This window comes from Numenius arquata, chromosome 8, assembly GCF_964106895.1.
Source record: "Numenius arquata chromosome 8, bNumArq3.hap1.1, whole genome shotgun sequence".
Lineage (NCBI taxonomy): Eukaryota > Metazoa > Chordata > Aves > Charadriiformes > Scolopacidae > Numenius > Numenius arquata.
In genome coordinates this window covers 13,024,318-13,312,675 of record NC_133583.1, presented here as the reverse complement: position 1 = coordinate 13,312,675, position 288,358 = coordinate 13,024,318, and the positions used below count along the sequence as shown (strand labels likewise).

At 42.1% G+C, this 288,358-nt stretch overlaps 2 protein-coding genes across 3 annotated transcripts in view; one reads left to right on the top strand and one right to left on the bottom strand.

Moving 5' to 3' along the window:
* Positions 1-142,321: 142,321 nt before the first annotated feature.
* Positions 142,322-269,283, bottom strand: EEFSEC (eukaryotic elongation factor, selenocysteine-tRNA specific). 2 transcript variants are annotated; one of them, XM_074152014.1, is made up of 7 exons: positions 268,980-269,283; positions 234,585-234,792; positions 231,199-231,295; positions 228,088-228,252; positions 197,736-198,377; positions 183,607-183,763; positions 142,322-143,310 (listed from the first exon to the last, which is right to left on the bottom strand). In XM_074152014.1, the coding sequence occupies exons 1-7, from the start codon at positions 269,263-269,265 to the stop codon at positions 143,126-143,128; spliced, it is 1,740 nt and encodes a 579-aa protein (XP_074008115.1). In that variant the 5' UTR covers positions 269,266-269,283; the 3' UTR covers positions 142,322-143,125. The 2 variants fall into 2 exon arrangements, with proteins under 2 accessions (XP_074008115.1, XP_074008116.1); XM_074152015.1 differs by lacking the exon at positions 228,088-228,252 and having other exon boundaries at positions 142,328-143,310; positions 268,980-269,274.
* A 6,391-nt stretch (positions 269,284-275,674) lies between these two features.
* RUVBL1 (RuvB like AAA ATPase 1) overlaps positions 275,675-288,358 on the top strand; it is a 16,499-nt gene continuing 3,815 nt past the window's right edge. Inside the window, exons 1-9 of the mRNA XM_074151720.1 lie at positions 275,675-275,907; positions 276,636-276,722; positions 277,343-277,475; positions 281,456-281,607; positions 282,880-282,969; positions 283,809-283,958; positions 285,339-285,402; positions 286,276-286,474; positions 287,923-288,025. Coding sequence (XP_074007821.1) covers positions 275,767-275,907; positions 276,636-276,722; positions 277,343-277,475; positions 281,456-281,607; positions 282,880-282,969; positions 283,809-283,958; positions 285,339-285,402; positions 286,276-286,474; positions 287,923-288,025 — 1,119 coding nt within the window. The 5' untranslated portion in view covers positions 275,675-275,766. The remainder of the gene's footprint in view (positions 275,908-276,635; positions 276,723-277,342; positions 277,476-281,455; positions 281,608-282,879; positions 282,970-283,808; positions 283,959-285,338; positions 285,403-286,275; positions 286,475-287,922; positions 288,026-288,358) is intronic.

Sequence of the window (288,358 nt, the reverse complement as noted above, 5' to 3'; positions counted from 1 at the left end):
CCGTTCACAACATCAAGACACCACCAGCTTTCCCAAAGGGCTCTGAAGCAAACATTCAGCTTCTGCAGTTAAGAACCATCCTTGGAAACAACAGGTCACTCCCTTCCCTTGCTCATCCTCATCAGTGTCAAGTTTCGGCAGTTGCCAAACAAATGGGTTTCAGTAGCTTGATACAAAGCAGTGGGTGAGGAGTTAAACAGGGATAATGCGCCATGACTCATCTCTGCCCGATAACTCCCTGGGTGGGAGACTGGAACGTACCTGAACCAAGTCCTGGGCTCGCCAGAGCCCAGTTCTGCAAACAGCCTGGTCACCTGGAGGAGAGGGGAGCCGGCTCCAGGATGGCAGCACCAGCTCCGGGAGAGGTTACGAGGCCCTTGCAATCAAGTTCAAATTACATATCAGACACACGCTTCCACGAGCAGACTCCAGACACCAGCTGCTTATTTTTAGACTGGAAAAGCCTTTCCTTACTGACACAGGTGGTGAGGCTGGAGCACACAGAGCACCAGTGGCGCCAGCAGCCCCACAGCCATCTCCAAAGGGGTAGCACCAACCACCCTCTGAGCACCTTCTGCCATCCCCTTCCCCTCTCATGGTGGAAAAGGATCAGAACAGTTTGCTGTGTTGCCACAGAGGAGACCAGAAGAAGCTCTCCCGACACCCTTGTGGGCAACACCAGTGCTGTGCTGAAGCACGCATTGCTCCACCACATCGACCAGCCTCGTTGGCTCCATCGGCCCCCACGTTCGGCAGCTGGTTCGGAAATTTCAAGAAGAGAAAATAGCACCTTTGGAGATTGCCTGTGCTTCCTTCTCAGCCAAGCAGAGAGAGGATTTCTCAAAACCCCCAGCTCTTCTGCATTACACTCTTCATCACTATAGCTGTAACCAAAATATTACACAAATCCAGACACCCTGTTAGCTCCCTCAGCGACTGGACAAATCATTTGGATCAAATTATTTATTTAATGAATTTTGCTTTCTCCCTGCAAACAGCAAGTAAAGAGTCTGCAATGGTTTTGGATACATTTTTTAATTTTCTGCAACTAATTTTTGTCACTTGTATCACTCATTGCACCATTTGTCATCTGAAAATTGAAATTGAAATCCTTCATCTGGCTCTGAGCGAACATACCTGTCACATGCTTGTTTATACCCACTTAAGTGGTCAAAAAGTTTAGAAAAACACAGTAAAGAGTTTAAAATCCCCTCAACATTCTCTACCATTAGCTTATTTTACCTGTCACCGATCATATTCATATATATGTATATATGTAAGTATTTGTATGCCAGGATACTAATGGAAAGTCAATATAAAGAGGGAACAGGCAGAGCGAATATATTTACTACAGCTTCATGTCAGATGACTCTTTTATGAAAATGCACATTTTTTCTCTTACATCTCCACAATTATAGATAGGAAACATGAAACAAGAACTTATCTAAAAGATACCCTTTCCAGGGATAAAAAAAAAGCAATGTTCACAAAATATTTCAGACATGAAGATAAATGTATTTAGGAAAAAAAAAAGAAAGAAAGAAAGAAGAGAGAAGTGGGCCATTCAAATCCCTAAGTTTAAACAGGAGACAGCATTAAACAAGAAAACCAATCTTTCCCTCTCGGGGGAACTCACCTTTTTGAACTCTGAATGCAACACAAGGCTCTGCTCAGTCCTTCAGCTCCTGCCATCCTGCAAAATAGCATATTTCCTAAAAATCAGTGTGAATTCATTGCGGGTGGTTGTGAGGGGTGTTTCTCCGGCAGAAATCGAAACAGATCTTCTTCTAGAAGCTTAGGTTTTATTTATATTTATTTCTGCACAAGACACCTATTCTGGAGACTTTTACAAGGAAGGCTAGAGACCTGCCCAGCCCTGCGGCGACAGTCACCGCTGTATTTGGGCTGCACATGTTTGGGGTCCACACAGGGTCTGGCCCACCGGCAGAGAAGGACACCTGCATGGGGGGCTTGGTGGGAAATGGGGCTTAGCAGCAGCTTACAGAGGGCTCACACAGCATGGGACAGGGACCCCGAAGGAATTCAGCCCTGCTAGGAACAGTCTCATTTCTGTGTAGGCATTGCAAAGAAACACCTGAAAGTTCAGGAAACGTATCCAGGCCAGAGCATTTTATTTAGAGCAAGAATAACTAAACATTGGGATTTTGGCACAACGGTAATGGAAGAGCTTAGAGAGAGCCAGGCTAAGTGTCCAGCAGAGCATTTCTGCCCCAAATACCAACAAGATTTTTATCAAGGATAACACAAGCCCTCCAAAAAAATCCAGTGTTGCAAGTTTGCTTCTATCTACCTGACTGCCTGGTTATACCCTGCGGGCAGGACACAGGTCCTGAACAAACTCTTACCTCACCTATCATTTTTTGGTGGGCTTGACTTGGATTGCACTATTACAAAGGTCATTTATTAGCTCTTCTCCCTGCATTACACCTCCTGCCCTGAGTCTTTGCTCTGTTATGGCTGGTGGCACTCCCAAGGCAGCCATGAAAAATATCCCAATTGCTTGTGCTGTCCCATTATGGGCAGGTCTTGCTCTTCCATGACCATATCTGGAGAGGAAATGATATAACACAGTGGTGACGTCTCTGTGAAGATAAAGTGTTACTCAAGTAAAATCAGGCTGCTTCATGTTTCTGCTATTTATCTCCCCTACCAGCCATTTGTTAGGAATTTATGCATGGTCTTTAGTCACTGTTGACTCACCTTCTCTCATTTGCTTTTAATCACTCTTCTTACAGCACAGGAAAGGTAAAGCTCTGCTCACACCTAGTACAAAATTGGCCAGGAAAGCAAACTGGTTAGGAAAACATTGGGTGCATCTTCCTCCTGCTCAAACATCCTCCTCAGTGGGACTGCGGACACATAGGATAGCCTTCATCCCTCTCTTCCACCTCATTTTTCTCATGACTTGTTTATGGCAGTGCAACAGGGGCTTTCCAGTTTTTCAAAGCAGAATAGTCCCCTAAGTACTAACTCACTCTGGAGAAACCCTCCCTAAGCTGGTTTTGTTATGATAAACCCCCTTGCTTCAAAGGAAGGACCTGGGCACCCAAGGGGCAGGTTCTGAGCACCCTGACTCATGCCAGCCAACATCGTGGTTTCCCAGTACTTTCAGGATGAAGGGCTTTCAGAGAACAATTCGTAGATGTTTTTGGAAGCTGTGGAATGCTGTAAATTAGTAAGCAAAGACAAGACACACAAAAAGCCCATTCCATCATGAAGTCTCTGCTATGGAGCCTTTTTTCCGAGTTGTATTTTAGTGCAACTACTGATGATAACTCACTATAAAACCCTAATAAATTTGCTGAATGGCATTTTTTATTTTACATAGGAACCATGTAGCCATATGCTCAACTTCACTCCTTCCTGCATAAGTAAAGTTAGGCACGTACTTGGCATCTCTAGACTCTGGGTCTGAATTCAGACATGACAAAACACAAATGTGCACAAACGGGTAAGTGGCTGGTGGAAAGAAGGAAGGTGGACATCAAACAGATTATACAGTTACTTGGCAAAAGCTGAGAGATATCCTGGTAAATTTTTACACATAAAGAAAAAAGAAACCTTAGTCACAGCTCACTGGGACATTTTAGTAAAAAGAATAAAGTTTAGAATGAGAGAACTTTAACTTTTTTTCTGACAGAGGTGAGAGTGACCACTATTGGGGGCAGGTTATAAAACACACAGATTAGAAAGATGTGGATCACAGCATGAATGGTCTTCAAGTTAATGGCGGGTTTCAGGTTATAATAGAGATTCACTTAGCCACTATTTGGAAGATATTTGATGGGCTCACCTCAAATTGTAATGATTAACTGCTTGATTATTTCTGAAGTACCTAAAGACAAATTATTTTTTGCTCCAGGTCTTCATTTTCTGTGATGAAATTAGAATGATCAGATTTCTCCTGCTTCACAATACTGTTTCTGTTGCTAAAAACCAAAGTATCTTTTCAGCCTATAATAAAGCTAATTTAGTTCTTGCTATAACACCGTGAACTTGCATTGAGTCACACAAAATGGATGAATTTGATCGTATCTGCTTGGTACCCACAACTATTCTCTCTCTCACACATGCACTCATAAATACTATTTTTACCTATATACGTGCGTACATATACACAAACACATGCATGTATACAAGTATAACGTCTTCTTGCATGCCCAAGCCAAGTAGGTGGCTGGTTGAATTCTAACAGTTTCTGCTTGCAAAATTTTCCCATAAAATCCAACAATACATTTCAGAATAAGAGTAAAAATGGAGAGACAAAAGAGAGAAACGAGCACTGCTGAATGTATATGGAGCCTGGACTACTTCATTTCTGTGTGTTGAAACTAATTTGTTGCATTATGTTTCTATCTCTTGCATGTCCACATTGCCACAAGGTCTTATTTTTACAAAACAGACCCATCATTCTTTCCCACAGGATGAAAACACGGTTAAATACTTGCTGTAAAAAAACCATTATGTGATGTGCTAGCCAAATGATACACTAATACTCCGACGTAAGTGCTTTTTTGGCAACTACTCAAAGGAGCAAAAATTACATCGTTTTCAACCCCAGTGATGATAAGATTACACAAAAGAAAGCAAAATATACAAAACGGGTTGATGATAAATATTGTACAATAAATGGAGAATAAGCCGGTTTTCTTGCTGTCACACCCTTTGCAGTTTTCTGCAATTTTTCCATCACTTGAGGCAGGCACACCAATTATTTCCATCATATTGGGTGTCCCCTGAAAAAAACCTGACAAAAATAAGGATTTGAAAGATTCCTTTTCAGGAACTTCCTCCACCAACTATTTCCTCCTTTTCAAATGGGGCTTTCAGAAAGGAAGTGGTGGCCAGCAGTAACATTCCCCACGGGAGGGACCCATCTTCCCTTCACATGTGGAGAAGCGAGAATATCCTCTTATGAGGCAGGGCAGGAAAAGAAATCATCCTTTCATCGGCGGTGTATTCTGACCGGATAGGTGTCTGGTGCCGTGTCCAAGATGGTACCTTCTGAGGAGTCATTTCCAATTGGCTTCAAGCCCCACATTGCAGAGGGACAGTCAAGAGCTCATTGGCTTATCCTCTACCCTACTTATTTCAGTTGGAAACAAATCAAGACATTAACAAGAAAAAAAAAAAAAAAAGCAACCCTTAATCTTCACTCAGATCCTCCACCACAGTGGAAAGATTTTCTTATATCCTCAGTGAGGTGCTCAAATATTTCCCCTTGTTGCTAGCAGGCACAGGGTTGGTGGAAATGTTTCTTGCAGCCTTTCACCTTTTTTTCCCCCAGTTCACAAACCCAATTTCCTGCCTTCTGTGTATTTCTTTGCTCCCTGTAAAGTGCTTACTAGGTAGGTGGAAGGAACCATCCCAACCACCGAGGCTGTGCAGGAGCTGTTTGCTTCAAGTCTGGTTTGTTGTATTTAGGTACGTAAATCACTGCTGAGCTCTCTAGGTAATCATTTAAACAGAGGGGAAACATAAAGGAGCACAGTTAGGATGGGGCATGGGATGGGAAAGTCTGTAGCAGAGAAGCCATCGGCTGCCTTATTTGATGCGGTGTGTTTATTCATAGTCTCCCAATGTCCAGCATCCAACAAGAGTGGCAGCCTGTGGAGCGAGTAGCTGCAATGACTCCAGCACCACAGCACCCCCAGAAAGCAACCAAATCTCTTGGGACCCCTCTGCACCCGCTGCCGTCCCATGCTGCGTCCTTGCAGCAAGGCAGCCGCCACATGTGGCCAAGAGCCGGGGCTGCCCTGGAGAGCCAGACGAAAAGCAGGCGTTCGCCGGCGGCCCCACAGCACTATCCCTTTTGCACAGATGTTTGCAAGGGCAGACTGATGGTGGGGGGGGGGGGGGGGGACGACACAAAGAGAGGGACACCCACCCGGAGGTGTGATACCGTCATGCAGGTTTGCAAACACCATTTACCGGAAGTCGGATGCCTATTTATCGCTTTCAAAGGGAGACGAGATCGGCTGTCAGTGCTGGCAGGATCAAATGGGTAATTTAGAGGCAGAAAAGATCGCCATTCAGGCTAATGGGATTTACACTCTCAAATCAAGTTATGTGGATGCATTATAGGGAGTTCACATTGAGGGGAGCCATTACCCCATTAGCACTAATAGGAATTGCACTAAGTGAGAAGACACATGCAAAAAGATCACAGCTTTCCCTCACTTATTCGGGATTGTTTTGCTGAAACAAGGCAATAACTGATGGACCTCTCTCCCCTCACACAAGCCAGGGTTTAGATGATCAGCCTAGGCTTCATCCTGCCACTTCATTCATAAAGCTGGGAAGCACATTGTTCCCGAAGAGTTATTACAAGGAGGGCTCAGCTCTTCTATACCCATCGCTACCTCTTTTAATAGTGAACAAGGGCAGAAACCCAGGTAGGCCTTCTGCTGCTGAGAAAACCATGGCCAGGGATGCACCCTTTATCTGTGGTTCCCTCTGCCTCTCTGAAGTCGCATGCTGGCTTTGTCTCCCGGTGCTGCTGTTTATCACTATCTCTTCACTGGCAAGTGCCCAGCGGACACATTTATTCCCCGTGCAGTGCACAGAGGCATCTTAAACAGATACCTGTAACCCTAATGACGGTTCTTTAATGAAGAAAAGGCAGCAAAATTAAATGCGAGTGGCATATTACCACACTTGTTTTAAATTGATATTTAATTAAAAAGTTAATTATTAATTAAGTTTATCAATTGCACATCAGTTGTTCAATAGAAAAGGGCTCATTCATTTAATTATCTGCGTGCAACCGATAGTATATGCTTTTTAGCCAGGCAAGGTTATCTCTGCATCTCTTCTAATTTAGATCAGTTTAGCTTCTAATCTATCGAGAGTGCTTCCTTTTGCGAGCTTTTGATTTGATCTATAAATGTTTACTTACAGAACTGTTAGGTATTAGAAGCTGATCAAATAAAGGGAAGAGCTGCTCAGAGTTGCACTATGCTCACCAAAGGGCTCGGGTGGTGCTTTCTTGCAAAGAGCTGCTCGGGGTTGTCTTTAACAATGCGCCTGCCGTAAAAGTTTCAAAAAAGATAAACATCCACCGCGAAAGTATGTTAATGGCCCAAACAATGGGGAATCTTCAAAGGGCGAGGGAGGCCTGAGAGCAGAGTACAGCGACAGGCGCCACCACCGCCGGGCAAACCTCGAACCTCCTTTTGCCGCGGAGGGGACCACAGGGCACCGGCTGTGGCGAGGGCTGGGGACAGCCCTGCAGCTGAGCCATGCCAGCTCCGGCCCGGGGGGGAAACGCCGATGCTCCCTAAGGGCCCCCATCATCAAAGAATCAGCCTGGGGCTCCTGCTGTACTTTCTCCCCAAAACAATTCCTAGGTGCAAACCAGCAGCTATTAACAGAGGATGCCACATAGTAAACCATGCAATAAACTCCCCCAGTACTTGGACAGCTTAACAGAGAGAAATACCACGGGGAGGCTGTGACTCCAATGGTGTATTCTAATAAATTTTCTTGTATTTATTTTAACTGCAAATCATGGTCTTGATCAGTTTCTACTAAAAGTAGCATTCAGTGCATATATTTAAAATACTAAAGAATGATGGTACATTAGTACATTATTGGGGACCAGACCTGCCTGGTGCTGAGGATGCTGAATACCAGTTAAGTTCATAAGAAACTGAGGGTACCCAGATGTTGGAGCATTGTAGGTGGCTATAGATAGGCACTGTGTAACTAATTAGAAACAACCACCAGCTCAACCTTTGGGGCTTCAGCCACAAAATGGACTGCAGCACTTGCATGTCCCTAAATAATTCTCATATCCATTGCACAATTGATGGCTTTTCACAGGCAACCACCACGACACAGTCCCTGCCCCATGAGTCTAAAACAAATCATGAACATGAAACAAAAAATGCGGCAGACCACAGAGGGTAAGGCGAGGAAAAGGTGAGGAAAAAAAGATGCTACAAAACAGAGGGCTGATGGACTGCCTTGAGGGGGCAATGCTGAAACAGATGTGTCTTTTCAGAGCTTAGTTAATCAAGAAAAGGAAATGTATCACAACAAGTAAATAGCTATGGCACAGAGGTTCATATAATTCAGGTGAATACCCAGAGTCTGCAGCTTGTATTTGATCTGAAGACAACAAGCCCAGGGCTGTCTCCCATCTCCTGAATGAAAAGCACTAAGGGGAGAGGGCTTTTAAAAGGAAGGTAATTTACAATGCAATATTGCCGGGGGTGGTGGCGGTGGTGTGTTTGTACAACTGGAAAGAGCATAAAAGAAATCTCCATGAATAGTAACTCTATGTTTATAGATGGGTGCCTCTTTGCCAACTCTGCATGCAACGTACATTCATCTTCACCAGATATTCAAGTGGCAGGACTTTTTCAAGCAACAATGTTTATAGAAAATGACTATTTTGAAGCTTTACACACTAGAATTTGAGGAAACTTAAAATTTACATTTACAAACATCATCAGTCACCCTATCTGACAAATCAGAACAGAGGAATCTGGCTTAACTACTATAGATGGGCAGCAAACAGCAGTCGGTTTCTCCAGGGATTTGCTAACATCAGTTAAAATGAGAAATTTATCATGCATCTGCTCACAGATACTCCGAAAGAAGCCAAACATATCAAAGCACTGATTTGAGGAATTATTTACAGCAGTCCTCTTTCTTGACTAGAGGACAAAACTGGAAACTTTCCCTTTTGTTGTATCACCCCATTCAATGTAGCATCGAGCCAAGAGATACTCCTTTCCTTCAGTGACAGGACTAAAGTGAAGATAAAGAAGAACTTCCACATGGACATAAGTTATCAATGAAAATGCCATATAAACAAGCAGCTCTGAGAGATGGAGAACAAATAAAGCCAGTTTGCTTGTTCTTTAAGCTGCCACTGCACAATAAGATGGTTGATAAAGTGAGAGTTTTGACTGGAGGTTTTCCACAGCTGAGGGGCATCAGGAAGCCTTTCGTCTCCCCTTGACCCAGCCTCTGCTTAGGATCCTCTGCTGTATGGTAAGGAGAGAATTAACACTTCAACCTCTTCCTAACAGGGGTGCTAATTTAGTCTGTCATCCCCACTCAACCAGCTATTCTCACAAAACCTGTAAGAATTTCATAACTCTGAGCTCTTTTGGCTTTGTGGCCAAATGAGGTTGAAAAAGTTACCTAGGGAGAGATTCAGAGATGCTGGCTCACACCATTTGTCTTTGAATTCTTGGATTGAAAAAACACCTTGGATAATTTAAACAACTTCTGCATGTATTGAGCAGTGGGACTTTTAGGATGAGACTATTTCTTCATAAGTTGCAAGAAAGCAATCAACCCCTTTCCTTCCATCCCCAGCAGATGCAGAAATTAATTTAAAAGAACTGGGTTCCTCTAAACTCATGGCCCAAGAGGGTCAATGCTTGCCTCTCTGAATGCTAACTCTGGGATTCTGCCCCAAAGGGTGAACCTCTCCAGCTGTCAGCAAGCAGTAAGCAAGCCATCAATCAAGGAAGGGCCAGGCCCTCACACAACACTTTGCTTAAACCTTTGGTTTCAAAGCTGAATCTTCTGTGCCCTTCTGTAGTCTTGGGCTCCACTGGCAAACAAACGCAGAAATGCCGCTGGGGAAAGCATGTTTGTGTGAGATTTCCAACCCAATTTTGCAGACTCAGATGTTAGGCAGTTTAGATAAGGGGATGATTAGAGGTCTAAGCCTAAGGTTTGAAATACCCAGACTTCCTGGAACCACTGGTGCAAATCCCAGCAGGGCTGACTCAGCCCTCCAACCTCCTGATGAAGATAAACTGAGCTCCATGCAGAAGTGTGACTTGTGAGTCTCCACCGGCTAAGACCCCACTGGAGGGGAGATAACGATGGTGGTGCCTACAGCATGGAAGGGGATTCGTTGGCGGAGGCGTAGTGCCCCAAGTCTATCCACACCACGGCTCCTGCCAGTTGTCTCACTCCTAGGCTCCACCAGAAGTGATTTATGGATACTAAACTTTTCTAGAGTTTTGCTCCTGCTTGTCTTGGTGTGCATGTCCACAGTCTTGCAGTGCTTCTGGCAAAACTATGGCTCCTCTTATCTTTCTGTTGCGCTATGTATTGACCCCTTCAGAAGAGCACTGTATCAGTATGGTTTGTGACTCACTCAGAGAAAAGCCCTACAGGAGCATATTACATTGCTTTTCTATCAATCAGTGCTGTGATTCAATCATTTTTATTTTAGAAAATAAACCAAACTCCCAAATCTCCAGTATGCTCTTCACACTAACATTTGGTTTGCCAAGCACAACTATCCAAAAGTTATCAGCAAAAAACTTCTAATAAACACGCTGAACTAATTGATTTAGCCCATTTTTTCCTTTCTGCTACTGGACAATTAGCCAACATGAAACAAAATTCTAGTATGCATTTCCTCTTTTAAGTTATTCATAATATTCTCCTTTAATAACTCACAAAGTACTTCCAATTTATTCTTTTGTGCTGCATTCTGAAAATTAAGTCATCTGATCAGGGACTCCTCAGAAAAAAGATAAGGAAAACCACACAACTTCTGTAACATCAAACACAGCATTGATGACCGATTTCACAACTAAATGTATAATTTGAAATACACTTTAGGAAAGTATTGAAACAGCAGAGCTAATTAAACCTTTGCTTTCCAGTAGCATTCACCTCATTACTGCTCCGACATTCACAGGGCAGCAAATCTGCACAGGACACACATACTTGAATATTCTCAAGTGGAACTCCACAAACAGACATTGGTACAGAACCAGTCCCACATTTCATCATTCCTCATCCCATACCAAGACCAACAAATTGATCAAATTGACCAAGCAGGGTAGCAGATACTCAGTTCTATTACTCAGTCCAAGATAAAAACAGTGGTAAGAAAATTGTAACTCATCCTCTCTCTAGCTCCTCTTTGCATTGTAGCCAACAGGATGATGACCTATCAGCACCTCCACCCCCAAAATACTCTCCAGCAGACGCAGGAGATGCTGTGCTTGTTCATGGTTCTTTGAGCTGAAAGAAGCATCCTCAAAGTGCCATCCACCAAATGCATACAAGTAAATTAAAAAGTAACAGGTAACTTCAAGAGAGGTGAAAATAAGGATCCTGTTTTCCTGGACTTCATGTTCCCATGGTTGAATTATCCTGTGTCTTAAAAGGTACAACTCTCATGAGACTCTCTCTCGTCTCATGTACATGCTGCGATGGAAACTTCTCCAATGGCTGCAGCCACAATGGCTGCAAGAAAGCATCTATCCTTCTTTTCCTCTCTCTCAGATTTTTTGAAGACTAATAATACTGCTTCTGCACATGCAGAAGCTTTTCTTTCAGTTGAAATAATGGTTTTGTTGCCTCTCATCTACCTGGCTTTTTATTTTCATAAAAAACCCCAGGAACACAGAACCTCTGAGACCACTACCCTCCTGCCACCTTTCACTGAACCTTGCAGATAGGCTCCAATGTTACTAGGGTAAGGAGTGAGACCCATTTGTTTTAAGCTGAGGCTAAAAAATTACTCCAGAAGCCATGCATGCACACAAGAAAAATTAAATAACTCAGTGGAATCCTTGGCTTTCCAAATAAAAGTGCCCACCTTCTGGTTTTTAATACCACGCAGCCAGCATTTTCACTTTGCTTTGGTCTGACTTAAACTGTAACTCCCTTGAGGCAGTGTCTTTGCCTTTCTATTTGCTTTTAAAATGCCTTGTGTGCCCGGCAGCTCCAAGTATAAAATAATCTCTAGAGCTGCAAGGAGAAAAGTCTCCACGAAGACATGCCTGAATTTTGTAATTATATTGTCTCCGTGTTGAGATGTCCTGGTGCACAAACGTTTCCTCGACAGGGTTTCACTAGCACAAATACTCACTTTTTGTCATTTCATGTTTGAATACACAGGGAGACTGCATCTGAGCTTGGGTAAGCATTCACATCAGAAGCGGCTTTGTAAGCAAAACTCCCGCTCAGAAAACAGAAAGAGTGATTTTTCTTGACCCATCCCAATTCGGCAATAAAATTCAAATGTGGCAAACTAGACCATCCAGGCTTTTATTTTTCCTTTCTTTCTTTTCTCCGTGCCTCACCCCTCCCTTTTTTTCAAAGCAACAAACATTTTGTTGAATTGTTCTAAATAACGACAACATTTGAAACCACTTCAGTCTGTTTAAGATCTCAGGGGGAAAATTTGGTGAATAAATGACTCGGGATAAATCAAATCATTCTGTTCTAATAACTGTGTCTCTCACTCTCCTTATCTCAATTGCTGTCCCTACTTCTGTGTGCTCCCGCGCCTCCCCAGCCAACTCCTGGATATCACCCCTTGCTCTGAAGCCACCCTCTCTGCTCTGGTCTCCAGCCCTGCAATGGCCCCCATCCCACCTCCTCTCATCAAGCTGTCAGGCTTCTCCTGTCTCGTCTTCTATTGCAACTCTTTTCTCCATGCAGTCCCCAACCTCTGTCCACCAGCCCCGCATACTCTGCTGCCAGGCATCTCCTCTCACCACCCTGTCCATCAAGTCTGCCGTGTGTTGTGCAGCTTTCTCCAGTGAGCGAGATTCTCCCCTAAAACCAGCTTCTCACACAGTCACAACCCCACCATTTAGACCAGACTCCAGTACCTCCCTACACCTCATTGTAAAACTAAGCTAACACCCTCCACTTCTCCCTCTTTTCCCACTGCACCTCCATCCCCTTTCCCATACTGTCGTTCTCCACCATTTGACACAGTAGCTGTAAAACTCACAGCAGTCTTTTTCGATGGCCTTTGGGTATGGTTTGCATGGGAAATGCTACACGGCACCATGCTGCCTCCGTGCACCCATGCCGGGAGTGTGTGGCATAGTCTGAGGAGTCAGAAGAGGTCAACCATTGGCTTGACCTCCTAAGTCCATCTGCCTTCACGCAAGCAAAGACCCATGCTCTAAACATGTATTATCTTTTCAGGACATTTGTTTCGGGAGCAAGTTGCGTTAAGCAAAGGTACGTCAATTGATAATAAACCTGCTCCACACTGTCATTTGTGGGTGATTTGAAGAAAAACAGACCATGTAATCAGGTCTAAGGGGTCCCTAATACCAGAGACGCTGGTGCTGTCAGCTATAGAAAATAATTAGAACGTTATCCCTGTGGCAAGGAGAATGTAAATACATCTAAAATACGACATAATGACATTCTCCTCTGTAAGCCAGGGGATCTGCTTCAAATAAAAGGGCCATTAACACAACAATTAAAGCCGAGGGGGCTGGTGAAGTAGGGAGCCGGCCTGGTGCAGGGCGAGGCGAGCGAGCGCCCGGCGTAAATCTTTCGCCATCCCAGCCAGGAATGTGACTATTAGCCCTCTCATGACCCGAGGGCTTCCCAATAATGCATCTGCTCTCTGTCAGGGCCAGGATTTCGTAACGTCCTCCAGCTCGAGCCCAGGGCCGACTCCACGGTGCGGCGCCAAAGAGGGAGTTGGCGGGAGCAGGGTGGCTCCACGCTGGACTTTGGCCCATGTTCAGCAAAGCACTTAAGTGCACGCCGTAGGGACGCGTCTCCTCCCAGGGCTGTTTGGGCGCTCGGAGGTGAGCAGCGGGTGGGCTTTGCTGAATCAGGGCCGTTCAGGCTTTCCCAGACCAGAGCTGGACCCGTTGTCATCTTCAGTGCTTCTCTGTCTCCCTTGAGGGGATGCACCCCATGGAGCAGGCTGCCCGGAGATGCTCCAGGAACATCTTTGTTGTGAAGTTCCAGCTTGGGGAACCTGCAAGAATCAAGGCACGGACAGCACCACAGAAATTTAGGCAGGATTCAAAGGAAATAATGTCACTGCTTTCACTGTCCAGGCAGCAGATGCTCTGAACATGCTCCAGGCAACATGGAGATAATATTTTCTACAAGCTCTATAACAAACTTATGGAAATGATGGACAAATGCTTGGAGAGGACAGCAGTTCCCACCTTTCATTCAGTCTGGAGTAGGTGATGATAAAAGTCCCAAACACACCAGGAACTTTGATTCCAGGCAAAATGCATCCAGAACACCCCCCACAGGTTCTTGGCAAAGGAAAAGTATCATGGAGCTGGCAAAATCAGCTTCCACAATAACATCAGGCTCAGACAGTTTTCTTAAAGTTGACAAGTTAGGTCACAAAGGCAGATTTTATTTATTTCCTTGTAGAGATAAAGGTCTCATCAGGCTCAAAAGATTGTTGTTGGTTTGTTTGTTTTTTTAATTTGGTGACTTTTTTGTGGTAGACATAAAATTTTATATGTCCAGTGGAAGTTTGTGAATGCCAGAAAACAGGAAATTATACCAACCTGCAGGGTGGAGTGGCACAGGAGAGAACAGTACCAGGTTTATTACATCGATCCTCTTCTTTCAATTCTACTAACCCTTCTAAGAGAATGACATAGCAGGGACTTCAAAACAACAAAAAAAAGCAACAACAAAATCCTTTTGAATTTTACTTTTAAGCCACAATGTTTCAAAATCCAAAAGAAACATGCTCCCTGTGCCCTGCTTTGGGCACATGAGCATTACCATGCCACCCCAAACAAGGAATAGATTTAAATAGTTGTAGGACATACAGAAACTTGAAAAGCTATTTAAGGATGACCTTTAATTTTTTTAAGACGACAATACATATTCTCTCAACCTTTATAAGTAAGGAAGATCTGAAAATGACAACTACAGAAATCATAGTTCTCTTACAAAATCATAATGTATGCTGAGAAAACTGTCAGAAAAGCACACAGAGAAGATTTCTCCCTATGGTGCATTAATGGTTTCTACAAAAGGATCACTGTCTAAGAACGGAGGAACTGACTAGCAAGGTACACTACTGAAAACCAGGGCTTGACATCCAGAGGCACTTGCATCTCACGAAACGAGGCTGGGCTCTGGTTGCCAAGAAGATCAGACCCAATTTCAGGGGAAAGAGAAAACATCTCATGCACAGTGTAGGCTGTGTGGGCACTCTGTCCATGCCCTACTGAGGGATGCAGGATCAACACCCTCCAGTGGATGGACACCTGGGCTAAGAGTGAATAATATATGTCAAGGTACAGCACACATCACAGTAGTATCTTGGGATGGAAAAAATTACGTAAGCAAAAAAATTAGCTACATGTCCGATATAAAATAATCTTTGAAGATTCTCATTACAAGTAAACACAAGGATAATAACTAATGGATAAGCTAATTAGTCATGCAAATCTGATGGATTTTCACTGCCTTCTTCCAGACACTTACTTCTTTAGAAGGCATTTCATTTTCTGAGTAGTGCACAGTTCAGCATCCAATTTATATTTGTTGGGCAAAAAGACAGTCCTTTAATCTTCTGACACTTTGGTCCTCAGTGTGAAACACATGGAACCTTTCCAACAGAGAAACAAAAAGAGTGATAATATAAAAGAAAATATTAGCAAAAACTCCCATGGAACAAAATGAGGTGGTGCTCTCTGGCAGATCTCATGCCTGAGCATTGTGGACAGCAGTAACTTATAACCTGCAAACGCAAGGACAACAACCAAGCCAGTTGTCTCTTTCAATTATGTGAGCTGCCTTATATATAATAGAGCTAGTAAAAATGATCTGAAATAAACAACAGTCAGCCCTTATAACTAAGGTCACACTGGCCAAAAGGGTTGTGAATGTTCCAGCAAGCTAGGAACAAGTTTCTAGACAGCTGGAGACATTTTGAGCAAACATGGGCCAAATTAAACCGACGTGGGAAGCCAAAGTGAAACCAGTAAAAGCTTGCCTACTCAGATGACTTTTGTTTGAGCTGGAAGCTAAATTCAAACAAAATTCCTAGGATGATACTGCTTCAACTGCGACAGCAGTCACCTGAGTCATGTGATAAGCTCTTTGCTTTAAAAATCTCAGCATGTCACTCCTGAGAACACTTGCACATCAGATCCATGAGAAGCAAAAAGAAGGGGAGAAAAAAAGGGAAAATAAAAGCTTTTGTACAAACCCTGTGAACCAAGTCCCCTATGTCTCTTTCCTTCCAGACATTTCTGAAAAAAACAGCTCACTGGAACCACAAAGAACAACAACAACCAAGCAGCATTCTAATACGGGACATCCTGCTGGACCAGCCCGAGCCAAAGGAAAAAAGAAAGCCACAAAAGTCAGAACTCAAATTGGACACTCAAACCCAAAGCTTTACATTTTGGGGCATTTTTTTCATTTAAACTAATCTAATCAATTGGTCACCATAATAGAGGGTTCAAGCAGCTGGCTTAGTTAGGTCCATCTGTGACGAACCTTGGAACCAAAGCCATGTGTTCAAACGCACGCACATTTGAAAATGTGAACAAAAGATCAACTATTGTGTCTTAAAATATCTACAGTTGACTTTGTGCATCACCACTAATAAGTATCATAGCACACAGTATAGTCCTAATGTTGTTTGTGGAGCCTCCAATCAGTTCCCTAGAAATATAGTTTATACGTTATTAAGTCCCAGGGATGGATTTCCTCTCATACTGACTTATGAACCATGGGTGAAAGTTTATCAAGGGTCATTGCCTTGTGCTGATGACCCTATCTTGGGAATGGTTGCAGATCAGAGCGCACGAGAAATAATACGAAATGATTATCAAGCGAAGGAAAGCTATAAAACAAGATAGGAACCTGGGAAGAGTGCACTTTTTTCCAGGAAGCAGTAAATATCTGGAAAACTGTAAGGAAAAAACCCTCCCTAATTAACCATTAAAAGAATTCCTTAAAAGCAGAACCCTTAAATGATTAGAGGCAAAGCTTACAAATATGGTAATATCCAGTTATTATCTTCATCTACAAAGTGGTATCTACTCTGCTTCCTTCCTAGCAGCTGGGGAAGATTTCATGGCTCTCCCAAGTAGAGCAGGGACACTATGTAACATACCCCACTGCCCTGGTCCCCTCTTGCCTGTCAGCCTGGAGAGAAAAGGCTGCGAGGACGAAGCACAACTGAGCCCAGTCCCAGCACGGCATCAGATCGCGGCTGGACTGCGACTCCCAGCACAGAGTCCAGCTTGGACCCAGGAGCTGGAAAATGCTCCTTGGCCTCTATTCAGCCTCTGGGATGTTTTCCAGAAGTGAACCAGCTCCAGAGCCAAGGTCTGATAAAATGGAGCCTGGGGCTGGACCAGGCCTGTTTTTGGATCCACAACACCAAAACCCAACAGCTGAGACACCACAAATCCAACACTATGCTTGACAAGTTGGGTCACTGCAGGCACCATCTATCTGAGGTCCACGTTTGAGTCCATTGTATGTTCTAGTATGGTGCAACGCTCCCTTTGATGGCCATTTATCTCAAATAGAACCTACGCGTGCTCGGTTTTGCTCAGAGCTATCTCCAACTTTGCTCTACTCTTCACTGCCACTGCCTTTTCTCATATTTTGCAGCCCCACAGAGATAAACTCAGTGAGTAAATGGCCAAGGGATGTTGAGGCTGCTGCAAGAACAAAACCAACCATTGACTTTCTTTTTATCTAGTAAGGCAAAGGCTTAAATTCTCCTAAGAATAAACTGGTTTTTATTGCAAAAGAAAGAAAAATTCCTAGCAACGACAACAAAAGAGATACATTTCCTAAGAGAATAACACGGAACTGGGGTAAATTGCTTTAAAATAAGAAATCCAGGGTGAAGGGGAAACTCCCCAAAAGTGAACAAGTGCTCTTCATATTTTAAACAAGAGATGGATTCCCCCCCCCTCTTTTTTTCTTCCTTTCTTTCCAGCAGCTAGAAGTCCCATCTGGTTCCTGTTTCTATCCGTCTGATCTCCCAGAAACTTCTAAAAGCCATAAGCATCAGCCAAAAATTCCCCAGGCATGGACTCCTTTCCAAAATAGCCCACAAAACGGCATTTTTTAGGTGGGTTGGTTTGGAAGGAGCAGAGGGGGGGATGTTGATTTCTGTAACATTCCTAGGAATTTCTTGCATCTATTCTCCTCTCTAGAATTTCTTCTCTGCCTGAATCCCCCCCTTCCACTTTCCGCCGACACAATGGCCAGCACAGGGACTACCCACTCCCATGCGACAGGACTCATCTCATCTTGTGGAAGCTCACAGCAAGCTGCTGAGAGGCTTTTATCCCCAAGGAAGGCAAATGAACTTGCAATTCCCTCACAGATGCGGTCTCCTCTGTTGGGCTGGTGACTGTTTCATCTGGAGGCTGCATAACTGTTCAGGCGTTGTTATCAAGACAGGACTTTTGGAAATAGCAACTTGGTGTAAATAGGTAAGATAGATGAGAGAAAGGGGCCTGAATCCTCCATGGTCATAGGGACAGGTGGAAGAGCCTGAACATTTCCAACAGATCCCCAGCTCCCATCTGTCCTGGAAGTGGAGGCAGTGGCGCACGGCACCACCATCTCTCATGGCTAAAGGGAATGATGGCTTTGCCTGTGCAGACAGAGCTGGAAAGGGCCAAAGGCTGGTTGAGATGGGGATGCTCACCTGGTGTTCCTTTATGACAGTTCTGCTCCATAGACATTTGGATGATCAATAATTGGTCCCTCTGAAAAGCAACCAGTGTGTCCAATTTCTATGTTTAGGATCTGATTCCAGTTAGCTGTAGTAAAGGTGGTTAGCGCTCACTGACTTTTGCATGTGTTTAAAAGCTTCCCTGGACACTTTACACAGCTAAAACCAAACAAATGCCCAAACAAAAGCAGTCCCATTTAATTCATTATGGGCACACCTCTTGGTTGCACCCATACTTCTTGTAAAAGTGCACAGACCTGTCATGAAGACTCCAAGCATGTTGGTATTCTCTGCTTTCGAAGCCTCATATTCCTTCACTGGGTCAAAACTAACATAAAAATACAATCTTTCAGACAGTGATTCAGAAACACAGGGAGAACAGGAGAGCTCCAGAGATGGGAGATGGACTCTAGAGATTTTATCCCCCACAAAAAAGCAGTCTAGGTCACTGATGACTAAAGGTTGCTACTTTTAGACATCTGAATTAATGAGATTAATTTAACCTCACAAAAGAGCCCAGCTGCCTGGCTGGACCCATCCAGCATTTGTAGTAGAGCAACAGAGTAATCTAAAAGGTCACAGCCTTATCTCTGCACCCTGCATGTGCTTGTGCTACTTGCCTTGCTTAAGAGAAAAAAAGTCAGAGGCATAACGGAGAGCAAGCAGACTCTAAGGCTCTGTGGCACAGCTCCGTGACACAGTATGATGCTGTGCAGAGCTCAGCACATTACCTTCAGGAAGCATCTCAGAAACAATACAGTGTTGGGCAGTGTGGTGGTAGCATCCAAGTTAACCCCCTTCCTCAGCAGGGCCATCTCAGCACTCGCTCATCTATCTGGGTATGTCACACCAGCTCAGCAGATGCTCTCTGGTGTGCCCTGCTTTGCTGGCAGACTCTGTATGGAGACTAAGAGGCCAAACAGACCACAGAGACCAAACCCCCCACTTGGGTAAGCCTGTCCAGTCAAACCTGAAGTACGCTGACCAGGGACAACGGGCACACACTTTCTCTTCCACTGTCAAATGCATCCACTCAACAAGCCTTTGGATCGTCTTAGCATCTAGTCCAGTTTGAGAAGATATCAGTGGAGTTCTCTGGCTCTCCTGGCACAACTGTGGCATGTCAGAGATCACCAAAAAATCCCATCATCCCCTTGCCCTTCCTGGCCACAAAACAGGTGAATTCAACCTAGTGAGGTATTTGTACCAGAGACCAACTGGCATTTCTAGTCAATGCACAGTCTGAGATGCTAAGAACATCTCTCAAACCCTCAGCACAATTAAATACTTCATCAATAAAAAGTAAACACACTTCATTTTCTATTTATAAAAGAATCTCTCCCTCCCCCCCAATGTTTTATTTTAGCAAGTGCACTCAACCATGTTCTCAATCTGCACTTCATTTCCTGCTATTCAGTTTTCTGTGGTTCACAGACAAAAATACCTGGGGAAAAAAAAAAAAAAAAGCACAATACCAGATCCCAGGGGGCTCTGATTTACCACAGGAGAAAAATGTGGTACGCTGTATAACAGGAGCCCGCTGCCCAGGCTGGGAGTGGGAGGCACAATGGATGGGACAGAGAGCGTTAAGCTCAGAGGTGGTGGTGCCAAGAACTTCTCAAGTTCTCTCCCAGCCAAGATAGTAGAGGATAACCCTATCTTCCTCATCTGTCATTGATCCCTGCAGGAGCAGTGAAGAAAGCAAGGGGGTCTTTCTGTGCAGGACAATCCCCCAGTCCAAGAGAAAGAGCAACCAAGAGCTCCAGTCCCTGCTCCTGCCAGACCAGAGCCTTTCACCATCATAGATTAAAAACAAAGAAATGTATTTCTGCAGCCATTTGCATCCACGAGGCTCCGAGAGCACTTGGGTCCTCTGCAACTGTGGTTGGCATAAGGCACAAGAGCAGGCATGATCTGGCAGCATATCACAACAGAGTTTATAGACCAAGATGTACAGGGTGTGCCCAGGGCTGCACACACGAGATGGCCATTCTCCTTGTGATTTGGGCAGAAGGATGAGGTTTGGGAAGAGAGCTGGAAAGGAGGTTTTGTGCTCTTGGAGACGAGGTCCTCCCCATCCACTGCAGCTCAGACTCTCCTCACACTGCAGATGCTCCTGCTGCTGCTCCCTGCCAGAGAGAAAACACAGGACACAGGTGAGCCAAGCCCAAAAAATAATCCACCAAAAGAACCAGCAGATCCACCTCCACCACTGCAGCAGGTCAGGGCAGCCGACAGAGAGCAGGCAAGGCTGGAGATAGTCATGGCCATACCAGCAGGCATGGTCCCACCCCAGCTGCCCCACCAGTCACAGTGATGATGGAAACCACAGCAGGGAGCTCACTCACACATTTTACCATGTCCCTCCACCCCAAGCAATGTGAAACAAGACACTAAATAGGTGACACAGCGCTAAAAACATCAAACTTTGTCTGTGCTCCAGCTTCCCCTGCTATCCCCAGTGGAGAATTGCAGCTACAGGGTTTGCTGGGGTTGATGTAGCAAAGGGGAAGGAGGGGGACGGAGCCAGGCCAGAAGACACGGAGAGGGAAAAGATGGGGAAAGGAAAGACCGGGGGAAAGAGGGGGCTTGGGGCTCAATACAAGTGTTAGGGAACAGAGAAGAGTTTGTAAGCTCAGAGATGGGAAGGCTGAGAGAGAGAGCCAAGGATAAATTGTTTTGATGAGTGCTCCAACCCTGAAATAAATATAACCACCCAAGGGGGCTGTGTGACTCAGTCTGACATTTTGGCTATTTTTTTTCATGCCACCAGATGTAATCAATTTAGCTGGGGGGTGAGGGGGGAAGCACACACATATTTTTATTGCATTCTAATGTCCGCAAAAAAAAAAAAAAAAAGGACGTTTTGTTTTGCTTTTTTTTTCTAATCATAGTATATGGCACTTCATGCAAAACCAAGTATAAGCAGAACTTCCACCTGCCCTTCACCATCACAGAAACAGGAGTTTTGGGGTCCAGGGGCAGATCAGTCTGTCCAGGAGTAGCCAGAGCAATCCCCTCATCTCCACCTCAGCAGGGAAAAACCTCCAAGCTGAAGGAGGATGTAAAGGAGAGCTGTGCGAGACTGTTCACATTCACTTCAATATGCACGAGGGAACAAATATGGCCAATAACATCCTAAGATATTGTCGTGCTGAAATTCTTTGTTTACCAAGAAACGACATGTTGAAAGCCCTTGGCATTTATGAAGCAGATGATTTCTATTCATTTATTTGAAGCATTTTACAGTACTTACCCAGACACTTGGAGAGACTGTCTTGCCAGATCTCATGTGGAGGACTGGGTCAGATGGGCGAGCTCCAGAAAAATCTCCTAGTGTCCTAGAGGAAGTGGTGTGGTACTCGGGTAGGTGGTGCTCGCCCCTCCAAGCCCATCCAGTACCACGGCAAGGGAGGGGGGCCCATCTTATTGCTTATTGCTTTCAGTTGTAGTTTCAACTGGGCATACACAAACCTTCAACTCCTGCCCAAACCTGTGGGGAAACATTTCTGCGTGCTGTTAAACAGCTCCTGCATTCCACCCAGAGGCTGATGCTGTTCTGTGGTAGGTGAATAATTCTTATATTTACTCTCTGCAAAATATTTTGGACTCCGGAGAGTTCTTGCTCAGGCAGACTCCTCCTGAATTAATAACAGCTTTGCCTTAGCAACAGCTAAGCAATGAGAAGAGTGCTGCGGAAATCAGTATTTTTTAATTCATACTGGTGATGGGCTCTGCAGACAAAAGCTGAAAATACCCATTCTCCTTCTGCTGTACAACTGTCCACCTCTAGCTCCTGCCCACATATCTTCAGAGAAGCCATAGGAACGTAGCACAACACAGGATGTAGGATCACGCATCCAAAAACTAAGCAAAACTATTCACTGAACTGGCTACCAAGTCTCCATCCAATGACCAACATAATACCCATTATATGTAACATCTAAGCCATTTTAATTTAAAATCTGCAAGGAGGTAGCATTCCTCAAGAGTTAGTTCTACCATGGCTAGATCTCTGGATGTCTTCTGCTTGCATGGCTATTGGCATGCAAAAAAAGCCCTAGATAAATCTTCCCTTGTAGGGCCTCCCTTTTGTCAGCTCTATTTTAATTAACCCCACTCCCATTTCCTAGGAGGCCCTGTGCTGAAGACCAGTAGGAACAGTGGAGTTCAGTGAGAGTGTTCAGTTTTTAAAGATGATCTGTAGCATCTCTTCATTTCAACTTTGAGCACATATTTTTTCTCTCTTGAACACGTCCCCAGAATCTTAAACTCTACTTCAAAATCAAACACATCACATTTATGTAAAGTGTCACAGTTGCTCTTATCTATCGTGTTAATTATAAAGATTTTTTTCGCTTTAAGTGAGAGCCGTTTGAAATATATATAAATGATTCTATAGCATGACTTTCTTATCACCTATTCTAATGTTTCAAATCAAGTCATCCACCGTGATGCATTCTGGGCATTTTGCAAATTAGCTATTTTGAATGCATTGTGCATTCAAGGAAGAATTTCAAGTGTTCAGTGCACAGACTACACCAATTTTGTATATGTGTGTGCATGTCTGAAAGTACTAAATTGGTATCTATTCACAGGGACAATCTCTGAACATTCAAGAAGTTGCCCCGTCCCAATGGGGTAGAGAAGGGAATGGAGAAAATTCTACTTTTGACCGATGACCTTGTATTAACTGTGTAATGCCATTAATCCTTGGACTGGAACTTGCTAACTTTTGAAAATTTAATTAGTTAAGCTTAGTATTTGGTTATCCTAACTTTCTAAGAAAAAGAAGGCTGTCTAAGGAAAGCAATATTTACGTTTGAAAATCTTGAGAAAAAACATGTATTAAACCACAAGACTCGCATAAATGATAAATTTGACTCCGGAATCACTGTTACAGGATCACCATGAATGGAGGTCTCCCAGTTCCCAGAGGTAATTTTCAGTTCTTCAGTCCTAAACAGATTTTCTGTATTTCAACCGTCCTTAAAAAAAACCCACCAACAAACCAAAAGCGTCCTACCGGAGATACTCTTAAACTAAGTTAACACCAGGTTTTTAAGTCCAGCACCCTCGACCTAGATAGGAAAAAAGGCAAGCCGCAAATCTAATACTTGCACTAAGATACCCATTTTAAATTTCCACAACTTTATAACTGATAAAATGCTTTTCCTTAAGCTGAATAATTTTTCTAGCCTCCGCACTAAGGACATGGAATTAAAGTCATGCTAAAAAAAAAGTTGATATATTAGACATAGGGAGTGGAGATTTTTGCCTTTATGTTTCTGAGTCATCCTTAAAAAGTAGAACAGATCAAAAACTAATGATCAAAATAATTTTTTTCAATAGAAAGTGTAGTTTTCAAAAAATCTGAATGTTCCATGGAAAAACTTTAATTTTGCCAGAGCTGTTCAGTTTTCCACTGGGGGAGATCTAAATAAAAGATTTCCTTTTAAGTTCCAGTTGACTGAAATGTAAACTTTTAAGTCACTTTTCCAAATAAATAAACAAGTAAATAAATCAGAATCCATCCTCTAAAGATTTTCTTCAGCCCGATGTCTCCTCAGACATGAAAGATGGACATTCATCATGGGGCAGAGATTAGCAAGGAGCTCCACAAAGAGGACTCCAACCGGCACAGTCCATACCTTCAGCAAAAACGTGTCACTGAGCTAAGATGAAGCATGGAAAATTTCAACCCAGAAGGAATGAGGCTGAGAAAGATACAAGCACAAGTGAAGGAGGACAGGCAGGAATAGCAGTTGGAGCTCAACCTCCGTTCCAGCAGCTCTTGCCAATGACTGCGAGCGCTAATAAGTAACAGTCCCCCTGTGAATGCCACGTGCAGCCAAGGCGAGATAGACACATTCATTTCTGCTGTTAAACAGCCCAGAGTAGATGCTGTCTGTGGTTCCATTAGTGGAGAACCACACCAGCATCCTTACAATCAGGGGCAACATCCCTTGGAATGCAGTATGTTAAGGGCAATGTCTTATTTTGCTGAAACTCCATTTATTGATTCTTGCAGCTGCCAGTGGTGTGGGAGTCTTGCAGGCACCAGAGCTGGGGTTGACTACCACCTTCCCATACACATCTCCAGCACAAACTCAGGTCTTCCTGCATGTCTTCCTTGAGCATGGGGGCATTGCACCATTGCCATGACTTCCAGATGACCAGCAGGGAGAGGATCTGGGAGTAACGACACTTACTGCCAGTCCTTTTCCACCTCTGCACCTGCCAGACTTGGTTCTGGCCAACCAGGACTTCTCCTGTTGCAGAAGGAGATTTTGCTCCTATAAGGAGGAAGGGTTTCGTGGAGCCTTTCCTCTGCATACCCAGCTTCTCCTTGCCCTCCTTGAGGAGCTGGCACTGCTGAGACCCGAGCGCAACTGGAGGCGACTGCAACCTGAGTCCTGTCCCAGCCCGAGAGCCCCATACAGCTTCTCCCCACACGCAAGTCTTTGCACTCCCTCCTCGGAGCAGGACAGCTGTCCCCAGAAGGCAGCTCTCAGGACGATTTTCAAACAATCCAATATAAATGGAGCTTGCAAACCTATTTCTTCACAGTTTCTTCCTGCCCTGAAGCACCTTTTCCCTCTGTTCACCCTGCTGGGGCTCAGCAAAATGGGGGGTGTTTTCTTTTTCTCTGGAAAACGGAAAGAAAAACAAAAAAACCCATCAGCGTTGCCAACTCTTGCAATTTTAGTCCCACAGTACTTGATGTTTTTCTTCACCCCCTCCCCAGCTTCTTGCTCCAATGTATTATGCAAAAAAATCTCAGATTTCATTTTAAAAAGAGAAGAAAATGGAACAAGCAGTTCATGGGCCTCCAGGTTCTAGAGAAAAACCGAGAAACACAAGCTCAAAGCATCCTAAAGCACTCTCCAATCCAAAAGAGCAAGCATGGGGGAACCAATATTTATCAGGGTTTTTTTTTTTTTTTTAAGGAGGTAATTATAAAACCCTCATGACTTGGATGACCCAATTGATTTTTGAGCCCTTGGGGGTTACATGAAGGGTCAGCTAATTCCATAGGTACCACCAATGGCTTGCATTGGCCAGAAGCAGAACCAGTGGTTCCCAGTGACAAGACGAGGGGCAACAGGCACAAGCTGGAACATAGGAAGTTCCATTCAAATATGAGGAAGAACTTCTTTAGGGTGAGGGTGACAGAGCACTGGAACAGGCTGCCCAGGGAGGTCGTGGAGTCCCCTTCTCTGGAGATTTTCAAGTCCCGGCTGGATGCAGTCCTGAGTAATGTGCTCTAGGCAATCCTGCTTTGGCAGGGGATTGGACTAAATGGTCTCTAGAAGGTCCCTTCCAACTCCAACAATTCTGTGATTCCGTGATTTCAGCATCCCAACATGGAGATGAGGTGAGGGTGGCATTTCCCCAGGACATGGGGTGCTTGGAGCCACAAGCAGATCTGCTCACCCACCCCAGTGTGGGACCAAGAATGGCCTGGCTGTGCCCACAGCTGTAGCACTAAGAGAGGCTCAAGGACAACTTCAAGCTGCTTGATATTTCCGTCTCCTGAGCTCATGCCCACCACCACCTCACCATGCTCTCTGTCACACCTCAGCCTTCAGGAAGCAAAGGGATATAAATCTCAGCTGGTAGGGAAGGTCACTTGCAGCTCAGTGGGGTTTCAAAGTTGCTCTTAGAGATGGTCCTGGCATGTCCGTCCTTGCAGGAAAATGAGTGCCCAAGTGAGCCATGAGCTTTTCTGAGAAAAAAAAGATCTGAGGAGGTTAAAACAGTGTGTGTAGATACAGATAGGGAGCCAAACAATGCTCAGAGGTTCAGGGTGCACAAAGAGACCGGGGGCTGCCTTTGCATGCACCCCATCGTGTGCTGGGGGGATCATCGTTCACTGGCCCCAAGGATGGGCTCTTCTGTGCTTGCTCAGTCTTTCCTTTGCACTTTTAAGTGTGCCAAGAGAGACGACTTCATCCGTGTGTCAGGAACCTGTTTCAGAGGGAGGAGACATACTCAGCTGAAGAGAGCAACTGGACCACGTGGAGGTTTTACTTTTCTTCTGTCTTATTTTGGCATTTTTTTTTAAAAATCTAAAACACAAGTAATCCAACCTGAAATTTTGTGGCTGCTGTTTATGTATGGAAAATATTTAACAGTTCAAGTCAGAAAGCCCAAAATTCAGACACTTAAGGGCAATCCAAAACTCCTAGGGTCTTCAAAATCAGACTAAAAATACCATGAGAACAGCCTCCCTTGGATCAGATACTAATTTTCTGCAGCAGTGTGAAGGAATTAAAGCTGTCCTAAAGCACCAGCTGGGAACTGCCCTGACATTTTCATGTCATCTGCTCCCCGGTCCTCTTGTCTAGGCCATGCAGGGGTGGACTGGAGGCTTTCAGGGCCCTGCTGTAATCCAGCAAACCTTGGCTGGTAGAACCAGCCCCAGAAGAGTTTCCAGCTGGCTTAAGTTAGAGCAGCCACGGGGCTGCTCTAACTTAAACCACCTGCCGGTTCAGTCCTGGGCCAGCTCTAGGATCTGGGAGGTATAAACGTGGCCAAAAGCCAACTTTGCCTGCTCTCTTCCTCATCTGTCCCAATAGGAGCTAGAGGTCCAAACCCCATTCAGAGATGCCTCTAGAATAAGGCTTCAGAGGGACACCTTTGACCTCCTGGTTACATTTAAAATCCAAGAACCAATTTAGCCCCATCTTCCTTCCTTACCTTCTCTCATCACAGTGCTTGCAATCACAATATTGAAGCTCAAACATGAGGAAATGTGCAAGGACAGGTTATTTCCTCGAGCAGCTGATGCTTTCTGCCCTCATTTGACTTCCCAGGCAGCCTGTCCCCTGCAGCTCTGGTTTCTCCACTCCTGTAGGGAACCAAGCGATACAGACCTGACAGAGAGGGTTTTTCCCCCCCTCTTTTTAAAGAATAGAAAATAAGAAAGTAAACTAAAAAGAAACAAACAAAACTTTTCCCAAATTTCCCTGTTTCCAGAGCTGCTGATTCTAGTTTGAGCTTTGGCCATAAGATCAGAACCAATTTAAACAGCCCCGATTTACCTGTATACAGAGGCACACATAATCATGTGCGATGGTAGGAAGTACCCTGATAATACAGCCTGAATTGTCCTGCCCCTGCCCTTCCTCCTTGCCTCTTGCCCTGCAGCTAGCAAAGATAATGAGTAACAGTGATATTAAACAGGGATTTGGGTTTTTTTACCTTTTTTCCCAGAAAGTGGATAACACACTACAGTAGATAGAAAAATCCATCCGACTTTATTTAACTGTAACATTTATTAAGAGCAGTGAAAAGGTCAGCGCGGAGCTCCCAGCGTATGGGCTAAACTCCTTTCCCCAGCCTTGAATGCGACAAGAAAGCAGATCCTTTAAGATGCAACTATCTTAAGCTCCCCTCCGATGGTTAAACTCTTAGTAATTCTAGGTTTTGGAGACAAACGTCAAAGCAGAGGGCTCTTCCCTTCATTATTCAAGTAAAGGCCCCATCAATATTATCTGTAATAAGAATCTGCTGTTGACATGGCTCACCCCGCAGTTCCTGTTCCAGGCAGTAGTCCCTGTCAATAGGATTAAAGTGGAGGAATGCCTTTGACAAGTCCACCGGCTGCTGATTCATTGCTGCCATCAGGCTGCCGCCTGGGAAAGGCACCGGGCACCATTAGCCCATCCTGCCACAGCCAGCCAGGGGCAAGTGGCCCTGAAGCTTTGATTTCTGTTGCTGGAGGGGGTCTCCCTGGAGCTGCAGGAAGAAACAGGAAGAGGGAAAATCTGCAAGTGGTTTGCACCACTCGTGTCCTACCATGTCTTTTTTGGCTGAGTGATGGCCACTGGGAAGTTTTGAACGATGTCGAACCGACTGGCGCAGGGAAGCCATCTACCATGCATGGGATGGCAGGGAGTGTTACTCAGACTCTGCCACCATCACCTCCCCATCAGCCCGGGAGACCACGTTACACATTGAGATGAAAGAGGAGCTCACTGCCCTCACACTGGAGCTGCTCTCAGTGCCAAGCAGCCCAGCAGCCCAAGAGCAGCCAAGAGGAAGGACACTCAAGTGGTGCAGCCCCGAGTGCAGCGATGGCAGCTGCCAGACCGGAGACATGATGGCACCAGGATCCCACAGCAAGAGGCACAAATAGGCAATTCTGACTTGACTTTCTCCTGGAGTATAGCCATGCTTTGTCCATCGTGAGGCTGCAGGGATGTGCTCGAGGGACCAGGAATTACACCATGGTCAAAATGAAACTGTGCAGGTAAAAGCTGTGGAAGGAAAGCTCTGGGCACCAAGAGCTGCAGATTGCTGGTGCATAGTTGGGCACATCCAGTCCTCGACAATACTGACCCATGTTTCCTTTCTCCTTTGCCTCCTTGTTTAACGCAACTCTCAATGCCAAGGCTTTGTCATTACCCACTGCCTTGCACAGCCCCCATTTTGCAAAGCCACCGGCTCCCCGTCCCCTGCAGGCTGGTGACTGAGGTGGAGGAACTGGAGGAGGGACCCTGCAGCCCCACAGCACTGCTTTCAGCCCCTTTAGAGCCCACTGGCTCTCAGGCTGGCTGAAAACAAGCACCAAACCACAAAAGTACAGGGAAAAACGTCAGCTGCCAGGGAAAATCCAAGCCTCCTAACCTTCTACCTCTCAACTCTTCAAGCGGAGCGTGCGGGACACATGTGCACACACATACACGTTAACACCCTCATCCTTTCCAGTGACTAAGCCCCTGTCTAATTCATTCTGTTCCTGTCCCCTCAGGTGCTGAGGCCAGGTCAGGAAGCAGGCAGCCTAGAGTAAATAGATTACCTCTTTTTTAAATAAAACCTGTATTATTATCCTTAGGAAAAAAAATAACAACCCTCATTTTCAGGAATTGTTACATTTAATTAGGCTGCAGATTCCACTGAGCTCCACAAACAGAGCCAAGAAAGCACGAATGTCAAAATATTCTGCACGCAAGATGAAAAGCCCTGAGCTGGGCGATCCGGTGAAAGGGAGCCCTGTCAGCCCGCCTGTCAGCTCCGCTGCAGATTTTTCAAACCTAATTAAAATGATCTTTAATTTTTTTCTTCTGTTTTTAAAGAAACACATTTTTCATCTTCCCCCCCCCCCCCCCTTTAGTTTTTAATCAGCTTGATTTCCTGCATTGAGCCAGCCAGGAGTAAAGTGAAAGGGAGACCCTCACAGGCATCCAGGGGTGGAAAGCGGGAGGACCAGTGTCTAATTCAGGCAGCAAAGCCCCCGCTGCAGCTCACCACACACCCGCTGTTTACTCACATGTCAGATCAGCCCTAACAGGAAGAACAAGGTACCAAATTCTGTCCCTGCCTGTTTCCTGCCACCTTCGGGAGGAACGGGACCTTTCAGGCTCTTTGTAAATAAACAGGAGTGCATCAAAGGGACACCTGACCGCTGCACCCATTTTCGGCAAAACTAGAACAACTCACAGGCACTTGAATTTTTGGCTGACAGCTCAGACCAAAAGGGCCTTTACTGCCCTGAGATTAGCAGCTCTGATGCTTTGGGCTGACAGAGCAAGCCAGTTTGCAAACCCTGAAATGGGAGCTTTATAGGAGAGCTTAAGCCACCAATTAATTTTGCTCACATCTATGTCTTGCCTTCACGGGACCCAGCCAACTCTCTCTCTCCCTCACTGGGATCATTGTTTATATGTGTAAAGTTATTTGGATGGGCTGATCTCAGCAAAGTGGTCCGTGGAGTCCTGCAGAAAAAGGGAAGGTTGCTGAGATGGAGGGAGCAGCACAGGGCAGAGCAAGTCATTAGAACTAATAACCAACATGATAAAAATGGGCATAAATAGAGGTAAAGATATTTAAAACAAGAAACTAGTGCTTAAGAGATGGTTGAGTCAACAGCTATATATAATACACATTTCCCCTACCACCTCCCCTGCTCTAGTGTCTCCAAGAGACATATTTGCTTATTTAACCTTCTTTTTTCAGCCTGTTTTCCTAGAGAAACAACTCTCTTTGTGATTGTGCTGTGGGTGTGTCTGTCTCTCTCTCCCTAATAAAACTTCTGAACTTACTGGTTAATTTCAACCAAGTTTGCCAGAAGAGAAGGGTCCTCAAAAAAACTAACTGCTTACAAATCTCCCCGGAGCTGGGTAGACAAGAGAAAGCTGAGCCCCAGCTGGGAGAAAGGCTGTGGCACGCACTCACTTGATATTAAACACCAGAGCATCCAACCTTGAGCTGCCTTGTACATTTCTCCGAAGGAAGCCACGTTTCATTGAATTACCCCAACAAAATGCGTTATGGAAACAGCAGCATCCAAGCTGCTCTGCACTGAGAATTTAAAATCATGGCAACTGACAGCCCCTCTTTCCGAGAAACACCAATACATAGAGTGGGGACAGCAAGGGAAGTGGTCCCAGCCAGGTAAAATGAGGTGTCTGCAGTCACAGGGTAGCACCGCACCAAAACCAGGTCTCCAGCCGGCCCAGCTGGTCCTCAGCCCTTCTGGCACCAAAGCCACCGCTTGGGCACTAAGGGGATGGCAGGCCAGGAGCAGGGCTGGGGTCAGCTTCGGCTGGTGTCGCCTTCTTCACGCCCAGCTGTTGGGGTCTTTCCTGCCGCTCGGGTGAGGAGGAGAGGAAGCAGGAGAAGCCCAGCTACCGTGGGAGTCGGTGAATTGTAAACTGAGAGCATTTGACCCAGGACCAGCCAGAGGGAAGGACGCTCCCACAAGGTCAGTCTCCTACAGCATCAATTATCAGCCTTGACTTGCACTTTAAAAGCAGGTCAGGAAAGGCTTTCTGCAGACATCACTTTCTCATGCAAGGGCATGGGGATGCTGCTGGTTGGGGTGGGAGCACAGAGGTGAGCTGGGAGCTGTCATGTTCCCACAGAACTCAAGTGCTGGCTGGGAGGAGGGCTTGGAGAGCACAATGGGGTGAATTAACCAGCACAAGGGAAAATGCCGATTAAGAGAGTTTCTCCTTCTCCAGGTTGGGCTTAGGATACTTTAGTGCAGCCAGATCTAAGATGTTCTAAATGGAGGAAAAAAGGCAAGGGAGATACCAAAGGTTTGAACATGGCAATGAGCTACTGTTCTCCAAGTTGGTGAAGGAGGTGACAGAGAGGGAAGAAAAAGGACATTTCAAATGGGGATGTGTGTGTGCGTCTTGGTTTCAACAATCTTACCCCTGCTCCCACATCACGTAAATTTGGGAAAAAAAGCTCCTCAAAGTATCACAGTGATCCGTTTTGCTGTGATGGCCTGGCACTTCCTCTTCCCTCTCATCAACCCATTACTATCTCATTGGAGACACCCTCTCGTTTGCTGAAAAAAATATAACAACTCCTGGAGCAACAAAAGCCCTCAGCCAGAGCCAAAGGAAGCCTGGCTGGTTTTACCCTGCGATTGCTCAGGGAAAATTCACCTGTGTGACCTCACAAAAGAGATGAAATCGAGACTTGCGCAAGGTTTGCCCTCCCGGTGACCAAGCCAGGATCTTGCATGCCTGGGAATCATGTCCGTAGGGGAATAGATGGAGCTGGCATTTTTGGGACCCTGTGACTGGTTGTCCGGCTAGCAATTTAGCAAAGGGTGAGTAGATAATTTCCTGTTGGACTGGTCTGTTGGAAGGGCCTTTCCCCTCCAGGGAGCTGGTGGCTACGCAGCCAAGCCTGAAGACGCGCAGGAGCAAAGCGTGCTCCCTCCTTTTATAGCGGGGCTGGTTTCCCCGCACTGCCGTCATCCCCGGGGTGAGCAGTGCTGTAAGACATTTGAGGCTCTCCCCCGCAGAGGGTAAAAAGTCAAAAGGGTATTAAGCTGTCAGATTGGGGCAATTTATGTGTATAAACAGAGCCCTGTTTTGCTGATTTACACCCTGATAGCACATGGCCCACAGGTAACGAACGCAGCACATCCCCACATCTGCCAGTGGAAGCAGTTTGGATTGACTGACCCATAAAACTGCAAGACCTGAAGTTATCTGGCTTCACATCTACATATACACACGCAAATAACCACAGCCAGCAAGTGCTCATGGAGTAACACGATATAAGCAATAAACGCTTTCCCCCAGCAAAAGTTAGGAGGCAGATTAGATAAGGCGGCTAAAACAAACTTTAACCACCACGGTGGGAGCTCAGTGGCCTGTTCTTTTACTCGGCTGAATAAGCCGTGGCATAGCGAGCCCGCCGCACTGGTCACCCCGCAATGCTGGTTTCCCATCAGGCGCAGATGGCCCAAATCAGCCCAGCACATTGTCTCCCACTCTGTGAAAGGAATCCCCCATCATTACAAGAGAGCTCTGCCTCCCTCCTGAGCCCAGGGTCCAGTTAAGACTTGTTTCCCCTGGGGAAGGGCCCTAAACCCCTTTTTTCCTCTGTGGAAATGCTCCTGTTGGGAGCCGGGGAGGCTGCTGGCCTCCGTGGGCATAGGGGAGAGGGAAGCAGCTCTGGTGTCATTGCTCCCCTCCCAGGTGGTGCAATACAGCTCCCTCGACTACATTGCACAACCCAACCCCGCTCCCTCCCACCTTCCCAGCAAAAATCACAGTTGAAATTGCCCCAGGAACCTCCATCCTTCCCCCTCCGATGACACCAAGAAAGCAGGTTACCCCCTGACCGCTGACACCCGAGGGTGGGACTGACGGAGGCACAGATGGGTGCCTGTCCCCGATATACGCCACAGGGCAGCGTTTGCTTCCCATCGTCGCAATTCATGCCTTCACATCGTGGAGCCGCTGCAGGGATGTGAGCAGCCACTACATTCCCATTCTGCCCAGCAGACTTCAGTGTCAATTGCATGCTTTGGGCAAAAATAACAATTGGAAAAAATAATTGCATTTATCATGTTGGCGACTCGGCCGGCTACATAAGAATGTTACATAGCAAAACCGCAGAGTTCAGCCTGTTTCCACACAGGCAGCAGAACAATGACTGGCAGGAGTCCCCTGACATCAGACGCTCATCTTTAACTCAAGCAATTCTTCCACCAACATCTCCAATCCACCAACCTGGGATGTCACAGCAGCCCAGCCTGCAGGTGACCCTGAAGCTGATGGAGATACTGCCGGCCAAAGGACAACTTCCAACAACAACTAAGCAGGCAGGAATACCACAACAGACTTATTCCACTATTTTGTCAATAGAGGCTTGGAAAGATGTAGGATAAAACTTTGCAAACGACACCGCGATTCACAGGAAATTAAACTTCCCATGCTACAGGCAGCAGTGATGGGTGACGGATTATGGAAGAGGCAAGTGATGGGTCTTCCAGCATCACCGCAGACGACACAGATAGGTGAATTGCAGCCACGCCTCTTACAGTGACTTTTTGCCCTGTGCAGCACTACATGTTGTTTCTGCTTAGACTTACCTTCTTTGCTTAGCCTAACTCTGCTCGTGTGTAACCTGGCCACCATGCTTGTACACTGCTTTCTTGCATAATTCAGCTCATCAGAACGTGCTACTAACCTGTTTGCTGATACATAGAGGGATTTAAGATAATGCAGTTCCCATCTCAAAGAGTCCAAGTAAGAAAAGAAACTGAGAGCCCAATGTTATGAAAGGCTCCATCTCTTCTAACTGATGGCTGCCAAAAAAAGTCCTGCCTACCCTCTTGGACTGTAGTTACTGGGCACCCACTCTGAAAGTTGTATTTGTTCAGTGATCCAACCAGAAACCAGCTCACCAAAACAGAGTCTGCCCAAGCACCAAGCAAACCCAGCTCCTCAACTGGTTGCTAGGTCACTTCATCCAATACAAGAGACAAGACAGGGCGGGAAGGGGAAGAGCAATGCTGCCCCTTTTGGATGCAGTGCCCAGCTAGATAGATTAGCCAAAACATGAATTTGTTCCCAAAAGCATTGTGAGCAAATGCAAGTTAAAATAGGTCCCTCTTGGATACAGTGTTCAATGTCTTTTGACTCTGGTGTGTAAATTATGTCAGTTGTAGACTCCCTTGGACCTCATTGTATTGGCATAAAAACAACCAAATTAATCTGCCTGAGGCGTTCCTCTGCTCACAAGATATAAACAGTTGGCAGTGACTGATCTGCCACTTGTCAATGCATTCTCTTAGCATGATCCTGCAAAATAAAACTAATTTTGAGATGTTGGGCTCTTCATCCAGGAAGTTGTACTACATTGGTTTAAAAATCGCTTTTGGGGTTTTTTTTTTTCACCATTGTGTATAGACCAGGATAACAAGTACTTAAGAACTCTAGGGGTAGTTCTACCTTCCCAAAACCATTTACACTTTTGATACTGACTTCGACATAAGGAGGTCTTCAGCTTTACTTACATGCAGATCTCACTCACCCATCTGGTAATGCCACTGTAGCAATGCTGGTTTAATCCTGCTGAGATACTGACCCTCTGTAGGCAGGTATGCCATGAGCTACTGAGCCTGGCCAAAGCTCCCAGATGACACAAGTTAATTCCTGATGAAGCAGACTCCTTGAAGCCTTAAGTTGAAGCCTTTCTCTCCATCTGAATGCCTCCACGCTCAGCTTCCAGTGGCTGCACAGTGGTCTGCTAGACAAAAAAATCCTAGTATCAACTTCACTCCTCACATCTGCAAACCAGGACCAACTCTATCCTCACCTTTGCTTTGGTGGCTCAACACACGGGGTCACTCAGGGCTTTGCCACCCTTCCAAGACTTTCCTGGCTCTTCCCTGAACCCTCTCCAATGTATTGATATTTCTACTTGCCATAGCAGCACTGCCATCAGGAGCAAATGTATTAGAGACCCTCTTCTGCTCTTTCTACTTCAAAGTGTTCTCCTGCTCACTTACAGCCCAGCACTTGGACCATCCATTCAGCTGAAGAAGCTTTCCCCAAAGCTTCTTCAGCATCCCGATTCCTGGAGTCCGCTGTCCTTTAAATGCATCTTTTATTCTTCTTGCATTCACCTGCATCCCCATATTTGTTGTTTGCTTGAGCCTGGCTCCCCAAGCGCTCTGTATTCCTCCCTATCAGTGATCTCTTGTCTTCATTATTTACCGCTTCCTGGCTCGTTACACCATCAGCAGACCACATCACTGGTGATTTTACATTTTCTTCCATGTCATTGATAAAGATATTAAATGCAAGAATACTGGAGGGACTTTGCTGCAAACACAGCTGGCAGATGATTTACAGTTACATTTGGAGACCTGTCAGAGAGCCAGGTTTTAATCCATTTAATGCACACCCTCTTGATTTTATACGGCTCTAGATCCTTAATCAAAATGTCATGTGGTACCCAGTCAAATGTCTCACAGAAGTCTTGTACGCTACTATCACTTTTATCAACTAAACCAAAGAGAGACATCACATTCTATTTTCCATGAACTCATGCTGATTGGCATTAATTACAATTTTCTTCCTTTAATTGATCATGGAAGCCCATGAACAAGGACTAACTTGTACCACCCAGCGCACCTCTAACAACGTACCTCTGACTCATCCTTGGCCACAGAGCACATGTATTTTGAGAACAGCAATCCTGAAGAACCTAAAGCTGGAGCTGGGCACAAGCGAAGTTGGCCGCCATCTGTAGTGGCCCAATATGGGGACTTAGAATGGTCTTAGAATCATAGAATGGTTTGGGTTGGAAGGGACCTTAAAGGTCATCAAGTTCCAACCCCCCTGCCATGGGCAGGGACACCTCCCACTAGACCAGGTTGCTCAAAGCCCCATCCAGTCTGGCCTTGAACACCTCCAGGGATGGGGCATCCACAACTTCTCTGGGAAACCTGTTCCAGTGTCTGACCACCCTCACAGTACAGAATTTCTTCCTGATATCTAATCTAAATCTCCCCTCTGTCAGTTTAAAACCGTTACCCCTCATCCTATCGCTACACTCCCTGATAAAGAGTCCCTCCCCATCTCTCTTGTAGGACCCCTTTAGGTATTGGAAGGCCACTGTAAGGTCCTGCTGAGGGCTTTGCCTCTTCCAGAGGGCTGGAAGGGCAGGTGAGGTGCTCCTGTCCCAGACACTAAAGAAAGATGTGAAGAATGGCTCTGGCAGACAGGGGAATCAGCCATCACTAGTCTTTGAGATGGCACTGAGATCCACACTGAAATCACCACACCAAGTGAAAACTTAGATGTGGTCAGGAGAGTCTTTTTCATGGGAGAACGTGTGATACAAAATGCAAAGAGGCCAAAGCTGTTTATTCAGCATATAGATGAGACTGAAGTATGTTTCTAGCAATAACATAGTGGATATTATCTTGCTATCACAGTTATTTGGTTTTGTTCCTTGAAGGTTGGAAGTAATTCATCAGTTCCTGCCCGAGTCAATGCCCTGGTTCTTCCAACTCTGCAAGTGGAGTTTAGAGAGCAGTCCCACAGCACCCACCTCCAGTGCTGAAACTTCTATAATCCCGAGTTGTTCCTTGTTTGCTTTTTTTTTAAAAAAAAAAATATCTGCAAATCATTGTCTAAGTGCTCCAAGTGGAAGTAATTCTTCACTAAGGAACTACGGAGAATAGAAGGAAACAAGAATTTTGCTTCAAAGGTCCCAAACATGTTGGTTTTCATTTTGATGTAGTTGGTATTTTTAAAAAATTTGGAGCAGAACAAAAGTTTTTGTTTGACTCAAGACTATTTTTGAGGGAGGTACTATTTTTTTTTCTTTTAATGATTTTAAAACTGAAGGAAATTTCTAGGAAAAACTCTTTCATGTTCTGTAGGAGAAAGACAGAAAATATAAGTTGAGGTCCTTCCAACACAATAGCTCAGACACATCAAGATGTAGTCACTAAACATTTCAGCGTCACTAAAACTGCACTTATTTATTTACTACAAAAGTTTTAGCTGAAGGTTTATTGCAGTATCCAGTCTTGGACAGTTACTGCTGGAATTCACCTGCAGTCTGTCTCATTTTGGGTGTGTAATCTTTAGTTAAGAGTAGAGATGAAAATGTCATTACTACCACACAAAAAAAAAAAATAAATCCTGTAAGAAGACCTGCTTGGATGAAATAGAAATATCCAATGTAACTACCTAGAAAGCCCTTTTGAAGTTTGAGCTTAGCAGTCCCATACATCCAAGCATCAGAAGCAGTAGAGGGTGGGTGACGTAAGTCTGCATCTCCCCAGACAGGACTAGTCTCTGATTTTTTTCCTTTTTCCACTTATCCAACACTGAAGAAAATGACTGGGCTGGACAGTAGAGATGTTTCCCTGCTCAGTGCTGAGTATACACGGGCTCTTCTCTGTCCCAGGCAACAACACAGCAGACAGTGGTTTTCAGCTGTAAGAGACTCTCTGGCCCTGCATATTTCATCTTTCCTCCACTTAAGGCGAAATCTTGGCAGAACGTGCTGGAAAAACACAAAGGATATTGTAATCTCGGGGCTAATGGCTACACTGCTGAAAACTTCGCGGAGACTTTGACTTATCTCATTAGCGAGCCAGAGCTGCGTTGGCATTAGATGTCACCTATGCATTTTTAGAAATCCCCAACATCAATAAATCTCAGCAAACATCCCCTCACTGCAGCCCAAGTGCCTGCAAGGGTGCTAATCCCCGGCCAACATTCACTTGACTAAATTATTTTTAAAAGATGATGCAGCTAATACTCCTTATTCCAGAGAATCCTGCATTGTTTTCCTTGCAAATTGCTCCTCCAAAAGGATAAAAGCTACAGCTTCTCACTTTCCACTCCAAAATAACCCTTCTCGGCTGGAGCAGCAGTCTGCAAACTTCCCCGGGAAAAGTGAGATGCGTCTGGTGAGTCACAGCCTGGTCCCCAACCACGGCTGAGTCTGGTGCTACCGGTCGGTGTGACAGTCCGGGGGTGGCCATGCCATTGCTCTTTGTGCTGTGCCTTGCGTTTATGGCCATATCCCTCTGTGGGGATGAGGATGTCCCTCTCGCCAGTGGTGCCGGGGGAGCAGGAGCAGGGCCACGCAGGAGTCAGTGGCATTGAAGGGCGCTGCGCTGGCAGAACAATGGGTTTGCTCCAGGCACAGCTACTGACTTTTAACAGCTCTTTGCCAGTAACCCCATACGGGATTGCATCATGGAAAATCCTAGTGGAAAGCCAGGAACAAAGGAAAGATGTCAGGCTGCTTTTAAAAGGGATGTGCTCTCAGGGCTGACGAAGCCCTTTGGTGGCCAGGGTGGGAAGGGTCAGCCAGAGGAACCTGGGCTCCCTTAGACACTGGAGGCAAATCTGGAGACATACACCAGACGGGAGAGTTGGAGAAAAGGGCAACACTCTAGAGGCAGCAGATTCGCCTCGCTCTGCGGCGCTCATGCATTGTCTAGGGATGAAGTGCGTGTGTCTGTGTGGAAAAAATTCCTATGCAGACGCTGTGTCCCTTTATTGAATTGTCCCCATGGTCCCCAAAGTGTCTGGAGTGCCCATCAGGACAGAGAATGCGACAATGCCCATAAGCTACTGATCTCTCATCTCTGATCCAACACCCCCAGAAAGGGAGCCAGGCAAGGAACGTGTGTCCCTGAGAGCCAGGGCTGGGGACACTGCCTGGACTCTGTCCAGGCTCGGCTAGCTGGAAAGCAACCCAGGGCTGGTTTTATAACGGCATGTGACACCATGCCCGAGGAAGAACACAGGCAGAGCTGTGGCAGGAGGTTTAGGTCAAGAGAGGCTCTGCTCTTCAATACAGAAGCACAGCAAAAGGTGCAATCAGAGCTACCGCTCCATTTCTGCAGGGATCAAAGCTGTAAGAGATATTGCATTGCAAGCCTGATGAGAAACCTTTTTACAGGGGGTTAGAAAAGCAACCTATGGCAGGTATGGAAGAGAAGAGCCATGAGTGCTGGTAAGAAGGAATAAAACTCCCAAGGAGAGCCCAGCAAAGAAGCCCTACACTGCCCAACCATGGGCTGGTTGTGGTACGCAGTAGGGGTGATGTGTGACTTCGGCTTTGGCGCGGTATCTAACTTATAAAGACAGACCTGCTTCTTGCTGATTTTTCTAATTCTAAACTGGTCTTTCTTTAACCCTCCAGGGACAGCACGTGGAAGGATAGTGCAGAGCAGGTGTTTGAGAGACTCTGGTCCCTCCCTTGGTGTTCCACCCAAAACACTCATTGGCGACGTGAGGACAATCCCACCAGCCAGTGTGATGTATTTGTATTTAGATCTCATGGCAAGAGGAAGGGCACTCAGGTACCTTGCACAGAAAGGAAGCAGTGGAGGTTGTAAGCAAGCCTGGAAACCCAGTACATTTGCATTCTCATTAGCTATACAGAAAACAGCTAGGAAGATTTTTTGGCAATGACGCTTGCCATTGACTTGCTCACTTGGCTGAAAGACCGATGCCAAGGGGCAGCAAAGCAAAGCAAGAGAGCTGGCCTGGAACCAAGGGATTTTGCAGAGCTCTCATTTTGCATTCATTGCCCTTAGTCCAGGGGTCTTAAATGTTGTCAGTTTTAGGGCATGAGTGAGAAACTGGATTGCAAAAGGAGCTCTTCCCTATTTGCATACAGGCCTTTCTACCTTTCCCTTCTGCTCCATCTTTGGCAAATTGGTCTGGATTTTGGACAGAAAATCCCTCCAAAACTCCCACTCGGGAGGCTTGTGAGCCTACGGGGCTGGCTGGCTGGAGCAGGGAGCAGAGCGCTGGCTGGCCCTGCTCCGGCAGCACGGTCATTCCCGCAGTGCCCGGCCAGCTCTCACCACTGCTGGCTGTGACGGCTCCGCTGCAGCTCCAAATTGCAGGAGAGCATCAGCAAGGCAAGCTCTTCACTCGACCAGCCAGTGCTGGACCCTGCTCCCTGCCGCCTTAGTCTCGGAAATACTGGCAGCTCCGTTGGATGATAAATCTCTCACTTGTGTGAGAGCCCCAGCACGTATTGGACATCTCTATCACCCTGTCCTGATCACCTCCAAAGACGACAGCTCCAGCACGAGGAACACACACCTCTCCTGCCCGTACCACACACCGTGCTCGGGGACACTACTACCCCACTGCAAACACCACGGAGTAAAAGCAGTCCATCACAGAGTGTGAGAGGACTGGGAATGCTGCTGCTTTTACTATACTGTGGCATTATGTGGGATTTCGCTTATTAAGGTCTGCTACTATGGGTTGCAAGAAAAATATATATTTTTTTTTTTTCTTACCGCTCTGAGAAATCTTGACAAAGAAATTGGAAAAGAGTGAAAATGATATCAGCTGGGAAGAGAGACCCTTCTCCCAGCAGCTTCATTTAAGGCTTGGAGTTGGCTATGTATCTTGGAAACTTTTCCCCTCCCCAACTATCCATTCAAACAAATGGCTCGAATTTGGTCTTTTATTCACACGCTTTTTATGTTTGCTTTACCAATAATATTCTAACAAAGGCATTTACTGTCAGGAACACTTACAGAAATGGCAGATAATAGAGACCTCAAACATGGCAATTCAGACCAGAACCTGGTTCTGAAAGTCACGTACTAGTATTTAAGAGAAGAAACAATGCCGTGTGAATGTTCACCCAAGCCAAAGTCACCAGCACAGCTGAGATTTCAACCATTCAGTAGCAACGGGTTCATTATGAAGATATATTACCTGAATTATTTCTAGATGTTATTCAGAGAATTATTTCAAATAATTAATATATGTAAGAAAATTACTGGCTCTGAACAGAAGAATTGAACTTGTCACATTAGAGCTGAATAAATGCCCTGCAACTATTCACTGCCCTGCTTTTGGATACACTAATTGCACCAGATCCAATCTTAACCCCATTGGGGCTGAAGGAAACATTCTCCCATGGCTCTGCTTGCTGTGGCTTGAGACACAATCCCCGGGGACACCATCCCTCTTCTCTGTTGGGGGACTGTGGCCTTATCTTACGGGTGCTCCGTTGTATTTCAGGAAGGAGGCTCACAGTTTCACCTTTAACTCACCTCGGGGTAATTCCTGTGGTCTTCAGTGGAGTCGTTACACCTCTGTGCACTGGAGAAGAATTGCGCCAGGTTTAATCTTATCCCCGGTTCATTGTTTCAGCATCTCTGAGGAGGCGCAGGAAACGCAGCGAGTGGAGGGAGGTGCTGGCAGGAGCAGGCAGGACCCGGTGCTCTATGGCCGGCCGGCAGGGACAGACGGGTAGCGGTTCTCCCAAAACCAGGGCAGGCTGGAGCCAGGACTCGGCACTTCAAGAAACACGAGAGTCTCGATGCTGTTTGTGCTGGTCTCAGGAAGAAAAAAGTGAGCATGGGCAGTATGTCCAAGCATAGAAGATGTGAGAAGAATCAAATCCAGAAACTGAAATCCCCAATTTTGTGCCCTCACAGATGTACACCATGTCCCTGCAGTGCATGCCATCGGTGGCCTCAGACCATCACTAGCCAGGTCCCCTCCTTCTCCTGCCCTGGAATGGGGTTGAAAAGGGCAGGTGCAAGGCTGCAGGGTGGCGACAAGAACCACAGATCCACAGTATCCATCCGTTTTGGTAACGCCTTCACCGAGTGGGTTTTTTGGTTGGTTTTGTACCTCCAGTACCTTACAGACACCAGAAACTGGCGTAGGTTTTCGTGCCCGCAGTGGAGTACAACCCCACCAACCTGTGTTTGCACCACAGATGACTTGTGTCCCACAGCTCCTGTCTTTCACAGTCACACAATGGCATCTCCGTTACCTGGATGAGCAGCCTTGCCTTGGGATCCCTCCAGCACGTCCAATGAAGCTCAAGGAGTAAGGGTGCAGGATCAGGCTTCAGGTGAAGAAGAACAGATATATAGAGACACATAAGACAAGCAGGATAACTAAAGGAAGAGACAAGTCTACATGGAAGTTGCTAAATAGGCGACTTGTTAGCTGCATTGTGTCCAGGACATTCATTGTTCCTTGTCCCACTACTACCAAGGGCTTGATGGCTGCTCATGAGAGCCCAGGGCAGGCTTAACTTGACTGAGGGCAAGACCAAGCACTGAGCAGGTCTGGGTTTTAGCTAGCAACAGAGGTCAGTTTGGGGAAAGAGTCTGCACAAACAGGGTTTGAAGAAGGATTTGGGTAATGAAGGGGCCCAGGGGTCACAGCGGGCTCTTTGGGAAGACCCTGGCCATACAGCTCATGGCCCAGAAGCATCCCGGCTGCTCTGAAAACAAGCAGAGCTCCAAGAGCCAGGAAAACTTTTCTACCATCAATTGCACCAACAATCAACACAAAAAAAAGTAATAGCAATAACTGGGAGGATCTGAAAGAGGTTCTTTGCTGCCCCCCCCCCCCCCCCCGTTTTTTATTTGCCTGAGTGACAGAGGATTTAAATGCAAAGTGGATCTAATGCACACCCTGAAGTCGGCTGGCAGTATGCAAATGACCTGTCAGATTAAAATCTGAATGAAAGAGATAACAAGCTTATCTTCATAACAAAAGACTCTTACGGGCAAACTATTTGACGCAGTGTTGATGTTTGTTTTAACCCGTGGACTTTGGACAGTGCAATATTTCAGGGGCTGCGCTCCCCTCCGCTCTGCGCGCTCACACGCGCGTGTGTGTGTCTGTTTGTATTTGCACTGGCAACAAAAGGCAAGTGCTATGATAATAAGAAGGGGGGGTGTGAAGCAAAAAAAGAAGCCTAGTGAGGGCTCTAACAGTTGATTTCAAAGTCTTTTTTTTGGGGGGTGGGGTGGGGGGGGTGTCTCTGTAGAGCCAGCGCCAAACAAACCAGCAATAGGTCAACTCACGCTTGCGACCAGCACTACAGCTGCAGGGAGAATAAGCAAACACAGCAGCAGGGGAAAGAATTAAAGAAGGGGGCTGGGGGGCGAGGCGGACGATTTATTCTTCTGGCACGTGCAGAGGGGCTGGAGATGGATCAGCTGTATTTATTCTGTGAAAAGGGGAAAGAAAAGGAGGCAAAAGAGCAAAGCAAGTTTCATCGCACCAGAGAAAACAAAGATTTTCAATAAACTCCCCATTGCCACCCGCTCCCTGCAAAAAGGGGGAGAGGAGAAAAAAAAAAAGCTGCAGGTGTTTGCGAGGGGTCTGTATAGAAGCCACGCGGGGAATTAGCAACTGAGGCAAGTTGCCTTTGGAAAAGGAATCTGCCCTGAATAGATTTGCATTTCTTAATTTAGGGATCATCAGCAAACAAGAGCCAGAGAAAGCACCCCTCTTGCAGCACCGGGGGCTTCAAAGTGAGGAGGGACGTGTGCTGGGGAGGCCTGCGAGGCAGCCGGGATGGCTATTCAGGCTGGCAGGGCTCCCGCTGGGGCTGGGCTCCTTCCATGCTGGCGCTGACCGGACCCCCAGCCCCGAGTCCCTCCGGCCACCCCGTTTTATCCTCCAATACAATGAGGAGCATGCGAGCATTGAACGCCACGTTCCTTGCCCAGAGGAACCGCCACCAAATCCTCCCCTTTCAGACCCTTCCCAATCCTCTAAACCCCCTTGGTTAATGCCCCACTGCTCTGCTCTCTCCCTGCTGGGAAGTGAAAGCCCATTGAGAGGGAGAGAGTCTTCTCCCAAAGCCCTCCAGTCAGTCCTCCAGCCACCAAGCAGAATTTACAAGCTTTTCCACACACTGCCATTCACCACCATGACAATCCCTTTGCTGCAGGGAACAACAGAGATGTGCCCGTGCCCCAAGGACAGCAGCAGGAGCAGAACTTCAGCCCTGAACCCCTTGGCAGGGGCTGGTTTCGTGCCCGTGCACACAGGCTCACTGCCTTTGTTTCCCTGACTCATACTTGGCTTGGTCCAGCTGGGCTGGGCTGGAGCCTGTACGTGCACCAAGAAACCAAGGCAGTGCCACCAAATCAAGTGCTCTCCACTTCTCAGTGAGTCCTGGCTGCATCTCATACCCAAACACTTTCCTAATGTCCACATGAAAACCTTTCTCCTTCCACTTGGTTTCAGTGTTTTAGTAAACAGTTCTGTGAAACGTGTTCTATGCTCCATGGAGACACTCCAAATGCATTGAAGTGTAGTCATCCCGAGAACTCCCTCACCTTACCTCCCCGCCTCCCCCCCAAGGTACATAAGTACCTTGCTCATCCAATAAAGTCAAAATAAGCAGGGGTTAAGTAGTATATGGAAAGTTCTCAACTAAATTAACTTAGTTGCACAACTACAAACCGAAAAAGACCAGGAGATTTGTCAAATAGCTTCGGTACTTTTGTACCGAAGTGTGGAAGTCCTGGAGACAGAAGAGAGGTTCACCAAAGCCCCATTCACATTACAGCTTTACCTCCCCGACAGCTATTCCTTGTATGAACATCAACTCTTCAAACCCAAATCATTAATGGGCTAAAATGTTCTGTGGCGTTCAGCAATTTGGACTGTCACCTCTCAAACAGCATGCACTGGGTTGACCTGGGCAACCTGGTACTAAAAGCATGAGGAGTCTCTGCCAAGATTCATCACAGTACGTATTCAGGCATACTCACAGTGGAAAAGAGAACAGATCCCACAAAGCTCAGACAGTGACTTACCATGAAAACACATGGTAAGATCAGATGCTTTGTCCACTACATGATACTGTAAGGAAGCACAGACTGATCATGTACCATTTGCAATGAAGCAGGAGGCTTCCTCCTGCTTGTCCAGAGCAGAAAGGCTCTGAGACATGTCCCATCCTAATATGTCAACTGTACCTGACAGTAAATAATGAACTCCCTGGATAACTGAAGAGTGGAGATGGGATTCCAGGATTGCAACCTCCAGAAGGACAGAGGAGGGCTGGATAAGCCCTGATTTATGTAGGATGTTGGCAGGAGCATATTTAAAGTGTTGGCATGCTCCACAACAGGAGACATGGTGTCTTTGCTGCTTGGCTGGGGAAAAAGACACACCAGTGCCAATGTAATTGTTTAAGACCTATTTCAGTTTATGTACAGTATGTAAATACAACACACCATGAACTGCCAGTGTGGGGCTGAGGAGCAGTGCATAAGGACAGTCTTTGCACGGGACATCTTCCCACAGGTGCTCTGCAGTGCTCCCCAGGCTCAGTCCTGTGCTACAGAAACGTGCCTGCTCTAAAATGCTCTCTGTGGGAGACAGGCTGGAAGGGAAACTGCAAATGCAGTTGTCTTGGATGAGATTGCAGAGCATGAAACCACCGGCCAGTGAGAGCCCTCCAGGGCAGGTCACTGTGCTCCATGAAACGGCCTTTCAGCTCTGAAAGGGAAAAGCAGAAAAGAAACATTACGTAGATGTTATAACAATGAAGGGGGGTTTTGGGCACTGTAAAACTTAGCCATTAGGTCCTTTCCAATCCCACTCAACAGCTCTTGCTGACCATGAGATGGGACTCCAGCAGGTAAACCTGCAAACACAAGAGAACAGCTTGAGCGAAGCATGCGAGAGACGTAAATCAGAGTCTTTAGACAAACAGCTTTGCAAAAAGAGAAATACCCTGTCCAACCTGCAGGTCCTTTTGGTAATGACGTTATTGTGCTCTAGCATTCTAGGGCTGCTTTGGACTTGCAGTTGAAGAATTAGTTTGATCCGTAGCACTCACCATGCGAGCGCAAAGGCAGCAGCTTGCGGTAACAGACTTGCAGCCTCAAAAACCTTCATCCGGTCATGAAGTAGAAGAGCAAATCAAATAGCTTGGGAGGAGTAATTGACACAACAACTCTCACCAACTCTTATGGCTATGGAGCATCTGTGGGTGCACTGTGATTCCTTCAAATTTATTTAAGGCTGTTCCCTACTCTCACTCATACTGTGGCTATTGCTGGACTGCTTATCTGTGACTGGGGGCAACACAGGCACATGAAATGGCTTCTAAACTGGATAAGCAGAACTCCCTCTCAGTTTTGGGGGAAGGGGTGAGTGCTCACCCATGTCAAATCTACTTGGCAAAAACAGTAAACGCCAGTGAAATGTGCTGGCACAAACAGACATAGGAACCAGACAAGGGCAAGAATGCAGCCAAAGGGGCTGGTGTAAAACTCAAATTTCCAGTCCTAGAACACTTGCTGCGGTATTTTCCACATTCCAGGAAACAACTCTGCTGGGCCCTCTCTCCCACACCTAAGTTTTCATAGCTGGCTTGAGAGAACAAGCTTGCAGTGCTGCCAGCTCTTGTGTTGTTTTGATGAAGCTTATAATATACAAGGTTTTTCCTACAGCTTCAGTTTTGGCTCCCACAGGCAACTAGTGAGATGAAACTGGAGCCGAGGGGTGCTCACACAAACTGTCACCTGGGTGCCTAGCTTTGGGAGGCTGGTCTCTAAATACTCCTTCCAGAGGAGCACATACAAATTCAGAATAGGAGCTTCACCACTTGGGTACCTAAGACAGGTGTCTTAAGGTGAGCAGCACAAATAGCCTCACATTCCTCAGATGGAAAAATGAGTATCTGGCCTTCATAGCTTTGGAGAAAGCCTGAAAATGAAAATTTTAAGTATCCTAGTACTTTCAAACACAAAAAGCAGGCAAAAACCTCCAACAATGCAATCAACCTTTCAAAAACCTTCTCATTTACAAGCCAAGGTCATTGTTTTGGCTAATGTGTTGGCTTGTAACCTCTAAATCTTGGACTGTGCCACAGCAAGGAAATAACACATTTTTAGTGACTCAGCCGGAGAATTTGGGGAAAACATAGTCCAATCTCTTCTGAACAGGAACCCTAGAATATTCACTGCCAAGTTCAAACCTGGGAAAAAAAAAAAAAAAAGTAGGAACATACTGAAAATTTAGGTTCTGGTTGTAGAAGGCTATTTTTGTTATGGTATTTCTAACAGTACGAATAACAAGTGTTTAATCAGCATGTCTGATTAGTCACAGGTCCGTTGGGACATGCCCTCACTAAACAGAGACATCCCCAGGCAGCACAGCACTGCAGTATTTAGGGCTCATTCTCACCATTTGGGGCTCCTCCAGACCAAGACCCTGCCAAGCAGTTCCAAACCCCTCCTGCTGAACCTCTGTTCAAGGCAAGAATTACCCTTAAAACAAGAACTGCTTGGTTAAGGGCAATCCTGACTCTACTAAAATCAACACCAAAGCTCCATCTGACTTAATTAGGGTCAGCATTTCATGCCATCATGCTTGTTAAAGGCCTTTAGAGTTCCTTACTCAACTTTAGTGCTATATAAACAGTAATAAGCCGTGAACACAGCATTTCTGCCCTTCTTCTCCTTTACATCATTTGCTTGCTGGTGGTTTTAGTTTTAAGAAATAGCAGCGAACAAAAATCTGTGTGCTAGTTAAGCCTATGGGGCACATGAGACAGAACCTCCCTCGTGCTGGGTATTCACTTTTGGTCTTTTCTCAGTAATAAATCCAACCAGCGGGATCCTCAGCTGGCATGACTCAACACAGCTCATTTGAACTCACACAGTGACACACTGCTTTTCTGCAGCAGAGATCCTGGCCCCATCTACATAGGCAAGAGACTGCGTTTACTCCAGAAAGGTAAGATAATATCTGGAGAGACGACACTACCAAAATAAAGGTGGAAGGGTAAAGTCAGACAGCTGAAACAAGGCAGACTGTCTATGACAAGTTAGAATTATTATATATTTTTAATTTTTAATTTTTTTTTTAAAGGAAGCGATTCCACTGATAGGAAATCTCTTTCTGGACACTGGCAGGCAGTTTGAGACTGGAGTTCACATTTGCAGAGCCCACATGGAGAGCCCTTGAAGTTTTTGGCTGTGCTTACCCAAAGGGAGTTTTAAGCTGAGTTGCTTCCAGCCAGTTCTTTTTTTTTGGTTTGGTTTGGTTTTTTTTTTGGTTTGTGTTTGTTGGTTTTTTTTTTGTGTGGGGTTTTTTTTGTTTGTTTGTTTGTTTTCTAAGAAATAAACAGTCTGGAGCATCCTGCTCCACCAGAGACCAAGCTACCAAATCTCAACTCATGAGATTCTGTCTTCTTCCAGCCCTTAGCTGTCTGGGCAAAAAGCGCTGCTGATGTGTGTGGTCAAACTCCATCCACTGAAGATCCTACTTGTGCACCAGGAACATCTCCTGCCAGCGCCACAGCGTGGGAGTCCTAGGCTCTCTCCCCAACTCCTCCACCACTTTGCCGACTTTCCTCGCCCACAAACCTCCAGGACCACTCCATGCCTCAGTTTCCCTGGCTATAAAGCTGACAAAAAAGAAACTCCCACGCTTTTTCTTCAAATCATTATGATTTCTTCCTTTTACAATGGCAATGAACAGACAAAGTCAAGATTAAAATCACACAGAAAAAATATACAGTAAAAGGTAGTCCTGCTCCAGACACAGCATTGAACATAGACTGCGATCAATTTGAACTGTGTCTGTTCATGTTTTTTGCCAAAGCATCAGCACTTTGTAAATTATACTGTGATTCTCTGCTTCATAGAGCTGTTTTAAACCCTCGGTCATTTCAGATCTTGTATGGAATAGCAGTATGAATATCAGCCTTTCCCATGTGAGGCAGTTTTATACTGTAAAAGCAGAGCACATGGGAATAGGCTTACAAGTATTTTACCTGTAGCTTCCAACCAGTTGTGCCATTTACAGTCAACACGTATTTCCCTGCCTTGCTACACAAGGATAGTGGTCAGAAAAAGGTTGGTGGCAACATAGAAATAGCTAAAATACAAATCCAGAGATAAAGAGCTTTATGAAATAAAAAAAAACAATACAGAAAATCCCCTTGCATTCCTGAATCATCAGGAATTGACTGACTTATACTCTTGGCCATTTAACTATGAAATAAATAAAGAAGATGTTGTTCATTTTGTGCGTGTGTCTAATCCCACATTCTCAATACAAATGCATTTAACCTTGTCCCTTTAAAGGAGCTCTGGACAATCAGAATCATCTTTACAGAAGACTGCGCCTGCTTTTAAATTAGCTTTTTAAAAAGCAGCCATTCTCTCTTTCCCCTTTTCCAATTCCCATTCATGCTCAGCACAGATAAACACAGGCAGGCTAGAGCTAGGAGCCCTCCAAAAGTTTAAATGGAAACCATGCTTCAGAAGAGCGATGTTTTCCCCTCACAGCAAGTACACACTTTGCTGCCCGCCCAAGACCATCAGAGACTTTGTTTAAGTGTGTCAACAGCCTCTCAAATCACAAAAGGTTAGACAAACCAGCTTGCAGAACAACTACATCAGTCTGTGGGACCACTCATAACTCACCTGGGGAGATGGTTTTATACTTCTGTAATACCACAGAAAACACCTCATTCCCTCAGAAACATTCCTATCAGGTGCAGGTCAAACCTAGTTAACCTAATTTTTGCCTATCCTGGCTTTACATCCAAGTGTCGAGTCCAGCTCCCAGCCACACAGGGAGTCATTCATGACACTGACCTCTGTGTCAAGCACTAACTTGGGAACTGGTGCAGAATTTGACCTGTGGCATTTGTTAGTAACCTCCTTATTAATCAACTTTGTCACTTTTCCAGTGCCTCCCATCCATGGATCCAGAAGCGCTTTGCGAGCTGCGGTGAACTAAAGCGATGGCGTGAGTTAAGAAGGGTATCTCCATTTTACAGCTGGGAACAGAGGAACACACAGGGCTGTGTAATTAATGCTTGGGAGATGCAGGATCCTGGCAGAACATGTTCCCACAGCCACAGATAAGTCTCACCAATGCACAAAACGCGCTCCTACCTCCATCCCAAATGCACTGGGAAACGTCCTCCCATCGTGGGGCTGTGGCGTGGGAAAGGAGCCTGCGGTGCCACAGCGGTGCCATGCTGTGAGGCTGAAAACCATACAGAAAAATGACCACGTTTGTGGTCATGGATAGCATGTGCTGGGTGGGGGAATTGCAACAGAGAAACCATCAGGGAGAAAGTTTCCATCCTGCAAATGCAGGAATTGAACCACCCTTACCAACACCAGGGCTAGTAACAGCAGGCTCAAAGGGAATCGCTGTTCTGTGTGTGAGATGGGGTTCAAGTCCCAGCAGAGATGGTGCCTGGCTTTAGCACAGGGTTTATGTGCTACTTACAGGGTAGCTCAGCTCAGGCAGGCACCGTCGAGCAGCTCTGCTCCCAGTGACACTGTCACGGATGAGACTTCGACGGGGAAGGATGTGCCTTTGGTGACACGAGCAAGGAGACAGCAGCCCAGACACCAGTGGCCAGGGCCCCTCCTGGGGTCTGTCGTTGAAGCCCCTGAGCCAGTGGGTTTGGGCTGGAGCCTTAGACAGACCCAGATAAAAGGAAATGTTACATCTGAGTCTGTAACCCCAATTTTGCCCCAGTGAGATGGGGCAATGCTTCCCATCCTAGCTTTGGAAAGCTCCTCATAGCTTTGGAAAATAAGCGTTATGCACTTGACCTATTCTGTCCTCGTGTACAACAGCAAAGCAAGATCCACAGGGTGAGGTATTCACTTTTATTAGACCAGCTGGAAGCACTGGAGGGGAAAAAACAGACAAGTTAGTAATACCCAAGCTCCTCTTCAAACAGTGCGTGTAAGAATATTCCACACTGTGGTCTGCAACTGAATTTTCTGCTCATTTAATAATATCCTAAACAGATTTCCTACAATCTTAATTGAACATTCATAGGTCAGTACTGTTTTATATGTCCCAGGAAAAGAGTCCCACAAGTTAGCCACAAGAAAAGTGCAGAAGGAACCCTTGGTGGTCACACATTGCACCGCACAAAACCCTACTGGGAGTGGGGAAATAAAAAAAAACTTCTTACATGATAAAAATGGCTTTTCAAATGAAAATGCTTTTTGAACAGAAACTTTTCAGTTATATATTGCTGCCTTTTCAACCAAAAAAAAAAAAAAAAAAGAAATTTAGAGCTATTTTTCCATACCAATTCTGTTTTTTAATCAATAATTGTTCTTCAGTACTAAAAAAAAAAAGTCTGTCTTTTCCTTCTTCTGAAGCATTGGAAAAATAAACATCCCTTTAAACTTTTAGGGCAAACTCAGTATCTTCCTCCCCCCTCCTCCCCAGCTGCAGTTTCCAGTACAACACATTTTTAAAATGGGAAAAAAAGCATCAGCATACTTCAGTGATGCGTATTTCCAGTAACACTGGCTTTGTAGTTAACCTTGGTAGCCTCGAACCGCCGCTTCGGCAAGCCCAGACTGCAGAGAACTGGCATTAAGAGGTGCAACGTGGTACAGGACCATATATCAATGAAATTGGTCTAAGTGTTCAGATCGAAACATATATCACAAGATATGACAAGGAGGAAAAAAAAGCTCCTAATAGCTCCCTATATTTGAGAAAGGGCAGACGGTATCCCGGGGAAGACGTGGCAGAGCACAGGGCAGGGCTCCGCATCCAGCTCCTGGCTCTCCCGCCGTTTGCTCCATGAGCTCCTGCTCAGCGCTGCTTTAAGGTGGAATCACCCAGGAGTTTTTCCACCCCAAGAGGTGCTTTTAACAAAAGCCGGATTAGCAGAAACCCACATTGTGGCAAATGGGTTCAGTTACCTATTTTTAAGGGTCATACTGACAAAACTTGGGGCGACTGGGTGGGTTCGACGAGCAGGGTGCCGGGGAGGCATTGGGAGACCTGGGCTTCACGGCTGACTGCTCTCCCAGCTCGGGGGGATCCCAGCCAAGTGCACACCCTATCTCTGTATCTCACTTTCTGCAGCGGTAAAACAAGGCTGTTTCTCAAGAGCGTTAAGAGGCTAAATTCATAAATATTTGAAATTTGCTTTGAGATCTCCAAGGGACAGGAATGCGGCGTGCTAAACCACGGCAGCGCTGCGCACCTTGGAGGCATGGTGAACGTTAGCCAATTAACTGCAGATTATTATGTTTAGAGAAATTAAAATAAATCCCTGGGTTCTTACTTGCTGCAGCCAGGAGGGTGTAACGGTCCCTCCGCTGTGTAAATATCATTCCTGGGTCCATTAGCAAGGGGTCCTCATGGCACGGAGAAGCCGAGCCACGCACTAACACCATTCAACAATTGGTTGTTGCCTTTTTTTGTCCCCTCCAGAGGCAGTTTGGGGAGGGCTGGGGGCATTTGCCTTTTACCTAACCTTATTTTGAGGCTCTCATTTCCCTTCAATACTTTGTATTGTGGGAAGGGGGGAACACAGCAAACAGTGTGACCGATTAAGAACTCTATTGCCCCCAAGTATTTGCTTTCCAGCCCGCCCAGCCATAATGGGAGCAGTGGTCAGTTTCCGAAGGACTGGATATCTCCGACTCCGGGAGCGGGAATCAGAGCCATGCAGATAAGGCTGTCATCAGAGATAACAGCAGTCAACAACCCTCAGCGTCATTATCTCAGCAAAGGGAAAAAGCAGGCAGCTCCCCTTAATATACAAAGTGCGGCAGTTATATATGTCTCCTTTACAATGATAGATGGTAAGGGATAAAGGGGGAAATCGAACAGAAAGCCTTCAAAGCCAGCCTGCTTCACATCCTCGTGCTCCCAAATTGCGAATATGTTTTCATACAGGCGGTAAACAGCCTCCCCGCAGCCCGCACCCACGCTCGCCGAGCGAGGTGGCTTCGGCAAAACAATTTCGCTGACATGGATCTGAGCGAGGTTTTTTTTTTTCCTTTTTTTTTTTTTCCTCCTTCGCTTAATGGAATTTCTTAAGATGGAATAATGAAGCAGCGATTGTCAAACATGCCTAACTGGAAGGCAAACAAATTGGCCGGATCAGGCCTTTTTAATTTGAAAAAATAAATAGAATAAACGTGAATTTATTTGCAATGGTTTGATTGCTCTCCGAAACCATTACACTGTTAAGCCCCTTTTTACCTTATAATCAAACTCCAGGAGCATAACACACTCCAGCGTGTCACCGTGCCGTGCGAGCTGCCCCGGGATTTAACAGGCTGCATCCTCCCCATCGCAGACACGCGTCCTGCACCAGCCAACGCTTCCCCGCCACCGCCTGCTGCTCCCAAACAGGGACCCGACTGTCAGCACCACGGCACCCAAACACCAGCACTAACGTGACACGCTGTAATTGCCCGTTTCAACCACCCAGGCCAGTTTGCCAAGCCCCAGACGAGCCCCATCCCCAAAGAAACACCTTAATCAAAGCCCTAGAGGAAGCAGGGCAAATAAGCAAGTAAAGACATAGGGAAAAGGAAAGTGGCAAATTCTTAAATAAAATGTCTGGGTCTGATTTCTTTATGTGCATTTCTGAAGTGAGAAGAAGCACACAGAAGGGCATTTAATTAAATCAAAGGGTAAAGGAGGGGGTTGCCATGCAGCTTGCTATTATGTTACAGTTCACTAAAATGAAAACTTATTTTTAAACCTCTGGTATTAATTTGAGATTATTCAGATACTTAATTAAAAGTGCAGCATGTGTTAAATATTATTTCAACAAAGATTATCATCAAAACCCTATGTAATAAGATCCTTCAATGCTTAGAGCGATATTTTATGCAAATTTTCTATGCCACCAAATGAAGGTCTCTTCAATTTTTTTTTTTTTTCCCCTTCTTCATTTGCTGCAGCAAAATGTTCCAGGCAGGGGAAAAAAAAAAAGTTTCTAGAATAACAAGGATACTACAGATAATGCAGTGCAACAAATAGCAGCTCGGTGGTAGTCACGTTTCTGTGCTCAGCTCCCTTCCTGATACCACTTGGCAATAAAGGACTAGATCAAACAGGCTCCCATTAGAGCTAAAGGGCTGAATTTCGCTCCCACTGAGGTTACAGAAGGTGTAAGCCAGGAGTAAATTTGCCCTGGCAAAACCCTGCTGGGGTAAGAAAGGCAGGAGCCTTTGCACATCAGGAATGAACCAACTGTTTATACCTGGATCATATAAGATAACAAGGTTTCCAGGGCAAAGAATATATTTTCCTGTGTGGGATTTCTCCTATGGCCTTTACTCCTGTGAACGGAGTCAGGGAAGTTGATGGGAACTAATCCTCTAAGATCAAGGTTCAGTGCTAAGTTTTCAGTGTTGCTTGCACCGTTAGATTTTTTTTTTCTTTTTGAAGAAAAAAAGATTAATTACTTGCTGTAAGTGACACTATTTTGCCCAAACCCAAGCAAATAAAAAAAAGCCCAAAATCATCCAATACTTGCATGGACTCCTCTCTTATACAATGGCTTCATCAGCCCTGCCACAAGCAAACTTCACTTATTGATTGGGGCCAGCGCAGCACTTATTCTCTAACAAACGCAGGACCATTCCTGAGCAAAGACTTCATTGTTTAAAGCAAATGTAATAGTCATGAGGAATCGCACGTACTGTTTTTAACATGATTAAAACATCGATACTTTAAAATACAGAAGAATTTCAAAAAGAATCATGCTTGCTACTCAGCATGTACTCAATACACTGATTTTCTAAACGCCGGGAAGGGCTTCCATTTATTAGAAGCTGCTGTCAAAATATAGGAAAAGCAACTACTTTCAGTTTGCGAAATAGTTCAAGCCATCATCAAAAAATAGCACAAAAAGCTTCCAGAGCACCAATGATCAAATTTTATATTTTCAGTGTATTCAAGAATCTGCCCGTATCTAACACCCCCAGCGCCACACACGCACGCAGCCTCTCTCGTGGGTTCTTCACTTTGAATTCAGGACTGTCGCGCAGTTTGAGAGCCTCGGCTGAAATGACAAGCCATATATTCTGCTGAAATCTCAAGCCCTGAAAAAATAGCAATAGAAAGCGCTGAAGCTAGATTATACTCAGCCTCAGATTGTGGTCAGAGGTAAGCTGCACCAGCAAACTCGAACAAGAGCTAATATGGAATAATAATTAAAAATTATCAAAGTCAACAAATCAGAGCAGCAGAATGCCAGCCGCGGCTTCAAGCTGAGAGCCAGGAGGGGGAATCCTCTTTGTCGGATAAAGATTATTACTGCGTCTGTCCTTGGAACGAACTGCAGAAAAGGTGCAATAAAGTGCGTTTAAGACAAACAGAAAACTGTGGAACCGAGGAGCAGTGCTCGTTTGTGACCATTTGCTCCGTGCCTTCTGCCGCTCGCCTGGGTGTGCTTGTGCAGCAGCGGGTTTGACTGCAAAACTCGCTGGGGCGAGCAGCTCACCCTCAGACATGCCTGTAAAAGTTCAGAGCTGGGCACTGATGCTGCCGATATTAGAGGAACAAATCCACATGGGACCTAAAAGGGTTCGGTTATGCTTTGTTTTTTAAAGAATCTTCTTAACGAGTAAAGAGAAAGTTGAAAAAAAGTCATAATTGTGGGCTTTTAATACTGACTGTGCGTGTACTGAAAATAGGAGAAGTGCTGAAATAACAACTAAAAGACAATCCATCAGGTAATCTACCCATAGCTATATCTTGAAACAAAGATCTAAGGACAACATGATATATCATCTTGGGTTTCATACATACTCACACACAAATAAAAAAGCTACTTTTACAGGAACTTGTGCGCTCTATACACATGTTTACTGGGATGCTCTTCAGGGGGGGTATATTTTTGTGCAAGCAACACAATATTGTTGCTAGGTGTTTGGGGGTATTTTTTTTCTTCTTTTTTTTTTTTTTTTTTTTTTTTTTTAAATTGTAGGGAAAGTCATCTAGGAAACCACGCCAGAAGCCTCCTCCCGCTGCAACTGTACCCACACAAAGAAAAAAAAAAAAACAACCACACAAACAACATAAAAAAAAGAAGAAAGGAAAAAAAACCCAACAACAACCCAAAAAACCCTTTTATTGCAGCGGATTGTCACTACGAAGACGACAGATAAGCGGGACTTCGATTCTTTACGGGGGGTGGGGGGAGAGAAGGGTTTGAGCGGTAAAAGCCGGGGGCCGCCGCGCCCGCGGAGCCCTGCCCGCGCGCTGCCCGCCCCGCGCGCAGGCAGGCGGCAGCGGCAGGGGGCTGCTGCCCTCTATCGGTACCGGCAGCTCCCAGCCCTCCCCGCCGCCGGGGCCCGCTGATGGATGACTTGTGGGACCGCCAGCTCCCCTCCTCCGGAACCCCCGATGCTCCTCCCGATATCATGTGCCGCCCCCTCTGCCCGAAGGACGACACCGATACCCCCCGCTCCGCCAAGCCGTTACACAAATACGAAACGCCCGAGTTTTGGCCCCCCAGCCTAAACAACGTGATAATGGCAATAATGGCTCTATTCACGGCGTAGCTTTCCCAGTGCCGCTCTTGTAAACTTTCACTATCTGAACCGTTAAACAAAACTCCGGGCTTTATCACCGGCCCTTTGTGCTTTATCTCACCGCTTTATGCGCTACAGAATGATCCCCAAAAATGATCCGGGAAAAGAAGAGAGAGCACCAGATTCCCACAAAAGCATCTGACCAGATATTAAAAAAATAAAATTTAAAAAAAAAATTTTTTTTTTTTTTTTAAATATATATATATTGGACTTGCGACAACCAAAATAGTGGAAAAAAAAGAGCTAAGCAAGAGAAAAGGCACAAAAATTGCACTGTAAAAGCACCGTGCTTCGGCGCAGTCATTTCTCCCGCTGGGGCTGGGAGCTGCGCCCGTACCTGGTCCCTCACAGCAGCTAACACCACAAGCGTATCTGCACCAAGGCTCACCTTCAAGGAGCACAAATGTTCCTCTTGATCCTGTCCTCACTTCCACTGGTTATGAAAATCTGGAGAAAAGCCACAAAATTAAGTTAAACCCGCACGGGTTTAGAATCAGATTTCCAAATATAGTCATTTTAAAGGGTGAACTGCTGCTCCTCCTAATAATGCATAAAATGTTGGGGTCAGTCCTGTTTCCACTGAAGCCCTCATAAATACACATATACAGACTGGTGTCTAAATAGAAAGAGAATTACACATGTGTGTGTACATCCAGACTGTATTAAAGATAATAAATATACACATTCTCTCTGACAAACATGCAGATTGGGGTAAGGACTGAGGCACACAACAAAATATATTTATTTTTCAGGCATTTAAAGTAGCCGATGAGACCAGGCACTGTAAACTTACAGGGGAGAAGTTAAGATTATAATTTAAAACAACTAAGATTGGACTGATCTTTTCAGAAAAGCAGTCAGACGTCAGCTCCCAGATGTCAACGTACCCTGTCTCTCAGGTAATAGCTGAGAAAAATAAACCAAATGGTGGTTTGGGTGCTAATCTGAACACACGTGTGTGCTCCTCTGATGGGGGCCACGTAACTGCCACGGTCTCAGAAAAGATTAATGCTTCAGGATGAGCTGTGAGGCTGGTCAGTGCTGAATAACCATCCTCTACCTAACGCTGTATTTCATAAAAACCAAACCAAGTTAATCCCTTCCTGAAGGTCTTTCTGCCTTACCTGCACCCATCTGTTAGTTCGTAACGGCTTCAAGAGTAAAGGCTGCTCTTAATTTCTGCATCTGGTGTGAGGCAGAGGACAGAGCTGGTTTTCAAAAGCGAGCTGTGGTGAGAGCGTACGGTGCGATGAAAGCTGAACAAGGTCAGGATCGCTCCGTGCTATATTTCGCAAACTTTATCCCTTCTTTCTTACTCTGTTGCTTTTAGAAACAAATTAGCATGTAGAGAAAGTAGGCAGTGATGTGAGGCTTGCCTGGATGGCACGGTGAAATATAAAGTCACACTAGTAAAGATTTCCATCACAGCTTTCAGTGTAAAGAGACCATGGGAGCAGTTACCAGGTCCCGCGGATCATGTTTTATCTTCATAAATGAATGCGTCTCTACAGTAACTGTACATTTGTTTGCCTGTATGGAGCTCATTAACAGCTGGGTCATACTTGAAATCCTAGAGTTTACGGCATACGCGGGGGAAATTATTTTTCAGATGATCTCTGGTCCTGCTTCTCTGCAGACATTCTGAGCCACCCACATAGCCCGCACCCCGCTGCCGCCCGGGCTGCATAATGCCTATCGATCCGTATTTTTAAACTGCCCACGTCTATAAGCGGCTTTCCATTAAGCAACAGGACAGCTGTTGGTCTTCACCAACCTTAAAGGGATACCAGCAACACGTCTGAAACGCATTTGTCCCTTTTTTCTCTGAAACAAAGCGAGGAAGAGACACACCTCCTTTCAGAGAAAAAAAAAAGAAAAAAAAAAAAGAAGAAAACCAAAACCATATCCCAAACGGCAGCGTGTTGGTTATGAACCGACTGTACAGTTCCACACCAGTTATCCCAACCTGCTCTCCAAAACAGGCTGCGTCCCCGCCATCTCCATTAATTACACCGAAAGCTCCTTGAATTATTTGAAACCCCGATTATCCAAAATTCTCCCCTTCTCCCCCATTATGTTCAGGTAATTGAGGTTGTATGGAGCACACTCGCAGCCAGTTAGAAGAGCAAGCATTATCTTTCAGCTGGTACAACTATCAATAGCAAGTGTACAGCGTATACTACAAAGGCTTTATTGTGCATATGTAGGGAGATAGAGATGAGATACGGTTCTGGGAGGCAGTTTGTCTAGTGGTTACAGTACAGAGTTGGGTGTCATGAGACCGAAGTTTTAATTACTACCTCTGCTACCGACTCTGTTACTCAGATAAACCGCTCGCTGTCTCTGCATGCCAGCATCCCACCCTGCAAAAAAAAAAAAAAAAAAAAAAAAAGGGCACTGTGAGAATTACCCACCTTTGTCAAGTGCTTTGATATCCTTAGATAAACAGCTTTTTATGCGTAACTGCTGAGTATTACTGTCCATTTAATTGCATTTTTAAAACTCTTTGGAAAGAAAGGACTGCAAAAAATAGTCGAAAACATTTGAGAGCCAGAACTTTGGTTTGGTGGAAACTGGCACAAAGTTCAGCAGAGCTGTGCCGATTTAAATCAAGGCAGACCTGGCCCTTTAAACATAGTTTGCCAAACGTAACGTGACCAGTATGAACAAACTGTACCTGCGCTAGGTACAGACTACCCAATGCAGATTCACACTTACTGCTGCAAAATCTTTATGCCCTACTACAAACCGGTACCAGGACTTGGTATTTTCACAAGAATAATATAGGTTTCACTAAAGCAATAATCTGCTCGTGCTCAGTGTGCTCTGACCAAAGTAATTTTGTTCAGAGAGCCCCAAAACTTCCCGCGTAGAAGAACGGGCGTTAGCGTCCGTCCTCCTCTTGGCTGAAGCCGAGCGATGCGCAGGGACCGGTGCCAGACTCAAAAAGCACGTCTTAAAACCTGGTACCATTAATGCTCGCACCATGTAGAACGCACAGAGATAATAGAAAATAAAGGTCTTTGAATAACGATAAGCCTCCTGATTGCAGGTGAGGGAGACTAGACAAGCTCGCTATCCGAAGCTGTAATTGCACACACAATACACCCGGATACGGTGCAGACATATTTGTAATCGCCATCCACCAAACTCCTTAAGAGCAGGCGGAACACGACCCTGCGAGGTAAGGAGATGGCACCTGCCGCTCTGCTATCTTTCTGCTTTGTCTTATAAGCATCTGAAATTCTGTTTTAAGGCTTTTCCATGCGGCGATTTCTGTAAATCACCCTTCTCGGCTGAAGTGCTGAGGTGAGAGGGAAAAATCCCGCGCTCACTTAAAGCCTTTTATTTCTCTTGTAACGTGGACATCTTGGAGAGCAGATTAGCCAAAGGAGAAAAAAAAAAATAAAAAGCAAACGGTATTACTGGTGACCTAATCCTTCCTCTCAGAAAAAGAAAGGGGAAAGAAAGCCTCTTGTGATCTCCAAGGAGGAACTTGCCTTGTAAACTAGTCTCCCGTTTGAAACGGAAACAAGAATGTGAATCCTGATACAGAGAGGCTACCAAAGGCAGGGAACAGCTTAACAGACCGGAGATTTTTCCCTTTCAGTGCAACTCTGGGTATTACACAGGTCCTGCCTACATTAGAAAAAACAGGCAGCGAAAACTTAACAGGTTATAAGACCCTTTGACCACAACGGCATCCAAATATGGTTATTTTTATACACTAGGCAGGAGCGTAATCTGCGTCCAAGTTTATAAACTGTGGGCTTGTAGTTCATTAAAAGGATTCTGTTACTGGCTCCTCTCTCCTAGGTTATTATATCCAACCCCCGCGACATGCATTTACAGCCCTTTCAAACTTGCCCCTCTATAAAACCAGGAATGCTGCCCCTGCCCCCTCCTCCCCTTAGGGAACAGGGGCAATCAGTGTTAGATTAACTAAATATTTGAAGAAGGGACCCATTTTTACTGGCAAGCATTATTTGGAATAAAAGTTTGCACTTCCTCAAGCGCTTAGATAAAAGAGCAGAAGGCAGGCACACTGGCTACCACCATCCTCCTCTTTTCAGGTAAGAAAACTGAAGTCTGGCAAAATTGAGAACAACACTCCAGACCTCTTGATTTCAACCCCACCCAGCCCCCTTTGCTGCACCAGGGCAGACAATTGGCCCATTGAGCCTAGTCTCCTCTCCAGCTTCAACCAGCTAAATTACTCCTAACAGCCAATCTACCAGACAAATTTAACTTCCCTTCTTGCGTGCAAATACCAATGACAGGGCTGCTGCTCCCTCCATTTTTCATTGCCCACAAATACTCAGAGCGGTGAGGTTTTTTCAGTTTCTTTGAACTTCTTGTTCCATCCTCGAGGGGTGTTGCAGATGTGCTCAGAGCATCCCTTCTGTTCCCTCCAAGCACCGCCAGCCCCAACACTTGGACACAACTGTCACGAAAAGCTTCCAGGAATACTCACACATTTATGTGCTTTTTTTAACTCCCCAGGAGCACAAACACCAGTGAAAATTCATTTTTTAAATTCCAGGTAATAATATCTTCAGACTTCTTTTTTGGCATCATTCTCCAGCTCCTATCCAAGTATCCGATATCCATGGCTTCCTCCAACATGGTGGCAGATGCCATTGTGATAGGAAACCAGAAATTCCTTCCTGACCCAGCAGGTTACGTCATGCCTCTGAAATGCAAGATCAAATCCAATCCAGCTACCTGTCTGTTTCCAGACTGCCTATCAATTAGCATTAGACACTAATTTGATTAAATCAGTATGTTGAAATTTTATTTGATTCTACCTAAGGAGTATAATTCCCCCTGCGTGTTCTCTGTAACCCACTAATTTTCCAATGGAATGGGAAACACAGGTTGGGATTTGGAGGCTATTTCTTCTACTTGTTAACATGTGAGCTTAAAACCGCAGTAAAAAATAAATCCATGCAACTTGTTAGAATGAGACTTGCCATTTTAAGAGAAAACGGCTTTTTAGAGAATAACCCAGATGGGAAAAAAAAAAAAGTATACATTTAACTCTGAAACCTGAAGTGTTCTTTGAGGGAAAACGAATACATTTTAGCCTTAAAGGGATCACAGACTGCAATTATATAATTCTTGTCAACTGATGTTAAAGATAGGCTGGAAAGAATGTATGCTGAGGCCCTGCAATAAAACGAGCTCCTTTACTCCTTTCAAATGTTTGCAAGCCTTGGAGGTTATCCAAAGGTCGAATACAGGAAAAGTCTTGGTGAACAGAAAACATAATCATGAGCTTTTTTAATATGGGCTCTTTTTGTAATAAAATAAAATTATTGTAAGGGAAGGGAGGGCGGGCTATGTCTCCTCAGATCTAGGGCCAGGGGGCTGAGTTTTAATCAGACGCTGCTGTTCTCCCCTCCTCTCTCCTCCCCAGCCTGTCACTACATGGAGAGAGAAGCCAGCGGAGGTGCAAAGACCCAAGCCTGGCATTGAAACCCCTTGACTTTGCTGTGATACAAGGACACGTTTCCCAAGAGGGAGATGGAGAGATATCTTCATCGCCAGCCAGCTCGGCGCAGGGTAGCAGCAGATCCCTGACACCCTCCCCTCCCATTATATCAGGGGTCTGTCCCAACAGACCCCATTTCATGCGGAAAACAGCTCCGCATGACACCGTAGCTGTTACCAATGTCCTGCCACTTCTGGGGTGCATCAGAACAAATGCTCTGTTTCCCACAGAAAAAAGCACTGGAAGCTGAAGGGAAGGTATATGGAGAATATCACATCCAGCTGCAACTACACAGGAGTTTAGAGATGGGTTGTCAATACTCATACAGGTTTTGAGGCAGAATCTAGGGCTACAATCTTTACTCTTTCCAAAAGTGCTACGGCTTCACTCATGACCATCTGTGGTCAGGGAGCTGTTTTCTCTTTCACCCAGCGTACTTGGTGGCACTGCCTGGACACCACACCTGGGGTGCAGCAACACATCACACACAGACACTCGCACTACCACCTGCATCTGCTTCAGAAGTTTTCTATCCAACTACAGATTTGACCCCATCTCTCCAGGCTGCTAAACATAAGCCTGGAGCAGTAAACCATGAAATATTTGGAAGGAATTAATGAAGCGGACATTTGCTGAAGGCATCAGGCGCTTCTGAGTTGTGATCATCCTTCACAGGGAAACCTGGGAGACACACACCGAGACTGGCTTTGTTCTAATCCCATAGTCTCTGTAACACCTTATCACCATTTACCTCTTATAGTCACTGCCCCGTCATCCAACTTTTACTAAAACACAGACTTACCTCTACCTCACAGGCTGAGAAAACAATGTTTTTTCCTCTCAAAAATCAGAAGCCTGTTTTAATGATCACTCTGCACTGCCTGGGGAACATCACTCGTGCTGACAAGTCCACCACTGTTCTGAAGATGTTGTTTCCCATTTCTTGAATTTCCTCTGGACTTCTTCTGTTCTGCATTTCACTATTATCAGTTTGGATGGAGAGACCTTTACCATTCCCTGCTTCAGACGAATAAGTAGAATTAGAACTAAAAAAAGAAAAAAGATCATACCTACCATTCCCATCTAGGCAAGAAACACTTCAGGGCTGGAGCAAGCTGGATAGACTGGTAAAGGCAACTGCTCTGTTAGGATGTGTAACTAATTCACATTAGCTGTGCTCCCATGGACGATCCTCTTGGCCTACAGGCATGAAAATTTGACCCTGTATTTAGAGTATTTATTGTTTATATCATTTCATGTCAGTAGCATGTTTTCCAACATGAACAGCCCACTTTGGCCTCCCTCATCTTTGAGGAAGAGGTGCAGAGGTGCCATTTTACAAAACCATGAGACAAGGGCCTTCAACAGACCATGAACACTACTGAATATGGCATATCTTTATTTTTAATAGTCACAAGAGATGTAATTGGCAGTCCTATTGCATTCCAGGAGCGGTCACAGTTTCAGGGTACCAGCCCGCCGTGGGGTATGACCCAGAATGCCACCTCTCCTTCATTTCATTTCACTTCACCTCTCCCTCTTTCACCCAATCTTCCTCCTCCTGTTGAGTGGTGTTCCTCTGCTTTAGCCAAGTGCTCCTCCTCTTCTCTTTGAGCTGAAAAGTCAAGAGAGTAAATACATGAGCACTGGAAAAGTCACTAGAAAGTAAGCTGCTGATATTTAAAAATGAAGGTCCTTACTTGCAGGCTGATTTAGAGAATTGTTTTGGCATGTGCCTAAATCCAGCTGATCTCCACAAGATGCAAAAACACACCAAAACCCAAACACATGTTGAAGAGCCCTTCCTGAGTGAAGCTACTTGCCCAAGCTGGGGGGTAAGTTAAAAGAAGATATCCTACAGAAGTACCACGTACTCAGGACAGCTCTGGGGCCCAGGACACAACAATAGCAGCAAACTGACCCTGCAAATCAAAATGAAATCAGAGCCCGGGGAGATGAGATCCAGATTTTCCTGCGAGCAGAAGGTGGATGCTCGGTGGTGCTGCAGGCAGGCAGCTTTTCAAACGAGATCCACACATTGGAACAAACATGTCCAAGGGCCTCACACCCAACGGGGAGCTGCTGGGTGCTGAACACATCTGAAAATCTGGTGCTTGGAGTGGGCACTGAGCCCTGGCAAATCCGACTCCCAGCCCTGCTGAAAATCTGTCACCACATCGTCAATGTTAAAAGACAGGTTTTTCAAATGGGAAAAGTGCATTTATCACCCTCAGCAAACTCACGAACAACGCAAGGCATAATTGCTCAAATGTCAAATAAAAATTCTCGGCTGAGTAAACACCACGCATGGACCTTTTTTGATCCCCAAATATGAATGCTTTAGAACAGGATGAGCATGTGGCCAGTAGGGCTGTAATGGAGAGTGCTTTGTATCCTTAACTATACCAGGCGTGATAAAGTGCCCGCTATCATGAAAAAAAGCTCATCTGAAACACAGAGGGAAACCAGATGGGAAAAGAGTACAAACTCTCAGCAGGAATTTCAGGGATTTTTTTTTTTTTGATTGCTTTCAATTTTTTCCAAAATAGAGATCTCTCCCATAGCTCAAGGCTAAGCAGAAATATGGTTCCACCCAAGACATTCAGAGGGCAAGGCTGAAAGGCCATGTTTAGCTTCAGTGCTGGAGCTGCAGCCTCCCACACCATCGTGTATCTGTGAGCCCAGCCAAGGGGAACACACACCCACAGCCCCTTCACCCCAGTGGGAACCCGAGGCTGCTGGGGTCTCTACCTCAGCTATTGCTGATTGTAACACCTTGGCTACTTCTGATTTTGCTATCCGTTCTGCTGCCCGGACAAATGCTTCAGCAACTCTTTCTGCCTCCAAGTTTTCTGATGCTTCCACTGCTATCGCCGCTGCTCCTCCAGGGGTGACCACCTTTCCATCCAGACCTGCTCCCTCTGGGCTTTCCACCTCCCCTGGTGCTGCTGCTTTTTCTACTGCTTCCACCTCGGCTCGTGATGCTGTTGCATCGTCTTCCGCTCCCTCTGGTGCTGTGACAGCCAGCGATTCCATGTCCCCTGCAAGGTCACCAGCGGCCAGTGCAGCAGGAGTACTCTTCCCAGCGGACAGCACAGGCCTGCAGCGTAGGAGAGCTGGCCTGGATCCTGTTGGTAGAAATGGAGAGTGTGAAGCAGCACAACTACAATCAAGTCCATTTCCTAGCATCACTGCAAGTGGACCAGTGGCAGGTCCTGGAGCTGGCAAGGGCTGCTTTTCAACAGCTTGTCTTTTCTGTAGAGACATGGAGCAAGAGGCTGGGACCCAGAGCATCCGCGTGGTAGCACAGCTTTGACTCTCGCATCCCAGCCCCGTATTCTCCTGTTGGTGGCAGCCACTTTCGCAGCCTGAACTGCTGCCGACACAAACTGTATACTAAAACATCTTCAGTGCCTCATACCAGGTGGTTTGTGTAGTGTTCAGAGACAAAGAGGAAAATAAAAGGAAGGTTGTCTCTTTCCTAAGATCTTTTTGCTTAATATCCCAGGAAAAAAAGTAGTGTTTACAGAGAAAACAACATGAATTCCAAGCAACGCACAAGTCAAACATGTTTTTCCAGACTGTCATACCCTGGTGAACCTCCTACAAAAAGAATCAAAGGGACGTCCCCACAGGCAGGGAATAGCAGGTCAAGGCAGATGGACATGGTGTGTCTTCTCCCAAAGTTTCTGCCAATGCCTGTCACTCCTGACCTGCAACATCCTCCCTGCAGCAGCCTGTGCTCCCCATACGCACCCAGGCTGCTGTCCTTCAAAATCTCTGCTGTCACACTAAGCTTTCGATGGTGTGTTCCTCCCAATACCATGGGAGGACCATCAGCTTGAGTGAAATTCTGACAATCAAATTATAATTTCAGGTAAATGCACAAGGGACATTGCTAGAGGAGATCCGTAACTGTCTAATATATATATTAATCAACTTCTGTATTAGAAAGATCCCCTGTCAAACGTAGCTCTTCTCTCAGGTCAAAGCATAGGTTGCAGGGAAGTAAATGAGTAGTTCCCACAACAGACTTAGAGAGGAGTCATACCACAGATGCTATTCCTCCTTAGTAATACCTACTGCAGTCCAGAAGTCAGGACAAGTCTGAGGTGATACTGGATGGCGTAAATTGTATGAATTCAGAGTATGAGTCTGAATTGGGCCTGCCCATACCCACTGGTTTGGGAAAAAACCCCACCATTTGATTGTATTTTGTCCCATCTCTCCCACAGAGACCAGCACAGGCACTGGCTTAACACACAACAAACTTTTGGGCACACGACTACACAGCAACACAAAGGGATTCCTGTAGCATGGAGGCATCCTCGCACTGGCTGTAACCCTGCCAGCACAACACCAGGGTTTGGCAGAGCTCCCCGACTCCCTGCACACCTCCACGGGCAGTCCCAAGAAAAGGACAAGTAACACTTGTCAGATGTGCTGAGCAACTGCGATCGGCGGGGGACCCTGATGCAAACACACGGAGGATACTGGCTGTTCCCGGCTCACACATGCTCCACAAATCACTAGCAGGGAACTGGGGCAGGCCTGATGAAATAGTGATGACACCGCTGTTCAATGCCGTTTAGCATCAGTAATTGAAAAGGAGGAGGGAAAATAAGGTGGAAAGCTTTGAAAGGATGGGATGGAATAAACAAGAGGTGCTGGGGTAGGAAAAAAGGGGGAAATGGGGGAGAAAAAAGGGAAAAGAAGAGCTGAGAAAGCGGAAAAAATGGAGAGGAAGGCCAGCTGCAGATCACCGCTGCTAAGAGAGGGAGAGCTGTGCCCGACTGCACTTAGAGAGAAGACCAGGGGTCGAAAGCCACCTGAAGAACCCTGCCACCCACACCTACATCCTTGTGGACGCAAGTCAGTCACTCGCGCATGCCATTGAACAAGCTACCTGCATATCTGCTTCATTAAATAGTAACCCTGTAGGTCTGCTGACAAGAACATACTTCTCTCTCCTTTGGTAATTAGCCCTGCAGGCTGGTCACGCTCACTGGCCATGAAACGCTGCAACAAGCAGCCTTTTCATGCCACAAGCTTTACCTTTGTCCCTGTCTGTTCCCATCAGCTTGGTAAAGGCGGGCACGATGCCTGCCTGACACCGGCACTCCTCAGCCGCATTCATGCTCTCCCCCTGCCCAGATGTCTCTCAACAGGGCAGATATGAGCTCGCTGGGACAGTCGGCCGGTGACCGCAGAAACGGGGAACTTTCAGCCTTTTCCTTCTGCTTGGGAAAAAACCAAGGGCAGGCTCAGGAGCAGCAATTCTCTGCCTTTCAGCTGCAATTTGATATGCTGGGAAGGGGAAGGGTCTTACGAGGAGGCTCCAGAGATGCAGGAGAGGAAGCACCGGGTTTTGTGTGAGGAGCTGGAGAGGAACTGAAGGCTCAGCCCCTCTGCCGAAGGCTGGGCACGCTGTTTGCTCAGCAAACCTCACCCCAGGGCTGAGCAGCTTTCTCTCACTTACGCCACCGAGGGCAGGACTTCTCTACCCACTGCACGTGCCAGTCATGACAAGGCTCTGGCCCCAGTTCGTGATATAGTCATAAAGGCAATAAAAGACCCAAATCTATTTTAACAAACATAAAACGCCTCCCAAGGTTCCCGCAATATGGGCTGAGTTAAGCTAAAGCTGACATGAACTCAGTGTAAGGGATTAAAATGTTCTGTGTGGGTTTTTTTTTTTAAATTACTCTCCTTGTCAAAAAACAAAGGAGGCAGGTTAGTAACACTTACCCTTTTCAAAGATGTTAGAAGCCTGAAAAGAAGCATGCATAGCCCAAAGCTCTGGCTTTATGATCACATTTCCCCTCCAAAATATTTTGGAGATAAATTCCAGGCACCTCAGCAAGGAGAACAGTGCAAAGATTAAAAACAAACGTATTTCCAGCAATTCTGGGCAGCCTGTTCCGGCGGTGAGACCACGGACCTGGGAATGAACCTTCAGCTGTGCTCTGACTTGAGATAAGACCTTGAGTAGGTCCCACCTGCCCCTCTGCCCTGCGATCCCTCATCTGTAATACTCTGCAGTGGTGATGACTGAGAATTAGCAAAGGTTATTCCTTATTTTATGGTGTTCGAGGTCTGGTCGCTGCAAGTAAAATTTTTCAAGAAGCTTGCTGCCTGCACAGTTTTTGTACAGGCACACATTAGCATTTTGACCCACGTTTGCATGGGGGCCAATTTAACCTCATAACCTCCAGTTTAACCTCATAACTTGCCTCTAAACCACCAGAATATTACCCCTGCTGTCCCCAGGAGAGCAGGCTGGCAGGCTTTTGGGTCAAGCCACCACTCAGATGCACCACGTTGTCAAAGTCCACCACCTCCCTGCCCGGATCACTCCAATGCCAGGCCTGCACGCTAAGAGCATTTCCACCCTGACTTACTTCTTCTGAGCACTCGCACACCTTGCTCACAACTGGGCGGTTTCGGTGGCTCCCATGTGCTGTACAAGCCCTGCTTCCTTCCACCACAGCCCAGGCTGAGCTCAGATTTCTGCTCTGCAGCAATTCCATTCATTCAGGGAAGCGGTCTGCAAAGCCCCTTGTTAAAATCTCTCCCACCACTTGGCAGCCGTGTAGTTTGCCCCCAGCCCATTTGTTTATGTCTGACTAATGCTCATTGCTTCAAAATGAGTTTGGAGCTAATGCTGTGTCTCCCAATTAAATGTTTGATGGAATGACATCAAAACCAAAACAGACAGAAAAAATGATTTCCCTTTGATAGGCTGACCACATTGTACAAAACTCACTATTATAAGACTCCAGTTGCTTAGAATTTTGCCAGACTTTAATCTTTTGAATTAAGGCTTTCCATGCTGGTTGCCTGCCCCGGCTGGAATTCGGGGTGAAAATTTCAGCTAATGCAGTTCATCCACTACGGGAAAACTTTTTACCCAAGTTAAAAAAAAACACACCAAAACCAACAAACAGCTGATATCCCTTGCAAGCGCTTGGTTGAACAGTTTCAGCGCTATAGTTTGGAGCACTGCTTTAAAATTTGGCAAGAAGGTCACAATGGTGTCGGGGAGTAATTTTTTACAGGGAGAGTAACACACCTTTGGCCAAGCCCCTGAAAAATCAGTTTGCACATGCTCTGTAGTGATTTCTGAATAGTTTGGCAGCAAAAATATTTTTCAGAGTCCTGACTTCACAATCTGAATATTCTTTTTGTGCAGTTTTGGGTTTCTTTAATGTAATCTATAAAAATAGCCAGTGACCTTTTGTGACATCTAAACAGGCTCCCGGTTTCCTTCCATGGTTTGAAGACTTAAACAATAGCCCCAAAGAAATTACTTAATACTACACACACATGTACTCAATGCCTGAGAAATTGCTGGTTGTTGGTCAGCAGGAACAAGGAGGAGATTCACACAGCTCCAACGTGTGGTGGGTTCAGGTAAATTTGGGGGATTCAGGCATGAAAGGCTTGAGATGCAGCAAGCCAACATCCCCCCAGCCACGGCTCCACACACACCAAGCAGTGCGAGGATGCCCACAAATTTTGGGTGAAAGACAACATGGGGAAAAAACATTCTGGGTTGCCAGAGGACTTGGTGGCTACCCTTACTGAGCTCTTGGTGTAACACTTCCACACACCGAGCCTCACAACTTCTTAGCACGGGCTGCTAAAATCTTTGAGCACGGCAGAATGGGTGATTTGTGCTCCAGAACCAGCATATTCCTATAGGTAGAGTACGAGCATTAAATTACCTTTGTTTTTAAAGGAGGAGGAAAATTTCAGAATCCTCTTAGGCAGCGTTCATCTGACACCAGCTTTGAACATGTGTCCAGAAAAAAACCCTCACCCCAGCTCAGCTGGTGGAACTGTTGCCTTTCGACCACAAGCAACATGTTTGAAACCCAAGAGAGGAAATATGCCAGTTTTTGAATAAATCAGGATTCTGGAAGTGGGGGTCAGCCTCCTGATTGACAGTCACAATATGACAACTGCCAGCATCCAAGGAAAGCAGACAGTTTGCAAGAGAGTTATGTTGTCGCTCTGAAACCCCTGTCTCCTAAGAACTTCTTTTCTATATGCCTGCCAAAGCTGCTATTTACCCAACATAGCCATAGCACTTGGGTCATTAAACAATACTGATGGCAATGCCCGGAGAACTCCAAGCACCTATTGTAGTATCACTGAATTCCTCCTTTGATCACCATGGTCAGAAATATCTGATTTTTATCACTCTTTAATAGCTCCCAATCAGCTTTAAGAAGTTACCACAATGCTCATGGTAGAACCTTTGTCAGGCCAGGGTAATCATTGACAAAACCAGAACAGCAGATCTCACTAGTTCAGCGTTGTCAGCCATATGTGACCTCCGTGGACTCGCTACCCCAAGGACAGTTTCAGCTTCCATGTTGAAGACTACTCTGTCTGTGTCAGAGCAGAAAAGGCTGTAAATGTAAAAGCCATTTTTCTGAGCTTCCTGCAAAAGCCTGCAGAGATTAAAAGGGAAGAAAATTTGAAGCACATTTGAGTCACTTCTGGAGGACACACACTTCTAGGCATAAAATAGGAGCTTTCACGTTCATATGTTGCTACTAGATCATTCAAGAGAAACACATCTTTCCCACACCTAAACTTTTCCTCATAAAATTCTGCCACCCTTCATCTGTGTCCCAGATGATGCTCACAAATAATCTAGCAATATTTTGTAGTCGCTGTTATGATCTAGAGATACAGGTACTTACTGTCTTCCCCCTCACTACGATAGTCTAACTGACACGTATCTAACTAAACCCCAAGTAGCAGCTTATTCAGCATGTGCTTAGCATTGAAGGTTTCTATTTCAGACTTGAAGGGCTCATGAGCCTCAAAGTTTGCCGAAGCTCTCCAGCCATACTAGTTTTCCTAATAAAAGACAATATGTCTACCTATAAACCTTGCCCAGCAATAATTGGATATATCTTGTCTGATTCCAAAATTCGTCAGTCAAAAGGAAATGAAAACCCAGTGTTCTGATGAATGCTTCTGAAAACAAAATCATCAAAAGAAAGTAATCTGAAATTAAGTTTATAAAAACCAAGCAATTATGGAAGTTAATATTATTTAAAACATTTCTGTTTTCTATATGCTGATATGTTACTTTCAAGAGGCTTTCTTGTTCTTGAAAACTCCTAAGAAACTCTCAAGAACCAAAAGCATTCGAAGTGAGTTTCAGGACTCATGGACTTCTCTAGGTGAGGGAGACACACATCAACACCCATGACAGCTTGTTCCAGTGAAAACATAAAAGGTTATCCTTGGTTGTGGATGCATTCTGTAAAACTAGTGATGATTATAACTCAGTTGCAACATATTTAATGAATCACAATGAGCAGCTGACAGGTCACTTCAGCAGAGGAAAGATCAAATTTGCAACAGCGATTTGAAGAGGGAGCATTTTTAGGTAATCATAACTTACATAATTACATGATTAATGCCCTAGTTTGTAGGTAGTCAAAACCTAGTAATAATACATATAATAACCTGTCTAATCCAACTCTTTAATGTGTAGTTATAATCCCATGTTCAGATAAGAATTTCTCTCTTTATTACCTAACTGGTGATGTACACTCCAGGAATTTTTGGATTGGCACTACAGCACCAGGCATTATCTAGAGGCAACACAATGGATTCAAGGGGCAGCTGTACGGCATATCTGTCAACTTAGGTGACTTTCAAAGGGGTTAATCAATAATTGGAATTTACAAGACTTGCATGTCCCCGAGGAGTGAGAAAAAAGGGAAAAATCACATACTTCTAAATGAAGCACTTTGAGTAGCAGGCAGGTGTGAGCAACCTAGGAAAGATGAAGCAAAAACCAAAGAATGTATTCACTTCACCTAAGACAGCAGCTGTGTGTTCTGGTGGAAGCAGTCGTTTCTTACCTCTAACATGCACACATTCATGTCCCTCAGAGATCACAAACAAAATGAAGTCCAGTTACTTCATCTTGTATAGTTTATAAAATTGTAAGGACTTTCATTCTCTGGTGCATTTTTGGAATTTTGCAGACTTTCAGTGCTCACATCAGCCACATAACCAGATGATTAAGCTAAATTTCCTTAAAAGAAAATCTTTATTTAAATACTGAGAGAAAAACATTGAGCTCTAAACCATTAAAGTGGTATTTAAGGACCACTATAGCAGTATGAGAGCCAGATGCAAGCTGCTCTGTGCTGCCCAAGCTCAGCTTCCCAGGAGCGATGCTCTGCATGACATAAACCCTCCCCAGCAACACGGCCAACAGCACAGAGTAGCTCCACAACATTTGCCTGTTCATTGGAGGTCGAGTCCTCAACCTAACGTCCAGCCAGAGAGAACATCCATCTCCTCTTGCTCTGGGGGGGGACTGAGGGACCAAAACTCCCTTCCATTAACTCCTTAACAAAAGCTGCCTCATCATCAGCCACTAAATCACATCAGCCGCTCACTGCATCAAACTGCAGTGACTCTCAGTGATGCTTTTGGGCTTGATCTCCTCCCACTGAAGCCACCAGGCATCTTGCTAACTAGCAAATGGGAAAAGCCTCAGACCATACATACATGGTATGGCAGCAAAGTCCATATAGAATATGGACAAAATTGGAAAATTGAGCCTTTTCCAGAAAGCAGCTGTCTTGGGGATAGAAAGTCTGTTTACTAGTTAGCCAGTGGAATAATTTAGGAATAATAAAGACTGAACACCCATTCTTCTCAGGAAAATATATGGATGTACCAAGCATTTCATTTGGTGAGCTCTAATTACTGAAAAACCCACAGAAGCAAGCAGCCAGACTGCTCTCAGACCCTCAGAGGGACACCTGAAAAGCCCTCCTCTAATCACCACATGGCATCAGAGAAGCGGAGTTGCAAATATTTAAGAAAATCCCTACTGGATTCTTAAAGGAAGCTCTAATCCGATCCTACCGTCTACTGAGAAATTATGTATTTGAAGGAAAAGGATCTGTCTCCCATCACAGAAGTTTCCTCCAGCATTTGAGCTGAGCCAAGTGCAAATGAAACCTTGAACCTATGCCCAGCATGATCATCAAGAATTGAAACTTTCGAATAAGGACAATATAAAATATGCCAATAAAAATTTCTTTACTGCAAGCCCTGTTCTGATACGTAAATCTCACCCCACTTCCCTTCCAGCCCAGCTAAAACCTGGGCTGTGCCAAATCCCCAGGGAGACCCCACTCACAGTATTTCTGACACAAGCCAGGGAGCAGTTGAAATTACAAAGACCATTCTCATGAGAATCTCAGATCAAAGAAACCTACCTCCATTTGCATGAACTTTTAGGTAAACATCCAAAAAAAGTTTAAAGTTCACTGAGGGACTGACCCTTTTCTGCAGTCACCCTCACACAAACCCTGCATTTGCCATTTCTCTTTATGGGTGGTAAGGTCTTTAGGGCAGGCACCAGGACTTCCTATGCATTAGTAAAATGCCAGCACCATCAGCCTCTGGTTCTAAACGGAGCCTGTGTGTCCTGCCACAGTGTAAATAATATTTGTAAGCCCATCCAGCTCTAACACATGCCTTCATGATGACCCTCCCCTCATCTATCCATGCGACTCTAGGTTATTGAGGTCAAATTTAGTGAGGTTTAACACGTGAAAGTGAATCATATATGGTACATCCAAATGATCAGAGACTGGAAAACAAGACACGTGATCAAGTCATATTGGAATAAAATTGAAACATTTATAACAAAACTCATCTATGTCTCATTCTTCCTTTGCTTTAACTGGCAGATGTTCGCCATTCAACACTCTGCTACCTTCTCTGAGAATTAACTCCCAGAGACGTGATCGCAGCACAGAAATGTCGTAGGAGAAATATACTTTTGCCTTGGCATCCTGTGTCTGGGAAAAGATATAAAAATAAAAAGAACTGAAAAATCCTGTGATGACAAGCTAAGTTCGGGCACCCTAACTAAGAGCTCAAAATCTCGCTCGTCCCCTTGTATTAAAGTGAGCAGCTTCACAAAGACTCCAACCATAGATTATCTTCAGGGTTATTGTGATGTGACTGTGAAGCTTTCTCATCAGGCTGCCAGTGGGGGGGAAAAAAAAAAAAAAAAAAAAAGGCTTTCTGAATCAGGCCCTTATCATTTATACCACATTACAATCCAAAATGAAAAATGACTTGCTCCAGATTTGATAGAATAAAGCATCTTGAGATGCCATAGAAGTACCCAATTTTCAATAAAGACATTAAACCTAAGCTTCAAAAAAGGGGAATAATTACATCGTTTTTTGCTTTGAGTTTTAATGTTAAAAGTGTCAATTTATAAAACTAGGTGAACATCCACAATTCCTAAGCAGACTGCAGCTAATTAGACCCCTTTTGATCTTTTATTTTGCCTAGAAGCTTATTAAACAACTTTACACAAAACTCAAGGTTTTGACACACTAGTGGACTGGGGGAGGGGGGAAGACCACAGAAAAGCAAAGTGCTCTCTGCTGCTTGCTAAGGTAAGAGGCTCGTCGCTTCCCCAAGCACGCCCGCTGTCAGCAAACCTGGGAAACACTTTCTAGTGATGAGACGGACTGCCTCCTATTTGAGCTCTCTGGATGAAGACACAAAAGAGAACAAAACACCAAGAACTAAATCAAAGCAGAGATAGAGTTGTTACTAATGCTCCAGCTTTACATACACAATTTCTGCGTATGAATCACTGCTTTAGGAGAAGGATGGCAACATGGAAGAATAAATATCATGTCTCCAGAGAAATGGGTTGGGTTGCCTTTAACTGCCACTTCAAATAAACTAGGCACTGGCTTTGCAGCATTCTTTGAAACGAAAGAGAAGAGGGCACAGCAGTTTCCTACCTCAGCTGCATCCACGTGCAGAGGGTGGTCCAACAGGGTCTGGTGGGAGTGGGACAGGCAGGGTTGGTCAGAGAAGCAGAGAGCAGAGCCCATACTGCGCTATACTGCATCAAAATACACCTTTGAGAGAGCAGTTGAAGGGACTAGACAATCTCTGCAGGTCCCCTGCAGCCCTCCTTCCCTTGAAGGACTGACATTAAAATAACTGAGGGCCAGATGATAACAGAAGCCACCAGGCCTTCAGCACTTGTCATTTCTGCAACCATATCACAACATCCCTCTCCTTTCTGTAGTAGGGTGGTCTTGCCTCTGCTCTGAGACCTCCATGTTACCCAGGAACTCATCACAGCAGTGAAATCAGGATTGTTAAGGGCGAAAAGCTCCTTGCCCTGTCCTGAAATGAAACAATATTATTAGACCTGAAGGACCCGGGTTGTTGGGCTCATGCACGCAGACTCTGAAGGAACAGGGAGCCAGGCTAATCCAAGAACAACTAATCACAGCCTGGGAAAGCAGTGATTTATTTCTGGACCTGGAAGATTATTTTTGCGCTATATCATTGCTTCATCCCTTGTAATAAAATGTAGGGGACTTTATCAACTGCTGTGCAGCAAAGGGGAGTGGGGTGTTGTACACAATCTGAAAGGGAAAGGGAATGCCTTTAGCAGTTTTTGGACTTCCTGCAACTGTGGATAGGCAAGATGGGTCAACAGCTTGCATCTGGGTCCTGTCCCAACCATTGGGAAACACCTAGAAACCTGAAATCCTGTGTAAACTGTTTTTTGATGATTTGGCAAAGGGGGCAGTACTGTTGGATAGAGGCTTGTGGCCCATTACACTGAATAACATCTAGGGTCAAGCATAACTACGTGAAGGTCAGATGCGCGCTGCTAGATGGTTGCCTGGCATGTCCGAGACCTCAGTTTGTCCACGGAGAATGGAGAAGACCCATATCCTTCCACTTGAAAACAAGAAGACTGGCACACAGGACTCTCTAAAGCCCTTTGAGCTTCTGGAACAACGTTGTTCAGAGACAGCAGTGGTGCTGCACAAGGGTTGAGAAACAGCAAATACAAATAGCCAAGAGGCAAGTCAACCTCCCTCCCCTTCTTTCCTCCAGAGCAAAAGAGCTGGTACTAACATCCATCCCCTGCAACACGACTGCAAGCTGAGACCGTTCCCACTGTGGATACTCCCCACCCTGTCCGGGTGTCCCAGTGGGTCCCTCTGCACTCTTTGGCAGAGGATGACAGTTTTGCAGCATCTACTTATGTACGTGCAGTACCCCCCTACCACTCCCCTGGGACGAGGGATAGCTCTGAAGGTGGGAAGCCAGGTTAGGAAGCAGGGCATGGAGAAGGAATAGACAAGGGATGGAGAGAATGAGCTGCTTCAAACAGCATTGCTGCATCTGCAGTAACATGCTCCTGTCAGCAAGCAGTTCCCATCAAACAGGGAGCTGGTTAGACGTGAAAAAAAACATAACCATCTGGATTTACTGATTCAGTTGTGTTAGTCTAACAGAAGCAAACCTGGAATCTGGTCTAAACCTCACTCCAACGTTAGTAACAGCCCTCCAGTCCTGCCCTGTCACCACTGTTAAACCATCATCAGTCTCGAGGCGGGAAAGTCTGAGTTTACCTGATAACTGAGTTAATCTAAGATTCCTTGTTCAAGCAGGAGCAAACATGCTGATGATGGCTCTCAGGCCCCACTGAGTTGTTACATCCCCCACATCCATTCTACACAACCACGTACTCACGCAGAGAACCCCAGCCACAGCCCCAGGCTGTGCCCTGACTCCCCCGCCCCACACTCACAACCACCAAGAAAGCTTAAACCATTGCCTTCAATTTCTTGAAAAATTGGTCTTCCTCACCCAGATCAGAGGCCATCCTGGCTTGCAACTTTACTTCCTTTTCTCCTCGCTCTCCTCCAGGTGTATCAGTCGAATGGGGCTTCCATGGAGAAAGGGAAGAAGGAAGTGATCACAGACTGTACCTACACAACAGCAGCAGAGTTATTTCACCCCTCATGCTGCGCACCGCAACATTAATGGTTTCAAAGAAAGCCATTTGCAAAGCTAAAAGCTTAATGTAGTAACAAAAATCAATACTGTGCTCAAGAAAAATCTCCTGATGATGGAGACTTTAAGGCATCATTCAGGTAGACAGCACTGGGGCATTCCCTCCGGTAGCGGCGGCCCAGCAGACCATTAGAGAGGGAAGGCTGCTTTAATTTATTCTCTTTGTCATTCTAATATAGATCTTCCCTTTCAAATAGTGTTTGTACCTTATACTGCAATCTGGGTTCATAAATAGAACAAGCCCTAAAAGCTAGGATCAATATAACCCACATCACCTTTCAGATGGGAGGAAGAGGGCGCACAGCAAAAAAGAACGGGGCAAATGCCCTGCTGGAATAAACAGCAAGTTCCTTGACACTGCAGTTTTACCATTTAAAATATGAGTCCAAGTATGGACTCAAAGTTAGTTAACTAAATGGGGGGAGAAAAAAGACAGTCAACCTTGCATCCTCAGAGCAGCTCTCTGCAAACAAATTCAAGCCTTTTCCAAATGTTAATAATTTATTGTGTATCATTACTAATAATCCTGGCAAACAGTATTGTTCAGATGCAGAAACTGAGCGGGGAGGCTGAGCTACCCAAGGTGACAAGCCAGAGAGAGAAGCCAGCCCACCTGCCTGCTGCCCATGCTGCCTTTGGCATGGAAGCATCCCTCCCCATTTCGCAACACTCCGTGCTTTCTAGACACCTGAGAATTGTAAGTAATTTACCAGGAATTATTTACAGGCAAAACAGGATTCATAAAGGCTCCATTTGCCTGCAAAGGCAAATACTGTTTTAAGGTACAAAAGCAGTTCTGGGAATCCATGGAAATGCTGATCCCTGGTTTCAGAAGAAAACTTCAAATGCTGAGAGTCTGGTCTGTCTCTCTTTAAGAAAAGATTATTTCCAAGGTTTTCTTGTTTGTTTTTGTATACCAGACTCCTGCCCTCTGAGCAGAGGTGGAGCTTAGGAAGGCATTTCCCTGCCTCGGCCACAGTGGGCTTGAAAATCTTCCTAAAGGAAGCAAGCTTAATAAACAACAGCAAACAGCCCAACAGGACTCCTCCTTGGCTCTCAATAAACAAGGAGCAGAAGGAAGCAGATCGAAAAAAACACCACCACTATCCCCCCAAAAATACTGTAGGGATGATTTTGAAAAAGTGACTTTTAGCCCTGTATGCCAATGAAATTTGAAAGAATTTGCATGTTGTGGGGAAATCCCAGAGTGAAACCTGGTCCATGCATGCAACCCTTGTGCAGCTTAAAGTGTCAAACAGGAACTAGCTATAGGCAGACACTGGAATGATGTTCGGGTACAGAAGATGATCTCCAAAAGCTGCAGGGACAAGTGACAGGTTGATGCACAGGGTTTTTGAAGTGCATGAGCCACCCCTGGGTGCTCTCAGGTGTCCCTGTACCCCAGGGTCATTCATGCATCCTTAAAGGAGAGTGTGCAGCAGGCATAGAAACTTGGTTTTTGCTGATCTGATTGATACGGGTTTCTCAATTTGACATTGTCCCAAGGAACAGAGATACTCTCTGCTTCCATTACATACACTTGCCAGATCCACACAGCTCTATTCCCCAAGAAAGAAATCCAATTGTTTTAAATAAAAAGCCTAAGCAAATGAAAAACAAACCCTCTCCTGCCACCTACTCAACAAGCACATGCAACCCTACCAAAACACGCTGCTGCTAGTGCTTTGCAGCAACACTTGCTCAACACCAAACAAAGCACATATAAGTCACCAAGTCAGCTGGTAAAATCAGATCTGATATGTCAAAATATTTCGGTTTCACCCAAACACTCGTAGTTAGTGCTAAATATTCATGCCATCTCTTAATCCTTCTGCCAGGCAAGCCAGATTTCCTGCTAGAAAACAAAGTTAAGTAAAGTGTCTAAGATCACAGAGGAATGTTGCCTGAACTGAAATAATAACTAACATCTCATCCCTCAGTCTGTCCTCCTCCAAAGAACAAGGCTCCAACTCCTTCCACTTCAGTACATTTCACCTTGGCTTTTATCCACTGCTTATTCCTCTTATTTCCTCTCTCCGAGAATCCAAATAAATCTGCACAGTGCTAACTGAGCTCCGATAAAGCAAACACTGGAAGAAAGGCATCTCATACCCTTAAGAGATGCCCTTATGTTTCACCAAACAGCTCAGGCGGCCCAGGACAGGGTGCTGCCACGTGTCCCCTATGGCCGTGCACAGCTCTCCACATGACTCTTTTGGGGAGCACCCATCATTTTCCCAGGGAAGTCCAGTTCTGAAGCTCATTCTCTCTCCCCGATACTTCAGAGAGCAGCTGCTTTAGCACTGGGGCTGGAGCCTGCAGTTCTGGCTTTCTGCACCATCTCCTGGGTTTGCTCCAGTCCCTCAACCCATTCTTTAGAGCAGAGACGCACCAAGGAGCGTCAGGACACGTTTACAAAGCGATGGCTGAGACTTTATCCAGAAAGCTCTAGGGGCACAAGTGCTTTTGTTTTTACAAGAGAAACGTCTACAGGGCTGCGTTTAGGAAAAGGGCGAAGAAACATCTGTGTACACACCCCAGCAGCACAGGCAGGAGCTGCAGCTGTGAAGCCCCTCCAGCCCAGCTGATGCTGTCTGCTAACTGCTGGCATAAATATAGTAACAGTGCTGCACATGTGGCAGGCTGTTTAATTTTAGAAATCAAAACTATCAAGTGATTAAGTTAGTCATCCTTCCTCAATTTGGGACCAATACAACAGTACCAGAGGCAGTGGTCATAACCACTGTGGTTTGAGAGGGAGAAAGAGAGCGCATGTGCATGCTCCCGCGGCGGCAGGGAACACCAGAAACCCCGTCCTGCTCTGCCCAGCCTTGTTTTTCAAAGCAGGATTGGACAAAAGGAAAAAAAAAAAGACAAACCAAACAACAAAAAAACCCCAAAACACAAAACACCTTAAACCAGCCTTCAAATGAAAACTGAGTGCCTGCAGATCTGCACACATGTCCGCGCACAGCCTGGAACACGCTCTGGGTGGGGTGCAGCAGAACTGCTGCCCTCAACACGCGCTTTCAAGAAGTGAGATGAAAATAACGTTGTGCCAATTGGCCTCCGGCTGCTGGAAGTGGGATACATTCAAATCACAGCCGGGGATTTGAATTTCCCAAAGGGAAACTAGTGAAGTGGGAAACGGGAGCCCAGCACAGCAGTCACGGTAAAAACACGTCTGGGTCAGAAGCAAGAGTGAGCCCTGTGCTTGGACATCACACAGGTCCTTGACATCAGTTGATCAAGTTCTACTGTGCTCAACAGCCTGGCCTTTGCCAATGCTCACACACCCTCCCCTGGACCAGAGAGGTCTCGATGCACCGCAGAAGCCGCAGCTTTCTTCAGAGAGCCCCACGGCTTATCCTCAGCACCAGTCGCATCAGGAGGATGCAATCCTGCAAAAACCCATTGGTATCTTTCCCTTCCAGTGAAAACCAACGAAAGAAGCAAGCAAACAAGTCATGGAGGGATTTTCTGTTTCTCTAGACAAACACACTAAGAGCAGTTCAAAAGAGGCTAATTAAATTCCAAAATCCCTGTGCAAATACATTAATAATGATTTTGAAATGAGCAGTTAACCAAGGAAGCTTTCAAGGTGGGAAGTGTTTGATACCGAAGAGTGCATGAGGAAGAGCTGCTCAGCCTACGGTAGAGACAATCTCTCTGGCCAGCACACGTGTTTGGGGGAGTGGGCAAAAGCAAATGCTCCTGGGCACAGGAGCAGCAGTGTCCCCAAGCTGCTGGGGGACAGGGAAGGCAATTCCTATCCTTCCCAATCACCAGGGAAGCCAAGGGAACACTAAGTGGCATGGTCATGAGCCTGAATGATCACTGCATAACCCCATTGAAGAGCTCTTATTATATATTTCCAGGAAGGAAGAAAAGCAAGACATTTTTTCTCTCCTGCTATCACTACAGGAATTTTCCAAACACCAGACAAATCTTTGTCCTCTTCCCACACAATCCTAGTCAAATCAAAAAAAAAAAAAAAAAAAAAAAATCAGTTGCCCGTAACAGATGTATAACACTTACTTATGGGGAAGGGGTTGTCCCGTAATCACAAAGACCTTTTGCCTTATTTTTCTTGTTTCTGCAGCTTACGTCAGTAACTGCACCGATGGAAGATCTGTATGAAATGCTGCAAAATTCTAATACGAACCAGAGTCTGCCCCCCTTGTGCATGAAGCATGAAATGATGAGAAATGGATCATTTCTTATAATTGCTCTTATGGCAGGGTGGAAAAATCTGGCCTTTTTACATGGTCTCCACTCCCACGGTTCACGGAACCTCTCAATTTTAAATGCCATTGTTCTCACACACAAGAAGAGCAATAGTACCATTCTTCATTTAAGGATGGCAAACGAAGATCCACAGAAAAGAAGTGATGTGCCCTTGTGAAGTCCTTGGCAGAGCAAGGAATTAAATCTACTGGCCAAGGCCCTGAAAACCAGGCCATCCCGTCTTAGTCAAATCTGCAACCACGGTCACAAAATTACCCCTCCTATTCCCTTTCCCTTATTCTCTGCATGTCCTTGCTCAGTCAAATACAATTAAATTTTTTCAAGCAAGATCTCATGAGATATTGATTCATATGCTTGTTAAAATCCAGATCCATTATACCTCTCTTTTTGCTTTCATTCACTAATTTTATTGTCCTATAAAATAAAAGATTTTCTGATGAGATATATTCACCATGCCGCCACTACTGCTAAAGGCACACAGCTGCCATCATCTTCCGGAAACATGTTTGTTTAGTTCATAAATCCTCGCTTCAATATTTTGCTAAATACAAAAATTACGCATAGAGGGTAATAAATTCCAGGATTGTTCTTCCTTTGGATTTGACAGAAAGAACTGCAGTTATTTCCCCAGCCCCAAAGTACCTCTTTTAAAGAGCAGTCAGCAGTCTGATAGCTTTAGATAAAGCATTTAATTTCCAGAAGGAGCCTTGTCTGTATACACATACAAGTTATAGTCCGCTGAGTGTTCTCCTGTTCTCCCTGATCACTCCCTGTTGGAAAGCAGAGGTTTTGGGTGAGTATGTAACTGGCAGTCACTGCTTTCTGCATAACAAAGTTGTCTCATTCAAAATTTAAGAATCCCTTTCATGAGCCATAAGAAACTATATTTATTACTCACCTCAGCAGCAATCCGAGGATGCCGTTCTGCAGTTCAACAAGTAGGAGAAGAGGCCCAACAATTGTTTTGCCACTGCATTATTTGTTGGAAACTAAGAAAGAAAGTGGGAAATAAAGATAGAAAAAGAAAAAATTACTCAGAACTGTGAGGAACTTATTTAGGAGGGAAAAGAGTGAAAGAGTAGAAAAGCTACGCAGCTTTGACTCATGTTTAAATGCTCCAAGAAAGGAGAATTATTTAGAGGTAAATCCAATTGGTAGAACCAGATGAGAAGGAAGTTGGCTGCAAAATTCAACTAGACCACCAGGAAAAGCCTCCAAGCAGTTCAATTTGTTATGCTGTGGTGAATCCTGCCTGGGAAAGAGATAGAACTCACATTTAAAAGCAGCTCAGATAAAATAAATCAGAGGTGTGCTTACCATATGTGAGCCCACATAAGTTACCTTTAATCTAGCTAAAACTTGCACACTAATAGCAGCAAAGACAAAAAAAAAAGCTGCTCATCTGTGTCTCCATGACTTCAGAGAGAAGCAGCCCTTGCTGATACACATGTTTTTGTGCAAGCTCTGTGTAACAAAACACATGAAAGACCTGAGATGTCCAGAGATGGCAGAAGAACTCCTGGATGTCAAAGTTTATCTCCTGGTAACCATCTAGTTCACTCCCAAGCTTGCCCCAGGGCTGGGGCAGCAAAGCACACAAGTGAGCGCTCCCCACGACAGGCAGGAGGACGGCCATTCCCACCCACACCCCTCCTCTTCCCTTGTGAAATTTCTCGTGGGTAAATCAGCCTTTTTGCACAAGTGCTGCAGCACACGTACGTCCTGCTAACGTCATCCGACCGGCAAAGGCAGTCACCTGGCAAAGGGCTTGCACCAGGGCCCATTGCAGGGCCAGCACAGGGCTCAGAGACACTCCACAGACAGTGGCCCTGGCTGACGGGCACAGCAGCTCACCACCAGAGATGTGGAGTGGGCAGTAGAATTTCTGAGGGCGTGAATCTGCCATACCAGCAAAGGGATGTTTCACCCATGCTAACGCTTCCTTTTGTCCACCTAAAGCTCTCTAGAAACAGCCAGTATTAACCAGTACAGAGTAAGACCCCATAAAACCTCCTGTCTGGAATCTAGGGACTGCTCATCAAGAACATTAGTGCTCTCAGGCAAAAACATTGTTAGATTTTTTTTGTCTGTACTTCTTTATGCATCCTGGGGTAAGGATTTCACCACATTGTTCTCATTGCAACTAACAGTACTAAGCTCACAAGGAGGAGTGGTCACAGCCTGAAGACCCTGACTGCAGAGATTTTACAGTCTTTTTCAAATCAATCACTATAGACATGCCAAGGTAATCCTGATTAGTAACAAACACCTTCACTGTGATTATACTGATAACACTGTTCCACCACAGAAGACTGTCAGGCGGACCTCACTTAATTCCCACAGCTGTGCCTGATATTTTAGCCACTTCTCCATCCTTTTTCTCTCTTGTCCACTCTTCCACATATGTGTACAATTAAGAAAAAGGCAAAAAAACCTAGGAGCTATTATCGGAATTGTAGACTCCAACCACCCCTATTTCTCCCTCCAACTGAGGATTGCATTCCTGTTGGCTCTCCTTTTTCCCAGCTGAGCTCAGAAGTACTAAGACACCTCGTCAGCACAGGTCTATCTCATTGTCTGGAATATGATGGAGTAAAAAAAAAAAGTAAATGCCAAGGCTGGGTTGCTTGGAGAAAGGTGCTACATAAACATTTCAGATACCTGCAATGCACAGGTAGTTGAACGCCTTATGGGCTGCTCTTAGAGACAACAAACTCTGGCTAAAAGCATCTATGCGAGTGGTGAGAAGACAGCCAGCCAGGATGATCTAGCAGTGTGGCAAGTATGCAAATACTCAGATAAACATTGTGGGGCAGCAATGGAAAGAGCTGGCACATGCAAAGCATCACTTATTCAGGAACAGAGACACCTCCTTGACTGTGCTACAGCATGCCATATCTTAGCCCATTTCCAAGGTACCTTTCATCATATGCAATACAGCAATGTCAGATGCCAAGAAACATCTCATACATCTGCAACATACTGTAATGTGAAAGAACATGAAGGTTACTTGCACCAGACACCGAGCACAAACAATTATCTGCTTTAACCAGCCGTCCTTTTTGTCAGAAGGGGTGCAACGTCAGAGCTCAGACGCTCGAAGGTCAGCCAAGCTGGTCAGTGGGCCAGAGCAGGGCATCCTGGCTCCTCGTTCCTGCTCAGCAGAGTGCTGTCTGACAGTCAAAAGCAGGTAAACTAGGATTGAGGTTTTGTTCCTCATTCAACATTGACTCACTACATAACCTTGAACAAGATGCTACACTGCACCTTCTCCACCTGGAAATGGTAGAATTAACCCATCTCCCTGTCCTTGGGTGTATGGTGCAATTAGTGCCCATGAGGTACTTTCAGGTCATTGGCTCAAGGGTACCAGACAAGAGCAGAGCCTGACCGTTGTAATACATCCTGGGCTTATTCTACATGATGTTAAGAGCCTGGGTCAACGTACGTGAATTTTTCCCAGTGCTCCATGAGTTCTTCTGCATAGCAAAGTTAAAGCAAGCGAGAGAAAGAGAGACATTCCCATTTGATTGGCTGTGACTAGCTGCAATTAAAAACTATAATTTATTACCCTGGATTATGAGTATAATTTCAATGCAGAGAATTAAGGTTTTCTTCTGAGATGGAAATAAAGATTAATTTTTAATTTCCTTTCTCACTGCACATTTAAGAGCAATGGACTCCATAGAAAACTACAGGTCAAAATAGTTTTATGGAGGAATGACAATGTTCCGTTGCCGAATAATTTAATGCTCTTGCTGCCTTTTTAATATTTGACTGCAGCTCCCTCATGCGAAACAACGGCAGCAGACGCTACACACGTTTGCTGCAGCGCTCAGGTCAATGTGACTTTGAAACAACAAAGTTTCCCTGCTCAGGACTTAGGCAGCTCTTGGAGTTCCCTGACGCAGGGAGCTGCCTTCCACAAGGACACAGGCAGCTGCCTTCCACAAGGACACAGGCAGCCTTTCCGTCAGGGCAGGCAGCTGGTCCGGGGATGGGAAGAGCAAAAGTGAAATGAAAGCTTGGGGGAAGCAGAGGGCACCAGAATGGACTGGCACCTGGGGCGGGGTGGGGGGGAAATGGTGCACAGCAAGCGCATCCTACCTCGGACACAGACGGATATATTCAGATAAAGCAGGAGAAGCTTTTCCATCCGGGAAATGCTGCCACAGGACAGCGGAACTCAGTGGGTTTGCCCGCAGGCAGAATGTGTTATTCCAGTTTCCACAGCATAACAGTAGAACACAGGGGAAAACTGTGAAGCACGAGGCCACAGATTCACTTGGTCCCTGGCACCATGACTAGGTCACCGCTTGCCAAAACTGCTCCCAGACCCTGGAGAAGAGAGTCTAGGAAAAGCTGGGAAATCCACACCATTACACAGCACTTCTGAGCGATCAGTACAAGAGAATCCAATGCAGCACGAGAAAGGAGAGGAGATCTGTGTGCGTCTGTTCCTCCCAGAAGGAGCATCTCTCAGGACAGGCTGTTCTGCTGCTGTTCACAGCAGAAGGACACCATCACATGCCTTAGGCCCAATATTTGACCCTGGGCAACTGGCAGTGAACGGAAATGTCACTGAAATTCAGAAATGCTTTAAATCATTGCTCTGGTAGTAGCAATTAACAAAAAAACACCTGCCATACTAATGACTTGAATCCCAGTTAATTGAATAACCCTGCTCTGACAGAACTACATCCTAGATGGCCTAATAATAGGCCTTTCCATTGTAGGGTTTTTAAAATTTATTGGCATCTTATAACCGGTATCTCGGGTTATAAATAGGATTAGATGCCTAAGTGATGCAACTGCTGCTCAATGAGGGTTAAGTTGAGCACTGTGTAGGGTCACAAGGAGGAACATCCCCTGGGAACGTAGTGGTGACAGTACTTTCAATGGGGACCAAATCCTTTGAGGGCTGAAGATCCCCAGCTCTCTTAGTGGCTTTTAGTTGAAATCTGTTTGAGGAGGGGAAAGAAAATTTTTCTGTTAAATCCCTTCACATAGGGATCTCAGGGGAGGTTCAGATAGAATAACGAAGCCAGTTCTCAATGTTTCAGCAGTCCCTCTCCCTCCAGGACTCCTAGGAGGCATCTAAAGTACATCCATTTTCAGTGTACAACATCAGCAAAATTAGGCCCTCAGCTTAGTACAAGCCAATACCAGTCTGCTACTGGTATCCCGGTGTATAGACCGACCCTGTGTGAGATGGTGGTGTACACTCGGGTCTACCAAGCCCAGACCTCAGGAGGCTGCAAGGGGCTAGTCCTGAGTTAGGAGCCAGGGATGCACACCACCGTGTAACTAAGTTTAACCCCATTATTTTCACTCTGAAAAACAAAATCACGAGGAAGTTCCTCCCATAAAAAGCAAATGATGCCATTTTCTTCCTGCAGTCCTTCCCTTCCATTATTGACATATTTTCTCATCTCCTCCAAGGCTTACTGGATCAGCCTCCCGCTAGGCTGTGCACAGAGCTGCATACTAACACCATGAGTTATAAAATGGAGCTTTTATGGGGGTAAGGGACCTCAGGTCACTCATGGTGGATAGCATGCAGCGAGGACATGCTTCATCCCAGGCCAGGAGAACAAGACAAGTGTTTTTCAGATTGCCACTGTCCAACTCAAGGAATCATCCCCTTGCTGAGGAACTGAGTCTTTTCTGGGGCGTGAAGGTTTGTTAAATGTATTTACTTCCCTAGCTGGCCAGGAGAAGGCAAAAGCTTGGTTGCTTCTTGCCAGACTGGGAGATGCCAGAAATCACACAAGCAAAATGTATTCAGACATATTACAATGCCTCTGGAACCCACAGGTCTCTACACAAACTGTATCTCAGCCTTTTCATGTTGAGTCTCAAAACAGAAAATACAACACTCTCAGACACAGCTTCCCATAACCCTCACTGCCCAGACAGCATGACCACCCTGAGTCTGCTTCTCCTGCCGAAGCAGGGACAGGTTTAGCCATTTGATGTACATCTGCCCGTACCAACTCAGACGATGACTTCTCTGAGCTCAGAGGTAAAAGCAAGATGAGTAGTTACTTGGGAGCCCTCTACAGAAAGCATAGAAGCTGAAAAATTAGGGCAACTGAACGTTGAGTACTTCTTCCTTCTAGTCAGGACTGGTCCCCAAAGCAAATCTCTTACTTTGCATGAGATTTTAGAAAGAAACTCTAGCCAACTGCAGTTACAAGAGCTGCTCCAGCACTTCTTGCAAAAGGGGTGCTGAGTAACATCCAGACTGATTTCTACCTCCGGCATTTATCACGTCCTGACACCTTATGAAATTCTCTGCAGATTTCCAGTTGCCTACGTTATTTTCCTGCACTGTCTGTCCTAAATAATTGTGTCCAGACATTGTTCACTTTAATCAATCACGATTCTGTTCCCTTGTGGCTGCCTTTCAGCAGTGGCTGAAGCACTCGCTAACTACAAGTTTTCTTCTGATGGCTGAGGACTCTCAAATCCTGTGAAGGGGATGCACACCAGTCTGGATGCAACCAGACTTTGGGAGGACCCAGCTTTGCTCAGCTCAAAGCACCCAGAATTTTCGGTCAGTTTTTCAAAAGTACTTCCATCTCTGCAGCTGGGATGGTTGTGGCCACCTTTGCCAAATACCCCAGATCTTTGGACTGCTTGGAAAGTCTGGACTCCCAATTTTGGAGCTCTGGGGAAGCAAAGGAGACACAGAACCACCAGCTACTATGGAGCGTCCTTCTCACAGGCGTTCAACATCAGTCCTGCCTCTAGCAGCCCACCCCTGGTATAACCAGTGCCTGAATGCAAAGACTGGTATGTGTCTCCGGAAATGGAGTTTAGATGTTTGTCTTATCTGAACAAGTTCAGTGACTGAACAGGCTGCACAAAAGAGCGTGAGCAACCCTGACAAAGCAACTGCCGCCTCCTTATCACGGTCTCCAAAAGGACTGAAAAGAATCAAGCGTCAGAGACTTATCTCTTGAGAGATGTTCAGCACCCATGCCTGGCTTACCGATCAGCTCTAACTCCCTTTCTCACTAGAGTTTTTCTGCCTTGTTTTTGGCCACACAGAACAGCCTTGCCACTTCCTGAGCGTGGAGGAGTCGCGAGGGGAAGGGGGGTGTGGAGGATGGGCCCTCTTGGCCGATGCTATTGTCTTATACTTCTGGACAACGGGATGTTTTTACCCATGACAATTTTACCGTTGTGATAACCGTAACAAATGGCCATCCCGGTGTCACAGGAAGGTTCTGAAGTTTTGGGTGATGACAATGAGATGGAGGCTGTGGGCAGGTTTCCTTGAAGCCATGTAAACCCGGGCTCCTTCTGTACAGCTTCCCCCTGCACTGAAAGCTCAATCTGGAGTCCTGCTGCCAGTGTTCCAGATACAGCAGTGAGAAGTGCTCACCCTGAGATGGGAGAGGGCTCTTGGTTGTGCCACAACACTCCTAAGCAAGGTAACCTACCACATCACAGAAACGTTACCTTCCATGACAGTTTTCCCTACAAAATACTGCTTCTGCCATGAAACACGCCAGATCCTTCCCCACCTCCCCTCAGTCAGCTGGCGTGGGATTTCCCACAGCACCAAGCTCTGCTCTAACAGCTCCCAACAAAGTCAGTGGAAAAACACCTTTTGGTTTCAGTAGAAGCAGAGTTTGGCCAATCCTGAATGCGTCGGAAATCCTTCACTAATGGACAAAAAGAAGAAACAGAGATATTTCATTCTGGGACATAAGGGGTCAGGCCAAAGGCACCAGTGAGTAGGAAGGATGATGGCAATAGCTTAGACAGGACAAGGCATGCAAAGCAAATCCCACTTTATTCTAAGAATAGCCTCTGGAGCCTAGTACGAGTCTTTTGGGTTATAGTGTTACTCAGCAAGAAGAGAGGCATCACAAGTGTCACTCCATGATAGTGGGACACACTTGACAACTGGCATTTCTACATTTTTGGTGTCTGGAAATAATGACTTAACTCTCTGGGTTGGAACCTGTCTGCAAGAAACAGGTTGGGGTTGGTCCCACACCAGCCCCATTTGGAATGCAGTTATGGTGGCTATAACCTTCAGCTGATCTCCTGAGGTTCAAGATGGCAGAAATTCAAACGCACAAAACATCAGCTCCAGTGACAGAGGATTCTGATTCTCACTCACTCCCAAATTCTCAAAGTATCCTAAAACAGGTCAGAACAGCCTGTGTCTCCGCTTACAACTGCATTTGATCTCCTTTCATTGCCTCATCACAAGTTCTTGAATTTCGACAAGCAAATATATTGATTTATACAGACCTATAAACTAATATAAATACTTTTGAGACCACTCTTTGAATTTTGATATTACTTAAAAAGAACTTTTTTTCTTAACATCTCTGGCAGTTCAAATGCAGAAAAATGTAAAATTAGCATCACGCCTTATTCTCAAAAAACCCAACAGTTCTCCCCTCAAAAGCTGAGGGTCTAAGGCCAGAGATATCGTGAGAAGGAGGGTAAAAACACTGCAGAGAGAGCTACAGCAATATCATCTCTTGCTTACATGGCTATTCTTCTTTGTCATTTGCCCACATAAGCTTGGGGGGAAGACAGCAGTATTTAAGGACTGTGCAGAGCCAGAAGACCTGCAGCCCAGCTCTGGTCCTGCAGACAGCCCTGAGCAGGTCACCTCACCCCTTGTGCTTCCCTCCCTCTGCCCAGCTCTCTGCCCTGGCTAGGACTGTCTCCAGTTATTTGTAGCAAGGCGTATCTCCCCTAGGCACATACTGTGCCTTGTTCAGTGAAGCCCTCCTATAATCTAAGGTCTCTAGGCACTTCCGTAATATATATATTCAGTCATAATATGAAATAGATGCTCACTGGCTGTGCAAATATCTCTATTCATTTCCATATATAAAAATTTCTCCTCCAAAAAACAGAAATAATCATCACAAATGTGGGTTCATAAGCATGCAAGGCTGAATTAACAACAGATGATGTTTACAGAGAGGTCTCATTGACGGAGCTTTGCACGGCTAAAGTTCTTTTATCAGATGCTCCCCAAACAGCCCCCCTCAGCTTAATAGATACAACAGAGGTTGGAGGGGAGGTTTCAGCTTCCAGATAATAACTAATACTTGAACCCCTTTTCCCATGCTGCAGAGTGTGGAGGTTTGGCACACTGGTTATCGCGAGCTCCACTTCGCTCATGGTTTCACCTCAGTCCATGCAGGTCAGATTGCACAAGGCAGAGTAGAGCTCGGCAACAGTTGCTCAAACCCCTCCAAGTACCAGAACCTGAGTTATAATAAAAGCTTTCCAACTATTTTTCATTAGTTTTTTTTTTGTGGGAGGATATGGACAAAGACCTACTCGGCAAGACAGCACTCCTCTCCAACGCCTCCCATTAGGGCTGCCAGTTTAAATCACAGCCCGTCATTTCTCAAGCTTGCCTGAAACAGGGTGACTTAAGGAAAGGCCCCAGACCCTCACCCACAGGATCTGTGCCACAGGACATGCTTCAACTAAAAATGAATATCCAGCAGCCTTTGCTGCAGAGAAAAGGAAATACTTGCACGGCCCTGAAGTACTGTTTGGAGACTTGGAGTAACTGAGAACTCCTACCAAAAAAGGAAAAATTCAGCAGAGGCTGTAGTAGTCCTGGCTGGCCACTGACCACGAGGCACCCATGTTTCTTGGCAATCCACATGAGAAGAAACTTTATCACAGCTCTGGCCTACTGGATGTAACTCTGAGAAAAGGACATTTTGTTTTTAAATGTTTTCCTCTTACAGGCATTGAATGAAGAGAGGAAAAAAAAAAACCCAAGAAAAAAACAAGTTCTGATGAGAAAGATAAATTCTCAAAAACAGTGACAGACGCCCAGAGCAGATACCGGAGGAAAAACGCCACCACGATCCGATTAGCCCAGTGAATCAGCGCTGCGGACAGTATCTCTAAACCAAACTACTCTTCCCTTTTCCCCTCCCACACTCTTCTTCCCACCATTGCAAAGCTCTCCCAGCCCACAGCCCCTCTGCCCCTCACTCGCACACACGAACCCTGACCAGGGGCCTGATGCCATCAACATTGGCTCACGCAACGCCCACCGCTGATGCTGATGAAGTCAACGCTGGTGGAGGCACTAGGCCCGCCATGCAGCCAGAAGTAGACAGACAGATTAGCTCAGGAGAACTCATATGTGATTCAGTCACAGCTGGGCAGATGTACCTCAAGCACCTTCCATCAGGGGAAGCAAGAGAGGACAGTCGCATGTGAGCCAAGCAGTGCGGGACAGACTCTTGCTCTCAGCCAGCATCCCCGGGAAAGGGAAAAACACAACAGCTGTGAAGGGCATTGAGGGGATACTGCTCTTCCACGGCACCACGTTGCTCCTTTTCTTTATAGGCAATGAATAACAGCCACAGTGAGTGTCACGGTAGTGACTGGAACAGCAGCCACGAGAGGAAAAATTATCTCCAGAATAACCGATTGTGGTCAAAGAGCGAAGAGGCAGGAAGAGGAGTGGCAGGAGGATCCTGTCCTGAGCTGACAGGATCCTGAGGAATTCAGTCAGGTTTTAGCTATTTACAATCCCCCTGCTAATTAACTAGCAGACCTTTCAGTGACTCTTCCCAGCAGTGAGACGATTACCATACGACTGACTGTAAGCAGCGTTGCATCCCTCCCATGCCGGCCAGATCAAGTCATAGTTTCCAGACCAAACGGGTACCATTTTGGTCTCCCCAAACCCAAGAGGCAAACCCAGGAAACAAGTCCTGGAGCAGATGAATTCCACAGCCTTGCCAAACCACTGGCAGCAGCTTTACCATGTAAGCATCAAGCCAGGCTCCCCTTGCCAAGCTGCGAGGGGGCTGTGCGAGCCCCCGGCCGCAGAGCGAGCTGAGTGCCACTAAGCACAGCGGCTCTCCCAGGCCTCTTTCTTCTCTGTTCTGGGGCCAGTATCAGCAATATCTCTATGGAAATAAGCTTTAATAGTTGCTCTGGATCCAGCAGGAGGAGCTGGCTAAACACACATTTCTGTCTTAATGTAGGGCCTAAATAAACAGTCAAATAAGAACTCAATTTAAAAAATCCTGTAGTTTAAAGGATTCCCTCAATTCTCCGTATTCCCTTTTATTCCCATGGCAACTGATATAAGTCTGATCTGCAGCCCAAGTATTTTCTCCTACCTACTTTTCTAGTGTAACTGGAAACACATACACATAAATATACATACAAATTTGATGTTGGCTTGTACATTTTTTGCAAACGCTGTAACATCCTTCTCCTAAGTAATTGGTGAAAACTTACTGCATTCTTTAAATACGCACATCAACCCCGCTGACATGCAGGCAAGAACATCTACATCGCTGAGGGATCCAGAGCTACCCACGGCTCGCTGCGGTACAGCCGATGCCTGCAGTGCAGGGCTCAGTTAACCCTCAGCTTCCAGCCATGGCAGGGCCCATTCACATAGACATTGGCGCACAGACTAGCCCGTTGGTTGCCCACACTGACCCAGCAGTAGCCCAGCTACTTCTACACACTGACTGCAATGCCAGCAGAGTTCAGCCAAACGCCACCGCCACCAGCTTTCCTAATGTTCATCCTCCTTCAAGGCCTTGCTGCCACAGACGTGCCGTTTGGTGGGAACATCGGCTTCTCTTTATCCACAAATTGGGTTCTGGTCCTGTGACTAATGAAGGCTAGCTAGGTTCAACCACAATTCACTTGCCACCTAGGAGCTGGAAGCAAATTGAAAGACCCTCCCTTTAATTATTTGGTTTAAACAGATGTATAAAACCATTGTTTCAGTTTTTGGGTCTTCGCTTAAGTTTCTGTGACTGCTGGCAAAACTGCCATGCTGAGCCCTCTGGAAATCCTACCTTATGGTAGTACGGAGTTGGCAGGACGAGCTCTTTATTTGACACACCTTCTAACGTATTTAGCAGGGTTTGGATAACTTTTTAAAGGGCCCATAGCCCTGTCACTAAAATATACATTTCCTGAGAGCCTTTTAAAACTTTGTAAAATATTTTGCACCTCAGCACCTTCAGCCCTTATGCAAGTTCCACATCCGTTAAATAACAATAAACCAGCTCGCTCCTGAGTTGCGAGCATGCTCTTTCAGAGGCTGGGAGGCAAGCGGTAAGGACTCTGCAAAATTGTCAGATATATACACCTGCTTATGAGTGGATATTTTGTCCCATATTTTTGTAGTAGGAATAGAAACCTGAGGTTTTACCTGACAGCTTCTTACAATCCAGCCAGTGTAAGGTATAATACAGTCTTTTTTTCCCTTGCTTCTCAGATCTCAGGAGCGTGTGCCAAAAGACTGTCAACTTGTTAAAAGTACATTAATGCAAATTCCAGAGCTTTCAGTTATGTTTATGCTAATAGAAAGCCTCCCGCTCTGTGACAGGCCCAAGTGAAGAGTCAGTAACAGGAAAATTAATTCCAGCTGTTGAAATTGATTTAAAACTAGCTTATTCATAATAATAATAATAAGGAAAAAAAAAAAGAATTCCTGAAATAAAAATAAAAAAGGGAAATACAGAAAGCACAAAATCATGTTTACTGCATGAAAGCAGAAAGGGTTCTCCTGTTGGGAAGAAATCTTCCAAATTTAATCAAGCCTGGTTAGAAGAAAGCTCTAGCTTGTTATCGGGTTGTAAGTGTAGATTAACATGAAAAGAATTAGCTATGTGCATAGCCTGAATTTGCAAAGGAAACACAAGGGTTTTGTGCATGTATTTTGTTTTATATTCCTTATGTCTAATCCACAGGCAAGGAGACCAAATCCAGGCTGCAATGGGACAGGTAGTATTTTAGATGATAATGGTTGCGTACTGAGAATACCAGCGCTCCTGGGTGGGAAGATTAGCTACCCATGACCGCTGCGTTTATTCAGTGCCTTTACATACATTTTTGCTGACCTGAGTTCTGAGTGATTTCCATGTTTAGACAACCCCAGTCTGGGGATCATATACCCCAACTTTGCTGGGGTTTCAGAGTTCAAATCAAGATCTAGTTGTGGAATTGCTGGCTGGCCTGCCGTTTCTAAAGTGATCTCAAATGTTCATATCCTTTTTTTTTTTTTTTTAAAGTTCCCAACAGCGATCCTCCTAAGGTCCTTGATAATGTATACGTGCAGACCAAAAAGCTGAAGGAACATAACGCATTGCAAAATTCAGTTTTGAAACAGACAGGGAAGCCTGTCTTTAAAAATTTCTTCAGAAGTAGACTTTCAAGCATTCAACACCTACAGCTGGAACCAGACTTGAAAATACCCGGTGTTCTCATTTAGCCAAAGGAGCCGAGTTTCCAAAGCACACGACATCCACTGGCCTCTGCTGTAACACCCCCGAGTATAGGATCTGTCTCTTTCCTAATGAGCACTTATGAAATACCTGAGGTATTATTTAGGGTCCTACACAGATGCCAAGGCCTATCTTTTGCCGCAATCATACCATCTGATTAGGACCATATTCCTTGATGCTTTTGAAGGGACTGATGCAGAGTTCGCTGAAATCAATACAAATCTCTGCATTGACATCAGCAGACTTCGCATCCAGTTTTAAGGGACGGTCTTGCATCTTGTTATTGAAAAGCCCTCATAGCCTTCTACAGACTGTCTTCACCACTCTCACCTCTGAGTTCCGTATCACTAAGGCTCCCCACCTTGTATATATTTGCATTGCCTCCGTTTACAACGCCATACATTTTTCACAGGGGTGGATGAAGGGGCACAGACAGAGAGATGCCGTGGCTTACATGGATCCTAACCGACTTATGACACTGAGGAATTCATGTGCGTGGGTGGATGTGAGGATAAAGCATTGGACCAATTTCAGCAAGAACCTTGAGAGAAGCCAAGTCAAACCCATGGTTACGCAGGAAGCTAATAGAGGATGCCAGCTCTAACCCAGTAAGAAAAGAAGTGGGCTGGTGAGTTTCCAGGAGGTTGCTTCCTTTCCAAGGGAAAAAGGGGGAAGGAAGTTTCTCTAGAAATCCCACTAGAATTTCAGAAATTTGTCTCTTTATTGTCAACTACATAGAATCAAGATAAAGCTCATAGCGTGCCACAGCTCAGCCAAACAATGAAATGGGCAGACTAACTGCTGAAATGGAGACGCTGTTGGTTCAGAGACTGACAGTACCCCTGACTCACACCATCAGAGGAAGGAAAGAACAACAATAAAGCAAGCAGGGGCTATTTCTTGGGGTGCATCCCATGACTTCTGCTAGCATATGCCAGGAAAGGAGGACACTGCACATTTTAAACTGAGGAATGTGCAGCTTAGAATCATCATTTGAACTTAAAAGGGCCATTCACAGCTTTATCTGCCAACTATAGTCAATTCATGTGGGGAAACGAAGCATTGCAAATTAAATGAAAACCTGATTAGTAAAGGAGGAGGAGGGGATATCAGCCTTGGCAGGACTGATACTTCTCTCCTGAAAAATTAGGTTTTATGGGTGGAAGCAGGAAGGATTTTCTCTAAGGGCCGGTATTTCCCTCTGTGGCACTCACTCTGTCCTTGCTCTCCCCATTTTGCGCTTGTTCCCCAGGCTCAACAGGCTCAGGCCGTTTTCAAGCAAACTGCCATGCTCCTGCTTCTGATGTAATGCAAATCAGGCTTCTACCTGCCTGCAGTTCCCTTGGCCCAAAATCAGCAACGCAAACCTAGGAATTCGAATACTATCAGTTTGGGGAGGGGGCTGGTGATGTTTGTTTTTAATAACAATCAGCTTTGGGTTATTTTTCCCTGCCTTCTGGATGCTGAGTCTTTCAGGCATAACCAAAGCACACTTTCAAATTACATGGGGGGGGTGGGGAGTGGAGTTCACACAAACCTAAGGACTAGAAACATGCCTTTGAAACAAAGCTAAAATTCTCAAGCAGTTATTTAATTCCCGTAGACTGGGCACTAAACAACCAATAAATATCACTATCCTCATGAGAAAATGCTGATGCTGCAAATCCCCTCCTCCAAGGTATTTCTTACTCACATAAAGGAAGTTTTGGCTTGAGAGCTGAGTAAAGACAATCAGGATTTAACCCTATGACTTAAAGAAACTGTTACTATCCAAAATCTATTATAGAGAGCAAAATCGTGAGTCTACTCTCCCCAATGAATGGGGTTTGCTTGAAGCTTGCTTTTTACAGCTTTTGCTCTAAAAAGTCAGGAAAAAGTCTGGATCAACACCCAGGAGTATGCACAGAGACAAGGTTAGACGGACTTTTCTGCCTTGCTTTTGCAGGGTTTTTGAGCCCACCACTCTAGTCAGAACGATGGTGAAACACAGAGATTTGAGAATAGGGGAAAAAGTAACCATCACCTCAGTAGCTTCCTGGTTGGACCAGTCTGAAGTGATTCCTGTGCCTGCAGGGAAGACCCGAATATGCGAGATCCCACACGCACAGGGTCAAGGTCAAATACTCCATGTGCTACCCTGTTCCACATCCTTCTGCAGAGGGCTGGGCTGGCCAGAAAAGCCAGAACATTTCAAACAACCTTAACATTGTCCACAGTTAATCAGATGTTTCCTAAAACACTATTTAAGCTGTGCAGCACACATACACCTCCTGCTGGATCAGGCCTTTATTTCAAAAAGCTGTAGCTATGGAAGAAAGGAGCTGAACTCTTTTACAAGGCATTAAGTTTCATTTGCAATTACTTTGGATTTTATTGTACTACTGAATATAACAGGTTCATTAACTGGGCCAGCAACATTGTATCCATATGCCTTTTTAATGGAGCTTTTCTGTTATTGTTTCCTTATTGGTCTTTTCCCTTTTGCAACATGCAACTGGATTTTACTAGCGTCCAGCTTTTGCAATAGGTCCCAGGTGGCTCCTCCAAGAAACTTATTTGTTAATTTGATGGCTGAACTGGTGTACAAGGAATGGAAAATACTTTATGAAATGCCCAAGATGCTACTTCACAGCAGCAGCAACAACCCAGCGAGTGTTCCCCAGAGCAAGCCCCACAGGCGAAGCAGTTCCCAGTCCCATTCATCCCTGGAAGGACAATACTTTTGGCGAACACACCTGCTTTCCTCTGCAACCACCATGACTCCAGTAGGCTGGATGGAGGAGAGCCCTAACAAATCACCCCACGAGAGTTGCAGTGAACACCCCTGTGCTGCGCAGAGATGAAGCTGCAGCAGGCAGCACCGCAGGGACAGAACACAGGGCTCCAGCGAATATAAGCTTCAGAGCACCTGCAAGATTTAAGTGTGCCTGCAAGAAAGTCAACAGGTGAAAGAATTGGGCCCTAAATTTGACAAGCCACAGAGTTTCCATAGAGAAAATGTCTTTTTCAAGGGCAAAGCCTCAAAAAAATCTGGTTCAGTCCAACAGTTTCCATTAGGAATACAATGACCAGGTTTTCAAAAATAACTGAGCACCCACCAGCATCCAGTCTGCTGAGTGATGTCAAGAGCTTGGAAAACCTGGTTTCCTGAGCAAGACAGCAAGATGCCAGCAGCTGATGGTTAAACATGAAGGGCATACACTGTTCTCTTTCTCTTGCCTTGTTAAATAATGCATTTCTTTCTACAGTGGATAAGCTCTGAAAAGCCTCATGGAGGAAATACATCTAAAGGAGGGATTGGAATAGAGAGATAAGCCGATGGTGGAGAAGAAGGGAGTTCCACTTGCAGAATTCCATGTCAAGAATCTTTTAAATGAAAAATACCACACACACCCCCCCCAAAAAAAAGAATTATCACAAGCAAAGCAGTGCGTGTAAGAAAGGGCTGATTCTGACGGATAGCTCTGACTTGGGGGAAAATTAGGAAAATATTTCAGGTTTTTGTTTGCCATGACTCTTCATTTCAATGCTCTGTTTAACTTATACTTGGACAAGATCTGAAAATAAAAATAGTAAAAATTGAAATTAGATGTTTCAATTGTTCAGATCATATATCGCCTGGGGCTTTAGGTTTTGAGGTGGGGAGGGTTATTTTGTTTTAAGATTTTTAAGCAGAGAGATTTCTATCTTGATTTAGAAGATTACTTGATTTTGGGTATTTTTCTTGTCCTAAGAAATTCTCCTGAGATGGGAAATCATGGTGAGCTCTGTTCTAGACCCAAGTACAAGGCACACAATATCAAAAGGCATCACCACCCGAGAGTACTTCCTTTTGCTGAAATAGAATCCCAAAACATTTGCTTTGCCAAGAATAAGAGAAAGAATAGAAACAGGATGCTCTTGCTGGGGTTACAAGACACCATTAACAAATGAAACCTCCTCGTCTCCCAAAAGAGAGCATCTCATGCAGGCTTATTGACTCAGGGCTGCTCGATTGAGCAAAAGATGCAATGTTGATAAACCACAGGACAGATGAGAAACCTTTACTTCTCCTCAGCACTTTCCCCACTCTGACCTCCTCAAGTTTTCCCTTACATTATGTCACAGATAACAGTGAAATACAGAAATGGTTTGATCCAACGAAGCCCTACTCTGATACACCCCCTTAGTCCTCCCCACGAATCTCTTTTGTATAATTTTCACCTCTCCCCCTTATCAAGCCCAATGGAGCCCTGTCAGCATCTTCTCCACTCATACCCTGGACACTTGAAGGGGTGCAGGTATCTCCACATGCAATCCAGTACCAAATCTGAACCCTTCAGTGCTTTCTGGAACACCCAGAGCTATCTTCAGAATCCCAAACAAATACATTAATTGCTTTCAATTTATCAGCCTCAAATCATTCTGTCTAATTACCATTCATCTAGAGTTTGTGTTTTTAATGGTTTATGGGTATTGTTGGTAATCTTTTAATTTCTCATTAAAAACAATATCTTGTACGCACTATGTGTGAAAAGCCCTAATCCGATAAATCAAGCAAGAGTAACACAGTTAAAAGAAAATCAGTGGAACAATATTTGGGTTTATATATTTCTGCCAGTCAATTTGTAATTAAAAGTTGCTACTTTAAAAAACACAGTTGTTGCTGTGAAAGCCATTATCAGTCGGCATTTTCATATGAATACTGCTTTAATTAATTAGCAAAAGTAAATACATTATATATCAAAAACCGCTTTCCCACTGAACCCATGCGTTCCAGAACAAAAGGCTTAATAAACCACACAAAAGAGGGACAAATTAGCTGATCCCACCCTCCCTTTTCAGGTTTAGAGTCTTTTAAAGTTCTCCAAGGTTTTTTTTCCCCCCACACTTGCTTTTTCTTTTTTTAATACATTGTTTGTTTTTCTTTAGAAGTGCTTATGGGGGAGAAGATGCTACACAAACACAAAACATGCCATTCAAATTAAATGATTTGGAAATCAGTTTTGCTGGTTCTTAGAAAACAAGAGTGTTTATGATTATTAAAAACCAAATGTAATTACGATCACATACAACACAGTCCCTTTGGAACAAATTATTTGCTGAACATTAAGAGGTTAGAGTTTGATTCACAAAAGGAAATGATGTGTCTGAAAAAATCTTTTGTCTAGGGTCTTTCCAGAGACTGGAGACAGCAGGAGAAAATTCTCCATTTTCATCAACAAGCTGGAGAGAAAGTGTGGATGAACAGTGTCATTTCAGACTGAGGCCTATGATAAGAACACCTTAAAACATCAACGGCATCTCTTATCTCATGTGCCTTTAACAAGTAACAAGTGTCTCACCACCCAAATCACTCATAGCAAATCACTCACCTCACCCTGGCCTTCTCATGACAAATTGCTGAAGTGCTGCGAGCAGAGTCCATCCGCAGGTGAGGAGCGGAGAGAGGAGTGAGCACCTTCGCTGACTGGTGGCTGTACCAGGGCTGGGCTCCCACAGGGCAGCAGGGTGGTGAAAGGCAACCTGATGGTGGGACCACACACAGAGGCGTAGAACCTGACCTAAACAAAGAAACCCAACCAAATAAGGCTCTGTCTGTTGGGTAAGGCAGAGTAATCCCCCCAATTTCATTAGACTTACCTAGAAAGCTGGAATTCACTGCACAGTGATGAACAGCAACCTCAGTAGGCTGTCTCACCAGCTTTCCAACAACATAAACATATAATGGATGACAGGTGAGGCCAAGAATACCAGAGTGTGAATATCAGACTGAAAGCAGTAGAAGAGGACGGTAGAAAAATGCTATTGCCAAAGGGAGAACTTAGACTTTGCGTATCCATTCCATGACAGTACTGAAAGTTTTCCAGCGAAGGATATCTCCAAAAATAAAGATCAACACTAGAAAGATGATGATATTGGCTGGCTAATTGTACATCTATTAACAACCCATGCAGGAATCCAAAACTTCACTAATGTAGGAAGCCCAAGGGAGCACTCAGACACAGAGTTTGCAGTCACCAACTCCAACCCTCTCCAGCAAATTTCCTTTCTCACCAGATATTGCTTCTCTCCCCCTCAGTCCCAACTCCTCGCCTTCTTCGCACTTACACCAGATACTCAGCATGCATCCTCCCAGAGTAGATGGCAAGCAAGCTTCCTTCTTGAAGGAATTACTGAATCCCCCTCCTCTGTTCTTGGATGCATACAAAAATCTAAAGATCAGTCCCAGTCCCATATGTTTTGCCTTTTCTTATGCTTCTCCTTCCCTTGTGCCCCGGGACTGCAATGCCTTTGTAGAAGGGACAGAGTTTTTTTTGCTCTGACTCATAACTGTACAGTGCCACGCACACCAACAGGGCTCTAATTGATCACAATTAATATTTCAAGATGACTAAAGAACCCAGATGATTTTGAGGGTTGTCTCCCTGCTCACTCAGTTCCTTTACACCATCACTTTGCAACAGCAAATTTCTTCAGATGTTTCAGACAGGAAATGTTCATCTTTCACCTTGCCTTTCATCCAAGGGTTTCCATGAAACCCATTTGATATCCTGTGTCTCAGCCTTGATCCCTCACACACCAATTCTGTCTGAGCCATGATTTGACAAGAGACACATCTGCTTCTTTGGAGTCCCAGCAGGACCTGGACATCAGAACCCTGCAACCTTTCTGGGGAGATAAAAGTCACAGACACAAGCAGACACAGAGGAGGTGTCTGTGCAATGCAGAGGGATGAAACAGCACAGGGTGGGATGCCACGAGCAGCACTGTGCTGAGGGATGTCTCAGCACAGAGAAGCATGTGCCTCATGCAGCCCTTCAGAGCAGGCATTTTTTTTTCCCTTCACATAACTGCATTGATTTTTATCATTGTTATATTTGGTTCAGCGGCCCATCTGGAAAGTTCTTGCCTCCCCCAGCCCCCATAAATAACCAAACCCAGCTCTAACCGAAGGCAGTTGACAGAATCGGCCCCATTGCCCTTTGGCAGTTCTTCCAGGAATTTTTAGGGTTTTTACCAGTCAGGAAAAGGCTTTGATGCTTTGGAATCAGGATTTTATGAAGATCATTTTGTAGGGTTCAGCCAACTCATGAAGTGTCAAATGGGGGGCACTCTTTCATCTCATCGCTGGATGGGGAAAAGATCCTCCCTCTTACCGGAATGAGGACTGGAGAGGGGGGAAACAGAGATGAAGGTTCATCCATAGAGGGGAGGGTTTCTTTTCTCTTGGTAGAGTCCACCCACCACATTCCCATCATACTGATTGCTGCAGTCCTATCTGTCTGCTCTTCAGGCTACATCAGATAAGAGAAGGGCTGCCTGTTCCCTCTGGTCCTGATCCTGTGCTATAGGGGCCTCCCAGCCTCAGAGATGAGCTCTTCTTCACCCTCCTTTTCCAGTTCCTTTTTTAAAGGACTGCTGCGTTGGTAGGGATGCTGTCAGGAGACCTGCCACTTGCAAAGAATGACACAGTAATCAAGACCAGCCTAAGGAAATTTCATCTTCCACTTTGCACGTATAAACACCCGCTACAAAAGAGAGCAAGGAAAACCCTGTGCTTTCTCAGAATTTATGTGCAAATTCCTATCCAACCATGCCAGGGCTGTTGAGGGCTTGGTTGCCATTTCCCCTTGAACTAGTCCCATTGTGGATGGCATTCACTCACACTGATGGACTGTTTCTGAAATTTGCGCCTCCATTGCCCCAATAATTGCAGATATCAGTTGATCAGAAGCTGCGGGCATCAACTAAAGTCTACTTGGCAGAACTTAGAAGGCCTTCTGCAGGACTGTGGGCTACACAACCCATCTTCATCTACTAGCTGATATTATTCCACCAAGTTCAGAGCAGCTGAGTTGCACAACAACTGGCTTCGTGTCCTCTCATTGGTGGGCATGGCTGCATTGTCCCAGTTCACCTCAGTGCAAATACCAACTTCTTTGTCTGGGCAATTTGCTCAGGTCAGGCTACTCACCAACTATTCTTTTGCTGACGGTCCTGTTTGCTGTGACCTGTCGCCCACAGCCTTTGTGCAGATCAGGCCTAGAGTCACGCGTGTGAGATTTGCAAATGCCAGTCTTTCTACCACCAAACCCACTGAAGACCATTCAAGACCAGTGAAAACACTGAGATGCTCCATCGTTATACTCAGACTCAGTTTGCAAGACTGTTGCTCCAGTTCAGAGGCCCCAGGGGTGTCTCATAACCACAGGATCCAAGAAAGCTGTTTGCGGGAGAAAGTCCGAGCGATAGAGAAATCCAAGTTATTTTGTGGGCCTACCCACTGGTTTAGGCTACCCCCCAGTTCAGCATGTCGGTAACCACAGACATCCCTTCCTGCATCCATGGAGACTATGATATTAGACAAAATACTTAAGTTGCTCTTCTTACAGGAGAAGGAGAGCAAGCAGTAATGTCACAGTGCTCTGGCAGATGTGCAGACACCAGACACACCTCCTACAAGAGGAGTGGAAATAGCAAGCGGGACATATCCAGAGTTTCCACTCCTCTTCTGCAAATCAGAAGCCAAAGGCAATGTCAGCAACAGTCCCAAGGGAGACTATAGCAAAAAACCGACCCCGGTGGTATCCTTCAAACTGCTTCATTCATGATCTTGCTACAACCAAACACAGAGGCCAGTCAAGGGTTCATCAAAATCATGGTCCAACATGAGGCATGCAGACAGCATGAACACACATACACTGCTGGCACGGGGGCCTTCTGCTACATCTGCATGGTGCTGCGGAGGCTTAACTGGGGAGAGATGGCAGAAAGTGTTTTAAGATGGTCACACGCCTCCAACACGTTGCTTTCCAGTGAGACAGCCTCCTCCACACCTGAGAACATCATGAAACAACTACTGAAAGAAGCTGAGCTGTCTCACAGCCGTTTCCCAGCTAACCAAATACCAGTGAGTTTCATTGGAAATTGCCCTTTGGTGCTGTTGCATCAAATAGGTTTCTACATATAACATCTTTTGGGTCTACTGCTAGAAGTGGAAGACTCAGTTACTTTCAGTGCTGGAGTAGATCCGCCTCCAATTTCCAGCTCTGAATGTATGACCTTGAAAAAGTCATTCAACTCTTCAATGGCTGAGCTGTTTAACTGCAAAACAAGGCTCTTCCAGCTTTTGGCTGGCTTGTCTGTTTAGACTGTAAGCTCTTCAGGGCAGGGACTGTCTCCTATTAAACAATCATAACTCTCTCTTAATTAGGGTCTTCTACACATCCAAGCCCCTCACAAAAATGACATAAAAAAAAAGGCTTTCTAATAAATTCTGGGGAATTCCAGATTCTGATCCAAAACTGCTCAGTGGTTTTCCCTGCTGAATATGGTGCCGAATCCCTTGTTAGAGCGTGTGTGTGTGTGTGAGAGGGAGAGAGAAGGGAGGAGGGAGACTCCTTATAATTTAAAGAGATTGCATAAAAGACAGTTTAAGTCCTTGTGGCTGTATATTTCTTTTAATTAGTTTATGCACAGTGCATTTGCATGGGAAGATGCACAGCGTGTGGACGGACTTAATTAGGAGAACAATACGTTCCCTCTTAAGATAATGACTTGAGGATTATGAAAATTATTATTCCAGATCCATCCATGGGTCATTCGAGGTTCAGTATCCAGCGAACTTTTAAAATGCATTGAGGTCAGCAGTTTGGATACTGTCAGTAAAGTCACTTGATTTTACTGTTGCTTAAATGATTAATTATGAACAGCGGCTGCAGGCATCCCCCAAGTTACACAATAGCCCGAGGACTTGCTGCCTTTCACATGTGCTATCAGCTACTCTGGAGAGACTGATGCTCTAAACGGGGCTATGAGTTTCACCATAGTCATCTGTCAGCAAAGGCTCCTTCTGAGCTCTCCCCCCTCCCCTTTCATGAGTCTTTCTCCCTGGCTGGGGAGACAAGAAATTTCTGTCTCTCTTAATGAATCTTTGTAGTTGGAGAACCAAGACAATTAGGTGAGTGTTTTAGGACACAGCTCAGTACCATTTAGGACACAACACGTGCCATTTTAGAGCACAGCACCTGTGGGCAACTGAGCTGGAGACATCACCTAAGCATACCTCAGCTTTACCTCTAGCTTGGTGGGTCTCAAAAAAGGCACCTTTTCTGCCTCTCTGAATCACAATCTATTCTTAGGAAAACGTGACCATTTAAAAAAGGGCTCCTGCATCTTATCATTACAGATGGGAAAATAGTCCTCTTTTTCTGTGAAGTTTCTGTATTTCTGCAAAATTTCTGCAAAGACTGTATTTCCCAGACAGCTCAGCTCAAATAATCTGAGAGCCCACCCTGCTGCTCTTCTTCTGACAACGGTTGCTGCTAGGTTAAACAGCCTCCCCACTGACATAGGGCATCACGGAGTGGGGTGGTCCCCTATCCCAAAGCCATACAGCTCCAGCTGCCAGGACTATGGAAACTGCTGTCCTCGAGTCTGAACCACCATGTGCAGAACAGACAGAAACACCATCTTTCACCTTAAAAAGCAGAGCCACATACTCAGTTAAGGAGGACACGGACACCTCTTCCAACATCAAAAACCATGACTCATTTAGGAATCACAGCAATTGCACCTTGAGTATCCTTTCCTTCCTCTTGCCCTACAACAATAAGGCCAGTTTTCCACTCAAGTTCAATGGTTGTGAATTAAACCAGGTTTTTTAGTATCAGTGACAACAAAAGCCTGGTGAAACCGTTACACATGCTTTTATAGCCGAGGAAAAAACAGTTCTAGAGAGATGTGGACAGGACATCTTCAGCTGCGCCTCCCCCACTGAAAAACCTTGGTTTAGGCCAGGCAATTAACGAGCAAAAAATTTCCACATTTCACATTGGGCAGGAGGGAGGTGGGATTTGAAGGAAAAAAAAAAAAAAAAAAGAGGGAGACAGCGAAGGAAAGGAAATTTCAGAGGATTGTTCTGTGGGTTTAGCACAAGTCAGCCCATTGACTAAATCCCCCAGTCTTTGTACAGCTTCTCCAAAACTTCAAACCAAGAGAAGAGTCTCCCAGCACCATATGAACAGCATCTCTGCACTCACATTGGCAAAGGGAAAAATCCATGACTCGTCCTCGCAGCTCCCTGCATGTGGCCATCCCACTGCAGTGCTCTCCTTGGGATTCTCATAGGGACCTGCTTTCCAGAAGAGAAGACACCTTCACCCTAAGTTGCTCAGCAAAGCCACAAATCCCCTTTGTCAAGCAAAGCCACAGATCCCTTTTAAGAACTGAGATTTTGTTGCAAAGAGCAACAAAAGGGCTCTCAGGAGCTTGTGAGAATTTTTGATCGTTATAAGAATACACGTAAGCCAAGAGACGCTCAGGTCCCTTTCTGGCAAACCAGAAGCAGCAGCACACCTGGAAACGGAGCTCTTGGTAAGCAACAGAAAGGCTAGGCCAATGGTCTGCTGGCCTCCTCTCAGGTGCAAACATACCCTCCGCTTTTCCTTGCTCTCTTTGCCATTTTAAGGTTTCTCAAGGCCAACTGTGGCGAGTGAGTGCCACAGGCTAGCCATGGCAGCTGACACTGCTCATGCAGCAGCTCCCCACAGCACAAAACCCCAGGCGATGGCGAGGCAGCCCATCCATCCCACCACACCTGTGGTCAGAGAACCCAGCAAAGGCCAGTTACTATGGAGCAGTGGAAAAAAATCAAAACGTACTATTAACTACAGAATGAGGAGAGAAGAGCCCCTCAACTCTGCAGGGTCAATAGATACAGTTTGTGAGCATCGCTCATTACTCAACCTCTGTTGTTGATAACATGGCACCCAAAGCACGCTAGGCACTGCACAGGGCAAACAAAGATGTCCCTGCCCCAGAGAGATTACAATCTAATTCTGATTTTACAGTCATATTTCAAAAGCACAGTGAGATCAAAGCCCTGCTCTCCTCCCCCGGGCACTCATTCTCTCTGGTGGAATATATCTCGATTCATAAATCAGAGCAGCAGCATGTCTCAGTGAATAGTGCCATTCAGGACACAAAAGAGACTACAGAGATGCCAAAGGTAGTCCTAACATCATGTTAGTGCTCAGGAGAGTAATCCTGGGGTGCAAAAGAAGGGGAAACATACAGTAATTACTATTTTCATTACCAAAGCAGAGTTCTGTCCGGCCGTAGTATAGCCAATATTAACAGCATGCGACATTCATCCATGACACTCTAAAACAGAAAATTTATACAAGAGCTCATTCTAGGAATTAAATGAAACTTCAGGAGACATTAGGTGAGATGGTCTGAAAAATATCATAAGAATTGGGACAAACATAAGAACAGAGTAGTACTCATTTGGTAAAGGACACCCCGAATTAGATTAGCAATCCCAAAGGCAAATCCCAACATTCGCTGTTTTCTTATTCATTGACAGATAGTACCAGCGGCATCAGGGCACACTTAAGCACACAGGAGTAAAGACAGTTATCTCCCAAGCAGTATCCCCACTGCAACATCTAAGGGTCTCCCCCCCCCCCCAAAAAAAAAAATATCTGCAATTCAAACACTAAATTTGCCCCTGAACTGCTTAATCTGCAAGCTCCAGTGATCTCCCTGCAACGGGATGCACAGGCAACAGATGTTCAGAAACCGAGCTGGCAGTTTGTACCACCTGAACGTGTGACGGAGCAAGCCAGAAAGGATGCACGTTGCCTGGGAACATCTGATAATGCCGTGCCCTTCAGAGTCTACACGTCGGTGAAGGGGCAGAAGCGAGGCTTAGAAATAACCAGAAGCTTTCTTCTTCTTCCATGAGTCAACTCCTGTTTCAAGGAGCTGCAGCTTTGATTATTAACTGGGCTAGTCAGCTAGATATTTAAATGATTCCCAAAAGTCATTAAGAGCCCAATCAGATATGCAGTGCTTGACTCTAGCACAGGAATGCAGAGAGGGAATTATTTGCATAAACTATGCTTTAGAGAAAACCTCCATGTATTTTATATTTCAGGGTACAGGGGAATCTGATTTAACTGAGTTAAAGAGAAGAAAAAGAAGCTTAAGCAATTTAAGGGCCCACATTAAACATCGAAGAGAGTAAAAAAAAACCAACACACTGACTAAAATGCCCAACATTGCCTATCACAGGGATTAAGAATAACAAAATATAGCGTCAAAGTGTTCTTCCTCTCTATTCTCTAAGCAACAGGCAACTCCTTTAGATTTCCCCTGACTTTTCAGAGAGAAAATTCAGCCTTAAAGTCAAAGCACTGCTCGAAGATTTATGCCTGATCAAGAAGATCTCATAACCCTTCTGTCCCAGCTTGAGATCACGGAGGTGAGCTGATGCAAGAAGTGAAGGGATGGGTAGGCACAAAAAGCCTACCTTTACACCCAAAAGTAGCTTTACTTTCACCTGGCCTCCACTCCAGAGCCATGACACTGACTCCCCCCACCAAAAACTGGAAGCAAATCTTCTGTGGAATTGTTTTTATGGCAAATACAGGGTGGTAACCCCCACAGGACTTGGCATGTCTGAAGGCAGTACCAGAACAGAAAGTAATAACCAGAGTTGGGGCCATCATCAGGGATAGGCAGCGGGCTGACCTAACTTGGCTGCAGCTTCCCCGGTGGGTTGTAACCCACTTCACATCAACATTACATCCATCCTAGCAGGTAGTTCCTGCCCTGTCCTGCACGGTCTGAGCTGGAATCCAGCCCTTAGGGGTTGTCTCCCAGGACAGGGGAGCAGCGCGGGACACTGCACAGGGGCTCGTTCCAAGGGATCATACCCAGTACATTGCATCCTTCTCATTCTAGGTTACAACTGGAGCAATAGCAGGCAAATCTCCTCCACATCTGAAAAAAAAAACAAAACAAAAAAACCTAAATAAAAATTCAGGGATTCAGGGGGGCTGGAAAGCCAGACTAAGCCTGGAACTTGTAACAAAACAAGAAGGGAGGTGAAAGTGGCTCTTCGGTGGCTCTGTGGGGGACTGTCTCTTTAGAAGCAAGGAGCAATCAGCTACTCACACTAACTTCCTAGCCCTGCATTTCAGACAGAAAATGAAGCATTCTCATAAGCAGCCAGTAACCAGAGCAACTTGGGGCTCGTCACTGAAAGTCAGTCCCCCCTGTCTGTACAACGGGGGTTAAAATATTTTACTTCCTTCTTTCCATCAAGGGATGGGAGCTGACAGATTAAACACACTTGTGCCTACAAAGCCTTCCTCAGAAAGAAACCGCCATAAGGAGGGCAAAACCGTTATTGTTATTGTGATTAGAAACCAAAGTCCTCCTGTGCAGTTATTTAATTAAACCATAAATACAAACGGATAAGTGTCTAATGAGCCAGCTCCACGCAGTATATTTATATTCCTCTGAAAAAGAACAATGCTTAAACTTGTTGCAAATAATAGTCCTCTCTCCCAGCCTGGTTTTCTCTGCAATCAGGAATCAGGCCGCACAGTAGTTTGCTGACAAATTGGTTCGTGTTATGAAGATAATGAAGGCATCAAATTACTTTGCACTCCTTCCCCCTGGAAGCAGCGAGGCTCTTGCAGAGAGAGATTGCCAGGGTTTTATTTCTGCATGCATGTGTGTGTCATTTGTGAAAAGACAAGCCCCAGAGGCCCGTCAGCCGAGGCAGGATGGCTCCGACCGCTGCTGCCTGGCAAACTCAGGCTGCCGCGCTGACCTTCTGGCTCTTCACTTGTCAGTGCTGCCAGGGAGGTGAATACGGCAAAGATCCACAGCCTCGAAAGGTGGTTCTTCCTCCAGTACCCACAGAGATGCCCCAGGTACCCAGATACCCCAGGGAGATGCCCTATCAGAGCTTGCATGGGTACCAGAAACCACTCAGTCGTGTTAGGGCAGATTTTCGCTAGGTCCCATATACTCTGCTTTCCAGGAACAAAGCCCAGAGCAGCAGATCCAGCAGAGCATTTACCCAAGGAGTTCAGTAAGGTCATTTTCAGAAGAACTTAGGCTGTGACCTAGCAAGTGCTTTTCTGCACAGCAGCTCTGGAAGTTTTTCTGCCTCTCTTTCCCTTCCTACCTGGTAAAAGGAGGTTTAACTCCTTCTTTGGGGGTGGTTACTGAAACTCAGGGGTAGAAGAATAGCAGAGAGAAAAAAATATTCCCACCCTGCTCTGTTATTAATAAATAATGTATTCTGAACAGGTAAGATTTCAGTAAACCGGATCCAAACAGCTTATTAAAGCCCCTCCAGCCACAATGAGCATCAAGAAGCCCAGCAAAGCTCTTTAGTGATCATAACAAATGTGTCAGGCTTTACCCAGCGATTGATTCGCTTTTGGGAACATAAGTTAAGCTTTAAATCTATATTTCTTATATAATCAAGCAGCCAAATCAGCCTTTTGATACAGAACCCAGACCAGCCGCTGTGTCTTTATCTCAGAAAACAGGAGGGCCAACAAAGCTACAGCCAGGGAAGTGACAGTTCTTCTTTATTATCCTCCCTGGTCGTGCCCATCTTCTCATCTCTCCTATCAAATTTCTGGGCCTTTTTGATAAAAAATAATTTAAGAGCGCGCTCCGCAGGAAGCGCACGAAGGTTACAGATTGAGCAATGCCTGGGAACCCCTCTGTAAAAGGTGCAGCCATAGAAAGGGCCTGCGAAGGGGAGCAGGACACCAGTCCCACACCCAGCCCCTTCTAGCGGCATGGAAGAGGATGCTGGGGTCAGACATGATGGGAAAGCTCTCCTCCCTTCACTGTCACCAACGTCTCCTGCTGCTGTTACAGCCCAGACAAGGGAGGGTTTTTAAACCTCACTGACTCTGCACTTGTTGATGATGTTTGTTGTCTTTTCTCTCCCCGCCTACTGCATTGCAAGCTTCCCCAAACAGCCCCCATGTCCCTAGCATGGGGTCAGATAGAAGAAAACTGTTCCTGAGCTGGTTTTTATCAAAAAGAACTTAGCTTGGGGGATTTGGGTTTGGTTTTTTGTTTTGGTTTGTTTCTTTGTTTTTTCAAGTACTCTTTCCACCAAAGCAGCTTTCCCTACTTTTAAGGTTTGGTTTTTTTTTTTTAAAACTTTTTTTTTTCTTTAAACTGTTCACACACTTGTTCTCTCCTCCTTTGCTGGGGTTACAGTTTCACGTTACAAATTCAGCAGCAATACCAGCTTCGAGGATTCCCTTCCCACCGCCTCTGCCCCGCGGTGTGCGATCCCCTCCACGTGCTGCGTGACATCAGCCTGACAGGGGAACTGATCCCCTGCAACAAGAAACGCGCGGGACACTAAAGCAGGACTTTCCTTTCTCTCCTGCAGCCGGATCAGTTCCCTGAGGCATTTCACTGACAAAACCGCACAGCCAGCACGAGGGGACGGCTGCTGCAGGGTGGGAATGCCTCCAGACCATGATGCCAATGAGCAGTTTTGCAGATGAACCCACAGCTTGCCTTGGCTGGCTCCTGCCTGACTTAATTCTGCAAGTGAACTGGTGTGTGGTGTCTTTGGGTCAATTATGTCTAATTATAAAGAGCTTATACAACATAGCCATTTTGATGAACCTAGGTTTTTACTTTAGCTCCTTGTGGGACATCTCAGATTTAAGCTTCCCACAAGGATCAAGGAAATTTGAGGATTTGGTTTAGATTCATTTCATAGCTAGCCAGCTACAGAAGTGACTGAAAGGATTCCACCCGTCTATGAAAGGTATAATGTATTTATGTTCAAATTCACTCTTTAGCCCTCTGTAAATGCTCCACAAATCAATGTGTTTTTTACTTGCATGAATATCCCACAAATCAACATGTAACAGGAAATTTAAAGTTGAGGCTGGCACCTCTGTCCATAATTCTTGTTGTCAAGGGGGAAGAATAGGAGGAAAAGACCTAAAGGGCATATTTTGTGTATCTGGGAAAAACTGGACAGAAGTTTCTGCCACTCATCCACAACCTTATCCCACATGGACCACGTCTCTGTTACAGATCAACATGCTACAGCACTCACTTTCAATGGGCTGCATTCACAAATGCCAGCCGCTGAAAGCTAGATCAGCAGAAAGACAAGGATTTCTGAGCTCATCTATCACTCCTTGTGCCAATTTCCCACCACTGTAATTTACTTCCATGCCAGCATTTACAATTTTGTTACTTTACAAACAGTTTACCTTAGAATAGCGATGCAGCCATGGAGTCGACACCTTGCCTTGAGATACCAGGTGGAAACACTACAGTGCCCTTTCCCTGTGTTGCAGTGTCCCACCACAAAGATATAAGAAAAGTAATTTTTCCTCTATGAGAAAAAGTGATTTAACTCCAGATGATTATGTTGCAAAGGAACTACGTTACAGTTCGAGCTTTGACAAATTCAGCTTGCATTCTTTAGTTAAATTATTTCACAAGATGTGACAATTTCAGCACTTCCTACACCCCGAGCAAAGGTTCTAACCTGATATTCACAAAAGTGGATTTTGCTTGGTTGTTGAAAATTTTAGTAGGGTTTGGGGTTGGTTTTTTTCTTTTTTAAGCATATTTTTGAATTTTGTCTTGGAAATGGATTATCTGGCTGACAGCTACCACCTGCATGATGGGGTTGTTCTTTTGAGATTTTTCCAGTTCAATCTGAATCATAGAATCATAGAATGGTTAGAGTTGGAAGCAACCTTAAAGATCATCGAGTTCCAACCCCCCTGCCATGGGCAGGGACACCTCCCACTAGAGCAGGTTGCTCAAAGCCCCATCCAGCCTGGCCTTAAACACTTCCAGGGATGGGGCACCCACAACCTCCCTGGGCAACCTGTTCCAGTGCTTCACCACCCTCACAGTAAAGAATTTCCTCCTAATATCTAACCTAAAACTCCCCTCTTCCAATTTAAAACCATTACCCCTTGTCCTGTCACTACACTTCCTGACAAAGGGTCCTCTCCGGCTCTCCTGTAGGCTCCCTTCAGATATTGGAAGGCTGCTATGAGGTCTCCCTGGAGCCTTCTATTCTCCAGGCTGAACAACCCCAGCTCTCTCAGCCTGTCTTCATAGGGGAGGTGCTCCATCCCTCTGATCATCTTCGTGGCCCTCCGCTGGACCTGTTCCAGCAAGGGCAACTGATCTGCTGAATCAGTTCCTAAAAGATACAAGCCATGATCATCACAAATGTAGGAAGCCAATTAGCAATGCAGAATATTCAGAATTGAGCTAGGATTTGCAAAACATCCATTTTTAGGTTACTAATTTCAAACATGTTAAAATAACCTAGTTTCTTAGAAAGGGTTATTTTATACCACCCTGTAAAAGGCACCCCGAGCTGAGGACCCAAAGACTGAGTACCTGAAATCCCTAGGCATTGCTTCAAACCTCAGAATGATTACATGGGAGACTTTGTTTTCCTTTTTAAATAGTAGTACTTATAGCCCATGTATTTGTCATTTATTATGATTCTACACATTCATTCAAAGCACCTCCATCCTGTCTCTACAGGGTATTTCACTTTCCCAGCACCAGCAGCCTCCCCTCACTGCATCAGCACTGTTTCAGGTCAGGTATATCCATGCAAAAGTCTGCCAGGTTCTTGGGAGCAACACACTTAGGGATTTTTGGTTTGTTTTTTTTTTTTTTTTTTTTTTTTTTTTGCGATGTGGCCAATAAGGGTCTATTAGCATACAAGACTATGAAATTCACTTCAGCTGAAATAAACCAAGAAAAGTTTAACCCTGAGGCTTCTGACAGCAAAACAGGCAGGGGGAAAAAAAAAAAAACAAAAAACAGAAGGAAATAAGCTAAAAGTAAGAAAGACTTGCTTGCTCTTGCTGTTTAGGTGTAACTAGCACAGGGCTGCTCCATTCATGCTTTATCCGAGACTTTCTGAAAGAGCTGAGCACTCAGAATCATTATACATTGCATTTGGTCCAGCATTAATTCCTCTCCTATGCGGATGATTAAAAGGTACAAAGGCCATCTAATTAGCACCTCATGTCATGACTTATAACTTGTAGTCATCATCTGGTAGCAACCAGAGGGAGACACAACTGTGCATACACATATACCCACAGAGGCAACCATCGCCCCCCCCTCCCCCCCAAATAACACGTTCCTCCTATGCAATTATAGCTGGGTGCCCCCTAATTCTGATCTCTTGAGCATTTAATGCGTTTGCTCTGGGGTCTACACAATCCTGCTCTAATTTTGCCAGGGGCCTTTGTATCAAAGGCCTGAGCTGTGTGAAAGGTGATTTAGCAGAGATGGTGTCGGTGATTATTTTCAAAGGAACTGCTGCAGCCCCACCACGAGGGACACTGCAGCCTCCAGATAGGGGGCCCTTATCATATTTTCTATTCTCAGATAAGATTATGTTTCCTTTTTTCATCCTCCTTCCTGAATCTTCTTGATAACAATTGGGGGCCAGTTTAATCACGGAGGTTGAAATAACCAAAAGGGTTCCTAGGGTAGTGGTGGGGAGGGTAGGGAACAGGGCCAGGTGGGTGGCGAGGAGGGAGAAGCCTTACTGGTCGGAAAAGTTGGGTAAGAGCAACTAAGAAATAAAGCCAGCAGAAATGGGGTTATTTCAAAGGGAACAGCTGTTAAACTGCAACCAAACGAAAAGCACATGCAGCCAATGTTCTTGTGGTTGCCCGTCAAAAACAAAAACAAAACGAGTTGTTCACGCGCCCATTCTGTGGTCTAAACAAATTAGAGTGAAAACGGGACCAGGACAGGGAGATGGATGACCTCAAAACAATAGGGACAGGCCCTTTGTGAAACAGCCCTTTCTGCTGCTGGTGGGGGGTTTCTAAGCACTAATAATATCTTTGCGATAAGACAAATCACTTAGGCATGATGTGAATTGGTTCCAGGGAGCCGACCCCGACCCCTGGGGCTTGAATCTACTTGGACCAAGCATCAGAGGCAAAAGGGAGCCGCAAGTGTCCTGTGTTACTGCCCCCAAAAAAGGGTTCAGACCTGGAGTTGGATGGGTGCAGGGGACTCCGTAGCTCTGGCCAAGACCACCATGGTGTCCTGGAACGGGCAATGCTACGGCATGGTGAATTCCTGGCATACATTCAGGGTGGAGGTAAAAGCCCAGATCGTACTTGCATGACGGATTTTCTAAGAAACATCAGTCTGAGCTCGTCCGCAGTGACACTGTGTCCTCCAAGCCCATTCTGAATCAGCACACTAAATGTTGCATCAGAAGGTGCCAGGCTTTGAGAGTGGCAGTTAAGGGGCAGGAGGTGGGGTGGGGAGATAACACATTTCAGATGGGTTATAAATTAGAACTGTTCATCGCCTGTTGTTGTTAAGCTCCCTCCTCCCATCTTACTCCGTTGCAAAAAAACTGAAAAATCCCATTCTGCTTTGGCAGCGTTACCTCCAAACAACCCCTCAATCACCGCTGTGTCTGTTGTGTCAGGGCTAATGTTCCCACATGCCAAACCACAGGGGACTGTTGATCCATCTTTGTGCAAAAGAAAACCATTCTGTCCTTAAGAACCGTTTGCAGTGAGAGGTAAAGTGTATCTAAGACACCAAAGCAACTCTACAGGTATGTCCTGATTTTCTGAGTTTGAAAACTTTCTCTAAGGGCAGTCTGGAGAAGAAGCCTTTGAGATATCGCCACCCCACTATGACACTGACAGGGAATGGGCCAGCAAGAGCCATCCTGGCCATGGACCCCACTCAGACCTAGAAAAAAAGGTCTGTTTCCAACTGTAACATTTGGAGGCACCTAGACCTGCCTAGGGATCAGGTCACACAGGAGGCTCCCAAACACCAGTGTCAGTTCATGACTTCCCTTCTGGAGTCAGGCATGGCTGGGCTGCAGGTGCCCATCAGCCAGCTTTTGGCCACTCATGGTCAAAGCTACGTTGTCTTCTCAGCCTGGCCTTTAAGGCTAGAACCAAACCAAGGACCCACCTCCTTGCAGCGATGGCCAGTCCCAACCGAGCCACTGGAGCAGATCACTTGTCCTCGAAGATACTCACATGTGGAGTTCAAAGCCAGGCCTGTCTGACTGCAAGGCAGCGGATGGCAGCTTACCACAGAGTTCTTGGTAATAAAGTCTATTTGAAGACTCTCAGTGAAAAGTGTGTTCCTAATAAAGGATAACATTTCATGGTCATTATGCGATACACTTAACTTTAAAAGGAACAAAAATGCTGAGAAAGTCATTTTCTGAAAAGGGCTCTCGGATTTCATTACTATGGGTCAAGTGCCTGGGGAGAAGAATTAAAGAAAAACACGAACTTGTGCACAAATTAATTAAAGATATTTCCACTAATAAATTGTCCCCGTATCCCAAGGCAGAGCCTTCAGTTTGCAAAATGTGGTAATATTCAAGTTGTGGTTTTCTCCACCAGGCAAGCAGTTCAGCAACATTTAAAATCAAATGGACAGAGTTGGAGATGTGGAGCTTGGGAATGGGAGGGGGTCGCTTCCTTCTTCAGCCCATAGAAAATTTCTGGTATTTTAGCATATTTCTAAGAAAAAAGAAAAAATGCATAGTTACCCCCTGAGAGACCAAAACCGTGATGACCTTTTAACTTCTTATTTTTCCTTGATGCAGCCAATTTCTCCAAACAAGTTCCCCTCCTCCACATTCTCCCACCAAAATTGTGAAGGACTCTGTTCCTTTTGATGCAAAGACAGTGCCAGTTGCTGTAATATGAGGAAATTGCACCACGAGGGGAAAGAAAACAAAACAAAAATCCCAGGAGGAGAGACAGAACTCACTGTCAGCAGCTTTCTGAGTAGTGGGCCTGACACAGCCCAATGTTAATGACCCCCTTCCAACCACAGGAACAGCTACCACAAGAGGGACTATATTTAAGCAGCTATGAGCAACTCCGGGACGGCAACTGAGCACCCTGGATCTAAACTGTTTCCAATCCATGGCCAAAGCATTTTGGTCTCCTTGAGAGGCTTCATAGTCTGTAGGGCCACTGTCAAGGCACCTTCAGCCCTCAGGTCCTGGGTTGTGTTGCAGGCATGCATTGCTGCATTAAAATTGTTTTTTAAGGTGGTTTGCAGGCAGCCATTACCCCTTGTGCTTCTCAGGCCTGTCTTCTCACTGTTCCCAGCTACCACCAAAGAAAACTGAAACTGAACTTAATTTTCTTTTAATATTCTTCCATTTTATTGTCTGCCTGCTTGCAGGCAGTGGAAAGCACTTGTGGTGGTTTTCATTTGGAGGAAAGGAAGGAGGGAAGATTTGCAATCCTTTTGCAGCCCATCTTCTTCAAAGACCACCACTGTCTTACAGATCACTATTGGTCTACTCACATATGGGAGGAATTCACTCTCCAAAGAAGGTAACCAACAAACCAAAAGAATGAACCTCCCAGATACACAAATACAGCTAAATAGTCCTGTTTTAGGAGCTGGAATAGTTTGCTTGGTTTGTATTGACCTGATCCCATTTGAACATCCCTGTTCTCACACTGATCAGGGGCTGAAACGGAAGGAAACTGCTTCAAGCTTCTCTTTTCCTTTATTTTTTTTCCCCTCTCCCTCCTTACCACTTAAATTTCACAGGCACCTGAATCTGATCACAACTTCCTCTGTCCAGTGTAAAGTTTAGTCTGAGAGAGCGCACATACCACAATGCGTTGGGATAATATTAATGTATAGTATTCGAAGCCCCAGGGCCTGTATGTTTCATTAATTTCCTCCCCATTAAAGTAAAATGAGGATATCCTGTAGAGAATTGCAGTGAACCATTCGGACTGTGAAACTTGTCCTGACCCTGCTAAGAAAAACAGACAGAAGAGGAAAGAGCAGCTGATCACAATATACAGCCACCCAAACGAAACACAGGGGTTCCTTGCCCAGCCCTCTTTGCACTACTACCGTGCAAATATTTAGCTTAACAGGATGTGAAGAGCTGGTCAGCAAGCGTTAAAAAAATACGCACTGATTTTTATTTGTTTAAAATGTGAAACATTTCCCGTACATTCTTTGCAGTGCATTAACCTCAGGCGCAATTTCCACTCTGGGATTGAGCAAGCCAGGGACCTGGGTTGCACACGAATAATTCAGATTACTGCATCTGTTTGCGTGTGGTTGGGACACGCATACCGATCCCCGCTGGTTAACCCAGGGCATCCAAGCTCTGCCAAACCCCCGAGGGCTGACATCCACAAGAAACCATGTCTTCTAACACAACTGGCCATTGTGGTTGCCGATGCCAGCCCATGAATGGCTCTGTTTAGGTTTAGGACAGATCCAGCAGAGCCCAAGGCCCATGAAAGCAGAGTATATCCCCTCCTCCCTGTCCTAGCAACTTGTCTTTGGTTCCGTTCCTCGCCTAAGCTCCTCTGTCTTCCTCTATCCAGTAACCTTGGTACGCACGCCCCACCACAGCTCACCTTTCCACCCGACTCGCTCAGGAATGACCAGAGGAGGAAATTTTCCACTTCGGAGTTGAAAGCACAGGTGTATGCACATGGATTTCATAAGCAGGAATAGTTTCTTTGTGGAGGAAAAGGGTGGCCGTTCAGCCAAGGTTCAAGTTTTACCAGTTCCCTTGTTTTGGCTGTTTCAACCAGCTCTGCCCAAATGCTTGAGCTCCACTGCTCCGTGGCAGCTGGTGTGACAGGCAGAGGTGTAACCCCTCTGAACATCACCGAACAAGTGAAGACACTCAAACAGAGCTTGCTACCTTCATTTTTTGGCATGCATCTACCTTGCTCTGCAGGTTTTCCTCTGTGTCCAACAATCTTCAAGTCACGCCTGAAGTGATCCCCAGGAAGGCAGGGTGAAGCACACGGAACCTGGAGACCTGTCCTGCTCAGGAAACCCACCACAGACTTCACAGCCAAGGTACTCACACATAAACCTGCAGTTGTTCTGGGAAACCAAGCACCCAGATTGGTCTAAATTACCTTCCACTGACATGAGACATACTTCAAAAACGCAGCTGGGAAATGAATTTCCTCTTCTGTGGCCCCTTCAACACCCATCCTTTGAAGACCTAATTTCAGTCCCAAGTAAAGGCTCTGCACTGTTCCCAAGGCTGCAGGTTAAAAAGCATATTTTGGAGGCAGTGAGTTGCCTGCCCTGGGGGGAAGCGGCAATTTGAGTTACCCTGCACCAGCCTCTCTGGATCGTTAACAGACCTGCACGGCCAGGAGGCAGAGGATGCATTGCCCCTGCCTGGGAGCACAGGGGGTTTGTGAGGCAAGGTATGGGATGAAAGCAGATATAGGCAAATCTCAGCAGGAATAGGAAGATATCCCCTGCCCTTCCCATGAGGAATAAGAAAAAATTCCTCTCCATGCTCCTTCCCTAGGTGTTGCCTTTGCTTTGTGGTACTCCCAAGGAACTTGTGTATTGCTGTTGCAAATGGTGGTGGGATTGAGGAGCAGAGAGATGACAGAACTGCAGGGTAACATGACCCTCTCCAAGACAACAACCAGCTAAAAAAAATCCCCAGGCATGCATTGCCCCTGAGATAAAAATCAGAAGACTCACCTGGACTGGATGACTAGAGAATTTGGTTAACCACCCCCCAAAATCTTTAGCTCAGCACCTCATATACTCCCCATGAAGCCCTAACTCTAATTCATGGTCTTTATTTTCAAAACCCATTACCAATGCACTTTCCATGCCAGAGTTTCATAAGAAATATGTGTTTGTATTTGCTTGAACCTTAAAAGTAAAGCTTATTCCAAATAAAGCCTCAATTCCCTTATTTTCCAGGCTCCATGACAGCAGCTGCCATTTACTTCTCCTCAGCTTCCTGCCAGCTCCTTCTGACAAACCCCAGCATATTCTTCTCCCATTTAACCTCACGTTTCCCCTCTGCCAACAACTTTCTTCCTCTTCCTACTTCAGAAGCACCTTCTCTTACCCATTTCCCAGCACACAATTCAAATGCTTCCTTAAATTAGAGGTGGGCTTGAAGAAGGAAGGTTAAATCCAGATTTTGCAATGTTTCTGTGGTGTTTGGCTCCTAGGCAGTGATTTGGGCCTGTCTCTGCTTCCAATACCCTAAATTGCATGAAGAATTTGGCCTCTGGGCATTACAGGAATGCATATAATAATTAATCACAAAAGGCTCCAAGCACCATATGTGCCAGTGATCACATTTGCACCATTTAGATTTGAAACAAGGACTTTTATGCTCGTATTTGCTTGTAAACTGCCAAGCCCCCATTTGAGACCACATACATATTGTCCTCCCATTCTGCACAGACCCCTGCCTTCAGCCAGCTCTCAGCAGGGTGGGAGCAGGGGGGAGGACACACTCATGATATAATATGCAACAGCCTGATGATTACTAATATTTCTTAATAAAAAAGCATATATAAAAAAAAAAACACTAAAAAAACACAGCCCCCAGCTCATGATTTGAATAAGGGGGAGGGAAGAAGGTGTGGGGGGGAAATTGTCTTAATTAAAATTCTCCCTTTCATCCTGGTAATTACATTTAAACAGGCAACAGCAGCAGCATCGCTGCTTGTCACCGTGCCAAAAAAAGAAATTGATTTGATCACCGGGACATCGTGTTGCATTAAATAAAATTCTTAAAAATCTGCCAGCATTTTTTTTTTAAACTGTAATTACTTCTAGAACACTGCAAAGAAGGGTGAAAACAGAGGGAAAAGAGAAGAGGAGGAGGAGGAGGAGGAGGAAGGGGACCCAGTGGCAGATAATATGCCAGTAATGATGGAAACACCTGTAAGCCAGCAGAGATCTAGCAGCTATCAGCTCTGGCTGCATTCCATATCCATTAGCTACAAGAGGCTGCTTGGGCTCCAGGAAAGGAGGGTGTTAGCTCTGACAACTGGTGAAAAGCTGATGAAAACGTACCAAAGGGGCAGTCACGGCGCTGCCATTTGATAAAGAGAAAAAAAAAAAAAAAAAAGAGAGAGGAAAGGGAGAAGGAAAAAAAAAAGCCAGGAGTAAATCAGTCTAATTAATGGCTTTGCTCATTTATCGGGGGCAAATGCTAATTATTCTTTTTAATCACTTTTCTGCCGCAGTTGCTCATTCTCTTTTTTTTTTTTTTTTTCCTGCCAGTTCTGCTTAGTGAGAGAGGCTGGTAGAAAAGCAATCCAAACCTCAGGCTTATTTATAAGGAAAGCACAAGAGAAAATGAAAGAATGGATGAAATCATCCCATGAAATCCTACCAGGCTTCTCTCCATGTAGAAAGTCCCAGCGCCCTTGCTGGTCTCCTACCTCCCTTTGTGACCTACAGGCTAAAAACCAAAATGCAGAGCAGCCCTTGACAGAGAAGCTGAAATATCCTGCAGGACAGCTTTTAACACCATCCCTTCAAACTCTGAACTCCTGGTCTCATAAACCATGTTTCTGTCCCTTATTATTCACCAACACATGCATGAACAGCTTTTGTTCATGCCAGTCTATAGGAAACAACTCTTTACTGGTAAACCCAAGAGCTTCTGGGTGTGAATATCAGTGTTTAACTTTCCTGTCTGTTGTTTTACCCACAACGTGCAGGGCTGGGCTGTCAAAAGCATGGAGCAATGTTGGTAGCACATCTCCAGACACCTCAAGAGCTTGGCTTTGCAAAGGCAGCTAATGCACCACTTTCTCAAGCCTCTTCAAGCTGGTTACCCAAAAAAGCCACTAATTACCACCATAAATCTTGTCCTCATTCATCAAGTGGTGAGAGAAACTTGGGTTTTGGTGACCAGAGAGACCATAAGCACAGGGACTAAATCTGCAAACAAATCCACAGACTTAAAACAATTCAACAAAACCAAGCAGCAAATTGTCAAGCAAAGCAAACCCAAAAACCTACACGCAGAGGCAAAAGCCAGTTTGCAAACAAATCTCAACAGAAAAAGACTCCATTCGTGGCGGTCTGTTTGGAGTAAGACACTTGATGAGCATCAGTGAAGAGGCAAAGACGAAACACAACTGTCAGACCAGACAGACATTATGCAAGCAGAGCTGCTCTACCAGCACAGCCAACACCTGAGATCCTGTTTTCCCTTACCTTTAATTTGCAGAAGGAAACAAGTTACTCACCCCAGCGAGCCAGGAGGATCCACAGAACCGCCACCCTCAGGAACAACACTACCCATGGCAGCAGATCCAAGAGGAGGACAGAGACGAGCTGTTAGAGGAAACTCTGGCTGCAGAGCAGCTCTCTTCGGTCACAGTTTAAAGGTCTCCAATAAGAATTTAATTCAACAATCCAGTTACTGCATAGTAAATCCCCTGAGTACTAGATGTGTGTCTTGATAGCTGCTAAACCTCAGTAAACAAGTCTTTAATCATCCATTGGTAATTAATTAGCAAACAAGAACTAATTGCAACTAGATAGCTTCTTAGATTCAAGACAGTTGTTTTACATTAATTAAATATAGGGGTCCATGAGTTACACAAATATATTCTAACCAATGTACACGCAGGTTTCTAAAATGCATTTGGTTCCTAATGGCAGAGTTTTACCCATGAAAATTGTTCAAAGGAAGCTAATTTCAGGGTGGTGCAAATATTGGCACCTGTGACGGGTGCGCACAAACATCAATACGCTCACCCAGCTACAAGCAGAAACACCACCAGTGGGACCACAACCAGGGGACAAGCAAGCTCAGGAAGGCAGAGCCAAGAGCCTAACACTCAGTAAAAGGTTGAAATAAACAAATGATAAATACATGAGGTATTTGTGTTCTCTACATTTGCAGTCTGTTCCATGAAAATTACTCCTTGAAAAATTGTCTGGCTTTGATGCCAGTCCTAATGGCATTAAGTGAGATTTCTGCCACCAGTTTTGAAAAGAACCAAAGCTTTTGCCCCATGAGTTTCATTTTCAGACCTGACTTTATAACTTCTTAAAAAACAAGCAAAACCTCAAAACAAGTCGAAGAGATCTTATTACAATAAGAGAAATCAAAGTCCTAATTTGGCATAGCCAGACATTTGGTGAAATCAAATAAAACCATCATGTCTCTTGCTGTCCCAGGTTGATCTGAATCGGTTTTTTAGGCTCACTAATCCTTTTGTCTGTCTTCAAAGACCCTGAAACCTTCCCCTCCCAGCTGTGCCATTCACTTGCCAGGCAACATTTACCAGCAGTTAAACATGATGCTCTTGTGGCAATTTACAGTAATGTTTTGTGAGACCTGGTAAGATGCTGGGGGTGTGACAGCGCATCCTGAGTGGGAGAGATCATGGAGTCCAGGTGGGTTACAGACAAAACCAACAGCTTGGACACTTGCAAAGAGGTTGCATTTCTGTAAGTACAGGACCAGATTCATAATCTTGCAGATTATGTGGATTTGGGGCTGATTAACACCTAGCTTTCCATTTGCTTTTCTTCTTTCTCTGTGATGGAAATTACTGATCACGGTGGCTTAGACCAGTGTCTGGGAGATGGGACCAGCAGCTACTACCTCTGATACTGCGGCCCGGCCCTTCCTGCTGTTCCCTGTATGTTGTTCACCAGGATGGACACATATCCATGAACACCCATCCACAGCTGAATTCTTTTTTGCCTTTCTAGCGCCTTACCTCCTCCCTCACCCCACTCTACACAACACCACTAAATCCACCTGGCTTTCTCTTATGCCTTCCCCTAAAGCTACAATGGCAAACTTGCCTCCCCGCCTGGAAGCTAAGGTGAACTTTGTCACCCCGGAGCTATACTGCGGTATTAGAGGAGGTTTCCCCTCTGCTTTCTTCCCCAGATTAGCACTGCAGCGTGATAAGGCTTCGTCTCCCATCCTCCGCCTCCCTGTCACATCTACTTGCATAGCTCAGATGGCTGGGGCTCCAGCACAGGAGTTCATGGGCAGGGAGATAAAAGAAAGGAAAGATGACTCCTCATTGAAGAGGTATAAAAGAGAGGAGAAGGCCGGGTAGATAAAAATTCAACAATTGTGATTTACATACACAACCGAAAACCAGCAACCAAACGGTCTGTGATCCAAGTCACAGATGCTGCAGCTCCTCGCTGCAAGGAGACTGCATCCCTTTGGCATGGCATTCCCAGACACTGTACTACGCACGGTTGCCAGATAATTTCATCCAAATGTGCAAATATGCAAAACAGATCATACAATGGTCTTGAGCTGAAACGCATTAATGACTATGACATCCTAAACTCCCCCTGCGCAGCTCAACCACCAGAACTTTGCTGTCCAGACTCCTCTGAGGGACCGGCACGCAACTCCTGCTCCATAACAGAGGAGGAGGAAGCAAAATCTATGCTGTATTGCAACCTCTTATCTGCTCGCATTTACCCATCTGACAATAGCTGGACTTGAAGGGAAGTGGAGGGAGAGAGGGTGAGATTTTTCATCTCAGCTGGCAGGCAGCAGCAGATTTCATCTCACTCAGCTGCCTCTTAGAGAAGTAACACCCCTTTTGGGCCCCTGCGTCCCCCCCAAAACACATGCACCGAGTGGGTGTTTACAAACACATCATTTATGTACACACGTCAAACACTTGCACACAGACAGCAGGTGAGGAGAGAGATTGAAAAGAGAAATATGTCTTTCTCCACATACTCTATGTTCTCCTGGTCTTTCCATTTCGTTCTGCTTTATCTATCAAAAATATATTAACCCAAAAGCCTGTTTCCATCAAAGTCTTGATTCCATGAACACTTAAAGATAAGGCTTATCTTATTACTGGTGCATTAACAACAGAAATCTAAAGGGCTACTGTCAATCATCTCCTTTTCTCTGTTTCTTTTCCCCCTCTTCTCAAAGCAGTTTGCAGCGAGCATGACTGGGACCTCACAGGGGTTCTGGTGGACACAAACACCAACAAGCACAAAAATGCCACCACTGCCCCAGTGAAAAGTACCATGGAAAGACCTGAGGGTTTGGCCAGGGCCAAGCATGCACCCACAGAAAAGAAGAGAGAGCAGCGTCAAGCAGCATCTGCTCAAACCAGGATACAGCCCATAGGAATTTCTGCAAATACATACCTCCTTCCCCTCTGGCGCAGATCCTGCCGGCAGATGATCTCAAAGCAATTTTCAAGAAGTTTGCAGAGGGGAAACGAACCACTCGAAAAAATCCAAGGTCACAAAGGTCACCCACATTTCTATTTCCATTGCACCTATTTTTTACTACAACTTCTCCATTGCCATCCTTAACTACTACTTTCTCCTGGTATCTACTCCTCTCCACATCATGTGCATAAATTTTAAATGGTTCTTATTAGGACGTTTGCATCAACTAAGGCAGCATCCAAGTGTCTTGGCAGAGACGCTTGTTTGAGGTTTTAAAATGAAGAGGTTCTAGATTACTTATGGAAAGCAGTGATCATTTTCTGCAGTGATCTTTTGGGGCAGAAAAAAATCCCCAATGGACGTGAATTCCATGCCTCTGGGGCAATTAAAATTACCACCTTAATTTTGTAGCAATGTGTTTTCTTTCCCTTGATTTTTTTTTTTTTTTTTTCTTTCTAATTAGAAGTTTTAATTCTGCAATGAGTGTCACTAAGAGCCCCGGCCAAAAACAACATGGCCTGTTCCAAAGGCCCTTTGAAAAGCTTTTATTTTTAAAAGCCAGAACAAGACAGATGATCCAAGAGTGATAAATCTAAGGTTTCCAAAAGAGCTGAGGATAGCAGGAGGGCAAAGAGACAGCTAGGGATGAACAGCACGCACAACACAGCTCCTAGTAAAAACAAACTTCCTCTCATGGACAAAGCTGTCAACTGCACATGTAGGTCTCTACACCAGAGATCCCACCAAGCCTTTCTGTATGCCAAGATGGTTGTCACAGAGTCCTGCAGGCCCGAAGCCTGATCCTTTCTAACATCAGCACCTCCTGAACTGGGCTTGCCATCTGCTTTTCCAGATGTAGGAGAAAACACAAAGTTTGAAGGTCTTTGCCACAAGGTCTGTTCCTTAAGTAATATGGGAGAGCACACACCCCCTTGTCATGAAATGGAGTTGTCCTTTTTGGAAACACGGCTCTGGGACGCTCTGTCATGTCCCTCCACTGAGACAGAACAAACACAGTGAAACCACCACATATGGTCAGTGACTTCCCAGCCATGCACGTTGGATTATTGTTACCTTCATAGGCCCAGCACAGAGAATCCACTGGTTACCACAGCCAGAGATGTTCAAGACAGTCCAGCACTGAGCCCAGGCGGGACCTGGAACCAAGGCACATGATTGCTCTACAGGAGTTTCACTGCACCTTCTGGATATATCTTTTTCAGCAACTTATCTGTTAGTTTTTCCTCAGTTCCTGAAAACATTTGGTCTTCAGGTTAAAAAAAAATAAATATATATATATATATCTATCTTACTGCAGGAGCATACTGGAGAGAAGCTGGCAATGAAAAGGATATCCAAGGATAGTGCTGGAGCTCACTTTTGGCCTTTGACATCAAGTGACCAATGTATCCTTTCTACACACACACCTATTAGTTAGGCCCATCTCATCTTTTCCCAAGGACTTCCAGTTCTTTCTTTTCCAGAGCCTAAGAGTTGCACAGTTGGATTTCCACCGCAGGGAATCAGCTTCCAAACACCCCTAAAAAGAAGTGTGATGTGTTGTGAAGGTCCTTACACTTCAGCTGTTCTCTGGCAGAAGAAGAGACCAACTCCGAAGTGGAAGAGCTCCCAGGGCACAAACCGATACCTGCTGCTTTTCTTTTAAGCTACAGGAATTTCAGCATGAAAACACCCCATCTTGACTATGGCTGCACACAACCGAACACAGACTCATAGAATCACTCAGACTGGAAAAGATACCGGGAGACCATCTAGCATCAACCTCGACTGAAAGCAAAGTCAGTTCAGGCCAGGTTACTCAGGCCTTTGTCCAGTTGGGTCTTGCAAAATAGAGATTCCAAAACTTGAAATGATAGCCTGATCCTACCTACATGACTTTCTGGACCGAAGCACTGCCTTTTCCCTCAAGTGTACTGAGCAGGAAAGGTTAAATTAAAATGTGCAAAATGGTTTTAACAGGTCACTAGTAGAAAGAGAAAAGCACCTAAGTATTTCCTTGAAGTACTGTTTGTTGTATCACAAACTTGCATTCAGGTAAACTTGTCTATAGCAGGAATCAAGTCACAGGCAGCAGCTCGAAGCAGAAACCAGGTTATATCTTATGGATGGTGGGAAAATGGAGGAATGAACTGTAGGTCACGTACAGCATGGGGACACGAAATGTTAACCAGGAGAACACATCACGTGTTTATGCATGTTAGGTGTTTATTTTTCAATCAAGTACATGTGCCCAGATCATGACAGGATGTTTGAACTGTGCACATCAGGTCTTTTACCCACTGTTTATATGAATGTCATTCACTATCAGGCCTCTGCGGAAGATAAACAGATTGAAGAGAGATGAGGGCATATCTGAGTTTTGCATTGCTTCCGCCTTTAACTCTGCTCTTGGTGCTGTAAGAAACAAAACTATTGACCAGAAGAATGTCAGAAAAAACAGGGAAGGGAGAAAAAGAACTGGTCACAAACCAGGAGGCAGAGGTAAGCACAAACCAAAGGCATCTCCCAGAACACTTAGAACTGGGCACTCAGGGCAAATTTTCTGGAGTCTGTGACAGACACAAAGTAACTTAAATTAAGACCAAAAAGACACAAGATCCACTTACCTGGCAGATAATATTCAACATGCATGCCAGACAGACTTGCTAAGGAGAGTTCAGGACATCAACTTCCTGATGTTCCAATCATTGGGCTTCTTTCCCACTCTTAACACCTCTGAAGTCTCAGAAGCCACGAAGCCAAGCAGTAGGCTTGGACCTACACATGGGGCATGGAGAGGGGCTTAAAAGCTAAAGCTAAACACAAATCAACCAAAAGTGCCTGTATAGTTTTGCTGTCCCCATTCCTACCACCCTCTTCACCACAAACCTTCACTTAGATTCTTCACACGGATTTGAGAAACAGGTATGAAAAAGGCAAGACCTTAAGCACCCACTGCTATCTCGACTAGCCAGAGAGCCCAGGGAGGGCTCTGAAATCTTCAAAACTTCTGCATTAAGTGACAGATAGCAGTAAAGCACATCCACAAATCCCTTCTGGCAAGATCTCGTACTACTTCATTCAACATGCAAGTGCTTCAGATTATTCTTTGATACAGTACAACACCATGGTCAAACTGACATAAAACAGGGTCACAAGCTTGAAGCCCGAAGTACTATTTTTTAGAGCCACTCTTGCCCCATTTTTGCAGTGGGTTATCCTTAGGTTGCACCCGCTGTTATAACCAAAAGACAATATCCAAACACATTTAGTGGTCTGTGCTCATGTGCTACCTTCCCCAGACATTTTCCCTTCCTTTTTCCTCCTGTGCAGGGAGGCCAGAGTTTATTGTGAGGAGAGATGTAGAGACTATTGTACAAACACTGAAGTATATCTTACAAACGAGAGGTTAAATTATTGTAATTTGGGGGAAAACACCCTAAATTCTGAGGACATTCACATGGTGCAATGGAGAAGTGTGCTGGACACCACCAAGGTCACTCATGCAGCTGTATGGTAGTGGCTTGGTTTGGGCCCTCAACTTTATGGTGGAGGCATGCCCATCCCACTGAAGTCAGCCATAAAACAAGTTTTCACTGTTTTAAGAGTAGGTTTAGGGCTACTGCTTCTGAAAATCCCATTCATGGGATACCACCTTTACATTCAAAAGGTAATTAGAATAATGGTTCAATCTATGTACCCAACACAGGGTGGAATGCTAAAAGGGCATTTGCAGCGTCCATTTCTACATTCAAGCTTTTAGAGCACAAATTATCTTGATTGTTATGGTAAGGTCACTCGCACTGACTAGAGGTTAAGATGAACAGAAGGCAACTGGTTTGAGGAACTCTTCCTTCACACGCGTTATTTCAATCAGACTGTTATAAAAGCTAAAAGGATGGCAGGATTATGCACAAACCACCAACCACCACAAAACTCCAATGTTACTACTGAAGAGCTCACATACCTAGACTCCAAACAAAAACAGCAAGTAACAAAACAACAGCGTTTAGTAACAAAATATAGTCTTCAAGACTGTGAGAAACAGCAACTCGCTGGCTGTACCAGAGAGCTCTATTGATGTAAACAGTAGGTGGAACAGAGAAGCAGCAATGATAGGGTAAAGTTATATTCTTCTGCATAGAACTGATGAATCTACCAGTCAAGTATCCGCAAACTTGGCGTGGAAAGACCACTTCCCTTGCATTCGGAGTAGTATCGTGCATTTCCCTTCAGACTGATACCATCAAAGCTCAGCGTACTTCCTGTGTGGCACACTGTCCCTTGGCCGAAGCGTTGTCTCTTTTAAAAAGTGAAAACCATCAAATTCTATGTGTTTTCACATGAATCATCCATAAACCCACGTTTGAGGTGCAATTCAGTCTTGTTGTACTATGAGGACAAGGACACACATACCCCTACTTTCTGCTTCATGAACGGCCAGAGCATCAAGGCATCCTTTTAGCAATCACATTTACTGTAAGATAATACTATAGGACAGTGTGGATTTGAGCCTCTTCAGGGTGCGTGAGGGGGTAGTAAGATGTTGCTTAAGGCATTAATCCACGGGCATAGTTGAAAGGGTGGACACTACAGTAGATTATTGTCCCCGTTTGTCTTTGGGAGTGGTAATTTACAATCCCCGAGGCAATCCCCGAGGCTTTGGAATGAAGACTTTCAGATGCACACACCCCTGGTCGCTATCTGGGGCCCACACCTGCACCATATATTATTCCCCATTCCTAGTAGCACCCTCAGATGAACCCCAATCCTCATTTAATGGGTTGCACTCAGTGTATTTCCCACTGGTGGCCCCTGAAAGGCAACCTTGTGTTGCTGCTCCTCCTTGGTACAGCAGCTGCAGGGTAAAAGTACCCAGTCCTAGTTTCAAGCTTTTTGTTTCAGAGTCTCATCATTTCCCATCACGAGCTGGGGAGGGGGGGGGGGACATAAAGGCCGTCAGTCTGTCTGCAGAACAGGCTGGCTCTGTTTGCCCCATGCCCCAGCGAACAGAGGTTGTCGACTTTTAATGGAGCACTCAGGTTTCCGCCGATGCCAGCTGCAGATAGAACGGCCCAGCGGCAAACAAATTCAGGTCCCCGGGGGCCGCTCAGATTCTCCTCTTATTTGTTAGTTTACCTGTAAAATACAGTTGGGCTAATTCCTGCTTGCGTGGTTGCAAAGATATGTTTCCCTCCTCTTTTGAGTTAGTAGGGGAAAAAAAATGAGCAAGTGCGGTGAGGCTAATGGAGTAAGAGAGCATTTCCCATGGCTTAGGCAATAGCAAACGTTTTCTGCTGGGGATTGTCTGCCTAACACCCCACGCAGAGGTGAAGTTGTGCAGCACTTTGTAATAACTAAGACCTATTCATTACACACAAAGGTGCAGAAGGCGTCCTAATATCTACATGTTCAGATGGGCTTAAATCCAATAGCTCCTCATGACATCAGCTGTTGAATTTATTATATGCTTATTACAAGGCCAAGAAAGGAGAAGGAATTATCAGCAAATGTCTTATTTGATTTTTAAATATTAACAAAAGCATTTTAATCACACCTGCAAGCATCATGTTACTGAAATGGCCCAGAATACTCACCTGCAAATTCAAATCCCCACTTGAATGAAAAAGAGCCCTAACATCTCCTCAGAATCTTTTGAGGACTCATCCTTGTCACCAAATTGTTGTTCAACTCGGTTGCAAAACTTGCTGCTTTTCAGCCCCAAAAGACATGCACGCTGTGATTTAGACATGAGCAGTAAGAGAGAGGCTGCACCACTGAAACTGGATCCAGTCTGGGTTTGGATGCTTGGCACTGGGGTGTTTGACGACAGCACTGACTTAGGGCTGTGACTGCAGAATACTTTAATGAGAAAATCACAGAATCATAGAATCATCCAGGTTGGAAGAGACCCTTGGGATCATCGAGTCCAACCATCTACCCTACACTACAAAGTTCTTCCCTATATCATATCCCCCGACACCACATCTAAACGTCTCTTAAACACATCCAGGGATGGTGACTCAACCACCTCCCTGGGCAGCCTATTCCAATGCCCGACCACTCTTTCTGTGAAAAGTCAAGGCTGTGAAGACTGAGTCTTGCAGGTCAAGACTAAAATGCACCTACAGAACCAGGAAAACTTGCACATCACCTGCTTACAGCATATTTTACACTAAGCAGTCCACATTCCTGAGCATCCTCTGACACATTAAAAAAAAATTTGACTTTTCTCTGAAAAACAGATTCTAGTAAAAAACAGAAATGAACACATGCCTTGTGGACAGGAGGTTCCACACAGGTCCAGTTTTGCAGCTGAAGCCAAATGAAAGCAGAGTGAAAAACTCTGAAAACATCACGTAGAATACAGCTGCACATAGCTCAGTTTAGAAAAAACTTTTGATGCTTTTCCACAAGACAGTGGCATAAGCAAGCCAGGGAAAAATCACCTAGAGAAACTCATTATAGACCGAGCATGACACTGTTTGGAGAACATTAAGAGAATAGTTATCAATGGTACGCTGCTTGGGAGGATATATTAAGCATGGTTCAGAGAGGTGCGTCCTCGAGCTAATTCTATTCAATATTTTCATTAATGATCTCCATGACTGGAGAGATCAGGTGGGAAATGAGTATGCTGGAGAAAAGGACTGGAATTTAAGTAATCCCAGCAAACTGGGGAAGTAGTCTGAAAAAAATAGGAAGCTATTTAATAGGGGACATAGAAATGCATTAGTACAGAATGGAAAATGCAAGCCCATATAACAGACCTATAGAGAGGCATCATGACACTGAGCTCGCACATTAAACTTCAGGCAATAAACTGATTCTGCAAAACCCACAGATGGGGAAGCACAAATAGGGAGATGGCCTGAGACACACCCAAGGTTAAAATCCTATTTTATTCAGTCAGTACTCGCGAGGCCTTTAGCTAAAGAACTGCCTAGTTGAGAGAAACGTGTTTAAGGAAAGACATTGACCATTTGGAGAAACTCAGGAAGACAGAAACTATTCCAGATCTGGGAAACATATCTCCCCAAGGGGAGAGACTGTACAAACTAAGAACATTTAGTCCAGAGGAAAGAAGACTGAGCATGGATGTGATCGGTCTTCAAGTACATAAGAGAGTGTTGCAAAGAGAAAAGGAATAGTCTGTTTTCTCTACCACAGTGGATGGGGATTAAGGAAAAAAAAAAAAAAAAAAAAAGGCTTACACTGCAACATGAAAGATTCAAGTAAGATACTGGGAAGACAGAACCTGTTCCCTCTCCCTCCCAAACAACCCTAATGATAGTAAAGTCCTGTGACAGCTAGTGACAAAATCGCTAAAAACAAGTTAGCTGGACACCTGAAAAGAGCTGATACATAGAGCTGATCCTTCTTTTGGGCAGGGAGAGGGACAAGATGACCTTAGGATTCCCCTCACGAAGTGATAGCCCCTGTCAGTCTATATACATCTAACAGATGACAACTTCTTATGGAAAAGGCACAAAGAGATGCTTATCAATGACAGATTCAGAAGACATCTTGCTAACCGACAGGACAAAAGAGGGTTTACTTTCTTAATACCTTTATATTGATCCTAAATTGGACACAGTTGGTCTGAGACTCATTGAGAAGTTTTAAAACAACAACTGCTTCTCTTTTGAACATCACTGCTAAGTTCACAAGGATTCCAAGGAATAAATGGAGATGTCAGACTGGAAGCTCAATAGATGCTACTTTCCACCCGATCTGGTGCAATCTTAGAATGAGACAGAGCTCTTCCTCTTAACACACAAACATCCCGAGGGGGAATGGATGCCACCCTGCTGCACTGTAACTTCTTGTGCTGTTGCTGGCCATCCCTCTGAGAAAGGCTGCACACCTGTGGTTTAAGTGAAGAGCTTCTCCTACCTCATACAGTGCAGCCACTTACCTGGATTCGATATTTTGAGCTCAGAGTGACAGAAATGCTGGTACTGCCAGCACAAACAGCCAGATTAGCCACAAAGAGGAAGACACCTAACTTGCAAGCCAGGAGCCACAGGCTGTTTACACCACAGCATCCCAGCCATAAATGTTTAATTAAATTAGCCTTTCTTCACTCATGGCATATTTTCTATATCACTGCTCATTTTCGACTTGTTGCAAAGCCTCTCCTGATGTTCCCTTTTTAAGGCACTGAAACGCTGGGCTGGGATGTTACTGCAATGGGCAGAAGCCAGGAGTAGCCTAGTGCAGAATAGTAATGCTGGGTTTGCTCAACCACTGCTCAAGAGTTGCCTGGCTCAGGATGCAGGATACCTGCAAAAGTCCTTCCAGGAAAAACTTATTCCACAGTGCTCTCTGACAGTGCTAGCTTAAAATTCAGATGAATAATGAAAACTTTAGTTTTCCCAATTTAAAACAGAAGCTGCTTTTCCAATCAGGTGAAGAACACAAGAACTTGTGTTGATGTTCCAGCCAATTTTATGAGCAACTTTGGACATGAACTGCTCAGCAAAAAGGGGAGAGGCTCAGTAACATTCAGTAATTATCAACTGTTGATTCAGATTTTTTTATTGCATGGCAAAAAACCCCACAACAGGAACGTGCTTCTGAATGGCCAAGTCCACTAAATGGACAATCAGCAGAAAGAGACTGTTAAAATGCTTTGTTGCATTATTGACAGCATTATTAAATGATTCACACATTAACAGAAATACATGTCTTAACTGCAGTCAGTTACTAATGTTATCAATTTCTTGAAAACAGAAGTTAACAATTCTCCTGGGAATTACAGACCAGTGTGAGCTTACTTCAATGCCAGGTAAAACCATGAGGCAATAATCAAAACCAGGCTGGCTAATCATCCAGATAAACCCAAGGATTTATGAATGTGTGTGGATAATTCCAATATAGTGGGGATGCCCAATTTTCCTTTGCTTTTTTTGATCCTTAATGAATCATGTTTATCAAAGACCTTCTGCAAAAAAAAGCAAAGAAAGAAAAGGACAGAAATAAAATAGAGTCTCGGTTTAACCAAATGAAAGATTAAAAGAGTGCTAAAAAACTCCATGTTAACCTCAGCATTGCTTAACTTTGCTGACCTTCCAGAAAGGGAAGAACTACACAACTGGGGGAGATTTGCAAACAGCCCAAAATTAATTTAGCTGGCAGGAGGAGGAAGAACTTAAGTATCACCAAAGCTGGGTTGAAATTGAGTATTGACAAGTGAAAGGTAACCACAAAGCATGTATAAATTGAACTACACCAAGACATTAACAGAAGCATCCAAGATAAAAGATTCGGGCATCACTGCACAGCTCAATAGCACAGGGACCCTGGCACAGCAGGGCTCTGGGGGACTGATGCTTAAGAAAAGGGACAGATATTACCAAAATTATTAAAATGCCACTGATCAATCTTCATTTTGAAAAGCATATTGATTTAATAAAACCATTAGAAGCATGGATAGTTTTCTATACCAACAGAGGTTGTGAAGATTTGCACTTCCAAAGACAGATGACATCTGACAAAGGTAAACAAACTAACAGCAAGGAAGGAAAATCGTGATCTGTTCCAGCAGAACATGACATCAACTGAAAATAGCAAATCAAAATTGAAGTTTCATAATTAGCTTGTGGGTTAGAGTGCCACAAGATATCTTGGAAAATGCATTTCAGCAATTTTTAAAATGACTGGGTATTTGTCAGGAAAACCCACATTTACACTAGACAGAACAAAAATACGCATCTTCAGGCTCAAAGGACACAAGATACCCAGCAAGTGTGAGGAGTCTGGGGAAACAGTTGCCTTACAAATAGATTATTCCATAATTATCCAATAGCAGAAGTTTTTGTACTTTCCAAGAGCGTGATGCTGGAAACATTAAATGCTAATGTTTTAGAATCTATCCCTATCTTTCCACAAATCTGCCTTATAGCAGAAGAAAAGTGAGGTAAGGGAGCTTGAGCAACTCAACACACGAGCCTTCAAGGCTCCCTCACACTCAGCAACGTGATGCGCATGGTGTGTTATAGACAGCTGAGACCAGCAGATCAAAGATGGTGAATACTCTTCAAGGCAGCTCTCTTCCACAATACTAGACTGAAAACAGGAGCTGCAGGAAGTGCCAACATCATAACTGACCTCCAAAGGCAGGGACAGGGAGCACTCCTCCACTAGCAGCATCCCAACTTGGAGTAAGCAGACACAGGGGCAAGGCTGATCCAGCACCCCATGGTGAAATCCTCCAACAATTCACCTATTTGTCATTCAGTTTTGAGACTTTGTCTTTTCATCCTGTGTATGATCAGTGCATCTGTAGATCTCCTCTAAACTCAGATCCCTGGGAACAGACAAAGTCTGATCAGGAAGATGAACGCTGCCTTGAAGAACATTTTCTGATGATCTGACTCAAAAAGCAAAACATACCTGCAGGCGGAAGGGTGCGAGCTAATCCCTGTTGTGCTACAGCCCTACAGAGACAGCTGATCCTCCTGCAATTCCGAGCTGCCAGTCAAAGCTTTAACATCTTAATACACAGCATGCTCTAATTAAAATTTGTAATTAAGCGGGGGGGAAAAAACACTAACCAGCAAAACTAACGTTGCAAATTAGCAAGCCTTATGTACAAACTGAAGGTGGTCTTTATGGCTCCTTCATATATCATATTAAAGCTAGCATTTTAAGCAAGCAATTCCATACAAAGTTACCATGAGTTCACTTATGCCCATTTTAGCAGTGGGAGACAAGTAGCATTTCTTAGACAAGCCTCTTTTGTTAGGGTGCAAGGTACGCACAGACAACCCATCTTATCATCTGCCTTTGGAAGACAGACCAAATCAAAAAGTATCAATGAAAAAATAGACAAGTTCTGTCTGCATCGCCTCAGTGAAGGATGAAGTTATCTCAGACTTTCTCTTATTTTTGTCCCAGGAAAGAAAGGAAATTTCCTCAGGAGTCTGGACTAACTACCCTCAAGGGTTGTAACTGCAGGCTCGGGCATGGCCTTCAGATGGTAGGCGAGTGAAATGCGGGAAGACAAGCAGCAGGAGCTACAGTCTGAAGATTCAGCTCCACCCCTGCAACATCCCACATGTGACAGTGCACAACTCACTACACTCATTCTTCCAATTCTGTACCCATCCAAAGGGCATGGATTTACCGCAGCAAACGTATCAGTGAGAGTGAATTGTACATAACATTTTTTAAATACATCAAGGGCAAAAATTGTCGAATACTGTCAGCACTTGGAATTGATAAATCAAAATGCTTTGCAGAGAGCTTTTCCCAATACTGATCTTGCATCAACTTCAATTTTAAAATAAATCATTACGCTAAAAAACTGTGATGCTTAAACATTCATATACCTGTTAGAACAACAGAATTAAATTACTAAATAAATGTGTGCTCAGATATAGTTATTACCACAGTTCTAGGCCTCTACAGTCACGTTTCAGCCTAAACCCATGCTTCTCATCCAGTTTTGTGTTCCCGACAGCCCTATTTCCATTCCAAACTGGCAAACCTCTATGCTTTTCCACTGTTCTAAACCCGGATGTCTCCCTGAAACTCCCCGTCATGCCATGCTTTGCCAGATGGCAAATGAGATTTACAACTCAACTTAGAACTGGATGGAGACCAAATTGTCCGCTTACTCAGTGGGGCTGTAAGCACAGATCAATGCTCAGAGTTAAAAACAAAACAAAAAACCCCACACTGAGGTATAAAGTGACTTGGATTTCTCTCCAAACAAAATGTGTCTCCTGTCAGAGCCCCCCAACTACGTTTTTAAAAAGGCAAGATGACATAACATCGTCCCTTCCTTCCCTTCTACATGCGTTAACAATTGAAACCTACCTTAGTTCACCTAAGAGAGAAACAAGAAAGATGCACATGAGAAATCACATCTTGTGCTCTATCACACTCAAGCTACGCAACTTTGCCCTGATGCCAGTGCTCTGTTAACGCCATCCCACCTCTCCCTTCAGCCGCAACAGGGTACATTTGTGAAGGAAATCAGCCAACAGCCTGACACCCCTCATCCTTCTTGTATCTTAAGATGCAAAATGAAGAGAAGAAAGCTTCCAGTGAGACTTCCTAACTAGTCCAACATTTCAAATCTCTTCCATGGAGTATAATACTCTACAATAATCTTTGTCAGGAAGCACCTGAGGATGAGACTTAAACACAGGTTTTGATGCACTCGATGAAACTCAATTATTGTCTCACTCTCAAATTACAACTACATCATACACAGAACATAAACCCTACATCTAAATCTCAAGGTATGAAAAAATTCAGTTAAAGAAAATAAAAGCATGCTTCCTTACCCTCCTGCATGAGCTGCATTCTGCTTTCCCTGCACGTGCGCTCCCCATGCAAAGGTCACTTTTGACAGTAAGTGTCCTGGTGAGCCATGCACACGTTACAGGTCACTCAAGCACCCTCTCCCTCCTTTCCCAATACCTCAGCACAAGGGGTTAAGCGTACAGACAGGACCAACTCTCAGATTCTTTCAATACAAAGAATGCAGACCTGACTCTACGTGGCAAGGAATTCCAGAAGAATCAGACAAAATCAAGTGGGTAACAGAGGCAAACAAGCTTCAAAACAGATAAATACAAATTAATGCACGTAGGCAAAAAAAATAGACGATGCTGAGCTTAGAATTGGCAGTTGCAACTCAGGAAAGAGATTTTGGAGTATTCAGTTGATTCTCTACAGTCATTGGCTCAGCATGTGGTGAAAACCAAGAACTCAATCACCAGAAAGGATATTGTTGGCACGACAGAAACCATTTCTATGCTACAATATAAAACTGGGTACTTCTTATGTTCTGCAGTAGTAAGAAAGGATGGGAAGTTACGGAACACATGTAGGAAATGAAAACATCTCAGATGCCCGGATTTTAGGGGGAAGTAATTTTGGTTATTTCTGATTCCTGCTCAGTAAGTACTTTTTCTTGCTTCAAACGATTATCTCTAGATAATCTGTTTCCATTTCTAATGTTTTCATAGACAGTATGATTCACATTCTGCAGAAAAGAAAATCACATGCACATTGATGCAGGTGGGCACCACTACAGATAACCTTTGAGTAACCTGACATTGTCTAGAAGAGCTTCTGAAAGATGTTGATCTTTCCAGGTAATAAAACAGAGGGTGCAGAATTCAACTTAGCTTTGGTTAAAGTGAAGCTAAAGGAAAAAAAACTAGATGATGGATTACTTGCTCTAGCTGAAAGGAAGAAATATAGGCAAAAACACTGTGTGGGGTCTAAGTTTCAGCTTGTCCTTATGGAATGCTGTTTTGAGAATGAATTCACCATGAGGGCACGGATTACTCCTAATTGTCAGACTGAAGTTATAGGCACTAAAATATCAGTTTTCACAGACGAGGAGTATAAAAGAACTGGTTCCTACACGTCTGAATGGGGGCCATATACAGACTAATAAAAGCAATTTTGCGGTCCAAGGAGGATGGAGTCTTTCTGATTGACATGAATGAGGCCCTTGAGAAATCTAAGAATGAGCAACCAAAACACAAAGACTGCCTGACTTCCAATCAAAGAAAAGGAGAAGAAATTGATCTAAACAGAACCTTCTAGAGCTAATGAACAGTCTAGATTTCTTAAAGGATCATAAGTAATCAGATCAGTTCAGCGAAAATGCCAATGTAACAGCGCTAGCAGGCACCTCAGTCACTACCAGGGTTTTTTAGTTTAGCAACTCTTGATCCAGACCTCAAATCCAGACCTCATTACCTTTTGGTTAAGAAACATGAACTAGAACAGGCAAGGGCTCAATAGCCAAAAAGATGATCAGGGTTTTAAGAATGAGCCTTGGAGTGCAGGGTAAGGCTCAGATTTGTCAAAGATCTTGCAGGGTTTTTCTGATTCTGTTTGATTGGTTCCCTTCACAGCTGATCCTGAGCACGAGCTCCAACAAGAAAAGAATGAGATGGGATGGGATTCCCTCTCCTGTCATTTATTAGGAAAACCAAACACACAGCAGAAACCTGCGGCTCTTAGACAAAGGGTCCCTTACAGCATTCATTTTTGACAAGCAACAGTCACCTTGAGGGGGAAGAAAAAGAAAATTTCATTCTTGCAGACTACTTATACCATCCTGGAAACAGACACACAAATAAAAATTAAGAACTTTAATACTTACTATGAAATGGAAAACTCATTCTTATCCTAAACCCTGAAAGTCCAGTAACAACTGGAATTAAAGCCAGTGCTGCATGCACAGCAGCAGATGTGGAAAAGTCTCTATATTCTGGCCTTGACAATAGGAAATAAGCAGTTCCATGGTACTCCTTCTCCTCTTACGTTGTGTATATGGCGGAGCTACAACCCTATCAAATTATGCTTTTAATCTGGTTTTGTACAGAACAGTAGGAGAATTTGTGGGGAATCCCAGAAGACTGCTCCCCTTTCTCCAATATCTTGCTTAAACACAAACTCCCCAAACCCTTTAGTTCCTTCTGGATGTCCATCACCCAGCAAGACTGGCCTCCCTGTGGGCTGAAATCATACGGTTCTCCCTCTCCCAGGCTCAGCAGGTTAGGCTCCCTGTGCAAGGCTTTATCTTAAAATTATTCTATTTATATACTCGGTAAGTTCATTTAAAACTCACATGTTCGTAAACAAAGAGCTTTTCAGCTCACCGTGAACATTAAAATAAAAGGAAAACACAGAGTTTTTAAAACTGCTAATAACTAACACTCCTCTGCTGCCTTTCATCCTTCACTTCTCAAGATCCCAGAGCACTTTACAGATGTAAATACAGAGCTGCTCTCCCAGCAGTGACAGCAGACAGTCCTGGGGTGGAACATGGCTGCTCCAGGACATCACTGCATCATTACAGCTCCTCATCCTGCTGGGCTCTCACTTTTGCTCTGCCACCCTGTGGCTGTTCAACTGCACAGCTCCAACGAGCAAGTAAAGTGCCTACTGCCCAGGAAGAGATGCCTCGTACACGCCAAGAACTCCACCAGCAGGTTTGGCTCATTTTTCCATAGTCAGGTACTTGCAACCAATTAACACACTTGGTAGGAAGTGAGGAAAAGGGCTATTTTCAACTGAGCCTCCCCAGGAAACACACCCAGAGAGGACACTGGTACTTCTGGGTCTGGTCAACAGAGTGGAGTTAACGGCTCTGTCCCAGCCATCAAATGCACGGTAGTTTTAAATAGAAACTGTTCTTTAAGAGATGGGTTGCAAGCTTGATTCAAAATCTCCATTATCAATGCCAGCGCGTACCCCATTTTCAGGTGGGGAGATTCAGTTTTGATTCCAAGTCAAGGATGCCACCTACTGAATCCTTGCTACCACGATCGCACGCTTTGACCCTCACGGCTCAAGACCTCTGGCAAGATCATAAGCCAGACTGCAGTCCCAAAATAAATTCCAAGGAAAAGCAGAAAACAGGCTTGAAAAAACAAAGCTTTTTCTCCCTGCTCCTCTCCCCACAACCCGAAGATGTATTACTCACTGAACATCTGCACAGCCATAATAATTTCTAGTTTTGCAACACTGACAACCTTAGCAGTATTAAAAAACCTCCTTACATCTTTATTCCATTTTGGATTCATTATAACACAGCCTGACAATATATGCTGGTACAGTACATTCTGCAACATTTAACCCCTGTTCCCTGTTGCCGTTCTTAACTTCACGGCTTAATGACACAGAGTCAGTAGATCACAATATGACCCTGTTAATATTTTTTTAATGCCATTTTTACAAATTACAGCATAATGCACTGATTACGAGGATGAAAGGAAAGTCTCTACGTCTGTCTGGAAACCAAATAAAAGAATGTTTGAACATCTGTTCATCCTACAAATGTCTTTAAAAGCTTTGATTTTCCCATAATCATTTTGTTCCACCATTTCACCCTTTTTCGAATGTGTATCCAACAGCCTCAGGACAGCAGCCAGAGATCTGCAGTAATAGCACATTATAATCAAAGTTCTCCAGCACACTTAAATTCTCCTTTTGGAATTAAAAATGGGAAAAAAAACCCACACAAACCCAAACCCCAGTCTTCAACAGATACCTCTCCAGCTGTCCCTGTCCTACACAGACCTCTGCTAGGGGAGCAAAATGAAAGGATGGCGCTTTATATAGAGGATTACAAAGCACAAGGACAGGATACAGGATGCCTCACATGAGGCACCGCACACGCCGGGTCACCAGAGGCTGCCCATGAGACCTCTGCCCAAGTCACAGCCTACATGCCTGAACCAGGCAGTTACTCACTACAAGCTGGAGCTGGTGTAAGCTGCAGGGCAAGAGCCTTCCCTGCATCCTGCTGGGCTCCCAGCACCGGCCATGGGAGCCCTGCCAGCACCCAGATTTACACCTCCTTCTCCAGAGGCGAGAACAGAGCCAGAACAAGGAGAAGCAATGAGCAAAGATGAGAAATACGAGCACTGAGGAGATGGTTAAGTCTTGGACTGAGAGGACAGAGGAAAGATCCTGAGTTAGTATGCTAGTCTGGAAATGAGACAGAAGATAGGGGGAAAGATTTTAAAAAGTGTATTACAGGAGACCGGACGAAAAGGGGGTGGAGGTCCAACTCTGGAAGCTGTTGCTGCTCCCTCCCTTGGAGTATCCCAAGCAAATAAGCCATGGGATACTCAGCACTAGAAGACCTTTCAGCCAAGCAAAGGGCTGAGAAACTAAGTATTCAGGACTAATGAATTTCCAAACAGATTAAGTTCCATAACAACTGACTCACTGATCCTACTATGGGCAATCCAGTGCAGAGGGGAAAACATTAATCAGATAGTGCTCTGTAAATACACACACCACCATTTACACTGACAGCCTCCTCTCCAGAACTCTTCAAAAATGCCTTAGAAATGAGAAAGACAAAAACCTGTAAGCGCAAGGCTAACAACTCTGGAGCAGCCAACAACGTCCTACAGCAGGACACCTCTCCTGATGACTGCCCTTTTCTTTCCAAAACGCCAAGTAGAGTTGGCAGAATTTAGCGACCCACTTAAAATTTGGCAAGGACATTAGAACTATACAGATAAAAATGTAATTTTCTTAATAATTCACTTTTGATTATATTTTCTAATGAGAAGTTTTTTTTAATACCAATAACTCTTCGACTAACCTGGGATGGTAATAATGGCATTCCTTCTATGCCATCTGTTTCTCTAGCTTCCATCACTGCAGCATCTTAAGCCGAGGTAACAGTGCAGGGTACAAAACAGGATTTGATAAAGGCTTAAAAGAAAGATAACATAAATATTCTTTCTAAAGACTGCCTTTGGGGGTGTCTGGGAAGAGGAGAGAAATGGGGAAGGAGAGGTGACATGGGTGTGAAATGCATTTTTTTCATTATAGAAGGATACATTTTCCAGCAAGGCTGGCAGCACAAGTCACATTAAGCCATAGCTGAAGTTGCCTGCCTAATTCCTCTGGGATCACACTGAAAGCACACCCCATAATCTTAAGGGATGTGCTAAAGCTTTGCTGGGACTCACTCAGCAGAAACTGTTTGGGATTATTCCACAAAGCACTAATTCTGTTCTGATTTAAAGGGGCACCATCAACCTAGTTTAGATACCAGAATTGCCCTCTCTCAACAACTGTCCAGCTGTAAATATCCTCTCAATAGCTGATATTTTTGCCATTTTTATCCACTTTGGTTACCTGGAAATTAAAAAGAAAAGAAAAAGACTGAAAGAAACAGGATCATGTGAGCACGGTGGACTCACACCCATCAATGGATAGTTGATTAATAACACTTTGAGTGTTAGTAACAATATAATTATAATATGATTAATAAGAATGGGTGTAGAAATCTATTACAGTTATTTACTTCCATGTGCAACTACTGCACTTACATTATACACACAGTCATCTTCTATGGCTTCAGCAAATGGGTCACAGGCTGCTATTTAACATCAACAAGCAGAAGTATGCCTTTTGTTCAAAAGGTAGGAAATAATGTTTTCCACACTGCCAAGCCTGAGTCCAATTTCTGTTCCGGAATGCAGCTTTCGTACCTGTGGAATTATTATTAGTTTTCATATTAAGATGCCCTATGCTTTGTAAATAACAAAGAAGGGATTTTACCAGTGTTCTCCTTTTTGTGCCTAGGACATGAGACTGAGAGGAAGAACTAAAGCAGCCATGAAATCCCTATTAAACAACTAATGGTTTCTAAAGCATCTTGGAGATATTTATTTTACAAGGCTTATGCTGCAATCTTCTATCATTATTTTAATGAAATAAAGCCCTTGACTATTTCCAGAGGCAACTTTTTCTTTCACACACAAAAGACATTTTGGTTACAAAAAAAGAAAACAATTCTGGAGTAGGATTCACTGAACAGGCAGGAAATTCAGAAAAGCTATATAAAACGTCACCGAGGATAGGTTCTGAACCTTTGGAACAGCAAACAGAACAATTAAGACTCTCAGTTACACGCATCATTATGTTTAATATGAAAAACATTTCTAGATATAAATCTTATTTATAAAAAAGATCCATACCATCTCTCAGATAGCATCTTACATAGTTGCAGCTGAAGGAACGTGAAACATCCATTTTAGGTTTTACCTATTATATCATGTGCTTTTTGTCCCCCGCTTTGCTCGGGGAAGTAAACCCAGACTAATCAGCTTCACTTTGCGGGTCGCATGAAATTCACATCTTGACTAGATTTACATTAATATTGGTGGCAAACTTTTAAATCAAGAGGAACTTCAAAACAGTTATCCAGAAAAACACCACTATTAGAACACACTCCAAGTGCGCTCATCTGGCAGGTGACATTCTCTGAGAGGCTGTAAAGATTCACATTGCAAAGACAACAAAATAAGCAGATTCTAACAGAACAAAACCAGACTGTGGAGATTTTGGGAGGGAGCACATAGTCAGCAGGAGCTTCCAGGCTCTGTTTGTGAGGAAGGAACAGGTCTAATGTGTTCAGACAAGAAACACAGTCCACCTGAATTCATTTCAGTGTCTGGTCTCCCAGGTGCGACCAGAGACCTCTCGGTTTCTCAGGACTGAATCATTTTCTTCTGCGTGTCAAAGACGTATCTTTTAAAGAGAAGAGAGATGGTAACAGGTTGGGCTGAATCATTCTTGCTGCTTTCGTCCTCTTTGGTTGCATCCCCCTTCCCCGCCTTGGATTTCTTCTTGGAGGCAACAGTAAGAAGCATCTTGGTATCTGGCTTCAGCCCATCTGTAAAAAACAAGAACACACATGACAAAGGTGCTCAACGTCACATTTCAGTATAATTGGGAAAAAAATAGGCAGGCAAGTTTACTTCTGAAACCAACCAAAGAAACTAAAAAAGTCAGATGTATTAGGAAAGTCCCATTTCTGCCTTCAAACATAGTTCACAAAAGTGATGCCCCAAAGTCAGTGCAGCGTCCTGGCTGTATCCTTCTACAGCTTTTAAAGTACTAACTACAGACAAAAATTTAAACAAGCCAGACCAACTTGCCTGGTCTAAGCCCTTCACTCAGCAGACCTTTCCTATTATTTATACGCATCTCCCAAAGTTTCTTCTCATCACTAAGAATATTTATAAAAAAACAAGTCAAGAACGAAAAACAACAACTGGTAAAATACTAAAATTTAATATAGAGTGCTAAGAGGTAGAAGGTTCTTGAATGTCTTTAGCCTATTTCCCAGACCTCCCAGAACCACACTTAGGTTTTAACAAATTACAGTTTTGTGTGTGTTTGGGGTTTTTTGTTTGGTTGGGGTTTTTTGGCTAAAACACAGTATTTGTTAAGGATTTCAACTGTCACTTTTTAGGGGAATTAGAATTAACCTGTGTAGGATTCTGGGGATCTAATTTAAGTCTTTCTGCAGACACTTGTGCCAAACAAAAATATTTGTCCTTTTCTTCCTAAATGGCTGAGGTTTATTACACTTTTATATTTTCTTTTAACTTGACACATTGGTGACATTTTAGATAAGAAATGCAAGATACCAAAGACACACTGTAAAACAAGAGAGATGCAGCTCCTAAAAGACCACTCCCGAAGAATTGTTTTCTTAAAGCTGAAGACAGCAAACTCCTTGGAAGCTTATTCAGCGCCACCCGGACACGCTACAATGTGGTTCTCAGGCATTTGGCCAAATTCAGTTCAGGTATTTTTAACCTGTGGTGTCACATAACCTTATCTCAAACACTTAATCAGCTTCTCTCCCCCCATATTGAAATTCAGATGCGGATTCTTGTATCACAGCCTGACAAAAAGATTGAGATGCTTATGATTTGCTGGAGACAGGCGGTCTACAACCACAGGTGATTTGCTCCCGCGCAGACACATCTAGAGAGGACATGGCACCAGAGCCCACCGTCCCCTCTTGCCCTGTCAGGTAGCAAATTGTTCCAGGCGGCATCCCCACCGCAGGGCAATGGGAAGGGAAGGCGTGAGGAAATACTAAAGGAAAACCAGGAAACTACCCATTTGCCGTTTCCTAACCAGGGGGCATGAAACAGCCCAAACGCCCTGCAGCGCAGCCACAGGGAGGCTTTTGGAGATGGAGGGGTCCTGCTTCTTTGAAAAAAAAATAAAATAATAATGCAAGAACACAAAGGAAGAGAAAAGCAACGCATTTTGTATAGCACGAACTAAGTCACTATCTAGACTAAGGCTGCAGAAGGCCAGCATCAAGCAGAATCAACTTTGTGTACTTCTGCAAGATCTTGTACTTCACAGTCACAGCAGCAGCTGTTTTCTCTTTTCAGATGGCAGAATACAAAAAAACCCAATTATTATTTCATTGGGAGAATAATTGAGACTGTTTTTCCTTGACGGTTGAGAAGTCTAATAATGACTATCTTCGCACGTGTAAGGTTCAATTAATCTAACTAGATAATATGGTGTGGCCAGACCACATATTTATATGGTTTTATTACATTGTATAGTCATGTTTGATGCAGCTGTTTCAATTTTTTAATTGGATGCTTTCATATAAATCCTATTAATATCATTAGCTTTACAATCACTCCATCTTCATTATGAAAAATAATTTATCATTACATGGAAAGCAACTTATTTCCTATTTGGAAAGCTGCGAGAACATCTTGGATGCTGCTAGAAAAAAAAAAAAGCAACAGTCAAAAAAGGGAAAACAAAAACAGCAAGAAGAGTGATTTCATGCAGTCCCACTCTCTACCTTTGCAGAATTTATTTCATATTCTATTTTTTTTCTACCATTTTGACCAAACTAATTGTAAGTGTCCCTGAACAGGGTTGCCTCCACTTTCCTGGGAAGACCATTTATATTTTGGACAAAGAAACATTTCATTTTGCTTTCTAGTTCGTTTCCCTTTCTTGGTCTTATCACTATTACTAATGTTGCTGTTACTGGCACATTACTGTTTAAGAAAGATGTTTAACTAAATCCTCTCAGAAAGACACACTTTAAATTAATTAAAGCAAACAAATCCTAAAACGCTTCTATTTATGTTAGTAGACTGCGCGAGACTAATTTCCAAAAAAAATGCTAATTGGCGGAAAGGAGAGAGGAAGGGAGGAGATGTGGCATTAAAACTGTAGCTAAAATTTTTGCTTGTGGGTATGGGAAGCGAGGTGCCCCAGCCAGCCCCTGCCTGCAGGGGGTGATGCCCCCGGGCAGGGCAGCTGCTGCCCCCGGAGCAGCAACCGGAGAAACTCACGGCCACGGGGACGGAATAACCACTTTGGATAAACCGAGCTTCAAAACCTGCCAGAAATATCAGCGAGCACTCGGACTGTCCAGATGTACACATCTGAAACCTGGTACATCATCTTAAAGGTGTTTAAACAAAAAAAAAATCTCATGTTTGGAAATTTTCAAGAGAAAAGGATACACCGCACACGGAACTGCGCTCAGTTATAAATACGTTTTCCCCAGTAATCTCACCTCCTCCACCCTATCGCTAACTTCCACATAGGAAGGAGTAAAGATATACCTCACCTGCAGCCCTTAACACCTATCTAGATTCAAATACAGTATTACGGGTAAGAAGTTTACAGAAGAAATGGAAGAACGTGGTAGTTCCTACCAGTGAAAGGATGGGCTGACAGCCAAAGGCAGCTCAGGTATTATTAAATTCACGAGGTATCTAAATTACCTAATCAGATCCCACGGCCCTCATTCTGCAAACAGATTAGGTGGCTGGCATCGTACCCTAACAAATGGCATTTTCTGTTTTTCTGCACTGGTGCCAGGAGGTCTAAGGGCCGAAGAGGCTCCGTGATAGGGAGTAGCACAAAGGAGCAGGCAGGGAGAGACAGGCGGGGAGGCACAATCGGGGTTTCATCTACCTCCGCGGATTTCTCGCGTTACACACAATGCATACTTTACATTTTACAAAACCAAGGAAATGAAGGGAAATATATCTGTCACCGAAGAAGACATCAGACCTTTAATAGCTGAAATGACGGATATTTTTAGATGGAGGTCTAGTTTAACTTACTTACATTAAGGGTCTAATCTCTCCTGAACAATAGCCATGTTAGCTTGAATACATAGTGAGAAATCTGTTCCATTAATTAAGTGCTGCCTGTACTACTCGGATTTGTAGCAAATGTTAATAGATTTTTTTTTTTCTTCCTCTGTTGGACAATTACTTTATTTTGCCAAGTTGCTAATGGATTAAATTGAAAAGGTCCATGTGTTAAAAAAAGACTTTAGCTTCAAAGTTCTAAGAAATGCCTTGCATACAACAGTGGGAAATACCTATATATTAATATTATTAATGGGCAGTCCTCAGAGGAACATAAGATATCTGAAAGCTTAGCAAATTCATTCTCACCCATCATAACCGTAAAAAGAAGTGCCCAGACACGTCTTATGTAAAATGTACTCATAGCATCAACTAACCCAGGTTAGGTATGAAAATCTAGTTGTAAAATAGTTTAATCCACTTAATTCTTTTTGTCTACTGTTAATTATTAACAAATAAGAATATGGATTGTTAACAGAATATCCTTTGTCTCAGTATAGTCTCTGATTTAATACAAACTGAGTCATTTATAAATGCAAAAAAAAACAAATGTGAATTTTCAAATTCAAATGAAAAGCGATATCTCATCAGGAAAAGTATTTTCCAAGTCTGAGAACAGTTTCACATGCACAAAATAAAGGATAATTTTTCACAAATAAAAACTAGCTTCTTGGTGATCTGCAGTATCTTATGTAGTAAAATGCATTGCAGCCTGGAGTTTTACAATTACTCATGCAAGAAATTTGCATAGAAACATGCAAAACTTCATATGGAAATTTCACACTGTAGCACACCGGACCACTTCCTATGTATAATATAAAAATAATAAAAATATAGGAAATAAGTTTTGTCGTTGCCCCTCTCCCCCTCCCCCAGTGAAGACACTCATATCTAGACAAATTTTAAGGCTTCATTTTCTCCCTATGGTCACCAGGGCTCCCTGTAACAGGGACTGAACAAAGCCTCCTGACAAACACCCGCCGCTGACCCAGGCCCGGGGACAGTCTCGGTACCCGGCCGCTGGAGAGTGCCGCCAGCAGAGAAATCACAACAAACACAAGGCATAGAAATGCCCATAACCAGCATAGTTTACTTGTGCCTTGTTTCTACTAATACTTCAGCTGGAAGGAGGATGAAACTGATACAGTATCGGCTCTTCTAATTCCTTTTGCTATTCCAACAGCAGGATGAAGGAGCACCGCTGTGCTTTTTCCCCCGTAAACATTTTTATTTCAACTGTTGCCTGTACGCTTGGATCCTACCTTACCTTTTACATAACTTCCTCACTTCACATCCTCCTTCACTTAATATTGTCATTCCTTATCAGCATCCTGTTATCATTGTTGTTTCTTTTTTTTTTTTTTTTTTCCATTACTTATTAGTCTTCTGCTCCCTGAAAAGGTCTCCGAGGACAGTCTCTGCTCTTTCTCCTAAAGTCCAGCTCCTTCCTCAACTCCCAATTCCACTTGCTATTCTGCTCTTCAGGAGTTTTATACCTCTTTTTCCTTTTTCAACTTTATTTTTCAAATTTCCCACCTCCATATTTCTATTTCCACAGATCTCTTCAATATTTAGGAATGGTCCTGCCTCCTTCAAAGCTAATGAAACATTGTGCTTGAATGGAAGATTTTAAAGACTGAATGCCAGACACATTGTAGATGAGAAGCAAGATAACGCAGTATCTCCTTGTAGCCCAGCCAGAGACGGGAGTAATTTTTTAAGCAACTGATAAACACATCATTGAAAACAGGTGTAATAATATAGGTGCAGGGCATGCTCCCCAGCACAGCCAAGGAGAATAATTTATTTTGCTGAACTTCAACAACTCCCTTCTTGTAGGCACACTTGCAAAAAAAAAAAAAAATTAAAAAAAAAATGAAAATTCTACTGCTAACTATCCCAGCTAGCATCGATGAACATGAAGGCGTTTGCATGGATGATTACGCAGTTTTCTTACAGCATTAAAAATTGTAACAGGGGAAAAAAAAATCATGTCAAAAAATTTCAAGTCTCCCGATTCACGACAACTTTGCTTTCAGGTCAAAATTAAACATACAATAGAAAAATCAGCAAACGTAATACATGAGCTACCTTCAATGGTACTTGCCATAGTTTACTGGGAAAGCACTGGCCCTGGGTTCTTACTATCGCGTTTGGAGAAAACACACTGAGGCTACACCAGTAGCTCTCACTAGAATAGAAAACATTCCTTTCTGCACTCAATATTAAGAAATTTCTAGACTATTCTTGACCTGCTGATACTATCTCCAAACCTCCCATTCCATTCCGGAGTTTGTGAGCAGAGATTCAGTGGGAAACTGAACTTTGTTTTTCCCTTCTGTAAACAAAATATCCTATTTGCTTCCTTTGAACGCTGCAGGTAGAAGACTCAACTACCTGCAATTTTTTGCTTCCTGTCAACATTCAAATGTTAAAAATTGACTGAACATCAGAGACCATGTTAACATAGCGTATTTGATGTTGGAAATAATTTTTGAGGCAAACATAACCTTTTAATATGACAGGCAGACATTTTTCTTTTTTCCTGAGCGAAGGAAAGAAAAGAGCAAAAAACTTGAAAGAGGCAAGGGGTTGGGGATAATCCTCACTCACAATGGATTATTCGTAACAGCTGTTTTTCACAATTTCAGGATTTCCTTAAATTGAACCCTCAGAGCCTGAACCCTCATTACACAGTTAAGGAGTGTGTGCCTGCATCAAGCCCCCTACTAACAGAGAGTACAAAAGCCGGTTGACCTGAAAATCAGGAATAATTGGAGCCCTGGATGGAGACATCCACGCCACAGCCCGGTGCAGAGGGGCTGTGCTTAGGAGTGGACAAAGACCATTCTCTCCCTCTGCTTACTGCAATGATGGACCATTGCAAGGAAAGAAAAACTTTTCACCAGTACTGCAGAACTCTACAATTCAGTACTTTAATAAAATTATAAAACTAATTAGATTTTTTTCTTGCAACAGCTATGTATATTCATCCAAGATGTAAAATAAATTAACTTATGACTTAGACTTAAAAAAACATATTTACCTATGTTCAAAGAGGGGTACAAAGTTCAAATACAGCACTCTTAACTGTTTCAGGTTCTGATCAATTTTAAACCAAGAACAATTAATTTATCATTGGTTTCCAGCAAAATTAAGAGAAATGTCAGTGTCAGCTCTCAGAGCCCCACAATGCACCAGCAAGCGCACATTTGGTCTCCAACTTGTCCCAAAACACATCAGCAGTTCTTTACAAAAAAAGTTATCATTAATCTGTGCCCTAAAAACATGAAAAGCTCACGCGATTATCCCTAAAGTAACATTCTAGGGTTTTGATTTAAACAAAGCGCAGAAGCATCCCAAAATGAGAGGATGAGTTTGCCCAGTCCCACCTGTTACAGTCATTTCTACAGTCAGAAAGGACAAGAATAACAGAAAATGTAACATCCTGTTGCTCAAACTCTTTACATTAAGCTACTAGGTAGCAATCCTGCTGCTCTTCTCCTCTGCTAAAGATATCCAAAATCCTACCTTTTGATTTTATTCAAGCAAAGGCGGTCATTTTTCTCCTTCAATATCCCAGCAAAAACACCCTGAGCTGATCAGGAAAAAACATTGTAAGCCTCCTGAGAACAAAAGTACTATGTTACTCTGCCCATAAATGCTGTAACAGGAACGCCAGATTTGCCACACCACAAGTAGTAGACCAGATGACTGGCCATCAGGAGACTGCTGGTCTATCTAACTTGGCATCCCATCTACCTGTCACTAACATATGGTGCTTCAGAAAGAGCAGGGATGAAGACTGTGTCCTGAGCTAACTAGAGCCTGGGATCGGGTAGGAATTCTCTACCTGACATCAGGGTCAAGGTGTCAACACCTACCAACCTTTCCAGCCGAAAGATTTAAAGCACAGTGCTCCTATGGGAGCCAATCTACGCTGCTCCTAGGTGTTCATCACCATGATAACAAGCATAATATGATTACCCAGACAATTCCGATGTAATAGTTGACCAGAGATTCACTCAAGAAACAAGGGATACTCCTTTCCTTGCTACCCTCAGGAGCTCAGGATTTGAGCTTCAATTACTTTCACAGATCAGGCAATGAATTTTACTTATGTAAATCCCTTCAACAATTCTCCGGTAATTCTATTTTGAATTCACACCACCTTTTTCCCACATCCCTTGTCAGCCCTCTCAAATATTCTGCTGGAGTTTCAAACTCTAGAGTAGATTCATTTTTCTCTTCTGACTGGTACAAGATCTGCTATTATCACTTTGGCCGGCTCTTGACTATTAGTAGGACTACAGCATGAAGTTGGCCAGGGAGAGCAATCAACCACCAAGGAGACCACGAAGTAGACTCCTTCCTTCCAAATGAGAATTACACTACTGCCTTAGCGTGGCACTTGTGATCTATGCAAAATCTCCACAACTCATTGCTTGATGACAGAGACCAGAAAAAAATGTCTTACAGCCACTTTGAGCAGAAGTGGACTGCCCCATGTCCTGACCAAATGCTGTGACAGCCAGCCTCCATCAGCAGAGTAATTCCCGCTGTCTCGGCTTGGTAGACTCTGTTTGGAAATCCGTAACTACTAAAACATTTTCCCATAAATTGAGGAACAGCTGCCCCGTACCACATCAGAGAAGGCTGCAGTTCAGTGGTGAACTGAATTGAGTCTTGTGTGTCAATTTGTTAAGTTTATACAAGCTTTTGGACTGAAAGACATTATTATAGGAGGTAGTACTACTGGAAATAACATGGATTTCATTATGGGCTCCTGCTTAGCGGGGAAAGAGCTAATCTTCCTTGATGAAGAAGACAGAAGCTGTTTTAATTCAAGAGGCTGACCTAGGTGAAGTTCAGGCCGAAGCTGTATTTGGAACTCTCGCATCAAGCCGGACACAACCCTTTCAAGCTCGGTGCCAATTCTACACAATGGCTTGAGCTGCACTCTCCGGCAGTCCTTAAAGGCACATTTTGTATCTTGGCTTTTGCTGCAAGCAATCAAGAAAGAATGCAAGAAAACAAAACTGTTTCCCAAGCACTGTTTGCTGGTGCCATAATTAATATAATCAAACAATTCCACAAATTGCTTCCAATTGCTGGCGTCACTTTCATGTGCAGAGCCAGACTTTCAAAGAAGGGCCCTTCTTGTCCCACATCCTTACACTGGTAACCCTCGCTTCACACAATAGTAAACAAGACCTCGCTAAATAGTATAGGGTAATTTGTACTGTAATAGGTCCCCAAGGCACCATGGACACAATTTGAAATGCCATCTAATTTTTCTTTTTAATTAAAAAAGCAGTTACTATATTTAAACAACAACACAAAAAAGTTCAGAGGGGACAGATTGGAGTTTCCCACAGCTCTCCGGGAGCTTTCTCAAGGTCAGGAAGAGTTTTATAGGCTCAATTGGTACACATTTTTTTCTTTAATTAGTCTGCCATACCCTGCGCATGAAGTCAGCGTCTTGATTTTTCAGTCTGATATTTTTCGTATTGCTAAATGGAGCACAGGCTCCAGGACCGCATCAAATCTACCGGCTGCTGAATGGGTATCGATGCCATACTTCCCAATACATGCCTTGCCTACCCCTTCTGCTCCTCTCAGTCCTACACTTGTCATCTACACTGAGGACACCCAGCATACCACACGGCATTGAGAGTGTGCCACTCAGTTTTATACTTCTCAATTTCCAGCAACATGATCAGAATATATTATCCAAATTTACACAGCATAACCACATTTTAACCCTTTTTTGGCAAAAAAAAAAAAATACTACTAATTGAACACCAGATACAAATGGATACAATGGACAAATGTCATCTGAAGCCATGCAGCAGGACAGCCATCTGCACTTCACAAATCCCTACTGCGTATCGTACCATTGCTCTGCAACCATCTCTTTAAGTGGTCTACACAAACCTACACACACTTTAGAAGGGCATTTGCAGTTCGCACAGCGGGTTTTCCAAAATGCACCCAAACCCAACATACCCTTAAGCCCCTAATAACAGCTCTGAAATGAAGTGACATGCTTGAGATCTTCATTTCTTGGCTAGTTGGCCGTACTGCAGTATAAAATAGATTGAAAGCACCAAACTTGACCTTGTGTTAAGGCCAACTTATGTTTCAGCTGCCGTTATGTTTGTGCCACAAGCATTTGTTGGCTAAGCCCTCTCGGGCAACTCTCCTAAAGAAGGCAACTTTATACTTTGCACTCCTGGAAGACAACTGTGACTTGTATGCTCTACACAACTTTTTGTTTCCGTATGCCAGAGATGAGCTTTAAGGTCAAGGCTACATAAATTAAATGTACCCACAATACAATGGATCAACTTGCAGAGGTACAAGACAACCACTATGGTAATCTTTTTGCCTTCAAATCCAACATTGTCCCGTTAGCCTAAAGGAAAGGATCTTCAAATTAATTTCTGCGTGAGCTCTATATGTGCCTTCAGTACATTAGCCAGGCTGCAGTTATGCCAGCTGATGTATCATACCAGCAATTATTCATAAACTCTGTTTTCACTTGATGGCCACTCAAGGTCCATGCGGTCATTGAGTTCGTGCCCGAGCGCTATACTCATTCTCCCAGCACAGCGGCGGGGAGAAGCAACTCTCCTGGGAAGAAGGAATGCAAAGATAGAGCTGGTTATGCTTAACCTATTGCTGCTGTGCTTTTGACCTGCATGTGCTTCAAGCTCCCTGAAGCAAAAACTGAGCCCATGGAAAACGCCCAGCACACCACAGGAGCAACTGTGAAAAAAACAATGGAACTAATAAGGACATCAAATTATTAATACAAATATATGCAATGCAGTTGGAAGCCTGGGAACATGGACAGGCTCTCGTTACAATTCAACAATAGAAAAACTACAGGCAGGTCAGCGTGAAACATCCAAGACCATTCAAAACAGTCAAAGACAGAATAGTGACTTAAAATCACAATTATTTTCACTGGACCTCTAAGAAGTACTCTCCCAGGAAGGGAGAGAAGGAAACATGCAGACATCAATGCGATGAGCAAGATTTGGGAGAGACTATGACGACTGCTGTACAGGACAGACTTTTACATATTTTACTGCAGTGGTGGTCCTTGCTGATTAAATCCTCAAATCATGAGGGACAGAAGTTCATAAAAATGTCCCAAAGTGGACAGCTAGACATGAAGAAACAGATCAAGGAACCACTAAGCATAGGATCTTTCATAATTTTAGAACCTGTAGAATATCCCATTGGGACTAAATTTATATCCAGCAAGGGAGTTCTCAGGCCACAGCCACTCAGCAACGGGCCAGAAGATACTTTTGATTGAGTTTTTGTCAGTATCCCAGTACCTACAAAATGGTAAATAAACAAAACAAACAATGCTCATGCTCTGTGCACTAAGGTGAGCAGAAACAACTGAAAACATGTTTTGAATTCAGCACAAGGGACTAAAATTTCCATCAGCCCAGTGAAAAGACAACAACAAAACCAGTACCAATGCGCAATCTCCCCCACAGCAGCCTTTCAGAAATGCGTACAATGCGGGAAAGTTCAGGTTAGCAGATCTGACACACAATCAAAGGCAACTCATTACAAAGCCGCTTCAAATCAAAGTGCTAGATCCCCAGGCCTGTCTGTAATCCTCCCATCTCGCCTCCAACTCTTGATGTGGAGTAGGCACCACAGAAGCCAGTTAAGCTGGACCAACTCCGCTGACGTATCCCAGGCATCTGCTGCTCAGCGCTGGTCCAGAGTTTAAGTTTGGCGATATTCATCTTCCCCTGGGCTGCCTTTATAAAGCAATCCTGAACAATGGGACTTCAGCATAAAGAATAAAACATTTAATTTAAAAAAAAAAAAAACTTCTAGGCAAGGGCCTTTAATGCGATTAGAAGGGGGAGGGGGATTGGATAGCAGCTTTTTCTTTTTTATGTTATGTATATTGTGTGTAAACAAATATGCAATTTGCTTTAAAAAGATAAGGTGATTAAATTTTTATCGGGCTTGTACTCTGTTGTCACCACAACAAAGAGAATTAGGAGGAGGAAAGAAAGGCCTTTTTATTTGAATTATGCTCTTACCAGAGGTTCTCTACAGCACAGCTGTAAAGCCACTCAATGTTCTCCAAACAGGCCCTTTGATTGCATTTTATTCAACTTGTTTGCATTTGGAGCAATCGAAAGGAAAAGAACGCTCCACATTTTGATGTCTTAATGTTCCTTAATACCTTCTTTAATTTATATTAAGCTTCTTAACTAGGGTGATGAATTCTTCAAAAACAATAAAGACCTAGTGCAGAAATCTTTCACACACCATGAAAATTGAAATTATAATGTATTCATGGCTTTTTTTGTTATAAAAAAACATTATTTAGAAGAAAGATTTAAAGCATATAAAAAAATCCTGAAGTTGTATGAAAATTACTTGATCCACAGAAACAGAGGAAAGTTCAAACTAATTATTACAAGGGAAATAAAATGTTGTGGGAGGTGGAAGAAAAGACATAGTATGAGGATGCTGGGGCTACTATGAAGTTTTTAGTCTTTTAATAACCTTATAAATTCCTTCTCTATGTTTTTTTACAAAAAAAAAAAAATGCTGGAAATTTGTATAATTTTGTTTTACCAAGACAAATTCAAATGTTTGCCAGTTCTTTGTCCATTATTATTCATATACTTCTTCCCTAAAATGGCTCTTCAGGTTCACGGTTCCAAAGCGTGTTTCCCTCCCAATGTATTTCACAGGCTGCCAAGACCAACAGCACACACTGAAATCGGTGAAGATTGCAATGGAGCACACAAACACCCACAGATGCAGCAGCTTCATGGGGTATGCGCTCCTGGGTGAGGTTCCCAGACTGAAATGTCATTCATAGGTGGATCTCAGTCAAATGGGAGGCAGGCTGCAGGAGAAAAGCGAGGGTCATGCAGTAAAAAGTACAGAAGAGGCCACCCAAGGGACAAGACTGGTTTGGTTTTGCAGGCACTGTTTTTTCCAGTTATAGTTACAGGATGCTCAGTCTGGTTAAGCATCAAACATTAATTATCTGGCCCATGGAACAAAACTCACCCTCCACAATTCCAGTGTTCTTAAAAAATGCCATCTGCAAAAAATGAACACAACTTTCACTGAAAGTCCATTATGGTACCAATCAGCCTTAGCAAGGAATATCCAAAAGAGCATATTCTTGCTTTGCTAGACAAGTTGGGAAGCACTTTACTTTTTTTCAACTGAACAATTTTATGTTCCAATGCAACTTCTTTAGTTCTCAGCAATACACATGCACGCATATAGCAACAAACCCCTCACCTTGCTCCCCGTTTTTCTCTGCAAAGAAAGCCAGAGAAGAAACAAGGAAGCCACAGCTGGCACTGCTGTGGACGCCACCGCAGTGCCCAGAGCTGTGCTGCAGTCACTGGGTGCGTGGGTACTACAGCAGTGGAGAAACGAGCTTCCTAAATGAATCCTGAACTGCATCAAACAATTTGGAACATCCATGAAATCATGTATTTGAAAAAGAACATACGTTTTCATCTGAAATGATTTTCTGTCGACATCCTCTGACTGCTCACCTACCTTCCCTGAGTCACATTTTTAAGCAAATTTCAGGAAAGCTCATATTAAAACCTCACGATAAAGCCTGCCGCATTTACAAAATGCTTGTGAAAAAGCTCGCTTAGCTGTACCAGCAATCGACTGGCTACAATAATTAGCACAATTTAAAAAAATTCACATGCTGCATTTACCATAGAGTAAAACAATGCTGATCTTAATCTGTGCACCCTGGGTGAAACGACGCCTCCCCCTCCTGAACAGGCTCACACCGCAGAAGCGCCAAAACCTGAGAGTTTAAGAACGCACATGGATCACTACAGTAAAACTGAAAAACCTCTCTCAACAAGTACCAAGAAATCGCAGACTGTGTCAAAGGCGGCACAAAACAGCTTTACAAACCATGTCGTCGCCCTCTGCAAGAGCATCGTGTTTTCTTCACATCTGTCCTGCAAACTAATCGCTCCTTTTGCAGGAAACAGTAGAGAGAGACAAAGCAGTGCTAAAACAGGCAGCTATTCAAACATAATAATTATCTTATAACAGGTAACGCCTACTGTATCCCACCTATTAAAACTTTTATCTGCATTTTTTTAAGGGAGCAAGTACAAAATTTACGTATCCAAAACAGTGTTTATGTATGTAACCAGTTAGAAGTCTTAACTGCTCTATCTATGAAAGCTTGTGCCTTTAAGCACAAATGATTCATGAATTTTAATTTGTTTTAAATGTTGAAAAATTCCATCCAAGTAAATCGAGTCAACAAGCCAGCAATAGATGAAGACATGTATCTGTTTTTTATTTAAAAAATAAAAAACTCAAGTCTATACATTTCTTAGTCACCCACAAATCCTCTAGCAGTGAAAAAAATACTTTGCAATAATTAAGTTCCCTGCATTTCTTTTAATTAAGACACTATGCTTTTCCCCATTCGGCACATGCTCGTTGAGCACCACTGAGCCTTAACTGATTCTTTATATTATTTAACTACTGCTATTTTAAAACATTCTTGTAGAAGTGAATTAACCACTGACTTTGGACATTGGGAAAGGGAGGAAAGATTTGCAGAATGGAAACTCTTCCTGTAAACTGCTTCAATACCATTAATCTCAAAAAATACAAAAAGTCGTCAGCCCACCCTCCAAATAAAGACATTTCAAATAAACATCAGCATTATTTTTAAAGGCATGACTTATGTTCCCCCTTTCAATACTAAGACTTTCAGTTCAACTTCTTCATGCTTTTTTTCAGTAATCACAAAGACCAGAAATAAACCTTTGAATACAAAGCTAATATTTTCTAATAATTGTTTTACAGTACTCAGGCTCCAAATAAACAGCAACACTGACAGAGCTGAACACAGTCAAACCTTCGTATGTTTACAGAAAGGGGCAGACATACTAAGTCAGACTTTAACCGAGATAGCACAAGTTGCAGAGATACAGTGACACAGACCTCGCACAGATTAAGAACTTAATACCTCTATCCATGCCACAGCGATACTTCCATTTTTCTAGGCAAGCACCCAAGGGCTGGGTTTCCTTCCTCATTACACTCTTCCTGGGGCACAGACTGTTCTAAAACCTACTGAAATAAAGTATTGGAAAATGCAGGTACAGCCTCTGTCCAAGTCCATGGAAAGCAGATCATATTTAAGGCTGAAGGAGATTAGCTTTCCTGAGCCATCCCCAAAAAAGACTCTCTTCATCTTTCTGAAATTTCCAGGTGCTGATATTGTTTAGGAATAAGATGTAGGCGATTCGCAAGGCTCAGATGCGGAAATTAATACCAAGTGTCCTGATGCCAGGTGGCTGGAAGAAAACTCATTACAGCGACCTGACGTACACAATTCCCACTACCAATGCCAATCTGTCCGAGTGTCTGGGTCCGAATCCAGTGGTGGGAGGGAAAAGGTTCACAGCAGTATTTCGGGGCGTCAGGCAGTCAACCCAGCTCTGCGGGCCAATGACCTGCATTGAAGAGCTACCGCACATTTCCGACTCACTTTGACTTGGATTGTAAAAAAATCCAACCCCCACAAATAAATTTGGTGTTTCCAGGGAGTGCAGCAAAAGGCAGCACTGAAGGAGGGGAAAATTAGATTACAGAAAACGTAACATGACCAGCCAAAACACACAAACAAATTAAAAATAAATTAGCCCCTCTACTGAAACCACAAAGGCAGCATCTTGTGTGATGACTGTTGATTTCATTGAGTTTCGGTTCTAGTACAGTCCATTTCAGAAGCAGTTCTCACATCTCAAGATTTGTTTTTTCTTGACAAATAATTGTTAAACATTTGCTTTGTACTAACATATCAATGTTTATGATATCGTAGCTGACTCAAAGACAACACAGAAACATAGCTCAGCCTATCAACCTAAATGGCTTGTGAGTGACCCTACCCAAAGCATGGCCGGGTTTTGCTGGAATACTGGATTTTTGAAGATGAGGGAATTAAAGATAAAACAAATTCACACACAAATCATGTTTCCCCTGAAACCTCTTCTGCATCTTCTTCCCAGCTCCCATCACTCGCATTATGATACTGCTCCACTCAGCTTTGCACTTCACAGCACCTAAAAAGGCAACCAATAAAAGGAAACAAAATGTCCCTTCCAATACCCATCTGTGCCTGTGTTCTCTGTTTAGACCCCTGCCTCAGGGTTTTCATTCCCTCCACCCTTACTCTCTAGTTAGTCTCAGTGGTCCCCATGTCTCCACTTATTGCTCAGGGCAGAGCTGATCAACTGCAGGTTCTGCGGCTGCAACCAAGAAGCCATTTACAATTCCAACAGCTGTTACTGATTTTGCAGTAAAATCATGGCAAATCTGTGGTTCAAACCCTCCCTCCTTACACAGAGGGAGAAAACAGCAAGAACAATCAAAAAAAAATCCCAAGAAAAGGGAAGGAAGGACTGGGAAAGCGTCACGGATAAAGGCACAGCCCAAGCCGATAACCATTTTGCCTGCGCAAAGCTAGTGACATAGAGACTATTACACCACCTTCAGTGAAGCCTGAGGTCCTATCTTATCCAGGTTCCTTCCTTGCCAGCAGACACGGAGGAGGAGGAAGTCTGCAGCGTGCTGTAACATTAAGTCACATTCTCCTTTCAAAGGCTGAAGTAGGTGCCCGGCAGCGCGACACAGAGCCCTTGGGTACCACAGGAGGAAGCACCTCTCAGTGCAGGTTAATGTGCCAACCCCATCACCCTGCTTCGTTAAGCCATGTCAGCCTTCACAGATAAAAACGGAAGCAGCAGCATTCCCTCATCCCACATGTTGCAATCCTGCAATCCCTGACTATTAGGGAACTCTAATGATTAGGGATAAAAGCGTGTGTTTTACAAGCAGTTCATCAAGGCTTCGGATCTACAGTAAGTTTACAGCAATACTTAGGCTGCTGAAATTCAAACTCCTGTAAGAACTCTGAGGAGAAAGAAAAATCAGTGTCTTCACAAAATCTACCAGATGCACTCCCTTCCAAATAGGTTTAAATAATAAGCCTTAACAAGATTTTCCTCAGGACAGCTGTTCTTTTATCATTTGGAAGAAATACGGAATACTATGGAGAAGATAAGAGCCTAACTCTTTGGAAAGAAACCAGGTAGTTTGCCCAAGAGACACGCGGGTGGTTAGAATGAAGCAGCATCTTCAACTCCCTCTCAAACAAACAAACAAATCAGCCTCCACGTCTTAAAACGCACACACTTCAGACCACCTGTGTGGTACCCGAGCCCTGCTCCAGGAGCAAGAATAACGACCGGTTTGCAGAGAGGAACGAACCAGCCCCGGCTCCTGTGCTGGGCAAAAAGATAGTCAGCAAGGAGCACACCGAGATCATTTCTGCAGTAAGTCAGAAGCGGGAAACATATAGCAATTAGTTTTAGGATTTTGTTTCATATTTACATGCATTGTGTCTTCCACCTAACAGTATTTTATTAAAAAAAGACAGCAAAAATAAAACAAGCACCCAGATGAGACCTGCTCGACTTGCAGCTCAACTGCAAAGTGTACTTTTACTGAATTTCACTGGAACAAAAAAAAAAAAAAGCCTTAACATTAGAAGAACCTCTGGGTCGACTCTGCTGACTTTAATGAAGGTTAGTTTGTGCTCTGCAATCTAACATTATAATGGACAGGCCACTCTATTCCCACCTTTTATTCAGTCCTATTTTACTACTCCAAATATATACTACCTAAATTTGTATACTCTTTAACAGTAGTTAATCTTCAATTAAAATACCTAGAGCAGAAACTAAGATAACTGGTTTTAAAGGTAAAAGCTTATTGACAAAAACGTATTCTTCATATTGCCTTTTTTTTAATTCTGCATATTAAAAATGTCATTTTTATGACTTGAAAAAAAATCTTCAGGAATAATGAAGGCTAACAAAAGACTGAAGAGCAGTAATTTAAAAAGCTCCATATGTAGCATCCTGATTACTGTATCAGTCCCATTTCCATAACGAAGGGAGAAGTCACCAAACTGCTGCCTGTCCTTTCTGGTGACAAAGAAAGGGCAAAGAGGACAGTGTGTTTTCAAGGCATCATCCTTCAGGCTCTAAGGGAAGAACAAGAAGTCTCCCGCAGTACAATATGTGGGTGTCAGTGTCCGGCACTCTTCTGGAATACGGTAACCCCAGCTCTGGTGGTCCCTGCACATGTACTTAATTTGGAAGCAGCTGGGTTCAAAAGTTTATCCTCACTTTTTGACCTGCAAAGGTTTAGTGTGTGGGCGTGCACATGAGTGTGTACATCATACCACACAAGCTGAAGATGTGCAGCCACAATATACACAGTGTGCGAGTGTTTACGTGTATGGTTTTGCAAGCAGAACATATTGCATATTTTTAAATACCAAAACATTATCCAGAATACATCAGTGATGTACACTGCATCAGCGTTCAGCCTTCCCAAGCCAAACATGGCCAGTCTGCACTTCAAAATTCAGTCAGTTTCTGGATTTTTTTTTTGGCATAATCTCAAAGCACACATTAATGAGATCATTTCTTAATTGCAATACTACCTATTTAGATAGAATAGGTTCAAAATGCTTCATAGGAAGTGCAACAACCAAACTGCAAGTTTGACCAGATTAATGTCACTAACACGCCTACCACAGGTACACCTGAGTAATGGGTACAAGGGCCAGAGAATTATCTTCACATTCATAGTGTTTTTCATCACAGACGCAGTGAACTGAAAACGTAAGTGAAATAGGGGTGAAGTGAGAGAGGCAGGAAAACCGGAAAGCACGAGGAGCCTGGGAACATCTGAGCACGCAGTAAGTTTATGAGTACCAGTGACAAAAGCATAGTCACAGACTGGTGGAACAGTCAGAGCTCAGAAGACTTAATGTAGTCTCCAGCTGACATCTGAATACTTTCCTGAATTGCTCTAAAGCACTCTACAATTGCAGGCAGAAATCCCTGATCTTGGCACAAAGGATATATTTTTCAACCATTTGTCATTTTACAGCTCAGATACAGAAGCAAGTTAGTGCCTATCAGCTGAGCTTCGGTAACCGCAAATATACTCCTCAGCACATCATATGCACGACAGAACATCTTCACTGGGATTTGAAGAGAGATGTAAGGTTATGAATTTATAGCACATTTGTGATGAGGTTTGAGCATTCAGACAGTCGCTATCACTGAGATAACAAACAGCAACTCATTAATCCACAGAAATGTGACAGTATAGTTGACTGCAATAGTTTTCTCAGCACTTGTATTATTTTGAAATCTTGAATCAATTGTTTACAGAAGCTCTTCAGTTGTGTTCACAGCAGTAAGTGCTCCACATACCAGTGAATCTTTAATAATTCCTAATGTGCAGCATGTATGAAAAAGTGGTTTGTTTTATTTAAACGATAAAACCCAGCACACATAACGGATAAATAGTTCGTGATGAGTAGAAAACACAAATTTTCAAACAGAACAAGCACTTTGTGTTTGTTGATAAAGTTGGAACTTTCAGTCAGGATTACACAGCAGTAACTCCATTACAAACCAGTTCCAAACACAACAGGGGGAAAGCACTTTGAATGCAATACAAATCAAGTGAAGTATGTAGGCATAATGGCATAAAAAACAAAAATTATTTAACAGAAGAGCCCATACATCAGCAACTGAAACTGTGAATTAAAACATAAGATGGTGCCCCAGGGAAAACACTTAGCACAAAGACACTACAGACGGCAAGTTCTATGAAGACCAGACTACTTGACCAATGCCAAAAATGCAAGTCTCTCTTCAAAAGTTCCAGGGACATTAAGTGAAATGTTAATGTTCAGAGCCATTGTTCATTTCAAACTTTCTTGTGACCTAAAAACCTACCCAGCTTTCTAGAGAAATTTCTAGTTTTCAACAGAAATGTTTCATACGTCGCATTAGCATCAGATCTCATCCCCTAAAAGGTGAAAAATAAGGGTAAAAGCCCTCGAAGAGAACAAAAATTGTATTTTCATTGTTATACAGCAATTGTAACATCTAGTGCAACAGTCAAAGAAAATGCTTCCTATTTTGGTTTCAGCACAGTAATACCCAACTGCTTTAAAAAAAAACAACACCAAAGTAATAAATAATAGTTCCAATGTATTACTGAAGCAGACAAATCAAACAAAACTCACTGAGCAATAAAAGAGAGAGGAACAGACTCCCCGATACCACGCAAGCCCCCAGTCTGACAGCTCTGTGTGCACGGGATACCAGCGCTTGCTGCGTGTAGCAGGGACAGCACATTTATTCTCCCACAAGTAAACTGGATTCTACCTGCTTTGTAAGAATAAATTGGGTGTAATTCTAGACATTCAATGGTTGAAACGAGAATACAATTGAACCAATAACTGTTGCTCATAGCAGGGAAAACAGAGGAACAAGTACTGCCCCAAAACTGTAATACCACTTGTTCTCAAGTTATTATAGCACTAATGGATGGACATTTGCATTGGAAATCAAAACTCAAACCTACGAGTTTTGCTTGTTTGGCTTCTTTCAGTTCATGGTATTATTTCATCTCTGTCTCAGCTTCCCCACTTAAAAATGGGGCTATAATTCTTTATACAATACCTTGAAATACACAGCCCTTTTTTAATCTGAAAAAATAATACGTAGCTTTTCTTCAGTTTACAAAGTGTCCTTGTTGATGGAACAGTCTGTTCCTTTTAACTTCATCTTTAAACAACTGCACTGAGGTTTGAAGATCTTGATTTATTTCTGATTTTACAAATTTAAAAAAAAGGCTTTTCGTGGAAATGTAATTCAGGAGTTTAACATTCCATCAAATATGCTTTTGTTAAGTGCTGTTGAGCGGGCACATTACTCAAGGTCATAAACTTTAAGTCAAATCACAGGCAACTGAGCAGCTCCTGCCCTTTTTCTGTGGTCTCCATGCCTACCACAGAAGGCTAATTATTTTACAACAAAACTTGAGGAGTGTATTTTTCCCCCTAAAGCCGTATTTGTTAATTGTTTCACTATTTCTGCTTCCAGAGCATGAACTCATGTCTGCAGTTCATATTTTCCCATCAGAACCACAGTGCTTGATCCATCCCTATACCAGCGAGAAGCACCATGTTGAAGGTAAATTACATCCTTAAGAAGCATTAAACTTTTGATCAATGCAAAATTTAAACCACAACAAAGGAAAACATAGACACAGAGTTGAAAGTCAAATAAGAGAGAGAAGTATCTCTCAACTTTTCTAGGCTGTGGGTCTTCCAAGGTTGCTGGTAAAAAAACCCAAAACAAACAACTCTCTAAGTTCTTTATATTTTTTTTAGAAAATTAAGAATGATGTCTACTACCAATTTACCTGCACATCATTATAGCTATTTTTTGGCCTACAGTATATTGAGAAAGTCATTAATAGCTAACTGCATCCATTTCTTTGACAATGTAGATTGAGAGAGAAATTTTCTACCTTTCGTCTGCTATTTTGGGAAAGAGTCTGTAAGAATCTCTGGTACAGGTACATTCACTATTCCAATATTTTTCTCCAAAATTGTTCACAAGATGGATAAAATCCTGCCACTAGCTTTTCTTTTCTTTAAAAATTAACTGAAAAAAGGTTTAATACAAAATGGGACATGACAGGCCAACAGCTGCTACTACCATTGCATTACAAGCCAGAAAGAAAGGACAGAGTCAACAGAACATCTTCCTTAGCACAGTTCTATAAGGTGGTACCCTCACTTTATACAGCCAGAGATCAAGTGTCACCAAGGACAACGAAGAACGGCTGGTGTAACTTTGCCAGTTACATTATCTTGCTGTGGCGGGAACACTGATGTGTATCAAGTGCTTTGAGATGGGAAAAGTCCTGTCACAACATGATCAGAAGCCACCAGAAAGAGTGAGAACACTTATAAGATGTATTTGCTAAAAACTTGATCTTTTTATGTCCTTACAACTATAAGATACTAGAAATTAATGAGAATTATTAGATCATCCAGGGAACATTTTTATCTAATATGGGCTATTTCCTGAAAGTACATTTTTAGTTACCTTACCAGACTGTTTTACAACTATTATGAATTAGGTAACCACTAGTTTTCTTCTGAAAATTAATCCCCAACCTAGAATGGATCAAAACACATCACTATGACAAGAAATTTAACAAAAAAAAGAAAAATTAAAAAAAAAAAATCAACAGTCAATGACACCAGGCTGTCAGCTGACGTGATAACTAACCTAAAAGTCAAACGTGCTGCAAAAGCTCCAGGAGATGGCCTTATACCAGCGATGACAAAAACTCCAGAGACCTCTTCACCGCACTGCCATACACCTGCTGGCAACTTAATCTCTCTAGATCTCTGCTCCATGTCTTTGGAACACAGGTAATACCTTCCTTCACTGGGGAAAAAGAATAAACTCCATCTACTTCCAGGCACTAGCAGCAGGATTACGACTACAAAATGTCAGGGGAAAGGACTTGAGACAGTTACTATCCATTATACTCATACTTACATAATGAATATAGCAATAAAAATCACATATCAATGTACAAAACTTCAAACTATCCAGCTTTTCCCAGAATCATGCCAGACAAGAACCCTGCATATAATGCATACACTGCCAGAGCTCAACGGCCTTCTGCAAAGCGCCATGCCTTTTTTTACCCTGTATTGAGATAGACACAGATTGTGGCTAGTTATTTAAAGCATCGGAGCTGTTTGAATTCATTCTTACATCAAACACATTACTTTTGTCACTCCCGTGTTTTTTTTCTTTAATTATCAGTGTAACATTTACAGAAAAACAGTCCTGCGAAAGTAAATAGATTCCTCATATAAGCAACAAATTAAGAGAAGCGAGGATCTAGATCTCGGGAAAGCCATGATTATTACATCAGTTCCATTTTTAGCACAAGCCCCAAGACGTGCTGACATAAAAAAAAACAAAAGTCATGGAAATATGGAAACAAAGTCTCAGGGTATTGTTTTGTACCAAAACAGATATTTCTATTTTTAGGGGAAAAAAAAAAAAACCCCAACAAAAAAAAACAAACCAGGAAATGTATTGCTGAACCGTGACTGGTCTGGAAAGGGGAGTTCCCCAACTATGTAAGATTTGTCAGCCTCACCCAAAATAAAGCAAGCACGGTTGGTTGTTTTTAAAATCTGTCAGGACCAAGCGACCCTGTTAAAGGAGTTAAAGTTTATTCCAGTCTCTTTGGTTGTCCTGAAGCTCCTATATTTTCTTTGTCACTTCTACAGTCTAGTCTTTCACAAGAACCTCTGAATCCAACCTCTAAGTTGCTTCCTGCCCCATGTCTCTTCTATGTCCGAGGGACCAGGACTCACACATACCGAAAAAGGGGTTCCTGCGCTTTGTGTACCCTTCCCTAAAAAACTTGGGATGAGACAAAGGACACCATCTACAATCCCATATGACAGAAGTTTGCTCTTCAGAAACCAGTGATCAAAGGTAGTGTCATAATGTACAACTGACCAAATAAAAAACCAAAATCATACACTTTCCTTCTAGATACTACAACTGTGTCTGGTAGGAAAAGAGGGGAGATCAGCAACTGCACTGGGATACAAAGAGCCAGGAACATGAAGGAGTGTTCCAGGTGCTAAAAACATTCACTTTTCAGGACCTGGAACACACAAGGATCATACACAGCTCTCCCAAGAGCAGCCAAAATGCACACGTCGTCTTGGGTCAGTGTTGAGCAAAAGCCAGCGCTGAAATTCATTAAACCTCTTTGGACACACCACAGTGAAATCAAAAGGCGTGGATGCTCAAACTGCAGCTCCATCTTCCTCCGAACACTACATCCAGCATTCCTTTGTATCGCCTTGGCTGCGAGCCCACTGGTTTCACCACTGAATGCTGAGACGCGCTGTAAAGCTTTTATATTTGTGGAAGCACATTGAGAAAATGCCAGTGCATGTCTGAAATGCCACCAGCCTGTATCATCTTAAGATCACATGCAACGTTAAGAGAAGACTGATAATGAGCACAAGAATAAAACAGGTCTAACAAACCCAATTTAAAAAAGGAAATAAATTTATAATTACTGCAGTCTTTCTCCTTTTCATGATGACCAAATACGGTACACACTTAGATCAGCTTTCAGCTCTCAGCAAGGCTGGGGGAAGGGGAAAGACTCATTTAACAGTTGGTCCCATTTAGTCATACAAAGCTGGAAGGAAGCAAAAGGGTAATAATTTAGCAATGAAGAAACTCCAAAGACCTAGAAAAGCATGGCAGCCTCCAGAGATGTGGTCTGCCAAAAGGCTATTTTGGGGACAGATAGGGCTACAAAGCTGCTATTAAGCTTCAATCCTTAAAATAAGCCCATAAACTCAATAAATATTTATCTGGAAGGGTGGCAGCCCAATAAAAGTTTTATGAATGTTTTAAAACTGCCCTGTCAAGGGGCTGGCCACTCAGTCACCTCCCTCCCTCCTCAAAAACAACACATGCAAGAAAGCGGGCCCGTGTGTCAGGTTCCCAAGCAGGAATGACAGGGCAGCCTGAAAAATGGCTCCGCACCTCCTGCATCCCCTGGCCAAGCCAGCAGAGCACACACGCCTCCCCGTCCCTCCCACCGCCACAGGGACCAGGACTACCACAGGAGACCAGCATCTCTGAAAGCCATCACCTGCCTCCACCCGCTTTCTCTGAGATCTTTTCCTCCTCCCTGGTAGTTATCACCTGCTGGGGAAGGGGGGGGAAAAAAAAAAAAAAAATAATCGGTGTATATAAATAAGGGACATCATGGGGAAATACAAAACCAATCTGCTTTTAAAGTTTGTATTTCTAAAAGCATCTTGGATCCAGAGGTCATAGGAACACACAGTTTGTGCTCCTCGAATGAACTGGTCACTGTTAATTTGGCACTGGCTTACAGAGCTGGACAGTGGGCAAAGCGTAAAGGGACAAGAAAAGCCCACTTCGGACTTCCACGCATCCCGTTTTGGTTAAGGTTCAAGAGGAAAATCAAGTTGAAGTAATGCAGACAGTGAATTTCAGTAAAAGAATGTAAAATTCATTTATGAAACTGTGTGAAGCCTAGAAATGTCAGACAGGAGAGGGATGGTGCTTCTACCTCCTGCCACACATTTTTTCCTTTCTTATCTCCCCACCGTCGCCAAATCTAAAACTCTACACAAACCTCGGCCAAAGGAAGCTTGGCACCTTCCTCAAAATCCAGGGGAGGAATAATCACAGGCAGCAAAATCAAAATTGGATGGAAGATAAGAGCCAGAGACCAGCAAAAAAAACTGTTTGCAGCCAACCAGACTCTCACCGCTCACATGCAAAACCCTTTCCCCAATCATCAGGTCCAATTATTGGGAACAACTTACAGAAAAATGGATTCCAATTTGTTCAGTCATTTCGCTCTTCCCAGGCAGCGCCATCCTACGTGGCACCTTTAACTTTTTTTTCCAAGTACACAGACTTAAAGCCAATGCAAAATCCCTCCCCCCGCAAAAAAATAGCCCAGCCTGGTGGCAGAACAGAGCCACCCGCTCCTGAGGCGGATGCTCCGACACCCACTGGAGCAATGGAGCGCACGGGACTCCCCGGGCTGGCGGCGGGGATGCGAGGCTGTGGCCAGCCCAGGGATGGTTGACAAGACAGATGTTTCCTGTCACCAGTGTCATGTTTGCTTTGTTACAGATTCATTTTTTTATTTTAATGTATTGTGTTACTCCATCTATCTTATTGAATTGTCCGTCTTGTAAAACTCTTTTAATCATGTTATTTTCTTCTTATCTGCATTATCTATGATTATTTATACTATTATAATCTTGGTTTCAAACACTAGTTATAAACTTTGTTGCAACAGTTATTAGACGGGGACTCAGATACATGCCTACAGACACAAGATGAATCCTTCATGACTGCTCTGAAGCACTCTGATGTGACTTTGTTTCCCCAACACACTTCTCCACCAAAAGGAAAAAAAGACTAGAGGGACAAGATCCAATCTGCCTTCCCCCAGGATCTCAAAGCAGCAATTTTCCTGAAGATGGCACAATGCTGTCCTGTATTTGAAGCCTCGTTGGCCACTTCTTTCTGGGGGAGCCGAGCAGTTGCTGAGCCAGGGTTTGGCAGGAGTAAGTGCTCTGTTAGATTAAGTTTCAGCATAATGTTCTCGATAGGAATCGGAGCACCATCCCTAAAGTGCAACGGGAGGGTAAAACGCCAACCATCAAGATGGATGGTTTGTTTTTATTTTTATAGAGATTTTCTAAACCTCAACTTTCACCTCTCAGCCCCCTCCCCCTCCTGTTCTCAGTCACCTCCAATAGCCCATCTGTCTGCTTCATTTAATAGAAACCTATATTTCCTAGCTAATGGATGCATTTGGCTAAGAAGATAATCTCTTTGTGTTCGCTTCAGTTGTCACATTCCTGTTATCATATTAATACTGATTAAATACGAAACCCAACATTTAAGTCAGACCCCACACACTATTTAAAAGCGACAAGATCTTCATATTTTGTCTCAGCCAGCATGGAAGCGGCCTCCCCCTCCCATTCTGAACACCTCACCTTCCAGCTGGGATGCCACCCATAGGGATTTTTACAGGACAGGATACTTCAACAGCACTGTCCTATTTGAGACCACCAGACAAAGTTCAAGTTTCCTGAAAAGCTCTAGGACTGGTAAAAACCTATCCCAAGACAACTATGACATCGCAGGTCAAGCAGCATGACCCCGGGGGTGACAAGACAGGAAGGGTCAGTAGAGATCTTTGTCTCAGAAGCATCCAGCGGCAACTCACAGCCTACATTTGTGCCTCAGTTTCCCCCGTCTCTATGCAAGGATATTTCCACAAGCTGTGATGTAGGTGTGCAGCTACTTTATTAGTGTCTGTTTGGGTCCGTGTGGCTACAAGACCTACAGAAAAGCCCTTGTGCCTACAAGGGCTACAGAAAAATGAAGTATGAATCACCACACATCAAATCAGTGAAAACTAATTCAACAAATTCTGGGATTTAAGCCAACTTCATAACATGTCACATTTTAAAAGCAGCCAGTCACATGCATGATAAAGCACACTTCTAACCCTGAGCAAAGTCATCCTCAAATTCCAGAACAACTCCACTCATCATAACCACATTTCAACAAGACCCAGATGAATTTGCACTGTTCCTTTCTCACTTCTCATGCGACCACCGTGAGTCTCTGTGGAGGAGGAAGGCTGGGATATGACAGCCATGGACACAAACCTCATGAGACACATTCTAACTTACAGTATTGTTCTACATGTAGCCATTGCTATTTTTAAAATAAAAATTATTAACATGGCTACTTATTTATTCAAGGTTTATTCTATTCAGTTTAACGGACTACCACTGCCGTTTAATAGAAGCACAAATTAGTAAGACTTAACCTCAAAGTTCTGGTGAAATCAGTCATGTATGTCAGTGATTTTTCAAAACCGCAATTCAGTAAGAGCTTAAGTTAAGAGTACTAGTCATGTTTGTGTACAAATGTCAACTCTGAGAATGGAAGCACAGTAATTCATTACATATACTACACGTGCAAATTATTTACGAGTTACTGAAGAGAGACCCAGTGTTCCAACCGCTCTGATTCCACCCACCTTTCCTAGAGACAAGGTACGAGCTGAGGACGCCCCACTCAGCGGGTACCTTTCCTGAAGAAGGGATGCGACACCTCCTGAGCAACTTTGGAGCAGATGAGGTTATACCATGGTCAGGAAAGCTCCCCTGGGATGTCAGGAAGGCTAACCTAACCTTCTGAGATCCGTATAAACAAACAACTGAACATGGAGAGCCTTGAACCGAGGGACGGCTGTTTACCTAACCCCTGAACTGCAAAAGACATCAATCCCTGCCTTATTAAAGAAATGCATACGCTGGCCAGGCATGCCTGCTTGATCAGCTCTCTCCCGTTCACAGCTTCTCCGGGGTCGAAGGAAGTTCCAACAGGCCCTGTTCCATAAATAAAATCCTTCTGGCTGGTGATAACTAAATTGTATTAAGACTGGCTCAGACAGCTTCAATTAGAAATAATCGGCAGGGGTGGACTGAAATACCCTCCATCAATTTGCTTACAGCTGGTCTTTTCCTCCTTTTCCATCCCAAACCAATTCTAACTACCTGGTTCAATGAAAGGAGCAGGGAATCCATAACATGCTTCCACTTACTATGCGCGTAATCCATATGTATGCGTCCCAAAATCAAAACCACATCTCATATAGGAGTAAAAGCTTTAAGTACAGAGAGAATCAACAGGTCTTTAAGGTAGATTCCTGACCATCAGCAAGCAAAACCAGGAAACTCAGATTCTGAATAACACAGACCCTTTCCCTGTATTTACAGGATTTCTCTCTCTCCTTAATCATCCTAAAAGCAATGATTTGTGTATATTACAAAGCCATCCTTTAGAGAAAGTAAGGTTATTCCACCAAACTCATCTGCAAAATTCTACAGCACAGTCTCCTTACCAGTACCAGTATTTTTTTCTGTAAGATATTGTGCTTTAATAAAGATGTTTAAAATCTGTTGTTAATCTACCTATAATTTTTTCCAAACGCCAAATAAAATTGATTTTTTTCCTGTACTTGTAAGAAACAAGTTCTAAATGAGAATCACTCCTGCTTTTGCTGCAGCATACAATTACTCTGAAACCTAATCATATATTTAAGAGTAAACACTAGTGAAATGCACAATGATCAACTGGACAGAAATAGTGAAGTTATTCTATTTTCACAGGTGTGAGAAATTAATTTCATTTTTTACAGGCATATATTGGCAAATATTAAAAGATAGATATATTTTAGAATTTTCTCCAAAAACTTTCATTTCTATTTGGCCTTCATATGGCTTAGTCTATAGAAAAGGGTTCTTAAAATACTCAACTTCTTTTAAAAGGAAGAACAACTCAAGACAGAGCCTGGGTCATTAAACCCAAGCTTAAGTTTCACTTAGAAAAATAAAAATGCTGATAATTTACTGAATAAGCTAATCTTGCTCTGAATGTGCACAATTTCAAGACAGAAAAATAAAAACCACAACTAAAGCCAATTACACTATATCCTCAAACTACTTACTTAGAGCATAACAAGGCAAATATGAGGAAAAACTAGGAGGAAAAAAAAAAGTCAGGGACTGGGGAACCAGGCATCAATTTCCACATGAACTCCAGAGGGACTATAATCTTTGTACATCTTCTGAGGAGGTACTTGTGAGAACAGTCGATTGTAATGAGCCATGAAAAGAAAATCCTCAATTCATGATGTACAGCCTGCTCCTGTCAGCAGGAACGTGCATTCTTTAGCACGTTTTCAGTCCTTGAAAATGTCTTCTTTCTCTCGTGCCTGTAGTGTTACCTGGCACACGCTGCTTGGCACAGCCCCTGTTACCATTGTGCTCACTTGAAAAGATAATTCATTGCAATCATAAAGAAAACAAATACATATTCTTCATGTTGTATTCATATTATAATCCCAATCCTGATGAGCTGATACTTCAGGAACATGCAGGCAAACGCTCCCTTGTCTAACACATCCATATATTAACTGGTCAAATTAGAAAGAGGGAATATTATTCTTCTTTCACAGATGGAAAACTAAGGTAAACAAATGCATTCAGAAGTACCTGGCAGAAAAACCATGTACTGAATTAAAAATCCTCAGGTGCACAGCAAAGGACTGCACCATACAAACAATCTTCTTCATTTATACACAGACAGTTTAGGATAAAAAAACAGAGCAATTGAAGGGATGGCACAGGTCCATTTTCTTGGTTCAGGGTTCTATAGCTGTTAATATATTGACTTTATAAAAAAAAAGAAAAAAGTAGCTGAGTCTGCTCAGGGTTGTGTGGGCACAGATGGCTGGCAGAGGAAGGTGCTGTAGGAGTAAGAAAAGGTAAATGGTCAATTGAGCGTGGAGGGGAAAGCAGAGAGAGATTAGGGTAAGACATCAGGGGCGAAAAATGAAAGGGGGTAGCTCAGCAGTTGTAAGAGGGAAGAACAGGGTTCTCTGAATTACCAAATTCTCTTGATTTCCTAATGTGGAATACTTGGGGAGGATGAAGAGGAGAAGGGTAGGGGGAACTGAGGGCTCAGAAGTTTAAAAAAATTATTATGATAAAACCCACAGCACAAAAGTACACAAAATGAAATTCTTGTGACTGAAGTTACAACCTCAGACATTAGATGACTTTTCTAGGCAAGATGATGTTTTTCTCTACCTACAACTTTTATTCCAGGTATTAAGTACTTTTAAAGCATTTTCTGCAGCTTTTAAAAATGCAATAATACTGTGGTTATGGGCAGGAAATGCTTTTGTTACTTATGTATAATATTATACAAAATCATGTTACAGCAGACCCCCCCAATCAAAACAGGTCTATTGAAGCTCCAGTTATTTCCTATTCTTTATTAAACACTGAAATCCCTTTGTGAAAACACAAACCAAAGACCGCTTTACACAGACTTCCTTGAAATCAATGCACACTATTAAAGAACAACTATTTTTTTGTCCCCGAACTCAAAACAGGGATCAGCCTCTCAAGGTTAATGTCCCTGTCACACAACAGTTCTCACATCCACTAAGCGCTGGCCACTGTTGCGAGTCAATACTTCAAATAGCCTACAATTTGCAAACCACAAAGCTCCATGCCTCCAGGAAGCCCCCGTGGTGTATGTTTTTACTCAGACTTCAAAAAGATATCAGAACAAACACTGGTGGAAAGGGAAGGTGAAAGGCCCAAGGGATGAACGATCAAAATCAAGTAAATAAGCACAAACAGTTTACAGAAAGGGAGAGAAATTTCATTGCAAGAGGGCAATGTGAATGCACGACCTACCCTTGTGGAGATGTTTAGTAAGATCAAAGTTAAATTACGGAAAGGCTTGGAACATAAGTATTTTCCACCCAAATACTGCAAAGCCACGAGTGAGGACTGTAACATCCAAAGACAGCAGCATCCCGCTTGGCACATAAGAAATCAGAAATAAAGATGAAGGAAATAATTCCTTCTTTGCTATTGTATAAACAAACTACAGACCTGGGAACACAATCTAGATCTCATGCCTTCCACCTCCTTGCTCTACATAAGCAAGAGGGCTCTTGGAGAAAGCTGCCTACCAGAAAGAGGACAGAGCGAGTTCCTTGTGAACAGCTCACCCTGAATTCCCCAGCACATTTTTTGGAGCATTTAACAATTACCTTAAAAGTACCATGTTCTGGCAGTTCAGTCCCATAACTGAATCCAAAGGGATTTTCTGAATCCCTCACATTTAGCTGTACCTACATCAGCTAAGTCCTTAGCAAGATAAAGGGCCCTTCCCGCCCAGAAGTACAACGCTTAACTGGGCAGCAGTGAAACTTCACCAAAACTGATGGAAAAGCTGATTTTACATCTATTAGACATACATATTTTGTTACTCTTTGGGAGAAACTGTACTTGGTCCCTTTAGTATTCCTTTCAAGGGACACACTGAAGCACCCCAAACCTGTAGAGGAAAGTATAGGGGTTCTTACATTGAGCTAGGTGAGAATTAAACCAAAATGGATATTCCCATTTGCTCTAGGAGATATAAGCTATTACAGGATTTTCTCTTTTTTCTTTGTTCTCTAAGGTTGTTCAGCCAAACTGTATAGACACATAATAAAAACCACTGCTAGCTATATTCTTTCTCGAGGAAAAGAAAAAAAAAAAGAAATGTTTTCACACTTGAAATTACAGCAAGAGTGTACTGAATTTGCAAAATGAAACACCTAAAAAGGACAACAAAAAAACCCAAACAGAAGGTAGCACATGCATCCTGCTCCTGTGTGTAGTCCACTAAACCTCTGCTGTATTTCATGAAAGTAAGAGTGATTGTGTTGTCCCAAGCCATGTTCTAATCCAAATTGTTTGCAATTTCAGCAGCATAAATCCAGTGCAGTCAAAATTAAACACAGAATTTGGTCTGTAAGGAACAGGATATTTGGTCTGTAGTGACCCCCAGCTTTCCTTCAAAAAGCTAACCTACAGTAAAAGAACTCCGTTTAACAAAGGATTTCCTAAGCACATTAGGCAAGGCTCGTGACAGCCTAATAGGGGCAGTTTACAGAAGAGCAGTATGAAGCCGAAAGATATTAGATAATTTGGAAAAGGTCACCGGAGAAGTTAGTGGTGATGTGATGGCAAATACGAGCTCAGAACCCAGCAGCCTGCTCAGCTACATCAATTACAGACGTGTCCTGCCAGTCATCGAGGCTGTGCAATAGGGTCCCAGTAGCTCACAGTTGCTGCTGTAAATTAATCAGAATTCAGCAACGTAGCAGCTCTAAATACGTAGGATGCTTCTTTTCTCCCAGGGAATGCAACTTTCCACAATAACTACATTCCCCCAAAATAACAAAGCCTGGATTAACTGGAAAGACTTATGACCACAAGAGACCCTACACAGAAGTAAGGTTATAATACACAGCAGCGCTACCAGCGCTCAGTTTTACCACAAATCTCAAGATAAGTGCACTTCTTTTGAAATCCCAGATCTTAAAAACACGCAACTGAGTGCAAATCTCAGCTTATTTAATTTATGTATCTAGCTTTTGTGGCTTAGGAGAATCTTATATACATGGCCCGAGTTTATCTAAGAAAAGAAACAATCTTCACAGAATTTTTTTTTTTTTTAATAGAAGAAAAATCATTCTTTGGGGGCTTACCATTGTGAGTAGTTTGGACAGCTGACTACCAATGTCATTGCCAACTGAAATAAAAACGGTTCAGTTTAAAAATACTTGTAAAAACCCACAATCATCTCCCAAGCTCTCCCCACACTATCAGATCCATGTTTTATCCTCAAATTAAGACAAATCCTAACTCCAGCATCTTTCTATTTTGCAACAGGGATCTGAGACTTATATTTAGGATACTTGTAGAGCAATTGCTGTTCTTGGAGGCAAAAAAGAGAAGCTGTTAATTAGCAGGCACTTGGAAAAGCCTATTTCAGCAGCTAAATTCCCTACAGCCTCCATCTGCAGAGAGCAATCTCGAGCACAGAGATGGACTGGATGCTCCCTTCAGCCCTTCCTCTCTAGAGTTCACAATACACCGCCACCAGAGGATCCACAGGTCAGAAACAAATCCCCTCTTACCCTGCACAGCCCTACAGCAGCCTGGAAATACTGGCAGAAATATCGGAGGCAAAATAAGCTGTTACTGACATAAGATTTCAGAGACCAAGAAAGTCGGGGGGAGCAGAGGGGACAGCAGCAGACTGGAATAAAGAACAGAAGCAGATGGGAGAGAGGGAAGAGCATTAGCAGAATCCAGTCAAAGCAAAGAGGGGCTCGATGGAGATTGGCAGCTAATATTAAGAGAAGAAAATGTAAGTGATCTTTGAGGGAGATTTTGGGGGGATCCTCACTCCCCCAAGTTGTAGAGGTTCTGTAGAAGATACTCATGCTATGGTCAAACAGATCTCATCTGCTGGAATTACTTTTCTTTTTTTAATAGGATTTTTTTCTTCCTTAAGCTGCACAAATAATTAATTTCTTATTTACAACAGGACTTCAATGAAGTGCAAAAAATAAAGGAGCTGATTACTCACTGAGGAGAACAAAATAGTGTGGGACAGCAGGTCAATTAAGAAGTAACACCCAAAACCAGCAATGTTTCCCTTGTGTGTCAGTGTGGGGAATGCAATCACATAATTGGACCTGATATCAGAATGCATCTGCACAATGGAGAGCTAATTAAGATATTCTTTTTTTATATTCCAAAGTTTTAAATGCTTAACTTTGTCACCTTAATACTCTTACCTTTTCAAACTAATTTTCTTTAGATTGAGGAAGTGCCTACATCCTTACTGCTTTCAAAATACAAACAAAACGCCCACAAAAACATGCCTTACAGAGTAGAAGTAATAGAAATAATCACCTAAGCACAAACGCAAAAGCCATCAAAGGCCAGAGTTCAAGCTGGGTTTGCTTTAAGGCAAAGCTCACACTACTGCAAGTCTACGGTGCTTTGCTATCCAGGGTAGGAAGAAGGGTTCAGCACACATTGCTCCGTGCCACCATTGAACAACTGGGCAGAGAGCAACACGGCTTTTCCTGAAGACCACCCATAGCCCTAGTTTTAAGGGGAGCGCAATGGTCATCGTTTTATGTGACAAGTAGGGAAGAAACACAAATTACGACATACGGTGTAGGATCACCAGTGGTCCTTCCATTGCATTAATGACACTTTCCTACAGCTCCACTTGCACAGACACAGAAAGGGCTTGAGGGGGGGGGGAAGCTCCATTTCATTCTTTTCAATTACCCGGTAGACCACTGTGTAGCTTAAACTGTACCCAAAACAAGGACTTACACAGGAGCTGGACCTTTTCCTTTCCCAGAAGCACTCAAACGCTACATCACCTGATGTCTGCTAATTTATCATCCGCATCTGCCTGATCCCAGAAGAGCAACCTGCTGAAGAGACGCTCCAATGGCAACTTGAAATCCAAAGAAGAGTTTTAACCTCCCATGGACAAACCATCTACTCTAGAGGCAATGACCGGCTGCCTCTGAAACCAGTCTTACAATCAACACATCACTCTTTCAAAGCCCTAAGTTTAGAGACTCAGTCCTGCCATTCTGCAATTACAGTCAAGACCAGGATCTACTGATACTAACATGAAGGCAGCCAGTCAGTTAATGAGTTAACACTTCCTTGACTTCTGTTTTCATTCAGAAGGAACGTGCACAAGTCTTGACTTTGACTCTACAAAAAGAACACTCTAAGGTCAATAAATCTGGATATTCATCTCCAAAGGTCAATATGGGCTTACAGGATGTCACCACTTAAAAGGTAGGCTTGATTCCTTCAGGCCAACCTTTTTGTGTAACTGCAGTACAAGCTCCTAGTTCCTATGTGGTCACCAGGACTTTCACGTCGCTACAGTTTAATCCGCTCAAGAGGGGATCATACAGGGAAGTGATGCTTCCCTGGCAACAATCCTCTCCCAGCCTTTGTCCATACTACACCAGCCAACTTTCACAAAAAGGAGAGAAGGAGATTTATGCTTGAAGTACCCCTTAAGGATTTTAGGTTTTGTTTGTTTTAGAGAGTAGGGGAAGAGAGACCGCGGAAGAACAAGCAGAGCTAATCTCCAGCTTTTAAATAAAACACAGCTACACAGATTTCTTCGCCCTTGGGCTTTTGTTTTTCCTCTTGACTGAAATCCTGCTCAGCCTCACCTGATACTGACAGGGATGGCAACCCACCAGACCTTTGCAGCCAACAATTTTTTTATTTTCTTTTATTAAAAGAGAAGCCAGGCTGGGCAAACATGGACATTAAATATGCCTAAATTTCATTTGGCCTAAGAGAAGAAGATTATCCTATTTTAATGCAACACAAGCAAAGAATTCCAAATGTCAGGATCTCCCACAAAAAAGTATGCTACTTAATGACAGGATGTTTAATTATTCTCAGTGAAATGAAAAGGCTTAGACTGCCCCATTCCTGCTGATGTCAGTCAGGACTGCCCTCCAAGTTACAAAGTTGGGAATATGATATTTATCTACAGTCAATTATTTAGAGCTTGTCTCCTACAGTTGCTCAAAAAAACCCCTGTAACTAATATTCCACAAATGCCAGCTATGTTGGTGTGTTGAGAGCTACCTGAAGAAAGTGAAACACCCATTGAATAATAAAAAAAAAAAAGAAGTATCAAAAAAGAACAAAAGATATTTCTGAAGGGGGAAGTTATAGAAAACAATGTGATACACAAATTATTTCACTGTTGCTTTTTTCCATTTTTGCTTAACTCTAATTTCTCTACACTATCTAACCTCTATTTGACTTCCTTGCTTAAGTGGAGTGCTAAAAAAAAATAACTGATTTGAATCCCACTTTTAAACCCACAATTTTTAACTGGAATTGAAATTATGCAGCATAGTGCAGTTCAGCCACAACTCTTACACCAAAGCTTTCCCACCACATCATTAACCACTTCGCAAGACAGTGTGGGATCTCATCCCATGAGAAGAGTATGTGGCAAAATAAAAAAACCACCAAACCAAAGACACACCATCTCCACAATACATTAAAGGGGAAACATATTCAGCACTTCTACCCTTAATTTCACAAATAATAATATGAGAGATTCTCAAGAATGAGGCACATTGGTTAATTCTTACCACTTTAAGTCATCTCATACCATCACTGCAGGATCCCAGAGGCACCGTGTCCCCTGAGCTAGGGAGGACACCCCTGCTATTACTTCAGAGCAGATTTTTATGGCGCATTCAACCTCTCTACCATGGCAAGCAGTAGAAAGAGTGGAAACAGACTTGCTCTCTCATATGCAATAACACTTACAAATGCAAGGCAAAAAGTTACTGGCAACAAAAGACAAGTTCACAAACAAGTTTGCCTTCACCTGTTTTAAGAAACTTAAAACTACCATTATCCTGTACAGGTAAAAAGAACAGCAAAGTAAAAAAGCTTGTATCCTAATACTCTTATTTGTATCTTCTCTTACGAAAAGTGTGCCTTTTATTACATTTAAATTTGCTCAATTCAGAAGTGTGTTCAGCTGCTATGACTGTTAGATATGCACGGCTTCTTTCACATTAAGAAATAAGGTAGCTTTTAACTCGTCTCACGTATAGCAATTTTTACTGTATTGAGTCAAAAAGAGAAGAGGAAAATTGCAGTCAAACACACCGTAGCGCCTCAGAGAGGACGAACACTTTACTTGCAACTAGCCTGTAAAGAGAGACAGAAAGGAAAGTGAACTATGCATGAAATACCACAGATGCTCCAATTAGATTTTAAAAGTCACTACATTTCACAATAATTAAGCAGGAGACAAATGCAACATGCCAAAACCAACGAAATGGGCATATCTAGAGCCAATCTTTTACAAGATGTCATAGGACACATCAACAGATCATGATTTTGCAAACTAAGCAGAGTTTTACAGGGTTAATTCTTGGGTGACAGTTAAACAAAATCCACAATTAGTACTAAGTTATTCAAACAATTCACTGAACTTTCCTCTGAATTTCGTATCAACTGGCATGACATTCCTAGGTGCAATGTATGTTGAAATAAGCATTTTTCCAAAGACTATCATTGTTAGCTTTTGTCTTCTTTAGAATAAGACACTTTATATATACAGTTCCTGCCTCCCCAAACTTGTTCTTGATGTCAAAGGTGAACAATACATTTCACTCATTTACCTTGACCATATAATGCAGCGTCCCCATTTACAACTAAAACAGCTGCCACATCACCCACCTCAGCAAGAAGCACTTCATCAGTAGCTCGCTCCCTCTCACACACACGAGCATAACTTACAAAGCACTGTCATTTAAATTGCCTTTCAAATCCTGTTTGGTTTTTAAGCAGCTTGTTAAACTAAGCAAAACTCTCTTATGAGTTCAGAGATTATGTCCTCCTTTTTACGCATTTGATCATACACCCAGTTTGGAAAGTAAGCGTCACCCTGTCAATTAACGTGCCTTGAAACTTTTTCCTCAGCTAAAACACACACAGCTCCACAATCTGGCCCTACAGAATAGCAGGTCTGCCAGCAAATACTGGGTTTTGGGTTTTTTTTAACTAGATGCTGCTGCAAACAGCCTAAAAAGTAGGTTATACCTTGTCATTCAAGCAATAAAAGCGTGCCTGACCACAAACACAGAAATGAGATGAAAAATACATTGTCCTTTTACTTTCCACCACCCTGCTGCCTGTTTTACTCTGACACAGGCACTAAGCAAACACCCAGGCAAACTGCACGACTATTCTCAAAATGGAACTACATCTTCTTCCTCCACACAGATGATCTGGCAGCGCAAAAAATCTCTGCTAAATAACATCTCTCAATAGTCAAGTTACACTTTGCTTTATTTCATGTTATTAGCGTTACTTCTACCTCCTTGGACCACCCTAAGGGATTCTTCTCCATTATGCTCTTCAAATACTTGCAGATAATCATATCTCCCACTTAGACATCATTTAGCCAAGTTTCATGCATTTCTTTTCATCTTCTTTCCCTCATAAATCAATCCCTTCAGCCTCTCCAGCATTCTTACTGCTCTTCCCTGAATTTCTTCCAAATTGCTGACATCTTTCAGCGACTGAGGAACTTCCAATTCCATGCTGTACTCTAGATGTGTTTTTTTGTACTCTAAAGAAAGATAATTAAGCTTTTCAAGAAATATTAATGCTCCAAGTCTGGAATAAATATAAATCAGAGATTGCAATTATTTTTTTTCCAGAATGGATAGTAATTATCCCCATTTCACAGAGCAGAAGAGCAAGAGAGAAGCATCTGACTTATTGCTGCACACAAGCACTGCCAGAATAAGAAACAGATCCGTGTTCTGCCATTCCCAGTTGCGAGGTCTGCCAAGTTTCAGCCCACAGACGTAAGACAACGTTCCCAGGCTGTGATCTATAAGCAAACACGAGCCATTTCCAAGTGACTGTGGAACAACACTTGGGGAGCCCAGCGCTTGCTCGTGTAAGCGGGCACCACCCTCCAACGTGCCCTGCTCTGCTGTTACCTTAAGTAGTCAGGACAAGTCTCTGAAACATCTACCTGATTTTTATTGCTATGTCGAGGTCTGTTTCTAAAACCAGCCCTCAGCTATCACCAGGTTAACACCCGAACGAGCTGTTCGGTTCCAGAGGTTAAGACTGGTTCTAAATACGAGAGGACTGACTGACTGCCAGGCAAGTTTTCTACTTGCGTGTTTCCTTCCCTTCCCTCCCGGCTCCCCGATACGTTTGAGAAGGAATTGCAGGGAAATAACTTCAGAAAAATTAAAAAGAGCTCTTCGCAAAATAAATCTGTAAGAGAGACTATATGAGGAGAGGCAAGGCTGAAGAATGGGCGGGAAGGGAAAGGAGAGCCTGATCAGTTAAATTTAATAAAAAAAACACCAAAAACCCACAAACAGGATGCAGACACATTAAAAAAGCAACACTGACCTAACAAAGGAATGTGAACTGCAGTTGACTTAAACAGCATCACAGCAATAGCCCTCCCCCTACACACAAATCTCTGCGACTCTTAAAGACACAGGTTTTTAGGCTCTTCCAAACTCTGTGGTTCTTTCCCCTGCTACCCACAACGTTGTTTGATACTCTTAGCTTGAGCTAATTTAGCTTATTGTCTTTTTTCCAGACATCAAGAGTACCCAAGTTTGACCCAGACTAAAGCAAAGCAATCTAAGTTGCATTATTCTGCCTACCTTAGAGAGGTATTAAATTCTAGTATTCCGCTCCATGTTCTTCTGATTGAAAGAACAAACTATAAAGGGTCCTCTGTTTCATGGTCTGCTGTTAAACATCTGAAGAGTATAACCGAGATTAGATAACAAACACCTTGGTGAAAGGTATCATTTCTTCCCACTAACTCAATATACAGTGCAAAAAGCAATTTTCTAGATCTGTATACAATTTTCTTAACATGAGTGCTGGTTCGCAATTATAGTTCCTGCTTACATCCACGATGGTGATAAGAGGCTCCTTCTTAGGCTTCTCCTCATCACATGAAGAACCATTTCCTACACCCGAAATCTGGAAATGGCAACATAAATGCCATCCTCCTGTTGCTCTTCTCTTTCATCATATTTTTTCCTCCAGGAGAGAAAAGCTACTAAACCCACTACATTTTTAAGGAAGGTATCATCTTGATTTTCAGCTTGAACCCTTTTCAGCGTTAAGGTCATTTGCACATCATTTTACCACCTACCTGAAGGTACCCACCTCAGTGAATGCTTAAAAGCTTTTCTATACTAGAAAACGCAGAGCATACATACATCTGGTGCAACTTCTTTCTTTAAATATGCACTGTGCTTGCTAATTAGGCTCTCAGATCTATTTGCAAAGTCTAGCATTTAATGACAAAGCTGGAATAACAGCTAGCATAGAACACAGGAGGTTTTTGGTCTAGTCAGAAATTCTTATCTTCTGATAGGAAGAAGAAGAAAAGAAATTTGCTGAGGGTCAAAATTAGTGCAGTTGCATCGAGCCTTAAATTAAATCAAATATAGTCCATCTTCTGCAAGAAAATCAGGAAACTTCAATCTTCTCTATCGATCAATCTCTGTGTGATTGTTTGCTGTCATAGAACATCATGATTTCTTTTCTCCACTTGTACCACAGAAATAATCTCACTCATCTCCCTAAAGAGGGCAGAGGATTAACTAGTGACAAATGAGCTGAAGACACTACAGAAATACAAAGTAGTTCTAGTATCGTTAAAATCTTATCCCACAATCTGAGTTAAATGCAGCACCTATTACTGCTTTTTGAAAAGGCTCAGAACAACTTTCCTAACTTAAAAGGAAGACAAAAAAAAGCCAGTAGTGACACTTATAAACTCTAGCACCCATCATTCTCCATGCTCTAACCTAAGGAAGCATAAATCCTTGCTGTAATTCACCAAGGATGAAAATACAGTAATATATAATTTCATAAAAACAGGAGACACAAGCAATAAAAAAGCCTCTCAAGATCTCCAAAACCACATTTATCAAGCAGGTTTTGCTTGAAGGCAAGTCAGGTAATAACATGCAGAACAGAGCCAATTTAAGGAACTTGCATCCACTCTACTATATTAAATAAGTAGCTACAGGTAAAAATGATGGCAGGTTTGCTTTCCTTTATTTGTTCAGAAGAGTTCTGGTGCAAATCATACCTATTTTGAAAGGAGAGATTTCCACAAACCTTTCTGAACAAAGCACGACTTCTATGTTACTGACACTTAACAAGAAGTCATTTTAAGACCTGAATTTGTTGACACGGGAGATGTGGCTTCGGGCCATTCAGCCTCACACTATAAGCCACAGCCACCATCACTTAAATTAGAGAGGTACAATCCACCAAATCACCAGTGGTCCAACTGGGTATGTGCTGATTTCAAAACTTCAGCAGACTACAGGTAACATTCAGACTTGCAATATGGAAAGCTGCTCTACGCTTGACATAGATTAGTATTTGTTAGCTGATAAGCACCCACCTGGAAGTCGGATTTTAAATTTGCCACTTTGTCCAAAACCACCGTCTATTATTCCATCTTCTCCTGTAGATAGTTTGACTTTTAGACCCACGAAAATCTGGATGTTTGTTTCCTTTTTAAACAACGAACGACCAATCACACTGTAATCATCCATCACCTGCAAAAGAAATAGGGCTTGATGAGTCTACAATCTAAAGTGACAAGAAAAATTATACCCATGAGATACACTAAGTTTGGTGACTTCTACCATCCAGCCCTTAGAGAACCATTTACCCCCAAATGAACAAAACTCTAGATGAGTCATCAAAACTGCTGAGTTTAAGGCAGTTTGTGTCTAAAACTATAGAAGACTTTGTGAATTAATATATTTCTGCTTTCACCCCCTTTCTTATAATATAGGAAGAACAAAACCTACACCAAAACATGCTGTAAAGATCAGTTAATTAAAATCTTTTTTCTGCTTTGAAACTGCTTTTTTTCTGCTTTCATGTTTCCATGAAAGTCACTTAAGTACCTACGCTCACAAAAAGTTTATTCCATTACTTATCCTACAGCTAAGTACATTATCACCTACATAAACATTCTCCGTCTCTGAGCTCCAGACTTGCACTCCAACAGCTACACTTCCAAAGAAATGACAGAATTACTCACAGTTTCTAAATAGAGCCTTTTAAATATTCACCTTTACATACACATTGATTTGTTAAACTAAAAGCCTTATGACCATTGTATCCAATTTTAATTTCAAGGTTTGTAACCCAGTGGGAAGAACCATTCCAAGTTGAATTCTTAATTAAGCTATCAGGAACAAGAGGCAGCAAGGTTGGTGGGTAAAAGGAGATAAACAACCCTCCCTCAGGCATTACAAATATAAGGTGCAGTCAAGTGAGCCTAATCCTGTAGGTGTGAATATCCTTGTATACCTAACGCCTGGAGTTAGCCTACCTTGTAGCCGTGGCAAGAACATTTATTTACTTGTCAGAAGAAATAAGGGGATATTACTTAAGTCTTTTCAAGTTTTTTTGGTGGGTTTTTTTTTTTGGGTGGCAAAAGTTAAAGCTCTTCTTCATATCTTAGGAGCGATTTTTAGATAAACCTAAAGGTTTCAAAGACCAAAATGACTTAGAACAGTAAAGAAGTATAACCAATTTTGAACACTCCCCTTTATTTGGTTTAAAAGATGGCTTAAAGCATTGCTGGTTTATTAAGGTACTCTCCCCTTCCCTGAATCCTCCTCCATGAACAGCAGTGCATATACAGAATCAAATCCCTATCATTATTGTTTAGTATTTTGTTATATATGTATGCCTCTATTTTAATGTCAATCTCAGCATGGCAGTAAACCTAGCATCAGAAATTTCATTTTTGTTTTGTTTTAAGTGGGGTTTCCTTGCTTGGCTATAAACAGCCTTGAAAGGGCTGTGCAATATTAGAGAGCACTGGCAGGACCTCACCCTGTCCCACACCACGTGCATATAGAGGATGAGAAAAGTCTACAGCCCTTCTTCCTTCTCTTGCATTGAAGCTGTGGATGCCCCATCCTAGAGGTGTTCAAGGCCAGGCTGGATGGGGCTTTGGGTAACCTGGTCTAGTGGGAGGTGTCCCTGCCCATGGCAAGGGGGTTGGAACTAGATGATCTTCAAGGTCCCTTCTAAGCCAAACCGTTCTATGAGATGACAACAGTACAGGCAGCTCCACTCCCAGCTGGGTACAGAGTCGAGGCTGCAGGCAGAAGCATTCAGATGTCCCAACAGTATTCGCTGCCTGAACATCCATTCCTCATCTTTTCCCAAAAGGTCATGTTTCTGGGTTTTTTTTGGTGTGTCTGTCCTCAACCACCCCCTCAACAAGCACTGCTTCAAAATAGCTTGTGAACCATTAAAGGCAGTATCACTGCTTGGCAACCTCTGCCTTAAATTTAAAACTGAATAATGGCTTTTACCAGAGCTACTGATAACAGGTGGTGGTAGAGGGGGAAGATAAGCTTTCAGGCACACGCTTGCCTTTCTTTGGGTCTGAAATAGAAGACTAGCAGAAAAAGACGCTTTTAATTCCAACCTGAAGCAGCACTTACATTCTCAAAACTTACTTCATTTTTCTAGTTGCGTTAGCTGGTGAAATAAAAATATTACTTCTTCCTATAAATCTTTTATTCCTAAAACAAGAATTTCAAAACTGAACGTTCCTCTCCTCCACCACTGGATACGTGCTTCTTACCCCTGTGTTTGAGTCTCTTACGCTCCAGTGAGGATCTTTCATCTATCTATTATTTTTGCAGTTATCCCCCAAAATGGCACAGGAAGCCAACTTTAGAGACAACGTAAACATCTTTTATTCTTCCAAGAGCACTTCAAAGTTATATTTAACTTAATTAAAAAGGGAATTACAGGGTAAGCAATCATACTAGGCTAGCATGGTTCAGTTCAGAGCCTCCCGAGCAAGGCTGTCAGAAAAAACTCAGACTGATATCTGTGGACAAGTGCTACAGGCATCGTGTACCTTTGCGTAAACTGGTAATGATAACCTACAATTGATTATTGCAGCAGCAATAAAATCTATCACCATTAGGTATGCCATAGTCATTTAATACCTCTTGATTTTAAAACCCTTCATCTTTTATAAGTAAATGTGCTTTTTAGGGTCTTAGTCTCGTGCACACAGTTTAGGAAAGTATCCGAGGGCTCCAGCTGCACCGTTCCTTTCCTTCCAGTGGTCAACTTGTTAAAAAAATCCTTCCTTTAGCCGATCGATGTGTTCTGTCCATATCACCATTATTACTGGGGCATCTCCACAGATGGAGAACAACTGCTTTAGGAGTGCTGAGATCATAAGTGATTAGAGACTTGCCTGAGTGGCTGTTTGGAATGAAACCTTTATGACCCGAAGTCTCAGTCTCATACACCAAATACTATATATCCCATCCCATCTTGTCCGTCACCCCCCCGCCTGTCATCAATTTATGCCTGACGAAGACTAAATAATAAGAGAATGCCTGATGTGACAAGAACTAAGGTAACTGATCAGTAAAATAGTAAAATAAATGGGTGAAGGAGAGATAATTGCTACGAAGGAAAGCTCATTTTCTCAACTTTAAGACCATATTAGAAAAATAAAAGAAAAAAATTTGGTTTAGTCTTGCTTTGTCAAAAGGCAGAGAAACGCATGTTGTTCTCTCCAACTGAAACTCAACACTTCCAATTACTTTACCAGCAATTTACCTCCAATCGCTGGATTTTAAGTTAATCCCCTTTGAGTTCTCAGAACATCTACAATGGCAATCACTTTGCCTATTAGCTGAACAGCCTTTTGGGAGATCTTTCTGTTTTTCTCTCAAACACTTTTTTTTTTTATAAAATATTATTAACTTAAAAAGCCAAACGCCGCAAAGACAGTAAGGGATACGCAGTCTGCTCTGAAGCAGCAGCAAGGGGCCTAGCAATGAGGGCAGACTAATTTTATTAACTTCAGGGAAACTTCAAAAAGCTTTAGGGCTTTAATGCCAGACAGAGACGACCCCAAAAGTCAGTTTAAGTGCTGCATAAACAAAGGATTAGGGCAAGAAAAAGCTGAAGGCTCCTTCCATTTCTTGTTTATATTGTCATATGACCTAGTAGGAGTGGGAGAGGGCTGCCTCTCTGACTTTAATCCCCCATGGTGTACAGTGGCGTTTCAGTTCACTGACCTACATTACGATAATATTTTTTTAAATTTATGGGCAGAGGTGCAGCATCAAACTCACTTAAGGACTTTAAAAAAAAAGAAAAGAGGCAAGGGGGGAGAAATACCCAGAAGAGAAAAATTTTCTGGCTGGTGTCGTCTCCCCCTCTCACTTAGGTTAGATCAGCAGCTTAGAAAGGGATTTCAAGTTCAAAGGGAACGTCTCTGTTACTCTTGTTTTATGGCTTAGACCAGAGGACACAATAGCACTGAGTTTATGAATTATCCCTTCCCACTTGGCTTTTGTGTTTGCAGGAAAAAAAATAAACAGCACTTTATAACCATAGGTGAAGTATCTGCATCTCTGGCACATAACACTTCTGCTAATACCAAGCAGTTAACAGAAAAAATTAACCACCTCACACTCCCCATCTAAGCAGTGCTTGCGCTACCATATATTGTTTGCAAAACCACAGTTAATGTTACATGTGTTGGTGTTCAGTGCAAACTGTAGTATAATTCCAAGGAAAAATAACGCTGCGATTTCCCTTTGAGCAGGGATAGCAAGCTGTACTGCCCAGCCTGTTAAACTACCCTCATTTTTAAGATAACTTAGAAATTACTGTCACCTGAACACCCTCTCAAACAATCCATCACACACATTTTGAGAGCAAATAACTCCGTGTCTTAACAGATCTGCAGGAAAAAAAAAGGGGGGGGGGATAAGAACAGAAACACACAGGAGGAAACAAAGCGGTGCCAGAATGAGACGGGAAATAAGAAAAGGTTTGAGACAGAGAAAGTAAAAGCACTGAATGTTAAATACTAGAAAAAGACACACAGAGAGAGAACAACTTTTTCTAATTTAATCTAAAATTATGTGCTTTTAAACAGAAATAATTTTTTTTAAAAAAAGGATAGAAACAGTTCTGAGGATTATTCTCAGCAAACTGATAAACGGTCCATTGAAACCAAAGCAGCAAACAACAGGAGGGGAAACAAAAAGAACCTATGACTAACACTGAAAATACAAAGTATTTTTATTACTTTTTTGTACTTGAGAAAAAGTACACTCGAGACACCTTCATCATGATCAGTGACAGCTCACTTACTTCTAGAAAACAGTTTTGAGCACTTTCCATTTCTGTGTCAGAAATGGGAATATTTTGGAGGCTGCAAATTCCTGTTTCTCCTTTTTTAAAACACGGCTTCATGCATTGAGAAAATGATGGTAAATGAGGCAGCAAAAAAGGAGGAAGGAGAAAGGATTTCACCGACAATTGTGTTTGCAGCTTTTTTGATTCTCCAAAGACTGTTTTAGCTTATAGTTTGTTACTAAGAACTAGGTGATCGACTTGGTACAAAGAACAAATGATTTGGTCAGCCACACCGTTTCCTTACATCAGCATAAAAGCATTAAAGGCTTTTCTTTCTGCAATTCCCTCCAGCACTAGAAGCTTTCGGTTGTGTGCTGGGCTCTGAAGACTTTTTTTCTCACCATCCTCCAACTAAACAAACTAAACTTCTGCCTTTGAACATCCATCCAGGAAGAAGGAACAGAGAGGAAAAGTTCATCTTCAGTACTTCACCTCTCATTACTGCTGTTTTAATAGAGCAAGAAGCCATCACAGAGACATCTTCGTATATCCACTAACTTTGGTTTTCAGGTGTTTGTCCCATCTCTCTCCAGCCTACGTTACTTGTATCCAAGAAACATCTTCCTTTCTCTGCCCTTCTCTTCCTTTCTCAGTAAAGGCATGGTTGCATGTGAGAATTTCTAACAAGTAGCCATAAACACCATGCCCTTTGCTGAGCATTTTGCCATCACTATAACCTGGTTAAAACCAGTACAGGAGTGGAAGAGGAACTTTCAGTATTGACTCAGGACAATAAGAACTGCATAACCAGACTGGTTTAGATTTAAAACCTCTGTATGTACGAGTCAGAGTTCTCCAGGCACACACTGGGTACAAACAGGGCACTAATTTCACTATATGCCTCTACAGTGCAAGTTTCCTTCACCTCTATTTGAAGCTTAGAAGGACTGAATCCCAAAAACCACAGGCACTAAATTCCAATACAGCCTAGTTCAGAACAGGTTCATTTTACCAAGTGAGAAGAAACTGTTCAATGTCATGATTTCATTAATCTTTACACCAATCTATGCTGTGTTCCCTTCACGTAAGAAAAGCAACATCAACAGAGAGAGAAGAGGGGAGGCTACAGGCTGTTATTACATATGATGCTGCTCAGGACCCTCCATCTCCAGACCAGCCAGACCTGGCATGAAATGCTGTAAAGATTAAAAACCCTGTAATCCTTACTATCCAAGCACAAACCAAGAAAGAGACTGTTCTGTAGAGCAGAAAACCTGTAGATGCAAAAGTCTCGACTTGGCCTCGTGAGAAGGACTCTGAGAAGACTGACAAGCTGGAGATGCCTCCTCCCAGGCTGCGGTTCCAAGCAGCCAGAAGGACTCTGGTGGTACCTCCATGACTTGAGAACACTCAGGCACTTTCTGCCACAGTTAAAATACTTTAAAATAGCTGAAATTTCAGGTTCTGAGATCTTAAACATCCAAAAGGAGCCATCAGTAAGTCTGTCAAGGATCATTTGAAACAGTGAATAGATCCGGCACATAGCAGTAGCTCAAGTATACTGACAGTAAGTTGATTTGTTTGTAAAGGAAACTGCCCTCAAAGAGCTCGGGGAGGGCAGAGAGGAACAAAGAACAGAGGCTTACAAAATCCTCAGTGGAAATTAAGCAGGTAACGAGGACAAGCTTGTGAATTGCTGCCTGAAGCAACTGAAGCCAAGGGAGAGGAGAGAGCCGACTCTACAGACTTACATCCCCTTCTGAAGGCACCACCTGGACCCACAAACATCCCAATCTGTCCCCTCCTCTAACGTTCTCTAACTCCAGTGTGTGGATCCTCTGCCCAAAGCCCAACTGTCCATCATCTCTCTTGGATAACAATTTCTCTCTGCCATTTGGTGAACAAGGTTTGTGGCATCAAGCAATACAAGCCTGTGCTGAGTGTTTGTACCACAAATCCTAGTGAAAGTGTACAGTAGAGGCATGGCTACAGTTCAATACTACATAGGTTTAGTTTTACCTTTTTACTTTAAAAATGCCTAGGAAATTACATTTATATAAAACCTAAGTTATTTAAGTTACAGAACTGGGCACTTTAAGAAGTTAAGAAATGCCAGATGTCCACACAACCTTATTCCTGTCCCTCTTTGATATGCCCTGTGATATATTCTTTAGATGACCACATCCAAAAAAATTTCAGAGAAACCCTGCCTTATTAAGTGCACAGGGTAGAGGCACAGGGGAACAGAATTAATGTTGCATAGGCAACTGTAAATCTGGTATTTCCTAACTTTCAAGTGCTTGATTTTGCAACCTAAGTAACATTCTTAATTTATTTTTGTATCCAATAAATAAAATGGTGTATTGGTTGCCTTGCTGACAAACCGATTCCCCCACAGGTGACTCTTACACAACCTCAGAAAAATCAAGACCAGCTGTCCATACACTTGTAAGACCCAAAAGCACGTCTGTATTTTAAATTTAATAATATAAATAATAACCATAGGTGTTACTCAAACCTTGCAAAATTCTACTACCCAGTCATGTGAAGCAAGCCATTCTTTTCTTGGTGAGCGAACAAAATACCAGCCTTATCATATGAGCAAGCAAGCAGATTCTGTGACCTGGTACACTTTTATGAGAAATTTATTCTACTGTGTTAATCCATACGTTGTGTCAGTCAGTAAACATCACTACTCTCTTCACAGTACTAACAGAAATGGTATTTCTGTTTAACGAGCATCCAGTTCTCCCTTCCCCTTCCTCACTAAGCTTCTCAAACCCTTTTACTGAAAAACTAAACAAAAGCCAATAAATAAATGCATCTTTTATATTCCTATTTTACAGTGCGTTTTAACTAGCAAATGTGCTGTGCACTTTTATTCACCTGATTGCCTTCATCTCTGCATTATTACTGTATTTAGCATACCATCAGCAGCCAAGCAGAACCAAACAAACTCATGTTCAGACTTCAAAGCAGGAAAAATATTAATTGTGGCGTCTGCATGTTTACAGTAGATGGAGTGACATCCACCCACTTCTCCCAGCCAGAGTCACAGAAGGTTCTGCAGAGAGCCCAGGTCACTGCCTGTGCCTGCAGGCAGCACGCAGTCAATTTTCACTGTACAGTTTGGCTCGTTGCTCACTTTGTGCCCGCATTAGTCTGCGCCCCTTATCAGTCACCCAGAAAGCGCCATTCCCTGGCCGATGCAGCGTTTTACTTGCTATCCTGCTGGAACTACAGTGACACTATGAGAAAACAGCAGATGAAACATTAGCCCTAGTAAGCAACTGAAACATCCTTTAGCTAGGAAAAAAAAAAAAAGTCAGATGGAAGAATCTAACTATCTGAGCAGGTAAAATTTACGTCTCTTCATTCCTAGCAGCACTGCAACCATGCAACAGAAAATTTAAGGAATACTATTTCCGTGGCACGTATTTTACATACAGTGCACAGGCACAACTATGTGAAATAAATATTACTGATATCTAGAAAGGATTCAGTGAAAAAAGTACCCCCGCTGCTCACACATGATCACACACCATAACTCAGGATTCTTTCCAGACAGGAATACTGCGTCACTCCCATGCTAACGTACCACCTCCCCAAGCAAAGACAACCTCCCCAGAAGTTTGTATCATCCCCTAAGTGAACCACATTGGATGCTCCTATTCACTCATGGGCAAGTTCCTTTTTCCTCCTTTGTACCCTCCTTTAGCAGTTTGCTTAAGTGTGTGGCTGAGCTACTGTAAACTTAACACGTACTCTGTAAATTAAATGTTGGTGTTTTCACTCATAAAGAGTCATAAGAAATTAAAAGACAAAATATGGCTGATAATTGTTTAAAAAAAAAAATGCCATTTGCACAACTGCTGCTTTTCCAGCTCCCTAAAGGATAGTCTGGGTCGTTGCTGGTCATCAACAAATTTAAATGGTATTTTCTCAAACTTCCTGCAGTTGCTTAGTAGTACTCATGTCCACAATATCCCATCCTTCTTCTAAACAGCCAGAAAAATCTGTTAAGTGATGGTGACCTTCTATTTGACCACTCAGGTAATGCACTTGCTCTGACACAGCTCTTGTTATCCTACTGTAAGAAGAGGGGAAAAAAAACAACCAACACTTTCTTTTAAAAGATGCTGAAAGATAAGCTTTTTCTCTTCCATTCAAGCAGAGAAGAGATGCTCTGATAAAAATCTTGATAACTTACCCTCCTTTCACATCTTGCTCCTGCAACAATACTTTTCTCCTTGGGGACACTTAGATCACACCAATATTCAAACAATTAGTAACATGTTGTTATTAAGCAATAAGCGATCCTTCCTCCTCCAGAATCTAAAAGCATGCTAAGCTACATGATGGCCTCAGTCCCTAAAAGAACAAGTTCCACAAGAAAACTTGCTATCCAGCAACCTAAAAAACTTGGGAACAGAGTGGCTATAAATAAAACTACAACATCCCACAGCTGTGACACATGAAACTGCTGAAGAAACAAGCGCAATGTGATTACCATCAAATAAGTAAAGCCTAAGAGCAAGGCAAATAATGAGAAAAATATATTAAGAACTTTGAAATACACAGAGAGAATTAATTCTTCTTAATATCAAAGGAACACAGAGAAAGTATCTTTAGGAAGGACAAGCCTGTTCTTATAGGAAAACGTTCTGCTACGCTTAAAACGGGAAACAATCACAGCTGAGATACACATTTATTTTTCCCTACACAAGCTTGGAAGTGCAGAAGGTGTAGCTCGCACTATGCCAGCAAGGCAGAGAGTTTTCCTTCTCCTTTTGTTTCTGCCACAGAGCTACTGATTTACGAGCATCCTCGACAATAGGACTCTGTGGCAACCATCCTAAGATAAATCCTGCTTGTGCAAACACTTTCAAAACAGGCAGAATATCTGAGTCACACAGGAAAGCACGATGCAGTTCTACGGTTCACCTTTCAGTCGAAGCTCGCTGCACTCAACCTGCATGTCCATGGAAGCCAAAGAACAAATAACATGACAAACATAAAGGATTTATCCCAGGAACCGAGTAACCAACTGCCTCATGAGTCAGACTAATCTGCAACGCTGCGTGGAAGTAAAATTCAGAGAGGAAGATATTTCAGAGATGGCATTAGGATTAGTACAATTCTCTCTCTGCCCACAGAACTGCAAAGAGCTGGCTGGTGAGCAGCCCGTCTCCAGAAGCACAAGACCAAGGACAACACAGTTGCTTTTTGTCTCCAGAATTTGCTTGTCCCCGACTCCAGGGGCTGCTGACCTGCTGCAGTTTAGCAAGCCCACATTCACAGCCTCCACCATATACAGATTCAGAGGGATGAACTTTCTTCACGGCATCTCATTTTCCCTTTTTTTTTTTTCCACCAAGATTCCCACATCACCCTCTTTAAAGTGACACTGGTGTTCACAATAGCCCTCTCAGACCTGCTTTTACCATTTTATCAGCACAAGCCACTTGTTGCCAGCCCGGCTCTTTTTCCTATTGAAAGTACATTTGTCAGGCAGCCAAGGTTTTGCAAAAATAAAGTGTCCAGAGGGCAACAGGCTCCGGCCCCACACAACTACGCCAGAAAGATGCTCGACAGATCCTTCCACTGAACTTCTCCCGTCTCAAGTCTCTCTTTCCAGAGAAAACTGTAGTAGTATTTCACATCATTTTTAAATAGCCCAGTTAAGCAAATACAAGCCTTTGCCAGTGCCCTATTAGTTCTGAGGGAATGGCAGATTTTGATTTTCCTTGAAACTAACCTCTAAAGACTTACTCTAACCCCAAAACAAACCTAGTCTAAAGCAAAACAGGAGCATCCACACACTTCTACAACAATTCAAAAACATCAGGTAAAATCCTAACTCCAGTTTGAATCATGCAACTTTTTTGCAACCAAGATGCAATCCCAGCATAGGTGCAGACCCCAAAATGCCCCATCCTGGTTAGAAGCACGTTTCCTGCACTATGCAGCATCTCAGACAACGTTAACTTAACCAAAAAGGCAGATGATAAATGTTTTAAAGCCAAATTTGTCAGATACTACAGTAATACATACCAAAAAATAAATAAATCGGAGGATAAATAAGGAAGGATGTGAAAAGGGAGGCTCAAGGATAGGGTGCAGACAGGCAAATTCAAAGATTCTGATGAGTAACTGTAGTAAGGCTGATTCTTTCACTCCCAGTGCTTCACTCGATCTTAGCATTAAAGAGGCAAGATATCAAAAGGAAACAGTGAGCAGTACAAAAAGTGTAAGGGTACTTGAATTTTTGTAGACTATTTACCATCACTTGAGCAGATGAGAAAAACCAGGAAGCTTTGGCATGACTTTTCACTAAAATGTACTAATTCAAGACTGATTGCTAATTAAAGTATGGGATTTTTTTTACCTTCTTAAAAAATAGTGCTTACCCAGTTCATAGATTTGATTTCTATGTGAAACAGCAAAAGTGTCACACTTGCTTTTAGAGAGCCAAAAAAATATTTGAGAACAAATGTTGTTCTTTTATTAAAAAAATAAACCTTAAAATCCAGGGGGGTGCCATGCACAAGGGGTACAAAAGGAAAGTACTGTGATGCTGAAACTTAATGTATTTACAATTCTTACTATTCCATTAGTGCTCTGAAATTAATCAGAATAGGAACAAAAAGCCAAACCGTAAATGCCTGATTTCTCCTGGGTAAACTGGTAGTTAAACTGCAGGGAATTTATTTTAATTCTAGCAGCAGGTGGGGGGGGCTTGGAGAGCCCACATCAGATTAGCTGCAGCCTTTTATAGATGGGTACTATTGAATTCCACTACACTCCGGTTCCGAGAGCGTGTTTTCAGCCCCTGCTGAACTCGGGAAGGCGGACGGTACATGCCCCTGCCTCCCTCTCTCCCAGCCTTTCGGAAGCTATGAAGCTAATTTTCCCCAGCAATATTCTCTGGAGGAAAAGTTCACTTCTTGTGAAGGTAACATGCATTTTTTAATTATTATTATTTTTTATGCCTCCCCAGGGAAGGTGAGGAGGGGGGAGCTTCCTTGCTCAACAGAGAAAGAAATTTTCCTGTATCTGTGCCAAGAATAGACACCCTAAATTCAGCGATCCTAATCTCCAGCCATCCATCAGCAGCAGGGTGGGACCAGCTGATTCAGATTTTCTATTAGCTAGCCACTTTGTGTACTAAAATAAGTCACCGTACCACCCAGTTGTTCCCACTGCTCTCTGCTCTGCAAAAGCACAGACTTAATCGTAGCTACCTCAGCTAATGCTGCAAGTGCTTCCCCAGCAGGTCCTTTAGAACCGGCACAATCCTCTTCCCACCAACTCTCCCAAGTCCCTGCGTATCCCTGTGACTTCACGTCGTGAGCTTTTCTTACCACACGTGCTCCACTGTCCTTTGGGCACGAATCAGGGAAAACACCCACTTGGGGTATCTACGGTACCACAGGAGGCAGAATCCAAGAACAAATCTAACCTGGAGACAGACTATTCGACGGCAACTATTCATTTACAGGCCCAATTAGTATTCATATAGACAGTGATCAAGGCCCATATATAGGGTACACTGTGTGACAGATAAAGACAGGATAAAATAATAAAACCCCCAGCTGTATGTTTTAAAAGGCATGGGAAAGTATCAAAGTAGTTCACTTATATGTCAGCCTAATATATTACTCTGTTGGTCAAATATTAAATAGCCCTCATTCATTGGTTAGTTTCTAGACCAGAACATAAAATGTGTAATTTGATTAACGTTATTCCATTATTTACACAGTAAAAATCAATAGCAAATACGTAAACTAGCAAAGGACTTTAAAATAACACTAAATAAAAACAATTAACAATGCACGACCGAGGGTAACAGCAAACTCTGTTAACCCAGTCAGACAACTCTCACACAGTTAGAAGTCTGCAGGTTTTCAACTCCCATAGACTAGTGCTGTGCATTGGGGCAAAAATAAAGGTTCATTTCAGTTAAACAAAACACTTTTTTTTTTTTTAAAGCTAAACCAGCAACATCAAAACTTCAGAGGAAAGGGGGAAATACAAATTGCCTGTTTCATCAATTAATGTAGTGAAACATTTAGAAAAGAACCTCACTAATTCAAAATCATTCCCTGACAGGGATCTTGGTTTATTTTTTACTATTAAATTAGTAAAGCAAACAAACAAAAAAGAAAGTACTCCAGAAGTCTGCACTATAAATTGCAAGCATAGTAAGGTATGTTAAGTGTTCAGTCTCCTATAGTAAAGTAAGGAGAGATATACTGTACTCAACACAGCTTTATGGAACTTTGAAAAGAAGTAAGAACGCTAAACATTTTGTTCACACGATCAGGTTTTGGATTAGGAAAATAAAAAATAATAGTTTTTAATTAATAGTTCTTCTAACACATTAAGTAAACATTCGCTAAAGTTTACATCAACTCTGCTCATTTAGGGGTAGGTAATTTAATTATTTATATATTGCACATCTCCACCTAAGCCATTCATCGTGAAAAATTCCACTACGGGATGTATAAACAAATGGTTCTCCACCAATTACTGGAAGGTAACCACCACCAAAATCAAACTTAAGACAGCAGCGTAATAATACCAGGCCAGTACAGGAAGTGTATCTATTTGTACTGAAGGGACAGTAAAAATTCCTAGTTAAGTTTTACTCTAGATGCTAATTCCTCCAGAAAGCACCTCTATTTTCGGCCACAACGAGGTGGGTCAGTTACATACACTGTGGCAGATTAACACCTGTGCAACACAAAGAACATGCATTAATCAAAGCTCCAAGTTCTCCGTGTCATGAGCTTGATCCCACCTTCAGCATCTACAGCTCTGTAAGACATCTTGTAGGAGACTCTTTTTGCTTACTAAAATAATTATTAACAATTACTCAATAAAATATGAAAATGCACACAAGAATTAATAGCGTTCTTTGTGTTATTTAATCTAATGCTACTTTTTATTTGTTTAACACTGCCTTTACATTTTCAGCATAGTGCAGAATAACTATGTAAAATACATCAATAGAAAGCTGGAAGTTTTGTCAACTGGGAAGAGAACAGCGGAGCCACTTTGGAGGGTAAACAAACAAAGCAAGTTTGCAGGAAGAACAGAGTGGCGAGACATCAACAGGATCAAGGAAAAACCAGCATCAAATTACTCAACACTGCATTGAGCTGAATAAACTAGTCACTTAAGTAGTGATTTTCTGACTGTTTGCAAGCAGATGAGATGTAATACACTAGGTATACAAACACAAGAAAAATGTGTATAAAGACTCACGTGGAACATAACAGTGAAAATTCTATAGCCCACCAATATATGTAGTTACACAGAACAAGTATTTCCCCTTCCCATGTACAGAATTAAAAAGACAGGACAGCTTACCCTTTCCACTTGTCCTTCTTTATGCTTCAGTTTGTACACTTTCAGCTTTGGGAGGAAAGTCTCCATGTAGTTCTTGTCTTCCATGCCCTGGAGCAGTACCCCATGGAACGCCAACCTGCAGGTATTTGTGTGAATATCTGTATCCAGCTTGGAGCCGATCACAAGGCAGAGTTTAGGACAAGTGACTGGTTTTTCAAACTCTAGCAAAGCCCACTGTTGCCTTGGGAGCTGGACTTCTCCTGCCTGGTCATTTTCTTTGTTCTCCTCTGAAGAATTTGAGTCCTTGGACAAATATTCCTCTTGATAAAGATAATCTTTTTCAAAATCAAAAACATTTTCTTGAATTTCTTCATTGAAGTCAGCAGGGGCTGGACTGAAAAACATCACTCTTCCCATAACTGTTTCATGACCAACCGTGATATGGAACTTGGCCTTGGTCTGAAGAGCTCCTCGAAAATACTGGATTTTCTTCAGGGAAATTATTGCAGCATGGATGGTTTGAAGTGATTCTGGGGTGCAAATTAGGCCTCTTTCTAGCAGTTTGGGATCAAACTGGGTTACACAGATACCTACTCTGTCACCCTGCATAGCATAAGTCACAGGAGTATGGAACATCTGCATGGACTTGACTTTCTTTGTCACCTATTGATGAAAGAGCAAGAAAAAAAAAATGAAGCAATTTTTGCACGAGAGCATCACAAGTACAAAGCCACATAATCACACCCTGCTGTCTTGTAAGATGACTGACCTTCTAGAAGAGTCCACAATTCAAAAAGTAGGAAGCGAACAGACTGAGAACATACCCCATCATTTAGAATTAACCCAGATTTGAGCCTCTTGGCTTATTCTACTTCTGTTCATAAGACTGTAATATTACATCATGGCCAGAATTATGTTGATATTTGCATCATCTGTGCTGCAATACATACCATCTGCAAATCAACAGATACACCCACACCATGGAATAGCTTACTTAATGTACTGCCCTAAGCACCTGCACCATCAAGTGTAGCACTACAATATACATCCCTGCAACTACGTGACTGTTTTCCCACCCCTTCTATGACAATTGTTTCATACGCTACTTTGACTTGGTTGAATTCAACTGTAAAATAGTCAGAACAAAAAACCTTTCCTTATAACGTATTTATACAACACTGAGCACAATGAAATCTTGTAAACCATCACTGCAAAATAAATAGCAACACAAAACCCTACCATCTCCTAGCCTATGACATTCGTATATTTAAAAAAAAAAAAAGTCCTTAAAGCTTTTTTTGCAAAGATTTGAATGTTCATAAACACATGGCTAGCATGGCTCTCACTGAAATGTGGGGTTCTACCTGTTAGGATTATCATAGGAAAACTGCAGCTCTGGCCACCACTTATTATCAAAATTTGTTTCAGTCTTCCCAGATGCTATAAAAGTTTAACCTTAATGAGCTTACCCTTTAATAACCCTCCCCCCTAGTTTGCATGCAACCAAATGTTTATTCTGATAAGGTGTTTATGTTGCCACCTGTTGCATTCATACTAATGCTTGACATTTGGATAAGTAACCACTCTGCTTTAAGTACCTATATGAGATATCAAGCTTTTAATATTGAAATTGTATTTTTGGCAATAAAAAAAAAAAATTATCTCCTAAAGAAATATTACATACTTGGACAAGAGTCCTTAGTACAGAAAAGTTATACACAACATATTTTTTGAAGGGCTGAAACCTCAAAATTCAGATCCAAGAACTGAACTCTCCATGGGAACGCCCCATCCCAGAGATCATTTCTTTAGTACGTCTTTATCAATACACAATAGATCATACTGTAAATGCACACACAACATTGCTTGAACTGATCTCAACTCTCAGCATAATTCTTCTTCTCTCTCCCTTTTCTTAGTACCAATTCTACAGATATCAAAAAGGTTCATGTCAAATGCTGCTGTGCAATTCTCAGCATTCAAGCCATTTGTACCTGTCTTACTCAGCTGGACCATTCTCAAATCAATCTCCAACCACTGCCTGCCCCTTAGCAGCCCGTCTTCTAATGCTGGCCCACTCCATTTATCTTCTAAGTAAGAACCCAAAATACGCAAGCACTGGTGAAGAGAATCCCAAACCAAAGGATTGGACTCAGCAGATCTGGGCTTCATCCTCAGTGTGTCACACAGCTTAGAGCACATCATTTAGGTCAGACGACTCGGAACAGTCTAGAGAAGTTAACCTTATCAATTTTAATCACAGAATCGTTTACTTGCAGGATAATACTAAAAATATCAGCTTTTTTCTGCACCTTATTTGCAATGCATAAGTGGAAACAAAACTGGTTTTCACCTTTTCCTTTTCTACAATGCCTGCTGCTCTGTACGTATTTGGCTTCCAGCAAATCTTTGTATTCCTATTCCCAACATCACCAAACTAAGCAATACTAAGAGAAGACTGTAGAAGAAAAAAAAAAAAAAAAAAGGAAGAAAGACTCAGAGGGGAACAAATTGCAGAAACTTAGATCAAAATAGAGAAGCAGATGAAAAGTCTATTGGCTGAACTAAACCCTTCAGTAACTGGAATAGAAAGAGCTCTCCCAATAAGTCAGCAAAAAAATGGTCACAGGCATACACAGAAAGCTGATTTTAAAAAGGGAAAAAAAATCTAGCAGCTGCATGGCTTCTGGAAAACAACAAAAATCCTGTATTCCTTCTTGAAATCGTAATTATACAAATATCAACGGCCATGAGCTTCACCACTACAAATATTGTTTGGGTTCCCTGGATCTCTGGCTGCTAACCAAAACCAAAAGAAACGCCCTTTTTAGATATTATAATAAGTTATTATTGCAACATTTTTCAAATCAAATGCCACATCAATGCCTGTGGATTCTTGGAGAATCCACAGAACATTATGAGAAAGAAGATCCAAGAGATGTGTTCGTGTAAGAGGAAAACCCCTCACTAAAAAGCCCTGACCGAAATATAGTTAAGATCATACCAAACTAATGTCAGAACCGACTTAAAAAGCTATTCTAAACACTCACTAGGATTTCAGCTTCAAGCATTTTTATGCTCAAATATATACTCATTATCCCTTTAGCCAAACCTCCTAAGACAGTACAACCTATATCTAGATGGACTGGGGAGCAACAATTTAGCACTCGCCTCCATCTCTCTACGCATTCCCAAGGTTGTACTCCTAAAGGTTGGCAGGACGGTGGCTTGAATCAAACCATTCCTTCTTCCATTCTCTACAACCTACCCCTCCCTCTCCAGTTCCAATCATTGTGATAGTTGCAACACTGGTGATACAAGTAATGTTTAAAGACTTTAAAAGAAATAGAAGGTTTTCTAAATATACGTGTTTCAAAGGAATGAACAAACACTACAAGATTGAAATCGCCATGAGAAGTACCAGCCTAAACTATGGGAGGTTGAAAGACTTCTGTGATTTCCTATGTAATAATACCAGCAGTAGATCTTCCATCTTCTGCAACCACAGACAGGGTGAATAAACTGACAAGAACTAAGGAACCTTCCATCCCTGTCGCTCCACAATACAAAACTGGAAGACGCACAAAAGACCTATGCAGTTTTCTACCTTAAACAGAGCCACAAATAGATTTTTTTCTTTATTTTACTATTAATATTCCAGTATATAATATTACTTTTTAGATACTACCCACCTAAACAGTTAAGTTATTACAGGGAATATTTGCCAGTCTCTAAAACGGTCTACACAGATTTATCCGAAATATTTTAAACAGAACTCAGATAACAATAAAGAACAAAGATTGTGTTTAAAAATGCCTATTCTTGTGTGCTTATACTCAGAATACACCTTAGCTTTTAATTAGGGATCTATGAAACATTCCTCAAAAGTGTTCTGCCTACTTTCTCCCCTTAAATTAACTCAAATGATTAGGCTTGATGTATCTGACATGCAGCCCATAAATAACAATCAGAAGGAGAATTAGCAAGTACTTTGAAAATACTCACTTCATGTGACTAAACTTTCTCAATGAGACTTGCAGTTCTCAGCCATGGCATACAAATCTGGCTTGTATCAGAACACTAGCTGTGTTCTTCCACATTTCTCAGTTAAACTACATTAGAAAGAGTATACAACTGTAAAGTCACTTTAAATGACAAAAGCTTGCTTTAATTCCTATGTGTAGGAGAAACTTTGCAGTGGAGTTATTGCAATTACAGGAGTATTTTCCAGTATTGCAGGAGGCTTGAACAGGATGGCTCCCGTTCATACATTTGCCGAAGGTCCTCGCAGTCTCCAATGCAAGTTTCAAGACTCAGAACTTGACTTATTCTCTTTCAGGCTGCTCTTTCAGAAAACAGCATCCTAATTAAAAAACAACACTGAAAATTTGCAGAATAGCGTAAAGCTGTTTCCCCCCAACCAAAGCAGGTTACCTGAGCTGCCCCCAACTCTCTCGGAGGAGGGAAGCTCCTCACGATGGCTGCGTTCACCAGAGCTTTAAGAATCACCTGATTTCTTCGTAGCTGAGTCTGGCTTTCAGACAGGTCTGCTTGTCCTGGGTCACATCAAGGGAAAGATATGGCATTACTCAACCTATTGAAAATCAGCACTTCTTGCTAACCTATCTAGTATCTTGCAGATGATTTAATCAGCCCATCTAGATTTGTTTTAAATGTAAATAGTTTTTCCCCTTATATTCACGGTATTCTTGTATCTAAAGTTCCCATACACATATCAGAGGACAGAAGAAAAGTAAATGGGAAGAACTTATTCAAGCCCATTCCTCTTTTTCCTACTCGTTCTCAGTACCAGAATCAACTGTAAATGAAGCACAGTATCTTAACTGACCATAAACTCTGATCCAAGAGCATAACATATGTAGGAATCAGAATCTAAGCAGAACAATGCTAGAGTGCACTAAGGTGATTGGGAAAGGAGGATTAGATCACACGAGAACCGAGTTGGAATTGCGTCTCCTTCAAAAGGTCAGATGTGGAACCAGCAGAGAAGTGAATCAGTGAGTCGATCTGCACCCACTGGATCAAATAACAAGAGCCAAAGTAGCTTTAAATCACCAACTTCCTGTTTTCCGAGCAGACCATGAACATCAGTACAGTATTTCATCCCCTTTCACTCTGACCCCGACTGACAGAGACATTCATCCATGGTTTAAAATACTCCAAATGTAGGGTTTTTCTTCAAGAGACTGCAGTACATAACTAAAACTCATCGTTGTTTTGCCTGGCCTTTAAAATACAAACCTGGAAGCACTGAAAAGGATGCAACTGGCCCTCAGTATTAGATTTGTTTCTCTTATGCAGATCTAATTTCCCTATGTAAGGGATCCCCACGAGTTACAGCACAGTTCTAAACTTTCCCATATTTTCTTTAGCTTTACAGCAACAGAAACTTCAAGTAAGGAGCCGGGGTTGGATCACTCCGTCCACCCATTTACCAACAGAATGACATTAAATGATTCAGAGCATTCTGTCCTGAGCAATAGGAATGCCCAACTGAGGCCTGCCATGACCAATACCTTTGGCATTTCTTTGCATTTATTTCGAGCACCTAGTTTTTGTCCTCAAAATGCTGTCTGTAAGACTTCTATCTCATCTTGGCCATGAAAATTAATGCAAGGCCCTTTTTAGCAATCCACTAAATAGAGACGTATCTTACTTTCTTTTGATGAATTGGGCGTTTAGATGCAAAAAGAAAGTGTACAATATTGAGTGCAACTTTAAAGAGACAGACTTTATTGCATGCAAACAATGTAGGTAAACACGGAAAACTTGGATACTATTATAAAACTTCCTACAAACTTCACTAAGAAATTCACACACGTTTTGTTTTCTAATAGTGGCACAAGGGAATTGATTATATCTCATCATATAAATCAAGAGCCATGTGTTGAAATCTTACATCATTTGTAAAGGGATTTGCTTCACTTTTTAAATTTTATTTGTATAATCACATTAATGTTCCTAAAGCATTATGTAAAGGTCTATAAAAAGAGTGAGAAATAAGAAGTTTATGTGTTCAAACGCAGATTAAAAAAATGCAAAACAGAAACCAAAAGCACCCAAACAGTTCAGCCCTTGAGATAAACAAATGTATTCAATATAAGAGAACCCGTTATTTGAAGACCAAAGGAAAAGCCCACTAAGATTTTCAAAGCAGTTTAGTACAGACTAATAGAAAACAGGATACAGAAAAAGTCCACTAATGACTTTTTCCCCTGATATGTCAGAGCTTCTTTTCCTTTATTTATCCAACTTCCATTAAGTTATCAACCATATGCCATTGCTCATAGCTTCTTCAGATAAGAGCCTAGCCACCCTGCTGCCTCCCAATGCTGTGAGTGCATCTTCCTGATATAAAAGATACAGGAACCATGCTTCCCTGTAATACTGATGAGAAACTGCAAAGTTAAAATAATTAGTCTTAATAACCTATTAGAGAAAATACTGATTATAAATGCAGTACTTATAAAAGTAGTATTATATATGTATTACCAAAAAAGACCATACTTCAACTGCAGAGGACTCCAACCAGTTTAAAACAAAGATCACATCTCGGAGCCCAGCTGCTAAGAGCTGCATCTTTAAATTTACATCCAGGAAGGGAGAGGAATGGATAAATGAAGAAAGAACCATTTTAACCCTGAGGTTTAGAAATGCATCGAGAGGAAGCCTGCCTGTACCAGCACTCAAACAAGAAAACCCTTGAGAGGTATAAACTGACCATGGACCACAGCACAGTGCCAAATTAAAGAACCACCACCGTAATATCATCCAGTAGAAGTGCCTGCTTACAGCAGCGGAGGAGCAGTGAACTAAGACCCAACTGCACGACCAAAAGGCATCCTGTAGCTGCTGCTTCTGAAAGCAAGGACTGCCTTCCTCCCTATTGCTCTACTACAAATCCAAATAAAGAATAAGGCACCTCATCTTCCTGCTTCCAGTATCACCGCTTGGTGGTCACAGGATATCAAGCTACACTATCACAAAAAAATGCAGCCCACCTGTCTGAAAGGCTATCACAGTTTTTAGGTTTCAGCCAACCGTTGTCTAAGCACATACACTGAAACTAAGCAAAGCTCTAATTCCGACATAAGACTGCTCTTATGTGCAAGCAGATATTTTCATAAATTCTCATCTAAACACAAAGCATGACGAATTCTTTGCTTTATGAGGAATGATCATTCCCAAGCAAAGCTGAGTCCTATAGATGAGTAAGCAGCTGTCTGTTTAGTGAAGAAGGCAAACCATTCCTGTTTGAAAGTGTCAAAAAGACACCTAAGCTGTGAAGGCACAAAAGAGCAACAAGCAGCTTTCAGAAATCACGAGTCAAGGTCTCTGCCCTACTCCATCCACATAAATAAAAAACCCTTTTATTTTAAAAGCTAAGATATGGAATATTTTCTTAATTCTGAGATGCCTTTGGGGTTCATGTCATATCTCAGTGAACATTGAGAAACATTAGCTCCAAATCTTCAGCTAGGATTTCAGAACAGCATAAAATGGAGCTGAAACGGGAGCTGTCAGTAGCACACTGTCAAACAGCAATCACACGATGCAAACTTTGCCCACTGCTCAGGTTGTGGAAAGTCATCTCTTCTGATTCAGCATCACAACGGCAGCAAGGACAAAGAGCAGAAACCTCAAAGAGTCAGAAACAATTCCAAGTTTGAGGGTGCCGCCAAGATCACGTGGCTTTATTAACAATTTTCTGAAAGATCTTGATTATTTCTAGAATCGATTATTTGTACATGCCCTCACTTTGCATCCAGGTAGCAAAGGAATATAGCATCTTGAGGAAAAACTATTTCACACAGAATGATTCCTTTAACTTAATTTTTTCAGCGAAGTTTATAAGGGCATCACCATATGAACACTGTGGTGCTTAAGTAATGCCACACGTGCTATCGGATTTTATTCATTATACTCCTCCTCCTGAGAAAATAACACCATAGCCTGAAGAGCCTGCACTGCAACACTGGAATAAAGAAATATAAAGAGGGATACTAAAATCCCTTTAGCTTAATTCCTTTCCCATCATCTAAAATATGGCTATGCACTCAGTCAATAAAGAATCAGGTCAGTGACCCTACTCTCACGCTCCTCTGCTTTAATACTGTAACTGTAATTTAAATTACAAGTATGCTATATTCATGCACACAATCACAAATCAAAAATTAGCAAACGTTAAGATTTTGCGCATAAAGTTAAGTGACCATCTGTGCCTATGTGTTCTACTATAGCCTTTAAGTATATAATCTCGATTTTTTTCAACAGAATTGAACCCATCCCATGCACAGGCTGGACAAAGCTCACTGAATAAGAAAACTTTCCTCTATTTCTTTTCTTCTCGTGACTGAATTGCCCTGAATTAGTTATTTACTATAAACCATTACATTCACACTGGATTGCATGTATGTTATCTTACCGGAGCATTTATTTAGTAAAATTCAGTAATCTCATCACCCTTGTGGTATAATGTGGCATTATGCCTCACTGCAGATAGGAAACTCAGCTGCTTAATCTGTCACAATCCAAATTCTCAAGAAAAACTCAATGTCTAGTCTTTGAAAACAAAAGACTGATTTCTCAGAATATTTATCATTTCATAGCAATTTTCCTCATTCACAGCAAAACTTGCAACAGCCTCAGCCAATCTTCAGATCGCACCAAAACCCCTAATCCCAACCCACACCTCGCCAGCTTCCACATGAGAATGCTGCGAGAGATGTTTCCCAAGCCTTACTGAAGTCATGACGACTCCTGTCTCTGTATTTTGCTACAGAAGGCAATCAGGCTGGTCAAGCACTATTTGACCTTGCAGTATTTCCCAGTAATTACATGTTCTTAATACATTCTTCCGCTTCCACCCTCTACACCTCCTCCTCTGCCTGGGATTCACAAGGGGAACACCAAGAGCACTAAGCCCCACTGCACTTTTACTTTTTCTCTACACTGTCTCTTCTAGATTTGGGCGAATCTATGCACCGGGGAGAACCGCAGCCCCTTTTAATCCTCTGGCCAAAACAGCGTAACAGCCGTACACCTTGAACGCTTGGGGCTGCAGGTAGGGAAAAGATCCCCACACTCCAAGGGTATGTGGAAGGAAGCAGAAGCCGGAGATGTACTATATATCCTTTCATCTCCAAATGACTATAATCTCTCATATGTTTGGTTTTTTTTTTGCAACCGAGAAAGGAATCTTAAGATGTCAAGTATCCTTCAATTAAGTGGTACTGCTTGTGCCATCTATCACTACAGATGACAAAGTATGCATTTTTAAAAGCATAATATAATGGCAATGAGTTTAGCCAGCAAGTATCCAGGCAGAAAACGTCATACCCATAGCAATACTATGACATAGAATAAGCTTAACATTTATATACCAATTAAAATTTCTGCAACTTATAAAAAATATTTCAATAAAACATTTTTCAAAGAAAAAAAAAATCCAAGAAAGTCAAAACCAATGCAAAATGATAGGTTAAATAAAGGCTGTCTGGAATTTTCTTCTACCAACAGAATGAACCGAATTCTTTTTTCCAAATAGATTTAGGTTTAGAACAATAATAATACTTTTATCTGAAGACTTCAAAGTCTCATGCAAAAGAACATATCACAGTAAACACAGGGTTGAAGGTTTTATAGAACTTCTACTGGGATTTTTTTCCTTCTTCTTTAAAAGAAATTTGTTTACTACCAGTCTTTGAAAAGCATAAAAGAGAGGAAACTATAGGGTAAAGAAGTAAAACTTTTACGTGTAAGGAACATTTGGATCTTTGTGAGAAGGCTGGTTTTGGTAGAATGTGCGACATGTAGCCCAATGTGAGTAATATTATATCTCAAATAAAAATCAGCCCATGAATATACATAATCCAAAAGGTAATTCTCCCAATCTCTGAAATGTAATGGAGCCACTCTAGATCACTGAGGCATGAATATTTACCGTATTCAGGCTTTACTGCTCTCGATCTGGGTTCAATTTTGCAAATTAAAATGAAGGCTCTGTGGATAGAGAGATTAAAGAAGAGCATCCCAAAGCCTGCCTGTTTCCTTGGTGTGGTAGCAGTGATCTGGTTACCCTTCTGTTAGGTTATTTCTTTTTACTTAATGGAGTAGGTCAAAAGCAATTGAGAGTGGAAAGAGGAGGTCATTATTGGGTCATAACCTTGGAGTTAAAGGCTCACTAAGGAAAACAAACACAGAGAGAACATAAAGCTGCATTTAAAAATAAAACCTGTAATGAAAAATAATATTTTCAGCTCTTTTCAATTCTATTTTGACAGGTTGAGGGGAAAAATAAGAACAAAGTTCTTTTGCTCATTTCTTTCTCGTGAACAAAATTCTCCTGTCCCTTCTGTAAAATAAGCTCGTTAATAGAAGCCATGATTTATACAAAATGAAACAAAGGTGATGAATAATTACCAAGAGATCTGGTAGGCTTCATTAGCTGTGGCAAACGTTAATATTAATCGTGATGATTGGTACATTTTCTAGGAAATACTCAGAATATAAACACAACAGCATTTTAGTGCCATGCAGCAAACAAGCAAACACAAGTATGCACATCAGTACAAATCAAATGATATGGTGAATTCCTTCTACTAATTACAATCAAAACAAAGGCTACCTCTGCTATGAGAAGAAAAAGGAATGAATTACTACCAGACAAGTATTTTTTCATAATAATCCCTTTTATGAAATAAAAAACAGTTGGTATACAAAATCTTTATAGATTTTTTCCTTGAGGTAGGATTTTTTTGGTAGCAAATTTTGATACAAGTCAGTAATAGCTATTAAGATTATGCGAGTGAATTTATATCCTCTGCACCGTATATTTTCCCAAATCTCAGCAGTTGAGTCTAGAGTAAAGAACAAACGGATTTATCCCTACCACCTTGGCAACTAATACTAAACTATAAAAGAAATAAAGCAGCATGGTGCAAAGTTTGATACAGCAAACGCCAATTCTAATGCACAGATACACGGTAAAAAACAAATGGCCTGTTTCAATTAATCCATTCACATGCAGCTGGGGGAAGAAAGGGGGCAGAAGGGAAGAAAAATGGAGGAAAGAATGAAGAGACTGCATCTTCTGAAACTGGAAATAAAGCAAAAAAGAAGTGGACATCAGCTAGGAAAAACAGCATTTACCATACAGAGGTGCCATATCTAATGAAGTAAGAAATTCACACTCTTTTTTGCCTCTGAGCTACATCCTGGTACCAAAGGGTTACTGTGCTTTGAAACCTTCACCAACGGCCTTACTAAACATTTAATATTTTTCTTTCTGCTTTCTTAAAGGCCCCAGATGTGTTCTTGCAGATCAAAAGAGACCAACTTATAAAGCTAAACGAAATCAAGGGCTTTTGTTCCGAGGCATCGTTGCTGAACTAATTATTCCTGGATGTTGTTTAATGAAATAGCGGTGCCATATATTAAAACAGTTAACAGGATGAGTTGCGTGAGTTATAGGAAAGGTCTGATCTGGGATTATAAATTTAAGGTTTTCTTCAAAGGAGATGAAACAAACTACTTGCAACTCCCCAGTCCATTCTGTCACTGGAAGACTGAAATAAAGGAACCCAAAAATGTATGAAAGCTGAAATATCATTCTACATATTTACCCTTCCCTGAATGATAGAGAACTAAAGATGGGGGAGTTCAAAAAGCTCCTGAGATTCTTTGAGATGGGGAAATGAAGATCTAAGTTATCCTGTCTATTCCCTGAATGCTACAAAGCACAAGTTAAAATAAGTATTGGTAAAATCTTAGGAGAAGCTTCATTTTAGATGTACATACACAAAACAAGAAAGGACTCCCATCTTAAAGAACCCAATGCAAATAGTTACCAGAGCAATTATTAAGCTTTTTTATTAACAGGGGGAAATGCTGGGGGGAAGGTAAGCAAAGAGCTACTCCAACATCAAAATCTTGGTAGAATTGGATCTTTTACATTATTTTGCAGCTCCCAACCACACCAGTATTTTTGGTAAAATGCTTATTTCACTATACATTTACCTCACTGAGAGAGACAAAAGACTCTCAAGATCCCTAAGGACATCTCGGACTAGGAAGGCAACTTTTCAAAACCGATGGCTCATATACATTCAGACAATAAACACTTCACTTCCCTACTGATAGTCTCTTCTGTGTTTGTATTTTACAGCCTGACACCGGCCAACCCAACACTTGACACCTAATTAACAGACCTAGGAGCTGGAGGTCCATATATTGATCACACTAAATGGGATTAGTGTGAAATAAAAAGTTCAAAGGGTCTTGACCAAACTTCACCACAGCCCAGCTGTGACAGCTGCTATGAATTTGTGTATCCAGTGCCCCACATTTTTATTAAGAGGGGTCTGGCACACAAGAGTATGCAGTAGCCTATGAGATCACAAAGGTTCCCCTAACAATGTCGAGCTCTGTAACTGTAGTGACTGACTGAGGAAAAAAATCCTCTTGCTTGTTTGCATAGGTCTTTTTGATTAACTCATGAAAAGGGTCCCTCACCTCTCATACAACAAGCATTTACAATAGACGTAGAGTTACGACTCCTTTGCCTCTCAAGGATTTGTTAACTTGCTATGGAAGAGCTGTCCAATTTCAAAAAACCCTAGGCTTGATTATAAAATAAATAACTCCTAATACATACTACAAGCATACCTAGTATATTCTGACAATGACAACCAGGAGCTGTATTCAAATGATAGACCTCCAGACTATTATCTTCTAAACACGCTTTCTATTTGCCTAAACATCTCAGCTGTCATCAGGTGAATAAATATTTCCACATTTTATGCACACACCTTTTTTACAGCGGCAGTCCTACTGACATGATTTTTTAAACCTTCATCAAGATCCAAAGAAGTTACAACTATCACCAATGTACTTCAGTATTTCTGAGTACCCGTGCAAATTAATTTCTTATTTAAAATAAGCTGCCTCATTTTCCAGTATCACAGACACCTGTAGCAGAAATATGGGAAACCTACTGCAACTCCGGGAACAAGTCCATTGTGCAGAGATGTGCGAGTACCACTGCGGCACAGTGGATGCTCAACAGCATTCTCTTGGCTAACATGACATTTACCAAAATATTCAGCATAAACTATGAACAAAACGCAATTTTGCTTGTGTTGGTGCTTTTATTGATTTGTTTTAGGATTCACCCTGTCAGAATATTTTCCAAATTATCTGAGGAAGATCTACTCTGGGAGTTTATATATCAATGATAAGGAAATGGTCATCAGTCAGAATGAAGAGATGCAAAACAGCTGTCAATTTATAAATCATTTTAATCCATTATGGGTCTTTTAAAAGGAAGCTAAATGTGCTCCATGAAGGGACCTTAAAAATAGGCTCACTGAGGCTGCAACATGCATGGGCAACAGACGAGACAGCACTAGAGGCATCACGCAAAAATACCTGACATCAGATCATCAATGACAGAAGCTTGGTAGAAGTAAGGAGGGCAACCTGAAGCCTACAAAAGAGTGGACTGTTAATGCTGGCATGTAAAGGTATTTCACATAGTAAAGAACAATCTTTGATACTTTATACAGTATTGCGGCACACCAAAACCAGCTTCTCTTGCCTTTTGTTTCTCTCTTCTTTTTTTTTTTTTTTCCTATCCCTGCATACCCTCTTCTTCTGCTAGATTTCTCTCCTTGCAGAATCCTCCACTTGCTGTCCTTCAGGCCTCAGGGCTTGTGCCTGCCCAGTCCCACCCGCTCAGATGACCTCCACCAAAATGGCCAATAACATTTCAAAGTACTACAGTTAGGCTTCAAAATTAACATTCCAAGTCTGGAAGAAGATTTCACATGTCTCTGCTCTGCCTGCAGTCAGGACTGGAAAACTGCAACTGTCACTCCCTCGGAGTCTTGAAAGCTAGAACCTTTTCTTTTTAAATTAAAGTTGAAATTACATGTAACCCAAAGTGTGCAGGCCAAAAGCAATTCTTTGAGATGACTGGATCCAGTCCAAAGGAAGCTTATCTAGCCTATCCACCAATGCAAAAATTTGTCCTTATTCACTGTATTATTCAGGTTTGGGGTTTTTTTGGCCAGTGTATTTTTAAAAGTTCCATCAGATTTTTTAGAAGTACTTCTTCATGACCAGGCTTCCTCATTTATAAATTTTTCACTGTAGTCACTAGCTCTCACAGCTCCCATTCCCTCAAAATACTAAGGGATTACATACTTCCTCCGTAGCACAAAACTGCATCATGACTTTCTCTCTTGACACCTTACATATGTTGTAATTGTATGCACCTTCTCAATTTAAAATAACTAAGAAATGCCCAAGGATAACCCACACACACTATGGAGGTAGACATACCTGAAAAAATGTACAAAATTAAAAAACACCCAGTTAAGTTTGCTCTTTACTAAAATCTAGGAGAGATTCCTCATACCAGAAGAGCATTTTAAAGGGAAACAAAGGCAACAGCTTGCAATTGAAAACGCACCACTGTAACACCAGGGAGTTACTGCTGCTCTTTGTAGGGTGGCTCTGCTAAGGAGACCCCACCACACCAGCCAACACATCTACCGACTGTTCTTCATTAGCCAAAACATTCTTAAAAACCAAAACAGCATTTGCCCTCATCTTTAAGGACAACGTTACGCAGAGGATATCAGCATTTATCTCAGTGCAAATCAATGCTGAACTTGGATTGTATATCCTAGAGTCTCTTAAATATAGCAAAAAAGCACTGTCTCCCTATGTTACAAGTTTATGTTCTCTTTATTCTAAAAGATGCATTAATATTCTTCTACTGTAAATATAAATATAGAAGATACCCATCACAGTGAAACTGCAAGATTTGGTTACTTGCAATTTTAGGAGACTGGACTAAGACACAATTCGGGATGCACACTCTGGTCCTGTATTTGATGAGTTTTTTAGCACAAGTCAAACGGCTTGAAAAGAAAAAATAATTTTACTGGAAGTGACTGGGTATCTTTATTTAGGAAGAAAAAAAACGTCTAAATAGAAAAAACTACAGTAAGTCAGGACTGAATCTGAAACTAAGAACCGATGATATCATTCAAAAGAAAAATGTCAGCGTTAGAAAATCTTGCTACTACAGCCAACATTGATTAGAAGAAATGAAGTCAGCAAGCTGGTACAACTGGTTGAAGTTTTATCACTGTCTTTCAACAGGAGGAGTGGGGGAAAGATAATTTAAACACAGATGAGGCCAAAGATAAACAGAAAAATAAGGAAAGCTTTTAACTTGGCCAATAAGCCAAGTTTCCAAAGTCACTCTAAGTAGATGCTTGCTCCAAACTAAAGAGCCCTAGCTTCAAAAATCAGTAAAAACAGAAGAAAAACATACATGCAATACTTAAGCATACATTTATATACCACTTACTCTACATGAAACATATGTACGTTTCATAATCCTTCAGAAGATTAGATTTAGAGGAGAAAATTTTTAAAATTAAGTTTAATAGACAAAATGGCTGCTTTAAGTCACTTAACATTTTCATTTTTCTGCCTTTACTAAAAGGAAAAACAATACCGTACCACTGGAATATTCTCTGTTCAATCAGCAGCATCATTTTTTGCATCCTCCTTAGATATCATTTTATAACTATGACAGTGTTTTCTCCCTTTTCCTGCAAAAGGTAGGTACCACTTATTGCCTTTGTTTTTCTTATTTTATTAAAGTGGGATTAATTTTTGGAAGTGTTTGGAAAACATTCCACCTTCTTATTTTTCTAAAGATATTATTTAAAATCCCCAAAGGATGTTAATATTTAATGAAAGCATAGGGTTAACCTATTAGAATATCAAGTCTGACACTTTATCTAAGGTGAAGACTTACTTTAGTTGCTTCAAAAGAAAAACATGAAACCCCAGTACCTTACCAACTGTGCAATAATGAAAATGAGGTTGTAATGAATTCCAGTCTAACCCTCAATAGTGGATTCCAATTACTGTACTCGTAGGAGAAGTAAAAATATTGACAAAATATAACACCATTTTTTCTGATAAAGCGGTGACCAATGCTGCAAAAAACGATCCCGCAGATATAAATCAGGTTCCCACTCAAACTTCACTTTTCTAGTCTTGTTAGATGCCCTGGTATATGAAGGGGTAAACTCTCAATCTACACAGAGACAAGGGAATGAAAAAGGGATGCTAGTATGAGGTTTAGCAGCAAATAAATAGCTTTGCTGTTATAAATTTCAGTAGAAATATTATTAGTTAAACTTAGTGGGCTTTGTGGTTTAATATGCATTCAGCACAAGTAATTTTTCTGCAAGCCTTTGGCTCCATCTGCTGACTTTTAATATTAAAAATAATTGATGAGACTGAAAACGTTCAAGTTTTTGGAACACTTCAGTCCTCTACATTTTTGTAACTGTGGTTCAAAAGGTATAACTAAATATCCCAAGTGTGTGGTCTTGTAATTATGTCAGTTAAAATTATCTTGAAGAAACAATATACCAGCTCTGAGGAGAAGATACCTGAGCGAGCCTGGGATGCACAAGGAGTAAACAAATCTCACTTGGAAGACTGGCTGGAATGAGATTTAAGCAACAGGCATAGATATGGGTGTTTCTGTCACAGAATCACCCAGAAATTAAGTCCAAATCTGAGAAGTGAGATTCTGAGCAGACTAATAAAAAGAACTGAGGATCTATAAGACAGCCCTCGTGAGAGCTCGTTGGAGACATTTGCTCAACACCTGCCTGTGTAGGTTTTGGCTTCTCCCATTTTCACTGAGACATTTGCTTCACAGAAACTAAAGCTTGTTGCATTTATGAATAAAAACCACCATAAAAAAATCACTCTGAAGGTTCAAAAGCCCAAATATTCGCCTGTTGCAGCTCTGATTTATTTTTCATTATTACAGAATTCTGATCATTATCGGAGTGCTACAAACTCGAATTAGATAGAAGTTCCACACAAAAAAATTGCATATGAGAAATGCATCTCAAATACTCTTTAAATATTGCAGGAGAAAGTCTTAGACCCCCAAAGTAAAAAACAGTTAACAGTACTTCATTGGCCATTTTTTACAGTTGAGCAACTAAATCCATCATTAAATAAAAGCAGCCTGATTTACATGCACACTGAGCTCTCGTGGTTGCAAATTATTTGAGTGGTAACTGGGATAATTAGCATCTCTGACAATCATTTTTCCTTTATGACTCTAACTTTGAGTACCTGTACTAGAAAAATCTAACACACACACACACACACACACAGAAAACCCAACACATTCAGCTTTCAAGACTTGCTGTGCCATCTCTGTGAACTCTGAAAAGTACTTTCCCCTTCCTGTCAGCGCAGGAGACGCGCTCAGTCTCTCAAACCAAACCCCACTTGTTACAATTGCTGCGTATGGGGAAGATATTTTTTTTTTTAACATGCCATTCATAGCTGCTTTATCAACCTACTAAATTTTTAATATTTGACTTGCAAAAACACAGGTAAAAAACAATAGATGGAATCAATTATTTTTGCAAGGGGATTTAAACACCGAATGAAGTCTTAACTGTGCTAAAGCTAAGATTAAACAGAATATGAACCAGACCCTAAAGCTCACGCTTTATCACAAAGGTGTGAGAAAAGCTCATCTTCAGAGCTTTGTAGAAAAATACCAAGCTTTTCTGAAATGAAAATATAAAAAACCCTCTTTACATACAGCACATACCACAGATACTGTAGTTTCCAAAATGGTTCTTCTAAAGCTCTTAAATGTTTAGGATGTCTCTTTCAGAGCTGAGACTGAAGCTAAAGAATCCATCACAAAAACCGAAAACAAAATACATGAATTCAAATTCTGAACAAAGATTCCCAGTAAGTTTTAACAGTATATGAAACATTAGGAAGATACAGGACTTGTTTCTATATGGTCATGCTCAGATACAGGTATAGATCCAACAGGTTCAAAACTATACTTACGCAAAGGTTCACGTCAGGGATAATTATCACCCCACAGTTTGAGATTTAGAGAGATATTAAGGGAAACTTAAAAATATAATCACATTTAAGCATAAATCTAAACTCCTGCAATTTGATTTTCCATATCAATGGAAAATGAGCATGCACGCATAATTATAAAATTTTTAATCACATCAATGTATTCCCTCTGTTGAAGTCTGTCTAAATCCTGACTCGAGAAAAAGCCCTGGTGTCAGCATTGCTGGATGACACTGAACAAACGAAAGGCAGGATTAAAACTTCACTGCTGAGCTGGTCAGAAAGAACCTTGTCTGTCAGGGACAACAACGTAACGTAAAACAAAAAGCAATCGTACAAGGTTTGATTTGTGGAGTTACACTCCCTGTGCCGGATAACTTTAACATTATGGATTCAGAGCAACGTTAAGCCAGCCCACTACACATTGTGGATATCTAATGGTATGTTTTTACAACTGTTTGTAATGTACATGTCAGATGGCCCAAGTCTTTCTTGTGAGTCACACCATAACCACAGAACTATGCCTTAATGTTAACTGTTCTTTCTTCCTCCCCATTTAAGTCTGATTCAAAAATTGCTTTGCCCATCTCTCTTCCCACATATGAATCTTTAAAACATCTTGCTAATATTAATTAGCTTCATACAACCCCCATAGACAAGAATTAGAATCACCCTTATTTAAAAAAAAAAAAAAAACACAAACAACCAAAAAACAAAACAAAGATAGTTTATCATGCTTTTGCTGTTTCTAATAAAAAACAAAACAGGACACTTGTGTAAAAAAAAAAAAAAAAAAAACAAAACATAAAACAAAAACACAAAAAACAAAACACAAAAAAGCCCCCAAACCCCTGAAAATAATTTTTAAAAAGTGAATAGAACCCTTACCTTCACATTTGTGTGTTTTTCTAGAAAATTAGTGTCATATTTTAAAAATACTACTTAGCTTCCTGCCAAAAATATCCCTTAAAAAAAAAAAAATCCTCAAATGTTTCTGGTAATCCACCAAATCAGTCCAAAAATACATGTTTTAAAGAGGCAGAGGCTGCTGAAGCCACAATTGTCTTTCCTAAATATAGTCTTTTTAATCTTATTACCTCTGTTCCCAAAAGTAAACCTGAAGTTTGCAAACATTTCCTACCCTCCCCCCATAGATTTTAAAATCTTTAAGAGCCTTTCCAAAAGCAGGGATAGAGCCCGTGATCTCAGAGGAGACAACCACTTACGTGCTGTCTGCACATATCGTACATCTAGAAAGCGGATTTAAAAATAGCAGTTCAACAACCTGAACAGATAGGATGTGTGGGCAGTAAAAGTGAAGAGGAAAACAAAAGCAAGGACACAAGTAAAAGGAAAGACTTGAAAAAATTTTGAACTTTCTGTACTACAAAAAAGTCTTTGAATATGAATGTAACTTAGAACTTTTGACTGATCCGTTAACACTTGCTGCAAGAAGGAAAAGCAGGCACATCACGATTTCTACCACTTGCTGATTTCTCCGATTTTCCCCACTATTTAGGGAACTGCATGCCTGACAAATATTAACACATCAGAATAAGTTATGTTGAACTTCAATCTCACATAGCATCTCAGGCTCACATTAAGCCTAATGCGAGGCTCAGAGCAAGTTAAAACCCCACTCTGTCAGCACATTGGAGAACTTCCTCCACCCACAAGAAATTAAAAGATCTACCATCAAGTGAAGATACTTAATTACCTCCTCTAAAGCCCAAACAATCATGTGGCCTTTGACAAGATTGGAATAAAGCATTAATTTGAGGGTCCTTGCTACTGACTACATTTTGTACAAACAACTGTTTCTCTCCAAATAAGAACATCACATCAGCAACATAAGAGGAACATTTGAAATAGAAATACACGTTGCACAAAATATTATTCAATCACCACATGACTCCAATTCTCTCTTAAAACTCAATGCAAAATAGTCCAGGGTGGGATTTTGTGTTTTATTTTTACAAATATTTGTATGCTTCTTTGCATTTAGACTAAACTAACTGGTGTTGCCTTATGTTGACTCAAGGCCAAACATTTTAGTGTTATTGGCACTTCTTTCAGTCTTTTACTAAAAATACATATTTTCAAGTTTCCCCTTACCATCCTTCTTTTCTGTGGTTTTGCTTTGAGTGTTTGTGGTATACCTGCATGTTCTCACTCCCTGAAGACTTCAAATTATTGTCAACTAATCTCCATGAGGAGGATCAATGTCTTCAGCTAGGCAAAGAAAATGCCACATAAATAACACCCATATTTCAAATCTGAACTGATTTATAATAGCACAGATTTTTTTCCCTAAGCCACTATTTAACTTGTTGCAGCCCTATGTACCAGGTGTTGCACATCAGGCAACAACCTCTTCTAGGGATGGTTAGCATAGAAGTCTATTGAAATTCATTATGTAATGAATATAATATTAAGAAAAAGGAACTGCAACTTCATAACCAAAATGAAGAAAACAAAACCAAAGTTGTTAGCTGAATACTGAGAAAGAATAGAAAAAATTCCAAAAGGTTCTGAAGCCACACAAAAAACTTCAGTCAGACTTTTTTCTGTTGAAGAAAAAAACCTGATGCCTATATATATAACAGGGTCACTGCTTCTAATGAGTTTATCTGTTCTCGTGGCTGATTTCTTCCACCTCAGCTGAACAAGGAGTAAAGCCATCTCTGCTATCCTTTGCAGAATCTATTACACACCCTATTATATAGAACATATCTTAAAAACCAGGCTGCCAAGACAGAAGACAGGTCAACTACTAAATCTCACTTTCACAATGGCTTGATAGTTTTTAAGTCTACAATTTAAATATTTAAAGATGTACTAGCTAAACTGACTCGAAAGAGGCTCTTTGACCTTCTCATTGTGATTTCTAAAGTGTGAAATGTTTATTCTTGATTATTTATTCATTAGAGGAGAAAGAAAGAGAAGCCAACTGTACTTTATGGCATATGCTTTCAAGCTAATCTTTACAACCATGAAGAGCCTGGGAGTTTGTAGTTTTCATTTCAGACAGTTACAAATGAAAATCTGTATCTAGGCATTCGTATCATGTTCATCACAGTGCTATCTGGGCAGCTTACACAATTATATTATTCCATCTGATACTGTAAATATTGGCTCTCTCTAGAATGACTTTTTCTTTCATTTCAAACTGCACTGGCTATTATAATATAAAGTTATGGGAATACTCTAGTGAAGAGATGTATCTAACAGTTTCATCAATACGTGTTATTTATTGTCACAGGCACATGACAACAGATTCAGGTGATGAGCTGAACAAACATTTAAAAGAGCAAAGTCAATTTTCACACAGTTTTCATAGTAGTAACAAAGATGAAAATTAAGAGTTTTATAAATGGGGTCATCTCAGGAACACACAGTACAAGGCATGAAATCCAGAGGACTCCCTATGGTATTGTAGTAATACTTCAAGAAAGTACTCTGCTAATAGACTAATTATAGATTCCTGGGCACTCGCGCACTAGTCCATTTTCTTCTGTCTTTTGGCCAAATTTAGAAGTTTATCTTCAGTCTTGGTTAAATAATGTTTTCAATATTCAGATCCTTTTTATGCCAGTGCCCAGATCTGAGCAGAACTTTATCATATACAGACCATGGTTTAGTTAATGCAGTGCTTGCTGAATTGTTCTGCTTCTTAAAAGCCTGATCAAATGAGGAATTGTACTGTATATGGATGACCAAGGAAGAACAAAAAGTGACATTCCCTTCCTTCATTCTGGTTACTGAAATTTTGCCAAAGCCTCCAGCACTTGAACTTAAATATTTAAAACATGATAGTTACTCACGGCCCCAACTAAGCCTGCTCATACTAACGTTACACTCACAGCAGGAATGCAATGTGAAAGCTGTGTTTACCATACAGGAGGCTACCTTTCCAATTACTATTCAAGCGTTCCACTAAGACTCTTGCTCAAACAGTATGCGTACGTGCATGTGGGTCTGTTTTCAATTGAATTCGATTGAGAACAATTCTACCTGATAAATTAAAAGAAATAAAAATAAGGTTAATGACCTGGCAGCAGCAATGCTAAAGCAAACAAGTTATGCAAGCACAAACCAGCCATCCTTTGCTTTAAAAAGTTACCATAAAGTTTAAACAAAAAGGCATTTGGACAAAAGTTTGTGATTACTATAGCAATGTCCATTAACTTAAGTTTCAAACTAATCTTGAACCCCAGGGTACACAAACCCAAGAACAGAACACTTGATCACTGGAGCAGCAACTGTTCAACAGGAAATACATTACCAAGTCCCAGGATAACATGCATGGGTTTGTCCAGTTGCATCCCCATCACGGCTCAAGTCATCTTAAAAGCTTTTTCCTCCTGTACGCAGCTTAAAGAACCATTGCGTAGAGTATCCACTTTAGATGGCTCCAGGACTCCTTTTCAAACTCAAAATGCAAGACATTTAGCCCTAGGAAAACAATAGCTGGCACATCCCCTAGAGGAGGCATCAGAACCTGCTTAATCATCTTCAAAAACTGCCCTTGAGAGGATAACACAACTCAACCTTTATCACATCTTGTCCTTTCTCTCATCAGACACACTATAGCTTCAGTTTATGGAAACAAGTTCAAAAATACCATCCCAAGGTTTCTCACCTGACCCTGACTGATGCTTCTTTCAAGCACCAGAGGTTTCAAGCCAAGATGTATTTGAGGAGAAGGAAGCATACACAACTGCACTGTTACTCAAAAATTGCAACAGCAGCTGAGAAAAAGGAGGGAGAAACTGTTTCTTCAATCTATGGTGTAAGTGGAAAAGATAAGTCACTTTGAAGAGCAAACTTTGAGACTGGAAAAGATGCTAAAGATGGAGAAAGATGGAAATAGGTAGGAGAAAAAGTAGAATGAGCAGATGAGAGAAGTTAAAGCAACAGAGAAATGTAAATATCAGGGGTCAATAGATTATTAGATGTTTGTTTTTCTTTTCAACTTTGCTTTGCAGTCACAAACCTACGTATTTGTTTAACTATGCTGCCATACTGAAGCCAAATTGCTCACTAATATGACATACAAAACCATATTCCATTTAACCCATTGTGGCACTCTTGTACTGAGATACTGAGCTTTTCCATCAGATCCACCAACCCATTACATTGATAATTCCCAAAGAGCTACAGAACACTGAGCATCATAGACTAACACATGGAAGTCGCACCTGCCAGCATCTACACTAGTCAGGAGAGCATGCTGGTGTGGCACACACTAGTGGGGAGAATGCCCACATTTGTGGGAGAGTGCATGCAGTCACGAGTGAAGCTATTACACTCCAGTGCCAACACCAACCTCAGAACAACTCTACCTGAATAGTTTTCCTCTTAGTCCATTGGTTTCCTCTTCTTCAGCTGAGTTTCTTTCCCACCTTGTATTTCTGTAACAACTTTCTCCAGCTTTAGCAGTTCTCATGTCATGAGACAAATTATTTACTGAAATCTGGACAGAAAGAACGTAATTTGATTCATCTAAGAAAACCAGTCATTGTATCAAATAAAAACATGACATTCAGCTCACACATTTTCATCAGAGTCAAGATGATCCTACATTTCTTTTTCATTTTGATCCCATTGGACAGCATACCAGTTCTCAAGCAATAAAAACTGCACTAACTATTAAAGGAAAATTATCTGTGTGGCAATAGCACAAAATACACACTTCAAATTATCTCATGCATTAACCACAACCAGTCAGCATCGCAGAGAGCCCTGAACGCACAATCAGTATCACAGAAATACTGCAGAAGGTGAAGTGTACCTTGGAGAACAGCACTGTTTGCAGCAACGCTGCATTTCCATGTGCAGCCTGAATCCCAAACAGTCACTTAAAGACGGTTTAAGTGGATAGAAGCGATACAGAAATTACACGCGAATCTCTTCCATTTCAGATCCACTGCAGGAAGAAACTTGTATATTTTGGGTAATTTTTCTAATCCGTTAGAAGGCATTCTGCATCCCAACTATCTCTAGCTGGCAGGGAGCACAGGGTACATCTAGACCCCTAAGAAAAGCTGGAGAGAAATTTTAGTATTTGAAGAGTTAATTGGCCAGCAGTGCCGGGGCCACTTTTCTGCCTACAGAGATCACATTAGAAACACAAGCTCCAGAAATACAGTGTATGGTTTGGATTAGCACTGCGCAGGTTGGCTGCTCTCCCCTGGCTTCCTTCCCTTCTGCTCTGACCAAGTAGAAAAAATTTGAAAACCCCATGATATATATCCAGCTCCTTTTCTATTATGTCTTATCCCTGGTCCTGAATAAAACATCCCTGAACACACAAAGTCCTTTATCTTGCTCCCTATTTTTACTGTACCTCCATGATACGTAATAAAAAATTGCAAGTGATGTGAACGGGGTGACTGTACTTCAGTAACAGGTTGTGAAAGAATAGCAACACACAGACCTCTTCCTGAGCCCTTTTAAATCTAAAGTTAACTAGAATTTTTCTTTGTTTAAAATAAAAAATTAAAATGGATTCTATTCTGTGGGGTCTTGTGGTTTGGTTTTGTTTTGGTGTTGGTTTTTTTTTTTTGATGGTGTGGTCTTTTGTTTTTGTTTTTTTTAAAGCCTGAACTAAAAAAAGAAATTAAAAATAAAACAAAAAAGCACCCACACAGTAAAAAGTTACAAAACCATACACTGAAAATGAAGGAACTGATCTTTAGAAAGAGCTCAGCATCTGCTACTCTTATTCTCTCAAGAGATCAAGCCAAAAAGATTTGAGAAGTTTTTATTGCCAGATCTAAATTTCATTCCACAGGCACTGGATCAGGTCTTTAATCCTTTACTTAACCACAAAGAACTGTGCTGAGGAGTTTAATTCTTCCAAAACAACTGATAATATCCTAAATGTTGAAAGCGGAGTACTTTCCAGCGTAAGCCAAATCCTGCATGTTTTGCTTTTAAGTAAATGCCACAGCAGATGCAAAACCAGCAGGATTCACACGGATGTTTTCTAGGAAAGGAGAAAATCTCCAAAAAACACAACCCGTGCTTTAGAAGTGGCAGACAATTAAAGAAACAGTTTAATACTTGTACTGAATTAAACTGCTTGTATAACATTATGTGTACATGTTTAATTTATTGATTTAGGATTTCAGATTCTTGTGTTCTATCACCCAAATATTTTAATATGTATTATTGCCTTTTCACGATTTTATCGGTTACATTTAATTGACTGTGACCCCCCCAACCCAATTTTATGAACTGCTCTTCTTCACAGCATTTCAGTGAAAAGAAAATGTTCAAGGCAAGCTAGACTTCTTCCACAGCAGATGAACCATAGCATTTTAAAGGATGTTTCTCTCCGTATTAGGCAAGAAAAATCCAAGCAGCATTTTAAAAAAAAAACAAACAGATGTAGAAACAGCATTCAGATGTACTCTCAAAATTTAGCAAGGGTTCTATCTATTTGCAGTGCAAAAACCAGCCAAGATATCCTGAAATTTGGAAGGGTTATAGTAATGAAGACCAAAGAATGCAAAATGAAGGCGGTAAAAACATATTTACGTTTTCACCATGCAAGTCCATATACAAGTGTCTTCATGATCCAATTCAGTGGGGTTTGATCTAACTTTGCTTTCCAAGATTTAATTGTTCTCTGACAAGACTTAACCATGCAACTCTATGATGCCGCAAAAAGGCCTTAAACACACTTAAATTAGTTCTTAACTACAGTTGTACACTAAAGCTCACTAATCAGAGGTCTCGGGACATCAGATCAGCTAAAGCACTCACATGGGCAAGAGCAGATACACCTGTTATGACTTGAAAAGCTACAGTGGTTTGAAGGAAATAGTGTTACAAATACTATTTGGGTTATTCTTTCAGACACTGGAGAATTCTTCTGTTGGATGAGCCATAAAAACTAAAGAATGTTTGCCAGAAAATACACCAAGGTTATCTAGCCAACAAAGAAACTTTAAAAAAAATGAAATATCTGTTTTCATATGGTGAAGTTATATCAAGCCATGAAGCTTCTCAGTATCACGCTTAGAAAAAATGATACATGTTAAAAGTTCATAAAGTCAATATAACTTAACAGCAAATGGGCCCTTGCCAAGACAGGGTTCACTACTGCTTTAAACTGGCACTCGTTTATTAGGAGACTCAATAAAAAGAAGCGAGTTTCTCACAATTTTCATATTTGATATCTCAGGTGACCTCTTGAAAGTATATCAGAGTACTGAAACACCTGGATGACTACTCTCCAACTACAAGAGAAGCATTTCATAAACATACTTGCAACTTTTGAGATTGAAATGCTAAACATTAATAACGGCAATTGTCTACTGCAAACCTCGGGGATGGTGAAGGTTGGACCCCATATAAACATTCCTCTTCCCCTTTCATGAAAGCAACTCAACCACACCTCGCAGATCAAAAATCTGACAATGTCTAAAAGAGGCAGCTCCCAAGGTCAGTCCAACGATTGGGTGTCCACATAATTTATTACATAAGAAATAACTCGGTACTATATTACACCAGATACATTATTCAGCTTCAGCACAAAGCAAAAATCCCCACACAATTCCCTACAGATCAACATCAACGTAGCTGTTTCCCGATAACGCAAGGGAATCTTCGAGGTGCTCATGAACTTCTGACAAAAGGCAGTACAAAATGGCAGCATACAGTACTTTTAGATATGCTCCAATGAAGCTATGAACATCCACCAGCCTTTCAGCTTGCACCAGCTTGCTCTAACATTTGCCAGTAACTACACTAAAGAGAACAAACAGGAACTTGAACATAACACAAGAAGAAAAGTTTCTACTTCTTACAAGTCCTGAAAAAAACCCAACAGTGGTCTTTGTACTTGGCTGCCACATACATGCTTTGTGGCTGCTTTATACCTGCAGTGCTTGATCACGGGTAAGGCAACGCTGAGTCAGCACTTTCAGGATGACCAGATTTATATCCATTAACTGTGTACATCTATCTCTGCCTCCTCACTCAGTTCAGACTTGACCTCTCCTATGATCTTCCACAACTCTTAAGACAGAGAGAGAGATTCTTATTAACCAACCTGGAACATTTTCTGTGCCGCAAACCATCTTTAAAGGAATGTTAACATATTATCATCTGTTTTACTCAGTCTTCCAGTATTTCTAATGTGCCTGCAACTGTGCAATCCAAGGCTAGAATCACTAACACTGGGCAGAAGGAAGACCACATACCATACAACATTTTGCATTACTTATCACACATGGATTTTTTTTGCTTTGTTTTGAGACAACCAATGATGTCTCAATGAACAACAAAAGTCCTAGTTCTCATTTGTTTTGCTCCAGCCTTGCTGCTGTTCTTGAGCTTCTATGATTTTTTTCACCTGGATATGGAAGGCAAAGATAACTCTCCCCCACTGAAAACAGTTTCCGTTTTCAATTAAAGCACGCTACAAAAAGACACAGCAGCACTAGAATTTGACAGTCATGCTTACTTCAACTAAATTCACTGAATAAAATATACTTAGATCAATATTTTGAAGTGATTATTGCCAAACTTGTCAGTAAAATCGAATGAATCTATGTTGAAAAAATCCTTACTTTCAAGGTCTAGGAACTTTCATAAAACAGAAATAAAAATGTCACGAGTTGTTCCAGTTTATAAACTGGAAGACTATAGAGCCTGAAAGACCACTGAAATAATCTTAAAAGGACATTCAGAATTCTGCCAACACTACATTTTTGCTGCAGAAATCCTAGGTTCATGCTCTTCAAGGTAGATTTCAACTGCTAGTGAGCAAATAGTACTAACTCAATTGGATAGTGAACTGTTTGCTGTGTCAAAGCTTTTTCCCAAACACATATATATAATTTTTCTTTTTGCTATATGGATAATCAACCCCAGATGGTAATTTACATAGGCAACAGCATAAAGGAATCCATGCACTGCTGGTGCTCTCAGCCTCAATCAGAGCAAGCATGGGCGTTCGAGAATGTCACTGTTTATTTTTAATTGCCGTGTCCCTCCTTTGTGCAGGTTCAAGCGGTCAAAGATGTCGAAGTCCATTAGTAGAACTGGGAGGTGATGCCACTTCATTTGGTGAGAGGGTTCCTCAAATTTAAAAAGCAGCTGGTTTGTAATGTCCCTAAATGCCCAGTGGGCACCAGCTGTCAATCTCAGTTACCATAGGGTCAGGGCAAAAAAAGGTCAGAGAGAGTCATAAACCACAATGTGTTGTGAAATGTGCTTCCTCCGTTACCTTGTAGGCCTGAGAAAGGTTTGACCTTTTATAGGTATCCTAAACCCAACTCTGCATGATGCTAGCAGGGGTAAGTACAACACACAACTCAAGCTTACAAAAGTTGCTTCCTTTTACTGCGCCTTGGTTTCCATACCTGTACAATATGAACTGGAATAGTCACAAGCTGCTAGTAGCAAAAAACAAAATGCAAAACTTTTGCCCACCGCTATTACCACTCAGAGGTTTGGACACATCTTCTATTTCACACAAGGCAGTGGAAGGATTAACAATCATGTTAATTCATTAACAGCAACTGAAACTAAAACTCTGAGGGAATTTGTTAATGCCATAAAAGCCAAGCGATCTGGCTTCTGTTTGTGAGTTACCTGTTTATGTGCTAAACCTGCCTTTCACACCACTGCTCCCCCAATCACTCCGGAAGAAAGCATCTTTTAAAGTCCCACTTAAAGCCTTCCCTACTGTCCTTTTAAACACCCATTTGCAATATGCAACATATTTGATCTATTTTTGTCATTTTCCCCTTTATATTGATTCTCAAAGAGCAGACATTCCTAAACATATTTCTCCAAAACATTCTTGGTCTATACATGAAGAGCTGAACAGTCATTTCCAGATACGATCTAGTTATGCATTCTTTCTTTGCAAAAAATAATTGCTCTGCTCTGTCTCACCCCCATCTCCCAGAGCACAGTGACAGGAAGTTTGGCCAGTGCTATTCCTAAAGGAAAGCAGCTAACTAGATATGCAAGGCCCCTCTTGGGCAGGAGCCATCGCTCTGAAGTCATCAGCCTTGCATTCCTAATGATTTGTCCCTCCTTGGACCCCTTCTTGTGCAAGCAAGCACAGGGCAGCAGGAAGGATGCAACAGAAAAGGGAAAAAACACTGGGAAGGGGGCAGCAGGAGAGGTGGAAGGAAACACATTCCCTGCAGGTAATTACAAGCATATTCCCTACAGGAATTACAAGCGTGGCTCCCAGGATGGGCTGTGTGCTGCAAATGAGAATATGGGCAGCGAGGAACTCCACTGGGAAAGCAAACACGATGGGGTACATAGAATGGAAATCACTTTTACGCAAAGGACAATATGGTATAAACTAGATGGCCACAGGTATCACAAAGGAGGCTGACCAAAAATTAATTGTCACGGCTATGAGTAAAATATTTCAGGTGAAATCAGAATGTCTCACTTAGTCCTTCACTTGCCCACAAAGTACAGGCAAAAATGAGAAAGCAGCATGTTCACTCAATGAAAGAATGAGGTCCTTATAGTAACACACCTTGAGGATAACACTGACAGCACCAAAAGGGTCCCATCCAGGCTTGTTCAGCCAAAAGCTGCCCACTCTCAGAATGTAACCGGCTGGGTCTCCAACTCAGGTGGCAGCTACAGAACACTCCTCAAGTCTTGACTCATTTTGGGCAATTAATAAAAAAGGAAAGTCCAAGCAGTCCAGATCAGCATCTATGAAATAGGCTTCCCCTGTTCCAACCATAAAGTCACCTAGTTTTCTTTTAAATGATGAATATATTTTAAGGGAAAAAAATAATAGTAACATCAGTTAAGCAGTTCAGAGGCCATTCAAAGGCCTCTTGACTTTCTACAGACTCTCTAAAGCACCCAACCACAGCAAGCCACCTCCTGCATCCCCACAGTTCTCCCAGAACATGCTGATAACAATTAAAGCCCCAGCAAGTAAAGAGAATGTGCATCAAGCATTTCAATGCTCTCCTCTTGTCATTTCCTTCAGTTCCAGACATCTCAGGAAGCCTATCTAACTCAGGTTCTTTTGCAAGCCTTCTCACTGCAGCACCACTTAAATGAAAGTAACCTCAACTCAAGCCTTATTCAGTCCTCGGGGACACCCCATCTTGGAAATATGCCCGCCTTGCTTTTCTGAATTTGAAAGTCTAACACGCTAATCTAGGTCAGTCTCCTCTTCATTCAACTAAAATTGAGCAGGCAACTTTACTAGGTGCCTTATTTAGAAATCTCTTATGTCTCTTCCTACTACAGGCTGACTTATAGTAGAGTGCAAAAAAAGACAGACATTGAAAATAACTGAATAATTTCAGATTGGAAGAGAACACTCTCTTCTTTGTTGAGTGTGTCTTTCTGTATGGAAAACTGGGGAGGGGGGGAGTGAAAATGAGAGACTCACCTTCAGGGCAGGAATCTCCACATTGTCACCAAGGCTAACAGAGCCAGAAAGAATAGTCCCTGTCATCACTGTGCCTTGACCCTTGATAGAGAAACAGTGGTCGACTGCCATAAGGAAGTGTCCCGAGGGGTCTCTTGATGGCAGGTAAGCCTGAGACTTCAGGACCTGAAAAAAGAGATAAAAGCAGCACCATGCCTGGGTGAAAAGTCATGACAGTCATACAGCAAAAGGAAGGCAAGCGGATGATTGATTGAACAAGCTTGCAGTTTTACTGATTTCAAGCATCTCCCAATGAGCTTAGAACGCACCAATGTCAAACTAACTCTGCGTGCCATAGAGGAGACACATACTTAGCAGCAGGAACAGTTCGATTTTCTGCCTTAGAAAGATTTGGTGCTGCACATTTAGCTTGGTTAGCAAAACTGCACTGGCAATAAAGTTGCTGCCAAACTCAATACAAACACTGCAGCAAAGCAAAGAGAAAAAAATCCTTTTTGTCCCCCCCCCCCCTTTTTTTTTTCCTCCCCTCTCTCAAAAGCACAATTTTATAGTGTGTTTTGCTATTTAAGCTTTTTTGGATTTCGTGAAAATGAACTTATACACAGCTATTAGTGCCCCATAAAGCCCATCCCTGCCTCCCTCCCAGCAAAACTATGACATCAAGTTCAGTTTTCAAAGTCAACTTCCCCTTCAGATTTCTGTTAACACTTCTTGGAGGATTAAACCACTAAGAAAAATAACTACATAAGTATCATTTTCTAGAGAAATTCTCCAAGTTTAGGATTTCTGTTTTGCTTATAAATACTATGTTTTTTAAAATATATCATCATAGACAGAAGACCTTAATTACAGAAACGCAGTCATGTACCCAATGATGCTTCAGAGGAACTGGTTCATCCCTGTCTCAAATCACTTTTGAGCTCTGCCTCTGTTATAACATCATCATATAAACTTGGCACTGACTTTAATGTCTCCTTTTAAGGTCAGAAATTGCAGGTTAAGCCCAAGTTGTAACAGCAGAACAATGGAGAGAGTCTCTTATCAAGGACAGAAAGGATAATACCTTGAAGCTCAATGGCAGGGCTCACACAGCATTTGCCAGCTCTTCTAATATTAGGTCTCAGAGTCAACAGAACCAGCGCAATGTGAGTATTTTCTTCAACGTTTTTAACCCTTGGGAACAGCCCAGTAACTCCACCCGGAACCAGATGAAGGCAGAACTAAGGACTTTCCCATCTCCACCTCTCTAGACATTGCTGTGGCCAGCCTTGTTCTTGCTAAATCTAACCTAAGCCCACAGCCCTGCCGTGCCCACTGCAGGTCACAAGTGCCTGGGAGGAGTTAGGACATTCCATGCTCAGCAGCCCTGGGGAACATCCTGCCTTTGTACAAGCCAGGCTGCCCTGTGCCAGACATCCCTAGATTTTTGATGACTGGTGCTGCACTCTAACTTCAGCAGTTTACAAGTATTTTAAACCTGGCAGCATCCAAAGCTTCCGAATCAGACCTTGTTAAGCCTGAAAAGAATGATGCCTTTGTTTTAGGACTACTTTCTGCTGCCTGCAAATAACAGTGACACCCCTCCAGGGCAAAGATGCTATTTTTCCCTAGAGCTTATTCACAGAAACGGTGACAAGCCTACTACAAGCTACAAACTGCTCTCAAACAGCTATTTTAAGTGTCCTGCCCTTCACAGTGTAATTTCATGCCATATAACTTATTGTATAACTTACTTCTTTGAAAACCTGAGAATTTATTCTCTCCCACCTGCCTTCCTCCCACCTCAAAAAAACTCCACAAACCAACCAACACCCCACAACCAACCAAAAACCCCAACTCACATTGCCGGAGCTAAGTATACCTGTGTAGCATTAGTTTGCTTAAAAGCTTCTCTTGTTCGTATGGGTCTGATATAATGTTAGTTATACAATCACATAGTTTTTTTCCAGGCCCTGCCTCATTCAGGGCACAGGGTAAATCCAGGCCACGCATTTTATCTTTTGCAGATGTGCAAGGCATGCAGTCAGCGAGGCAGCCTATCACAGAGAAAGATGGGCTTATTGTGAAGGCAGGTGGTGCTCCTCTACAGAATGGATTCTACACTTGCTTACGCCAGAACTCCCGTGTACTGTCATTCTCTTAAAAAATGAAACTTTCCAGAGGTAATCACTGACTATACACCCTCAGAGTGTCAAAACAGAAACCTCAAAGCTTAACAGAAGTCCTAAGCACTCACAATTGCAATCAAAATTGGCAGGTACTATGATCTGAAAACAAGCATGTCACAAAAGAGTTCCTAGTTTCCTCAAATTTGGCAACCAAAATTAGTAAATTCAGTGGACTTAACTCCTTTGTGCCTCAGCTTCCCAATCTAAATATGGATTAAAGTCACCTCTACACTTCCTATAGGTCTTTTGGAAGTAAATTAACTGTTTGCCAAGTGCTTATGACCACAGTGATGTGTGCCAAAGAAAAGTCCAGGAGGAAATTAATCATTCTGAATGCAGAGCAGTATTTGAATGGAGTCATGAGGCCACACAGAGAATAATGAGAATTAAAACAAAATACAGACTACCTGCTCACTAGTTGAGCCCTGTCCATCCTGTGCAAGGAAGAAAGTAGGGGTTGTTTGGAATAAAGAATCATGTGCTTTAACGCTGGATCATAACACACAGGAGGGAAGGAGACAATTCCCAACATGTAATTTTTGAGTGCCTGACCACAGCTTTACTGTTTTTTTAACTGTGGTACAATCACAAAACAGCATGTACTACCAAGGATATGGCAGAATTTTAAAGCTATTTTTATTCATTATGCTTCATAATTCTTTACAACTTTAAAACCAATTCCACCACATGTGATAGCTGTTTCTTAAGACACAGCTATTCAAAGGTATTGAAGCCTATTAGTTGAAAAAGAAGATCTACTTTTGGGGTATGCAACCTCAACTTCTCCATATACTGGAGAAGGAATCCCTAAAGAATCAAGTTCCTTAAAACTGACATTAATGCAGGAGCTCCTCAGCTCTAGATACTAATAGAGTATACTCCTAAAGACTTAAAGAAAAGTTTTAGCACATTTTATGTTATTATTATGTTCTTCAGCAAGTACCTCAATTAATTCAGAAACACCTAGTGGATTCTCAGACTCTGGGGCTTCTGGTCCACCGGGCTTTGCTGCAACAGCAACAATGGGACACCCACAGAACCTGAAAGAGAGAAAGACTCCCAACCATTAGACCACAGATCTCCTACCTGTGTCAATGTAAAGTAGTTCCAGACTCATCTAACAATGAAGGCAAGGAAATTCCCTCAAATTCCAATTTATCTGCTCTTCCCCCTTAGTGAAGAACTGACAATTTTTCTCTTGAATTACAAGCACCTGCGCTACTGGACTTCACTGTGAAATCTTCAATCCTGTTTATTTGCTACCGATTCAAATCTGTGGCAGTCAAAAGCAAGACTTCATTTTATTCCAGAAGCAAGGGTCTGTTACCCAGTCTTACTGCAGTGGCTTTGCACTCAAGCCATTTTACCTAGAGACTGGCACCGCTTTCAACTTTCATTAAAGCAATTATAACCCTAGCTGTAGAGTCATACCCTTCAAAACAGGAGCCAAATGCAAGATAGTACATGAGGTCTACCCAAGTCTGCAGGCAGACTGCAAGAGCTGAAGACAAAAGAAAGATCTAAATCTACTGAAATCAAAGTTCATGAAACCCATGACCTCAAATATGCAAAGGTTCAGAGAAGAGCAGTACCTCCACCACTGACTTCAGTTCAGCTTTTCTCTTGCAATGATTTTTAGTCTTCAAGTCCTAAATATTAAGCAGCTTTTTAAAAGTCTGCTGACTGAATTTGTAACTTTTGCTCCCTAAAACCTAGTGTTTCAATCATCTGATAGCTTGTTTTGCCTTTATTTTGGACAGGGAAGTTAGACTATGAGCCAAATTAATACTGCATTTTTGCAAAAGTCAGGATTAACCGTGTAAAAATACATATATATTTTTAAAGCAATGGAATAATAATCAGCAATAAAACAAAAAAGTGATTGGTTCTCATAGATACTTGATTCTTGTGAGACAGATTCAGACCAAAAGTAATTACTGTTGTCATCCTTTTGACATGCACCCTCCGTAAATTTTATCTCAAAAAGGGAGTGAGCTGGGAGGAAAAAGACAGTGTCTTGATAAAGAAAAATTGCTAAGTTCTATAAAGGGAGGTCATTTAGTGACCAAACAGTAATCAAGCACATAAGGAATATTCTTTGTTTATATGCCATAAGTCTGAGGCATCTAGGAATAAAGGCTAATTTAAAAACGTGCACTGAAAATTCCTGTGATAAACCATAAAACTTTTGTAAATTTATTTTCATACAAATGCTTCAGGGCACTATATTGCAATAAATAGAAATTTATGTTGAACCAGGTGCTTTACTCCTTTTCCCATATGCCAGAACAAAATGGAGTAAACGCATAATGCCTTTGGAGGCACTTCCAAACATGATTCAGCCCTACTAAAACTCTTACTCCATCACACTGATTTATTGTCACAGTTTAGATCCTGCTGGACAAAGATAAAAGCTGGCATGAGTAGAAAATTATGAAAAAATAGCAATTCCATTCAGAGGGACAGCTTGCTTTTACTTTTGGCATCAATCCATGGAACAAGCAAGTTTTGATTAGGTTAAATTTACAAGTGTCAAACTATTCATATATATGACAGCTACTTTCCTCTACCTATTTTTTCCACCTTCCATGGAATCTCCTGACAACATTACAATAATTTCCCCAGCATCAAGGGCAACACCTACTCTATAGCTGCAACAGACTTCAGATTCGCTTACTACTATGGAATTATGCATGCATGCCTGCGTGTGTAGGGAAATAATAATCAACGAGTAAACCATTCCTGGAAAAAAAAACTCATTGCCAAGCATGTGGGGTGAGAGGCAGCTGTCAAGTGGTCTCAGCATGTGCTTTGCTAATAAGAGTAGTTTAGAAATACAAAAACAGTTAGAAAGCATACATTTGGAAATCCAAAGTCAAGTGGGAAAAGAGGCTGTTGAGAAACAAGACATGCCCAAGATACAACAGGACAAGCACCTTATAATCAAGCCCAGGTCAGCAGTGCTTTCAAAGCACCATAAAGCACAGACTGCACATGCAAAAAAAGATTTAATTCAAACAGTGTACATAAAAAGTATATCTGAGCACAAAATATGTCTTCCTTTTATGAATATGCAAGTAGCAAGGTTTTCTTCCCTAAACATTCACAATATATCTTGGACTAAACCAAGAATTAAGTACCACCTGCAGCAGCAAGTACTGCCATTCAAGAAGAATAAACAGATTTTAAAATAAGAAAGACTAAATAAAAGCAAGCAGTATATTAAGATAAACTCTCTTAAAAATCATTAACTTCTTGCGCAGATGAGAAAAAGATAAAAAATAGCTATTAATTGCAGTGCTGCTTAATTCACATTCTATATATCAACCTTTCAAACAACCAAATAAAACCATAAGAAAACCATTAGATAATTATCTCTAAGTTTTTATTAACTTTATTATCTCAATGCTATCCCCCATTGGGATTACCTGTGAATGGGATCAACAAACTCACAGCTATAAAAAATTGTTGATCCAAAATGCTTTGATATATTACAGGTGTCTCCTTTCTCCAGCTCCCCTAAAAAGGGGGCAGGAATCTACAACAGAAAACCAAGCCACCCTGTATTTATTTGCCCTTAAATCGACATCTGCCAGAGAGAATTGGAAGTTGTAGGATTCTGAGTTCACAAGACAGAATTTCACTTTCTTGGTGACCTCTGTAACATTCCCAGCAAAATGAACAGACCCAAGAACAACACAGGAGCTGGAAAGACACCAAGATCTGCCAACTGTGTGGCAGTTGCACAGTTGAAAGAGCAGCTTTGCTTCAATTTGTGCAACCACTAAATGAGTATTGTGTCTGTACTGTATCTTCCCACTTTGTAACAGCCATATTTCCACTCATGTATCTCACTGCTCTTCACTCATTATGTACACCTCAATTAATTTACCTAAACAGGACTAACAAACACCATCCCAGCCAGAGCCACATTACGTTATATAAACGTCCATCATTCTGCTCTCCCTAGTCAGGGTGATCACATTTTTCACCCTCAGTTAAAGAAAAGCCCTAACATTTTCTTTTCAACTGGGAAAAAAACCCAACAGTTCTTCACCCAGCTCTTGGTATTCTGGCTTTGTTTTATCCAACCTGAACTCCAAGCAGCTCTTTAAACTGCAAAGCTTCATTGTAGGAAAATAGTATTTCTCTACACATGATACTTGCAGATGCAAATTCAGGACTGCATTTCAGTTTCTGGTAGTCTTCCCACCCATCATCTTTGCTAGACTTCTCTAGGTTTGTATTTCCCCTAGCAGGGGCCAGATTTGTTAGGTATTTGTTAAACATTTTGTTACAAGTTAGCTGTTAATATTACTGTTAACTTACTTTGTATTTTCCAAGGTCTTCTGCATTTTCTTAGTCATCTTCTCAATGGCACTTTGTCTCTTCCCCTCTGGAAGGAGATCTATTTTGTTCAGAACTACCACCATCTTCTGGCAGGCAATTTGCCCAATTACCAGGCACTCTGCTGACTGCGTCTGCATTCCTTTTGTCACATCTATTACAAGCATCATCAAATCAATAATCTGGGCACCTGGAGGAGAATTCACAGTCAGTATTGCAGTACCATAAAAAGATCGAGGATCATTTTCTCAAATAGTTTCCATTAAAACTGTCAGGATATGTAGCAACTCCTAGAAATATGAATAAACCACAAGTCAAAGTAAGCACTAAATGCACGGCTGTGTTTAAAAATCAGACCTCAGAAATTTAAGCTATCATATGCTACCATCAGATCATAAAAAATATGGAAGCATGTGACAGCTTACATATTCCTCCATATTAACAGCTCAAGTATAAGGATGTTACCACTGCATTAAAAAAAAAAACAAACCGCTAAGAAAACCACCCCTGCAGCAACACAAGTATGACATTTGCCTCAATTAGAAGATAATCTAAGAAGCTAAATAAGAATATGGTACAGCCAAAGAAACACACAACAACACTGCAGACAGTTGCACACTCAGAGCAACCCCAATAAGAGCCACCTACATGTGACATAACTACGTCTGCAACCCTCGGTCCCCATCTGCTTCCCAACATTTCTTCTTTCAAAGTCCAAAATTTTATAAAAGTGAAACCAAGATGACCAGCACCAGAGACAGGTTTATCCCAAGTCTAAATAAATTCCTACAATCCCTCAAGGTGAGGAAAAGGTGATTTAAACCCTGCAATATATTGTCATTCACTCCCAATTCAGATCTACGTAACTTGAATATGTGCCTTCATACCCAGCCACAAACAGACCCCATTCTTATATCTCTTCAAGAAAAATTTCAGGCTGAAGTTACCGATCATGCTTATGAATTATTTTTATTTTATTTTTCAAAGTATTGTTGTCATGAACCCTTACCCCTTTGATTGAAGCAACCTGAATTACATGATTTAAATAAGTTTTCAAGGAAGTTTTTGATGAATGTTGGGCCTTCCACTAATTACATTCAGAGTTTTCCCACCCCCAGGTAACTGAAATACTCTGAATACCAAAAAAGTAAAGTGCAACAGACTTTAATGTTGAAAAAGTTTAAATATAAAAAACTAAAACAAAATCCAAAGCTCAGTTACCAGAAAGTCATGTCAAAAAAACACATTTTGAAAAGTGATAGAATTTAGAAATCATGCAAAGTTGCTGCATTCTGAAATTAAGTACTTTAAATGTTTGCCTTAAGCTTTTGACCAGAAGAACAAGAAATCGATACAACTGTTCCTTGTTCCTTCGCCCTCTCCAACCCTCCTCCCCCTCCCGCCTTTTTTTTTAAAAGAAAAAAAAACTTTTACAATGGCTATGACAACAGCTACCCTTGTTCATAATTCCCATGAACTCAGGATAGGAAATCATTCTGAGGTTGAAGTGCAGGGGTGAATGAGTGGGTGGGAGCTACAACAAGAAAAAAAATTATGGTTACAACAAATGACTATTTTCAACCTACCAAAGCTTTCATCTTGAAATAATGAATGCTAAACCCTTCAGAGTGCTAGTTGGATAATCATGACATTTCCAAAGCTCCTGCAGAATTTTCAGCAATCATTTCAAATATCTCTCCATAACAAATTGAAGATAGACTTTATATCTTCAAAAGTATTTTTAATTTTTATTGTTTCAAGAACTGTATTAATTTAGAAATTGCTTAAATTATAACACAAGCATCATCAAGGCTGTACAAAAGGCTCAGACTTTATACACCACATAGAAGTGCACACCTAAAGGAGAGTAAGCAAGGGGAACGAACAGCATACAAATAGTTAAAGTAGGACAAAATGCTGAACAATCAGAATGCATCTGATTTTGTGAGTATATACAGCAGGGTTTTTTTTTTAGACTTAATACAACACATGTATTTTGTAGTAAACTAAACCACACAGTAATTCTTACTACACAAGTGACATCCTTAAAATGAATGGGAATTAATAATTAATAAACCATGAAGTCAAATTGATTATTAATACTATTAAAAGTGCATCTAGTAAAATAAAAAAGCTGCAGCTTAACTTTTGGCTAAGTCTGCTATGACTACTAGAGCACAGCAATCCTTATACTCCAGAATTAAGCCAAAGCAACCAGATCCAAATCTGGTCTCGAAAAGGGTGGCTGACAAGATGCTTTATATGTGATGCATGGTGTCTCGTCCCTCCAACAGGAGGCAAAATCTGCACTGAAACTGTTGTACATAGTTTCAGTACAAGGGCCACTTTATCTTGAAACACTAAATCAGCTGGTTTGAATACATTTGTTATAAAGCAAATACTGGTAATTGGTGTATTTATTAAGCTATCAGCAATACTTTGAAAGAGCCATAAAAATCATCAGTCCAGTTGCTAGAAAGTCAAGAATGTCTACCTCAGGGCATTTCAAAGCAAAGAGAAGATGAACAAAGGAAAAATAACCACAACCCTCCAGACAAAAATATATTACAAGTCAAGGAAACGGCAGCACACCCAAGTTCACAAACAGGTGCCTCAGTACAAATATTGTGCCTCCCCTCCAAAGCCTTAATGTGCCAACTCGTCCTAAGAGACATTGCAAGATGGAACAGAAAGCCCGGCAAGGGGAGAGCTGGCAGCCAAGCAAGGTGGGAAGCTGCTGCCCTTCGACGGAGTCGTGGAACCAAGGGAAAGATCGGGACAGCATTGACAGAAATACTTTAACTGCATTCTCCCCAAGGCATGAGGGCGTTGTGTACATGTCTACTCATGCACAGCAAGACACGAATGCTCAAGCCTACAGGACCCTCAGGTAACAAGGCAAAAAAAAAAAAAAAGAATAATACTGAGATTTAGTTCCACAATTTTCCTCTTTGAGCCACTTAATAAGCCATCTTTGACAACTCAGCTTTTTCCCAACCCTTCAGTCTTCTCCTAGACATTTTGTTTTATTCTATAACCCATTTCCTTAGCTGTCCTTCATCCATGCATAATAGTTCATTAAATACCAAAATGAAATAACCTAGGAGAGTCAAAACAAAGTTCACAGGGATTCACAAATGTAACATTTCTAATCAGGAAAGTTGGTGGGTCACTTGTAACAAGGTGACAAAACTATAACCCCCTCAGTGAACGTGGGACATCTCATTCAGTATAATTTTCCCTCACAGCATGTAAATAGCAGTAATAGCAGACTAACAATATGCTTAACTTCATATCCACTACTTAAATAATCTCTATCACACTAGTAATCAATCAAATCACTACCATGTTGGATTTCAGTCAACAAATGGAACAACATGGAGAACTTTCTACAGCAGAGCGAGATTTCACTAGGAAAGGTAAAGTGAGGATGGATTATCTAAGAGTAGTCTCATGTATGTAATATCTCTTGGAAAGACCTTTTAACTGAGACATAAAAATATTACAGCCACAATGGAGACTCCAAACACAGCAACACAAGAAGGTGACGATATCACTCAATACATCTGCATTGCCTGACCACAGAAAGCCTGCCATGGGATCTTGTGTGAAATGGAACAAAAGAGAACTGAAACACCTTGCTTTTGCTCAAAAAAGGAGACAGGATATTGTCCTACACAGTTAAGAGCAGCAATATGGTAGAGAAGAGTGTTCGTCAAGCACTCAAAGCAGGCAAACTGCTTGAAATTACTCTGAATGAAGCAGACACACATGCAAAGTGTAATCACATGGGGTAACGGTTTTAAATTGAAAGAGGGGAGATTTATATTTGATACTAGAAAGAAATTCTTCACTGTGAAGGTGGTGAGACACTGGAACAGGTTGCCCAGAGAAGTCATGGATGCCCCATCCCTGGAGGTGTTCAAGGCCAGGCTGGATGGGGCTTTGAGCAACCTGCTCTAGTGGGAGGTGTCCCTGCCCATGGCAGGGGAGTTGGAACTTGATGATCTTTAAGGTCCCTTCCAACCCAAACCATTCTATGATAGGACAGGTCTGCATAGAAGGAAGCACAGCAATTAACAAAAATATTTTATCTGCATTGAATAGAATCGATGATAAACTAGGGTATTCAAACATTTTCCCCAACAGAAAAGACAGGGGTGTAACCTTTCATTTGCCATTTCATCTATGAAAGAGGTGTTCAAGAACATTCAAAAAGACAAAAAGTCCTCCTGATGTGCGATTTCTCACTTTGCTTGAAAATGAAAGATCAACTATGGGAGTATCCTTGGCGTGCTGACATACAGCTCAGATGGAGCCCTGTACAAAGCAAATGAAACAAACTAGTTGTCATCAGAAAACACAAGGGGGTGGGGAAAGATGGGAATTACATTGCAAGATAAGCAGCTAAACCACAGCGAAAACACAAAGTAAAGTAGATAGTCCAAGCGAAGAAAAACAAACAAGGAAGATAACACGTGAACAGAGAGAATCTGGATGACAGCCAGATACGGGGAAAACAAAGTAAGACCAGGCAGCAGCACTCACTCGTACCACAACAGTGTCAGGGAACACCACACTCAGAGACCTTCACGGAGAAGAAAAAGTCTAGCCCCTGCTTTGAACAATCACATCCAGCCCACTCTTGCTTCTGAATTTTGGAGAGTAACCAATTATAAACAGTCGTCAGGGAAATAATTTATTATTCTTCACTCACGGCACTGGTTGAATCAGAGATGTCATAGATTATGACAAGTTTCAAAAGCACAGAAGGCAGCAGCCACCAGCAACTCGGTTTCCCTAAACTGGCCACTGGCTCCGTTTCTCCAAGGGAAGAGTGAAATGATACCACTTGTATCACAGCATTCGTAGCCACCTCTCACTCCTGATCCTGAAGGAACTCACCGGCTGCTGTCCGAGTACATCGAAAAATACAGATGACCCCGAAGAACAGTATGCATTTAAAAAATATATGTACTGATGAACTTTTAATCTTTAGGAGAAAATTTATTGCATTCTCTGCATTTATGTTATTTAGTATATTGTATCTTCAAACTTTTACTGAAACAGGAAGAAAGGACTACCCAGAGCCGGGGGCAACAAGGCTGCAGACCTTCACCCCCTCCATTAGATTCACTCCTCAAATGTGTTAAGTAGCATCACACACACCTTTGATTTCCACACAGCTTATATAAATAAAGCGCACTTGATTTTGCTCTGCAATATTTACATACTACTTCCTTACACAAAAGCATACAATTAGTAAAACCAGATCTGTTATATCAGTATTCATAGGAAAACACATCAGTGTGAGTAACCCAACCTACTGGCTGCACTTTTAAAAACCTGTAAAGCAGTGTAATTGCCATGTTTATTTTGGAACAGAGCATTACATCTTAAATAACAAACCTCCTTCAACCTCCATCACAGAAGTTGTTGCAGTTCTGCATGTACATGACCTCAAAACACCTTCTGTTCATGCAACCTGTTGCACGCTTGTAAATGATGTACCCAAACTCCCAGACTGAGCTGTGTGTAGATGGAGCCCTACAGCAAAGCGTAACATTTACAGTATGTTCAAGAGGGCAATATAAGGTCTAGGGAAAAGAGGAAAAAAACCCAACATTTCAGCCTCTCATATTACTTTACCAGTTCCAAAAGCTTACTACTATTTTATGTGCACCGCACCCACTTTCAGGTTATAAACTCCAAGCACTAAACTAGCTATAGGCAGAATCTCAATTGTTTTCTCTTCAACAAATATAGATCGAGAATATTTCAGCATTTACAAGTACTACCGTTTTGGCTAGCATAAGTTTAGTATTGCATTAGATTCCCCCAAATCCATTAACATAAAGCAACTTGGCTATATGTATGTATATATAAAAAAACCCAGTAAAACCTGGGCTAGTGGAGGGAAGGGGAGGGGGTTGAGCCCCTGTGTGAATGAGTGGGAGGTTTTGCTGCCGCACCAGCAGAGAACACAAGCACAAATTCCTATTCGTGGCTTCTTTAAGCTACTGTGTCCTGTTCTGTTTGTGGTAATCTTTTTAACTGACTTTGCACAAACAGTACAACTCCTGTTCACAGGCCCCGAAAGGAAGCAGAAAATGGAATTTGAAATGTAAAAATAAAATAATTGTGGGCCATGGGCTATAATTTGATTTCATGCTTCACAAGGAAATGAAAGAGGACTTCCTTAAACATACTTTTTTTTTTTAAATATGCTTTTTACCATGTTAGGATTTCCTCTAGTGCAGAAGAGAAAATAGGATTGTAGAAAATGCACCGTTCTCAAGTATCATTGCTACTCAGGGGCAAAGCTCTGTTTTAATGTGCACTTCCCATTCTGGGGAAGAGGAAATTCTTCAATTAATAAACCGGGTGGACTGAGGCGAGTTTTTAAGGTTTAATCAATTTCATCTGCACGTAGGATAAAAAGACCGACTATTCTACCATTTTTGCCTCCCCTATCCCCCTTTCAAAAAAATAATAAAATCAATGTTTTATTTTAAATTCTTTGAGGTTAGTATCTCCTGTCTCAGGAAATATTGTCTATATCATGCAGCGAGTATGAAACTTCCCCCTGCCCAGCCACCCCCCTTATTTTTTTGTTAAGAATCTTTATTCAGAAACAACTAAATTATTCTCTGCTTTCATATACAGTAACACCTTGGGAGATGCTACAAGTCACACAGGATTTTGCAAGGTACCTTAGGGGGAAGCATTGTGATGAATAAGGAAGATGTTTTACAGGACAGGAAATCTCCCCAAATTTAAACCGAAATAGGAGGTGTGAGGGGGGAGACAGACACGCACAACTGGAGAGCATGAATTACTCATGAAGAAACCCTCTGTAAAGCAATGCAAATCATGGATCAAAACCGATACCACAACTTTCGTTAGGAAATGCTTAGAAAAGAACAGGAACTCGGAGGTTCAAGCATCCCACCACCGTTTCCCAGGCAAGCCATTCCTAAAGATTTCAGCAGCTCTAAGCACAAACAGGGTGCTGAGACAGCGTGGAGTCTCTCCGATAGCGAGGGTCAGACTGGCGACCCGCAAGACTTCTTCCCGAATGCACAGTAAAGCTTAGAATTATAGGCGTTATATTTGATTTTTGAACAATAAAGAAACTGCTGGTTGCACAAATTCCCTTTAAATGAAAACCAGCCACTAAGGTCTTTCCTAAACTGAGAGCTACGAAGAGAAAGCAGGATGACCATAAGGGCATAATTCTAAGAAGTCCATTTCTTATTTGTCAAATAACCTGTCTTTTACAGTTATTTATTTGTAATCCTGAGTTCAACTCGGCTACAAATAGTAAGTGATGGAAAGAGATAATTGCTAATAAGGAATAAAAGGGTTCTTTTGCAAAAGACCTCACACAAGAATCCACTCGGAATATACTTTAAACTTCATGTCCCACATGAACCAGTGTGCAATATTGTCCCAAAGAAGATAAAGGCAATGAATGCCTCTACCCTCTCCTTTGTCAAGTCATCCGAGGATCTCACTTGTCTGAATATGTTCTAACTACATGTCAGACACAAGTCTGTGTTCTTCAACAGGAGGAAATGCCTATAACGATTAGAGTATGTCAATAGGCTTGATTGGCCATGCTGAAATGGCATGAACAAAGCTGATACGGCCTCCATGAAGGTCACACTAAGAAAGACTGAGGCATATCTTCCAGTAATTTATTATTACATGCTGATCTAGCTATTGCAATATTGCACATAGGAATAAGCTTATTTTAAACGGATGACTTATTGAGGGGAAAAAAGCCCTACAAACCTTAAAGTGAAAACTCTCCCAAAAAAAGCATTACAACACAGGAAGAAAGAAGGTCATCAAGAGATCCTTTGCAAGACTTTACAGAAGGTAAAGAGTCCTGTGTTGCCTTTAGCCTCTTCAGTGAGGTATTGTTCACTAGGTCATCCATGGAGCCCTAAATCATCTTGGGAAACTTGACCTAGCTTAAAGATGCCCACTTCGAGATGCCCAGCCCACCTTTAAGGGGTAAAAGCAGACCACTTCCAGAGTTTGCTTCCAACCTGAACTATTTTACGATGAGACAATGCTATAAGAGGGAAAACACTTAAAAAACCCACAAGAGTATAGAACAAGACTTGTCCATATGCACCTGGAGATCTTAGGCTTAAATAATTCATTGTTATGCAAAGGTAAGTTTCAGGCAGAACTGTGCATGAAGACCAATTATTTTAAAGTCCACTTTCCCCCCCCTCCAGGTATTTTATTCTTAATACAAAGTAAATAATGCTTTGAATAAGTTTTTTCTCACTGCATACTTGCACTTATGGTCTCAAACACGTGTGAAACTTTTTAATTTCGGTATCAGAATAATTTCATACACTTCTCCTCCCCTCTGCCCAAGGCAAAGAGAAGCCAAGCACACCTAACCCGCCCTCAGCCTTTGCATAAGCAAGAGCCGCACAAGTAACAGCCACAACCAAGGATACCCACTTCTATAGGCAAGGAAAGGCTCCACTTCACCTTAAGCATACTTTTAGAAGCATGAAAGTAGATTTTTCCTTCACTGCCATTTGAAAGATAAAATATGCGAGTCAAAAAGGCATTCCTACCTATGTAGTTTCAAGCCAAGGCAATCAGATGTTTTGCTTTGTTATTGTATTAATCTACATAGCTATTTGTATATAGTCAGCTACCCAGAAGCTGTCATCAGTGGAGCACACTGAGAAGGTATTCACCCCAACATACCCTGGTGATGGAGGCTGCAGTTCTGCAAGCTGGGAAGTTCCTGCTCCCACCTCCGCTTCCCCAACCCCGTGCTTATTCTCCCACAGCTCACAACGGGTCCGAGGAAAGGCAAAGCTGAAGCTCAGACCTGTCAGTTCAACACCAGACAGCTCTCTGGTGGGCTAGCGAGGCGACCCAGCTGACGCAGGGCTCCAGGGAGAGCCAGAGGTGGCACAAGGGAGGCAGCAGGACCAAAGCGCCAGGAGCTGCGAAGGGGAAAAGAGGAAAGAGCAAAGCAACCCTCCTGCTTCTAGGGACAGGACGCCACTGCAGGCCAAGCTGGTCATCAAACAGCAACCTGAGGAATTTCAGAGAAACTTAAAGCTGAACAAATGGTCAATTAGCATTGTTAGGAAGCATTGGAAGAAACTTACTAAGTACATGTGTACTTACATAAAACTAGTGCTATTGCTTTAGAAAATTGAATTGAACAGCATATAATGACTGTCTTTTTGCAAAATTGACTTATGTTTAGAAGCGGTCAAAAAATTATTAGACTGCATATGCGATGTAAACTGAAATAAAATACTGCCTTTTAGATCTAATCACTTTCTGAAAAAGGAATCTGAAAGAAAGTGGCTTCAAAAAAAAGGAAACAAGACAAATGCAGTTAAGCTCTTCACATACAACTTCATTTACAAAGAAAAATCCATGTTAACAGCATGCAATGACAAAAGCACACGAAGCTGAGCAAGAGAAGGGAAATAAAACACCTCTATTGAAAGAGCACAATCAATTATATACCAGTGAATCGCACAACAATCCCAAACTCGGTGCTGCTAGACACCCTTTGGCTTCAGACAAATGAAAATACAGATTTGACATTTACGCAATTAAGATTTTTAAAGCTACATCCAGCTGGATGAAGTTTCACTTTTTATAAAACATTGTAAGAGGCACTAGGATAAAACTTAAAGCAAGGGACACTTCATTTCGTAACTGACTTTCTTGCTTTGACCTTCTGAACCATTCACTTCCACTGTTTCCAAAGAAAATGTAACCAATTAGATGAGTAACTATTAGGGTCTGTCATTTCAATTCCTGTTCTTCAAAATATTTCTGAAGAAAACCAGAATATCACCACGAATTAGAATGCTCTCCCCTCATTGTCTATTGGAAAGTAAACAACCCTTGCCTCGTAACAAGAAATGCCGTGTAATGCGTAGCATGTGTAAAAATTGAGAGAAAACATCATACGGAGCAAAGTCCTTTTCTCTAATACTACCCATTACTAGAGCTGAATTTCTACATTGACAAGGCACAAACTGGACAGAATCCAAGAGAGACCTCTGCTTATTTTAAGGCTGAAAACATTAACTGTGGTAGGGTTTAAAAAAGCCTCCGTAACTTGAAAAAAGCAACAATCACTCTGAGTGGACACAGATGACTGCTACAAAAAAAGTTAGCATTTGCTGAATTACACAACACCATGGTATTTCAGCTGCATTAATTTCTTTCTTGGCTTGAAGTTGAAAGTGCATAAATTGTGAATTAGTTAGCAAACATTAACTTTTTAAAGTGTCATTCATATATATGTATATGCAGATACAGTAAAGCTGGAAAGTTTAAATATTTAGAATACTGCACAAAACTAAAGTAAAAGTTACCTAACATTTCAGACTGAATGTCATGACACTGTTCATCATCCTTGGAGTACAATCCATAGCATATAGTAGGAAACACGGTTATTTCATACACTTGAAAGCAAAACAAAGCACAGAAGAAAATAACTGGGTTGTTAGCATTTGGGTTTAACCTTTTTTTTCCCCACTACGTGCCTGTATTACATCTCTAGTCCGAACAGGTCCAGCTCCATAATTTGGCATCCAGACTACAAAACATCTCAACAAGAAAAAGTCATGTCGAATTTTTGGGTTCCCAAATGACATACAAAAATAGTATCTATAATTCCACTGATTTGTATCAGACTCAAACTTAGAGGTCCACAATGAAGTGACCTGTTCCTTCTGCCTAGAGTTGTTGAGTTCCTAAACCAAGGTTTCTGAAACAATATGGCAATAAGTAAATCAGCACTATATGTTCTTGCTTCAGGAAAAACAAAGGTGCAAAATAAAAAAAATGGATACTTGCAAAACCCCACTTTGACCTCCTCAGATGATATTGTGCGCTCAACGCCTGATGAGTGATTCGTTCAAGTTTTAGACTTCTTATTCAGAGGTATTTTGCTTTGGTATCAAGGCCACATGTGCTTTTTCACTGCTCTGAGAATTAAATATAATGTAACATTACACTTAGGCCTTACATAGTGGCCATAAATGGCCCCTGAAGGTCCATGAAAGCCTTTACAGTAAACACTAAAAGCAAACAGGTCAGAAGAAACAAGATAAAATATACACTTTTTATAGTCTTGACTCATATGAGCTTCACATTTGCTCTCTACAGGATTTCCCACCAGGTTACAAAAAACCCCACTAATATATTTGCATATGATAATGCTAAATATATTGCAAAAAATATGACTACAGGTACAACCATTCTGCCTGCTCCATCTCTCAAAGAGTACAGACAGACATCATCTTTGAAGCTATTTCCAAGACTAGAAAGAAATAGTGGCTAAACAATATAAAAGGAATCAAGCACCTGGAACCTGCATGAACAAGGACATGAGCCCATCCCCAGTTCTGCCAGATTTCCACCCACTTGGAGTCCTGCTCCATCTTCTAAAGAGTCAGTTCACACCAGACAGAAAGAGACAGACTATTTTTCCAGCTTCCAGAATGTTGCACCTGAAGTTTCTCCACTAATGATAAACACTGGAGCATGGAGACAAAGACTGAGTGAAATTCCCACTAACTCCCAGATACTACAGGATCCTAAGGCTTCAGCTACAGAAGGATATACCTATATGCCTATTGTTATGAATTACAACAATCATAGAAAACCAGGTTTGTACTGCAGAGAGAAAAGTGGTACATTAAAGATGACTGGAATAACTTGATAGAGTTTCCAAGGTTGTTTCAGGGAAAGAGGTGTAGCACATAAACAGGCAAACAGTACCTACACGCACGCATTTTCCTTCAAACCAGTTAGCTGGCAGTGAACTTCTCTATTAGCTTTTCATCAAATTTAACACACTGTTTTCCAAGAACAGCACAACTAACTGAAATGTTTCTTAACTGATGTGTTCATATTTTGTACGTATTTGACTATAATGTTATATACAGGCCCAGTACTGGACTCAGGGAGGTAGGGGGAACCAGACACCTGAATAACAAGTACCAAGTTTCTATAAATTCTATTCTATACAAGTAATATTTCATACTCAGCTCCTCATCTTTTCAAGTTTTTAAAATTCTTACAAGATGATATCATTACATTAGCATATCTGGGATTCTATCATATCTATGCCCGTGTTGTAATACAAAAAGAAATAGTGCGTTTCAGAAATCCTTACACAAGCAATATACAACTGGAGCACTTGACTATCTCAGGATAAAAAGAATGTGCTGTGCTTAATGACCAACTAGTTGGGTTTTTTTCCCTCCCAAAGGACTAGAGATCTGTTACTACAGAGCATCTATTGCCTCCCTCTGGGTGCTTAAGAGAATTACTGAATTATGAACATCTTAGAACATGTTACAATTTTTTTAAGCATATTTTAATCAGTTTAATATTAGGTGATAGTAAGACTTTTTTTTGTGTTACCTTCTTAAAATCCTGCCTCACCAAAGGACATCTCATTGTGAATTCTTATTCTTCTGTTCTACCTTCAAAAGATCAATCTAACAAAAAGTTTCATGCAGCAGTCTTAAGAAATAAGGACCATCATCATATCAGGTGTAGCCAGACAGACCTGAATATACACTTAACATGCAACTCTCAACTCACACAACCAATAAACAGCAGCTCACACGCAGTCGGAAAACAGGTATGAAAGTTGTGCCTTAGAGATCCTGCCAAACCATCCTGAATTTCACAACTCCATTAAACTTTCCTCTGCTTAAATTCAACGTTTAGGCCAACTACTCTGAAGATCACGGAATGCTCAGGAATCCTCAAGAAACACGCAAAATAACACTTTAATCACAGAAATTTGTGGCTAGATTCTCTACTCTCCACCTCTCCCGCCAGTTCAAGAACATTAATCTCACAGCGCACCTGCAGCTTCAGATTGCTCAAGAAACACCAATAAGAAATTTATTTTAAACCTTGTACAGATCAAGAGCATCTTTCTACAAGACTAACAAAAATAAATTTTCTTGAACAATTCTGCAAGTCACCAGTCCAAAAAAATCTCTAATTCATCAGATTCTAAATCATTCTTCTACAAAAAGGAAAACTCAGGTTCTATGTAAAGCTGAAAATAAACAAACGTGATTTTACTCTTGAAGCGTTGCAAGCCCTAAGCTACCTTGTCTCTGTCTTTGAAATAAAGTATCCAAAAGTCACGGACCCCACACCAAGGAGCTTGTTTTGAACTAAAAACCAGAACTATCACGCTTTTTACAACACCGAACGCACTATCCCAGAGTAAGAGGCTATAGGCAGATTCATGCACAGCACTCAGGTATTTTTCATCCAAGGATGCTGAACAAGATTTGTTTTAAAGAGAAGAAATTCAGAGTTTACAATTATCCCCCCCCCCCCCAAAAAAAAAAAAAAAAATTAAAGACTGCTAGGGGCAAAGAAAAAAAAAATAAAAAAAAGAAGAGAGTTCTTTAATTTTCCCTTAGCCCTCCACAATACTGAAATAACATCAGTCAGGGTTATAAACATCTGTAATTGCCAGGGGAACGTACAATACATTCAGAAACTCCAGGCCCACATATCCTGTAGCTCTGCACTTCACAAACAAAAGGTTGGGGAAAGAAAGAGGGGGTGGGGTACAGGGAATAAAGGCTTAAAGATTAAAGTCACAGGCAGAGACAGACGGCTCCGTTTTTTAATAACTGAAAACACGAGTTGTGCCTGAATGTGCTCATTGTTTTATGGTGGGGGGGAGAGTCTACGCACGCTGGACTGGCTGGCGACAGAACTGCCTTTGCATCAAAAACAAGATTTACAAGAGAAAAAAAAAAAATAAAGACACCAAACCTGTGCCCTAATTTCCCCTCTTGTAATGGTTAATGATGCATTCAGGTAGAAATCAACAAATTATCCCACCTTGCCTTTATTAAATTGGGGAAAACTTCATGACTAGAAGATGACTAGAAGAAGTACCTGATTGTACCAGCCCAACAGACTCGGCTGAAGAGATGTCTGAAGGCTTTATGCCGTGAAGGAATACAGACTACAACAATAACAGTCGTACATAACAAGCAGGCACAACTATGAAACAACCAGCTTATAAATCAATTTCTGATAGTTTATTTGCACAATAAAAACCAGTGCTGCAAGGCTAAATTATGTGATCTAAGCAGATTTTTATATGGATTCAAGAAGTTTAGTTGTCATGAGGAAGTTCTTAAATCCAATTTAAAAGTATCAGGTATACTTTTAGTGAACAAAAAGGTTTTCACAAGTTGCCTTCACTTCAGCCACCAGTAAAAAACTTATCTTAAATTATTACACTACAGTATTAAAAAAATGAAAGTGTTTGGTTTAGGTTTTAAAAACAATTCTCTCAAAAATCTAAGAGTACAAGATGCTTACAGCTTCTCAATACCCAGGATTACACATGTATATTATTTTAAAATTCCATAATATCCAATTTGTGTAAGGACAATTTTTAATCTAAAAGGGGAAATACTTATCATTGATTTCAGTGAACAGATTTTTGTGCGTTAGATCCCACCAGTGCCCAGGAACCCATCTACAGTTGAATACACTGAGTCCAGTTCCATTGCCAGGTACCAACGGACTACAGGTAAACAAGCAGCCTAAACAAACTCATAAACCCCCCCCCCCACATTAGATCACTCTTTAATTTCTATTCTAATCTAGCCTACTGTTACTATAACAGAGCTTTTCTTTCACTGTATTTCCTTTTTTATACCTGACAGCTTTGCTTTAAATATAGACAGAAAGGAGATAATTCAACAAGACAACAGGCTCTTTCATCTAAAACCATGAGACTCCCAGTCATAACTTCTTGGGGAAGCCTAAAATAAGGAGCAGGGAGGCACACAACAGGAGTCAACGAAATGTAGTCTCCTGCCCAAAGCACGCACACTGTGCGGGGAGGAACCAGTGGCCACAATACACGGCTCCTTGGCCAAAAGTGTCAGACCTGGAATGCTCCAACTATCATCCCCTCTGTTGATGCAACACTTTTGCATCATCAGCCGCTGGACGTCTTGTTGAGATTAAAAATATTGTGGAGAGTTACTGTCTATTTAGCAAAGGAAAAAAAAAAAAAGAAAGAGAGAGTCGATGTCAGAAAAGGAGGGGAAAGGAAAAGCCGAAACATGAGCTCATAAGCCTGTTATGGAGGATAAAGGCAGGCTTTGTTTTACTTTATTCATACCAAGTATGAGCAAGAGGCTCATCACTGGTTTGGAGTTTGAACTGCAAAATTTGTTTTGTAAGCAGTACTGCCAACTTTTTTCCCCTCTCGCATAACTAAACTACCCCTTTCTCAAAAATAGCTTCTGCTGATGCTCTGATTAAGTACTTAAGCGTAGATGAAATCTGTACAACAGCAGACTATCATTCTGCCCATGCTATAAGTTCTGACACTTCAGAAGCACATACAAAGGCATTCTTTTATTGTAAAGGCAAACCTTGGTTATACGATGCATTCTGTCACGAAGTTCTCATATGCAGAAACGAGTGAATTAAAATTAAAATATATGAATATAAAAAAAACACTTGGAAGACAGACTGGATACCTAGCCACGCTAAGAGCCAGGCAACAGTTACTAAATTGGACAAACTTAATTGGGACTTCTTTGGACAGAAAGCATTAATCATTTGAAAGTTTTTTTTAAAATGCAGAAGTCAGTCCAAAATTACAACAAATGTTTAAAAAGTACAGTCTTCAGGAGATTAGAGAAGAAAACCACTATTAAAAGAAGGTCTGTCCTCTGACAGAAACACTACCCACCAGCACTCTCTCTAAAAGACTGTCTCAAGGGCAATAGCAAAAGGCAGCAAGAGAAAGCATGGTCTGGGTTCTAGTTTCTTGCTCTTAGGAAAAGGCGAAGAGGGTGGTAATTTACCGTGTACAACCAAATTGTACATGAAAGTTTGAAAACAGCCAATTAAATCTAACATTATGGAATGGAACTGAGGGTCTGAGTGGAACGCGTTAGACACGCATTCCAGAGGATGGCTCCGGAGTCCGCCTGCGAGGCGGATACTGTACAAGTACAAAGGGTCAAGAAGTTCTTGGAGGGAACCCCAGCTTTGATCAGAAGCCATGAAAGCTTGGCCAACAGATCAATGTGGTGCCCAGTTGCGGAATGACATGAAGGCTGCAGAGCTAAGTAATGCTTGGGCATCACCTGCATTGACGGAATGCTATGGAGAGTCTGAAAATTACATCAATCAAGGAAGGGCAAACCTCACTACAATTGAGAATCAAATGGAGGGGGAAAACAAGGAACAAAGAAGAGATCTACTGTTATTACTAACAGTACTAAACATGTCTATTTCAGTTTAAACCTCCTACACACCTCTCATACATTCAACTTTCCTTCTCTGTCAAGCAGTTCAATCTAGAATGACTAGAAGAACTACCAATATCTAGTGAGAAGCTAGAAAAGAAGGAATACAGTTGGTCCTGTTCTACCTGAAACCAGGAGATCAAGTTAGTAGGACTATATTACATTTAGCCTTCACAGTCTTCTGTATTTTGAAGCACAGTGAAACCTAATTATGATGCAAACGCCTTGATTTCTGTGACAGTAATGCAGAAAACTGTTGCGCATGTATTTCTGCTGCAGCATGTAACTAGATGGAAAAATAAAGATAGAAGAACAAGTATATTACCCATTGTGTCACGTAACTCCATCCACCCATATGCAAACCGGAAAATTAATTCAACTTCACAATACGCAATTCTCCAAGACTTCTACAACTAACACACTCACTTCAAAACCTTCACCACCTCTAAAAGCCAACAAGAATTATAACCCTAACAAGAACAGCAGTGTAGATCAAGGATGAAAAAATATATCTATCTAAAAAAAGGTAAGGTTGTTCTCAGGAAAGACACCCTGCAAACAATTTCAGTTTTTATTCCAATTTTTATTTCAAATACCTGTATTACTACACAGCTACAGCAGTACAGCACATGGAAAGAAAGAAATCTCTAAAACAAATCAGTCCCGAACAATTAAATTAAGGATGCCAGCTCTGGGAAATAGGATACTTTCATTCTCTGCACAAATAATAAGAGCCAAAGTAAGCAGCAATATTTTGGAAGAGAAATTTTTCTGGACACAGTCTAGCCAGCAGTCAGTTAACCTGCCTTGCTGCAATGTTGAATATTAGGTGCTTTGTTAACTTACACATTTCAGATGAAGATACGAGCAGTTGAAGAATTAAATGTTGCTATTAAATCATTCTTGCTAAGGTTTTAAAAGCTAAAAACTTCCCTTGGTAGTGCAGTATTACAGGCAAAACCACTGCAAACTTACCACTTGAAACCAGACTTAAAGCAGTCATCTCCTAGTTTATTCTCAGGTTCACTTTAACAGACTTTTCAATATTCACAAAGGCCACAACTACTGGTTTTTTTAAAAGATCAATTTGACTCACCCCTCCAATTCCAAAAAAGAGATTTATTTTGTACTCAGTTCTCTCGCCTTCCATCCATGGCAGACATCAGGCCCTGCCTAACAATTCAATATCAAATCATGACAGTAACAAGCATTCCGCACAGCTTGCCGTTCCAGTAAGTCATGTCACATTGTGCCAGAGAATCTTCTCCGAGGAAGCTGTTATCAAGAATATGGTATTATTTCATACTTCCTGCCAGGCCAACGGAAGGGCTTTTGACAGTATATTTATTTTTATTTAAATTTTTGCTGACTAGGATTGCACAAGATACACACCTCATTTCAGAATAGCCCCAAGGGGTCAACAGTCATGTAAATCTCACATCCCAGTACTTCAGGATAAATCAAACTATATCATGCTGGATACACTATCTAAATTGCCAATGCTACAAAGCACTCCAGATATTGCAGGTTGTACAGTATTCGTGTTTCACATTAATACATTCTCCATATAATTAATAAAAGTCCACTGTAATACAAAAGGTAATGCTCACTGTAAAGGAGGAAAGCAGCGCAGAGTTTAATTACTAAATAAAACTAGACACAATACTTGCCAAGATTAGAATTTATACTGTATTAAGAGGGGCTGGAATTTAATGATCTATAACTACACAGAGATAAGAGACAGTAGCAATACTAGAGGTAAATGTTTTCAACAGTACTAATAGGAGGGAAGGTGAAAAAGCTAAGGCATCGTAATTTATAAACAGATGACTTTTAAAAAAATTTGACAGCAGAGTAAGTGCCATAAAAAGATATTACAAATTTCACTGGTAGAGTATTAGTTTAAAAAAAAAAAAAAACGCTTTGGATTATTTAAAAGGAGATACTTGTATGAATGAAGCTTTGCAGTCAACTAAGGAGCAAAATACAGATCTGGTCTGAGTTTGTACTAGTTTGGACCTGAATCCTGCAAGCTCCCTTACAGAGCTCATTGCTACACGGCTGCGTGGATGCAGATCACCCAACTGGGCTCTGAACTGTTACCTCTACAGAGCCACAAGCACGTGTGGCACCTCACAGATAAACACAAAGCAAGGCCCCAGCTTTAAAAAGCTCACAGGCTAAATTTAGACCAATAATGAAAACATTTTAATCTTGGACACAGCCAGGTTATTGTATTGCTTCCAGTTTTATACTTAGAAAAGCATAGATCTTCTGAGGTGAACATATAGAAACCATTAACATACAAAACCAGTCCTTTTATCTCTAAAAACCCTTATAATTAGAGAAAAAAAAAGTTTTCTATTAGGTATTTTGAGGAATCTCAAAGGGTGAAGCTGTTCAACCCTGCACAGTAATTTCACAGTACAGCTCAAATACTATATATAACAGAACATGCTTAGATTAGCATAGGTATTTCAGAATAATTCAGAGCAAGTCCCCCAGCATTTTCTCTAGGATGAATGAACAACTGAACAAAACGCAAGTGCTGACTCAGAAGTACAGGCGTTTTACAAGTAGTAGCGGCAGATTGTATACACTGCCTGTGAGCAGTAGCACCTGTTGGTTAAGTAGAACATTACTCAAGATCAAAACCTTCATCATGACCAGAGCTGTGCTTCTTTGACCAAGAAGGGTCACCAGAAGAAAAAGTACAACAGGTCTCCCAGCTCTGCATCCCACACTCACCCTCCTAGGTTTCAGCTGATAATTAAGAACTACTTCTTCTCTCCCAAATCTAAATCGAAATTTTCAAGCTAAAGCATCCCCAGGGAAGTGGGAAGAAAGCCTACAGAAAACAAAGTCCGCTCAGAAGACGCATTGCTCTGCCAGGCTCATGTGACCAGCTCTCAGGAATGCTGGCACCGCTCAAGTTATTCAATGGAAATACACAACACAGACTATGAATCCCAGATAAACAAGAAAATAATATGGAGTGCAAAGCAGTAATGCTTCTATTCCATAGTATGCCATACCTGTAAATTTGCATTTTCACTGTTTAAAAATGGCACATTTCAAGAGACCACTAGTGACAGCTAAAGTTCAAAGAGCAGCAACTACAAGCCCTGAGCCATCACTATCCAGCTCGGATGGGATTATGGAAATAAAGTGCCCAGAAGCCCAGGAAAATCACCTGCACTCACTGATCTAACCTCCGCAATACAATTTTGCAGGTGACCAAAAGAAGAAATTCCTAAGCCAGAATACAAAACAGTATCAAAAGTATATGAAGAATATCTGAAGATTACACACTTCCCTCTCCACAGAAACCCATTCTTAGATGATTTTGCCTTGTGTGAGTTTTTTATATTTTTTTTTTCATTCTTAACTATTACTTTTCACATTTTGTTAGGTCTTGTTTCCCCATTCACATCTTCTGGACTCCGAGAGAACAATAGATTCTAAATTAAGCTTTCTGACAGCAAGAACTAGAATTACAGAACAAGGGAGGGGAAGCTCAGAATGAGAATTTAATTTCAAATGAACTTAAGTAAATATGCTTCATTTGTTATCTAGCCACTTCAGTCTTCACATCAAACGATAAAGACAACTGCTGTTGAAGAACCATATAATAATAAGAGAAGAGAAATACAAAGGAACTTTATTAAGTATATTCTTACTGACAATTTACTATAGAATTAAATTAAATTTTATTAGAAGAGTTCCTTAAAGAACTTCCAAGAAATTATTTTTTATTAATTATGTTTAAAATGTCACAGTTAATCTGCTTTTGAGGAAAAAATTATCTTGCCGTTTTGTTAAAATATAGCATTGAAATAAAGTGTATGAGGAGGAAAAAAAGTAAGTAATATAAGTACAGAAAATGAAATAGTCTTTAATGACTGGTCTACAGAGAGGTGAAAAAAAAGATAAAAAACACATAAATGAGTATTTAAATTTTTTTTCCTTCCTTAATAAAGTAACACTATCATCCATTTCTATGATTTTTACCACTAGACTGTCCTGTTAAGTAAGGTACACATTGGAGATGGGGGGGAGACGTAAGAGACCACAAGGGGAAAAAAAATTTAAAAAAATTTGCTCATTTATAGTCACCATGTTTAAACATACATAATGTTCTCTCTTACTCAGAAAGATAAGAGTTAAGTGTGCAATGAGAAGATTTGCCTTTCCCAGAGCACTAAAATCTGTTGGTCCAAGGAAAATTAAATCACAACATCTCAGAGTACACAAGTTTTAGGAAGGGCTTTACCAGCAAAATGAAAGTTTTGAAGTTTTCAGTACCAAGAAATAGCAGCAACAATCTATTCCCTCTGCAGCAGCACTGGGCAGGAAAAGAAGAATACTTCAGTTCTGTTAATAAACTGGAACTCAGGCTTGTATACTGTTAAATCTGGAAGCAAACCAAATACATACTCTTAACACATACAAACAAAAAACATGAGACAAACAGAAGTGAAGCCAAGGTGATTTATCAGCAACACCACTCCCCCTGCCACAAACCATTCTACCTCACAGTCCACCAGTGCCCACCTAAATTTAATTCTTACCCAGTTATGACAAAAAACGAACAAGGGCAGCTTTTATCTCCTCCTCCCTCTTACTCATATAGGAAAGCACAACATACAAGTACCAAGAAATTGCTCTTCAACTCTTATTTCCCACTACACTGTCCCTCCTCTTTTCCTTCTTCCCTGACCCCCCTTAAGAAAAGGAAAAAGATCTTTTAATTCGTTTGTGGAACTGCCAGTTTATGAACATGGAGAAAAACCCATTTCATTTACAAGCTTCAAGATCAGCCGGCTCCACTGCTTATTCCCCTGCACTTGGAAGAGGCATTCCATAGACCACTGATGTCCAGCAGACAGGCAAAGCCTGGAGATGGACTTCAGAACAGAATTTCTGAAAGTTATAACTTTGAGGGGCGGAGGGGAACGACACCCAAACTCATTTTTTGCTTTTCTTAAAAAAAAAAAAAAAACCCTCAGGTAAGACTAACATTAAAAGCAATGCCAAGACTATAAACCCTTCTTTACTGCTTTCTTGCATGTTCTTACACGGCAAGAAAAAAAAACCCTGCTGAAATTGCTAAGCATCAGCCAAATTCAATAAACCAACTTATCTCTAACTGTAAATGCATCACTAAGATAAACGAATGCATAATTGAAGAGTACTAATCACTGCTAAATGAAATGCTGAAGTTGCCAAGAAAGAGGACAGCTTCGGTGATTAAAGCTCAATTTTTTCTGGTTGTTCAGAGCTAACAGAAGTAGAAAGAGAGATTACAACTCAGGCATTTAAAATATTTTGCAGTGATCATTACCACTTAGCAGCAAACTGTATTTTCCAGAATATATTTAATTTTGGAAAACTAGCTTGATGGTCTATGCTGCTGACCTACTACAACGTCACGTTTGCCGCCTATAAGCTAGTGCTCGAGCATCCTGTATTTCAACCATGACTGTTAACTGCACAGCTCGGCTTCTTATGAGAAGTTCTCATATATGTTCTGTTTCAGCTAAACAGATCTTGGCTGCTTTTCTGCATCTGTACTGTACAATGCTTCTGACACCTAAATGAATATTTATTTATTTATTTTAGGGAACTGACCTCATTTCAGCATTCTCTTAGCAGAAACGCATTTCTCATTCATAGAACTTATTTATTCCACTTCTGAGCAAACAGCGCATAAAGGGGAACCTACACAGACTGGGACAAAAGTACAAATCTTTCACAGAAAGCGTAACAGATTCCAAACAGAGTAACAACATCCCCAAAATGCGTGCTTTTTGATTATTTCATCCTAGTGTCCTGAAAATTTTCAGCATCCAAAAAAAGCAGTAAACACAGTTGCATTTGAGATGCTATGAAGTTGTTGCCTCCCCAATACAAACTGAAAATGCTGCTGAACTACCCATTTTAGCAGCATATGATATCAGACAACTTAAGAACAATTGGAATAATAGTTACAAGAATGTTTTATATGAACTCATAAGTTAGTGCAAAAATGTCTAGAACAGTATGCATAAGCTTTGAAAGGATACTGTCAACTAATTTAAATTGCACATTAGTCAATTCTGGTTTTACCTAAGATTGACTCAATTCTATGTAAGAACACACAAAAAAGTTCCATAAACCTGACCTCACTTTATATGTGGTCTACAATTTTCCCAGCTACAGTCTACCATTTTCTTAACGGGACAAAAATAAAGATTTTTAAAATTCAACAGGAAAAACAAGTTCAGTAATCAAAATAACTTTCAACCACTGCATCAATTTCACTACATTTCTAAAAAAAAAAAAACAACCAAAAAAAAAAAAAAAACACACCAGTGTTCTTTTAAGATAAGTTAAGCACTCGCTGGTTTCTTGCTGCCAGATGGGTAAAGAAATGGACAGTGAGGCTTATGTTTAAAAATACCCCAAAAGTTAAATTTATCTTCACATTGTTTGGCTTTAAATTACAACAAAGAAAACATTAAACCCCACAAAAGCAGTGCTGGCTATAACTAGAATAATCAACTATTTCATACAGTAAATAAAGCTTCAAATCAAAAAAGAAAACACATTTAGGGACGCATAACAAAAAAACACCCAAACACACACACAATTTGTTACTGAACACAGTTTGGTAATGAAAACACATCCGTAGATGAACTTTCTGTAAAGACTGGATTTTCAGCCACTGATTTTGGTTTTGTTTGGTTTTTTTTTTTTTTTTTAAAGAATTCAGCTTCAGTTCAAAACCCTTTCTTTCCCTTAAGCAAAAGGGTATTTTCTCCATGCAAAGTCTGGCACAGTTTGATTTAACCAAATATGCTTTTTTTTTTTTTTATATTGCCCCTCAATGCACTGTACAGCACCACAGACAAGTGCATCTCTTCCCACAAGAGATTCCAGTTAAATAGCAATTTTGGACAGAGAAAGGTAGCATTACTGGATATCATAATACACACCAGAGAGAGTGAAGGGAGAGCTCAATTACAAACACATGGGTAAACATCATCAGGCACCACAAACTTTATCACAGCACTTGAAATGATGGGAGGATCTCAGTTGTTAGTCAGGTGAAAAGCCTGCTCAGGGAAAGAAATACTTATGTTGGTCCCTGACACAGGGTGAAAACCCATCACAGAGCAAGCACTTTGAAAAGAACAAAACTATTTCCTTAAGCAACTTCCTTAAGGATGCCCAACTCGTGACTTTTGAATGTTTAGCAATACTGTTGGTATGCCATACACAAGGATAAATATTACTGACAATTATGTCAAGGGTTTTTTTTTAATTATGGATTTTATTTATACATGTATAAATACACAATAATAGTTTTGGTGTAAAACCTTGCATTTCAGGCTTTAAGGAATTTTTAAAATAAGGCATATTATCGAGTTACAATATTGCCAGGCAGCAAAGTTTGTGTTAGATGCCCAAAGCTGGTCCCTGAAGTGAACAGCACCGCTGACAGTTCGGATTTTGTTGTTGTACTTTTCAATACTCTAAACTAAATAGTTATCATCTCACATCAGGGAAAGATTCTGATGCTGAATTGTTTTAAGAATGACAATGTTTTGAAGTTTCTTTAGTCTCTAAATGCAGCCTAGACACTTAAAATTAAGAATCATTTGAAACATTTTCCTTATTCTCCGATGAAATGCCTCTTCGTCAGTGTGTTGTGTTCTGATGTGTTTAAAGGCTACTTCATAAATTAGAGTATAAACTTCAAAAATTTTATGCTAAACGCACAGTATGTTATTTTTTCATACGTCTTCAAAGAAGTTAGGGGAGAGTATGGTTCCAAAGTTGTATACATATAGAACTGCACAATAAAGTCAAATAACACAAAATACTTATCTGAATTTTTCCATCACACAGCAAGACTGATGCACACAAATGTTCCAATTTCGCAGGATCAGGCAAGCTACCTCTATGAAATTGTGTGCAACTTTTTTTTCATATCCACATTCACAGCCACACTGATGTTCAGTTCCTCCACAACCAGCACTGCCACACCGGTGCGATCCTTCAAGATGGCGAACACCTCCAGTAAACACTTAACTTTTAAGTGTTAACTTTTACAGGTTAACAGCAATACTTACTGATAGGTCCTAAGCCCTTTGCAATTTGGGGGAGACGCAACTCCAGCACTATTTCATGGCTGCCCTAGCTTAGGAGCTCACCCTTGCTACGGATCATTCACAGAAACCTACCTCGACCCACATTTACTATTTTTCCTTCTCTCCCATTCCAACAAATCGCCAAAACACAAGAGCTGCTACCGTTCCCCTGCGTGGTGCAGTCACACGGCAGCGGGTGACAGCCGAACGAGAGCGGCACAAACCCGAGAGGACCGAGGCACAGCGCTAGCACTTTACATATATACTCCAAGCCACACTTTAAATCATTTCACATACTAGAATGTCAGCACGGATAACCACTGCCAGAACACAACGCAGAATCCCCCAAAGTCAACCACAGGTTCAGGTAATCATGACCTCCCTTTTTATAACATAAATGCATAATTTCCGCACCACTCTTTGATGAAGGGACCACAGACTTAAAAAGAGGAAACAATTACAGTCATTAGAATTTCACCCAAGCATGAGATTTAATCTCAGGCCATGGTCTTGCCAATGGCTGTGGGGGTCTCAATGGAGACAAAATTGCTCTGTGGGAGAAAAAAATGCCTCGATGATGACATTAGTCAGCAAGAGAGACTGAGCTTTGTCTTCCATCCAACAGCACGGTCAAATACAAGGAAACCATTTTCCCTCCCCCTCTTCTTGATCCTAAAAAAGAAAACTACAATAATTTTGTTTCTTTCTCTGAAACGCAGTTTTTGCATGCTTTGGAAATTTTTTTCTCCAAAGCAATACTGCTGGAAGGGAAGCCTTTAATATAAGAAAAGCAGATTTAAGTATGAATGAACATCTACGACAAAAGACATTTCCCCTTGCCTAGCCCCATTAATATAATTGGATAGTTCTACCAACAATTCTCAAACACTTCTATAGCTTTTCCTTACCCAACAGGTTCTCAAAAACCATTTCAAATTTTATATATACAGGAGTCATCTCTAAAATATGCTCACCTGCTCCACAATACATTTAATGGAAAGAAAAACAGGTGAAACTTTGCCAAACAAAATGAGGCAAAGTTCCACAATTAAAAAGATCACCCAAAATCTCAGAGTACCAGCTCCTCTTATATGCCAACCACTTGTTGCATCCCAAATAAGACACAAAACAAAGGAAAACTTTGGCACAGAAGACAAGCAACTGCTACAGGGGATTGGATTAAATTCACTTTTCTGGCACTGCAGAAAAAGCAGATCTGCAGCGGACAAAACAACATTCGTGTTCCTTCTATGGCATAGAGTAAAAGAAAAATAAGTTTTTAAACAAAACCGTAACCCCAAATGAATCATCTCTTCTCTGAAACTGGGGCTGAGGGGCTGGATTTTTACTTAGGTCAACTTCTCCTATAAATCTGAAAATTCAAACTTTTATTTTTCACTCCCCCTTATCATCCCTTACCCCCACGATGCTTCTGAACACAAATTTATTCATTTTTGTGTAAGCTATCATCTATATTCCATTTCCTTTTCTCCCACTATTCACCAACTCGCTCTGCTGTTACATTCAACATACGTATATATGTTTGTCTGGCCGCAACCACCCCTAGTGCTGGTAATGCTGATAATTACAATCTAACATAGAATTAATCAGCTGAAGTTTGAAACAGATATCATAATTCAAATTGGAAGCCAACACTAACCATTTCATGTTCACTTGAAGAGATTAGATAGGCTGTGCAAGAACATTTTGGTAGAGTAACTGATAAGGAGATAGGAAAATAAGAATTATTGGTATTTACTTAGCCTGCAACGCTTTTTGAAAGCAAACAGTTTAAAGGAAGCACTTCAGAATGGCTATTTAATCTGAATTTTACAGATAGCACAGAGAATATTTTCTCACAGAATGCAGAGTATCTTTGCAATCGTTGCTAGCGTACAAGCTGTTCAAGTCTTTCTTTGCTGGAGCTCTCACTCAGTTATGCTCCGTTATGAGCTGTGACCCACAGAACACAATGCATTCAAGAATCCAGCTGGAAATTACCACCACAGAACATCTGTCCTTGCTCTCCAGCTTGCCAGGCCAACCTTAGGGGTTCCTAGACAGAAAACAACTAGCTGCCACACAGAGAAATAACTTTTTATTCCACTTAAGGGACTTTAACAATGACAATGTGGGGGTTTGGTTTGCTCGCTTTGCTACAAGATCTGTTGTGTCTACTTAACAATTATAACTTAGATTTTTCCATCGGCATTTTGCTTTTCTAGGGGGTTTGATAAACAGTACTTTCTAACAGTCATCCAAGAACATATATTATTACATCTAGTACAAACAAACAAAAAAGCCCAGAGAAACATACTAAGGAAGCTCAGTTCATGGCTCCATCAAGTTAAACTAGCTATTAAAAGTGGGTTCTATACATAAGCAACATATCATTCAACATCTATCTAGCATCTACTAATTGAAGACAACTTCTAAATCACGCTGTAGAACAAATACAGTAGAACCTTATTAAGCCAGTTTGTTGATTAGAAGACCACTGAATTGCTAAATTGGACTATTTAGTAAGCAAACAAACATCATCAGTAACAATACTACTTTGAAAAATGTGCTTTAAATTTATTTTGACACATGTAATTTTAACTATAACCATGCTTCATATTTTACAGTAAGTTGTTCTAGATTTTATGCAGGTATTTATAAGACTTCACTATGTTAGCTGATATTTAAAAACATCTGAAAATGGATTAATAAAGCTTGACAACTTTCCCAAGCAGCTTAGAAAATAAATTTCAAGCAAGGGGAAACATGAAGCAAAAGTGAAATGTAAGGGCCTGTGGCTGGTTGATGAATACTTGCACACAGTATGATGGAACAAAGAAATTCTGTTTTTAAATCAATAGGAAGAATGATCAAACAGACTCAGTCAGCACCATTACAGCGCTTGGTTATTATGTTTTCCTGAGAAGCTGTCAAGTTTTTGTGTCAAATAATGAAGTGTGAATTAGCACAATTTTGTTGTATACAAGCAAGTATGCACACAACCACTCAAAAGCTTTGTAGAAAAATTGTCCTATGTTAGCAAGAGACAATTTAACATTCAAACAAGGTTCAGTAAAGCCACTCATGTTTACAATCAATATTTAACATTGAGTATTCAATTATAAATCACATCTTCAGAACAAGATATGCAGGATTAATTTTTTTTTTTTAACCAAACACAGGAAACAGTACATTACTGTCAGGATTCTTACAAGAAGAAAACGTGATTATTCACTCTAACTGTTGAGACCAGAAGATGATGGTCTCCTGCTTCTTTTAAACTTTTCAACCCATAAAAGGAAAGGAAGACTCTCCCTGTTTTGCTCTATAATATTACTTAAGATTTGAGGTATAGTTTAGGAGCTTGTTGATTCTGCGTAACTTTAACAGAGAAATCAGCTTCAAGTCAAAAAAGTGGAGGGCATAGAATAGAAATTGTAGCACCCAATTAGACTAGTCTTGCTGTCACATAACTCAAAAAACATTAATACACGCAGAAGTGAGAAGTGTTGCACAATAAATGGAAAGTTAGAACCATCAAAGTTACAATACAGATAGATAAAAATTCTACATGAAGACCACTATTTAAAGTGCCCTGGTAGAAACACAAAACCAAGTTTTATTCTACTCTTAAGCTCACCGAACAAACCCTACATAGCACAAAAGTGGCTCAACACAGATTCAGTACAACTGCCTTGGTTTTGCTCAGTTACGACATGAAGAAATGCAGAAAAAAATAATTGTGTACACTAAATTCCATGGTTCCCACATCACCAATTGTTTTACAGGTTAAAGCAGATAAACTTTCCATAAAGGTAAATTAAAAAAATAGCCCTTTCTATGTAGATGAAGAGTTACAGCACTCACATGGAACTTGAGTGAAAACCAGCTGTTTCATCTCACCTGTGTAACTCACACCTCATGTAATGTGTAAGACAACACCCCATACAGTTTTATTGCATCAGGTATAAAAAGCACTATTCAAACTGTAGATGGAATAAGACTAACCTTCCTTAAAAAACAGAGGGTATTTTCTTTAGGAATGGGAAAAATTAAGCCACAGTTATGTTCCAAATCTTCTCCTTAATTCTGTTTCGATTCAAAGTGAGGTCACTCCATCCCTGCTGACCTGTTACCCTGTGTCCTTGTCCTCAGGATCCCACATTGTGAGCAAACACTGCCCTCTTGTGCACTGACACGTCCAGGAGGCAAAGCTGCACTTTGGGGGGAATTGTAGAGCAGCAGTATTTTTTTATACCAGCTGCCTTTTCTTTATGCATAGCTCCTTAATTAGAAGTGGCCTTCATTTTAAAATGTCAATAAAAAAATACTCCTTTAATTTCTCAGACGAGTATCAGGCACCAGCCAAACTACTTAAAGTGAATTAAAAAAAAGACACTGTTTCAATTTCAAGAGGAAAGTGTTTTCATTTACAGAAATGTTTATTTATTTGCATTTTTAATACAAAGCAGCGTCAGCAATTTACAAGCACCATGAACCCAACAAGTTTAATAGGGCTTAGAAAACATTCACATTAGTGCTAGTTGAACTCTCTTGCCCCATGCATACTTCCATAACATCAACCACTACATAAAGGCTTGTTAATGTGAATTACATGACATGGGAGTTGTATTTTAATATTTTTTTCACCAGAGCAAGGTTCATTATTACGTTATTCTCACTTCAAGCGGGCAGCCAGAGTCCTCAAGAGTCTCCAGCGACTTCTCTCTGACCAGAATGGTATCCACTGAATAACACAAGGCACTCTCCTCTAGAGAACATTTAGGTTTCCCTTCAACACGTGCATTCAACAGCATCAACTTACGCCATCTGCCCCTACACTCTACAACTATAAAACTCTAGTTGCTTACTCACCTGGAATGGAAAAAATGAGAACTGTCACACCTTCACAAAGGTGTCAACAAGCAAGAGTTAACACTGACAGAAGTGTATTTTCATAACAGTAACCCAAAGGTAACCCTGAGTTTACAAATCCTCTTAAAACTCACCAAAACAATCTGTGATAAAAATACTTTTTTTGTGTGCGCTCTGTTAATCTTACAAATAATCTGCATCTGACTGAATTTGAATGCTGGTAGCAAGACCACATTTCCCTTGATCTCCCAAGACTGTTTTCATTGTACTCATTTGCATCAGCAAGACATGCTTTTGCTACGCTCCTTTCCCCCTCCCCAAGCTCTTGTGCAAGTTCAAAAGTCTTGGCCCCTCCAATGTATCAGGTATGAATTAATACCCTTCCTTAACAGAACACAGCAGCAAAGTGGAAACAGACACTCGCAAGGCAGTTTTCTTTGAAAGGAACTGCAGGGACAAATGGTGACAATGAAGCTCTAGTTATAAAGTAAAAAGGTCAAAGGTTCAGACAGGCATAAGAGCTACAAAACTACAAGTTTGTCAGAATTTCCCCTCCCTCCCCAGGTTTAGACAACCAGGGTCAAGCAGTAGCTTTCCAATTAAAACCCTATAAGGCTACTCTGTCCTTTGAACTTCATGGGGGGAAAAAAAAAAAAAAGGCAACTTTCTTTTTTAGAAGTTCTTTTGAGGACCCATCTCAAAATCCAACAGATAAAGGGCATCTGACAACAGCTCACCCAAACCAAACACGGCGGCGTCCCTTCGCTGCCTGTGTGGGGAAGCCAGGATGAGGTAATCATGTTCTTCTGTATTAGTGTGCTGACCCTTTGTAGGGCATGAAATTAACCATCAGCAAGTAAAAAATCTGCTACTGGTTAAACTACTTTGCTACGCAAAGTGGTCTTAAAATGAAATATGGGGATTGAATTTCTTCTGGCAGATTAACTCATATAACCTCTCTGCAGGCATCCCTTACTGCTGAACTCGTTGGAGAAACCATTCCAGACCCTGCTGGATGCAGAGCTCTGCAACAAACAAATGGAAAAGCAACTCTTATTTTACTTTACCGAAATTTAACAAAAGAACTAAAGCTTAAAAAAACCCATAGGACTGTGACAGAAACTACCGCATCTCGGTGTGAAATTTCAACAAAATCACACTCTAAACCTCTATAGCAATAGAAAAGCACAGAAATTATAAAAGCAGCGGTACTGCATCTTGCATGATTCCCTCAGTGCAGAAAGCAGGCATGAGGCTGACGCAGGTGCTTCTTATTGCTTGTGACAAGCTAAAGAATTGACCCTTAAAATTCGGTTACTTGAGGTTTAGCAAGTCAACTAGGAATGGCTATAAATACAGTATTTTTTGCATTGCTTGATACATGATATACAAAATCCTGCTAGACCATGGGAAAAAGTCTTTAAATTATTGTAAAATAAAGAATTCTGTTCTTGCTGTTTGAAAGAGTAAGACAAAAAGAAATATATAACACAGTGTAAGCCATACAGCTACCCACAATAACAATACATCCCTGCCACATCAGACGCACAAGAGTCTGCTGTTGAAGAATAAACCAGTACAGTTTAAATACAAGTGAAAGGCATGACACAGTAAGCAGTTCTGTAGTAAGTGCCCATCATTTATTCCATTCCAACCTTGACTATCACCTTCCAGTTAAAATTTTAAGAAAGCGTCTTGGGTGGAACTGTCTGCAACATTTCCAATTCCCAGCATGCAGGTAAAAAAATAATCTTTTGATTTAACATTTGATATGTTTTGTTTTCAAGGACAAGCTTTGCAAGAAAAATGTAGCCACACAGAATGAAATACGACTTCTATTTTCCATTCCATTTGGTTACTGCTCAACTATTCTGCATTCATTTAATCCTAAGGCATTGTCTCCAAATAAGCATCTTGTGAGCAACTGTGAGAAGTATTTGCAAGGTCAAGCACTACCTGGCATAGGATGACAAAAACGCAATACTAGATCCAGCCACGAAAAAATCCACTTCAAGTATTACCTAGATACAGAAATATGTTAAAGAATGGTAAATAGTATTATTTAATCTGTAAGCAGATTTATCAGAGGAATTAACCCTCAGAACACTATGGGAGCACAGAAAAGATGACTGAGAGGATGGAATCAGACTAGAAGATAGCCTGGGACACCACTGATGAAAACGGCACCCTAGAAGAGAAGAGCTGAAATAAAAGAAAAAGGCTACTGGCTTCCCTTGTGAAGCCAGTGAGGAGCTCCCGAGAAGGAACCCCTTGAGCTAGTTGCCTCCTGGGAGACCTGACTGAGTAATGCTGGTGCTACCCAGCCAGAGCTGATAGTGTTTCCATAAGACAGGGTCACTCAAGGGGGAGCCAACTAGTTTATACCACTTTCAATATAGCAAAAAACAAAAGAAAAAAGAAAAAAAGAGAGCTTTAAATAAGAGCACACAGTAACATATTTTCCCACCTGTAGCTTCTACTGCAAAAGCTGCATGCACAGGACTAACACAGACAAGAAGGATACTTCAGAGCCTTCTGTTGTCCTCTGATTCCTCACATCCAACTCCCTTTCCCACAGCCTTCCCAGCTCTTGCTTTTCTGTAGGTTAACTCACACCTACAGCTATCGCAGGACTTCATTTCAGAAGAGCAGTATTTTAAAGAGGTGTGAGAAATCTGAGGTGCATAATAAACACAGGAAAATAAAGTACTTTGCACTTATGTTTTATTTAAAAACCTTATATATAGAAAATCTGTAGTAACAGGAAAATCACGGATTCCATCAAAAAGAAAAAAGCAGTAGCATTCCTGGTTGCAAAGAAAATGCTTGGAATGATGAACCCTAAACAGTCATTATTAGGAAACAGATAAAAACAACCCAGATTTTTAAAGTATCATTATCTGGGAGGCCTGGTTTTCCATTTCTGAAGAGCGGGAAAAGTTAGTAATATTGAAATACAGACACCTAAACAGTGAAGGATGTATCCTGTTACACAAGATATGGTATACTTCACTTTGAGTTTCACCAAACCATACTGAAACCGTAAGCACCTAAATAGTCCCACAGGCACAGATCAGGTTTTATCATCAAGGTTTCACCTTTTAAACTCGGTAGTTAAAAAAAAGCATCCACTACCAAGATACACGTATGCTATAAAGCAGAAAACTGAGATTTCTAACTCTTTAAACTAAGTATTAACACAATACTGCATTTTCTCTACAACTCTTCCTTAATACACAGAATTGCAGTAAGTCACACTAATCAAATGTTTTCACTAAGACATATAATCTAGTATAACTGGAACTAAGCAATTTTGACATGCTTATGTAGCCGAGTTGCTACCTGTAAAGAATCATTTTGGCTGGGGAGAAAACTCTGTCACACAGTCTACTCTAATCCACTGTCCACAACTTTTTTTCTCCCAGCACAGCCTATCAATAAGGAAATTAGAATAACCTACTTAACCAGTGTGGAGTGCTGTAACTAAATGCTTTGAAACTCTTCATACAAACGATAGGAAGCATAGACAAGTAGTCTATGTATTAAACAATCACCTCAGATAAGCGTTAAAGTGATTAAAAAAAAAGAAAAAAGCCGTTTTTCCAGGTTTTCCCATGTCCTCTTCATGAGAAAGTTTACCCCACTCAGATTAGTTCTTTCTGGCAGAAAGGAATGTCTAACTACAAGTCACTCTTCAGTACATCCAAGAAAAGTTGCCGTTTGCCAAAGTAAACTTTGTTCTTTAGAAGATAATCAGGTGCTTACGATTACTTAAGGATAACAGCTGATTGTGAAGTACAAAAGAAGACTAAGAGATCACAGGTTTCTGGAATTTAGCTCGCAGCCACTCCTCCCCTGCAGCTGCAGAGCACACGTTAATTGCACAGAGCTCTTTGCTGCTGGTGAAATCGAGAAGTAAGTAAATGTTTATTATCCTATCCAAAAGAAATACAAACAATACGATGCAGTTGCTGCTAACACCATTTACAAACATTACATCTGTTCAATACAGATGAGATACTTTTCATGATGATGAATGAATGTAACTTGGTCTGAACCTCAGTCTAGCTGAGAAGAAACGTAAGACTTCATTACAAAACTACCGGTTGACTACAGGTACTACAAAACTACCACATGACACTAAAGAGACACTAGCAATGGAAAGGCATAGGAACTGAACTTTCAAAGGTCCCTGGTAGTTGCAATTTATTGACCTGCGATTACTTTTAACAGCTGCAACTCCATTATATCCTTAGCCAAGCACCAACCACCTCTTAACTCTTTTTACAGGAGATGGAAGGGGGAGGTGTTATTTCTCATAGAGCAAGGTGAACTAATTTAAAAAGAGCTCTAATGCAAACCAGATTAACTTTCCAATATCATCTACAAAGACTAAAATGGAAAGTTAGAAATAATTTTCACGGATTTTAGCAAACATAAGATTATCACGTTAGAATTCCCCAGTGCCCAAGACAAAAGTCCAGCAGGAGCATGTCCAGCAGGTACACCACAGCTCTCAGCCGGGGAACACGCTCTGAGCTCCGACAGCTCTAACGAGTGAGAAAATAGAAGTTAATCCTGCCCTTAGGTACCACAAACAAGGTCTCCGTACACAATACGGAAAACTTTTTTCCCAGTAAGTGCAAGGAAACTGACCAGGCCTGACTGCCCCGAGCGCACCCAAAAGATTCACATTTACTAACTGCTTTTCTCAGAGTACCACTATTTTATTTGAGGGGCAATTACTTAGTGTGACCGTGTCCCGAGGCCCGTGACAAGCCCGACACCCTACCCACACCGTCCCCTCGCCGGGCACGGCCGGGCAGCCAGAGACGGGGCCCCGACGGGCTCGAGCAAAGCTCCCAGCACCGGCGGGCTCCCGCGGGCTGGAAGGGCCCTGCTCGCCTTTACCGGGGGACGCCGGGACCTCGCTGAGGGCCGGGGCACCCCGGCAGGTGACCCCCCGCCCCCAGAGCCCCGGGGCGGGGGTGGCCGCCCTCGCTGCCCCCCCCCCTTACCGCCGATGATGGTGCGGATGAGGGAGGCGTGCCCCGGGCAGTCGACCAGGGTGAACTGGAGCTCGCCGGGCCCCGGGCCCAGCTGGGGCGGCAGGGCGGTGCGCAGGCAGGAGAAGCCCAGGTCCAGCGTGATGCCCCTCGCCCGGCTCTGCGGCGCCCGGTCGAAGGCGGCGGTGGAGCCGGTGGTGCTCAGCGCCCGGGCCAGCGCCGTCTTCCCGCTGTCGATGTGGCCCAGGACGCCAACGTTAAAGTTGAGGACGCGGGGGTCCGCGGGCTCGGCGGCCATGACGGCGCTGCACCCGGCCGGTCCGTCCCAACAGCGCCCCGGCGGCAACGCGGGCCCAGCCGCCGCCGTTCCGCCGCCTCAGCCCCGGGCGGCGGGAGGGCCCGACCCTGCCCCGCCGGGGTTACGGTGCGGGAGGACGCGAAAGCCGAAAGGAGGGCTGCTACCCCCGCGACACGGTGCGGGCTTCCCCTTCCACGGCATTGCAGGGTGCTAAAACACGCATTAAGCGTCACTGAAGGGTGACCCACAGTTGCAAAAAATTAGCCAAATTCATCACTATTTGTGTATTAGGCAGACGAACCCGCAGGGTGACAGCCACCCGACCCCGGACAAACAGCCCTGGCTCACCTTAGCGTCTGCTCACAGGACTCCTCAACCACTTCTGCCCAGTCCTCCCCCCCCCAGGAGAGGCAATTAAAGCAGTTTACTTTGATGGCCACACACCCAACAGCTGGTGCCCCCTCCCCAGGTGCGTGCCTGGGGCTCACCGGGGCTAACGGCAGCAGGAGGGAGCCAAGAGCACCGGCTGCAGAGAGGTCTGGGGCAGGGGTTGTTGTAACTGCCCCTGGGGCGCTGGCACTTGGCTCTGGACTCGCCCACGCTAATTAGGCTGCTGAGCTCATCCCGCTCGCTGCCACAGCACACCTTGGTTCTGCCTGCACGGAGACCCCCACCCTGCTGCCGCTGGAAGGATTGGTGCTGAGATTTGATTTCAAAGTCTAACAGACATTGCAAATTCACACGAAAAAGCAGCTCAAGATTTGGATCATTTGCTCTCCTTACACTTAATCACCAATTTCTGGGTTTGCATCATTCATTTTCCTGTAAAAGTGTATTGATGTTGTGTAGGATCGTTTTTAAAAATCATACCTTTAAGGGGTTAAGAATAATCAAGAATAACAACAGTGATGAATAGCTCACCTGCAAACCAACAACCACAAAAAAATCCACAGCTGGGGAGATGAGCGTTGGAGAGGCCGGAGAGGCTAAGGGGTCTCAGATATCTCGGAGCACATTTTCACTGGTTTAAGTCACTTGGCTTCACTGATCACCCAGGAGGCACACAGGGCCAAATGCATTACACCATAAAGCTTAACTCATGTCCTCTGCATCTTCATTAGTGACTACTAAATACCACTGCAAATGATAACAGCTGTTTTCCAGCCAAGAAAGCAATACTGTGTTATAGACCTCCCATAGGTGTCCAAGTAGGCTAGACATGCACTATATTCTACAGATTTTTTTTCTTTGAGAGCAGTGCTTTTTTGCTCTCCCTATGCAGTAATATATGTTCCTAATTGTGTTTAGCATTCACATCTGAATAACTAATGAATGAGGCAGAAGTGTAAGATGACTTGCCTGAGGTTATTGCCAGCATCATGGATCTAGTTTTTAGGCTTTGACTCCAAACTCCAGGCTTTTTCCTTACAAAGAAAGTTGCTTCATAGAACAACACTTTAAAGTTGGGTACAAATTCCCCCTCCTTCCCAAATACACAGAAGTCGAGATGACAGAATCAATGACTCGGTGACAGAGGAAAAAAAATAGCAGTCATTCCTAGCGCTTGGTGCTATTTGAGAGACAAGTATCTCCCTAAAGGAACGAAATGAACTTGCAAGGAGTGCTGCCAAGGCACTGAGCTAGCCTGGTTAATCGGCTTCTGGAGCAGAATAGTTCAGCTTGATGGGAGCTCTGTCATGGGAGCCAAATTAAGCATAATGTCACTTTTCAGACTAAGTTCCCAGGCTTTGAATAGTTTCCTGTTAAATCATAAGGCTCACGTACACTTCATTGCCCTGAACGTCTCAATCTGTTATATCAATACATACTTGCAAAGTGAAGTTCTATTCCCGTAAGAAAAAGCCCTACACAGTTATAATCCACACAGATATCCCTGTATCACATTACCTACCATTTAATTATTTTTTTAGCATTAATTATTAGAGGAGTTTAGAAGGAAGAGGTGGAGAAAGATCTGATTCCTAACCAGAAGGAGCATTATTCGGAAGCCCTCCCAGAACTTCTAAAATAACTGCTATTTTCAACAAGCTCTGACAAAGTATAGAGGTCTAAAAATTACTACCACTCTTGTGAAAACTGGCAATGAGGTAAAGGAGGTGCCCGTTTCAATGGCCCACAGGGCAAGAGGCTACAGCAAGAACTCTTCCTTGGACTGCCAACTTACTGATGGAATGATGAGCTGCATTTTGCTCAGACAATAACTAGAGGGATACTGGATAGAACTCATGGGGCGATAAAAAAAAAAAAAAAAAAAAAAGAGTTCTTTTTGGTAAGGAGATGTAAGGAAGGAAGATAAAAATCCATGGGAAAATGGATTTAATTCCACTGCTCACGTAAAAGTGATGGCATTTCTTTTATAACCTTTTACTCATGAGTCACCTGCAAGAAGGAGGGGTGTCGGGTAGAAATGTGGATTTGTTCTTTATTTTCTTCCTTTAGACACAGGAAAGATTTAAAATTCTCTAGATAGAGAAGGCAGTTGTCCTTGCGTAGTGGGAAGGAAAAAAACAAACAAACACGTAAATTTGCTACAATGTTAACTGTTTTGTTGGTACCACTCAGAACATACCTCTCTCTCCAGGATTTTAGAGTCTGTGGATCTGATTTCCCAATATACCACTTGAAGACACAGCTCTTTGCAAGCTCAGGATGCACATGGTACCTATGAAATGAATACACTTAGATCAAGGAGGAGAAATTTGATAAATAGAGACATAAGCACCTTTATTCAGTGTTACAAGAGGTCCATTCTGTTAGCTTACAAAGTTTTAGAGTTAATTACAGATTTGGAAATTGAGAGATAGCATTCATTAAGATTCATCACTCCTATTGCTTTGCTGAAGAGTAGGAAAAACCTTTCAGCTTCTGTTGCAGGAAACAAACCAGAACACCACAAACACAGAGGTCTTGATATTACTAAGATGGAGAGGGAAACGTAGCAAAATGAAAGAATCCCAACTTCTTCAGATTTTTCTATATCACTATAGCATTTTTCTACAGTATTTAAGCTATTTTCCTTGTTTTCTTCTTAATACACCATTCCTCATCCCAGTTGTTCTCTCCTGTACTGAATTTCTTCCTTAAGGAGCGTTCACTTTAATTGCTAAAGTTTATGGACTCATGGGAGAAAGGGCAGGAAGTCAGACTTTTGGGATAGGGTAAAAATGTAAAGGTCATTCACACACTCACACACACGTACTCTCTCTCACTCCAAAAATAATACACTATTTGACAGTTTCAGGATTCAGCATGTCCCATTGAAATTTGAAAGCTTATGTGAAACTGGGCCACGTCCTGTAACCTCAAACATTTAGTCTAGGAAAACAGCTCTCAAGTCTCCAGCTCCCACATCGGGTATCGCATGACGTCTGTGCCAAATAGGAGACCTCAAAGAGGGGGGCAAAAGAAACGTTGGTAAAATGAGTTGATTAAACCTGGGGAATAACAGTTCAGACTGTTAGTGACAGGTATTATTTTTTCTGGTTAGCTGGCTAGTGAAATATTAAATTATACTCAAAGCATCTATAATATGAGATGGGCAGAATGGTCGAACAACCTACTTATGTTCCGTCTGGTGGCATGGACAAAGGAGAAAGATGAGTCATGCTTTGCAACTTAATTATTTTACCCACTCCCTCTAATGTGTTAGCTATTAAAAAAATAAATAGCAAAAATCATGTTAAGGTTGAGGTTCAATATTTCCTCATACTGATGCATCATAACACATCAGACATCAATCACAGAAGATCATTTAAGCTATTTAAGTTCAATTCTAGACTTTGCAGTAGTTCCACATATACCCTATTCTTTCTGGGGAATAAACAATTAATCCTGTGTGGTCTAAAGGGTTATTGTTTATTTTCCCTCACCCAAACCTACTCTTCTCCCCCTTTTTAACTGCAATTTCAGTATGATGCTCAAGGAACATATGGAATGAGTAAAACAATCAATACAATGAGATGTGTCAAACTACTCATAGTTCATGGATGATTGTAAACTCTGCTAAGCGATACTAACTTGAGAAAGTAAGAGAAAGAAGCCAGTTCCACATCTAGCAAGCAAACAATTGTTTACTGGTTCTTTTTCATATGGAAATACTCTTTTCTACTGCAAATACAAACTCAAACCATTTTCATAACAATTTCTGCAGGTCTGTACTAAAATTGTACCTTCATCGTGGCAGTAGATTTACTGAACAGCAACAGTCACTGGCAGTCTGAAGTTTTAGGCTCTACTCCAATTCTATTTTTGAGACATCAAACAATTAACACTTCTCTTTCTTACTCAATTTTATCAGGAAAAGTCTCTAATTGAATTAGTATTGCTAAAGTTAAAGGACCTTATGTAGCATATCCGATTTTTACATATATCCAATATTTCTATCCTCCTCCTAAGCTATAATGAAGATTAACAGCAATTCTCTATTCTGCCTATATATTCAATTTCACCAAAAAGAAAAAAAGCAAATATTATTAAATAGTCTTTGAAACTCCACAATCTCAAAAATAGGCCTCACTGCAACATCAAACAAGATAACATGGAACGTATGGACAGATTTCAGTTTAAGTTAATAAAAGAATATGTATTTCACCCATTGGTAGTCCTTCATAAAGGAGGGCCATACCCAGCCTGGACCTCATTAACAGCATCACTGCCTTCAGAGCTCTTAGAAGACTTGCTAATTATTCTTCCAGAACTCGCAGAAACTTGAGCTCTGAGCAGGCTTACCCACAACACTTGCAGCAGTTTAATGCACTAGAGAAATCAAAGTTGTATATTTACTTTTTTACAAAGAAGTTCAGTACGTATTAGGCATTTGTATTCTGTGACTAATATGACCCTAAGAGGATGTATAGAGTCCAATAGTATACCCGCTTTTTTAATTATTTAAAAGATAGCTTATATTTGTTACATTCAAAAATTCTTAGCTAAACAGTTGTATTATAGGATATCCTTACAAAGGTGTTGAACTACATATGTGTGCAATTATATTGTAATTACAAATTTAAACTAGATTATGTAAATATAAACTGACAGAACAATTAACAGAAAAAGAAACAAATAGCAAAGTCTTTTCTTTGCTGAATAACATTTATAACAAAACTAATGGAAGCTCTTAGACAAAAAGGGAATAGCATACACATTGTTCACAGGCTTCTGCGAATTGAACCATAACTCCCATCCTTCCTAAAAGCCACTCTCCTGGCTTGTGCCATCACAGGATCCCACTTGCAGTTCTCCCTGGCAGCACATGGGAGAGCCAAGATGGCACCATCCCTTTGTACAGACAGCAGTCCAGCATCATACCATGTTGATTCATTAGCCTTGAACGATGCAGACACAGCCATAATTTTATAGCCATACATAGAAAACAGTATACATTCATGGAAAGAGTCTCCTCTTTTTCAGAAGAGAGAGATCCCAATATCTACAAGCAAGGAGAAGTCACTGGAACTGCAGGTTCCCAGATCCCATTGAAAATTTCACTGTGAGTGATCTCCATCTCAACCATTTAAACATTATGTGAAAGGCACAGCAGAATTACAGCTGAACCACAGTTAGCAGCTATAACAGCCTACAAGCTGGAGCCTCACAGACCTGAGGAAACAAGGGTAAGGTCTGCAAGGCCAGGAAACTACCTGTTGAGAAGATGGAAGTATTTTTCCTCATTTCAGTAGGTCAAAGCTCAGGAACATAAGTTTTGTTGTAGGTACAGCATCTGTTAAAGCCTCAGAAGCTTACATAAAGGCTTTGGACACATGGAACAGAATTATTTTGCAGTTACACAGAAAGCTAGAAGTTAGCGAGTGACACCAAGCAGGTAAGAGATCACCCTTACTTTTTCTTTCACAAAGATCTAGAAAACACCCATGGGAAGCCTCGACTTACTTTTGTAAGCTAAACCTAGCACAGATTTTTAGAAAGCATTGCTAACAGCTGGTCACGGGCAGCCTGAGTGCCTGGGAGAGGGGCACCCAGCCCCACAGCGAGCCAGAGGACACCCAGGGAGAGGGGCACCCAGGGAGAGGGGCACCCAGGGAGAGGGGCACCCAGGGAGAGGGGCGGGAAGCACTGACTCCAGCCCCACACCGGATTCAGCGAAGGCAGAAGATTTTCAAGTAGATGTAGGGCCAAGAAACCCGCCAAGCAAGAACAAGCTGCTTTTCCCTCTCCGGGAGGGCCTGTCCTCGCCCCCCGTCTCGGCTCCCGTCGGTTCCTGCCCCCGGCCCGACTCCGCCACAGTCCCGCTCCCGGCCGGGCCCTGCGGAGCCGTCGCACACGGAAACGGGCTGACGGACCCTAAAAATATGCACCCCCTGGCGGAGACAGGCGTGCGCCGCGCCCAATAAGAATAGAGAGCGCCGCCACATGAACCAATAGCGCGGCGGGGCGGGCGGGGGCGGCCGCGCGCCGGGAGCCTTGGTAACGCGCGGGCCGCGTGTGGCGAGCGCGGGTGGTTTGGGTCGGTTCTGCCCCGCCATGAAGATCGAGGAGGTGAAGAGCACCTCGAAGACGCAGCGCATCGCCGCCCACAGCCATGTCAAGGGGCTGGGGCTGGACGAGAGCGGCACCGCCAAGCCGGCGGGGGCCGGGCTGGTGGGGCAGGAGAACGCGCGGGAGGTGAGCGACGGGGGGCGGCAGGGCCCGGCCCGGGCTTCCCGGGGGCTCTGCAGGCTCCCCCCCGGCTGAGGTGAAGCCTGAGGGGCCCCGGGGGGCAGGCTCGGCCTGTGCTGGATGCCTTTTTAAGTCCCGTTAGCGAGTGAAAGTCTTTGCTGGGCTCCTCCGTGCGTTCCGCTGCTGTGCGAGGAGCGACGGGGGTGATCAAGGCTATTCCTTAACGCCGCTACTTTTTTGCATTAGCTGGCGGCAAGGGCAGGTGACTGTCGCCCGGGTTTTAGGCGTAGAAATTGGGGTATTGAAGGCAATGGAACCTACCAAAAATCGAGAGATTTGGTACAAGTGGAGATTGGAGCTTCTGTTTCAGTCCGGTATCTCGTCGTGGCTTTAGCAGATATGTCGTTCTGAAACTCAAAGATTGATTTCCTGCTTTATTTTTAAACGCTTATAATATGCACACGACCACAGGGGGGCAAAAAAGTCTGTGCTCTTAGGCTGAGTTTTGTGGTCTGTGATTTGTTTTGGTTTTTATAATGTCTGTATCAGATAAAATGATTGTAGGAAGTAGATTTTTCTGATCTTTCTTCACTTTGTGTACATGAAATTGAAATCCTCTTTATTTCTAGTGGGGTCACAAAACCTAATATTTCTAAACGCTTTTACTAGTATTGGAACAAAAGATATTATGGCAATACTTGTGTTAACAGTGTAAATGCTTATTTAACTTATAGGCTTGTGGGGTTATAGTGGAACTAATCAAAAGCAAGAAAATGGCTGGCAGAGCTGTGCTGTTGGCAGGACCTCCTGGAACTGGCAAGGTATTATTTTTCTTTTTTGAGATAAAGTATTCCCAAATCTATTTTATTTTAATTTGTTGTCAAAACCATTTTAGGATAGTCATTTCCTAATGTTTCCTTCTACTAGAATTTTTTTTCATCAATGTATCGATATGATTTCCTGCTTTATATTTTGATTTTTGCCATGTCATCAACATTGGCAGTATCCAGTGGTGTGTTCAGGCATCATTAGTGTTAAACCACATGTTGTAGGTTACCAAACAGATAATACGGTCTCTGAAGAGTCGTCTTAGAAATTAATTTCATGTTAGAAGCCTAAATAGTTTTTGTTTTATTTATTTTTTTCCCCATGCTATTTAAGGCTTTTTGCATTTGTATCAGATGTCTAATTCAAATGCCCAGTGTCTTTAAGGTTTTTATAAGTCTGATAAAAGTCACTTTATATGTGTCTAGCTTGTTTTGGGGGAGGAGAGTTGTTACATGTGAGAAATATGCATCAGATAGAATAGTCTTAATATTAAATTGATAGTTGATATACGGAAGTTTATATGATGAGGAAAAAGTTAAATTTGTGCAGAAATAATCGTTTGTTAATTCTCATGAAAAATAACATGAGGTTCTTGTTTTTCTATTCTTTTAAGACTGCTTTGGCTTTAGCTATTGCTCAGGAACTGGGAAGTAAAGTTCCCTTTTGTCCTATGGTTGGAAGTGAGGTCTATTCCACTGAGATCAAGAAAACAGAAGTTCTAATGGAAAACTTCCGGCGTGCAATTGGTAGGTTTCAGAAAACCAGAAGAATTAAGTATTCGCATGATACTCACTTTGCTTTTTCCCAGTCATCTAAAAAGGAAAGACTTTTCAGTGGTCATGGTTGTCTTCAGATCATGGTATGTTCTTTTTTTCAGTGCCGATACTAATTTAGTGAATCTCTTCCACACTTAGTGGAGTCAGTCAGTAAGGTTTTCTGTTTATAAACCATAACTTAATTGCTGTATTATGGTTCATTCTACTTCCTTGGTGTCTCCTCTCATCCTCCAGGCTTATCTCCTGGTTTTGCCTTGTGACTCTGAATAAAATTGAAAGAAAAATGATTTGTAGCTTCTCACACTAGCAGAAATATTTGCAGACAGAAAAACACTCCCTCCTTTTTCATTTTAGTGATTTCACCCTACTGAGCAAACAGTCTTAATTAGGGACTCCCAAATGGCAGTGTTAGTCTGACTTAGTATTTCAGCAAGCACAAAGAAAGTTTCATGCCAACAAAAGAAATACTTTACCTTAATTTCTTCCTCAATTCCAGAGTGCTTTTACAAGCTTGATGTAAATTGGTTAAATTTGCAACACAACCTCAATGAGTATCTAAAATCTCTTATATGATAGGTGCTGACAGCTGATAAATGCCATTGGAAGTGGCCCTTGTTTGTATGAGGAGTGGCTAAAGATAACCTAACCGATTTTAGTCCTGAACATATTAACAGTTAATTTTCCTGGTTTCTGTACCATGTTTCCCTTTGGAATTTATCTAAGTATTCGGTGGCAGTAAGGTGAAGAAGTCTCTCGGTTCTGCAATGAAACAAAAGTATTCCGTTGACTTTTACAAGAAAGCAACTCTCAGTAGTATCTGGTCTTCTGGTTACCACGAATCTGGCAGGGCCTGAGGGAGGGAAGCCAGAAACTGAGTAGTCTGCAATATTTCCTTGATGTGATGAAGTTCCCTGTCAGAGATTTGGAAACCTGAACCAACAGATGAAACTTATGCCATCCATGTTGTCATTCCTAGAGATAGCAGTATTTTAACTGTCTGAGGTTTAACAGCCAGCTACATTGTTAGTTCCCTGCATTCCCTGAATGTCAATAGAGAGACACTTCTAAACAAATATTGGTGTTAATGAAAGATGGTACTTCTTTCATTCCTTTCTGTTGAATTACATGTCACATTTTCATAATACAACCTTTATTGAATATTTTTATCAACGTTAAAAAAAAACAAACCCAAACCTCTGACATATTTTAAAGGACTAGTAACTACTGTTTTTTGTAATGGAACATTTTCCAATCATGTTTAAATCTCAGTTACGTTTTAGGTTCCCTGCCTGGTAAATAAATAATTTACAAGGGTGCATTTTTAAAAAAAAATTTTTTTGTATGCACAGTGCAATGTCAGTTGTGACTGGGTGCAAGAGAAGCTTGAGCTCACATGTCAACGAGTATTCACTTAGGTATTTGGGGTTTTTTTGGGGGGGTGGGGAGGAGTCTTGTATGATTCCTTATTAGCAGGTTCTGTACATATCATCTGTTGCTCATATTGTGCATTTTACTTTCAGAGGGTTTAACCACCTCAATTTATAAAAATGATGAGGCATGTTAACATCAATTTTTTACTTTATCTTTCTTTTTTTTCTTGGAAACAACAGAGTCTGACAGGTTTGGACCCGTCACCGTATAAGGAAACTGGGATGTATGAGTTTACAGAATTTTTATTTTTGGGAGTCTTTTAATAACAGACTGGACACAGTCTCGTGGCCAAGTACTGCCTGGGGTATAGTAGAGTTTCTGATACCTAAGAAACATAAAAGGACAGAGTGGGAAATGAGAAGATGGAATTGTTGTATGGGTTAAAAAAGCTGAGAGAGATTAATCCTGTGTAGAGCTTATTAGCAGCTGGCAAGGATGATGACAGTAGCTAATGTTAGAGCTCAGTTGCAGTAAAAAATAACTACTGGAATAACCACTTAAATAGCATATCTGTTCCCTGTGTCTCCAAATAGTAGCTGCCAGTAAATCAAGCAAACACTATTTAACTCCATGTAGTGCTATTGAACCAAAACAAGAAATGGCCTGCAGTTGTCTTTTTAGACTCATGCTTCTGATTTGTAAGTAGGAAATGTCTAAGTTAAAGAACTCTTTTGAGAGTGAAGTTCGTAGTTGCAGATTCATTTGAAAACAAAGGATAATCGGCAGCAAGTTCAAAGTATTGATTACCTTTGTTCAGATCATGTTAACCTGAAAACATTTTTTATAGACACATCTATATGAGCACGTTAGTTTAGATCAGAGGCATGCTGTTGAGGCAAATCTCTGGGTTGCCCTCATTGCCTCAGCTTTGGTTTGTGTTGTGAGCAGACTGAGCATGTGACCTGGATTCTTTTCAGATTAAATGAAACTGGAAAATGTGCTTTAGCAGCATACAAAACATGACCCAAACACAAATGGGCTTCCAGTTTATCAGAGCAGAATAGAGATCATGCTGAAAGTTTAAAAACAAAACAAAAAGGAAAAACAAACCTGTGAACGTCCACTTCTCACCACCAGCAGTTCCCATATTGCTTCACATTCCTTGCATGTGTAGCCTACGTGATACAGCCTTGTCTAAGTCAGTTTTATAACTCAAAGGTTCATTGATTTATTTTTTTTTATCTATTGTTTTGGCATACCTGGAAAACATTTTAAAAAATTACTGAAATGAACTTCATATAGAACTTTTTATGTAGTGCTAAATAAGAGGAAGCAAACGTTTCTTACCAAGAAATTATCATGTTAGCCACAATTAACTCATTTCTCCCATTTCAATTCCTAGTCTTAATTTGGGTCCAGTAGAGGGAGACAGACTCATATTTGTCAGTTCTTTATACTTCCCTATCAGCAACTCAAGATTACTGGTGAAGTGTCTGATCTATTTCAAAGCAAAATGAAAAGTTATGGAACAAGGAAAGTTTTATAAAGTCCTAATAGCCTCAGACTGGGCAGGATGACTTCCTTATATCTTGTTACAGCCCATTCATTATTTTTGGTATGGCATGTGTGTCTCATAAAATACTTTATAGAGTTTCTTCAGATGTGGGTTCTTTGAACTTTTATGTAGTTAGAACATCTGCATAATTGTAGTGGTGGCGGTGATGATAGTGGTTTTTCTGTGGAACTGTATAACCGTAAAACTCTTCAGCTCTATATTTTTCATCAATTTAAAATAACTTAGTTCATTACAATAGTTCTGATTAGAATAGAAGATACCCAGATACTACGATGATTGCTCAACTGCTTGAAAACTAACCAAGTAAGGATGGCTTTGTCAGCTGTTTTGAAATAGTTTTAAATTTGCATTATAGCAGATTCTGCTAAATTATTTAGCTCACCTTGTGCAATGAAATTGAAAAATATTTTAAATTCTACAGTAACTTTTTCTTAATTTTATGACACAATACCTGTTAATCAATTTATGGTATTTTCAACTTAGTTGCTAGAATTTTAAGATTTTCATGAAGTTACTTTTTTTTCTCATGTCTTTTTCCTTACTTTGCAGGGCTTTTCTGATGGTACAAAAATTGTGTAAAAATTACAGTTACAATTAGTGTCATTGATCTTTAGTTTCAGAAGATGAACTGTTTCTTTGACTTTAGCCTAGAAGAACAAATCAAGCAAATCCCCTCTTTGGGGGAGGGAAAAGAGAGAGGATACTTACATTTGGTTCAAGAACTAATAATAACAGAGAGAAAGAAGATAGTTTCTTAGAGTTTAACAAACTGCTTTGCAGGTCAGAACTTGGGCTGAACTTTCGCTCTGATGACACAGGATTAATATTCTCACTTAATATCGAGGAAGAGAACAATAATTGACCTTTCTAATTGTGAAAGTAAAAAATTACCATTAAATGTAATGCAACCTAATAATATGTTACGTTCTGTTGGCAGTAATGCAGCAGACTGTATCCAGCCATCGATTTGTGTACTGACACTATTCTAAACTATTTCTTGCAGGGCTGAGGATTAAAGAGACCAAGGAGGTTTATGAAGGAGAAGTCACAGAACTAACTCCATGTGAGACTGAAAATCCTATGGGGGGTTACGGCAAAACCATCAGCCACGTAATTATAGGACTCAAAACTGCAAAGGGAACCAAACAGTTGAAGGTATGTATTGTAGAGCCTGAAAAATTTCCTGAAGTATTTCAGGTCTTCACCTTCTATTTTTAGCACTTCTTGTTTCCATTGCAAGCTCTTGATCCCCATCTCTATAGAGTGGGGATTCCAGGAGGCTGTTTTCTTTTGCTAGACAACTTTATCCTACTCCTGAATGTGTACTTAGATCTGTTTTGTGTAGAATATTTAGATGCTAGTCTTGTCTCATACTAATTGAAATTGGGAGTAAACCCATCACTCAGCAGCCTCTGTAATGTTTCTCTTTGACAGCACACACTTGTATGTCTTCAGCGAGTTAAGGGAGAGTGCAGGCAGGAAGTGATCCTGGTGCAGTTCTGCAGCATTACTAGTACCACAGAGAAATGGGCCGAGTTGGGAATGTGAACTATGATCTGTCTCAGTCTGTGATACCTCACACTGACCCTGGCTATAAACTCATGTTCGTGATTAACAAACGTACAAGAAAGGTCTTGTTTGGTTTTGTTTTCCTGATTCTCAACTGAATTTTTGAGGATGGTTTTGGGAAATCTTACCTGCTTCAGTATAAATTGTCCTTTTTGTCACATCCCTTCTTTCCACGGGGAGGTATGCTCTAGTGAATATTTGATTCTGAACTGGAAATTGAGCTGGTATGTTGCCAGCTCAGACCCACTTTCCCTTTGTTTTCTTCTACAAGTCTCTGTCCATGTTCTTCAATATCCCTGTCAGCGTATGAGAGAATTGAAAGCTATCTGTTGCTAAGTACCATCTCGCTCTGAAAACAAGAAAATGCAGAGCAAAAGTGAATAAACAACAAAAGCATCGAACATATTCCACATTCCCTTACACAGCTCCACAGAGGATGCAGATTCAAGAAATCAAGTAGCATAATCCAGTGCTACAGCCAGATTTTTTTATAAAAGTTTTGTTTAGAAAGCAAGAGAAGTACTGCATCCTAGGTATAAATATATTGTCACGTTACACAAAGGCATACTTCTTGAGAGTAACTGATATCATTGTTTCTGGCACTTACTGTCACTTCCTTCAGATAGCAGATTTTTTTTTTTTTTTGTTAAGAAAGTAAACTCTGTGCATCTTCTTCCACTTTTATTCTCTACCACTACTCCAAGTGTTACAGCTGTATAAAATCCTAGAAGTGTTGTTGGGGGGAGTTGCAGTTTAATTTTGTCTGGTGGGAGTGAGCTTTGAACTAAATTTCTCTTCCTTGCTTACTGTAACAATATGGAACCATTTTGAACAACTGTGGTGTTCACTTGTCTCCAGCTGGACCCAAGCATATTTGAGAGCTTGCAGAAAGAGCGAGTGGAAACCGGTGATGTTATTTATATTGAAGCAAACAGTGGAGCCGTCAAGGTAAAAGTTATGCACTTTTATGCAGGTGTATGTATTCTTGCAGACCTTTCTCTGCCTTTTTCAGAAGGCTCTCCGATTTATTAACCTTAACTGACATGAAATGGTTACATGGAAGTTTTAAAAAGTGCCCAGTATTTTTCTTATCTGGAGAGAAAATTCTCTCTTACATTGAAAGAACGTGGTCATCTGGTTCACAATTAAGGTCATCTGGCAAGGAAGCTATCACTGATGCTGTCCGGATGAGTTTTCTTTTCTGTAAGATCAAGACATCTTTAAGGGAAGGGGGGAAAAAACAAGCAACTTTAGTCATTTTCAGGCTGACATGTGCAGTGTATTTAATCTTTCTTTTATCGCTCTGGTATTTTCTCCACAAGATATATACATGTAGAAGGGAATGCTGCATTAGTTAGCATTCTTTTCATATCTGATTTAGAAAGTAGTGTACAGCGATACTTGCTGTTTAATGGATGAGCATAATATTTTGTGTCATATAATAAATCACCCACCTACAAAAGAATCTTGAACAGTTCTCCCAATCTTTAGTTGATCTGCTGGATTTGTCCTTTAGCAAGAATTGCATACGGTTAAAAGAAGGGGAGAGGGGAGTGGAATATTCTTACCACTGAAAATATCAGGTGTTTTTCAACAGAGTATTTGAGCTTTGATCAGTAGATAGGGAATGCCTGTTGCTAAGCAGGGAATGGGATGTCTGAATAGTCAGTTGAAGCTTGTCAGGACTGGAATTGTGAACCAAGCTCTTTATCAATTTCATATCACTCAAGGTTTTGGCGCTGAAACCAATTCTATACCTGGGTTTCTCTTTTTTTGCTTTCTCTCAGAGGCAGGGCAGGTGTGATATCTATGCTACGGAATTTGACCTTGAAGCTGAAGAGTATGTTCCCTTGCCAAAGGGTGATGTACACAAGAAAAAGGAAATTATTCAGGATGTCACCCTGCATGACTTGGATGTGGCCAATGCTCGACCTCAGGTATCTGACTCCATGGATGAAGTCTTTACAGTAAAATAATTTGACATAAATGTGATGGTTACTAGAATAATCAAGCAGATGTACAAAGCTGAGCTGTCCTGAATCACCCTCAGAGACACCACTATAGGAAAAGAAGGAGGTGTTACACCGTGAAGGCAAGTCTACCTCTCCTCTCTGGAGGGAGGTCATGCTGCAGTTGGCTACCTCGGCAGCATTGCCATACAGGTTAAAGAGGCAGTTGCTGGGTTAGGATTCATGCACCTGCTTATGGAATATTTATCAGAGTACATTTCCTAACACTACAGAGAACAGCCTTATAGCAATAGCGGAGCTTCCACGTGGATATTTGAGATCCACTACTTTCACAGTTTTAACGCGTAATCTAGACCTAGCTCTCCCATTCCCTCCACCGCTGTGCTCCATCCCCTACAAAAAGAGAGCAGTGCAGGCTGCTCCTCTTGACCAAGGAAAGAGATTATTGTTTTCTCTCCAGAAGGAAATTTCCTGACAGGTGTGAGGTAGCAGCAGCCAGATCTGCATCATTTTATTTGCCAAAAGTTCTGAGTACAGATTAATTTATTCTGCTCTGTGTTTATGGTATTGCGGCCACGAAACGGAAACTGCAAGCACTATGATAAAAGGTCACTAAGTATTTTTGACTGTTGCAGATTCTATTGATGTCCCTGCTTCCTTCAGAAATGCTTCCTAGCCTCTTGTTAAATTTCCTTGTGACTTTCAGTAGAGTTCTGAACATACTGCAGCAAAAAAATGAAAATAGGAGAATTACTCCTTGCTTTATCTTAACATAAACCTGGTATTGAGGGAATTCCGTGTGCGTCATGAACATAAGCCACTAACAAAACAGTATCTTTGTTTAAAGCCTAGCATCCCTACAGTATGATACTACAAGCCTTTAACTATTCCATTTCAAAATAAACATCCTTTTTTCAACAAAACCATTTACATGATAAAAATCAAGGTGTTCAAAACTCTTAAAACTTAGCATAATTGATCCTGTGTTTACAGGTTGAACACCTACCATGAACGCAGGCAATCCAAGTCTCTGTGTTCCCTGATAATTTTAGTCTTTATGAGCTTCTCTGTGACAACTTTTTTAAAAGAGGATACCTCATTTTGGTTTTCTATATTCTCCAAATGAACATGGCTAAAGAAAGGGTGAGGAGGTAGCTAAATGATTATGTTTAAAATGCTGCTGCAGTGCAATGACCTAGCCTTTGACAGATTGTCAACCACTGCTGATACAAAGTATCAAGTTAAGTGCAAGTAACAACTTCTTTAACCAATTCCTGGTTTATAAAATTCTGGTGGTATATGCTCACTATGAGACCTCATAGCTGATCTGTAACTTTCTTCTCCTAGGGTGGGCAAGACATCCTTTCTATGATGGGGCAATTAATGAAGCCTAAGAAAACTGAAATTACTGGTATGAATCCTACATGATATTTTTAGACCAATATAACCTATATATTTGCCAGTTAGAAGAGCGTTAAAACTAGGGTTATTCATGTACCATCTCTAAGTGAATGTCTGCATAACACTTATTCATAAATATTCGGATTTCAAAAAGCAATGATACAGCTGCTAGAATTGCAGTGGCTGGAAACAGTCCAACATGTAATTGGTTCACACGTAGAGTGATAAAATACTGTACTCTGCACCAGTCTTGTGAAGAGAGAGAGGTTAGAATGCTAGTGCCGTCCCCCTTTCTCAAAACACTCCTGCCAGAGAGTGTGAGGTTCACACTTTGACAAACAGACAAACTGAACAACAACAACAAACAATCTAAAAAGCATTGTTAGGATGTGTGCTTATGCGAAGCAACCACACTAAATTTCTGTGGAGCAGAAAAACGGCGTCTAAAGACTCTAACCTTGGTTTGGTTTAGACACCTCTACTGCAGCTTGATGCTCTAAGTGCACTGCTGTTCTTCCTACCTACAGACCATTGGAGAAAAAAAGTCTACAGAAAGATCTGTTCTCCTTTTTGCTTTGAAAGAAATGATGTTTCAGTAAGTGACTATCTAAATTTAGATCAAAGTCTGTTTCAATACCTAACCTGAATAGTTTTTCACAAGCCATGTGAGGGGGCAGACTACCCCAGTGAAGTGCTACAAGTTCAGACAGATGTCTCCCCAATACAGTAGAGAATGCCACAGAATTTTAGTGTCATAGAGATTTTTCCCTGTGGCGGTAAGATTCCAAACCATGAAAAAATTCAAGGAGATTTTTACTTTAAGTCTTTCATACAGACCTATAGTTCACTAGCAGAACAACTAACAGTTTCTTTTTGTTTTCAGACAAACTTCGAGGAGAGATAAATAAGGTAGTGAATAAATACATTGATCAAGGCATCGCTGAGCTAGTTCCAGGTGTACTCTTTGTGGATGAAGTTCACATGCTGGATATCGAATGTTTCACATACCTGCACCGAGCACTAGAATCTTCCATTTCCCCCATTGTCATCTTTGCTTCCAATCGAGGAAACTGTGTTATCAGGTATGATGTCTAAAGTTGAATTTTCCAGTTTGCATTGGTCCGTAAACCTTGGAATTAGCTGTATCAGCAGATTTATAATCTCTGAAGGCTTTTGCCTCTGATACTGACATCTGTGATAACCCCTGGTTTACAAGCTGCATCAATGCTCAAGAACTGCTTGTGAGCTTCATGGTGGGATGGGCATTTAATGCCAGGCTGACCTAAGTTAAAGCAGAATGGAATTCCTCCTTTTACTTCCACTGACAAGTCCCTCTTTCTCTTAACAGCATCTGAATTGTCTTATTTCCTGGGTGAACTGTAACAATTACCTTTCTCATTGGATATCTCAATGCATCTGTTGTTTGCCCATTAGGGACATCAAAAGCACCAGGGCTACAAACCTCTAACATCATAGTTTCATGTTTTTTCAGGGTCATTTTGCTGTTTGCTGTCCTCATTGCATCAGACTTAAGCTTCCTGTTCTTACTAATAAAGCATGTCACAGTTCAGCCTCTCTCTACCCTTTGTTATTTCCCATGTTGGTCTGGCTTTTTGTGATTCTTTGGTCTTGCTAATTAACTTGTTTTTCATCTCCACTCCAGTTCGTGCCTCTACTTCAGTATTTTGCACCCACACAATGCATTCTTTGCATGTTCAGATTCTTCCTTAAGTTCTACTGCTAATTTGTGGTCTAGCTCTAATTATGTCTAAACAAGCTGTCATTAGCAATGATTGCTACTCTTTAAATTGATTTAATTCAGCTGTGTAACCAGCTATTCTTTTCCCTCTTAGTGGCTCATCTGGTATTAATCTTTCTCTGTTTGCATTGCTTGGAAGTTAAGGTGATAAGCCCTTCAAAAATGTTTAAGGTGGACATTGCCGTGATCTCTTTGCAAAGGCATAAAAAGGCTGTCTTGTAGAAGTAGAGCAAATACAGTCAGTGGATTCACTGTAGATCTTGTTATGAAAAAAATGTGATTTAAGAAAGGAAGATTAGCATAGAATGTTGTATCTTATTTTGCTAAATTAAGTCCCTAGAAGCAAGCTCTTAACTGTACGCTGTTATCTCAAGTAGTTAGCGACATTCTGATTTGCCCCGGCTCTTAAAAGGGTTGGGGAAAAATTAATTGTATAGTATAGTTGATTCGGTAACCTCATAAGAGAAGGAATCACTTCAGAGGGGAGAACACCATCTACTCAAGAGTACAACAGATGATTGCAGGGCATTTTGATTAATTTCCAAGAGGAGGAGCACGGCTAAAGCTGCAGTGCCTGAATACTGGCACTGAACTTAGAAATGCAGCTCTCTACCAGCACTTTACTGGTTTTACCTGCAATCTCTATAGATCCCATGAAATCTGGATACCTTTCACTCTTGACTTCACAGCAAATTGTGGTGGTCTTCAGTCAAATCAATTTACTGAACTCAGAATAGTATCTAATCTCTTTCTGTTTGGTTTCTCCTTTAGAGGTACGGAGGATGTAGTATCTCCTCATGGAATACCACTAGACCTGCTGGATAGAGTGATGATTATCCGAACCATGCTGTACACACCCCAAGAAATGAAGCAGGTATGTGCGGCATTTTAAGAGAAATTCTAAAAAGTCCCTGGAGTTCTAGTCTGCTGGGATGACTGCCATGTCTCTGTGTATTCTGGTACTATAGAGCTGTTTGACACTTTGTGGTCACCAGGGCTTGTGCCAGAAAGCTTACCGCTTCCTAAGTGCATGCTGCTTTAGTAACCATTTGCAGAAAGCTGGTTAAAATTGCGCATGCAATTTCTCTGTCTGATTTCCACCCACTGATGAGTTGTATTGGGGAGCAGATCTAGAGCTGAAAGTGACAGCTCACTTGCATGAAATAGCACGAATTGCTGCTGACCTCATCTCTTGCAGATGCGCTTT

Coding starts and splice junctions, on each gene's coding strand:
- EEFSEC (XM_074152014.1), bottom strand. CDS start 269,265: ATGGCCGCCGAGCCCGCGGACCCCCGCGTCCTCAACTTTAACGTTGGC. Junction 234,793..268,979: donor CATCCGCACCATCATCGGCG/GTAAGGGGGGGG, acceptor ATTCTCCTCCAG/GTGCCCAGATTATTGATTTG. Junction 231,296..234,584: donor AAGACCTTGGAAAATACAAA/GTAAGTTAACAG, acceptor TCTCTCTTTCAG/GTTCTGTGGGTGTCCCATTG.